Genomic DNA, 204,766 nt, shown 5'->3' on the forward strand with positions numbered 1-204,766 from the left:
CGTTATCACTGCTTGTGGCTTTCCTGTTAAGACGTTAGCACAGAATTTTGTCAGTCCGCCGGAAGAGATACCTCCTTTCTATTATCAGCTCAGGGTTGATGGTGGCGAAAGCCATGCTATACAGATAACTGTGCTATTTTCAGGATAATAATTCATTGTAGTATTCTCTTTTGCCAGCTAAGGCTATTTTTTTCTCCCCAGTTTTCTTATAACACTGCAAGTATAAATTCAGTTCTATTTTTATAACCCATATCAATCTGTAGAGATCGTAGCACAAATAGGTCCTGGGCTTTTTGGTTTGCACTGTAATGAATGTGATTACAGTCGTAACAAAAGAGTTGATGGGTCATCTTTAGGTGTAAACAAGCCACGTAGGAGATTGTTCTCATCCCACTTTTACCATTACCACTCCCATAGGAAATAAAGATTTATAATTACCTTCAGTGGTATTAAGGAAAGCAACTGCAATGACAAATCAGAACCAACAGATGGGAGAAATCATACTGAACTTCTAAGGCCAGTTTCTGACTGATACTTAATGAAGTCTTGCTGATCTCTACCGCTAACTGGGTATTACAGGCTTGTATTGGCAGGGAAGAAAGGGAAAAGTGTTTTCAGTAACATTGGTAGACGAAAGTAATTTGCTTCACAGACTTCTGTGTGGATCGTTATTTCTCTAAACAGACTTAGGCACTACAATGGCGGGCAGATAATAGAAATGTAATGAGATGAATGTAGCTGTTGAAGGCAAGGATTTTGGTTTTTACAGTGTGATTTTTGTGACTAGCTTTTCTTCTCTTCAGTGATGGTAGTTCTTATGGCTATTTCAAACATAATACTGGCCAATCTTCAGTTGGTTACTTCTTTTCTTTATTTCCATATGAACAGCCGCAAGCCATAAGAGACATGTGGCAATGCAGACTCCATGCCACGTTTATCTGTCTAACCTTCAGGACCCAGAAGCACCCCAGGTGCGCGCTCCTGCTGCATTTTGATTTCATGTCAGATGAGATTTGGCACATCCCTTCTCTGTGCCTAAGTTTCGACTGTTGTTTTCCGCTCAGCTGGGTGACTGGAAGATGAGGACTATGGGCACGTTGTGGGCACCTACCTTCTCCATAGTCTAAATGTGGTGTCACCAATCCCTAGAAAGGAATTTTGCAGACATTATCTTTTCTGTTTTTATTTTTATCTATGTTTGCCACGGGTAGAGGCAATCCAGCACTGCATGACAGTTATATAATTGCAATATTTTTATTATTTTTTGGCCTAATCATGCAAATATATCAAGACAAATATTTTAACTTAATTTAATTTTTCGAAAATATTCTTAGGGTGTCCTGAAGTTGCAGCACAGTAATAAACTTGCAGAGGAAGAGGACTAATGAGAAAAGTTACAAAATGCCATGAATATTCACAACTCTGACAAATATTCATAAATGACAGAAATATTATATTAAAATATAATTTATTTTAACGCTAAAAATGTACGTAGCAGAATAATACAAATTGTATTAAAGATAGAGGGAGATTATGAAATTAAAGAACTTTCTAGAGACCAAATATTTAATATAGTGCATAAGGACTTTGCTAACTATGCCTCTTAATGAAATTTCTTTTGATGACTTAGCTTCTGACAAAGCCACTATAGAATTTTTATGCTTTCTAAAAATGGCTATGAAGGAACAGGGCCAGATATCCTACCAATCTGATGAAATTAAGACTTCTGCAAGAATAAATCAAGTGCAGATTAAAAACACGTTTGAAAGAATATTGTGGAACAGCATTTTTAAGACTGAAGTGTTTGGAATTATCTTTCGATTGTTACTGGAAGCACCACTGGGGGAGTCATTCCTCATTTCCTGAAATATTAGAAGTGGAATTATTATTTGCTGGATTGCTTGTCTGAATCATTCTTTTTTCCCATTCTGAAAAACATCAGTCTAATTTAATGCTTTAAGAAATACCGGATGATATACAGTACATACAGTGTTGTCATATAACTTCTTTAATATCAGTCTCCGAAGGCAGTTAAAAGGAACTTTCTGACAAGAAGCAGCTGGCTTCTGAAATAATGAATTTACAATATAGCATCTTGGCATTTCAGCTTGGTATATTACTTCACACATTAAAATACCCAGTATCAGTATAAATGGACCTCTTTCTCCAGAAAAGAAATGGAAATCAAATTAATGAACAAGCCCTTCATTCTTTTGGCTTGCAAGTGAGACTGCTAAGTCTTTATTCTTTGCAGGCGCTCTGGCTGCACCGAGTGTATGGGCTGGGAGGACTGAAAAATGTCCTCCCGTTGCGGTTGTACTCTCTCGTCGGATTTTCTTCTATACTGCACTCAAACTACATTAATGGATGTCTATTTTTAAGAATATATTAATCATAGATTGCAAATGGCAGATTTCAAAGCACTGCCATTTAGAAATTAATGACTTGCAGCCACAGCCTGTATCCAGATCTATAGCCTCGATCTCGGACTGCTGATAGTGGTATATAGCAGCAGTGCATGTGTGTATGTCTGCGTATTTAATATCTTCAGAGAGACTCAGATGGGGACAGATGGTTCAGCCGTGAAAGTGTTAAGGTTAGACTGACAAGAAGTAGAAGATAGTTTAATGAACATTTTAAAGTTTTTTCCATTTTATAGCGTTCAAAATGAAAAGTTTTCTTGGCTGAAGTCTTTATTCTTTTAATTATAGATTTTGAATTCTTAGATTTTTAGGTTTTGCTTCCTTTCTTTTCCTTCTTGTGTTTCTTTCTGGTTTTGAGGGGAAATTGAGCAATTCTCTTCACTTTTCTTCAGTTCCTATTCATTAGTCTACTCTGTAATTTACACAACTTCCTAAGCTCTTGAAACAGTACAGAGTACAGAATTGCAGTTTCGTTTTCCTTTTGCTTACTGTGTGACTTTTAAAAGTTGAGGAAAAATAGGTGTGCAGCAGAGAGAGAGAGAGAAGAAATCCTCCAGGTGAGGATTTTTTCTGAGTTTGGAAATCAGAAAAGAAAAGTAAATGTTTTAAAGTTTGAAGTTAAACACGCAGAGGTCATACAAATCCTATTCCTGAAAAGGATACTAATTTAGATGAAAGGCCATTTGTTGAACTGAAAATGCACTTTAGGTCTAGAAAATGGATTCAGAGATGAAAAAAAATGTATGTAAAAGTTATTTAAATTATCAATCCTTATATTGCTTTTAAATGAAGTGATACTATTTCTCACATTTTTGAGCTAATCTGGATACCCCTCTGTGTTGTTCTTTCTGGTGTTTAGCTGTGACAGTATAAAATATCCTGTTTTGACTGAAATATTTTTAAGTCAGATAAAAGTATGTAGTGATATCTCAGTGTCTCTTCAAATTGTTCTCTTCTCTTCTTCCTCATAATCAATTTGGAGATTGTTTGTAAAAATCAGAGCATCTATTCGCCCCAACATCTTACTATTTTTTAAGGAAACACTTATTTGGGAGTGTATTTGCCATACTCAGACTAGATTTGAGAATCCAGCATCCTCCTGGCCAGCCACTTAACGAGCCCACGGGTACCTTCAAAGACGCCAGCACTGCTGCCGCTGAAGCCTGTTTGCAATGCCAGGCCTTGTTGTTAGAAAAATGTAATTCACAGCTTGAACATAGATCCTAACCTGTCAGCCAAGCTCCTCGTATATTTTTGCTCCTAGAAAAGCTATGGCAAGTTTAAGGTTTTAACCTGAAATTATTTTTGATTTCAGCTGTGTTTCCTAGCTTCATAACTATTCAATTCTTGTTTTGGCATTATTTGCGTCGAAAATTACCTTGGCGTGTTGGCAGCCTAGCAAAATAATACCTGTGTCAGATGTGAAGAAGTTGGTCACCAGCCCAGTCGTTTTAGGTGTTTGGCAGAGCACGTTCAGGAGTATTCAGCAAGGCATCTCCACAGAACTGTCTTAGCGCTGTGTTTAGGTCAGGATGCTGAGTAAGATGCTCTTGAACAGCTTTTTTTTTTTTTTTATTTTTTCTCCAGTGAGTCATCCTTTTGGAATATTTTAAGGCTGTTTCTGCTTTATTGATTGAACCTGTGTTGTTGAATGAGTATTGTTTTTTTCCAATAGATTGCATTTAATTGTCATCTGCTATTGACCACCTTTCCCTCTTTTGATATGCCAGGAGAGTCACTCATTCTACCGCTCTCAGCCACCTTGTCCCTTTAACTAAGACCTTCTGCAAGATAGCCCTACTTTATTCTCTGCTTTATTCTCTGTTCAGTTACGGAGCTTGTTGAATCTTGCACTCCTTTTGTCTCTAGTAAAAGCGTGCTTTTTGTACTTGCCCAGTCCTCTTTTCTGAGCCAGTGTGAACTAATGAATGTTTTGCTATGCATACATCGGAACGGGGCCAAATGCTGTGTGGTTTTGCAAAGTCATGGCTGTCCAGAGTAGCAATAATTTGCATTCAGTTGCCTTACATGGTTCGTTGGTGGATTGTGTGAACACAGCAAAACTTTCCAAACGTGGACAGGCCATGGGACAATAACCTGAGGATGTGGCTTCTAATGCAGAGGTTAATGGTGCTGAAAAGGCTTTTAGAGCATATAATTATGTTTTGGTTCCCTTCATTATAATTAGGTAGACACATAAGTGGCTGTACCCAGACTGAGCGAGGGCTGCCTTTGCAGTGCACCCTGCAATCTTGTTTACTTCACCAGCCCAATTGAGGGGTCCTCTGGCAGAAACCGAAGCATGGGGTGAGAAGGGGAAAGATGGAAACTCATGTGCCAGGTGGGTTTTGTCCCTGACGCAGGACATGTGCAGCTGAGCACTCTCAGAGCAGGGAGCTTGGAAGCCCTCCTGTGCCTGCTGTAAGCCGAGACAAGTTTGGTTCTGTACAGACTCCCAAGACTTTTATTCTTGGGAATGTTGGTGCTGTGCAGCATTCTTTAATAGCAGCGTAGACCAGGGTCTGATAAGTTGCCTACTAATATACCATGTCTGTGCCTTCTGGTGATCATTTCGGGTATCTTCTTTGCATGACATGTTGTCTTAACAGAATATGTCTTTTACAGACAAGGTGTTCATCATGGCGTTGCATCTCAGCCTGCGACCTTTTGCAAGTAATCTGATATGAACTGCGACGATAAATTGCATGTATTTCCATAATGTGCACCTCAGGTCTTCACTAACCAATCCAGGAAGCCACCAGCAAAGAAACAATTCTGTATCTGGAACTTATTTTAGGCCAGTGGTGCTGTCTCCTCTTCCATTGTGGTTACCCTGAAACACGTGGTGCTATCATAGCCAATGCAGAATTATTAGTAAGTGTTTAAATACTGCTGGGTTTTATATTCTCTTTGTATATTTTGTATATTGTCTTCCCTTGTAGCATGTTCAATTAGCTAATATGCAGGTACTGTATGCTATAATCCAGATAGGGTCACAGTTTTTTTAATTACAATCCTTTTTATTTAGAGATAGTGTATACAACAACCTCTTTGCACAACAGCAGGACAAGTTTCTTTGCCTCTCTCCAGACAGCCTTCTCCCAGAAACTGTTAGTCCCAGGGCCACGTTATTACTTGCCACATATTGGCTTTCCTGCTACTTTCTGTACCTGCTTTGGGTCCTCAGTCTGTTTCTCCACTGAACAATCCTTCAGACTGGCATCTGCATCTAATCAGTCATTGGTAGGCTCTAGCTGTGTCCTGTATTTCAGGCAATGGCCTGAGCAAGCATTGCTTGTTTATAATTTTACTGCTGATAATCAGAGCTGGTGTGATGTGTTTAACGGACCTGTATCTTGAAGCTCTATCTGATTTACTATTACAGGAAGTCAGTTTAGTTGATTGCTTTTTTTTTTCCATATGCTGGGCCAGAATTTAAAAGTAGCAAGCAGACCCACATGTTATTCTGACCTCTTTTTACCGAGAAGCCTGATTTGAAGAAGTGCTGCCTTTGTGATTATTTACTTTCTAAATATTTCAATCCATACACCAGAACTGTGCTTGCTATTGGTTAGTTGTAGTTGCATATTAAGCTTGGGTAGGGAAGAGAGAAGCTTGCTTTCTTGTAAAGGGAAATCAGTTTCTGAAGGCAGCTGGAAAATGATGGCTAGTTGCTTCTTGCAGTTCTTCCAATGTATTTAATTTTTACCTTCATCAAATTCTATCTGACGTTTTCTCGTCTACTGACAGCTACTCACGTAGAATTAGGTAGAGAACGCTATATTCATTTTTTCTTGACCAGCCCAAGTTTTGAGAAGTGTATTTCAGTTGTAATAGCTGGTGGTGCAGCCCATGAAGTTAAGCAGTGGGTTAACTATTTCACTCTTTGTGACAGTTCCTCAGTTGGTCTGCATTAGCATAGCTGACTTCAGCAGAACCAGATCTATTTCCAGCAGCTCAGGATATGGTCTCTCGAGCTATATTGCTGTTAAGCAAACATGTTCAATTGGAAACAATTACTTTTGACAGTGAAAACATAATAAAGATTTCGGCTTCACAACTGTCCATCTTTTATCTTATTACACTAAACCACTTAATGATTCTGTTTGGTTTGGTGCTGCAAGCTATCACCTAGGCAAAAACTGTTCTTTAAAATTTTCATCTATAATTTTTGAAGGCCTTTGTCATTAAATGTTCATGCCTAAATCCCTTTGCACATGGTTTGGGAGGCAGTAGCAGCAAGAATAGCTACAATGAGAAGCAGCAGGAAGAAAAGAGGTGTGAGGTGCACAGCTGAGTCTGGCACGGATCACTTGATGACAAAGCTGAAGCATGAGCAGTCAGAGAAATAAATCAAAGGATTGTATTGCTTGTTCTTTTGGATTTTCCTGCATTCTTGCGGAAGGCAGGGACGTATGCTTAAGATTAAAGCTAATATGCCTTTCAAGCAAAAAATCCTTCTCTGGGGTTTGTTTTATGTTCTCAGAACTCTTGAATTTAACATTGAAGTCATTAGCAATTAGAAAGGGAGGAGATTCAGCTAAATTTCCCTTCACATCTCCCGATCTGGACCTAATGTAGCTGGACGCAGTGTTTCCCCAAATGACAGTCTGATACCACTTCATATCTCTACCTACCTCAGCTATGCTGTATAATGTTATAGTAGATTTCCCATATTTTCTTCTGTAAAATCTTTGCAAATTCATGCTGAAAAGAGCATAGGTACTGAGGACCAGCACAGAAATACTGTTATTCTTTAAATCAAGTATTATGTCATATTTGGCAGGCCTATAATAGTAACACTTTTTAAAATTATCATCAGGAGTACTCCATTCTGATTTCAGGTTGCTTATTTCAGTATCAGGAAGAGTAAATCTGTGCGAAATAAATCACATTGAATCATGCTTACTAGCAATTAATATCTGATAAGATTTTGAGATGGTTAGTAAACAGAAAACACTAACAAGAGTTTATTTCCTTATATAAATTATATTTAGAGTGTTATTCATACTATTCACTTCTAAATTCTCAAAATAATGTGGAAACCCTGTCACAATGATGATCTATGTATATTTCTGTTATTGTTCTGACAGGTTTATCAGAATAGTATATCTCAGATTTCTATAAATTATAACAAGACATGACAGGCAGGCTTCATAAGAAATGATAAACATCTCCATGAGTAAAAATTGGAATAATTATATACTTTACTTGTTAAAACAGAAATTTTGTTGGAAAAAAAAATAAGGAAAGAAATTATAACAATTTTGAGGCAGTAGACCATTGTAACTGAAGACTCTACTTATTTTTCCACCTGGCAACTGCTATATTAGCTTTAGCTTAGGGAGGGCGAATGAAAATGGAAAACAGGAAGCTTTTTCGAATCGAAGGGAAATGTAAATGTAAATGTCTCATTGCAAATGAGACCTTCTACCAATTTTTGTGTGTCCCATTCGTTGTTCTAATGAAACTCTCTTGCTTATAAAGGGTTCACTTGGCTATTGAGCTTCCTGCCAGTTTAGAAATTGGCTGGTACTATGTAGCTGTATTGTATGTTTTAGCACCTGTTGTTATGGTCGTTATTTGGGGATAGTGACAATTGCCCTTTGGTCTTTTGTACATGCTGTTCTTTCTGGCTTCTGTATGGCTCATTGTTTTTTGTACTCTGAACCTGTCATCTTCACAGTCTGAATAGTTTTCTCACTGTAGGACAGTTAGTGTCTCATCAGTCAAATACTTCACTATGGAAGAGATTTATTCAAAGCTGTGGAGTTTTGCAAAACTATCAAGATCACTTTCCTGAATGACACAAATGATAGCATTACTAAATATAAGGTTGGGGGATTTATTGCAGTCTGCCTTATAAACTACAAAATTCTGTGCATTTTGTGGTATCAGATATCAGTGCTCTCGTCTCATTTATTTGAGTACCTGTGAGAACGCTGTGGTAGGCCAGGGGCAGAGGGAGCATGGAGGGAGGCGCTAACACGGAGCTGGGGACTAGGCTGCATCTGGAGGGTACGTCACTGAGCAGGACTTCTGCAAACGGGGGCTCTGCTGGAATGGTGTGGACACACTATAGCTTCATCGTTCCTCCATGAAATCTCATGCATCAAACCAAAGGATTTATGTAAACACTGAATAAATGTGTGTGTTGGATGCCCAGCTGCAGGAGAAAAAGCCAGGCGGGAGCCAACTGTATGAGCTCTGCAAGCAGCATGCAGCGCTTGGCAGGTCTGCAGCCTCAATTCAATGCTGCAGTGGACCTGATGGTCCCAGGCTAACATCTTGTACAACCACTCGCATCTTTCAGATGAAAACAAGAAGGCTATACCCACTTTGTGCTTGTGGCAGTCACTATGCCCAGAGCAATAAACAAGGAAACAGGTCTAGCAGCGTTGGATATTTTCAAAATCTTTACTAACAGAGGACAGAATATGGTAATAATATTCCAAAAAAGATAGAGACTGTTATAAGAAGTGACCTAAACATGGAAAAGAATCCCCCACCGTAAGTATGATCAAGGCTTAAACTGTATTTTGGAGTGCTTTTATGAAGCTGGTCATAGCTGTCACGTTCAATCTGTGATTAATATGTTGTGCTAAATACTGATTAGGCAGATGCGTTTGGGGGATATTCTGATGAGGCTGATTCGCAGATATTTTAACTGATGTAGATGGTATTATTTGAAATGTTGCCAGTGGTTATTTTCACACAGAGTTACTTAGTCACTTATGATCTAGCACCTCTTAGTCTTCTGGTAGGCAAAACCTTCTATAATTATGATATACTACATTCAGTTTTTCCAAATACATCCCACTGAAATTTTAACACAGTGTGTATTCATATTCTTTTGCCCTACCTTTTTTAAAAATTTTCCAGTAAAGAGTTTTAATCTAAAAATGACCAAAGATATAGGAAGTGATCAGTGCTCACTTCCTTTGAAATTATAACCAAATCCCTATCTCAGTTCTGGTCAGTAGGTATAAGTTCTGCTGAGTGGGCAGTTTGAGGTGCAGCCACAAACATTTCTGACTTCCCGTTATGCAGACAATCCAGTACAGAGCTAATTTGTTAGTTATGTTACTAACTTCCCTTACTGAAGCTATGGTTTGTCAAACGACTTTGAAAATAAGGATATTTTTTCTGTACTGAGGTATAAATCCTGCATTTATTTCTTCTCTTTTCATTTTGCATAAGATAAGCCAAATTATCAGGTTTTCAATAGCTGATTATCAGTTTAAAATGGACAGATTCAGTGCAAAAGAACATGTCATTATTTGCAGTTTTTGTACTGAAGACCTGGAAAGTGCAAAGTTGTGTCTAGTAAGTGCTTCCACTTTCCCTAAAAAAGGTTGTAAGACAGAAATGCCATAACTTGCAGCTTGACGTCCAACTTGACTGGAGTGAACTCATGTCATACAATACTTTGAAATCATGATCTAAACGTGTTCCAAAAGAAAGAGTATGAGAAAGAATCAAAATGCAGACCTTTCCAGTGAAACATCCCCCATATATATAACTATCATATGTATCTATGGGGCTATAACCGATTTAGCTGTCAAATAATGGTCAAATAACATACTCGGCTATTACTTGGAAGAGCAGTAGGTCATTTCTGCTCAAGGACAAAACCTGTGTTTATGAAGAGGATTTTAGGATGTTGTGCCAATGACGGCAGCCGTTGGATTCACTAACACTGGCAGCTCTTTCCACTCTGGTGTTCCCCGTACTGATTCACCTAACAGCTGAAACTGAATGTTTAATGATTGTCCTGCTCCTCTGAATTTATTATGATTTTTTTAAAATTGTTTTAATATGTTTTATAGGATTACTTCCGTTGTTATTTTATTGTTTTACAGGTTACATACAAACTAGAATGTAGGGACTCCAACTTAGTCACCTACATATAAAGGCACCCACTGTCTTTGCAGACCTCCTAGGGGGTCTGAGCCGTCCTCAGGCAGGAGTGACATAAGACCTGAGATACACCTGCTCTCCTTTTATAGTGACAGCTGGAGGCCATGGGGGGGACAGGATGCTAGGACATCTCAAATACAGTCACCAGGTATCTATGTATGAGGCAGCAGCAGGATACCAGGTATGAGATGATACTGGGTGAATCTGGTCTGATGCAGGTGAGGTTGATCCCACGCCTCCATTTGCTCAGCTGAATAGTTCTATAGGCTGCACCAGCTGGAGCGACTAGATCTCGTTACAGAAGGGGAGCTTAAGCATCCAACTTAAATGTAGACACCTACACTTAGGTGTATTAATATGCAGGCTGAATCTCACCCTGGTGTTCACAGTCTAGTTATAGGCTAACTGAGGGGTAGAGTCAGGCTCTTCCAGTGGACAGCTGCAACAGCTGCAATTGGCCTCCTGCTCTGAATGGCCCTGTAGAGGAACTCGTCTCTGTCACTGTCTACAGCTGCAGTCTGTAGCTGTATGATACAAAAATTTGTCATAAGAATATCTCTGAAATGCACACAGTGATACATAATTCACGTACTCACTTAATTTAAGACAATGGAGCTGTACAATGCCTCTATCTCCAGTATAAAGCCATTGTAGGGTACTCTGGTGAAAATAAACATAAGTTACTGCGGGGACTAGAGCTGCTGGGCTGTGCTTGTCTATTTTATCTCTGTGCTGTGTACTTGTTTTTTCAAGGTGTAGTGCTTTATGTTTGTTGGGATTTAGTTCACCGTCATTACTTGTAACTACTTCTTTTATTGTTCACGGTTACTTTCCAGTTTGCTCATGTATTCACTACTATTTCAATATCTACCACAGTTGAACTTATCAAAGAGAAACAATCTAGAGGATAGAAAAAAGGGCCATTTTAATTGCAGAGATTTCTCATTCATTTTCACTTGAGTTTCCATATTCAGAAAAAATCCTAAAGAGCACTGGACTGAAAAACAGCTTGAAGATTAATTTTGACTCTGTATGGTATTTTTATTGTTGTTGTTCTCATGTCACATTACAAAACAAATTTTCAAGACTCATTTAGCTAAAGTGGTAGATTCCGGGACTGGGGGGAGAGCTCTGAAAATCGTGTAGGTGGGATAGATATGCCAAAAAAGGGCGCACCTAAATCAATGACATTTTTATTTCCTTTAAGGAGACGTCATTTGGCAGGTTCTTGGAAAAATCACAAAAAATGAATTCTGGGAGAGTATAGAAGGCTGGGAGGCTTACATGCACTAGTTCAGAAGGACAGCTCACTGCATATGATTTGCCATGCAAGAATGCAGGCAGATCCCGGTGGCAAAATCTAACAAACGGGCAAACAGAGCTGCTGCCGGGCAGTGGAGATAAGCTATGCTGTGATGAGACACAGAAGGCAGTAATGTCAGAACTGTGGTCAAGGAATATGATAGCCACTGTATTTTGTATATATACTTGGTTGAGGGGGGGATATACATAACAGATGGCCAGAAAACAGCAGTTTTGAGTTAATCAGGATGCAAGATTATGAGGATCTAGATGACAGATTTAGTGTTCAGATGGAGAAAAGCTAGATATGAAAAGTATTAGAACGGAAGGAGTAGCAACCCATGCACATAGGCTTAGAATCATAAAATGATCTAGTTGGAAGGGACTTCTGGAGGTCATCAAATGCAGCCCCTTGCTCAAAGCAAGTCTAACTTTCCAAGCTACAATGGGCCTTGTCCAGTTGAATTCTGAATATCTTCAACCTGTCCCAGTGTTTAAGCACCCTCAACTGGGAATTTTTTTTTCATACGTCCATTCAGAATTTCCTTTGTTGCAACTTGTGACTGTTGTCTCTCATCCCTTCCTTGTGTACCGCTGACGTGAGTCTGGCTCCATCCTCTCTATAAGCCCCAATTAGGCAGTTGAAAAGAGCGGCTGGATCTCCGCTCAGGCATCTCGTCTCTAGGCTGAACAGACCCAGCTACCTCAGCCTCTCCTTGCCCGTTGTGTCCCCAAGTCCCTTCAACATCCTGGTGACTCTCTGCTGGACTCGCAGTCCGTCCACGTCTTTCTTGTACTGGGGGTTGCCAAAAGGGGGCACATGGGCCAATGAGAATCACTTCTGTCAGCCAGCTGGCTGTATTCCTGCTACGGCAGTGCGGGGTGCAGTTAGCATTGCTGCTGCTGCTGCTGCTCTGATTTTCAGAGCCAGAGAGTGGGGAGCATGTGAAGAAGGGATCTTTGCAACTCTAGATACTACGTATCATTAAAAAATCCCCAAATCCCATTAAGGGCCTTTTATATCTATTATGAGGTTGAATAACTGGTTTAAACAAAGATTTGAGAGTTTCCCTAGTATGGGTGAATTTCCTAAATTGTATAAAGGAAAGTGAAACTGTAATGCTCAAGCATAATGTGTGGTTGTTCATCAAGTTTTTTATTTGCAAATAAAAGACAAAAATAATGAATTCACTGAGGCATACAATGCAAGGACGTTGTGAAATCTAAACAACAAGGGAAAAGTTGTACAACACTGATTAAAACTGTGCAAGAATTTCATATCCAATGCATAAATAAAATGCTATGTGTATTTTAAATCCAGTTTATTTGAAGTATAGTATGATAAAATTCAGTAGATCCATCCATGACTACAAAGGAAAAAATACTCAAGTCCTTTTTATAAAATTGTCCATAGATGTAATTGTATAACAGAAATTTGACAGCATATATTATGATCAAAGTTTATTCTCTGTAATTTACTGTATGCGCATGTAAAATTTGTTAGTGCAAATTTTATATATAAGTAAGTATAAGTAACGGTGATGATTTTTACAGCAGGCAGGCAAGAATCATGTCTATTAGACATTTTTTTCATTTAAAATTCAAATACAAAATTGTTAAATGCTTCCTGAAAGATGCTGAGGACACTCAGTTTCCATTGTAGGACTTTATGTTTAATTTCAATATATATTTTAATGGAGCACATGAGCTTAAGATTCTTAATATATTGTAACAAATGTATCTTATATTATTATTCCTTTTCAGTACAAAACAGATGGCACAGTAACCGCGATATGTATAGAGAACTTGATCTAAAACAGCCTTGATCTGTATCTGTATCTGTAGTCCTGACACAATTTATTTTCCTTTGTTGGCTAATTCTACTGCAGACTGAAATCACAAGGCAGAGATATGTGATATGTGATACTTAAGAGATATGTGGGAATCATCATTTCCACTTTTTAAATTCTGACCAAAAACATTTGGTCAAATCTTTTGTGTTCCCTTTCGACAAGGACCATAGAGGATACGTGTCTGACTCTGTATCAGCTTAATTTTAAACTCTATCATTGTTTCCTCTTTATTGTAGTTTTTACAGTCTGTAACAGCAGAAGCTGAAACTTGATACTTGAGTGTGCCGCTGTGCCGTTAGAGGACTACGTTCTGACACTGTCAAGTGCACGAGTATAAACTCTGGAAGTAAATGGCTGTGATTTTCTCAGTGATTCTAGTTTTGATTAATGTTAGCATGAAATCAGAATCAGGCCCTGTAGAAATACAGTGGATTTGAGTTCACTTATGTATTTATTTGTATTCCAGTGACTCTACTTTGAATGCTAGGTGATATTCAAAGATTAAAAAAATGCACAAAATTTAATCGGATATAAAGCACTTTAATAAAATAAAACTGCATTTGCGGGATTTAAATAACCATTAGTAAAAGCTGTATGATGGAATTTAAATCTTAACTATGTAAAGCTATGTAAACTGACAGCCCTTCTCAGCCCATTTCAGGGTCTCTGTGGTGGCACCTATCCTTCGCTGCTGTCTCCCTCTTTCCTTCAGGAAAGCACGTGAGAACAGGCTGCATCAGCAATGTGCTGAGAGGGTCACTGTGTCCAGTATGTGGCAAACCAAGGTGGGAAACAAATTCTCTAGTTAAGGAAATCCTTTAGAAACTAATGTAATGAGGTAAGAACATAGTCTGGATACTTGCAGCCTCTCTGTCAGTCAAGCTGCAGAGTTAAAACAACAGTGAGATGAGCCTAAGTGTTCAGCTGTGATAAAACTGTATCTTTTTAAAGGGGCTAAAATATCTTTCTCCTGGTTGGCATGGCTGAGTGTCAGAAGCCACAGTCTGATGGCAAAGAGCGTTAGGCTATGTCCACGTTGGCAAGTAATAGGGTGCAATAAAAAGGAATAGTCAATAAGGTAATCCGTACTGAGCCCCGTACATCTACATTATGTGCAGGTCAGAGGTTTTACTGTGGACTAGATTTAACCTGGTCCTCTGACAGTATGGCAACATCCTACATGTGGTTTGAAGTGATCTGAGGTTATGTTTAGGTTAGAAAGTAGTGTGCTGCAAGAGTTGGCGGTGAGGACCTAACATCCACATCATGTGTGTTTCAGAGGGTCTACTTCAAAGCAGTTCTTGTCTGGTCCTATGCACTTTATGACCATTAGTAGCTGAAGTGCATTAGGGGACAACCTTGGAGTACATTGTCCAGTTTAGTTTCACCGATGCCTAAAGAATCCAGCTTAGGCTCTCCGAGGCCTCTCTGCAATATGAACCAAAGAGTAAGTGGGACAGCTGGGAGACCTGCCTCAAAAGCGCGTTTGTGATCTGAACTAACTAACACTAATGCAAGTGCACCCTGAAGCAGCAATCGTTTCAGATTCGTGTCTGTTAGGGATTGAATGCAATGGGCACGAGGAGTGCAGCCATCGGGTTAGACTCCCCTGAAAGGAAATCTAGTTAGCGCGCATAAACACGGCTCTGCAAACTGAACCAGAGGGCAGTAAATGAGAACTGCTGGGACTTGCCTTGCTTCAAAACAAACAAAGCACTAGTGTAGATGGAGTTGTAATCTCTATTTTGTAACAGAACGTTCGGTTCTTCTTGGCATCTACAAGGGAACCCAAGCAGACCATGGCATCTAAACTAGGTCTCAGGAGGCAAAGATTAGTATTAGAAGAATTTCTGGGGGTGGGTTTGAAAGTTAATCTCTGTGCAGACATGACATCCAAGTGCCACTGACAATCCTGTACCCTTACATAACCCCAGACGTTTGAAGGGATCATAAACCAAGCGAATTTCCTTGCTACATACCAGAATGTCACTGGCAGAAAAACTTTCCTGGGCTCCTGAACCAATGTTCCTCTTTCCAGCCTGGAAGATAAGGTCAAAAAAGGGGGACAGTGCTTCATTGCAGGGTCTTTTTTTTTTTTTTTTGACTGCACAGTTGCCATTAGGTAAAGTGTCATTTTCAAAGAACTTCAGCAGCTCATGAGCAAAGGTCGCAGGTGTTTAATGGCCTACAGTTGTAGTTTAAACATGCAGTTTTGTGCTTAAGAAAGACTATTATAGCTGCCATCGAGAAGACAAAACACTTCTATTACGACTTCTTAGATACTCTTAAAAAAAGTCATATTATAAACTAAACTTGTTTTGATGTTATGAGGCAAGAATATTGGAAAGACTCTGGCTATTTTTCAAATACTTATCTATGACTCTTTACCCATTATGGATTTATTTCAACAAAAATACAAATGGCCCCAAGAACAATTAGAAGTAAATAAGAGAAATATTCCACTCACAAACAGAATAAATACTTTTTCTGTATCTAAACCAAATGCATTACTCTTAATGTTTAACTCATTGTGACTTTTAGTTAAGGAAAGCCATAGGTAAATTAGAATGCGTTCATATTCTATGTTTCATAAGAGAAATCAGGACTATCAGGTAGAAAATTATATATAATTACAGAAGGTAAAAGACAACAGTAGTAGCATCAGCAATGGATAGTATATATTTTTTATGTTATTTAATTGCATTTTCTTGTATTCCAGGTTGTTTGCTGAAGCTCCAAACTTCAAGTACCTCTTATAAAATCCTTCCCCAGATAGTATTTCCAGTGGTTTCACTGGAAACAATCCAGACAAACTTATTGTTTACTTTTAAAAATTATGAAAATTAACTCCATATTGAATTAATAGTCTGTAAAAACTGTTTTAAAAACATATTGATTTTGCTGTCATATAGAAATTCTTGATTTTACAAACTTGATCAAGAAAACCTGAGAAAGGTTTTAACAGTGAAAATGTTATAGCTCAAGGAAGGTTTTTGCAGTATTAATGCTGCCATTTGAAGCATTTTATTTTGTTTTATATGAATCTGCACTTCTGCCTTAATGTTTGATATAAAGTTAATTCTTTTTTTTTTTTTTCTGTTCCATCAAAATGAAGTCATGAGACCTCATTCACTCTGTTAGAAATGGGGCAAATGATTTGTGTACGAGTTATTCAGTGGAGACAGAAGTACGCAGAGAAATGTTAAAGCCAGGAACTATTTTTTTTCAAAACCAGAATATTATAGGGACTTCATTTGCTCATGTACAGTGCTTTAAAAATGTTTTTCGTAGATATCCTGATGTTTTTCTTGTTGAAGTTAATGGCAAAACTTTGGCTGATTTAAAGAAATTCAGGATTAAATCTCAGAACTGAGATAATTATAGCCAAAGCACATAGGCTTAAAGCAAAGCAAAGAAAATTCTATTCTATTGATTGATACACTGTGGGAACTGTTTAACTAGCTCACTTATTAATGGCTGTCAGCTAATAAACACCACTTTAATTAGTTTAATCACATACCTTGTGCAGAACGGTGATGGCTGAAAGGGTAAATGCTAAAGCTTTCCTTAACAGCCAGAATGTGAGTGTAGATTATTTTGACATACAAAAGAAAATAAGTAGTGCCAGCCAAGGGGCTTGACCAGGAAAGAATTTTCAAAAAGGTGAGAGACTTGCTGTATTGCTAATCCCCCTGTGCTCTCCAAGTTAAGGCCTGAGCAATTTATCCGTGAGCTGCCTGTTACCTTCTCAAAAGAAGAAACATCCTGCATCTGTATAATGCAAAGACTGGTCACTTTGGAGAGAGAGCTATTACTTCACATATGATAAGAACTAAGGGAGCAGTCAGTTTTTGCAGTTATTGAAGTGGAAACAGTGATGACATGCATACAAAACACCATGCAGTATGTAGGTAGGGCAGGTATGTGCAGGCGGGTGGCATGACTACATGAAGTGATGCAAGAGCATGTGCTGCATGTGCTTAGTCTAGTGGTGGAGAAAGGATGGATAATCTGCACTTAAAACAATGTGCTGGAGACAAAAGAGAACAATGTTTGGGATAACCAGCGTAGGATGAATTTCAGAAGCTTTTACCTTGGATGAAATGTTACTTTCATTGTTTCTATTTGAAATACGTCTCATTTCTGATGGCTATTTGTGTGGAGAAGGAACAGTCATCAGCACTTAATGCATTGGTCTGAGGGGTCTGGGATTTATCTGTCTCTGGTTCCCTGTGTGATCTCCAGCTAATCGTTTCCTCTCCCTGTCTCAGTTTCCTTATCTGTAAAGTGGAGTTAATAATCCTTTCTATCTCACAGCGTGTAGTGAAGTTGGACAATTCAATTAATAGTTGTAAAACTAATTTTGCTTCTGGGGTAGAAGGAGACAGAGAACTATAAGGAATTATTCATAAATGTGGTGAGTCATCACTATCCAAATCTGACGAGCAAATGCTCTGGTTTGTATTTTTCCTAACTTTGTCTAACGAAGAAGGCTGTTCATCTCTGAAAGACAGAGCCCAACTTATTTTCATCACCATTGCTCTTTCTCTCTCTCTTTTTCCAACATACTTGTGTTTATGTAAACAGTATCCTGTCATATGGAGTATTATACCAGCTAACTGCTAAGATCAAACAAAATTATGGCAGCGCGCCATATTCTCCCTTAGTTGAATGCCACTGATTGAAAGTCTGAAGCTGAGACCCGCTGAGCTATTCGGTGAATTTGGCTTAATCTGTAGAGCTGGTGGGTTTTTTTGAACTAAGTGAAATATTATCAGTCCCCAGATTGCAAATGGGTTTTCAAACTGTTAACAATTTATTTTATTTTGATTTTCCATTGTGATAAACATACATTCTAAAGATTGCCAGAGTGATGCATACAAACAAATCAGATGCAGATTAAAGCTTTCAGTTTACAAGCTAGCTGTAAATGCTTCTGCAAAAGTAGACACAAACGCATTGAGTCCTTAGGTTATTGCTTCTCCACATGCAATGCAGTGAATCGTGTTGGGGAGGAGGGCTAAAAGCAAGTACAGTATTCTATTAGCTGTATGGTTTTGATATGTAGGTTGCAACAGTGTACTTGGCATACTAGTAGAGACAGGCTTTTATTGAAAATATAGGTTTTTAGAAAAAGATTAATTGAGCTATTACAGGGATGTGAGGGATAAGGACAAGTCAGAGAAAACTCCCCAGAAAACTCCCCAGAATAGATTTGCAAAACTTGTGGTCAAACCATTACTGAAACTTTTTTTTTTTTCAGAAAATGTATCATCATTTGGGCTAAAATTGTCCATCGTGCATGGGCAAAAAGATTCAGCCGGTTTCACAGCTAATTTAAGTAAACAAGTTTGCACTGTCCATCTTCACAATAATGCTGGTGTCCTACCTTTGAAAAGTTCTAGACCCTGCATGTTAGAGGTAGGACTTAAGTCAGCAGAGGCTTGGTCTTTGTGGTAGAGATGCCCCTTTTTCTACTTCTATGAAAATACACTAAAATTTGTCCTTCTTATACGACTGAAAAATGACAGCCTCCTCATGCTCAGTAGAGGATTCTGTATTTTAAAAGCAAAAAATTTCAAGATTCCACTTTTTCTAGCATGTTCAAGTGTCTGACAGCTCCTAAGACTGCCAAGACTACACAAGAGCTATCCCTGCAAAATGTCTTATTTCCATCCTGAGGAAGCAGAGATACAGCTGAATCTCCTTTGCAATGACTAGTCTCCATCTTGGACAGAGGTGAGTGAGGCTGAGCTTGAAGCTGATCCTGCCCTATGTGAGATCCATTGGTATCTAATAAATAACAAGACACCTGGAATTCGGGGCTGCAAAGTACTGAGGGCTGAGAGTATTGTCGGGAAGCAACACTTCAAGCTTGCCTTGTGCTTTAACTCTTTCCCAGGCATCTATAGTTGGCTTTTGTCAGAAGGGAGACCCTAGGCTACATGGACCTTTCGAGCTAGCACAGTCATTTGTATATCCTTATGCCTCTTTTGTTCCTTCCTGTACTGGCACCTGGAAAGCAAGAAAAAGAAAGTAAATTTGTTCACATGCAGCAGGGACACAAGTCAAACCTAGGGCGCTATGGGAAAAGGAGAATTAAGTAGTTCAGGAGAGGGAGTCTACTGACAGAAGTGACTGGGTTTGGGCTCATTTGGAGACCAGTGAGAAAAGTAGGGAGAATGGACAGATGTCAGAAAGGCCCAGAGGGTAGCAGGAGAACTGAGAATGGATGGACAAAGATGCTGAGACAGCAAGCCGGAAAAGCCAGAAAAGATGGACTAGGAAAGCAAAGGCAAAAAAGCTGGCAAATGGGAGACTGGCAGTCTAATGCAATGATGAGAGGATTTATGGTGCAAAGAGTCTCAAAAGCTTGCAGCACAGTGACTTGTAGAGGAGAATGGGACAGTAATGGGGAATAAGAAGTAGAGAAGAGATAGGATTGGGCCAGGAATACGCTGAAGGGACAGCAGAAAAGAGGTCATGCTTGGGAGCAATAGGAAGAAGTTCCCATTAAATGGCATTGCCTTTTCAGAGCCTGGAAAAAGAATACAAGACTTTTAATTTTCCTTATTTGTCACTGCCAACAGAAATCGATGACATCCATACAAATGTGTGTGTCTCATCCTATTACACTCTGGTATCTGTCCATGCAGAGAAAAACAACGTATGGCTGCAAATAATTCCACTAGCTTAAGTGGCAGGTGTCTGTGGACTAGATGTAGATTTTATAACTCTCCACTGATCCACCATGGGTCTCCGTAAGAAACCGGTGAAACTTTCAGCTTTTCCAGATGCTTTTCTAAGCTTGTGGTGTAACAAATTTAAAACAGAACCAATTTTCCTTTTAATTTAAAGTGCCAATCTTTCAAAGCTAGAATTAAATTGAATTTATCCTGCCCTCTTCCTCTTCTGTTCATATACATTGTGGTCAATCTTTAATTTCATTATTACATATCATATTTTTCATTAAAAAGCTTTATTGTTCTGAGCTCAGGATAGAAGGTATTCAATGAACGAGCAGCATTTCAGTCTCTGTCTCTTTTGTTCTTTCCTGCTGGAGCTGTTTATCCTTGTACAAATGAAATATTCATTGTCAGAGACTGACTCTGTAGCCTGATTGTTACAATGTTCCCCTGAGTTGTGGGCATCAAGGCTCAAGTACCTGCTTCAATAATGGATTAACTATTTGTATAAAATGGAATGACTGCAACAGCAGAGAATGAGAGACCCTTCCTGCGCTAGCCACTAGACCTGGAGACAGAGCAATCATAAGGGAGGTGGGATGGCAACAGAGGTGTTGGTCAGCAATAGGCAGAGTTGCCTTCTTGGGAGAGATGGCCATGTGGTTTTGGTCAGAAATTTCATTCTTGTCCAAAGTGGTACAAACATTCCTGAAAGAGGTTTTCTTTTTTGACTAATAAATATTGCATGGCAAAACAGAATATTCAGAAACCCCTCAATCAGCACTATAAATAATATTCCCAGTGGAAAAGTAAGGAGAAAGTTCTGCAAGTGAAATGTGAAAAATGTGGCGATTTCTAGTCATGAGGACTTCTGAGCCTCCTCTTCTCTTTGCACAAGGAGATTCTTTCTGTGCAGTTCTGGTAAGTTGAGGCAGCTACTGAACCTTTGCAAATAACTTTAAGTGTCCTCAATTGTTGTTACATTTTTCTTTCTCCCTTCATCTCCCTTCACCTCTCATAAGTTTCATGTTATTTGTAATCTTTTCTGACTGCGATGCTTTCTCTAGTCTTTTCCTTACCAGAGTACTTGAGTATAAGAAGAAGGAAAGTGGCTTCATAAAAGCAACTGCATTCCAGTATAAGTCAGGACATCCTTAAAATGATACTCACATTGTAAGTACTATATGAAACCATAATGTTAATAGAAAATAATGAAATTATGTATGTCAGGAAATGAAATACGAAGTATTATGTGCTTCACTGAGTGCTTATTTTCCACTTCCAAAAAAAGTAATAGTGCAGAATAGTTGGCATCAGTTTCTGAATATCTTGGGAAACCCTGCTGAAATTGCATCAAGACTTCCTGAAATGAGAGCTTTAAAAATTGATCTGAAAATTCAAGGAGAAAAGTTAAACTTTCTTTTTTGATATTTTTCTTTGGTACTATTTCATAACAATTATTTGTCAAAATCTTTTCCATTTCAGCCAGTCTCATGAAAATGGCAATACACTGAATTCATCCAATCTGAGGACAGCACAATTTAATCTGGGAGCTGACACACCAGAGAACATTTTTAGTGAAGCTATTCAAAAATGAAGAACAAGAAGATACCCCAATTTGTAAGAAGTAACCAGTGAGCCCAGCTGCACAAATCTACAGTGATTAGATAAGACCTTTACTTTGTAATTTTTGCTTATCCATTATCTACTCAAAATTTGAACAGACTTCAAAATTATTGAGAATCTTGAAACTTTCATAGCAACTTGTGACGCTATGTAAATATAAGGTCAAGATGTGCTTCAGATGCTTGGGTTTGATCTCAGTTATCATCAATTGACCATTCAGGTTCGTTAGTTAAATTACAGAAATGTCACTGAAGTCACCTTATAAAAAACTGTCCAGGCAAGTTGAATATCAGCTGTTGTTTGAAATTCTGATATTATTAAAATGCTTTCTATGATGGTACTTTTGGTCATAATAAACCACTGAGATGGTTGTGGCTCAGTGGTACATAGTTTTATATGTACAGAAGAACAAGATGGATAGCTCCTGTTTTCACAGGTTACCGAGGAATTAGTTTTATGAAACTCAGTATGAAGATCTTATGTAGAACCTCTTCAGCGTTTTGAGTAGCGCATTTTAAAATAATTACTTCATAAGTAACTTAATTTCAGTTGTGATTTTTGATGATATGAGATCAACATGTTTATGTTCCAGACTCAGTGTTTCTTTTTATATATTAGTACCACCCGTAATTTGGGGATGAGGGGGTTATTTCTACCCTAATTGAGTAATTACTCAATTGTCTACCCATACTGAAACAAGGAAAGCAGAGGCTGTGCACCTGACTCCAAAGAGGTGGAATTTTGACTGCTGGCACACTGGAAAGCTTTTGGACCATTATGCAAATTATAGTAGAATGCAATACTCTAGAAGAAATAATTATACTTAGCCAGGAATATAAGCCAGGAATTGCACACAGAAATCTTGGGCCTTTTAATTTAGTCACATATAATGTATGAAACCGTTCTTCTGAAGCTAATGGAACCAGAGGGAACATTATCATTATAACTCTCTTAATACATTTTTCCATTTAAAAAGTGGGGTCAGATTTGAACAGAGCAAAAGGATGAAGTGTGATTTAAGTGCTAAAGACCAGCACACAGGATAACATGAACTGAAAAGCACAGTTAGCATAACTCTGCAGTGCCATTGTTTTGTGCTTGTCTGAATACCTGCGCTGTAAGCTGCCATTTCAAATGCAGCATATACATTGCCAGTATTGCAGTTAATACCTCATTATGTGCTCCTTTTTGCAAAGCCCTCAAAACAGGTACAATGTAATATTAGTGTGTGTGTGTGTGGTGGGGCAGAGGATCTTCATGGTCCTGTATACCATTTCTTTAAAATAAGACATGAAAAAGATACTTTGTTTTGTTACAGCTAAATGGGATTCTGATTAGATATGAAGTGATACAGTTTTCAGGTTTTGTGGGTACCTTCTCTTTTGGCTTCTTTGTACCCAAACGCTGTAGCAGGTTCCTGTTTTGAAAGAACTGGGGATTAGGTTCTCATTCGTTTAGTAATACTAAGTAGTATCTTATTTAGCCATTTCTACCTTTTTATTTTAATAGCAATGTTTGAAGAATGAGATGTTGCGGTCTGGACCTCTGCAACTGGGGACGCCTTCAAGCTTCTGAAAGTGTGAAAAAAGCAGTACTGATTCAAAGAATACACATAGGGCACACAGGCAATGTGACACAATGACCTCTGAAACGAAAAATGTGTGTTGTTAACATAACAGGTGTGCTACGTATAACATTCCAGTAAACCAAAAGGTAGCTGAAATTTCCATGCAATAAGAACATTTCTTCGATATGGGCTTTTTAAAATATTACAGTGAAATATGTCTGACATTTCACTTCCTAAGGCAAAAGAGGAGAAGAACCAGAACTCTGTGCTTCACAGGAGAGGTAATCTCAAGTAAAATTCATGATATTCCTTTTCATTCTCACAGACCTTGAGCAATTAATGGATACCTTCAGCATATGGAGAGAAATAAGGAAGTAGAGAAATACAGGGGTTAGAGAAATCAGGGGGTTCTTAAAACATTCTCTGAAGCTTGATATATATGCCTCAGGCCTGCCTCCTCTCCCTCCTCTTATGCTGATAGTGGTACTCATCTGATTCTCAAGGTGCCACTTCATGGACTTAAACTAGCAGAATAATTGTTTTTTTTCTTGAACTGGATTGTCCTAGCATGAGGTAAGCACCAGTGCTAGCACAAAGGAGGGAAATGGGAACAGCCAGGTAGGGATGAAGGACGAAGAGTAAGTGAATTGAGATGAAACTGCACCAGAAGTGAAAGTTAAAACAAAGAATTGAAACTGGTAAATTTTATGTTTGCAATTTGCTTTTCTTTAGTAATTATGTCAATAATAAAATTTTTATTTTCATTTTAAGCTTTCTAGTGGAAAAGTGAACTCCTGTGAAGCTGACAGATGCATGGCATGTTGCTTCCCTGAAAGGAATGAGTGCAACCAGGTGGTCTTAAGTGAGAAACACTTTGGCTGCCTGCAGAACAATGCAGGTTTGGCAATCTCAGAAGCTGGGTTTCCCATCACATGGAAAAGATGTTTAGAGTACTGATAACGTTAGGCGCCAGAAGAGAAGTCTTCCCTCATGGGCAGAAGCCAGTGCCTGTCTAGGAAGGAGCAATGACATGGCATAAACCTGTACTGTCCTATACTAAGCAACCATTTGTGCCATGTTGCCAATTAACACAAGTCATGCTTTATTTACAACAAAGCAAGATGGCAATAGCAATTTTTGAGAGATTTTTTCTGTCTTTTTGCTGTCATTTTGTTTGCCATTGGTCAGACAAGTAAGGCAACAAGGAACACAGAGATAAAAAAAACTAGAGCATTTGAGCTGCGAGGTCAGAACAAAGCAGTCACTGGGAACACTGGCAAGCAGAGGGAAAGTATGCTCCAGGAACTACCTAGAAGAAGCAGGCAAGGAAACTATTTCCAAAGGTCTAGATGGTAATCCAGACATCAGCAGCCAGGAACTTAAAATCCAGTTCTTCTCTAACCCCAGCAATTGTCCCAGTAGGAACCATTAGCCCTGCTGTTGACTGAGAAGGAAGTAAGCCCAAGGGACTGACCTTGCCAAACACCAGCCCTACTCATAGGGTAAGTCTTGCTGCCGGCATCCACAGATTTCAATGAAATGTGCCTTTTCTACAGAGGAGAGTGCGTCAGAAAGTTTTTAACCCATCTTCAAAGGTTATGTGTCATTCACTGAAACATGCAAAATGGATTGTGTGATTCCAGACTCAAAGGCAAAGCCTTGACAGTTTTTAACAAAATGATAGCAGACCAAGTCATGGATTATAAACTCTTTGAGATGGCTGTTTTGAACAGTTGTCCATCATACCTGGAATGCCTTGTCTGAAATTCAGAGACCCCAAAAAATTAATAGTTTGAATCATGTGGATCATGTTATAAACTGTACCGTCATTTTTAGAAAGTAACTGAAAAGACTGAAGATTAAAATGCATTAGTAAACCTAATTGCTGTGGATCAAGTCTGCAAGGCTGATGACAACTATATGAAGAAAGAAGCTTGAAATAAAGCCTTGAAAAGTCAGCGATTAACTTTGCTGTGCATGAAAATTAGGATCCTTCAGTGAGTAAAGGGCTGAGGTGGGCAGTGACTGGGGATAAGCCATCTCACATGGCAGGAGAAGGGCTCTCCTGGCCAGCGCTCTGTAGTGCCCTTCTGGCAGGAGACAACCATGGAGAGAGAGCACATGATAAACCCATATTGTCACAGTGGCACAGCTGGCAAAGATTTGTGCCCTGTTTGCCAGTAGATACTGACTCACGTTCCTGACTGCCATTAACTTGTACGGTCAATTTATTCTAACCTCTCAATGTCTGTTTTCTCCATCTGCTGAAAAGCAGTTAATTAACAAATCAACTATAACTCATTCTATGCTTTACAAAGCTAATGTGGTATATGCATATCAAATAATACTAGTAACATCCTTTGGTATACTTTATAAAACTTTTCCTAAAATAATAATAGGTTTTGCCTAGCAAAGGACAAGGGTGTCCCGTTAGCTAAAATACAAAATTTCTCCCAGGAGAACAAGCCCTTGGAGGCAAAATGTCCATTTTAGAAAGGGATAAATGCTGGAAATTTCTCCCTACCAAGGAGCTAGCAATGCCCATAGTAGATATTTCTAGCCTTTGAAACAGGAGCTGCATGGATTCATTCATTTCAGACGTAAAGGCTGCCTGCAGCTTTCTCCCTTTTCCCTATTCGCGATAGTTTCCTGTTGTGTCACCTTCTGCTGTGTGCTGAGATTCAGCCGTACCTAATTCCAGTACAAACTTCCTTTTGGTTATGGCCTTTCCTTTAAACAATTCATTTTCATTTCCAAGGTAAAAATATTTTTACCAAGGCCAGTATCAGTAGATCCCAAGTCAGATCCCACTCAGGAGGCCTCATGTTTCTTTAGCCAAAACTCTCTTCAATTACATTTGTTCGCCTGAGTGAAAATCAGAAGAACCAATACTCGGTTAGATGTCATTATTCGTATTTTCTTTTCTCTAGATACCAGCCTGAAGTGGTTTTAGCGTAGGATAGCTATTTTTCAGGTGGCTCTTTTTATCTGAATGCTTTTTCAAGTACACTTGTACTCTGGTGATAAATATATCATAAATGACCCTTTCCTATTCCTCAGTTCCCTCCTTTGCATACATTTGGCACAATGACTCTTTACTGAAGTGGTTATAATACTCTTACAGTGCTTCACTGCTATCTGCACTGCAGAGCTAACCCTTCTGTAACGACTGTGTGTGTGACAAGGAGAACTCTTTAGTGAGGTCTAACCCAGGCAGTTGAGCCAGTGAAATCAATGAGGGCATAATTTATCCTGCTGAACTTTTAATACCAGAGATAATAGATGCAAAATAAAAAATCCAGCCTGGCCCTCAAATTCAAAGCTGGGTTCTGGGATTGATCATTAATTGCTAACTCGACAAACTTCACCTGAAGATCATGGAAAATATGACTATATATTTATGGACAATTTTCAGGATGAGATTTTAAAATCCAAAATGTAGTCCAACTCTGCTCCTGTAGAAATGAATTATGAAACTCTCCAGGACTGTGGTGGAGATAGACACCAGAGCTTTTAAATGATTCAGCCATCAACCTCAATCCACTTAAGTTCCTGTATTAACACCTAATACATGGATGTAAATTTTCATCTACATCTTACATTCATCTTATCCTAAACTTATTTAATTCACTGTTAGACTATTGTCTAAAATTTTTAAGGCATGGTTCTTGAAACATCTAGATGTGAGCAAAATCTCAGGGCTGCAGTTCAGAGAAATTACCTTGCTTTCTCCTATAAATTGCTAACTGCTTTAGTAATGATTTTTGTTATGTTTGCAGTTTTAAATATTACTGTAAGTACTATTTAGTATTTATATATTACTACTAAGATTAATTAACAGATTAATTAAGATTAATTATGGTAGTTGAAAGGACATTAAAAATGTAATAGAATATATTTCCTTGTGTACCAGCCAGGATATTCTAAAGGTAGACAGCATATACTGTCAGGGAACTGTGCCTTAGCCATGATGCCTGTGATATTCCTAAAATATAGGAAGAGATGACCAGTGTAGCTTTCCATGTATGGAAGGCAGGGGACTGTATTTCCCCACCCAGCTTGTTAGGGCTAGCCACAGCATGGCCCATCACTTTATAAGATTTTGTGCTCTCCCACTTGCAAATTTTATTTTCCTCAGAGAAATCAGATTGATATACAAAAGATGACATGCATTTTTAAGTAGTTCCTCATGCAGAAGTTACTCAGATTTGACAATTTTCCTCCTTTTTCTTAGAAACTCTTAGAAATAAGAAAATTGCAGACTTATTGGGATGTCTGGTGAAATACGTCTTTCTCTTTGAGAGGTTTGTTTCAAGCTAATATGACTTCCTGCCAGTGAACATGACAGAGGACAGAAACAAGAGAAAGCTGGTAAGTGGTAGGAAATACCCCTGTAATGGATGAAGAAGCAAATGAATAAAATGAAGTGTTAAGCCATACAAGTTGTTTCTTTACTTGAGTGAAGGGGGAAATAAAACATGACTTGATATCTGACAGAGGAGGTCACTTGGATGGCGTACTTCTTGAGACCTACTGTCCTAGCAGAAGCTACTTGATTCCCTTTATAAGGTAATGTTTGTCTTCAAATATCTATCTCATGTTTATCTGTTATTCCTTTTTAGCATTCATCTAGTGCCTAAACCTCCAAAGTACTTTTTTTGTCACAAAGAGCATGCAGAAGAGGAAAGAAAGCACCCACTCCTTCCTCCCTCCCTTCCTTTTCATCCTTTTCATTGTATTATTTACTTGTCTCTTAGCCTCCCTCCTTCATTTCCCTTTTTGTCAGCTCTTTCCTGCAACAATGTTTCTTCTTTCTAGCCTGTGTATGTTTGTCTGCATATTTGTATAAGCAAGACACGACCAGGGAAGAGGTTTTTTTCATATTTTTTGTAAAATAAAGTGTGTCTTCATGCTATTCTTTGGTAGTCAGATCCTGCCTGCCAATTAGAGAAAAGAAGTGACCTGTTTGCCAGCTAAAACTTTTTCTTTGCAGTATTTAGCATCCAAGAGTAATAGGGAAAAGGACACACAAATATAAGGTTACATGGTTATGTTTAGTGGAAATTTCTCTGCTTTGAAAATAGAAGAGACACAGCAGTCTACCATAGGTGTTTTCCTCCCCCACTTCCCTGGAGGAACTTGAAGAGAAACTATTTGCAATGATCTGCAAACTGTGAATGGCATGGAAATGGTTTCCTTCTCCATAACAAATATTTAAGCATGTCTGGGTTTTATTTTTATTTTGGCAGTTTTCTGTGGTAAATATTTGTTCTAAACTGAAAAGTAAGGTCTGTGATGGTAAGTTTTGTGCTGCTTCAGTGCCACCCATACTCTGATTCTATAGTCAACACAGCCTTTAGGCCTTGAAGCCCTTCCATACTGTGGGATACTTGTATAAAACATTTCTTAAACTTGAGCTCAAACCAAAATACAGTTGTTTAAAGAACTGGAAAACACCCTGGAATGCATGACTATGTCATCTGTAGACAGTCTTTATTCATCTTTGCTTCAAAGCAAAACAAAACTTCTTGGCTTCCTCCTTGTATTCTTCCATATAGGATGGGAATTCTGTCTTAATAACTGCAGGACTGTGCAGTATATAGCATCAAAGAATTGCCATTTACACTGATATCGAAACTCCTGTGGTGCTGCACTTCCTCTGCATTTTGCAAGCTTCTAAGCTGCCCTGTCTGCCTGCCTTGCAGAGTAAGTGTGGCTGCAACTTCAGCTGCAGATGTAGAAACAGATACATCATAAGAAATTTGCTGGCCAAATTAGCTGTGGTTTGTGGTGTGTCTTTGCTTCAATTTTATGTCACTCTAATCCTACCTACCTTGCCCATGTAAAACTGTAGACTCTGTAGAGAGCTTTCGGCCTGTATCAGTTACTCTAGTCCTTTTTCTCCACTAATAAATTAATTTTTAAGCCTACTTTATATGTAAGCACAGACAAAATGCTCTCCTGGAGTTAATCACTGTAACTAATTTGACTTTTAAGAAATTATGCCTTTTGTGTGAGAAAAGGAATCAGCTGGGGCTAAGATGTGTTTTATGCTTAGGAAGGGCATTCCCTTTTGCCTATAGTAATTTGCACAAATAATTGTTTACCCTGTCTTCATCTGTGTTATGTCACTTGTACATCCATTCTCCACTGGATTTAGCTCTCATGCAAAACAAATCACATGGTTTTTGCTGGCACAGCATGTTAGTTACATACGATGGACTCTTGAATATTTCTTACCTGTTTACAAACAAAAAGTAGCTAGAAACAATGTGGAATACACTAATAACCAATTAGAAGCTATTATAAATCACTACTTAGATTGTGTCACTTAATCTAAATTCAAAATGGTTTGTACTGTCTGTCCATCCTTTTACTGTCCAGAAAAATTATGAGAAACTCCCTTCATTTACAGTATTTTTCAAGTGCTTTAGCAATTGAAAATGACTGACCTCAACAACAGTTAATGTCTTTGGCAAGACTGAAAGCTTTTTTTTTTTTTCGAAAAAGTGAGACAATCTTAGAAGTATGTCTGCTCTTTTGTGAACAAAGATGAGGTGCAATGGTTCCACAATATACGCTAAACCATATTTGCTCTATGGTTTTTTTTATGGTGCATGTATCCTGTGTCCTAGAACTTCCTTGTGCCCCAAAATCACCTGATATCCAAATTTTTGGATTTAAGTCCATGTTCAGGCACCATCTGTGAGTGACCTGCAGAGCACAATACAAGAAAAATTTTGAAAATACAGTTATCTGCAGCGTAAATGGTGCTGGCCCTATCCTTCACCATAGTCCTACTCACAAGTCCTTTACCACATAACTAATAATTTATTGTAGTGACATAACATGATGAGCCTGGAGCAGAATGATGGGGCTCCTGCCTAGAACAGCTCTTGTTTCACTATGCAACTACTAGAATTCTCCAAAGCTAAATTCCTAGAACTTTTCATGCTTTTCTAGTGAAACTGAGAGGACCTAAAGTTTGTTAGCTCCGGTAACAAATGTACGAGATGCGTTGCTAAAGACTGCTATGAAGTTTTCAGGGACATTGTATTATGATCAAAGCTTTGTCTGCACACTGATCGCATTGCTTTAGTAACATAATAATCCCTACTAATTCATCTCATACCAGGACTCTGGTTACTGACATGAAACGACATGTGCAGACTTAGCAGTGTCTAACCATCCCAACAATCACCAGGAAATGCCACCTCACTCCTAACACCTGCCGAGGAAGACAGTTTAGGCAAAGAGGTGACTCGTCAGCTCTGGAATGGCAACGATTATTTTGTTTAACCTTCTTTTTAAAGCCGGAACAGGTAAAGCACTACAACACTTAGGGCAGAGGATGTCATACTTGTACAAAGGTGCTCTTACAGTGTAGCTTCTTCTGACAAGAACAGGAAATAACCTACCTTTTTTAGTAGGTTGTTTAGTAGGTTTAGTGGGTTTAGTAGGTTTAGTAGGTTTAATAGGTTTTAGTAGGTATAATTTTTTAGTATAAACAACGGAAGTCACCCTTGCGCTTGTGTATCTACTTAGGTTAGAAATTATATTCCTAATTTAATAATTGCTACCATTAACAAACAACAGTTGTGTTGACTGGGCCTCATACACATATATTTTCAAACAAACATTCACATGAGGGAACAGTTTTAGTAAACTGAACCCACCCATTACCACTGTTTCACATAAAATACACTGGTCTTGTGCCTTTAGGCAGCCTAATCACATCGGAGATGAGTCCAGTCACAGGTTTACATCACATTACCGTATACCAAAAGCCTTTTAGAGATGTCACCAGAATCTCTTTCAGCCTTGTGTCTAATTAGCTATTACAGTATTCCTGCTTCTACTGCTCTCATGAGAAGTGAGTTTCATTTTTTCTGAAGTCCTTAAGTTTTACATAGTACTTACAAAGTAATTAGGGTGAACACATTTTTCTTCACACTGTTTCATTTTTCTCCTTTCTTATTCTGGTATTCATCAAGCTGATTATTTGCATTTATTGTATACACAATAATATTTTAAATGTCTATTGACATCAGGAAAGATTTTTAGTAGTTAAAGTAGATTTAAGGAAGTAACTTTGCCTAATTACCATTTTCTCATGGGAAGAGTATTTCTTGAAAAATGTATATTATTTGTTATGCAAATTAAAAGAACTTGAGGCAAGACTCGTTTTATTTAGGGTAAAATCCCTCTAGCAGAACTATATAATAATTTACTGAAACCTAAATATTGCAAGTTTTTACATTAAAATATAAAATTTCTTTAAAAGGAAAGACCTGATAGATTCCAATCCTCTCATGGTATATTAGGGTCACGTTGCCAATTTTATATTGATTGAATATCAATGATTTATGCACATTACAAACAAGACATAAAGAAGAAAGAAAGCAAACTTCACATCCATCTTCAAGAAGGACACGAAAGAGAACCTGCAGAACTACAGGCTGGTCAGTCTAACTGCAGCCCCTGAGAAGGCTATGAAACAAATTCTTCTGCAAGCCGTTTCCAAGAGCAGGAAGGATATGAAGGAGATTGGGAACAGCCAGCACAGATTTGTCAAGGGCAAATTGTGCCTGACCAACCTGGGAGCTTTCTGCGAAAAAAAGCCATTCTGAGACACCTTGCTCCGTGGATAAGGGAGGAGCAGTGAATATGATATACTTTGACTCTGGCCAGCCTTTTGATACCACCCCCCATTATAGCCTTAGAGCCAATCCAGTGAAGTATGGACAGTGTAAGTGGATGACGACACGGGTAGAAAATTGGCAGGGCCACTGGGCTCAAAGGGTTGTAATCAGCATTATGAAGCAGAACTGGTGACCAGTTGTACAAGTGGCATCTCTCAGGGATTGATAGTGGGGCTAATACTGTTTAATGTCTTTATTAATAACCTGCATGACTGCAGAGAATGCACTCCCAGCAAGTTCACAGACAAAATAAAATTAGAGTGAGCAGCTGTTATGCTGGAAGACAGGGCTGCTATTCAGAAGGATCTGGACAGGCTGAAGAAGTGGTCTGACAGGAACCTCATGAAGTTCAGCAAAGGCAAATGAGATCTAGGATCTCGTATCTGGGATGGAATAAGTGGGCTGTATTAGCAAGAGCGTAGCCAGCTGGTTGAAGGAAGTGTTTATTCCCCTCTATTCAGCGCTTGTGATGCCGTATCTGGAGTGCTGTGCACAGTTTTGGGCTCCCTAGTACAAGAAAGGCATTGACATACTAGAGTGAATCCAATGAAGGGCTACTGGGATAGTTACAGCGCCAAATTAGCTGAGGAGAGGCTGAGAGACCTGCAGTTTTCAGCAGGCTAAGGGGAGATCTTACTGCTGCCTCCAACTGCCTAATAGGAAGGCCTAGAGAAGACGGAACCAGCTTCTTCTCAGAGGTGCCCAGTGATAGGACAAGCAGCAACAGACGCAAGTTAGAACATAGGAAATTCCTACTAGATATATGGAAAAACATTTTCCCCATGGGAGAGGCCAGATACTGAAAGAGTTGCAGGATTTCCATCCTTGGAGATTTTGGAACTTGACTGGACAAGGTCTAGAGCAAACTGATCTAGTTGGACCTCCTTTGAGCAAGGGGTTAGACTAGATGGCCTTCAGAGGTCCCTTCCAAAGAAAATTATTCTATGATTCTATGAAACACTGATTATAATTAAAACGTGTAAGTCTGTTTTCAGTTCACTGTGATTAATGTTTAAGTAGGAAAACAGAAACTGAAAGAATACAAAGAAAACTTGTCTTTTCACCTTGCTTATTTGAAAATTCATAAAGCTTGCAGGAGGAACTTCGAAAAATGGAAATCAGTTTTTCCTTCTAAGGGTGGTAGGCAACTGTCGTGTCATTCCTATTTCTACAGTCCTATCCAAAGGCATTTTATTGTTCCCCCATAAAATGTATGGTGAAATGTTCACCATACGAACTCTTTAATACACACAAGACCAGATTTTAAAAAATGTTACTAGTGTTAGATGCCATATAGAAACATGCAAGACCTTATTTTCAGAAGTACTGTGCAACTAGAGCTTCAAAATTCTCTTGGTTGTCAGTGCTTAAAGTCTAGAGGCTCACTGTTTCCTGTTCAAAATGAAGTCATCCGATAGTAAAGGATGCTTTTGTAAGCTGAGCATTGAAAACTCAGTATTTCATTTTCCTATGACTTTCACAAGCCTTTCCTAAGGCTAACCTAACTGTCATTAGTGGAACTCTTCAACGTCTCCAGAAGAAAAATGCTAGAAAGTCATATAGCAGAACTGAATGAGAACAGAAACATAACCTTCTCTTAAAACAAAAACCCTAGTAACAGTCTAAATTAGAACTTGTGGGAACTATGGTAGTGCTTTAACAGTTCTTCAGCTGTTGTAATTCCTGTGATTAACCACAGTAAGCAAGAAACTCTAAAATGGCATGTGCTAAGTTGTATTGCTGGACTAGAACTTGAAAAGGCTGCTCAAGTGCTGAAGCGGGAAGGAAAATTACTCTGATATTTTACAAATAACCAAAAGATAGGTAGGGGAAAATGAACTTAAAATAATTTTTATTAGATACGATGAGCTCTCCATCGAACTGAAAGATGTGCAATTAAAGAAAGCAAATGTTATATTTTATTTCTTAATCTATTATCAAAATGTGTGTCCTTTCATGTGTTAAAGATTAATAAAATCAGATTCAGGAAACTTAAAACCTTTTCAATAAGAAAGAGAGCTTATTTTGAAAAAGATCAGCTTTTAGACAGGCACAAAAGTAATTAACAGATTATTCAAAATGACATTTATCATCTGATGTTGGTCAAAATACCTTTGAGACTGAAGACTAAACAAAATGGATATGCAGAATGTCCTCCTTGAAATGACATGTATCTGATAGCCTTGATAACATATCACAGTTTTAATAGTGAAATCTACTAAATCAGATCTCTTCATTAGGAGCATATTTGGCACTAGCATATTCAGGTCTAGTTTCTTCTGCTACGAGCAAAGACTAGATAAACAGACTTTCCAAAATATCCTGTGAAGGGCTGAGAATGCTCCTCCCTGCCTTCCCCCCAACCTCAGGCTGGAGAAAAGGTATACAGGAACAGGTCTGCAAGTTCATAGCTGATCACATCTGATGACACAGGAATTTGGATCCACAGAAAGACCTTGGAAAATCTCAGTTACTCTAGGAAGCTGCATATAAGCAACTTGCAAGTTTGAACTTTAGTCATTGTGAACCTAGAAAGGGTTAAAAGTCTTCACTAGAGAAAAAGGAAGAGGTTAGCCCTTAAAGACTATATAAGCTGCAAAAGCTGGCAGTTGTGGCTTGTTAAACTGCTGGGAGGTGGAACTGACAGCTGTGCTGCCTAAGTGGGGGAAGTCATAAAAGGGAAGCAGAGGGCCCCAGAGGGAGTGGGATAGTTGTGCTTTAGTGTTTCCCTGACTAGGAGAAATTTACTTTGTTTGAACTAAAATGGACCTTGCTACTGCTAGACGCTGATCACAGCGAGACTTTTAGTCAGCTGGTTTATGGAGAGTTGAACAAGGTGAAAAAAAAGCTGTCCTGGCTTCCGTTGCATTTAGGATTCTGACTACCCCTAGTGGTACTAATTTCCTAAGCTTAGACTACAGTGAGTTTTTTAACTTTTTCACATTCAAAAAAAAAAAACCTTAAGTTATAAACCTAATCTCCAAATGGGGCTGATGAGTCTTTTTGCAGGCCTTCAATTATGGACTATGCTTCTTTTTGAAGAACAAAAGGAAATTGGTAATGCTTAAAGTGAAATGTCAGAATTATTTCTGCTTAAAAAGTTATTACATTGACTTCTTGTACACTAATTTTAAAAATTCTAACAATTTAAATTTTGCTTTTTAAATTATGTTCCAGAGATTGTCTGAAATCCTCTGCAATGATATAAGATACTGTGAATCCTGTAACTCTTGATGGCACATCTGAAAACTGGCAGGCAAATGCTTTTTGCCTGTAAACATATGTAGTTAGTAATCCTTTCCACATACAAACTGTATTTGTCTTTCTGAATGCAGAGCAATTAAGTCTGCATTTTTAAGCACTTGGAGATACTCATTTTCTATTCCTCCTTTTCTGTTTTATAAATGAAGGGAAAGCTTTGTCTTCAAACATGGTCTTTATACACATTTTTTAAAAGTTATAATTTGTTATCCTTGTAGGTTTCATGCTTTTGTAGAAGATTAACTTAGCTCAGATATGATTTGTTTTTATCATGTCTTTAAGATGTGCCTTTAAAAAAAAAAAAAAAGCAAGCAGCATTTTAAAACTACAGGCTAGATTTAAAGTATCCCAGTTTGGCTTGAAGTGACATGTGCCCAGACCAATTTATAGAGTAATGGAACAATTTATGAGTCCGCCTTAGCTGAAATTAGTTTCTATGGCAGTTGGCCCAAGGAAACTCTGTAGGCCTTCTGTTCTTTGCAGCTGCAGAAAATTGTAAAGGGAAATATTACCTTCCAGTAGCAAGGCTAAACCTCACTTACAAACTATGTGATGTCCCTCTCCTTAAAAGTAGAGACCCCTAACTCACCACTACAATTGCTCTTGATGACCAGTGAAACAAAAATTAAGTCATTCATATACATACTGGAAAAAGTGTATCAAATTAGAGAATGTTGCACTGAATAATGCTAAACAAAACTTTATAGCTTTTAAAAGCAAGTTTGCTAGTCGTGGTTAATCACAGCCTTTTCTTGAAAGGCAAGATGAGAGCTTCCACCCTTGTTCTAATTTATTTTAAGTATTGATGAGGTCAGTCAAGGACAGTCATTCATTAGCACAGTCTTGTTAGATCATATGCTTTCTTCTCCTTCCCCTGTCTGTCAACTCCTAGCTGAGAGCACCTTCCACTAAATGTGGGAAGAAGTAGAAATTTTAATACCATTGTCAGAAAAAAACTGATTCTGGCAGGACCAAAAAAAAAAAGTTTTCCCCAAATCTGTTATGAGACCTGTTACAAGCCAAAAGGGTCTTCCTTTCATTCTTCACTGAAGCCTCTAAATACTACCCAGTGCAACTAAGAATAGTAGACCACTTCACCGGAGGATAAGCACGTTTTGTGCCTGCAAAAAGTTCAGCTTAGTCCACTGGTGATATCACGCATATTCAAAAAAGTTTCCAAGAACTGTGAATTGACCCTAACTGTGCTCACCTATTCAGTCCACAGGCACTTCAAGAGCTTTATATTCAGCCACCAAAAAATTCTGGACATGCTAATGGTGTCTCAAAAACTTGTAAATCCTGGAGGGGGTGAGTTTCTTTAAAGTTAAGCAGGAAGTGCCGTTCAGGACTTGAAATGTGCGGTAACTCAGAATGAATCTCCTCTTCTTTATTCAAATACTATTCTTACCTCAGCTCTGAGGTTTTCCAACACTATCTCAGAAAGTCTTTGATCTTCCAACACCATAAATGCCCATGCAGCATGAACTCAGATCAGTAACATATACTCAGTGTTGTGCCATAAAAAAAGACTGTCTTAAGGAACTAGAATGCAACCTTCATGTTATGACAGGCTGCATGAACAAGAACCTCCCTTACAGACAAATGTCCATAAGCCATTAAGGGACAAAGAGGAGGCCCAGGCTGAAAGCTATGCTCTCTGAACACAGTCAGCCTGTTTTAGAGTGAGGAGAACACTTTAATCTGGACGCCGTCTGGAGGGCAGCCTGGTCTACATACAGTTTCCCATATGGTTAGGGCTGAGAGAGAGCATGCCTGGAACTCCACTCAGAAGGTAGAAAAGGAGAAAGTAGGATGCCAACAGAATGAGGCTGTGAGACCTTTTTGGTCTGATCACTGACTTGGGGCCCTGCCTAAGGCTCAGCATGTGGGTTGGGTTTTCTTGTTAGGGTTGAAAGCGAGAGCCTAGAGCTGCAGTTGGAGTGAAAAAGAGATGACATACAGAAGAGGAGGCCGCTGAGAAGCAATGGCTAAAATCAGAAGTTTTTGGTGTGCGCAGCTTCTACCCATGGTTAGAGTTAGGGTTGCAGTTGAGTGAAAGAGAGCCTACAGCTGCCCTTACAGTGGATTTGCAAAGAGGCTGCGAAAGGAAAGGGTAGGCTGCCAAGATGGCATGGCTACAAAGAGAACTTTTTGGTGTCAGCACTGGAAGGTTAGTTAGGGTTGACAAAAAGAGAGTGCCAAGAACTCCAGTTGGGTGAGTCTGGAAAGGGGTTCCCAAAAGGAAATGGTAGGGTGTTAAGAGAACTTGGCTGCAAGAACTTTTTACTGTGGCTGCAGGGCCTTGTGTAAGGCTCAGCCTGTGGTTAGGGTTAGGGTTACACTTGAGAGAGAGTGAGACTAGAGCTGGAAAAGAGCTGCTAAAGGGAAGTATAGCCTGCAAATACAATCTGGCTGGAAGATCTTTTTGGCCTTGGCACTGCCTGGGAGCCTGGTCTAAGGTTCGTGCTATGGTTAGATTTATTGTTAGAGCTGATAGAAAGAGAGAGTCTGAAGCTCCCTTTGGAGAAGAGGTGGAAATGGGCTGCCAAAGGGAAGTAGTAGGCTGCAAAGAGAAGTTGGTGACAAGATCATTCTGGTTTGGGTCCTCAGCGCATGCACTTGGGCAAGGCTCAGCCTGAGGTTTCTTCTTATGGTTAGGGTTAGAATTCAGAGAAAAAGTGAAGAGCTCCCGTTGGACTAGGACTAGAAAGGAATTGCAAAAAGAAAGGGTAGGATTCAAATACAACTTTCCTGCAAGACACTTTCAGGTAGGGCACTATCTGGGGGAAATAAGGCCCAGGTTTCCCTTAGAGCTAGGTTTATAGAAGAGAGAAAGACAGAACCTAGAGCTGCAGTTGGATTAGGGCTAGAAATGTGAAAGGGTGTGGTGCAGGGAGAGCTTGACGGCAAGAACATTTTGTTGTGCGTACTCCTCGGGGATCCTGGTCTGAGGCTGTGCCTCTGGTTAGAGTCAGGGTTAGGGTTGAGACAAAGAGAGACCAAGAGATGCAGTTGGAGGGAACTTGAAAGGGGCTGCGAAAGGAAAGCATGTCTATAAAAAGAACTTGTCTGCAAGAACTTTTTGGTGTGAGCGCTGGATACGGGCCTGGCCTGAGGCTCTGCATATGGTTAGGATTAGGGTTGACAGAAAGAGAGCCTAGAGCTCCACTTGGAGCAGGGCTAGAAAGGGACTACCACAGGGAAGTGTAGGCTGTGAAGTGAACTTGGCTGTAAAAACTTTTTGCTGTGGGCACTGGCTAGGGGCCTTTGTCCAAGGCTCAGCCTCCGCTAAGGGTTAGGCTTCAGTTAGCATTAGGGTGCAGAGAAAGAGAAAGCCTATTGCTGCAGCTGGAGTGGGGCTAGAAAGGGGCTTCCAAGAGAAAGGGTGGGCTGCAGAGAGAAATCAACAGGGGAAAATTTTTGGTGTGGGTGTTGGCTTGGTGTCCTGACACAAGGTTCACCCTGTGGTTATGTTTAGGGTTAAAGTTGAGAAGAGAGAGCCAAGAGCTCCAGCTGGAGGGGGCCTTGAAAGGGACTCCCAAAGAAAAGTGTGTAATATAAAAAGAATGTCACAGAGAGAACACTTTGTTGTGGGCATTGCCTGGGTGTCCTGGTCAAAGGTTCAGCATGTGGTTAAGATTGGGATTAAGACTAAGGAAAAACAGAGTTTAAGAGCGTCAGCTGGAGAGCAGCTGGGAAACTCCTGCTGATTGGAAGTGTAGGTTACAGGAATTTGGCTATGAAAACTTTTTGGTGCAGGCCCTGCCTGGGAAGGTGTGGCCCAAGGCTTTGTCTTCAGTTAGGTTTCTTGTTAGGGTTGGGAGAAAGAGAGAACCTAGAGATGAACTTGGAGGGGGTCTAGAAAGGGGTTTTGAAGGGAAGTGTTGGAAGCAAGAACTCGGCTGCAGGAACTTGGTGTGGGCACTGCTTGGGGTCCTAGGATAAGGCGGAGACTCCAGTTAGGGTTAAGGTTAGGATTCAGAGAAAGAAAGAGACTAGTGATGTAGTTGGAGTAGGGCTAGAAAGGTACTTTGAAAAGAAAGGGTGAGGTGCAAGGATAACTTGGTTTTGAAAACTTTTTGTTGTGGGGATTGCTTGAGGATCCTGGTCTGCGGCTCAGCATATGGTTAGGGTTAGGACTGAGAGAAAGAGAGAGCCAGGAGCTCCAGCTGCAGTGGAATTGGGAAGGAATTGCTAATTTTAAGTGTAGGATGTAAGGAGAACTTGGCTGCCAGAACTCTGTGGTGTGGGCACTGGGCACTGCCTGGCAAGACCTGGAACAAGGCTCAGACTTTGGATGGGTTTGTTTTTAGGGTTAAGGTAAAGGTTAAAGGTAAGAGAAAAAGAGAGACTAGAGCTCCAGTGAACACGGGGCTAGGAAGGGGTTGCTGAAAGAAAGGGTGAGCTGCAAGGAGAACTTAGCTCTCGTAACTTTTTGGTGCGGGCACTGAAATGGGGGCCTGGGATAAAACTCAAGATATGGTTAGGTTTATTGTTAGGGCTGGAGAAAGGGGGAGCGTAGAGGTCCAGTTGGAGGGGACCTAGAAAGAGGCTTTGAAAGAAAAGGAGAGGCTGCAAGGAGAACTTGGCAAGGGGAAATTTTGGGCGTCGACACTGCCTAGGGGGTGAGGTGTGATGTTCAGTCACCAGTTAAAGTTAGGGTTAGTGGCAGAGAGAAGATTTTATCGTGGACACTACTTGGGGATCCTGGACTAAGGCTCAGCATATGGCTGGGTTTAAGGTTAGTATTCAGAGATAGAGACAACCTAAAGCTTCAGCTGGAGGCAGGGCTGGGAAGGGACTGCCAAAGAAAAGGCTGGGCTGCAAAGAGAACTCAGCTGCACGATCTTTTGGTGTGGGTGCTGGCTGGGGGCTTTCCGGTCCCAGGCTCAGCCTCTGGGAGGGGAAGGATTATGGTTATAGTTGATGGAAAGAGAGGCTGTGGAGCTACACTTGGAGCATGGCCAGAAAGGAATTGCCAAAGAGAAGTGTAAGCTGCAAGAGTAATCAGCTTTTCTCTCTTCTGACAGTCACTCTGTCCATCTGCAGGTGCATCACGGCCTTGATGGAAGCCCTGGGACAGTGGGACATACAGGTACAGGGAGCCATCCCGTCCTCAGAAGTTTAAGGAGGCTGTGCCAACAGAATGCTAAGGTAGGAGCTGGTGATTTACAACGGCCTGGCAAACTTAGGCCCCCATACTGCGTGCCTCAAATCTGTGGCTGCCCCCTGATTTCTCCACTGACTGTAAAAGAAGGTGAGATTGATCAGGCTTCTAACTTGAGTATCAGGTGCCTAAAATTGGAGAAGATGAATCTGTGCCTCAGACCTTGTCTTGAAGAAGCCCAGGCCATTGATTTATTTTAACTCTGTAGTAAAAGTTATGGTCAACATCTGTTCCTCTGATAAAACAGAACCCTCCCTGCTAGGGCTTCAGAACCGCAGGAAGGAGCTCTTCAGAATCTAGGCCAAGATGACAAGAAAGTCCTCTGGAAAAAAAGAACGTTTTCCTTCTTAAGCCTTGCCTCCTTTATAATAAAGCTACCAAAATGCTTATTGTATATCATGTATTTATAAACCCAAAGGCTTCACTATGTGGATTTCTTCTGGAAAGAAGGTGAAAGACAAACATGTGACAAATGCTAGTCATGTTGATGTGCGCACCATTTTAAGATGCTCAGGTGTCATGTTCTAAGCATAATGTAAGGAATAAAATGGGTACTGATCTATTCTGAAAATCTGACTTCCAATCTATATTTAGGCATCTAAGCGACCTGCTTTTATTCAGAGGTGCTGTGTATTCAGCTGCTTCCATTGACGGCAGTGGAAAAAACTGAATTTTTCTTCTTGCTGAATCCTTTTTCAAGAACAAAAATTACAGTTGAGACACTCTCTTTAACTACTAGATAACTTCTTGCTTTAAAAAAAACACGAGGAATGAAACATATCATCTCTCTTTCCCCTAGTCTCCATAAGACGCAGAAAAGAGACCATGTAATAAATTCTAATAACTGCTTCTATGCAGAAGGAGGGAGATTAAACACGAAAAATTTGGATTCCAGCATGATAGATAACTTTCATATTGAGATCATGGAGGCCAAAGAGAAACAGAGGATGAGACACTCAACATGGTGCAAGCCTCTAAATTTATGAGCATCTGTGTAAGTATGTGTCATGGCTCTGAGTGCACCTTAGTTGCCCTAACCAGCTTCATCTGGAGCCCCCACTCACACCCTCTCCCCTTGGGCCAAGGAGCTTCACTTACGTTCAGGCCTGGGTGGAGTTCACGTTTTGGGCTAAGTTCAGGTCCTTGACTGAGCTATGCTGTAGGTGTACCTATCTCCAGCCCTGTCTCCCGGATGTACCTTGGACCTATGCTATAGGTAGCTTGTCTCTGGCCATGCTGTCTGCTGATGTATCTTGTATCTCTATTGTAGCTTTATCTTTGGCCCTGGCTCCTTTTGCTCCTGACTGGACTCTCTGGATGGACTCTGGACCTGGTCCATCACATCACCTTGTCTTGGACTCTTGATGAGTGCTGTTACCAGTGGCTGGCTGTGTCCATGGTGTTCAGGCTCTGTGAGACTGTGTCCTGTCAGTGAGGGCACTATCTGCCCTGGGGCCATCTTCAGCTCCTGGTTTGCCCACCCTCATGGAGTAGCCTTGCTCTTACAGCTCCCTCAAGATCTGCTGGCTTTGCTGAATGAACAGCCGATGAATAAAGCAAGAACTACAACAGTCAGGTCAGTTTGTATGATTCAGAATTTGATGGATGATTCATGTGCAGAAGATATATATACTTTGTTATCCAGGTGTATTGACTCAAAATAGTGACTGGAGTTGTCATTAAGGCACTATACAATGAAGAAAAGTGTATTAACGTTTCTTCCTAAGTTGGGCAGATGTGCCTTGGCAGGATGTCAGCCTATCACTGACCACATCCTGTGTGGTCATAGAGGCAGTTACAAAATGTTCTAATTGGGTATGATTAGGTGAGCACAGCTTATATGGGTGTAATATCTTTAAAGAACAAAGAAACTTCGATATGGAGTCCCTAAGAGACTGAGTTTTCAGTTTTTGCTGTACACTGAGTAAAAATAATAGATCTCAGTTCATAGGTTGGAGCTAGGCCGTGAAACAGCTGGCAGTGTTCTGCTGCAGAATGCCCTTTTCACTCCTAGACCTCTAACAAAAAATTAAAAAGTTGAATAAATATTGCAAAAGCTGCACAGAGTAACAACGTGTACCATCAGCTGGATAAAGATTAAGGCGATCCCAGGTTTTGTTTCCAAGTGGATTTGGAAGTAACAGCGTGAGGGCAGAGTTGACTAATTTTGACTCTTGAGACTGCTCGACAGGAAGGAAACAGGGGTGGGCGACGGGGAGCAGAACCTCCTTCTCCCCGGGCGCCGCGTTAGCCTTGGGCCCCGGGCGCTTCTCGGCGCTCCGTCTCCAACGGCCCCTCAGCGGGGAGCGGGGGCGCTCCCTCACCTCCCCCTTCCCCACCTCATCCCCTTTCCCTCTGCGTCCTTTCGCACTCGTCCCACTTCCTTTCTCCCCTCCTCCCCTTATTTCTGAGGTGTGTTTTTTTTTTTTTGCCCTTTCCCTGGTGCTCGCCCCGTCAGAGCGCCGACTTCGCGGCGGCGGGCGCGCAGGCGCCAGCCCCCATCCCCCCCCCCATACACTTCCCCCGGGCATGCGCAGTGAGGCCGCAAGACCCAAAAGTCCGAGGCGTTCCCGCGCCGGCTCTGGGGGCGGGGCGGTGCGTGGCGGGCGGGCGGTGGCGGCAGCGGCGGCTCCCCCGAGGGGGGGGAGGAGGCGGGGCCGTGGCGCGCGAGCGGGGCCATTTCAGCGCGCGGCGCAGGCGGCCAGGCCGGGATGCGCGCGGCAGCTTGCGCCGCCGCCCGCCCGCCGCCCCCGCCTCGCGCCGCCGCCTCCTCGCTCCCTCCCCGCGCGCCCCTCCCCGCGCGGCTGGGGCGCTGACTCGCCCCTTTCCCTCCCTCCCTCCCTCCCTCCCTCCCTCGCCGCTCTCCCCTCAGCCTCCCCCCGCCCCGCCGGCTGCGCCATGGCGGCCCCCAGCAACATCGTGCCCGTCATGGCGAGTAAAACCAAGACCAAGAAAAAGCACTTCGTGGCGCAAAAAGTGAAGTTGTTCCGGGCTAGCGACCCGCTGCTCAGCGTCCTCATGTGGGGGGTCAACCACTCGGTAAGCGCCGCCAGCGGAGCGCGGCCGCCGCTGCCCGCCGGGGCCGGGGCGCTGCGTGAGGCGCCGGCGGGGGGGGGGGCGGTGGCGGCGAATGTCACCGCGCGGGCGGCGGCGCGGCCGTTACCCGCTCGCGCCCGGGGCGGCGGCGCGGCAGCCGGCGGAGCCCGGGAAGTTTGTGGCCCCCGCGGCGGAGGCGGCCGGCTGCGGCGAGGCGGCAGCGCGGCCGGGCCCGCGGCGGCCGCCGTCTTATTGAATCGGCGGTGCCGGCCGTTTAAACGGTCGGCAGGACGCGTAAGGGTGGTGTCCGGGAGGCGACGGTGCTGCTCCTCCAGAAACGCGGGAGCAGGCACGGCGAGCATTGCATAAACGTACTGCGGTTGCAGAAAGAAGGGGGGGGGACGGCGTTATTAGCGCTTAACTACTGAAGTTTTTGCTGTCTTCAGTGCTGTTTGCAAGTGTCTCTTGATGGTTTTGTGCGTTTAGGGGAGGGGAAGAGGGCTCCTTTTTGGTGTGGTAAAGCAGCAGAATTACAACAGAATTGCAGCCTTTGCTGAGTGCTATATCACTCTGCAGATGATGTGCTGCTATATCTCCAAAGGATTCAATTTAACTAGATGCGGCAACACTGAACTGTTGCTGGTTAAGTGTTAAATTAGGAGCCTAGTAATGAGGGTGTCACATGGTTTGGGCATTATGAGGCTCAAGTCACAGCTTTACATCTTTATATAGCTACCATAGTAGGTTACAAGTGTAGAGCCCAAAGATCACCTAAAGTCACATATCAGGGCAGTTAAGCCAAAAACTTCTTCTGGTTTCTTAATGGTGCAAAGTCTGTACTTCCAAATGTTTTTACATGAATAGCATTGCTAGCAATTGGTACTTAAGAGCTTCTAAGAATAATTGTTGTTTGCAGTTTTAGACTACAATTTTTTTTTTGACAGCTTTATAAAATAGACAAAGTAGTCCTTGGCATCAAACTCTGCATTCCTTCTGTTTCCTACACCTCGGAATCCTATTTGTTTTTCTTTGTGTACATATAGTTGTTTTAGCCCCGAACCTGAAGTCCTGCATCAAGTCTAATCGCTGTTAAATCTGGGTGAGGCAGCACAATACCTGAAGTAATGATGTAGGGGGAAATGCTTTAGCTGTAGGTGTCAATGCAGTATCAATGACAGAAAATAAGTCCTAGAGAGGTTAAATAGTCCACTTAAGATAGTGCTGTGAGACGGGTGAAAATTATGGCACAGAACTTGTTTCAAAGTTTCCTGTAGATTAGTTGTAACCAGTGGCGTTCTGTGTCATGAACTGATCAGAAACCAGATATTTTTCTTCTAAATAAAAAAAAATCTCTCAACTGTGAAAGTCTGTGATATGCTATTTGCCAGAATTGGACTTAAATGCAGAAGTTTTTTCTACTTCTTCTTTAGTGGGACAAAGAAAGATAGAACTTAATGGCTGGTGTTTTTCATAGAAAAACTTCAAAATAGGTTTCTTCAGTGAAAGTAATCAACCTGGTAATTACAGGGTAAGATACTTCTGATGGATAATGTAAAGCTAGGTCTTGAACAGTGAGCAAGTTATCAGTGGTCTCTCTGGGATACAGGGGGAAAGAAGGAAAGAGAGCCTCTGACAAGAATACACATCATCCTGTTGCAACAGCTAGTTGCTACATAATGTTCATTCTGGAAATACTGCTACTTTCAGAGGAAAGAGCTGTGCTGTCTACCTGGTACTGTGTCTAATAACAAAGTAAATAGTAACAAACACGACACTGTGGTAACTCCTAAGCTCATATGCTACTACAGAGTATATAACTGTTTTGATTACAAAGTGTAAGGAAGAAGCAAACTGGTTCACGTGCATAAAACTAAAAGTCGTAACTTAAAATTCTGATGGGGGGAGGGTCAAAGAGAAAGCTTAGTAATAAAGTAGGTTCAGATAAACTAGATACTCTTTAATTTCTTTACCATGCTGCAAGATGTAATCATGAATAATACTTTGAACCAGAGTGCATGAAAAATAAGTTTGGCTTCAGTGGTGCCCAGTCTGATGTGTCATAATCTAAATATCTCTTCTTAGCTAAGAATACAGCATTTAAGTGTTGCGGGCTCCTCTGTTAGAGGAAAAAGCTGCTTACACTGTTGGTTTGCAATACCTGATGTGTAGGCATTTCAGGCATGTAATGTCTGATGTGCCAGCACTTCAGGATTTGTCCGGCAAATAAAAATGAGCAGTTAGTCTAATTGCAGCAGGCTCTGTTGTCAAAGATAAGAATTTATCATGGGAGAAATACAAAGTACATGCATGGATTGATTAACAATGGGGGTTAAGGATGCTTATATTTTCTTAGCAGAATAAACAGAAATCCATAAAATGTTAGACTAGGAAATGAGCATGAACATAGTTCATGATGATAGTAATCTAATAAACTTAGAGCATAGTAGTAAGCTGAAAAAAAAATTTATTGAAGTTTACTATCCACTGTCATGCATGTCAATTAACAAGGAAGTAGCAGTCTCCTATTCCTACGAAGCCAAATATGAGATGCAGTTCCCATATTTTTGGCACAATATGACATATACTGGAGGAAAGCTCTTGGTGAAGATCTAAAAGGAAAGCAGACTTTTTTCCAGGCTTTTTAACTTTTTCAGCATAAGGCAGAATACCACCATACTTCATAGTTGAGTTTTGGAGGACTTTCAAATGCTAAACTGAATATATGAAGAAACTCCAGGTAATAGAACGGCTCTCATAACTTTCTTTAACTAGAAGGAAATATGACCCTAGAAAGAGGAATCCAGTACCCTAGTGCGGCAAAGCAGGAGGCCTTATAGGAAATATGTGAATTCTTAATGAGGAAAAATATCTAAAAGGAGGTATCTGCTACCAAAGGTTCTTAAAAAATGAACTCCTCTCCCACCTTCCCAATAACAAGCTATTAGAAAACTGTTTTGTTGAACAACTAAGTTGTTCTGTAGTTAAAAGCAGAGAGACATCTAATGCAAATTCCTGCTTGGCAATACCCTTCAAATTTATTATTGAATTTGACTGTTTGTGAAGGGGAAACAACATGTAAGCACTTTCCAGACTTTCAGATGATGATGTGTGCTGGTTTTCAAAGCAGTAAGTTAATTTCCTCATGCTTAAATGTGCTGCTGAATAAAACTTTCTGCTAAGTGAAAGGAAAAGAAATTGTCCCATTTCTTAGATGAAATTATTGTACTGTGATGACTGCTGTAGCAGCAAGGACTAACTGTTGGTATATGTGAATCTTTCGGGCATCTACATCATTAAGAATTGATTTTATCTTTTTTTAATATATATTGTATATCAGAAAGAATCTATCTGTGCTTCTGAAGCAAATACTTGAACTCTTCAGTTTGTGTGACTCATAGCTATATTTCTAGTTAGTTAATGCAATTGCAATAACTATGTTTACAGAGCAATCCATCATCACTGGCATGGTAAATAACATCCTTATTCTCACCTCTGTGTTGTCACCACTGGTGGATTTCCAGCAACCGTGGGAAGGAGGTGGGGGAAAGAGGATGGCATATAATTTTGTTTTGTCTAATGCTTTTGGGAATAATTCTTCCCTCCTTGTATTCTCTGCCAAAAAATGAAGGCACGAATACGTGTTCAGTTTTTACTGCTGCCTATCATGATTGCCCCAGGTGAGTTTTCATTGACGATGAGTCTATTCAGGCCCAGTTAATAGTCTATTTCTGTTAGAAGCTTGTTAGGAAAGGTAGGAGTTTGTAGAGGAGTAGGCTTGGTCCTTCAAAATACCTTTCTTCCATGTTCTTGGATAATAATAGAAGTGTATTGGAGGTGGAGGTTAGGGGGTTGTTTAGTTTTTTGGTAAGTACTTTGAGGTAAGGAATGGAATGCTTGGGACCTCAGCTAATGCATCAACCATTAAATTTAGAAGAGAATGACTCCCCAATACAGTTCTTGAGCGTACTGTAGAATTTCTTTTTTTTTTCTTTAAGAGAATTCGAACAACTCGGCCTCTAAAATCTATAATCGCCATCTGTTTCTTGGATGATTGCAAGCTGATCTAAAAATTTACCAGGGCCCGACTTCTCAGTGGCACTCGCTTCCTAATGAGCAAGTGAAACAATAGCAACGCATGAATCAAATGACTTTTTTGTTTGTTTGTTTTTTTCCAACATATTTACAGAATGAATTGCAGAATGCATACTTCAAAAAGCATGCACTTTCTGTGGGTGAAGAATTCAAGAGATTATAAACACAAAAATCTCCTTCAACTGTTTATATGAGGCGCTGTGAGCCTGATGCTGCTATTGCACTCTCAGCTGTAATCTGGCTTGATCTTTTTAACAAAAGTGGAACAACACAAGGGCATAATAAAAGGAGTGAAAGCTGTGGACCTCTTCTGTCCACCAGTGTAACTCCTGGATTCAATTACCATTATAGCTAGAAATGAGGAAGAAACCCCAATGTGACTAGTAAATGCAACTTTTTTCCCCATCATATGTATTTGATCACATTAGGAATCTTTTATATTTCTACAGAGGTATAAAATCTTTGTGCTCTTGCAGTGTTCAGTTTTGGTTTCTTCCTAGCTAGTTCAGCATCAACCTTCCCATTGCGAACTTTTATCCAGACAAATACACAAATATAGCTCTGTTGTTCATACTTGTCTTTCTGTTTTAATATAACAGCAGAAAGCTTGTTAAGTAAACATGTACCCTCTAAGTTTGAGGCATAAATAATGTTTTCTAGTACTGAGCTACCTATCCTCTCTCTTAAGAGCTTTCTGTCCTGAAAAACTTTACGTTTAGGAAGGTGATACTGAAAGGAGCTTGTTAGGTAAATCACTGAAAAGATGCTGACTAAACTGATCAGAAGCTAGGTTATACCCTCTGGGATAAAAACCATTGGCTTATTTTTATGATCAGTTTCCTTAAAAACCTCCACCACCAAAACAAGCATTTACTGCAAATAATATATCTTCATAAGTTACAGGAGTTGATTCCTTCTGGGCCTATATTTTATATGTGTTTAATCGTAATGAGGTTAGTTGAACCCTGAATGTTTGGAACTATAATGTTGACTTATGGCATTAGCTGTTGTCAGCATAACAGGCTGATTGGAAACTGTCTTGAGAAGGGCAGGACCAGTCATCCATTGTATTGTCAACTGCCTTGCTAGTATTTACATGAACACAGAACATCACTGTGGTAATTGTGCTGTAACAGTGGCTTTTCAAAATTAGTGAGACAAGGTAAAACTAAAATTATTGGTATTTCTGAGTGAAATTAAGATGTGGTAACTGTGGACTGGAAAAAGATCCTTACTAATTGTGTAGTGTAGATGGTAGCAGAGCAAACGCTTTTCCTAAGAAGCTGAAAGAAACAACACTAAAAAGCATTGATTATAGCAAAGCAGATAATAAGGCAATTAAAACTACTTAATCATCTGTGTGTTCAACCCTGATGTTTGTTTATAGGAAGATGTAGAAGAGGAAAAGCTATGTATTGAAAACTTAGAGGGCTCTTTGGGGAAGGAGGGCAGGTGTTAAACTCTGTGCTGTAAACATTAATTTCATACTGCTTTTGTGTCCAAATGGACAGATTCTAGTAAAAATACAGATTGTAAATGTTTATCGTGATTGAGTTAAATATAGTCCCATTTTAATTCTTGTAGGAACATGTACTAATGTTTCATGTGAGCGTCCTTCTCTGAACTATTGAAAGGGGAACATACAAAGCTCCTGGTAGGGATGAGACAGGAAGCGCTATGAAAATAGATCTAACAGTGGTTTCAAAACTACTTTCTGTACTTTCCTCCCATCTACAAAATGAGGTAGTACAAAGGCTAGGGGATTTTGCCTATATGTTTTGAAGCTGAATTTCATTAACCACAACAGGGAGCATTGGACAGTGTTCAGCAACACAAACGAACAAAACAAATTTGTTTTGTCAACCCGGTTTAGTCATTCATCTTATCTGAGTATCCTGCACCATTGTGCCCACTGGCTGGAGACTGATATTTAGACTGACGTTTATTTTCCTCCTATACTTTTATGGTGACAAACTTTAATGTAATGAACTCGCACCATCATGCACTTCCTGCTGCCTGGTCCTGTTTTCTGCTCTTCCTTGAATGTATCTCCTGCCACAGAGTTCCCGTAGGCTATCTGTAAATTATGCAAGTTCATAATACATTAGGGTAAGGTGAAACTGCCTGTTATTTGCTGGTCTTCAGTTTAATCCTGCCAGAGCTGAAAGCTCAATTAGAGTTGTAGTCACATTACTTAAAGATATCTTGACTTGTGGAAAGGTTAGTCTGTTGCTGAGCTGTGAGGTTTTAAAGTCTTGAAAGAGGTACAAATCACTCTTTATTCTCTTCTGGCTTTTAAGTAGTTATGAGTGCTCTTGTGGGTAATTGACTGCAGTATGAATTAATTATTTTATGTTTGCTCCTAAGTCCTATTTCTGTGTTTTTCAGCTTTTTATATTTGATGTTTGCTACTTAGATATCTAACAAAAATCCTTATCTCTCTTCTTCCCTTTTCATTGAGGGTAAAATAGATGTTACTTTGAAAAAAAAAAAAATACCTCAAGCAGTCTAAGAAATTGCTGCCTCAGCTATGGGATGGCAGTGACGAACATCATTAGTTTTAATGGTCTACATCCAGGAATGTAGTGAAATGAGTTAGCTTCGAATAGTTGAGACGGTAACTTCTTGCATCTGGTTTGCTATGTGAACATCTCTCTTATCCTCCTACAGGCTGGCCTGTTCTATAATAAGTTAATTAGTTTTGTGCTGAAAGATTGCTTAACTAGGATACTATGAAAACTATTTGAAGTAACTGAATGCTGTAGTAATGAATGTCACAAAACTGAAATGAAAATATTAGCTTTCGCTTCAAAGAGTAAGTTTGAATGGTTTGCAGTAAGAACATGGCAATACACCTTTTGGAGGGCTTTTTTTATGAGACTTGGTGAACAGCTACTTCATGCACAAGACAAAGTAATCAGTCTAATCCAACTCCTTTGCATATTTTAAGTTCCCAAGGCAACCCTAATATTCTTAACACAGCTGTGTGTGCATGCATGATCCTTTTAGATTATGAAAGAAAACAGAAAAAACCAAAGTCACTTCCATGGCATTTCCAGAAAACCAGAGAAGCTCCTCAGTAGGCCTAGACTTACAGAACCACCTTGCAGCCACTTGAGCTGACAGGCTTAATTTTTCACTTTTCCTAGTCTCACTCCTGGTGTCTCACAGTTGCGTTCTGTCTCTTCTCTCACATGACTCTGCTGTTCTTGTGTTTGCATCCTATCAATCAAGTCTTTGCCATTCCAGTTTTCCCGGTTAACAAGCTCAGCCATATCTGTTTTCCATATCAGTAATTAACCAGTTCCAAACTAATAATCTAGCAAAAATAATATATTTTGAAAAATTTTAAATGGACCATAATTCACTGAAGTTCACTGTCCCACCATGCAAGCAGCTGTGCCAGCACAAGGAATGTGAAATTGGTGCAAGAGCAAGCAGAAAAGGCTGGGCAAAATAGCTTCTTTGGGATGAAGTGCCAATTTATGCTAGCGTAAGGTTTGTCAAACCACAAACTCTGTAATACTTAAGCCAGCCAAAGCTAGGGCTGCTGTATTTGTTTCTGTTCTTTTTCTGGCACTGATCTAATCCTGTGATGAGTTCGATGAGTTCATCTGGGGAGATGCACTAGAAGAAAAAGTAGTGACACCAAAGAGTGAATAGTGTAGTTTTATTAAACTACGCAAGGTTATATCTGAAAGTAACTGTCCCAGTGTAAAAGAGGAGCCTCAAGCACTCTGTGGGGATAGTGGAGGGGAAAGGCTGGCCTTACTAATTTTAAGGTGCACTTTCCTAGTTGTTTAAGACAGTTGGAGGGACTATAAGTTAGCTTGGGTTTGTACTCTTCAACTGACTAGTGATTTCATATCTACAGTTCAGTTTCTGACTTGGCAGCTTGTGGTTGCCACTGTTGCCCATAGTAAGAGTCTCTGCACAAATATTTTTACCATCGATTCTGTTCACCTCAACATAGAGAACTTGCTGAATTTTTCTTAACCTTTGAAAATAGCCATGTAATTTTTAAGAGACATAACTGTCTGTAATATACCTGTCGGTTTCCGATATTGCTTTATTTTATTAGCTTTTCAGTCTTGGTCTTATGGAACATTCTGAAGTGTGACCTTTTAATTTGCCCACCTAGGCAGAGGATGGATGTCTTCAGATAAGCTGCAGTGGCTTCCTAGGAGCTGCAGTTTTTGAAGTTGCTTTTAGATGTAAATGCCAACATTTGGAAGACCTTTCAAACAACACTAACTCTCGAGTATCCTACCTTAAATATTCTCTTGTGGGACATCAAGCCTGTAGCTGTAGCCATGACCCACACCTACATATACCCCTCTCCCTGCTTTGGAGGAGGAAAGGAAAAATGCCTGACTTGGTTAGCCTAAGACCAGGCAAAACAAAGCAGCTTAGTAAGAATTCACCATGCTGAACTGAAACTGAGCAGTATCTGATTAGCTTGTGATGCCAAGTCTCAGTAACTCTGCTACTAAGCTAATAATTCTGCTCCAATGTCCTTCATGTGTGGGAGGCATGGCCTGTTACAAGGTAGTTTTGAAGCTGTTTTACAGCGTTTAGCTCTCTTTTGCGTATGTTACCCAGTGTTTTGTAGACCCTTGCTTTGAGTATACTTTGGGTACCAGAAACATTTAGTGCAATTGGTGCTGACGCTGCAGCGTTACTGGTTCTGCTTCTATCTGTTCTGTGTGCTTATTTTCTCTCTCGCGTTTGCATTTCAGGTTGCCCTAGGTAGGGACTATTTGTTGGTTTCTACTATAGTGTGGCCCCATCGTGGGTTGGCCTCTAGATGATTATAACAAAACAACTTCTAGACAAGAATTTGAAGAGAAGAATTAAGTGTGTAATTTTTATGGCACTTTACCCTATTACCCGCAAATCTGATGTGTTATGGTTGCCTGTAGCTGAGCAAAAGTGGGTAGATTCAATTAACACGAAAACACAAAATGTAACCAGAAAGTATGTATTTGGGACTGCCTGGTCCAAGTAGTTATGCTTAAAAACTCATAGTTGAAATAAAATTATTTTTACAGTAAGGCCTTGAAGAAGAAGTGTTTGTTCAACCTATTCAGTCTCAGTTGGCTATTCAAAACAATTGACTGTCTTTCTGGGAAAGATAGAAGTCTTAAACCAGCTGGCTTCAGTGGAAAAGCCCATAGCCAATCCCCTCGTCCAGTCACTGTAAACTTATAATTGGAGGACTAAGAAGTGACTCATTCAAACCGAAATCAGTATCAGACGGGCTCAGTGAAGTGCTGTAGCTTAGCACCACCCTCTTTAGAGAGCGGTTTGTGACTGATGTAAATTGGGGTCTTGCTACTTCTGCTTTACTCAACTCTCTTCTGCCTTCTTGTGATAGTAGGTTAGTATAGGAGGATTGAAGAGCTTTTACTGGCGTAATTGTTCTTTTTGATCTTAATCAGAACGGTGATTTTTTTTTTTTTTCCAGTCTGGCTGATTCTTTACTTGCAGTTTGTTACTGATCTGTGATCAGTAAACCAGCCAGCCTTTTTCTGTTCTTGCACAGTGGACAAAAAAGGCCTCCTAGATGTTACTACTTGTCTTCTACGGACTGAGGGAAAAGTAATTTACAGAAACAAGATCTTGGTGCATGTAGACAAGTACATATATTTAATTGTTGACTGAACTAAGACCAAAACAAAAGCTGGAGAAATTGCTCTATCAGGAACTCACTGCAATTACAGAGAAATGGGCAAAAGATTCTTAGAATTCAGGTTACAGAGCTGTTGGCCAGCAATGTCATTCATTTGAATGAGTTATGCCCTTTGAGGGATAATGTCCATGGTAACATGTACACACTCCCTTAAAATGGGCTTTTTCTTGCTAGCTAATGGCGAGTGATGTTCTGTCTCAGGTCACGTCCACTTGATGATAAAAGCCCTTCAAAATGCGAAGGCTGTTCTTTCCTGGCAAACCATGTTTCTAACAATTTTAGAATAGAATGTATGTAATGACAGGTAGTTTGAGGGTGTCCTTATGCTGCTGAACTGTGTAGGCCATTCTTGTATTATGTTACTTGGTACGTAAAAATGCTACTTAATCTGCATGTCTTAAGAGTTATTAGGGGCAGGAAAACAGTCCTGTTCGGCTTTGTCCTAAGATAGCATGCTATTCTTGTGGCAGCACAGTGCTCAACAAAAGCGTACAGTAGAAATGCTGTTTAAGAGCAAAAGGATTCTATGGGTATAGAAGTATGGTCAGCTGCAAACACTAATTCAGCCACTTAAGCGGCTGTAGCTATATGTACGTGTATTTGCCTCAGTAGTAAGGCTAAAATAGTCATTTTAAGGGAACATGTATCACTTAGTTTGCAAAGCAGGATTAAAATGTGCGAGTTTAAGCCATTGCGTGTTACTTCTTGCAGTGGAATTGACCAAGGGTATGTACTACCTTGTACTCGGCTGGGAGGAAGTAACATGTTAAGCTGAAGTAACTTGCTTGTTTTTATTCAGGGGAACATAGGACCCCTTTCTGAACTGAAGAGATCAGCTGGAAAATTCCTATCACTTACAAACATATAACCAATATTTCAGTACTCTTTGAAGTGTTGTTAGCTCTTCAGTCTATCTCATTCTGACAAATCTAAGCTTCTTGCTAATCAAAAACAAAAGGACACTGGACCTTCTGTGCCTAGTTTATACGCTCTTAACGTGTAGCCTAATCCTCAGAGCAGATGGTTTTTGATTTGTTACATGAAGCTTGGACTTCCTGATCAAAGCCTTTGAAAAGAGTTAACTTGGGAAACTAACTTTTTCTTCTGAAATGGCAGGTACTGTTTAAATTAAAATAGCCTTAGTTAAAGGATAAATGTAGATTTGATTGGATGGAATTCTCAGGATTGAACTTGTATAGCTACTAATCAATTTTTTTTCTTTTTTACTGCAAAGGCTTCCTTGCTTTTCTTCACCTGCTACTGAAAACTGGCTCAAATAGTTACACTAGCTGACATGGTAGTATTAAATTTCTTTGAAGTGAACATCTTTAAGTAGGTGGAAGAAATAACAGAGAACTGAGATAGTAAAGCATGATTATTGAGCTGTATGTACTCCATTAGTTACCATGACTTTCCTAGCTGACAAGTTAATCTGAGCTCTGAATTGGTTTGTCCTGTTCCTGCCAGCTTAGTTTTGTGCGTTTCCTTCCTCTTTTAGAGTTCCGTTCCTCAGTCTGTCAAATAAGTTTTTCTCATAAGTTACTGTTGCATGTCACCTCCCCTCTGTTTCCCCTCCATTTTTCTTCCCAAGGTATGTTTAAGTGTTGGCAGCTTAATAACTTCGTAGTTCAAATACTTAAAGTATTTCACATGTGCTATAGTAAAGGACCCTAAAGAACATTGTCATCTCAAGAAAAACATTGTGAATCAGGCAAAATATATGAAGAAAGGTAATTCTTAGACCCTTGTATCTTGTAAGCAAAGGGAAGAGAAAGAAAGCAGGCTTTTAAAAATAAAGTTGTCATTTGACTGTTACGAGAAGAAAAGTTGGTTGAGACGGACCGTTCTAAGTGAGCTAGGCTTATAAGCAGAAATTAGGGGGTGGGGAGAATCTTACTGTAGCTTAGCTATCTACTTGAGTAGATATAGATGTGTTTTTGTCTCGCAGAAGATCTGCTCAGATATTCTGTAAATACTGTAGATGGCATTTGAGGCAGGGATTTTGCAAAGGTTGGGCTCGATGATCAAAATTCTCTGCTTTAGCTGCCTTCTCCCACCACTCTGTTCCGCATTTTATTTGTGTGGGTATTGACATGTTGGTTAGAGGCTGATCGTAGGTAATACCCGTACCCAGAGCAAGCAAGTTTTCCAACACAAACACAAATCTTCACTATTTTTTTTCTTGCTAATTCATATCTTTAAGAGCTGTTGAGAGCTTTCCCATTTTTTTAATCCAGTTTCACTGGACAGAAAAGTAACTGTAGCTTGCCTCCAAATGAAATTTGATATTGCATCTGTTTTAACGCTTCTCTGGATAATATTGTTTTAACCACTTTTGTGGAATGTCAGTTAGTGTTATATGTATGAGTCGTATTGGTATGCTTTGGGGATGTGTGTATTGTATTGATGTAACCAATAAGTTGAACTACAACATGGTTAAAAAGAGAAAACTCAAGATTCTGGGAGAGAATTAAGTAAGTATCATAAAACCCCCAGGCCAGAAGTCTGTGATTGAAGAACATAAACAGTGCTGTCAGGTGAATATCTTAATTGTACAGCTTTTTAGGGAGCTTCTATTCATTAAGCAGCTTCAAAGTTTGTGAAGAGCAGGAAATACTCTGTGTGTATGGTTTTATACGCTGCTTCAACTGGGCTGTGATGTGCAGAACTGCTGAGGAATGCAAATACATAGCTTTCCAGGTACTACAAAATGTATCTGAAACTTTGCCCAGTGATTCACATGCACTCCCTTTTTTTTGATACCAGATTGAAATATGGGCTGATTGTAGTTATCTGGATAGTCACGCTTTTTACCTTGTGCATAATGTGCCAAATATTGCACAAATATTGCAAGTTGTAGCCATATAGGATAGCTTATAAAAATAATTTCTTAGTTGCTGAAATGTACTTAGTTCTGGAAGGCTAAACCGTATTATACTTTTAAAAACATGCAATGTCTTTTACACTAGCTTCCAGGTGAGTTTTCACATATATCTAATATCTTAACATTTGTGTAAGGGTGGATAAATGCTTATAGTGTCGCCCTCCGTATTTAACACTGTTTGGGATTGTTTTGTCATAATTGCTTTTAAAAACTAAAACTTCAGAGACCTTTTCTGAATAAGCCTCACGAAACAGGAATAAAAATGCTCAGCTTTTACACTATTGGAACATAAAAGTGAACAGTATGATGTGAGTCACACCAGTTCCACTGCGTAACTGAGGGTAGCTTGCAAAATCTTCTAGAAATAGACTAGTCAAAAGGCTAGTATTGCTGAATTTTACTGTATCTTCCAGGACAGAACAGCTAATGATCTGCCTGATTAGCCTGTCACTTTGTGAAGTGCCTTCCAGAGTGCCTTCAAGTTCCTATCCACTTGCATATTTCTGTTTAAGTAATGTAAGTAGGAAAGTGCTCTGGAGAACAACTTGGTTGGGCCTTCTGGTAGAACTGGCAGGATTCACTGTTGAACTAGCTACTTATTTCACAGCTCCCTCTGAGTAGACAGCTTTGCAATTACATTGTGAAGGCATATTAAATGAAACAGTGGTAGATAGGTACACCACCTAGTAAAACAAATCTGAAATAGATCTTTGCACCTAGGCTAGTCACACTGGCTCAGTTTATAGGCAGTGGAATCCATGCTTCAAAGAGTGCACAGGTGACTAATCAGGTGGAGATGCTTACTGTGTGGAGGTCTGAAACTTTGGAAAGATTAATTCCTATGCAAAATATGAAAGAGACAAAAAAAAGTTATGTGAAGTTGCTTAGAGGCTGAGTTAAGCAAATGACCAATAAAAAGTCTTCACAACATCATTCATCATCTTTAACTATCCAGGCCATGCTTGTGGAATAGTTGCATTGCTTTTTTGCAAATAGTGCAAATATTTCACGTGTTAATATACACAACTTTAATGGAAATGACAAGGAAGATGTCACTGTGAATTCTAATGCTATGAAACTAAAAGCATTTACTTCATCTTGTTAACTTTTATGCCATGATTTACTAATGAATTATTTCAAGTGTTCTTCCCCTCTGCCCCGAGATATTTAAGTTCAGGAAGCCCAAAATGGGTAACCTGAAGCCAATAAAGCTTCAATGTGATCACTCCCCTGCCAAAGATCTTCAAACTCTAAAGCTAGTATTGCATCTTCCCTGTCCCCACTGACGAGGGGAAGGGAATGTGTCCAAGGACAGAGGGGAGTTGCAGGGGGATTTGCATGTTTTGGAACAGATTTTTGCTTCTCAGATTTCTGAGATTTCTTATTTGTTGAATAAAGATATAACTTCATAGTCAGAGTGAACTAAAGTAACTGAACTGCAGTACAAAGGGATGGTCCTGCCTGAGCCTTTGCATTAGTGCTCCCAAGCCTGGGAGAGCCCTTCTGCCAGCAGCAACAGGAGTGTGCCCACACAGTCAGCCAGGGCACCTGTGTGTCCAGCAGGAAACTAATCTGGGGTGAAAAAGGGGCAGGAGGGCAGCAGGGGAAGAGAGAAGACAGGTATGTGATGTGAGTTGTTTTGTTTAATTAGCAAATTGACTTAGTTTTCCTCCTGATCTTTTAAGCACTAGTACTAGCACATAAGGGGAAAAGAATATGATGAGATTTTGGGCTATATTATTCCCCTTTGCATCAGCCTCAGTCTAAGCCAGTTGTGAAACAGTCCCCTCTAATTATTCTGGGATGAAATGATTTCTTCCTTGCATAGAGGCTAGTGTCTTCAAAACCTGCAAAGGGTTAATTTGATGATTAATGAGATGAGCAATAGAAGAAAAGTTGAAATTTCTTAACATCAGCTGCTTTTTAAAAATGTTTCTACATATTTCTGCTGTGTTTTAGACCTTGCAATCAGACTTGCCCTAATAAGACACTTTGAGCTTGTTGTCTTCTAGAAAACAAAAGACAAATTCCATATGATCAAGTATCTTCTTAATTAGTTTCACCCTTCTAAACATTTAATCGTGCTTGTACTCTGTGTCATGAAAAGAAGCAATAAAATGCAATGACTCTGATTTTTCCAGTTAAAAATCAGCTCTTAGTGGAAATGTTTTTCAGATTTTTTTTTTCTTTGCTGTAAACGCTAACTAACGAACATATAAAGGAAATGAAAGTGCAATCTTTGTGGTTTTTTTTTTAATTGTTTGGAATACTAGTAGTCCAAATACACAGCACTTCTCTTAAATCCTGGAAACGTTTCTAATTTGTCATAGTAGGTTTAGGCTTGGTGTCGCTCTCGCCCGTTGTTGAACCTGAAAATTAATACATTAAACTTAATCCATCTTAAAAGCAGTATTTAATGCTGCATTTTATGTGCGGTGAGTAGTACAAACTGTTCTGGATCTTTGTCATGAAACTGGAGAATACTTACCTTTTCTCAGTTAGCGCTCTGATATGAGACTCCTTCTTTGCAGTATGTAAGGCTATGGGAGGTCATCTTTACAGAAAAGGAATAGTATCTCTTGCACTCTCTCTCTCGCTTGTTCTTTTTTTCCTCCATGCTCCTAGTGTCTCCTGCCTTCTATTTTTGAATATGCGTCATCTAACAGTTCTGTTGCTGTGTCTCATCCCAGCCTGGGGTTGCATCTTGGAGTAAGCACAAAGCATCACTTGTGAGGAAAAGATGTAACTGTCTGCCAGATATATAGGGCTATATTAGCTTGTATGCATTTACGGTTTAGGGAATCTGAGTATATGTTGATTTCTCAATAGGAGTCTCAGAATGGATATCTTTAACTTGCAGTTCAGTTGCCTTGTGTAACTTCACTCTCACCTCCGTGCAACAGCAGGGGTTGTTGGTGTTAGTCCTCTTCTTTCCTTCCTTTTTTCATATAAAAAATGGTACCCTTGACTGAGCTATGTAACTTCAGAAGGAAAAATATCCTTTAGGGGAGGGGGAAGGTCTTTAGGAAATTAAGTAATTGGCTTGAGGTGGGATCTGGCAAAGTACCAGAGCTAGTACAAAAGGAATAGACAGAATTGCATGTCTGGGTGCTAGGAGTAGCTGGGAAATGAGTACTTCCCCCTTGCAATGGGAGCAAGTTGTTAGTTTAGTTTAGTATCTTGTGTAATTTCAGTCTCATTCTTTTCAATTTTAATGTCATTCATGCTGCGTATAGTTGCAAACTCTTGTAACAGCATTTCTCTAATTTCTCTAATTCTGCAAACGCACATAGTTTTACATGGGTAAAAATGTAAGAGTACTTTAGTTGAAGTAATATTAATGTTCCTGTGCAGCTACAGCGCACTGCTACATGTTTTATACGGTATATTTACTAATTAACTTACTTACTAGAAAACTTGTCTTCTACATCTAGACTGTTCAATACACCATTTTAACTTGTGTTTCAATCTCTTCTCCCTGCCACTCTCAGTTGTGCTTCAAATTCAAGTAACTTCTCCTCTGAGTATAAGGTAAAAGAATAAAAATTCTGGACAAGCCCTTTTCAACTGAAACTGTGGTACTCTTAGGCAGCAGGAACTGGTCTCTTTTTGTTACGTTGGGTCTGATTTACTGGATGATCAGACAAATACTAATGAAACTTTCTAGAAGACCAGAAACTAATGTGGCAAAAAATCTGTTTTCGGCTTTTGTTTTTTGTTCTTATTTTTTCTGAGTTAGTGGGTTGAGTTGGCTTGCTTTGTGATCAAATGGGGATAGTACAGGAAGGGGAAGAGGAAGTAAGACTGTTCTCACTTGCCAGGTGGCAAGCCCTTTAATTTGGCTCAGCCGTGAAGCAAAAGGCTGTAAAACAGTAGCCTGAGCTGATCTAACTGCTGGCTACTATGGTCCTGTCTCCATTTATCTTCTTTCTCTTGGATCAGTCTCCCCTAACCTAGCTCAACCAACAGACTGTTAAATGCCAGGCACTGTAGGAGTGCAGAACCTGCCATGCAGGTTGACTTAAGCTGCCATGGATTTGCAGCCAGAGGAAAAGTTGAGCAAAGTTAACACTGTAGGACTGTGTTGCGTTGCACGGTGAAGTCTTTTTTGTGTTTCAAGTGAGTATAAGGAATACTGACAAGGAGTATTTTCATTTTCTTACATTGTTGGGCTTCCTTACATCAAACCTGATACTTACCAATACGTAAGTACTAGTGTGCTTTCAATCCCAGGTTCTAGACTATGTATGAGTTGCAGTGTATCCGCTCTGTTTGAATGTTCTAGTTATTTTTCTTCAACAACAGCAAGTCTTAGTTTGGCTGGTGAATTCCTGGAGGTTGAATTAAGTCCGTGTGAGACTTACACATCTAACACTTTTGGATTATTTGGTGTTCTCTTGCTCTCACTCTCTCTCACTCTTCCTTTTCTTCCTCTCCTGCTATTTAAAGCAGGGACCAAGTGGCTTTGCTACCAACCTAAGCAGTTTAAAAAGTGAAGTCCTCTTGTTTTCTGTAGACAACACCACTGACTCAAAGTTCTGTGCGGCAAATTGTTGAAGACTAGGAAAGTATTGGGGGAACATTGCTACGTATTTGCTTTTTTCCTCTTTCTCTCTGTTCAGTTTCAGCAAGATTTCTTGGGCTAACTTTGTATGGATATTCTTGCACTTCTGAGAGAGTAGTTCTCTTAATTCTGTTATTGGTGGTCTAGCCAACAGCAGATAAGAAATACTGCTTCTATGTGTCCACCGGTTCCTCTTTGCTTTAACTGAAGCTGCAGTGGCACTACTTTGAATTTGGTTATGGTAATTGAACATCACTTAATATAAAACATATCTGATTTTTTCTAGTTAGTAACATGGACTTACGGAGCGTCCATGTGGTCATGTACAAGTGTGTACATGCATTACCTGAAAATCTGTAATATCCTCCAGGATATTCCTACCTTGTTGTGGGAGGAAAGTAGAGTGTGTGGCATGTTTTCTTTTTGTTTCTGGGGACAGAACAGAGGAATACAAGGATCCTGCTGCCCCATGTAATCAGGTTTGTGAGCCAGTTCCCAAAGCTACTACTGAATATCAATCTATCTTTCTATACTGAAAACAAAACTAATCCATTAGTAAGATTTCACCTCACTTTTCCTCCCTGATTCATGGTATTGCCAAAACACTTGCAAACAGTCTTTGAGAGGACCAAACCACTGAGTCTGGCTCAGTTCAGAGAGGCAGTTTAGAAGTAATAAGATGTTTTCAGCAGGCTGCTTAGAAAAAGAACAGAGAAATGTGTAAGTGCATGCATGTGCAGACAACTAATTCCTTGAAAATATCAAATCCTGAGACTTCAAAGTCACTATTTAAAGCTAAGGACTGCCAGGATTAACTTCCCTGTCTATCATTGCTTTTGCAAGTTGTCTGAGTCATAGCCGTCTACCTCTAGGGTTTTTTTTTTTTCTCCTTTTCATATGCTTTCATAACCTGGATGTTCTCTGATATCTTAGATCAATAAAATACTATCTGAAGGTCTCCAGAGAGAATTTTAACTACATGCAATGGAGATGTAGCACTTCTCAACTTTTTCAGGATATGGCTGGACTAGGTTATCTCATTCTGATGCTGTATCATAAGGACTTTCAGTTATTTTGATTAGTTTCAACGCTTTCCTTCTCCTTCCAGCATTTTCCTCACAATGGTATGGTAGCAGCTATCTATTAGTGCATGTCCTGGCTCTGACAAGCAGGAAGCCTGAATGAGGCTTTTGGAGAAGAATTCTGGTGCTGGGCCTTGGCATTCTTGTAGAAAGTACTGGCTAATCCAGGAAATATCAGTTGATGAATTTTCTGCGAGCTTTCATTCGTTCTCTATAGGTCATATTTCATACCTGAGTTAAAATTTTGGATGCTAGCTATAATATGTTAATGTTAGGTGTGACTAGTGCCTTATTTTTCTATGGTTTGAGAAGCTTGGAAACGTAATGGTTAGTAGCAGCTTTGCAAAATGTGCTAAACATCTGAAATTTAGATGACATTAGGTATATCTGCATATGTCTGTAAAGTACAAATGTAGTGGCGGTTAGGTAGCTACGTTTTTATGTGTGCAACAAAAGAAAATTGTAAATGCTATACCAAAAGTAGCAAGTGGCATAATCAAATACAACACTAATTTCAGTGGACTTGAATACAGTTGGCTATCTTGGCATGCAGCCAAGGACACAGGCGGCTTCTGGAAAATTTCCAGGTGCTAATGGAGCATGTGTATTTTGATTGAATTTAACTATGGCCAGTGACTCTTGGTCTTCATCTTTTTGTATGTATTAAAATGCATGTTTTTTCCAAGTATTAATGTTTTATTTAAAATACTATTTGAATGCTCAAGGGCATACAGAATCGTCATGACATGGATCTCCTATTTGCTGAGCGTAACAGGGGCTGAAACATCAATGTTGAATGAGTGAGAGAATGCAGTCTACTGCATTACATTTTCTAAGACTATGCTATGAAAACAAAACTAGACATTCTAAAAGCCTTGAAATATTTCTTTGTTTTGGCAGCTTCGCATCCTCCCAAGAAAAACTACTGCATTAGTTATATGAAGTCTGTTCTATTGTTGATTTAATGAACTGTTTAGGGGGGAAAAAAACCCTAATATAGCAGAATTGTGGTCTGGTGTACGGAGCCTTTGACAAGACTGTAAGCTTGTAATTTGGACACAAGCTGCTGGATCAATTATCTGGTCATCCGTTTTACTACTAGTGAAATTGCTGTAAAGAAATGGGATGATAATGTAATCCTTCATACTTCAAGATCTGTCAGTGCAGGGAAGAAGAACATATTAAAGCAAGGTAGTATGAGGAGGTTATTCTTAGTTTGATTTGCAAGAAATGAAAAACTCAAATTTCAGACACCAAAGAATAAATAGTTAGGAATTGCTAAGCAAATGTGAAAGACAAGAATAATTCTGCAAGGAACTTCCTGTTAAAGTACTTATCCAAGCACTTTTACTTTGATACCGTAACTAGTTTGGGAGATGGGACAAGTAGTTTACTATAGCATTCATGTGAGTGCTGGTATGATGTTTAATATTGATATTCTGGCTAATGTTCAAGTATTACTTCCTCTGGGCTCAAGATGGGTGCATCCCTCTGAGTAAGTGGACAAGCAAGGGCTTCTTCAAATACGTCAATAGCAAAAGGAAGACTAGGGAAAACGTGGGCCCGCTGCTGAATGGGGCGGGTGCCCTGGTGACAAAGGATACAGAGAAGGCAGAGTTATTGAATGCTGCCTTTGTTTCAGTCTTCACTGCTAAGGCCAGCCCTCAGGAATTCCTGACCCTGGAGACAAGAGAGAGAGTCTGGAGAAAGGAAGACTCTCCCTTGGTGGAGGAGGATCAGGTTAGAGATCACTTGTGCAAACCTGACATCCACAAATCCGTGGGCCCCGAGGGGATGCACCCACGAGTGCTGAGGGAGCTGGCGGATGTTATTGATAGGCCATTCCATCATCTTGGAAAGGTCCTGGAGAGCAGGAGAGGTGCCTGAGGACTGGAAGAAAGCCAATGTCACTCCAATCTTCAAAAAGGGCAAGAAGGAGGAGTCAGGCAACTACAGGCCTGTCAGCCTCACCTCCATCCCTGGAATGGTGATGGAACAGCTCCTCCTGGAGGTCCTCATTAGGCATCTGGAGGACAAGAAGGTGATCAGGAGTAGTCAGCACGGATTCACCACAGGGAAATCATGCTTGACCAATCTGATAGCCTTCTATGACGGAAGGACTGGCTGGGTAGATGAGGGCAGAGCAGTGGATGTTGTCTCCCGGGACTTCAGCAAGGCTTTTGACACTGTCTCCCATCACATCCTCATAGGTTAAACTCAGGAAGTGTGGATTGGATGAGTGAACAGTGAGGTGGCTTGAGAACTGGCTGGATGGCCGAGCTCAGAGGGTTGTGGTGAATGGCGCAAAGTCTAGTTGGAGGCCTGTAGGTAGCAGTGTCCCCCAGGGGTCAGTCCTGGGTCCACTCTTGTTCATCGTATTCCTCGATGACCTGGAGGAAGGGACAGAGTGCACCCTCAGCAAGTTTGCTGATGATACTAAACTGGGGGGAGGGGCTGACACACCAGAAGGCTGTGCTGCCCTTCAGAGGGACCTGGACAGGCTGGAGAGCTGGGTGGAGAGGAACCTCCTGAAGTTCAACAAAGGCAAGTGCAAGGTCCTGCCCCTAGGCAGGAATAATCCCATGCACCAGTACAGGCTGAGGGTTGACCTGCTGGGAAGTAGCTCTGCCGAGAAGGACCTGGGAGTGCTGGTGGACAACAAGTTGACCATGAGGCAGCAGTGTGCCCTTGTGGCCAAGAAGGCCAATGGTATCCTGGGGTGCATGAGGCAGAGTGTTGCCAGCAGGTGGAGGGAGGTGATCTTGCCCCTCTACTCAGCCCTGGGGAGGCCTCCCCTGGAGTACTGTGTCCAGTTCTGGGCTCCCCAGTACAAGAGAGAGATGGCACTACTGGAGCAAGTTAGCCTGGAGAAGAGAAGACAGAGGAGATCTGAACGATGAGTACAAGTATCTAAAGGGAGGATGTCAAGAGGATGGATCCAGCCTCTTCTCCGTGGTGCCCAGCAACAGGACAAGAGGCAATGGGCACAAACTGAAACGCAGGAAGTTCCATCTGAACATGAGGAAAAGCTGCTTTCCTGTGAGGGTGCCTGAGCACTGGCACAGGTTGCGCGGAGAGGTGGTGGAGTCTCCTTCGCTGGAGATGTTCAAACCCGCCTGGACGTGATCCTGGGCAATATGCTCTAGAGGACCCTGCTTGAGCAGGGAGGTTGGACTAGATGATCTCCAGAGGTCCCTTCCAACCTCAACCATTCTGTAATTCCATCTGAACATGATCATAAGGAGTAGGTGGCTATATTTTGGAGTAGTTCAGCTCTCAACATAGAAAGACAGTAGGACTTTTTGTATTAATGGGTTGTCAGGTTAAGAAGTCAGTCTAATTTTGCTCAGGAGCAATAAAAGGTGAGGTAATGCTTTCTTCTGGAAAACATCTTAAACAGATAATTGACCTGAAAACACCACTACCTAACTATCTGCAAAAATGAACGGATGTGCCTTGGTAAACTTCTGAAGACAAGTGTTGGTGGTAAGCCTTCAAATAAGACTGTAGCTTTAAGGGGTGACTTATTTTTATCTGAATGATTTAAGAAACTCTTGATTCTTGGTCCTTGCACAACTGTATTTTATTCCCAGTTACTGGTATATAACTATACCATAACTGCAGTTACGCTGCTGATGTTCTCTGTTGTGTATAGAAGGGTTTAAGTTTCAGTGAACTGCCCTTGTCATGCCATTAGTCTTGTTAAATTCTGCAATAAAATTTGCAAGGTTTTTAACGTGCTGTTGTTATATCTGCTGTGTCCTCTTGTCATGGAGGTCTGTGAACTTTAAATCACCTTTCCCCCCCCCCCCCCTTCATGAAGAAGTTGTCTCTGACTGGGATTCATTATTGCATTTATTTCTCAAGTCTGTCTTTTGATCCTTAAACCAGTTCGTAAAATTCATTTTCAAGTCAGCTGGACTGGCTCTTTTGCAAAGAAGTGTTGGAAATGCATAGGCAGAAGCTTATTTCTGTGTAGCAAGGCTTCTAAGTTCCTGTTAAACTTTACTGTATAGCGGATAAGACCACAGCAATATTTAGTATACTGAATCTTCAAACAGGAGTCCTTTGTTTTTGCTATGCATTTTTTGAGTGTTTTTATACTGAAGGAGGTGAATCAAGACTGTATACTGAAAGGAGAATTCTGCAGTGGGCAGAATTCTACCATCACTATCCCAAAGATGAGTGTGTATCGTGCAGAGGGGACAGAAGATAATTTATATTGAGGCCTACGCAATTTAATGTAAAACTAGGGAGCTGCATTCTAATCCTGATTAAAAAAACTTAACCTTAAGTGGCTTGACCAGCAACATTGTTTTGTGCATTATGTATAGAATAATTTCAATGTATTTTAAAGCCAATGCTCTTCTAGTCTGAAGAAATATTGAGTTCGTGGAAGTTAAGAGTGAATGTTAGGGAATATTAAATCTGCCAAATACTAAAATCATCTTATCTTTAACCATTGAATATTTTGAGGAAGACTAAAGAAATAAAAATTGAATTTATTCTTAATATTCCTGAATCTTCATTGTGCCTAGTGGATAAATCAGGGTATGAAGATAGGACATTGGAACTGTAAGGTAAACTGTTTTGAAATGCATTATCCTTATGGTAAGCAATATTATTCTAGAAAACTGGTGAAAAAACTAATTCTGTAGTTAATAGAAATTTTAATGTTATGGAGTGAACTAATTGCATAACCCTCTTTCGAAAGCATAAGAAGTAGCGCACGGTTTGCAGAGTGAGTGTAGGGGGAAAAACAGACAATATTAGGACTGCAAGGCACTGTTCAGGCCTTTCTAGCTCTTAAAGATGTGATTTTAACTGTTTTTTTGGTGCAAGTTTTGTTTCATAATTTGAATGCAACTGACCTCATATTTTTTTCTTTCTTGTGTAAGGGCTTTGTATAAAAACGATGATAGTTACCAGGCACTCACACTGTAGTAACAAGTATACATGAACTGACACCTGAAACAGGGTAGAAGAAAAGTTGTTCTTGAATGTTGTTGATGCCTTAATTCTTTTCAAGGAGAGTTTTACCTACCTGACCAATCAGAACTGATCCTTTTGAAGTTATGGTATTGAACAGGTCCCTGAGTTGATAACACAAAGCATTCCTGTATCAAGCTAGTATTGTGAAGGGAGCAGCAAGTATGTATTTAGGATCATTTAGTGCTTCTTAACAAAACACAGTTTTTTACTTTGTATCTGATGACCTGTTCTCTTTCTCTCTCTCTCTTTTTTTTTTTTTTTAATTCTGGATTTAACTCTTGTTTTCCAAATATTACCACCTCTTTCCCCTTGCTCTGTTATAGCACAAACCTAAGAAATAGAATTTTTGCCTCACCAAAACTGGAGATAACGATCACTTCAACTCGTTCTATTCTTTCCTTTTACAGAAAGCACTGAAAGAGTAGTACCATGCCCAGATTCTGGTCTGACTCTGCCTTTTTTTTTTTTTTTTTTTTGTGCCTAAATCACTAGAGAACACTTGTTTACAGTGGTAGTCAGTGTATGCAGGCTTGGTAGAGAAATACTTCAAATACGTGAGTATTTGCAGCGTTCTCTATGCAATATCCCTTATAATTTTGAAAGACTGTTTAGGTTGCCTTTAGTCTGATCAGGGCATTCATTTTCTGAATTACTGCAACTGTTTTCTGGTTGACGTAAAATGAAAGAAAGGTGAAACGGAGCATGGAAAATGCAGTGGAAGGAAGCTGATACTTAACAAGAAGTGACATAGTGTCTATAGTGTAGCCATGTGGATCTAGCTACTCTTACTCCAAATTGTATTGGCTTAAGCATGATAAGAGTTACAAATAGGAACAGTGTCTATAAATGTTTGGTCCTATACTTTTGTAAGTGGAGTCTCCAGACTGGATTATTAATTATTTCAATAAGTTAATTTTCTTCTCCATTCCACCTTTAAGCAACCATGGAAGAAGACATATTTTATCAAAAACAAAGTACTGTAATTAAAAAATGAAATTTTGGACATTTGGATGGCTTCTATTCCAAAAAGAAAACAGACAAAAAATAACTGATATGAAAGGTCCTCTTAAACACTTTAGCTGTAAACTGCAAGTTTGTTTTAGCTTTTGCTAGTTTGTTTCCTTATGCCTTAAAGGGTTGGCTTTTTTCCCCTCTGTGCTGGAATCTGTAGGTATGTCCAGACATTAGGTCTGTGAGAACTCTGGCATACCTAGCTGCACTGGGATAGGCACTCTGCGATACATGTTGAGCTTTTATCTGCTGTCTTGAAATAGCTAGCATGATCCAAAAGGACTTAACAAAACACACTTTTGCCTGATGTTTGTGTCTGTGAATGTGTCAAAAGCAATAATGTTTGCTTTATAAGGCACCTTAAATGAAACTTCAGAAGGATTAAACTGGAAAGTGGAATGCTGGGCTATATACTTCTATCAATATAGCTGTAAAACTCTCTGCATTGTGTGAATTGTCCCAGGTAAGTATACAGTAGTATCACCTGTATCCATTATAGTTGCTTCCTGTTGTTCACCCACTTATTCAGTGGGTATGTCTGACCAAAGCAGAAGGGTCAAGTAACTTAAAATATCATCAGCTTTAGTCGCAAAACAGCGTCGTATTATTTACTTATGTTACTGATACCCATGATCAGTGGATATATTAACGTTATAAATGAGGTTAGCAAAAAATCCCTGAGAAACATGATGGCTCCAGTTGCAAACCCATGTATGTGGGACGATACATGTTAAAAATCAGGAGTTACTGGTTGCTTTACGAGGTGCTTCAGCTCAGAATCTGTATAAATCTGATCTCCAGAGTTAAGTACAGCAAATATGTGCTGAAAATGGTCTTAATAGTCTGCTCCTTGATTTTTTTTTTTTTTCATTGTACAACAGCAGGTAAATTGTCTAATGCTGAGACTGAGTTCTCTCCATTTGAGACTTGGCTGGTGAATGCATGGCTGCAGAGTATAGGCCAATCCTGCCTTTTTAGGATCTGTGGCCCTCTGAACAATAGCAGGAATGCCATTAAATGTGGGCTTACCTGAGGAGAAGAATGAGATTCTCATACTGCCAGAGAGATGATCTGGATCTCAGGAGCTGTGCTGTGGTGGTCACAAGTAGTTTGACTGCTTTGCTTTACTATCAGCAAATAAGGAAGGTAAGCAACTCAACTGAGCTTGAATTGCTGTGCAAGATGCTAATTTAGCACTGGCCCTGATATCTTATGCTGTGTTGCAGCCTGTGTAGCCATGGGGTTTGTTCTGTAGTGCTCCTCCCCCCCCCCCTTTTTTTTTCTTCCCCTTCTCCTTTTTACATCAGACTTCAGACATACTAGCAATAAAAGCAGAGGATTATGGAAGTATTTTTCACGCCTTTATTTCAGAAGCTTGAAAAGAATGGTTCTGTTCCATCTGCTTTTGGCTGGTATACTCAGAAATCCTTAACTCTTCATTTTAAAGCTCTTCTGGATATTTAGACACTTCTCTAGATACTTAAAAACTTCTCCAGAATCCATAAAGCAAGCAAGAGCTTGAATCTCTTTCCTCCCTGAGACATCCCCCCCTGCTAGCTTTCTGTACATGAAACTTTGTACACAAGGAAAATTCCTCAACACATTTGTTCCTGTCTAGGCCTTGCTCTTGCTCTACTTCTCATGGGGAGCCTGATGCTCGCTTCCTCAAAAGCTACTTATTTTACACTCTGTTCATTAAAGATATATCTTATTTCACTTGCATGGGGAACAACCTATGTGATTAAAAGCAAAAACAGGCCAGATTTCCAGCTATGCTGCATATTGTAGTGCCACGACCTGAGCACTCAGAAACTACTAGCTTACCTATATTCTATTTCAGATATGTGTTTTCACTTGCACTGTAATGAAATTTCATCTTCCCCTCCTCCCTAAACTCCCTTACTGCTATAGATTTCTGAGCTGTCAAACACTTGAAATGAAAATAATTGGTAGTGCTGCTATATCTTATCCCACAAGTGTGAATTCATCAGTATTTAAAAATAGGCATATATTTAGCCATCTGCAAAGGACTTTTAAAATAAAGTGATAGCAGTGAGATGCAAGCATCAGTACTACCCATGTAACTGATCACATCTTTGAGCACAAACGTGCTGTTCTCCCATTTGAAAACGTATGTTTCCTAGGTCAACTTGTGTTGAATAAAGCGTTTTGAAGCCTTCTAAACCTTATCTTGAGTTAGTATGTGTGCTATGTATGATCAAAGTGATGGCAATGTTTTTTTGAGAGTAGTTCACAAGTAAAAAGCTCAAGACATGCACTTCATGGTAATAGTCTGGATTTAGAAAGAAAGAAAAATGTTTTTATCGTAGATTGTTTTATGTAGTAGATTGTTTTGTCAGTAATCCACATGGACCCTGTCTATAAAGGTGTGTCAATCTCTATTTGAATTTATTGACTTTCATTGAACCACTCCACTGCTTGGATGATAAAGGATTTTTGTTTTTTTTTGTTTTTGTTTTCTTTTTTTTTTCTTTTTTTGGAAATTCACATATAAATTACTTCTGTGGAGACTGGATTTATTCTAATGCTGGTGTATTGCAGTGAGGGAGGGGGTTGGCCAACAAATAAAGTTCAGCTACAGCTTAAGTCACTGCCAGAATTTTTTTAAGAACCATAAATATAACTTTAATGTATATATGCTTGTGTCTGTGGATGTTTTGGGTTTTTTTATTTGTTGCTTTTTCTCTCTCTCTTTCTAATATCTAATTTGATATGTTTTCACTTCACTTTGAAAGGTGAATATGGAAGAAGTTTTATAGAACCTTGCACCTTTGGACTACCTAATTCAAGTTTATCTAAAACTTATATATTGAAAATAGTACTCTTAATATGACTTTAGAAGAGGTGTACGTTTAGCTCTTCAGATATGTAAGCTAACAATAATCTTTGATTACAAATCGTTGTGACGTACTATAGACTCCATTGCTGTCTATATTAGCAAGAAGAGTAACTGGATTTTAAACTCTCAAGGTGATAGAACTCTGCTTTGTCAATGACAAGCTGTTGCTGCTCCAGTTCATCATGAATATTTTATATAATGTTTCTTCAGCTTTAAATTATAATGACTTCTTATAGCACAATAGAAACTTAATTGAATTCTAATGGTTTTGCTGTAGTGTATTTCAAACAAATCCAAAAGTGATACTAACATTGTTTTTGTTGTGTTTCTTTTGCTTGCCTTAAAGGCATTCCTGACTAATTCTTTGCAGTTTGGTTATAAGTTTTATTTTCGTTACTAAAATAGTCCAACTAAAAATGCTACTGGTGAAGAAATATTGCAAGAAGTTACTCATGAGTTCACTCTGGGGCACTACTCTGATGCAATTTAACAAGTCCTTTATCAGTTTAACCTGTGAGACGTGAATCAATTTTGTGCGAGATACTCTACAAACGGTTCATCATTGTGAATGAGGAAGAGAGGCAACTGATAATCAAGACCAGTGTTTAGTCCCTGCTTTGCCATCTAATCTTGGTGCTTTCAGAATATTCATCTGGATAATGGAAATGATGCATCTTACTTTGCTTTGTAAATTGGTCTGCAACAGACAAATGGAAAGCACAATTGAAGAATTTATTGCAAGAATAAGTCTTGTCCTTGCCCTTTACATGCCATTTCAGTTAAAATTAAAGATTCTGTCTCCTTGATTCAAGTAGTATAATCAGCTGCTAGGTTAATATTGTTCCCCAACCAGCCACAACACAGAATTTTTGTAGCCAAACAGTTTCGCACCTTTGTTTTAAGTGCTGTGTCATTCAAAAGTGACTGAATGCTTGCCTGTATGGACCACTGGCTTGCTTTGGTGTATATATTTCTGGTGCTGTGCTAGCTCCATCTCATTCTCCTTTCTGAAATGCTAACTAAAATCTAATCTTGCATGGACTGATATCACAATTTTTTTTTTACTTTGTGTGTTGAAATTGCAGCTCATTCTTATGTATCTCTTTTTTTTTTTCCTAAAGCTTTATCTGAGGAGATGAATAAATTGCAAAATTATGAGAAGTGACCTTTTATTCAGATTAGTATATGCTCTTTGATATCAAAGTCCAAAGCTGCCACTTGTTCTATTTGAGATTTAATGGAAAGAATGTAAGGCTTAAGTGAAATAAAGGAATCACAAAGAGTGGTCAGAGTTGGATGCTAGGTAATCTCTTTACACAGTCTAACAAAAACACACTGCTTTGATGTTTTTACTTAAGCTACAACAGGATTTGAGCAGAGTAACTAATTTGATTTTTGTGACATAATCTATCAAAGTATTAAAATAACCAGTGATTACTTACCTGCTTCTGTATAATGTGTGATGTGTGCAGTTAAGACTTCCTGGTTATTGTACTCTTTTCTTTTGTTATTTATGTGGCAGTCTTTGTTTATTACTGATAGGAATATTTTGATAAACAAAGCAGACTTTTCACGTAGCAGTATAAACTTTACATGCCTTGCATTCAAGGTATTTTATAGTGGATTTGAAGTCCTGGATGGTGTGTAATCAAATTCTGTTGCCCTCCAATCATAAAAAAACACCTTATGTGCTATGTAAATGTTTAAGACCAAAATTGCACAGTTAGATTGGACTGTAAAACCTTAAGGGGGATGGGGAACCTTGTATTTTAGGGACCAATTGGCTTGGAATAAAGAAACTGCTCACTATTCAATTGCTTGTGGAATAGATGACTTGAAAAACTAGTAATTGATATTGCTGAAAACTAGACATACTTCTCAGTTAAAAAAAAAAAAAAAAAAAACTCTTAAACCTCACTAATCTTACCATATGCGGTATCAGTTATAAATAACTTTCCATGTATTCTCAACAGTCTGTCACTTTAGTTGCTATGTCTGAGAGAGGATGAAAATGTACTCTATTTTCCTTTGTGTGATAACCGCTCCCTTTTTCTGTGTTACTTCATTGTTATTTTGTTTGTTTGAAATTCAGGCATGTTACCTATGCAGCAAGGAACTATGATCCTATTGTTCTCTTACATCTTTATATGACTGCTTTTTTTTTTTTTTTTCTCCCTATGATTTTGCTTTTTAGGGTCAGTTGCTGTAAGCAAGCATTCTGTGATAAAAGTTGTACTGAATAGTCTCTTCTGGTTTGGAATTGAATCATGCAAATATAAAATTAAATGAAAAGCTGCCATGAGGGTTTATACCAGTTTCTTTAAACCTATGTTTTCATTTTTGTTTTGTTTGTTTCTATATTTTATTTTAAATATAGAATGTAGATTCTATACTTCGTGGAAGTGTTTTTGTTTGGTAGCCTGTGATACTTGATAATGGTTTGATTCCTCTGGAACGAGGAAGCAATTCCTAAATTCTTCTTTAACTCTATTTCCAGCTACATTCCAAACTTGTGACCCTTCGTTTGTGAAATACTGGTGTTTGACTTGTGTTTTTATGTCCGTGGTCTGTCTCCTGTCACACAACCCCTTGGTCCAAATGATTTGTATACCACTTTTGGGAGGAGAAAAGGCTGCTAGAAATTTGTCTTTTTTTTCTTTCTCTCTGAGTCTTTTAGTCTGCTCCTAGTTTCTTGTGCATGGGATATTTTTGACTAGTAAAACAAGTCGAAGATAGAATTTATAAATTCTATCTGAACTGAAGGACTGAGCTAAAGAACAAGTTCTCCTCCATGCTTTACAAAGTATGCTGTATTGCAATAAGACACATTGCTTTTACTCTTGTTTAGTCAACTTGAATCACCTGAATATATAAAAGCAGCATTTGTTTGACTTTACATCTTCCTTGACTATCTGCAACAGTGAACGGAGCAGTTCCTGGCACATCAGGACTACCAAACGCATCAGTTGCTTCTGTGACTCAGTAAACATCAGGTTTCACTAATATGAAGAAGTTTGTTTTATTCTTTTAAGAAATGGCATCTCATTCCAGTAATACAGAGGGCAAAACTAACTCCATTTAGTGGCCCTGGAAAAAAATCCTGTCTCTATCAGGAGACTTCAAATCCATGGTTTTATTTGGGATTTTTAAGGTGTTTAAGGGTCATAATAGGCTCATCCCTTTCCCTTGCCCCTGAATGCTTACTTCCTACTCTAAAGCCATTAACTTACACTTATATAACACCCATTCCACGCAGAGGGTTGCTATGTTATGCTAGCACATAGCTGGCCATTTTTTGTTTTTATTGTAAATTACTTTTAAGATTTTGAAGTGCGTAGAAGAGAAGCTAGGCTAGAGTTCTATTCTGTGGTATCTGTAGTTTGCTCTCTGGTATCCTGGAGTGTCTTGTTAGGTCCAGTAACACATGTGTTTGTAATCATTTAGAGATAGGTTTCCAAACTCAATTTAAAAAGAAATAAATTTTTTTTTTTAATAATTCAGGATCAGGAAGAGCAGTATTTGTTAGCCAGGATCATTAGAAGTGGGTGAGAAGAAAATTGTATTGACTTGCAATCATTTTGTTTCATTTTAAGAGATTATTAAACATCTATAACATTTTTATTAATAAAGAGACCTTTCAGTAGCTCATATTGCACAGCTTAATTCAGTTATTCCTGAATAGAGACTGTAAATATCCATTTCAAAAAAAAAAAAAAGTTGATATCCATGTTTATCACCGAGTCACCAATATCACCAAGGAGGAAAATCTTTCCAATTAGTTTTGTCGTCTTTTAAGTATTCCTGGTGAAACAAATGGCTGTCCTGAGGTAGGTGTACAATCACAGCAGGAGAGGAAGCTAGATTTTCCTCTCAGCTGAATGCCAGTCCATGTGGGAGGGGAAACAGAAACTGATAAGCCTCAGTATCTCAACTGCCCCCCACCCCATTTATAAGTCTTTTGGTCTAATACCCACTACCTCCTACCCTCTCCTTTTCTTTAGCTGTTGTTCCCCATTCGTTCTTTGTCAACAGTTCCATGCCCATTCCACCAGCACTCCCAGTAAATGTAAATGCATATAGCTTTATTTTTCTCTCCTGAATTTAGTATTTATTCCTACATTTTTACCAAATTAAAAAAAAAATAAAACAGAAGGTGATTTTATTAAAATGTCTTCAGCTTTTTCGCAGGCTTCTTTCAAGATGTGCCTTTCAGAGAGCTAAGAGGAACCTGCAAGGGCTTTTCGTATACAGAAGGAGACTTTTTTACTTTACATTTGATATCTGTGTCTCATGGAAGTAATCTGTAAACTAGATGGCTAGAATACTTATGTGTATTAGAGTTTAACTTTCTACAGAGGCACATTTCTTTTTGTTTTATGTTATACATGGATGATGAATAATGTCTGTACAAGATGAGGTGGAAGTTTAATAACTGAGAACATTTTAGCTGTGACTAGAGCAGGATTTCTTATTCCCAATTCCCATGAATACATAGAACTTCAATATCAGAATAAAATTGGAGGAGTTGTAACTGAATCCTGTGACTTCAAGCTGGATTGGTAAGCGAGTTGATGGTGCTTAAAAAGGGATAGGCTCCCATTAGCTGCTTTAGCCCATTAGCATGGCAGAGAACTATCGTGTTCCTCTTCATCATTTGCAAGCTAAAGCAGCTCATGGGGAGGTCGGCCAAGGGCCTGAACTGGCCAAAGGCAGGGGAGCAGGGATGTGTGGCTGGAAGTAGGTGGGAGGAGGCAGCAGGAACTTTCCTTTTTGGCACAATTGAGCTGTAACAAGGATTCCATAAAATGCAATGAACCGTATTCTTAAAATCGAAATAATTTTTAAAGAAAGTAATACCTGCTGAAGCCTGCACTTAAACTGTTGCTAAAATTCAAAACCATGCACCCATCTTTATAGCAAAGAAGTCTCAACTTGCTTGTTCTTTTTCCATGTGTAAGTGCAAGAGATTGGAAGAGGGAAGAAAATGAAACTTTGTTGTAATGCAGTGTGATGGAAGGAACTCCCAGCTGCTTCAGAGAAAGTTGAAAACTGCTTACTTTAAAAATAGGTGCCTGGTTTGAGGGTCTAGGCAGCAGCTCTTCAGGTGGGAATAGCAAGAAAAAATGTTATGTATTTATTTTTGCAAAACATCCACAATTGAGATTATCATTAATTCTTAAGAGGAAAAAAGTAATGAGGTTCATGTGTTGGAAACCTGGCAATCATTTGAACAGCAAAAGCAATGAAAATACTGTTCTAATTGTATTCCTGTGGAGCCTCCAAAAATCGAGGGAAAGGCCAGGAGAATGCACAATGCAGTCCCTTTTTTGTATGTCGACTTACCCTGGAAAACTGCAACATCTATGCTGTGGCTGCTGTTGTCCTGTATAGCTATGTGGAAGTTACTCTTGCTGCTCGTTAGGTTAGCCTGCTACCTTAACCAGATGTAGCTTTCCATGATCAGGGAATTTTAAAATTGCAATAGGGGCAGGAAGCAAAATCCTCTTTGAAGAAGCCGGAAGTTTTAAACTCCTGTTATTGATCACTGAAACTAATAAGAATTTAAAAAAAAAAAAAAAAAAAGTTCAAATTAAAAAAAAAAAAAACACTCCAGGTAATGTTGCGCATTGAGGACTGTGTAATCTGTACCTATTTGAAATGGACTGTTGTGTCCTTTCTTAATTTGGGGAAAAAACATACACTGCCAGTAGAAAGAGAGGAAAAATATATTGTGGTAAAAAATTTTAAAATAATGCTAGCAACCAAGAATAACTTGTGTTGTCCTTGTACTGCTCCTGTCACTTGACTATTGATGCCATTTTTGTATGGAAAAGCAAAACTGTAAATGCTGTAAATGTACATCATTTGCATTCGATTTGCTCTAGATACAGTGCTTAACTGCATGAAATTCAGCAATTTAGATTGTATTTACAGACTTAGACTGACTAGCGTAACACCTTTCACAATAAAAGAAATGGTTCAGCTTCTTCTCGTCTTCCTTATTGCTGTAGGTTTGTTTGCTGTGTTTTGTGCTGTAAGGTTTTTTCATTTCTTCAATATGAAGCTGACTAATGCTGCTTTCACACCTGAGACGCACATATAAGACCTCAGGGCAGTGACTGATGGTTCAAATGCCTCAAAGAAAACAGAGTTCATTAAAAGACTAGCCTCTGCTCTCAAAAAATGCTTTCTATTCCGTGCCCAAAACTCGAGCAGAACACACTCTTTCAATTTACTAGATGGGTTCAGTATTCAGATGGTTTATTTCCATTTTTGGAGGTCATATGAAATATATTTAGGAAACAGATAACAGTACTGTTCATAGCATAGAGATTTTAAGCATATGGAATGAAAACTATATTAAGAGGTCTTCTCCACTGCATGGGCAGCTGCTACTGCAGCCACAAGCAACAACAGAATTATTTGACTTCTGATTTAAAAATAAACAAGCAACAAACCAAATTTCTTCTTCTTCTTCCAACCCTTCTCTTCCTCCTACCTTATCTCTTGCAAAAAGAAAAACCTCTCCCCTTAACTGTATTTGTAAGGGTCAGTTTGAAGAAATCTAAAAGATTTTACATAAAGTAGAGTGGGAAGGGACAGGAGGGATGGGGGATTTACAAATATTAAACATTAAAACCTACTTGTGCTGTTTCAAGGATATGAATTAATCTTATTATATCTAGAGAGTTATTTGAATGCACAAGGAAAATGTGGCTGGAAACTGAGGTCATTTGAAAAGACTAGATTACAAACAGTAAAGGAGACTATTTGAAGAGTAAAAGGGAGCGGTTTTAAATAAACACTTATTTAAAAACGTGGAAGGAAATCATCACACTGTTAAGGTCTCTTCAGGTTCTTACTATCTACATAGCACTGATGGATTGACTGGTTCAATCAATATAAAAAGTAAACAACAGTAAGAGCAACACTGTCAGTTCTCAGATGTGTGAAAATAGGACCTGGGAAAATAATTAAAACTCATTTGGAGATTGTTTCTAGCTTCAAGCTTCTCTGGATTATATAATAGGACTTCTCTCTGCAAATGTGTGGGTTAGATGTTTTACCTTTATTCTTTATATAAAAGTAGATTCTCACAGTGATCCTAGAAACTGGAACTTTCTAATACAATAAGATGTTATAAAATGGTGAGAGTTAGTTACTTTAAACCAATGTAGCTCTCCTTTAAAATTCCATAGTAGCAGCTTTTCTTAGGTTGCTGGAGCCAGTAAGGGTTTTAGGTAGTGTGTGCAACAATGGCGGGTTCTTTCCTTAGGTTTCCACAGGAGGTTTTATTCCACAGGAATAAAGTTACTTAGCTGTCTTGAGAAGCTGGAGCGGGAAGGGAGAGGGACACACACATACTCCTGTGTTTTGAAGATAATGCCGCCTCTTTTAAACTCTTGCAACTATACCATTTTAGATACTTATGTAGCAAGAGGAGATAGAATAAAACAGACAGTGAAGTAAGTGCTCCCAGTACAAGAGGGAAATGAAATGCAACAAGCAATGGTTGTCTCTGTCTTTGGTTTGTCATAGAATTGAATAGGATTTTTTGGTAGAATGTGCACATTAGCCCAATTGCCAGTGATGCCTGTATCTTTCTAGCAACGTTCCCTATCAGCCGGAAAGTGTAGAAGTAGAATCCAAGCTTTTAATATTAAAAGCATAGTATCCTCATTTTTGAGCGGTTTCTCATTTCATATTCTAGAACTTTAATCTTTCGCCTGTATTTCTTGCTGTGAATGAAGTTACAGCAGTATTGTCATTTTGCAGTGAGATGCAAATTTCTTCACTTCATGTAAATGATCATGTAATTTCGTTTTGGAGTAGGAGAATGAAGTGTCTGGCAAGAGTGTAAGTATGTCCTATTTTCTCTGATAGAATTAAACTCCCATTTGACATGTGTTCACCACTATTGGATATAAATGTAGTGAGAACTTTAAAAACAGCAAAATAATGCTTACTATGACAATACACACCATGGCTTTTATATGGAACAAGTCATGGTTGGCGTTGAAGTGATAGAAAGCGTTGGTTATACAATGAGATATTAAGGCTTGATCTAGTTTCCAGTTAAATCAGGAGGACTAACAGATCCTAATGGAGTTTTGATTCTCATTCAGCCCATTTGCTGACGGGTATGGAAACACAAGGGACTTGGCTTTTTTCCTTCTATCTCGATATAAAATGATTTCCAGCACTACCTTCTTGTCCCAGATCTGACTGTGCTGCCAAACAGACAATTAGCTGCTTTGTCTGGACAGCTGTTTGATCCAGAATTTGGATGCGACATGACATGAGCGTGTCAGAGCAAAGTGTGACTTGGATATGCGTTCACTTTAAATAAAGTGTAGAATTGAATGTACTTCCCAGGTATACATCCCCTTTAACTGCCACCTGCCTTTGCCATTAGGACTCTGTAATCCGGCCCCTGGAAGACCTACTGCTTGCCAGGCCTCCTGTCCACAGGAGGGGGTATTTTTTGTAGCATCTGGGGAGGTGAAATGTATGGTAGAGAAAGAAAAGAACAGGTTTTGCCCAAAACTTTAAAAGTAATCTTTGGAGGAGCCAGACACACCTTTAAGCGATGTCAGTACAGGTATCACTTACTGCCTTCACCCCAGTCAGTGACTCAAGGAAGCAGGCATCTCCTATACAGTATGGTAACTACAATAATTAAAATTCAAAATAGATGTTAAGAGGAATCTGGTGGATTTTTTTTTAAGCTTATTCAACTAGATAATTCAGAGTTGAGAAGATTTTTTTCTTTGTTGCTCCGTGTGTGAATAAAATTGAGGTATGAGAGTGAAAATTGCTACCTCTAGAATCTTGAGAGATCATGATAAAAAGTAAACAGTTTAGATAGCAAAACACAGATGACTTCAAAAGCAAAGTATTTTTTTGAAGTTATTAAAGTACAACCAAGATTGCTTAAGCAGCTATCTTTAGCCGGTGGGTTTATCCACTTTTAAACTATTTTTAGTTTCCATCAAATGTACAAATTCTGAATTTAAAAAAAAGTGCTTTTGACAAAAAAAAATTTAAAAAATGCTTCCAGTGCATCTTGGCAGAGGTGATGCATCCGTTCACTTTACACCTGTGGTCCTTTTTAATTTTGTTTTGTGCAACAACCCAGCTAGGCTTAGGATGAAACTAGTATGAAAGAGATTACGTAATTTCAGTTCCTGAAATAGCCCTGACTCCTGAGTCCTGCCTAGGACTTCTGGGCTTCCTATTCTAAGACAGTCTCTTTGTCTCATCTGTTACTGTTTTATTACCAATTAATGAGCGTAGGAACTTCAAGTGGTTGTCAGTGAAATCCCAAATATGCTTTTCACATTGACGTAGTGTGTATGTGTATTATGGGGGTTTCAGAGGCAGAGACAAGAGGAGAAAAAACAAAGTATTTTGTTTTTCTGTTCCCTTGCTGGATCAAAATTAGATCACAGAGAAGCTTGATGATGTCTTAGAGACTTAAAAGCCTTTAAACTCAACTAGGTACAAATTGTTTAGTTATACCTTCTGAGAAAGCTGTGGAAGTGCAGGAATGTGTAACCAAAATACTAAGGTTGATACGAATGCAGTATGAATAGAAATGCGTGTGGTAAGCACTAGAGAAAGCAGCAAAACAAAGGGTAAACAAATGAGCTGTGTTGATAGCAAAGGGCACCACTCCTGACCATAAAATTAAAGGATGTGTTGTTTATGTCAAAATCAAAAGGCCTGTTCCCTGATAAGCCCATAGCAGAGATGACTGGTGGTTGGATGACCCTGCATCCTAACACCGGGAGGATTGTAACAAAGCTGCAAGATAACACATATGCTAGTCCTTCTCCTGTTAGCCAAGGAGGAAAGCAAACACATATTTCAAACAAGGAAAACCAGACAGCAGGCAAACAAACTGAGCTGACGCTTACAGAAACTCAGATCAGAACGCCTTTGAGGCAAAAGGACCTCCCTATAACACGTAATGATTCCTGAAGGATATGAAAGATCTATCCCAAATCCAGTTTTTATCACCAATTAAGAGCCCCAGGAATTTGAGGAGGACAAAACAGAAGGTCTCCATTGTCCAAATGACTTGGTGGACATGATGTCATATTGCTTGGGAGTGTGTGGGGGTGAGTGAATGAAATCTGAGAAGTGTGAAGGCAACTCTTACCTCTTACATAAGAACTTGAGTTGAGCCATATATTGCTAATTTCCCTACAGAAGCTTTCTGGAGGATGATGAATATGTAACTTGCCTCTCCTTTATTGTTGACAGTTGAGGTTGTCAGTGAAATTGAAGTTTTAAAAATAGTATAAGACCCCCAACGTTGTCAAGGGGGAAGAGTTTTCTAGTCCAAGTATCTTTACTTAAGAAAACCAACTTTGTGCAAGCAGGGAGGTGTACAGAAGAATAAGAACTCCTTGGGCTTTTCCCAAAAAAGGAAATTATCTTACATTTTGGGGCTCTTAGTCATGCTGATAATACCTATTGCTGGGTAGGGTGTATCCTGTAGGAGAGGCTAAGATTTCCCCTGGGACTTTTTAAGATACTCCTATTAATAACACATTGTAAGTATTCATGACCTTCATCCTCCTTGTTGCATCTTCTCTGCCTTTCTTGTCGAGGGATGGGCTATTCTAATGTTCCCAGTGAATCTTATTGAACTTTCAAAATTTGTCTTAGCAGCACTTAAGATGATCAGCTAAGAGTAAGACTAAGGTTAAGAGCATCTAAATTGTTGCCTGATTATGTTAGTTCTGAAAGATCTCTGGAGAACAGTTTGCAATAAAGTGTTTGAGGACTCTTATATCTTCTCTACTTGGTATACTTTTGTTCTTGTGGATGTAGCATTACACAAGCCTACTAAAAGCAATGATGAACATCAAAAGGAATAATAAAGACATAGATGTATTGGTGTGTGAAGTTGCCACGTTAAACTGCAAAATAATTGAAGCACGCACAGGAACTTCCAAACTCAAAAATACGTACTCTAATTTGGAGGAAGGGAGGCAGAGGCTGTTCTTGATGAACTGTGAGCAAACACAAACTGTGTCCAAGACACATATGGCCTTATATAAAGATAGGGAAAAAGGAAAACTGTGTCTCTTCCTAGGGAATAATCTTTTCTTCCTTTGCTAAAAGGCACTTACAAGTGACTTGCAAAAACAGAAAGAACTGACCAATATTTCATACTTCTTTGGAACCAGAAATGCTCATATCACTAAAACAGAATAGTAAATGTGTTAAGAGGGTTCATAGGTAGGTAGTTTATCCAATTTTCTGCTGAAAAACCACTAATCAAGAAAAGCAGAACTAAATCATGAGCATATATTCTTATACATACCATTTGAAATTCAGACCAGCCTTATTTCTCTTATAATAATTATTTAGTAACATTTGAAATGAGTTAGTGGACTCTGCTTCTGTCTACTAAATTTGGAAGAAAAGCAGTGTTAAAGTTGATATTCTTTGCAAGCACGTGAGCAGGTGCCATTTTCTGAACTCCAGGGAACGATTTACAGGGAAGCATTTGAGGGCTCTTGTGTCTTCTCTAGGTGTTGTACTTATGAAATGACTCAAAAATATCGGTGTCAATGGGCAAAGCACGGTGATAAGCATACCTAATTCTTGTTTCAGTTTTTCATCTTCATGATTGAGAAAGAGTGGGGGAGGGAGGTGAAAGCCAGAGTAGTCTTAACAAAACAATCAGACATTGCCCTGTGGAACCCCAGGAGCTGATTAGGAAAGTTTTATTTTCTGTTTCTTCTTACTAATAAAATACTTTAAGAAATCTGAAAGACTCATGGCTTCTTTGCAGACCTAGCTAGTCAAACTTACTGCAGCAGGCTTACGACTTGCCACCTTTGGTGGAAGAGCCTTCATGCTCATACTACAGCTATTCAGTAGATGTGGCGTTTAAAGATGAAGCCAGATTTGTGGCAAGCACTGTAGTTCAGTTCAATGTGCTCATGCACAAGCATGAGTTGGCCGCTTTCCCTCTGTCTAGGGAAAAGAAGCCTCTGAGGGTGCAGGCTGGGTAGTGGTAGTGAAGTTCAGTATCGTTAGTTCTCATTAGCTGTGTGTTTTAATCCATGTGCAGAAGGTTTAAAGTGTTTTGGCAGTGCTCATTGACCTTTTTTTTTTTAAATAGAAATTTTATATCATAACACAAGCATCACATTCTGTTGTATTTTCTCAGCTGATTTTTACTGGGAAATTGTTGTCCGTACAGGATAGTTCTTATGACAGCATCTGACTCAAAGTTCGAGTTGTTGAATTTTTTTCCCTTTCAGTGGAAAAGGCTCAAACTATACCATGGTTCTATTTAAATTGTAGTCTACTTTATACTGGAATTTGCTACCTTGAACTGGAGAATTAGAGTTCTGTATATGTGCCCTTAAAGTATTTTACTCTAATTTTGTTACTGATTTGTTTACTGTGCATGTTTTATGAACCATTAAGATCTTCAATTTTTTGATTTTTTTAATGATGGACAATTTGAATTAAAATAATATTGTGGCAGAATTTTAAACAGGGCATAAATAAAAGCTATGACAACTTTCTTGTGCCTCCTTTTTTAAGTGCTTTTGTCCAAGTGATGAGTATTCTGAAAAATACTCCTCTGCGATAGAAGAATTTGAAGACGGCTGGTTTACAAAGCAGCACTTAAAAATGTTTTAACACATGAATTAGCTTAGATGCCAGAGTTGCTTCTGAGTGATGAAAAAAGTGCAGAAACTGGATGAGCATGACTATGCAGCCTCAAAGTGCTGTGTGTGACTGTTAATGATACCATGTTCCTCCCGAGACAGGAGTGACTAGCACACATCTACTTACAATGATAAAACATCCTTGTGTTAGGAGGCAATTGAAGCTTTTCATGAAAGAATTTGAACTAGCAATAATTTGCATTGAAATCTCATTTAAAACCCTAAATAGTGAGGTCACAGAAGAAACAATGAGTCAGCAGTAGCATAACTTTTACTTAGTAAGGTAATGGTTGTTTAGAATATAGTGATTTGTTTGCAAGTTTCTGTGGAAACCTAAACCCAAAACCATAGGGAATACTAAATTCAGAGTAAAATAGCTTGTTGAGAATTGAAGTGTAATAGAACTGGAGTGGAGCACTGGTTATCGATTGTTCAGGCAATCAATTGTATCGATTAATGGATTTTGTGCTTTAATAAATAATATCTGATTTCTGTTGTACAATAGCATGGACTCTTACAGCAGAAATTGATACTGCCATGGGAGCACGCTTGGGACTGCTGCTGAAGGTTTCTGATCCCATCAAATGATGCTTTTTTCTCCCGCATCTGCCCCCTCTACCACCTGCAAAAAGAAAAGAAGCTGTTGCCCCATGAGAATCTTGCTGTGCAAACTTTCATGAGTCAAAGTCTTTACTTGCATGAAGTATCCCAGTGAGTAGGTCAAGTTGCAGTCCTTATTCATGCTAACAACAGATTGAGTAGGGATGTTAATGTTTCTTCTGATACCTGGTTGTGACTACCTTTCAACTTCTGAATTACCTGTACAAAAAGGTTTTCTCATGCTTTTGAGCATCTCTGTCTTGGAGATGGAGACAGCTGAGCAAAGAACACCTAAGAAAAGCTTACAGCGTAATTCTCGCTTTTTACTTGAAATAGCATGCATTTCCCACTTTTGCTGTTTCCTTAAGGTTTAGAAATGCTAATTAATCAAATGGTATATCTCAGTAATGATGTAATCTGTGCCACTTTTTTCCTTCCTTATAAAGCTTTGTACGTGAAGAGTTCAAAAGTTTTATACACTTTTCTTGTGTGATGTCAGAAAAAAAATTCAGTCTGTTATTCTGTTTGCTTGAACTTCACTTCTATGTGTGTAACTGATGGGACTTGTTCCTTCTGTAAATACCCTTTCTTTCTTCCTTTCCCCCTTATTCACCATGGGTCTCCTGCCAGATAATAAAACGTGGGATGCAATGAGGGAGAGAAGAGTTTGCTGATTGTGCTTCCCCTCTTTTTTCCTCCTTCTCTGCATTATTTATATGCTTGTGTGGCCTCAGTCCCACTTTTCATTTTCTTAACACAATGGACGTTTTAGTTGTTTTGCTTCTCTAGGTGTGTAATAGTGTTATTTTATCTTGTATTGTCAATACATATTGGAAGTTATGCATTAACTTTAGCGTTCTGCAAGCCCAGACAAGTTAGAATTTATCAATGATGCAGTAACTGTGATTAAGGAGCGAAGGCAATTCAGAGCTTTAGAATGAAAACTGCTGTCTCCCAGCGATCCGTGCAGTCCGGTGCTCTGCCTGAGAACAGTGGCTGTTGAGACAGAGGATGGAAATGAAAAAGGATACTTTTCTCATTTTTGGCAGTAGATGTTTTAAGAGTGAACTTGCTTTCCTGGAAATGAATTCACTTAATAGTGGTAGTTTATATTTTAGTAGGTGGTGTTTCATTGCTTGACAGTTTAATCTTTATGCCTTCACCTATTTAATCCTCCTTAAGGTTTTCCCTTTTTTATATGCTATGAAACGTTTGAGATAATGTGCAGTTATAATTCAAAGCAGGTATTGCTCAGGAGTTTCAAGCCTCCCAGTTGCTTGTCATATATTGTCAGTCTTGTATGGATTTGTATCACAGCCTATAAAAGTTAATTACTTTCTATGATACAAATAACCAGTAAAGAGGTTTCTTTAGTCAGCTGGCTACAGAGCGTAAGCAGAGCCTCCAAGGACGAAAGGTGGAACGCTGGGGTATACAGATGTTGTTGTTATGTGTTAGTGAGCGTATAGTTTTAAAGAAAACTGGGCCGTAGTCCTTAAAATGCTAATGTTCTGAACTTTTACATATAACTGCTTAGAAAATGTGATGGTTTGTTCAGGCACTGGAGCACACAAAGTACGCCTTTATTTTTATGGATTGCAGACTGAGAATATAATAAAAAGAGTGAGTTCTGTAGGGTTAATGAAGTTTAGAAATCCCACACGAGCACAGCCATCTTCCTAAGAAATGTCAAGTCAATCCCACTGTGCTATCTTCCTCTTTTAAGTTACGTGCATCCTTGTCAGAGAAGCATCTGCAGCTGATCCGACAACAAATGGTTAGCGATTGAATGAAACTTTAAATTCTTACCATGTTGTCTGTTTATGATAGTTGGCATGAAACAAAAAAGGGAATTTCTGCTCTACTGCAGCTCAGAATCACGCAGAAGGGAAGAAAAATGCCCTTCATCGTTCTGTAGTCTTGCAGCAGCTGATTGAAGCACGTCTACAGCATGTTCCTATTAGCCTATGCTAATCTCTCATGCTTTAAAAAAAGTCACTGCATGCCATGAAACTGGACCAAAACAAGTCCTTTCTGAGGTAAGTTCTGGATGTTGTCATTGGCCTTGTCACGATTCACTTACCATTTTCCAGGACTAGCTGCAAGAGTGTGGAAAGGCAAGTGGAAATTGTAGGGGCTGTTCCAAAAAATCCCAGCAGCTTGAAAAAATCCCAGTGGCGTAGCAGTTAATCTCAAAAAACTGCTGTCATCCACCAGACTCACATTCGTTGAACAGGCCACTGTATTTTCTTTGTCATGAGCACTGTAGTGAGAACAACAGTCTCATCTGTAGTAATATCAGAGATTTGGAAAATTGTGCTTTCTCCCTAGAAAGAGGTTGCTCAAATTCTAGATAGCCCGTAGCTTCCTCTTGATTTCTGACTTTCAGAGACTTCTGACTAGCTACTGGGGCACAGAGTTATGCCTCATGGGAACTATCACACAAAATATTTTGGGACTGCTAGTAGCTCAGAAAAACCTGGGATACCCACATAGCAAATGAGTTATATGGAAAATGATTTTCAGGGAAAATATGACAAGCCTTTGTGAGGGCCCTCTACCGTTTCTTCCTATTTAGGTTTTAGGATTTTGCTCTTTAACTTCTACAAAAGCAGTTAAATTTAATTTTCAGAAAGCAGCTGACTTAGCTATTCCTTGCAACAATAAGATTTAGTTAGACTGGAGCAAGAATAATGCTCTTTTGTGTTGAATTTGACAGTGCTTTATTTACAATCTAGAATTATTTTACCTGTATTTTGGGGATCCTTTTTTTTCCCTTTCCTTTCCAAAATCACTGTATGAAAGACTACATAAGCTTCCCCCCCCACCCACCCCCCACATTAACATTAGAAGCATATGCAAAACCACAAAGATACTTGGGCAGATGTTTTATCCAGAACAGCTTGTAACACCAAAAATAGATGTTTCAGGTTGAGTATCACACTGATGCATTGTTTTTTCCCTAAATTTTCTTTGGCTAGCCTCCCGCCTATCTCTAAGTTTCTCTCTTCATGGTTTAGGTTCTTTCTAGTTGGCTTTTCTTTCTGTTAACCTGTCAAAGGCGGTAGGAATTTCCGTTAAGTTACAGTAGTTTAAATATTGCAGCCTAGGTCTTATTCTCTTGGATACAGAGAAGATAAACACTGCGAGTTTGACTCCCCTTTTCAGTGGTTTTATGAGGCATCCGCAGACATTTTTGATTCACAGTGTTTCAGATTAGGGGACAGTCGAGCCCTGTAAATCGCAGCAGAAGCTTGTAACATAAAGACTAGGCATTCTTTCTTGTACTGCTGTATGTTGTCAGAAGACGTGGCAAACCTTTCACGTCCTTCAGCTCGTGTAGTCCATCCTCTTATTTTACGTAGCTAACGCAGTCCTTTCCTCTGTGGGTATATATGTTGGCTCTAAGCCAAATAAAGGAGACGCTTCTTTGTATCTGCCTGCTCCAAAATTTTTCATATCATATTCCCTTTTGTTGGGAGAGCTTTTTCCCAAGACACTAAAATTCTTTTCTGAATACACTACATCTTTCACATTTCCACGACAAAAAGCTAACTAAAAGGCAGCATAAAGGTTTTGTAGATCACTTGTTTCAAGAATCACTTGTTAAGATGTATTGTTATGGTAGCGTAGCTGATGTTTGCATACTTTCCTTCCTCACCTGTCCAAAAGACAATCGTCTGCTATATTTTGGTTGTGATGCCCACAGGTCTAGTTACTTCAAGTTCAGAAACAGTAATGGTGTCTTAATAACTATTACATGCCAGAGTACCTAATTTCTGATTCCATTCAAAGGCAAAATAATCCTTTGTTTAGAATGTCCTGTCCTTAAAATAACTTAGGTGTGCGTTGTGTCTGGTCTTTAGTTTATCTTTAATCTGAATATGGAAATTGACAAAAGTCAACTGTGCAAAAAACAGTAACTTTTTTTCTGATGGATAACAACATTGGGTTTTTTTCTTTCTATTCTAAAAGTTCTGTCTTTTTTGCCTTGATTCCAATGTCTTTATGTAGTATTTTTGAGGGAAGGAAGGCTATCAACAAAAAAGTGTTGTGACACTAATTTAATCAGTTCTGCTTTTTCTGATTAGTGACATTTCAGCAGAAAGCAAAAGATTATTTTGGAAGAGACCCTGACATGTATTTAAAAAAGACGTAATCCCAATTAGTCACAATTCTTGAATGCCAAGAAGCAACTGCGAGGAATCTTTTTTCTGTCTGTAGCCTTTGCACACTTTTCATAATATTGCTCACTGATCCTGATTATGTGCTCCACAACCACATATTTATATATCACAGCTGAGATTTTTATGCAGAATAGAATTTGGGAGGGAGAGGCAGGGGCAAATCAGAGCATTTGGACTTGAATCCCACTTTGTCCAAAGGTATCGATTTATTTTGGAACGGTACCATAAGCCATGCTGCATTATAAATAGAATTTCCTCTTTCTTCTGGGGTTGCTCTTGTCTCTTCAAAGAGGAAATCCAACTCATAATCAGGTAATTATTCACATAGCATATAGAAACTATTTTTAGGATTTTATCACTGTTACATACTTACTCTTCTATTGGTACATATCTCTGCTTCTGGAGGCTGAGTGTAGGGTTGTTTTTTTTTTTCAGAAAAAGAAAACATTAGTTGTTTTTTTGCACAAGCCTGCTCTCCATGTTGCTGTTCATCCCCATCTCAGTAAATGTTCCCTCACAAGTGTGACAGCAGCTTTTTGCCTTTGTGCTCTTAGAGTATGTTTGTATTGCTTTCTGTAAGAGTCCATCAAAGTCTTGTTAAGTTTTTCCTGAAGAGGTGGTTCAGTTCCATCAGTTCATTAACCATTTCTGATGGGTAACACTCCTGCTACAAATAAACATTTTCACCCAGATAGTGACAGCGAAATAAAACGTGACTTCTCCTAGAATGGCAACGCTATTTTTTGCAGCTCAGCTTTCCTGACTAATGAACGTAAAAACCTCACTAAATCTAATTTGTGGATGTGATTCTAGGTTAAATAGCACTGTTGGGATTTCATATTCAAAATTTTTGGGAGCCTTCTTAAAATTACAGTGGGAGTAGGTTTGAATTAATACATGAAATAGAAAAGATTTTGCTTGGGAATGATGTATGGTAATAAGTATGTACTAATCAAAAGTCAGACTCTTTCCACATGAGATGGAAAGGCATCCAGGATGGTTAAGACTTTAGAAGTAAAGAAATACTTTGTCAGTGGTATAAATGTGTTTGTTAGTTCTCTTTCCAATCTAGCATTGTTTTGGCTAATGGCTTTCTTTTTTTCTTTTCAATATCTGTCCTTCTATTAAGAAACTAGATAACAATCTGTGACTGATTATAAAATACAGTTTTAAAACATCAGAGAGATGTTCAGGAAGCATAATACACTGCTTTAAAAAGAGAACCTGTCTCAAGCTAATTACAACGTAAATGACGGATAATTCAGATGTAGATTTAGTGCCAGGAAGACATCTGTCAATAACACTGTATATTTCATATTGAAGTGTGTTGACAGATATGTGCTTATGTATAAAAGTCACATCAAGTTAAGTATAACAAACCAAAACTGAGGCTTTGCATTTTTTCTCTTCTCCTTCCTTCCTTCTCTTCCGCCACATCATCCTGCAGTAAACATTTCTACTAGTTCAAAGCCATTGCACAGGTTTAGTTCTTGCAAAAAGAGCAGTTGCTCGCAGACCTTCTACTCACTGTGCTTATTTCCAGGACTAATGTTTTTTTCTAGCACCTTTGCACATTCTTTTTTGGAATTCACTCATGTGGCTATTTGTATTTATATTCTCTGCTAGGTAGAATATATTTTGAAGATAAAGATTGCTGACTGTTATGCAGTCTTCAAAAATTGTTCACACTAGGTAGTAGATAGTTCTCAGTAAGCAGGTGCTCTGCGAATATTTGTTTAGTGGAGCAGTGAAAGAATTGTAAGTGAAATCAACCCTGCTTCTACAATAACGGCTGCCTAAGAGCTGAACTAGTCACTCTAGACTCCATTTAGAATAAATGGAGAAAAAAAGATGCTTGAAGGGTATTATCTTATGACCTTTTTTTAACCCTCAGCTAGGATGAGATTGTTCTAGACGCAGTTTGGTTTTGACTAGATCTCTGTGACAGTAAGGTAAGCTGAGGGATTGGGCTTAGATGTAGACATCTCTTTAGTCAGATGAATCCCATCCTATGTGAGTACTGCTGTTCTGATGCTTTTTTAATAGTTGTAAAAACTATTTACAACCTCAAGGATTGCCTTAAGTCTTAAGGCAGCCTAAAGCTAAATCCTTCAATCAATGTAATTTCTGTCTGGGGAAGACCACAGTTTGCTTAAGGAGGGAGGAGAGGGATCAGAGTAAGAAAATGCTTAGACATCTACCTTGTTTCCTATAAAAGGGAAGTTTTTAAAGGCTAATTTGAGGCTGAAGTGGATTAAGAGGAGAGGAGGTTAAGAAGCTAACGACAACTCTGTGTAAAAAGTTCAGATGCTTCTTGGTTAAGTTATAGTTATGATCTGGTAACAGACTCCAGCAGTCCAGATCTTGGGTTTTATTTACCAATATGCTTGTGAATGGGAATTGCTTTGGTGGCAACCGAAACATCAACCAATTTGAAAGTTAGGTAGATGCCACTGAAGTGTCTTCAGGTTATTTTGTGGGTGTGTTCTTCCTTTTTTTTTTTTTTATTTGTAAAAACACATATGAAATTTCTGTTTTTCAAATCCCCTGCTCCCCACCCCCCACCCTCAGCTGGTTAGAGCCAAATTTGCTTTTAGTATTACTGCTTGCCATGAGACACTGATGTAAGGAGGATACTTACACATGCGGTTAGAATGCCCTTGGCTGCCAAATTGAATCGACTGTTCAGATGCATTAGTGCCCTAAGCAAAGAAGGCAATCTGTAGTTAGTAGTAAGGTAGAATGTTGCAGGTTCATATAAATTTGTTTTGCTGGAACAATTTACTTAATGTTTCAGATATTATTTTTCCTTTTTATTGCACCAAATGCTTTCTATACTTTTAAAGTGTTAACAGTGAGGTGGATATTTTAATGGTAAATTACACTTGTAATTGTCCCTAGCTTTTATAAAACAGTACATACAGTAATTCATGAGCTCTTAAAACATTTTTCTTTTAAGGACTCTGCTTTTAAAAAAAAAACTACAAAAAATTTTTGAATGGCCGATTTTATAAAGATGGAATAGATGCTGTTGAAGAACCACATGAGCATTTCAATAATTTCACTGAAAATGTATTGCTTTTTTGTTCTGAGTGGAGCGTTAAGCCCTTCTTGTGGTCTGAACTTTTCATTTCCTCCAAAGAACTCATTAAATCAGAGTACAAATGTCTGGTTTGCTGAGATGGTCTCATGAACTGAAAAGGAGATTATTGCAGTGACGCTAGTTGTAGCAAATTGTTCCTTTTTTCAACAAAACTTACAGCTGGTCACGGTTAGTGGGCTAGAGGTTCTGAAAGGGAAATGGGGCAATAGTGTTTCTAATATAATTGTCAGGCTCTCTTTAACAGTTTTTCTATCAGAAGATTCTTTAAAGTTAAAGTTGTTCCTGTTTTTTGTCACTGGCTTTTTAATACTTTCCTTAGGCTGCAATTCTTTGACCTATATATTATATAGGAAAACAAGATTATTAGCTTACAGGGTAACACCAGTCAGCTATGAATTCATCATTTAATGCTGATTTAATGCAGAAGTATTTGCCTAATACATCTGTTGTAGATTTTTATTTTGACTTACTGACAGAGTTTTCATAAGAAAAAGATCTCAACATCAATTAATACTACTTCAGTTTGAAAAATTTGACCTAAATAAATTTCTGGTGATGGTCATTGATAAGGTTTGCCTTCATATTCAAGTGCCCAGTCAGAAATATCTTCTACCTAGTCCTTGGGAGTATGGTCTTTCTCGAATGGAACAAAAGTTAATGGGAGGTACCTCTGTTGAGCACATCTGAAAATCAAACAGGAAATATGGTAAAGTGGGCACCCAGAAATCTGTTGAAGATCAGGTAACGAAGACACAGGTGTACAAGGCTTCGTTCTAATGGGAACTGATTTCTGATCAGCATACGTGACAGACAGAAGTGCCTACTGTTTTCAGTTGGCTGTCAAAACCATACTCCTTCCAAAACAGCCCGTACCAATATCTCCAATTAATGAGAGCTGAAGTAAGCTGCAGTGGCAAAAGTGCAAGTTTTTGCTGACATAAATTAGTCCTACATTGTGTTTTACTCGTTACACTTTTCAAGTGCAAAGCTAGCTTTAACTTCATTAGGACCTGGGAAAAACTGTTGACTTCAGATGCTGAAACAAAGTGAAATACTGTCAGAATTTAGCATTGCATATGTAGAATATTCATGTGTACTAAAAACTTAAAAGCACCTCTAATGTTTTTCTGGGTAGTATTTGTCCTTAATTCCACCTCATCATTGAGGAATTTTAGCTATTCTCCATGTGGGATTTGTCTAAACTAGTCACATTCAGTTCTCATTTATAATCAATAGCAGTCCAGTAAATATAGCCAGTTGATTTGTTTCTTCAGATTTAGATTTCTTCTTCTGAGACAGGCTTTGAAGTAATTTTAGGTATCTAAATTAGATGAAGGGATCCCAAGCTTGCTGTTCGCTAAATCAAGTTTGTGTTGCTAAAAAAATCCTGTAAAGAAAATTATCACATTTGAAATAAAAATTTCCATATATTCCTATATCAAATGGTATGGATTGTAAACAGCATAAAGCTATGTAGTGAGGTATAGTTTAAATAATAGCGAATCTTATTGCAGGTGGTGGTCGGGAGGCCTTATCTGAGAAGAAGTGGGGACCTTTTCTCTGCTAGGTGCTGTACAAACATGGAACAAAATATTAGTCCTTGCTTCTAGATCTTCCAGTCAGATGTGTACTGGTAGGCACGTGTACAGTAATCACAGTACAACAGTATCTGTTTATCCATCTTCACTATTTTAACAGATATTAATACTAGGCTATTTTTAGTACTAACAGATAGATGGTATGTGATTTTAGAGCGTTTATTAATTCAGTCTTCTTTTTGAAGCTATCTGTGCTGGTGTTTGAGGTCGCTCAAACCAACCAGGGCCGTATGAGCTATCCGTATCCTACTGAGTTTGCACGTTATGGTTTAATAACACTGCTTTTTATGTCATTCTTTTCCTTAAGTAAGACCTAGAAAAACAGCATATTCCTCATGTTGTGCTATGTGCAGATCTCTAGAAAACTGGCTTTAGTTGAGCTATCTTGCCTTCTGGGCTTATCTACTACTAGGTAGCAGAAGTGGGAGGGAAACAAACAGAAGGTCCAACGATGAGAAGAAGTTATGTACACTGCTAGCAGACTTCCTGTGTTTGAAGCCTGCAAAGAAGTCTTCAGTCTAAGGAAGAAAAGTACAGATGAGCACTCCTTTCTGAAAGTTCAGCAGAGCTTTTAGTTTCACTGCAACTTGAATTCAAGTTTTGGGTTTTGCAATATAAACGGCTGGCTAATAGGCTTGAACTTCAGATCATCATAAAATTCTTAACACTAAGTATAAGCTTAGCCTGAGATATACTTCAGAATTTACTCATTGTGTATAAAACTTTGAAATTCTACAATCCTAGTGTTGAGTCTTTTTTTTTTTATATTTAGAGTCGCTAGAGTAAATGTATTTTATTTTCTTATGCCTGGGTGTCTGAGATAGGATATCTCTGTTTTGCATTTAATAAATAATGTAAAACTTGGTAGATGTGTTTTTGTGTGGAGAGAGATAAATTTACCTGGGAAAAATGTATAGATATTGGAAAGCTTGTACCAGACTTCAGTCATAAAAAGAAAGATGATTACTTTTTTTTACAAGGATATATACTTTCAGTCTTGTTCAGGCTTAGTCATGGCAGTTCTTAGCCAAAGAGTCTAGATTATTTAGTTTTCTTCCATACTTTTTAGCAGTCATGTGCATTCTTGCTGTGAATAGATAAAATTCTGTTTACTTGGAAATTAGAGAAATTTCATCCATTGAGACGTCTGAAATGTTGCATGAGCCAAAAGTGTAACCAACTAGCCTCTCTTTGAGCAAACCTGGGGAGCTGAGGCATCTAAGTATACTGAATTTTAAGACAGGCCTTTGGGGCAGAAATGAAAAAAGCCATCCTAAGCTAAAGAACTTATATGCTTGCATTTGTTAGGTGGAGAGGGATGGAGTATCTTGTGTGTTTTTTCTCTAATTAACTTAATCCCAATTTTAAGCAATATGTGAAAACTCTTATATCTGAAAATGACTGATAAATTTGTGACATTAGAAAAGGAATCTATTTGTATCCTTTTTTCCATTCTACTTCTTCATATCATACTATAAATTTGGATGGAATGATTTAAATGAAAATAGATTATTTAAAATTTTACAGTGATAAGTAAGCAACTAATTTTTAATATATAACTGATTTTAATCCCTTTTTGCATTTATAGTGTAGGTACTGCTTTTGTAAGTAAGCAGGTATGCTGCATACACCTCTGTAAAGGTTCTTGAGAATAGACTGCCAGGCAAGGGTCTGATTTTTAGTTGGAAAGATCATTTTTAAAATCACTTTTGTCAAGCTCTGATAAATTGAGAAGCAATGCGCTAACCCAGCATTTTTTTCCCTAAGTTAAATAAAACAAACTTAAATATCCTGGATACACAAAGTGGAAAAATAAGTTAATCAAAGCAAGTTTCATATTTAATGCAATAATGTTTTTAAACAAAGGAAAGATTATCTGAAGACCATGATCAGTTCAAGTCATTGAAAATGCCTTAAGATTTCAAAACTAGATCTCATCTTCCATAACATTTTCTTATTACTGGACCAGAAAAGGAAAACAAATCTTTCTACTTTTTTGACTCCCCATTGGTTTCTCAACTCTGTGTGACCTGTCTATTCAACTCTGCTAGCTCCATCAACAGAAATGAAGAAAATATTCTTCCTGCACCTCAAAGTTAGTTTTCCAAAGCTGGTTTTGCGCTTCATCAAACTCTGATTTCAAATACTTAAAAGTTAACAGCAAAATCAAATGGCAAAATATTTGTGTGTGCAGTAGGTTCAGTCATTAGTACAGGTTATCATTATTTCTTCTTTTATTTTACAGTGTATTGAAGTTTCATTCAAATTTCAACAGTATATTTTCTAATGAATTTTTATTCACTTTCTAATCAAATTTGGGACTGCACACGACACTTTTCAACCTGAGGCTTTTAGCTTGTAGTCTGAATGTTTTAGGCTAACAAATTGCAGAGAGAAACATTTTTCTGCTGCCTTCTCTCTCATGTGACCTCACAGCAAACAGGATTGGCAAACTGATCCAAATGAACAAAAACTCTTTCTACTAGGTTCATTTATAGCCAGGTTGGGTTTAGCTTTGGTTCATCATGTGACCCCCCCCCCCCCCACACACACACACACACACACATCAGAAGAGGAGGAAGGATGGCACAAGAGCAGGAGCAAAAGGGGAAGATGAGGAGCGCTGCTTTTGGGAGTACGGCTGGTAAAGCTGACTTGCTTGAAGCACGGGTCTTACACACTTCATCTGTGACTCACTGAGCCTATCTTCCTCTTAAGCCCTTTCTTCTAGCTATCCAGAGGTGTCCGTACTAGATTTCCTGAAAAATACTCTGGTATTAATTGTGTTTTCAGTCAGAAGTTGTAAAAGATCATGTATGCTTCCACATAGAATTCAAAAAATGTCAAATATTTACGAGAAAAGGCCTGAGCTTACAAGTTTGAAGTAAATACTTTCTATCCGGCATAGTCTTTGTATGTTTCTTGATGGTGGAAAAGTGACGAGCGTGTTCCTTCATCTGCTCTACGTGTGCTTCCCTCCGACTGCTGCCGGGCTGGAGGGCCAGCACCTTACCTGGGAGCCACTCATCTTCTCTTCCGCTGGGAACAGTAGGAATTAAGGGCTGTTTTTAACAATGGCAGCTTTTGGTCTCCATCTCCTTCAGAAAAATATTTGATGGCAATAGCTTTTACTGTGAGTTTCTCTCCAAAAAATGTTTTTAAGTTTTTTTAGTTTATATTAGAATTAAAGCTAAGGTTAATGTTCCTTTTCAGCACTGTTTTTCAAAAATTATGTCATGAAAAAAACTGAAGATGGAAAAATGAGTATCTGTGCCTAGAGGAATGTGGAGGGCATAAGAGTGCACATTCCAGACCGTTTCTGCTGGTGTGGTGATGCAAAGCAGCTGTGAGCAAGTTAGCTGGCCAATGTGCTTCTGGTCCTAAAAATAACACTTGGTTTGATACTACAGAGCTTCAAATCTTTAAAAATGTAATGTTCTACTCACTGTGGGTGCCTTAGTCAGAACTCTTAAATGGTCTTTTTTTATTTTTTGTTGAGGAATTTCCTATGTTAAGGTTAGTGCTTATGGCTGAAAATGCATGTTGGTACTTCAGGATTTTTAATTTTTTAAAAAGTTGTGTGTGCATATGTGCATGGGTGTGTCTATAAAATATATATATATATATCTGTATATGAAGTTCTTGCTTAAGGGATAAATTAAATCTGTTAGAAGTTGTTAATTTGGGTTTCCAAGTGTGGAAATAGTCTGAAAGGCAGACAAATTTCCCTTCTCAACTATTCAGCAGTGATACATAACTTGAAACAAATAACAGTGATGAGAGCTTTTGTAGACTAATTCTGCTATCCAGGTTTTGGGACTGTGATTTTGACGTAGGGGAGGGGAAATGAGTGGCAGCTGATCAGAGAGTGGCATCACTCACATTTGCATGAGAAAATGTGTTTTAGACTGGGTTTGAAACAATATTACGATGGATAACGTAGTAGAAAGTAATGTGGTTGTAAACAAGATGCTGTTGTCTAATACTATTGTGGTGTTAACTAAGTTATAGTTTCCCCAATCTGTAAACCAAATACTTTTACTGAGAGCATTAATTTTCATCCTACTTCTCTATGCACTTGTTAATAGTGTCATTTGTTTTGTGTCTAATAAGTATATGTTGGTAGCATGTAGAAGACTCTAATTAATGTGGCCTGATCATGACTAATTGGCATTGTGGAAAGGGGGACCTGGGTTCTGCAAAGTGGCTGTCTCCTGCCCTTGGAGTAGAGCTCTTACTTTGGCTCACTCACATCTTCTTGCCTTCGGGGCTCCTCTAGTGGCATTTTATGCAAGATACCTGGTCTGGGTAAACCTCTGGGATGATTACCTTGGTTCCAGGAACACTAGAAAAACTAGGAAATTTTCTTGTGGGATACTTCAGGAAAAGCAGAAGGTGTGCCTAGGTCAGCTCACAGGCACAACTGAAGGCAACATTAACTTATATTTGAGACTTTTGGATAAAAGATGTGCATATCAAATACTATTTAGAGCATCTTATGAAGTTTTATAAGGAAAATTTCTTATCTTTACATTAAAAGCAATTCGTATTTTTGCTGTCTTTTTGAATGACCAGGTTTGGTGATCTCTATTTGATCACCCTTCAGAGAGGCGCTGTTACATCAGTGCATGTTCAGATTAACAGCATTAAAATCACTAGAGTTGCTTCTTATTTATGGACTATGACAAATATAAAAAGAAAGAGGGTTTATGCCCTCCTGCCTATTGAATGTGTCTATGTAGATCTAGTAAACTCATGAAATCATTTAGTAACAGAGGTCTGACCTGTATACTTAGGGAAAAGGTCATACAATTATATTACATGACTTTAAAACATATATATTTTATTTTATATCAAGGGATAAAAAGATATTTACCTTGAGTTGTGTAATCATTTTAACTTTCAATTTAAGCAGACTATGAGTGATGAGACTTCAACATCAGTGAGTCCTACACTGCTCCTCTGTGCACCCTCTCTCTCCAAAAATCATTTGACTACTTCTTAATTACTCTGAAAACAGACTTTTGTTCTAGAGGGTCAGAAAGGCTTTCTCAAGTTATGAAATACCATACAGTGCTTTAACTAGTTGGTCTGCAGCAAAATGCATATCGTAGTTATTATATCTAGGCACTTAATATCCAGTAAGTAATGATAATAAATGCTTGAAATTTTGTATATAACATTACTGCCAAAATAAATGCTTGGCTTATTTTTCCTCAAACTAATGGAAACAGGAATTCTATATGGAAAAAGGGTTTCCAGGGCAGAAGCAAAAGCCAGTTCATTGCGTTCAAGTAAACACAACAGGATATCATTCCTTCCCAGATTTTAAGCAGCTGGCACATAAAATCATGGCTCTGTAGCAAGGATTTTTAATATATCTATTGGAAAGAGAGTGTAATGCATGTTTATAAGCTATATTTGAGAGAGCAAATAAAGATTCCTACCCTGACAATCATAGAAAAGATGAAATGGAAAGTGCTTAAACAACAATTCATTAAACTTAAAGTCTGTTCTGAAGTTGCCACCTGACTCAAGCCCATTTTGGTTTCCTTGGACCTTAACATTCCCAGTGGCCGGTATGGTTGCCTGCTATCTTGACTAGGAACAACTGCTTTTGGCTGGACACAAATTTTATAAACGGAGCCCATGCAATTAGTAAAAAAATTTTAGTAAATTCATTTAGTAAAAAATTTTCTCATTGACATCCTGATAAAATCTGGAAGAATGGTAATGCTCTCCGGGTGGCTACAGATTTGTTAATCTGACCTTAACCGTAGGCAAGACGCTACAATAAATTTCGAAGTAAAAAAGTGGATGGTTGGTAAATACAGAGCAATGCACTGCAACAAATGACATAAAGATGCATCAGGAAGATAAACCAAGGGATTTCTCTGAAGAGAGAAAATGCAAAACATCTCATCCATTTGGACTTCTAGTACAAAATTTTGTATAGTGCTGCACAGAAAGTTGTTACTTCTACAGCATGTTATAGGTTGAGAGCTAACACAAAGTTGTAGTTGTGGGCTCTTGTTATCAAGAGCAACCACTGCTTTACAGAGCAGTTAAATCCTTGTAGTATGACCTTCATATGTTCACGTCTAGTGTTGCTCATGTTAAGTTGATTCACTTCATAAATTAAGTTTATAGAAAGCAAGATTAGGAAAATAGTGTTGCTCTTTTTCTGGAAAATTTGCCTCGTTGCTTCAGCCTTCACGTGACCAACAATCAGAAATGACCAGAAGGGATTAGGTTTTAATGTCATCTTTCACAAGTCACAATTCTCTCAGTAATAACATATTTGTGAGGGTGGAATCTGTGAGAGCACATTAAACTGTCTGGAGTCCTAAGATTTGTGTTACCAAAGACTATTCACAAGTCAGTTTTAATTCCACCTAAAAAAAAAATAATTAAAAAAGGTGCAATACATTAGCTCCCTTGCTGTTGAAATACTATGACACTGTAAAAATAACCAAAATGTTTGGATTTTCTACATTCTTTATTGTTTCTCCACAATAATGAATCCTAGCTAATGGTTTAGATTACTGCTTTGTGGCATTCATTCTGCAGTCATACGAATGTGTCATTTGTAAGCAGGATGCTCTTAAAGCCTTTCTCTGTCTTAAGCAGCTGAGTTGCATGTATTATATGTGAAATGGTTCCGTAGTTTCTTTTCCCATTATACTTTGGCTTTCTTTGTTGAATAGATTTTTTTTGATTGAATTTCATTTTACAATTACAGCTTTCAGGTAAGACTATAGCATCTGAATACTTGTTCAGCTCTTTACTGGAATTTTGTATTTGATTGCCTGGATTTATTTTCCTACTGAGAAAAGTTATACTTGACAAATATGTTCTTAAAAGCTGTTAGGAGAGATAAGTATTATTTAATAGGCTCCTTTAAGCCTGTTTTTTTCAAATACGAGTAACATGATTCATGGAATATAACACTTTTGAGTCCTTTGGTGTAATTTTACTTCATTTTGTTCCTTCCTGTTGAATTCTTCTTCCAGAATTCACAACAGATCGTTTAGGAAATCAGCAGAACATTGTCTGTTTTGAGAGTTAAGTGTATTATTTTATATATAGAATTCAACTTGGTTTTGTTAAATGGTCCTGCTCCCATTGTGTGAGACTCTACAATACGATACATTATAAACCAGCCTTTTCCTGTATCACAGATAAATAGTTGATGCCTCTTCATATCTCCATCTTTTTGGGTCTTCTCTTATGAAGATTTTAGGACAAAGTCAAGTAAACAGAAGTTTTTTCCTTGCCAGATAAGAATTTTGGTCTTTAATCAGAAAGCTGCTGGCCAGATGGCTATCAGTCCTTCTGACAAGTACCTGTATTTTGAAACAGTATTGCAAACAATAGCTAAAGATACCATTTGCTATGAAAGAATGCAATATCGACTTTTCGGCACATAAAATTGAAGCTTAAAAAGACGGGTTCAGATATTTCTGCTCAAACAATAAAGCATTCTTTTATCAATTTTGTGGCATGTTCACTAGCTAATTGCTAAGTTGTCTGAGCTGCATGCCTTGTCTTGTTTTCTTTTTAACCATTACATTAGGAAACAATGTTGAACTCATCTGTATCGTGTGCATCGCTGCTCGTCCAAATCAGAAGAACTTTGACTGCTTTACAGTTTCCTTTTGGATTCAGACTGCATTTTTTTTAATAAGCCATTGCTACTCAAACTGTTTTGCATGTCAAAAATCTCCATTGCAAATAAACCGTCTTTCTTTAATTCTATTTTCCATTTCATTAATATACACTAGTATCTTTATACACGCTTGCATGTCTCTTGGCTTTTTAGGATTATGGGGAATTATCATGACAGTCATTGTATCTGAGCTGATTAATTTATATTTGGACCCTTATTTGGCACATTGTCAGATGTTAATTTTTGCACTCATTGAAACATGTGAGCAGATTCACAGAAAGTTTAACCAAATCTGTAGAAATGTGGCTTTACACTTGTCTGACAGTATACAGCAGATGTTCTGGATTTTCTAGGTTATGGAAGTGTCCAAGAGACTTAAAAGAGTTTAAAATCTTGCATCAAAACATTTATAAAGGGAATGTAACTTTGAAGCTTTTGTCGTAGATGTTCTTTAAACACTGTCACTCCAAACGATCTGAACACGAGTGATAACCAAGTTATAAAACCCGTTGCTTGGATTTAGGGCCTTTATATTCCAAATTTAAAGATAAACACCAAGAAATGAATGCTCTGCAAAGCCTTTTTTCCTCTATTTTGGGACTTTCTCTGGTATGCCACAATATCCTGTTTGGGACTTTCTCGGGTATGTCACAGTATCCTGCTTTCCAAATGGATGCACACTCTACATTAGGCTCTCCCTCCCTGAATATATTTCATTGTACTGTTGAAAACTGCAACTAAAAAGTCTCCTGAAGGCATCTTTTTTTTTTTTTCACTGTGACGCTAATAGGTCTTTGGGTTTTGTTTTTTGTTTTTTAAGTCTTGCTACTTTTCTGATCAAAAGGAAATAACCTTGAACTGATGTGTTTATTTCTCAGAATTTCTAAAACTATAATGTATATTTGATAATTTTGCAAAAGATTTCAGGTGTTTTATGGTGAGCACATTGGGAAACGTATGCCTTTCTGCATTAACGTGGTTTGAAAAATATTTGGCTCAGTTGGGCCTACTTTTCTAGCGTTAGGTTATTCAATTTCATTGAAAGCTGACAATCTAGTGATAGGTATCAGCTGAGCTGTAAAAATATGAAGCGGCTCTAGTGATTCCTGGTGGATGTTCTTCAGACATGTGAAACCTCAAAGCATATTATTCTGGCAGCTAGGTGGTCTTTTATATTGGCTTGTTTTTTCTTTCTCTTCATATACCTTAAATGAAAGCGATCCTAAAGATTCAGAGAATATTAAATACTTTACCATATGTTTTCTTCTTAGTCAAATAATTGCTTTGAGTTCAAGACTTGTTTCTGAATAACTAACTAGGAATTACTTATGTAGCAGAAGTCTCCTGTGGCATTTAAACTCCTAGCACATTTTGAAGTTAATAACAAATGTCTGGGTAGATATCTTTTGCCTTGTCCTTTTAGGAAAAAAATTGAGATGAATTTTTATATGATTGAAACTATGAAAACCTCATTTAAAACGAATTAACGAGTATGTTGCTGAGCTGATTTATTTCTCTACAGCATAACTTAGCTTAACCTTTTATTTCTCTTGAAAGAATAGCATTGAGTGTAATTTAGACTGTCAAATGACATTTGTCAAATGATGATTTTGCCCTCTAACAGACAAACATCTTCAACAAAAGTTGATTAGCTGCTGACCTCTTCCACCGTTTTCAGACCCTTCAAGGTAGATTTCAGAGTTGTAAAATAATCACTTTGCTTTCAGTTTATACTTCAGTACAAAGCATTTACTGTCCCAGTAGCGATAGTGCGCCTGTTCCACATCTGGCCCCTCGAAGCCTGCCTAGCGGTGCCTGTCACCGCAGCCCCCATTGTCTTCCAGCCTAAACTGCAGCTCCTTGCGGAACAGGGACCGTGTTAGAAGTGACTTTTTACAGGATAATAGAATGAATAACATCAAGAAACTTTATTTTCTAAATGATTATGCTCTGGTAGTGAGGAAAACCCTCTGCTTCATAAATCCTGCATGGTTTTCGGTTATGAGGAAGGTGCCAGAAGAATAAAGCATAATAGTTTCCTACGTTTGAAATGTTATACCCCTGCGAGGTTTCCTCTTTTCCATTCCAATTCTTCAGCTCCGTAGGCATGTTTTGTAAGAGTAACCCATTAGAAGCCAGTAAGCTTGCTTTTATAAGCATTAACTTACAAGCAAATGAATGAACTATGCCTTTGAAGAAACATATGTCTGGACTGATACAGTGAAACGGTGGCCTTGTATCTTAACAAAAAGTGCAGTCTAATATTTCTGTCTTCAGACGTCTATACAAGTTTCTATGCTGAAGAAGAAAATAAAATGCAGAAAGTAAATGACAAACATAGAAATCTCAGTGAGATCTACTGTTGATGTTAAAAGTTCAGTTCTATTTTTAGACATCAATAACTTCTTTCTTCCGAACTCTCTCCCACCCCTTCTTCTTCCAAACTCTGTGTTTAAAAAATACATAAATTATTGAAAAATGCATCCGACTTTTAGACTAACAAAACAGTTGTAGCTTGTTGGTCTCGGTAGGTCAGACTGCTGAGAAATGGCTTTTCATTGAGAAACAGAGTTGAGAGATAAATGGATTTGAAAAGAAAGTAGCACTTCCTCAGCCTCAGCCACATACATCATCAGAAGGAACAGCAACTTTGCTATATTTGAAACTGCCCAGAGCCATAACTGTGCTTTAAGATGTTTTATCAAGCTGTTGAGCATGAAAACACCTGAATTCTACATGACTTCAGTGCGAGGCCGGTTGGCTGATATGTTAAATTAGAAGGAAGAGGTGTCTATGCTGTATATTAAGGCTGAGTTACTAAATACAAGATACCACATATAAAATGAAGACTCTAAATAGAGATTTTCAGAAGCAACCATTAGGTATTGCTAAGTAGTCTGCATGGGATTTGTGATATGCTTGGGATGAAAATTTAGGCATTGGTGTGCCTGGCTTCTTCCATTTTTTATGTTTTTGTTAATAATATCTATCTGCTGTAATGTGTTACGCAGGTTTCTTGCCGCAGCATCATACTGATAGGCATCAGGCTGTATCTGCTGGAGAACAGGATCATTGTTCTGTCTCCTCCAGCTAACCATGCAATATATGCTGTAAATTGCCTTTATTATATGCTGCTTAAATATCTCATTGTCTGCTTTGCATACAAGCAATTTATTGCTGCTTATGTTCTGACAGAATGAAAACTAATGTTTAATTATGCATTGCCTTAGTAAAGTGGTGTTTAGGGTGAATGTATCTGAATTAAATAAGGGCCATTAATAATGCCCAACAATTTATGATATATTCATTGCTTGATTTCAAATGATATAAATTAGAGAAGCTTATTTGGAATGTCACCAATATAAGATGGCTTTGTGGGAACACCTCTCTGTGTGCTAATTTCAGAATCATTACCAGCTGAGTCTTACTATTTATTCAATGTCCACTAGGCTTTTATTGTTCCCTTATTTGCAGTTTAATTACAACCTCTGTTTTCCTGACAGTGTGAATTCAGTCCTAAACCTGCAGGAGTAAAATGAATTGCAATCAGTAGATTTTTGCCTGAAAGCCTCCTGAGCAGGTCTGAGCAGCTCTGTGCAGGCAGAATTTTTTGTACCGTGTACTTAAAGGGGCAATGTCCATCTAAAGGTTTAAAAATTGTCTCTCTCAAAAGTTTTTAAGTCGTGGGGGATGTCTCTGTCACAGACATAACCACCTAGTTGTATAGTAGTATCATGGAAGATGTTTGAACAGATCAGCTCAAGGGAGGTTTCTAGGTTACTCTTTACTATCTTATGTATGCGTATTTGCAAATGTTAATAATAGACATGAGGTATTTATGTATGTGGCTACTATGCAGCTCAAATCTTAGTTATTCATCTTTTTAAACAGTCCATTCTCCAAGGCTTTTACTTGGAGAATTCCTCAAAGATCTAGCAAGCATTGTCCGTTACAAATTAATGAGAGAAGCTGCAGCACAATTTTGTATTGGCAAAAAAATTACAGTGCTGTTAAAGGATGTAGGTCGCAGGACTGAAAAGACTGTTTCTATTTCCGTATGAGGCACATGCATTTATTGTAGCGATGCTATAGATGTGGTTTGTCTTAGAAGTGATTGTAATTAAAGGAATGTTTCGTGCCAGATTCTCAGCAACAGGTCAATCTTCTGACCAGTACTTTGTTTGTGCATCTTGGACTTTCATGGGAAATTGTTTCTTGCTTATAGTTTTGTTGTATTCAGAAGAACTAATTAGAGGAAAATTGATATTTCTGATTTCTTCTGGAATTATTACAATTGTAACACAGTTTTGTTGTAATTGGGAATGCTGAACTTTTACCCTCACAATCGCATTTCATTTGCTATTGTTAAGGGAGCTAGTTGTGTTTAACTGGTAACTGAAGAGATGCACAAAATACTTGCTGCTGGTGTCACATGCATTTTATGTAAATTTTGTGACACATGACCTTGAAACATAGAGAAGCAAAAATTTGGTCTGAGATGAGTTAGAAGGCTCAGGATGTTTTCTGTGCATTTTCACGTGACTGTTTATTTACATAGTGATGCCAAAGTGAAGAATCAATCCCTTTGACCTTTTCCTTTTTTCTTAGCTTTTCAAGGCTTGCAAGATTTTTTTTTATTATCACCCCCCCCTACCCCCACCCCATGTGGTTCTAGTTTCCACCACGATGTAATGACATGGGTATTCCTTCCTGTGTTGTGTAGGCTTACAAACCTGGCCTGCTCAAATCTATCGTAAAAGTGTTTATTGCACAAAGAACCAGACCCTACACTTGAGAGGTTTAAATTAATTGACGGCCTGTGCTGCTGGGAGATGCCATTACCCAGCTGATATGCTATACCAAAGGTCACTTCTACTATATGTCTATCATCTGTTTTTTAGGGGGTATTTCTGTTTTGTTTTTTTTTTTTCCTTCTCCTGCTAGAGCAGAATTGCCTAAAACATTAGAGGAATTACTTTCATATACTTCAGATTTGGATGAATTTCCTAGAAAAGATTTGAGTTCAGTAAAAACTTCTGTCAGACTCCATTTTTTGCCTGGTGGTGGGGTGTGCATGATGTGTTGAGTGTTGGGGGGTGTTACCTTCACATCTTGTAGAGAACCTCCTGGGAGAAGTATTTTAGAATTCTTGTTTAGAATAAAACATGCTCTAAAGTATGTAAATATAAGTACATTTGGGTATGTGATTCGGTTGTGTAGATGACATTTGTAAGACTTACAAGTACAGTTGAAACTGTGTCATCACAGCACAAATTTAATAATCAGCATAATTAACAGTATTCAACTGAACAGGTTCTTGGGATCACTTTCGGCTAGAATGGAAATGCATGTAGGTCTTTGTTATCCCTTTTTTAAGTATGGAATTTGTTGATCTGGCAATCTTAAAAGAGTAAATAATTCTGTATAAGCACATCTAAAGGTTCATATCTCTGATCCCTGGTGTCATATATCTACTTCTCCCTAGTGTTTTTGTACAAGTTAGACTGGTTCTGCAGACCCATGAAATTGTCCTGTGGTTGCAGGGTGAGATTGATGTACAGTGATATCAACTGTAGCAACAAGTATATATGTTAGATCTAGTGATGTTCAGTCAATGTTTTGTTATTTTATGTCATAGTTAATGAGGTGTCAGCATGATTTATTAGGCTTGTACAGCTGTGTCTTCACAAATTTACTGAAGTTCCTTCTTTCTCTGCCTTTGGAAAGAGGAAGGAGCATTCTCCCTAGAACTTCAAGGAGAAGAGCACGTTGTTGAGCTGTTGTATTTAACTTCTGTGCTCTGTTAAATAACTGCAGCACCTCCATCTAGAGCTTTTAAGGGCTTTCCAAAGAAGCCCTTCAACAGATTTTTATCGTTTTTATTGTGGGCTGCAGGGATCTGAATAACAGAAACAAGACATGGTTAGAGGAGCTTTATGGAGGCTTAAAAATACTGAAAAGTGGTGAGGCTGTCTGACCTACCTGCTTGCAGGTTTCTTTGCTCTGTTTAAAAGTGAAAAAGCTCCTCATTGTTTTTGTATTTTTTTAACTTCAGTTCTGCAGAAGATCATGCAGTAAAAGCTGCTACTGGCTATTAGCAAGAGCGTTTTTTCCTCCCGTGTTTATAACCCGTGGCTGTTGCAGTGAAGGCTTCTCAAAAAGCCTCTCTTAAGCAGTATAGCATTTACAGGGAACTAACAACTTCCTAGTTGGAAAGTGTTGGATCAGCACAACCTCTTGCTAAGAGCGGCACAGGGTCTTCCCTATTTGGTTATAATCACCTCTATTGTGCATTTGTATTCGTCTAGCAAGAATCTGCATTTTCCTAAAGCAAAATGTGCTCTGCATGAGCAGAAAGATTTGATCATGTAAATCAAGATGCATGACCAGGGTCTAGAACAATGCAAGAACATAGGTAAAACATATTCAGTGGGTATTTGGCGACTCTTGTGATGGATATCTTGTTAGTGATTTGTTGCAAGCTAACAATGCTGGCTCTTATGTTTATCAGGTTGTAGCTAAAATTTACTAAAATAATAGTAGATTAATACATGCAATAATAAAAACATGCCTACAAACTGTGTAACTGTGAACTTGTCTACGTTTTATCGTAAAGACATGGCCATAAGTGGATGCTTCTGAAAATAAGTGAATGCTTTACTGTATTTGTAAAATCCCAATCTTGAGAAGACTGACAATATTTGTTTCAAAGCTAGAAGGAATAAATGGCATGCATAAACATCAGAAATTAAAGAAAACCTTAGAATTTATTTCTCCACTCATTCCTACGGAAAAAGTAAACTAATTAAACCTGAACAACCAGAAAAAGACGTTGATGTTGTAACTTATGAAAACTCAGCTGAGGTCTACACTTACTTAAGAAACAAGTCTCTGCTTATTAAGTCTACAATGTGTGCGTTCGCATGTTTAAGACTAGTTGGTAAACTGTGAAGGTTAACAGTCGCTGGAAATACAGAATTTGAATTATCTAGAGAAAATGTAGCTCAACTGACTAAACAGGAACATAGTTTCAAGAGTAAAGACTGTTTTGCTGGCATCCTCACTGACCTTTCATAAATAGTACTTTCCAGGAGTGCTCTGAAACACGTTCTCCCTGAAACTAGTATATGTATAGAGTGCTATTTCTTCTCTTCCAAAGTGTTGATCTTGTGAATGCATTTAATTTGGAAAGAGCAATCTGCTTTTCCATTCTTTCTCTTATCTTAATTCCAGAACATATAAAAGGGAAATAGTAGGCAAAGTCACTTCTTCACAATTCAGTCACGTGCAGCATCTTTGCAAAGACATCAGCAGCTAAAATATATTCTGTTTTCTCTAGATCAATGAACTGAGCCATGTTCAAATCCCTGTTATGTTGATGCCAGATGATTTCAAAGCATACTCAAAGATAAAGGTGGACAATCACCTTTTCAACAAGTAAGTACAAGTAACAATTCTTTGTAGAAGTGGATAGTGGATGTTATTTTTCAGTTGATGGGACTGAAGTTTTGATGATTAATTTAATCCTGTGTTAAACATAACCATCTGTGCTGCTCTAAAAAGCAACAGGAGGGGCTGCTGGGTAGTATTCTTTTTCCATATGGTATATTATTGCCTTATGAATATCTTTTATATTAAAAGTGATCCACTCTGTGATTATTTGTGGCTGAAAGACATACTTATTTGGGTGTTTTTTTAAAACATAAATTCACATTGAAAAATTTTTAATATTTTAAATGAAATATTTGAGTAAGAATGAGAATTTAAATCATATATCAAAGCTGAATAATGTGCCACTTGTTATAATCCATAGTACGAAATCGTATCAATCATAGATAAGCTCAAAAAGTATTAGGATGATTTAGTGTAATAGCCACATCTCTTAAAAATAAAGGTGCACCGCAAACAGTACCTGCAGATATGCAAAACTATTAATACTGCTTTGTGTATAAATGAAATTCAGGTTAAGAGTATACTTGTAAAAAGAAAGAATTCTGTTACTTTATATCTTATATTCTATGAGAAAGTTCAAAATTACTTTTCTGAAGTATAATGTCTGACATTAACAATAGGATATGAAACTATTCCTGTACTCAATGAGCCCAGTTTTCTTGAAACTTTGATACTGTCAGTACGTTCTGCTGTCACACATGGTGCAATTCTTGTATAATCCAATCTAGTTTTTCACCTTTGGAAGACTTTTAGGGCAAAGGGAAACTATTCTTTTCTGCTTTTGAGTCCAGGTGCAAAAGCTATCAAAATGCAGTTTGTATTTATTTCATCCAGTTCTGATATAGCTTGTTAGAGACAAATAAATGTATGTGTATATAAGTTTATAAAACATGGTAAAGAGAAAGAAAAGAACACGCTGAGCCTAAATCTGATTCAAAAAAAGAAAAAAAAAAAGGCATTAGAAGAGAAATTGTAAATCTCCTTATTCTCTGCTTTGTATAAACAAAATTGGGACAGAATACTCCAAAGTTACTTAATTGCATATGCAGGTGAAGGAAGTTGATTTGGTGTTATATTCTTTCAGAGAAAACATGCCAAGTCATTTCAAATTTAAGGAATATTGTCCAATGGTTTTCCGTAATCTAAGGGAGAGGTTTGGAATTGATGATCAAGATTTTCAGGTAAGTTTGCTTTCAAAATACCTAAACCAGTGATGTAAACATTTTTTAAAGGTTAGTAATGCTGTAGTTGTGAATGAACAAGTCAACATGCTGAAACAAAGTGCTTTTATTTATGTATTAGTTGGAGTAAACTAAGAGAGAAAGAAGATGCACTTTCTAGTCCTTACCTCACTAGCAGCCAGAACACTTCTGTTTTACTTGTTTGCCTGTCCAAGCTGTCTTTTGCTTTTTACCTTTTTACTACCCTTAGTAAAGTCCTCCTTATTTCCCACTAGAGCACCTCCCAGTCAGTCATAAGCCATGCTCTTAAAGCTGCGGCATGGTGCCTCTTGCAATAGGAGAAAAAATGATGTCTGGACAATACTGGCAAGAGATGCTGTATTCAGCTGAGTCACTTAAAAAGCACTTGCTTTACTGATGTGCCCATGTGAGATGTAGTTTCAGAAAAGACCACAGCCTTCTGTTTTCTTCCTACTTTTTTTCATATAGAAGAAAAGTGTGATGTATGGCCAGCCGGCTTCATACTGCTACATTACATCTCTTTTCCCATTGTTAAAGGGATCTGGAAACAAATAACTTGCATAGAGGAGATGCAGCAAAACAGGAAATTGCTCTCGAGTTGGCAGTATTGTTTCTTGCAGTCAGAAAAGACAATTGTTGAACTGTGCTTCAGTCCTATTTGCTCATACTCACTGCCATTTCTTTGTCATTAATTATTCCTAATATACATCATTTCAATTATAGCAATAATTCCTTCTTGTAGTCACACTGCTAGACATTTTGTCCTGTCTTACCTAACACTCACTGTAAACCCAGTGCCCACTTCTGTCATGTTCTTTTGCTCTTCTAAACTATTTTGATGTGGGCTGAGATTGTATCCTGTGACTAAGAAGTATTAGAAGGTATTCACTATAAGGTTTCAAGTAGCTTAACAGACGGTACAAAATGCGTTTGTCATAACATTTCCATTCTTACTACTTAGAACGGACTGAATGCTGGAGCCTAAATCTAATTCTTTCAACTATCCTCTTCATCAGCTTTTCCCTGTTCAGTATCAAGCGGTGCGTTACGAATGCACAGAGTGGTCAAAACGTGCTTGCAGGAGTGCAGGTGAAGATTAGGTTATGAAATCTCAATGTATGGCCACTGTAACTTTGTTAAGACTTTCTGCCAGCAGATGGATAATTTTTTCTTTTATTTTTTTTCTTTTGGTATAGAGCTGTTTTGATCATATTGCATGATTCTTCAGTATCCTTTTTACTGAAGAAATGTTTAAGAGGAAATACATCAAGATTCAGCAATTATTACAGTCAAGCCACTGACAGTTAATAACAGTTAGGCCCAAAATATCAAGTTGCGTTCCTGGGTTCAATTTTTCTGATTTGACCAGAGAGGAGTTTGTTGTTTGGGAGCATATTTGCCTGCTTTATATGAAGGTTTCCTTTTCCTTGACAAAGGAGAAAGATCAGTGTGTCAAAGAGGAGGGAGATGTGATTGCTCCTAATCTTATAAATATGGCATCAGCTAATGCTCGAAATCTTTTAGAAGACTGGATGATGACATGAGTAGGCAATCAAGGTTAAATTTCAGTAGGTGTATATTAGAAGACTTAAGATGCTGTCATTAGTTAAAATTGGCAAACTTAGCATAATTAAAATTGCATTGTGGAATGTTTTCATCTGTGCTACTGTTAGTTAGCTCAGCAATTCCTGTGTTGTAATGATGTTATACTGCTCTTTGGATTTATTAATGATGACAATGATAAACAATGTTATGGAACTGTCATTAAATAAAATGCATGTATTTTCAGATCAAAAACACATTTAGTTACAGAAAAAAGATTTCAGTGCTATTTAAGTATTTCAACTGTGTGTACTGAAACACAGAAGTTAGATGATACTAATTTTAACCCAAGGGAAAATGATATCTACCTTTTCTAGTCTTTTTCTACATTCCAAGCAGTTTATCACTCTGAATTCCTATCCTACTGGACTGTTCTCATTAAAAAAAAATATATATATATATATATATATATGTGTGTGTGTGTGTGTATATATATATATATATACACACATGCACATATAAAGTAGTAAATTTTGAACATACTTCTGAAATTCTGAAATCATTTTAAAATAAATACACATACATGAAAATGCAAGTAAGCTTGACATAAAATGTAAGATAGGGATTTCTCCCATTTAAAGTAGAAGATGATTTCATTTTAGTGTTACATTCCCTGTGGTGTAAAAAGGCAGTTTGACAAAGCCTGCCTAGTTTGACAAAGGCAGGCTGATTGTGTGTATGTATTCTTTTTTAGGTAATCTTTTTGGTCAGGAACTTTTTCCAATGAATGTTGGTTAAAATGTTAGTTCTCTACTCACAACCAAAAATGAATTGGAAAAAGCAGTACTGAACTGAGGGAAGCTGAGGGAGCAGATAACAAATAACTTCCTCCAGATAGTTTATTATTTATAAAATGCTTTTCAGGAAAGGAGTCCTAATCAGTTGCGAACAGTGTCGTACTCATTATTGATCCAGGTAGGATTAGTGTAGAGAAATGAGCCTGATTACCTTGTTCATTAGTCAGACACATCAGTATGATTTAAAAGAATGTTCTTCCCAAATGTTTTTATTTTCAGAGTGTTCTGCAGATATCCTTGATGAGTTGTTCCAGAGGACAGATAGCGCTTACTCATAAGGAAAGACAAAAACTCTACCTCATGAAAAAAATTTGGTAGTGTACATTCTAATTACTGAGCTATATTCATTTTAATGCTTGACATTGTGTTATTCACTTTGTACAGTAGTTTTGTGAGCTGATTAATACGTAGACAGGCTTAGTTCATATATGGAATGATTACTACAGAGAATCCCCTCTTATCTTTGAAGAGAGATTTAAGTCTCAAAGAGTGATTTTTCCTGCATGCAATCCATTTTTAAAGTCGGGAGAATTCCCCCTGAGTTGCAGTTCATGCCTTCCAGGAAGCCATTTCTAGTAATGAGATGATTGAAAATTAAGGGTCCAGGATCCCTGTAATGGACTCCCTCCCTTCACATGTTAAAAAAACAGCTCCTTTTCTTGAGGTATCTTTGGTAATCTATCCTACTTTTGTCTATCTTTTATAGCTAGTTGTGCATCTCTGAAAGATGGTTTGATTAATACTGAGCTGGGATTAAAGTTTCCTGGAGATACAGGGTAGTTGCTAAAACTGAGTGGCTTTTTCGGTTATTCTTTCTTTATTGTGTATATGGAAAATACAGTATGAAGTTAGTTAAACCTTGAGTCTTATTCAAAGTTGGCCTATATATACCTGTTATGACAAAATAAATCTTCAAGTTAGAGTAAAAAATTTATTTCCTATGTCAAAAAATGCTTCATCAGACCCTGATCATACTTCTTATTGATCACATATTAGTAAGATATTTATTCCATCCAAAAAATGCTCTGGCTATTTTTCTTGAAAATATAGTTTAATATTTATAATTTATAAATTAATTTATATCAACTAATTTATGTTAAATTATAATTTGATATAATATGAATTATCAACAGGAAGGAGGTTATTGTTTTTGTTTGTGCTGTTGTATGGTACTAGTCGGTATGTGGATCTCTTACCCAAGATAATTTTAAGAGGTGCGAAAGCAATTCCACAACTCAGAGCGTTAAATAATGAAAAATTTTACCTTGATGTGGTAAATTATTGTGATCTTGTGTTTTTGTTACTATCTTCTATTTCATTGAAAAGGAATCCCTACCTCTTAAGATTGTCCTAATATTGACAAGCGAATATGAGAGAACATTAAGTGTTTCCAGTAGAATAGAAAGAACTGGAGTAGAAAGCAGATCTAGTAAATTGCTCACTTACAGTCCTAACTTTATTTTTAATTTCTACATTCCACGTCAGCTGTAGACATTGATTTTGCAAAGTTTAGTGTACAGAAAGGCCTCTTTTTCCTGTTCAAATTATATGGGGTAGCTGTGACAACTCTGAGTTTCTTTTCAACTTGATTAACATAATTTCTTATCTTAAAAAGTCCAAGAGTACAAATCTGTTGGAAGAATTACAGGACTAATTTCTGTAAACTGCAGAATTATGAGAGATTAAAAGGCAGCAGCTAACTGAAGAAATTTTTTCCCCCAAATCAAGTCTAGAAAAGTAGAATCTACTACTGTTACAAATGCTTCTGCTCCTGCTGCTCTGGAGAGGGTAACTTAATTTACTAGCCTCCAGCACATCTGTTCTTGCTTAAAGTATACCTACATCTGGATTCTACTAGGCTCAACAGCGGGGGAGAGTACGTTCTTGCCCAATAAAAAAGAATTGCTTGTACAAGAGGGCACCAATGTCGCAGCGTAACTAACAATCCTTTTACTGGGGATGAGGGAGAACAGAACTGATTTTCCTTAAAGTTTTAGTATTTAGTGTAATAGGAGAAATGCTCACATCTGACTTGGGCTGTTTACGGGAACAATTTATAGAGCTTGTCTGTATAGGATATAAAGTTCATAAAGAGCTTGGTGGCAGATGGTCTATAAGCTCATTTTAATTTAGAGATGCTTATTTTTTCTAAATGTGATTTTTTTCTTGTAAAAGCTTGAAATCTAAAATGAAAATTGATGATCCCTGCTTTTAAGTAATTTCCTTAATAGTGAACCGTATGAACTTGATATCTTTCACTTCTTCTGATGTGGTGCTCTCTCTTACCTTGTGCTGTCCCTCACAGCTGTTTATACAGAAGGATTTCTTGAAGTATTTTATGGTCCAGACTCTAATACGGTATCAGGCATGTACTGCAAATTCTAGGCTCATTCTTCAGAATTCAGCCTTTAATATTCATATTCTTTTTAGGTATCTAGACTTCAGATCACCAAAATCCTTGAAACCTTCAGCCTATGAATATTTTTGCTCATTTTGTGTGACTTTTCCAATCCTAAAATATTATGATTTTTACAAACTATTCTACTATGTAAGGTGGTATATTGCTGTGTTCAGACAAACCAGTATTCCTCAGTAGTGATACGCTTTTCAAAACACTCTAAGAGTGTGTAAGAGACTCCCTCTTTCGTGCGTGCATTGAGATGCACACTCAATGCAGATAAATTCAGGTTGTGTGAGCAGTGACATCTGTTAACACAGTATCCTGAATGACTGCTCCCTGCAGATGACGGCATAAAGGACAGCGTAGTTGCTTTCTGAAAATGCTTTCCATTTCTTTAGCCTCCCACGGCTCTAAATGGAACGCTGCAGTGCCTGTTCCTTGAAAGTGAGGTGTGACTTACCTATTCCAGTTAGGAAAAGTGGATTAGCAATCTTATTCTGCCTGTTGGTAACTACTATCTTGAATTAAAGAAAAAAAACTTTCCTGTGCAAAAGCTGTATATATAACCCTAAGGGCCTACCCCTCAATAGGAGGGGCTGCCTCTAAGTCACAGTATTTAAGATCCTGTGCAGTACCTCTGGACAGTGCGTGCAATTACTGCCATCAGTGATTAAGCATTATTTAGTAGCCCTACCTTTCTAATTAGCAGTTGCTTCTTCAAAAAAAACACATAGTAAACAGTGATCTTAAATGACTCTCCTTGGAAATACTGTGAAAGTCACACTAGATCTTGGATAGAGAAATCAAATCAGTTGGGAGTCCCCAAGATGCATTTTAAAAATGTCACTCTTCCCCCACAAGAGAGAGGGGTTGTTAAATGATAGCGTGATCAGGAGGAACATAAGTCTTCTTTTAGTTTTTTCCATCTCTAGCTCATTTCCTTAGAAGCCTTAAAGTAGAAGGCCCTTCTTCATACTGGTGCTTCCACACTGAAATTCGTATCTCCATTTATTGGCCCTTGGTTTGGGACGGGGCGAGCCATCGCTAGTATCAAACTACAGACAGTTCAGTTAGCAATAAATATCTCAGGACCAACTATGTTAGGATTTGAATCTTTTTCCTAAGCTACAACCCTTTCACTGAATGTTTAATAAAATGCATAAATAGTCCTGGAAGCAAGAGCTGTCTGAAAGAAAATTCCTGCGCCAGTCGTTTTATCATGGTAAATCTGCCAGCGCATGAGAAGTTCTTGAGTGCATCTGTCAAATGAGGGACTTATGGTTTGGTGTAATTTGTAGATCCCAAATGGACATCAGCACCATGGTATTTAGAGCTGCTGACATCTTGTTTGACATGGGCATAGGCAGTCGTGGAAGTAAAGCATAGAGCCAGCTGTACTGGCAAAGACTGTGGCATTTGTGGCCTTTCCAATGTGTAAACAATGACGTTCACAATCTGAATATTATGTTCTAGGACTTGGTGCCTCAAGTGAGCCCAGGTAAGAAACTTAGGCTCCAAAGACTGTGGGTCTGAACCTTAGTAAGTATGGCAACTCTCCAGAAATTTTAACTTCCTAATCTCCCCCAGTTTTTTTTTTTTTCGCCTTGCCTTGCCTTGCCTTGCCTTGCCTTCAGTGGTATCTTGCCTAAACTAAATATCATTCATGATTGACTGTTCAAACTAGAAAGAAGTAATTTAGCATGTACTGACTTCAATTGCAGCAACATCAAAAAACAACCTAATAGTAGCTCCCTGAGCTATTATTAATAAAGGTAGTCCTTGAAGACAGCCCTTGAAAATGAGGCAGCAAGCCAACCTTTGCAAGGCAGAAGGAAAAGGTTCCCAGAAAGAGAACCCTAACTATTTCCAAAGGAAGTGCATGCCTTAAACTGACAGCTGCAAATCCAGGCACGTAAAGTCTGGGAAGGATAACTTGATTTAGGAAAGACTTTTGTATGTTAGACTCTTATTAAAGCAAGTTAAGGAACCCATAACCTTCCTGATAGAAGGATAACTCTGTACTGAAAAGAGGAAAGTGGGTTGTGTCTCTCCTTACTCTGTCAAAGTTCTTGATGACTTTCACCTCAGTAATTGTTTGCTGAGCACAGTTTGCTTATAAATGTCCATAGGTGTTCAGAATGTGCGCACCCACGTCTTGGTAAGATCACAGAAGGCACTTGTTAGTTTTGACAGGTATATCCTACTGTCAGTAGTGTCCTGAACTCACCTTTGGGGGCCCCATGACATTCACCGTAATCCTTGGGAGAGCCCTCCTTTGGAGCAGACAAGAAATCACAGTGCAATACTGCACTGTGCTTCCTGCAGCTGTCCAAGGCAAGGGGAGGTCATACCACCGAATGTTTATGTAGCTTATGTTACTGGTCAGGTATGCATTACTGCATGCTGGACTTTTTCAAGCCATGTCCGTGTCCGAGGTCAGTGTTTTGGGTCTTCATAATTCCTTGAAGATTTTCTTGCTAGACTGTCAGACAGATTCACCCTGCAGATATAATGGAGTATACTTTCCAGAATTTTTATCAACAAAAGCTCTGGCAATAACAATTTTCCCACTTAAGTTTCCCACCCCCTAGCATGATAACCTAAGAGTTATGAGACAAATGTTTTCCTATAAAGCCAGTCTTCTAAACTACATGTATACATATTAGGCTAATTAACAAAGGCTGTTTAATGTGAAGCACCTTCTGTTCTGCTATCATACTGCAGACGTGAAAATGCTCAATGGGAATGGTGTAGCACGCTGTGCCGACATAGAAGGTAAACCTCAAATTCTTTCCTAGCCTTCCCTGTATGACAAAGCCAGACATCTCTGGGATTGGTGCTTCTGTTGTTACCTTATAACACTAGTTCTGGAAATCACTGGCCAAACACTGTCCTGAACACCTTCCCAGATGTGGACTGCTTCTTTCAAATAACAACAAAAAGTCTTGGAGGTTCTGTGTCCAGGACACTGTTTCTCTCTGATACTCCTTAACTAGTGATCCAAGACTAATATGCACCTATTCATTCATATCCGTGATTCTTGGGCTCTTTTTTAAGAAAAAAAAAAAAAAAAAGAATTGAGGAAAGCTGCAAGCCTGTCTTTATGAGAACCTGTGCATGGGCCAGGCAGTGCCACTGTAACTGCCCTCACAGGAGGGCAGCCAGATCACGTGTGCATGATTCTCCTAACGGCCATGAATCACTGCCAGACTTTTCCACTGCACTATAATTTTGGTTGTCACAGAGCACCTCTGTGCGTTTGTTTTTGCCTATTCATTCATGCAGAGTTTCCCCAGAGGCACTCTTTAATTATCTTGGGATTTGATCTGATTTTTCTTTGGGGTGTGTCATTGAAATAGAAGCAGAATGTTTTGTGAAGTTCATTTTAGCATTCTACAACTTTTGAATGAGATCACAGTACCAGAAATTGTAGCTCTCCTTTTGCCCAGATTTTGCTAAATGTGAAAGATTTAGTTCAGTGAGAAGCTGTTTAGCCAGTCAGATGGAAAGATGACTGTTCTTCTAAATCTCTCCGTACTTTATTGCCAGAATTTTTTTATTGCCCTTTTTTCTTTTTTGTGAAAAACTCTATCTCAAAAACAATTTTTATTAGGCTTCCTTTTTAGATTAATTAAAATTTATATTATGTCCAACACCGTACAAACATATAAAGTTTCTAAAATGTAATATTGTCAGCTAAAGAAACAGTGACATTTATATGAGATATGTAAAAGATTAGGATGAGTTAATTAATTTGACCTTTAAATCTCTCCACCCTCTTGGAGGCTGTGGCTAATCCTTGGCCTCCCGCTGTGGAGATAAATATTCTTGCTGTGAACATTTTAAGCAAAGTGGGCAGAAGAGGAAGAACCTCACCAGCAGTTTGTCTTTAAAAATGAAGACAATACTTCCCCAGTCATAAATATAGCTTTCAACTATGGAAGGGGGCAAACCTTTTCTGACCTTTAGTGGCAGGACCTATGGCTCCGCTCCACGTGCTCACTCACAAATATTGTTTCATTCAAAACAAATAGTTCCAAATAGCTTAACTTGCTGTTAGAAACAACCAAAGTCTCTTTCAAAATCAGTTGGCTTTCTTTGACAGCTAGTATTGGTATAATTAGGACTATTAATAGTTATTAGCATTACTTAATTACAATCAGCTGCTATTTTTATTGACCAGTGTAAAAGGTAAAGATAGATTTCCAAAAGATAAAACAAAAAATTAGTTGTTATTCTTAACTAAGCTGCAGAGACTCTTGAGGATGCCTATTATAAAGTATTGGGCTTAATATTGTGTGACTTTCTGATTTTTAAAATGGTAATTATTGTTTAAAATGAATATGTTTAAATAATAAAATAAATGTTTAATAATAAATATTTAATTGTCAATGAGCAATTGACATTTCATGTAGCGATAAAAATTTGCAGAAGATACAAAACCTGTCCAAATCGCTAAGTGTGATTAGAATTGAGAAGTAAGTAGTATATAAGTATCCTTGTAGAAAAACAATACTAGGTACTTTAGGAAAGAACAAATAAGCATGACTAGAAAAAGAAATCATTCAAATTCAAAATTAGACCTACCTTTTCAGCAATGCAAATGATTAAAAACTAGAATAAATTCAGTGGTGATGCTTTGTATTTTGAAGTTGGAAAATCAAGACCGTCTTTCTGAAAGTTATGCCTTAACCAAAAGAAAGATTGGGAGTTCAGCTGAGGAGTAACTGGGAAAAACTAAATGACCTGTGATATGTGGCAAATGAGTTAATTGTAATTTATTAAATTTTATTGGAAGCTCTAGAAAAGCTCCTGCAAACTTCAAAGAATGTTGGATCAGGACCCAGGGGTAAAAACTTTTTCCTTACCTCATAAAGTTTTACCATAGGAAATAAGATAAAAATCTACAGAGATTATTAAGAATTTGGGAAAGAGTTTGGAGGGAATAGAGGGATCTACAGTAAAACTAAATGACCTTTCAGTTAATTTGCTGAAGAATATGTTCCTGTCATAGGTGAAATGATGTCTTCTAATTTAGGTGTGCTGATTAACTTTCTGTATCAAAAACACTTTGGGAAATGAAATACTAGTAAGTAGTTTCCCACCCATTTATATTTACTCATTTATATGTAAAGCTATAGGTAACTTATTTTATCAGTAATTAATTCTGGGGTATGGGGCAAATTCTTTCTGATTCTTTGCCTGACAGTACTGAAGATCCTCTGAGTGCCTCTGATCACCTGCTACTCAGTGCAAAGGCAGGTGATCCCTTTTATATTGATCTGTGCAAGGGCAATGAAACTTTCAGCCAGTGACTTCTCAGAGGGAAACAATTTGGGAGAGAAGAGGAGGTATATACAAAAGAAATTTATCCATTAGAGGTGTCTCTGAGCTTGGCATGTTAAATGTGTCTTCAATTGTGTAATTACACAAGTAGTTTAGCATAGTCTTTAAATGACCTCATAAAAGTATTCACACTTAAAAAGTACAAAACGTTTTCACTCTCCTGAGACAAAAAAAGAAAAAACCCAGCAGGCGCAAGATTAAAACTTCACAAATTAAAGTGAATAGGGAATTAACAGAACACGAACACTCAGAGCAGCGGACTTCAAGTGCGTTGGGAAGGAACGCGCGCGGCTGGCGGACGGTGGAGTTGTGGGAGAGGGCTGCGGCGTGCCCTGGGGAGGCCTGAGGCGGCCGCGGTAATCTGAGGGGACAGGTTCTGAGGCCCTCTTTTCTAATTCTCTTTGGAGTTTTGTGCTTACTGGCAATATAGTATGAACTGGTGATGTTTGTTAACTTATTATGACTAATGCTGCGACATCTTACAGCTAGATAACTTCTCCACTGTTTCCTCACACAGTATGAAAGTGTTATGTATTAGCAGTAAGTGATGGTAAAAGGCTTGCTGGAACACCAAACCTGCGTCTTCTAGAGAGGATAAGATTTTTTCTCTGTCTGAAAGATATCCTTCCAGTCCTCTCTTCGTGGCTCATAGATCCATGCGTGAGGAGTAGCTTCTCTCCCATCTGTTCATCTTCCACTTAGTCTTCCCCTAGTTAACAAACAGAGCCAGAGGAAATTCAGGCTTGTATTTGCCACAGTATATTTCTTTCTGTGTCCCCTTTGCCTCTGCCTCAACCCTGCCTGTGTACTTTTGCTTCTTCCTTTCTTAACATGCTCTATATTTGGAAATTCTTTGGAAAAGGGATATATTTGAGTTTCATTCTTTATTTTTTCCCCAGTTCTTCCAGCTGTGGACTGTGATTGGCCTTGTTTAGCTGAGTTTACTGCTGAACGCGAGCGTAGAGAGAGAGAGACCTATGATGCTGTCTTTAAGCAGGTTGAGTCAGCTTCCCTTCCACCAAATTTGTGCACAGATGTCTGTAGTACAGCTTATTATCCTGTTTTGCTCACCTTTTGCAAAAATTATCACTGAAATTTGTGTGCATGTCGTGGCAAAAGTCATCTTGATTATAGGAGTATTTTAACATATACTGTCTCACAAAGCTTTACTGCATTTAATAGTTAAAACACGTCTATACATTAAGCCTTGAATGTGTCCTGTGATATGGCTGATAATTTTGTCTGAGATTTCTTACCAGCTGTAGGTTTACTAGTGGCTGTGCTTCAAAGATGCTTACGTAGGATGTTCTTGGCCTTTTTGTGCATTTGCTTCCATTTCCAGTGTATGTACTATTTACTTTTTAGTATTTGACACAGCTGAATTTGTAGGGGCACAAACTGTTTTGGTTTATACTTGCAGGGTTAGGTTAAACATGTAAGTTAGCTTCTCCTACATCAGAAAGAAAGGATCTTAATGTTATTAAATTATTGTTAAATAGACAGATTCTTTCTGCTTTGAATTCACTAAACTCTTCTAGTTTGATTCCTTCAAAGAAGTTATTTCTTGATCTTACTTGCTAATGATGGCCTATCCAGTGCAGAACAATTTTTGTCATCTTTCCGTTTAAAGATTGATTGCTGTCATGATGAGGCAACAGCATCATGTATTTGATGAATTTATATGTAGAGGTTTCTAAATATAAAGAAATATGACTAGTGTAGTCAAGAATTAAGGCATTTTGCATGGTCCATAGAAGCTTTCCCATAGAAGGTATTTCAGTTTTTCTCTGCTCACAGAAATGAGGATTAACCATCACAAGTAAAACTGCCCACAGACAAAACTCAGCCATACGCTATCAGCACCAGAAAGTGATAACATTTCTCAAGTAGACAATTACTAGTAATCAGCACAATTTGATGGAATTTGATTATTTTTCAGCTTTTTAAACTGTGCTTATTTGATAATTTGTGCAAATATAGTGCAATTTGTGCAAATATTGTGCAAATAAAGTACAGCAAATACAGTAGTACAGACAATATTTTCTACCTTCCACCTTCTTTCAAAGTATAAAGGAACTATATTCTGTATTTCAAGAGAGAATCATATTGAGGGAGTTATCACACGGGTGGAGGCTTAGTAAAGACAAAATATCTAAGATTTAAATTAGAGATTATTTTTATCTTAAGCATGTTTAATATTTAACATCCCATCTTAAACTCTAACTATTACTAAAGTCAGAGTATTGCAGAGAGGCATTTGGATTACCTGTGCATGAATATGATAGCATTGCTTAGCATAAGATTTTTTTTCCTAAGAAATTAATTATATACATGATAAAATGTTAGTTGTATGAATTCTTAATTAGACTTGGTATAGATAACTAATAATAAAATAGCCATCTACTCAAAAATAAATGCATCACCATTTCTAACCTGTTAAAGCATTAAGAAAGAGTAAATTACAGGTGCTAAATAATTATCTACAGATGAATTATTTTCTCTTGTTAGCAGCATATTTAGTATGATAGCTGTATTTGCAGATTAGCTGTCATTATAGTTAGCAATCAGCTAGAATTCGTTTCCGCTAGAAAAACAGCTATTGCTGGAGAAAACAAGAATGAGTGAAAAATCAATGACTTATCAAAGTTTCCTCCTGTTGATTGAAAATATGACTCACTTTATTAATTTATAGTTAAATCTGGCTAGTTTCTATTTTAGTGTAGCCTGAATTGTAATTAAAGAAGCATGGTAAAAGGAATATTAGTTGATTCTTATTTTAACAGCTGCCATTCTTTTTAAGTCAGAATTCTTTATTGCTTATGCTCTGTACTTTTAAATGCCTCAAATACGGTATTCCAACATAAAAATCTGAAATATTAAGAATCTGAATAAGTGTATATTGTTTTTGATGGGTTGCTACCTAAACATACCTAAATACTAGATACTCTTTTTTAATCATGGGATGAAACCAGCTTATGCTTGAAGGAGCATAAGCATTTGAAAGGTTTGAAGTAAAAATGGATTGTGTCACTTTATGGCCACAAAATTGAGTTTCAGCTACAGAAAACTCCAGAGAAGAAGCATCTCCTAAGTGTTGTACCTCAGACAAGATACTGCTTGCATTATTGATTTTGAGAGAGACATGTTTGGAAGCAGCATGTTTCTACTTGTAATGAAACTTTTCTGAAGTTTTTTTTCCTTCATACTGAGTTCTGACAAGTCTTTTGGTGAAGAATATTACATTAATGCTACCTCACGTGCTCTGTATCATCTTTGCTTTTTCCTTCCTTCTTAAGAGGCCCGGTTCTGACTCTGGAAAATAAAGAGATTCTACAAAGGATGGTTTTTAAGACTAACTCTATAATTAAATTTTCAAACTAATGGAGAACAGATACCAAGTGTAACATTAAGAGGATTTGATCCATTTATGCTCCCTGCTCTCTTGAATAGACTTCATGAGTATATAAAAACATTTCAGTGGTGAAAGGGTGGGAAATGAATTTGAAGATGGAACATCTGAAAACAGATGCAAAATAGAAAATAGAAACCTGCAGAAATACTTAAAATTCCCATAGCTGGTGTCTTCAATACCATGTGAAGTCGTGCTGCATCAGGCTTTGAAAACTTTGGGAGAGGTAGGCTGGGACTGGAAGAGGGTGGTTGTCACTGTCTTATTAGGACTCTCATCTGTTAAAATTGGCTATCAAAAGCCAGTGCAGAGAAGGAACTGAGTCTGCGGTGTCCCAAAAGCTCTGTTCTCATGAGGCTAGAAGAACTGGTTATTCACAAGCATTAAGGAAACATCCACATCCTTTATTTCTGCAGCGAATTGAGAGGATAGTGGAAGAAGACATCACTTTTTATCATGGACATTAATAATAACTGTAGTTCTTTGAGCCTAGCCATAAGAAGGGAGAAGTGTGCCAAATTGTGTTTCTCTTGCATGAATGTCATAATTAGGCTTTTCATTCCAGTAAAGCGTTATAGAGTTGTGTGCTTTTAGGTAATAATGTATTCCTGTTATGCCTAATGATCCTGACTATTTCAGATGAACAAAGAAGTCTTGTTGGAAAAATGTTTTTTTTACCTAGTATTAAACTGATTTAAGAAAGCATCCTACATTTGTGGTAGGATTTAAATGTACTGAAGGCCTATTGAGACCAATGGGATTCCTGTACGCAATTAAGAAGTATAAGCAGTCTGAATACAGACATACATGTTCAAGTGGCTTCTTAAATTCAAGCTGTGTAGTTGCCTTCATTTGTCAGTTGAGGTTATTACTTAATAATAAATATCCTACACTAACCTTCTGGCACTGGAGTTGAACAGTTTTCTTGAATCTGCATATTCAGATCCTGCAGAAGTTTGCAGAGCTTATGTTGGTCTTCAGTGAACACATTTCAGATCCTTGCATTGCTGAAAATGAAAACATAAGTACATGCTCCTCAGTGATTCAATTACTCCAGAAAAGTGGTCTCCTTCCTTGATTATTTTGGTGTTTAGTTTATGAGTACTAATTTTTAAAAGAAATGTATTAATTATAGTGTATGTCCTGTATAGTAGCTATAACTGCAAACGTTGATTATAGTGTATGTCCTGTATAGTAGGTATAACTGCAATTGTATTTTCAAAGTTGATCAATTGCATTTCATTTTCTACACATAGTAATTGTGCATTTAATTCGGAGTAGCAAAAACAATAGTCCACAGGAAAAAAAAAAAACAAAAAAACTTTGTCTTTCAAATAAGATATGGCTCCTACAAAAGTAAACTGGTACCAGGTTGTGGTAGACTAAGCATGTATGTAATTACTTTCTGAAAATTTCCTCATTCTGTCAATGTAAATCTATCACGTGATTTTGTTCACAGCATCGCAGGAATACATCCTATTCTGTTGCTGCTGGAATTCAACTATTGCTACTTAGGAATCTGTAAATTTAAGTTGCAAAGTTTACATCTACATACAAAATCTTATTAAAACTTATTTCTGTGAAAATGGCTTTTCTTCTTGTGGGGCAAACATTATGCTATGTGAGTGAGGAAGGGGGAGGTGTATTTTAATTTAGCAACAGATCTTTGTGCATTATGGCACAATGAGAAATGACTGTCGGAGTTAGTTTTTTCTGTTACCAGTAGTGATATACCAAATGGGTACTGCAAGTGTATTTTATGACCATAGAAGTGTTACAGTCCCTAACTATAGTCCAGCAGTCCATGCTTAACTTGAGTAATCTTTCTGGAGTATGGTCCCTTTTTATGCAAGTGCACATGGGATATAAGAACATCATTGTATTTTCTCATGACTGTGCTACTACTGTTTCTATTTTTTAAAAAATAAAAGTGTGTTTTTCAAATATGTAACAATTGCCATAAACTCTTAATGGTAATGAAATGCTTTATAGTCATAAGCAAGTTGTTATATTTTGTCTAATTTATTTTTTATTGATTTTAATTGTAAAAATTCCGATCAGAATACTGATTATTTTCTGTAAGATGCAGGTTTCTTTTCCTCAAGCTCCAGTCTAAAAATGGCCACTAGTGTGTAGCAGTGTCTCTTCCAACTACCATACAGTCATTAACTAATCTGCCCCTCTCAAGCCTGCAGGAAGGTAGTTGGGTCTATTTTACAAAAGGAGGAACTGTACAGTGATATAGCTTGCTTAAGGCTAGATATCAAATCATTGGAGTAGCTCCGGTAGTAGAACTCAAAATGTAACCCTCTCTCTTGTGTTATGTACCAGATCACACTGGCTGAAGAAAAAACCTGCTCAGTTGTAAAATGATACTGTTACTGCTGATGAATCCTGTATGTATAATTATTGTGGTGTAATACAGTGTTTCTTTGGGGTTTTTTTTTATGACTACATAGTTTCCCCGGAAAGGCTGATAACGTGTATGTAACAAAGTGCAGTAAACTCTCCTTCAACTTTGGGAGTGATTTTTAAATTCCTAATGGGCAGTACCTTCCTCCAAACATTCTTATTTTCAAAATATTTTTGAAGTGATTTGTCGATCTGAGATACACGCTTTAGTAGAGTTCATCTAGGTGCAAATGTTTTGAAAAACATTTAAAAATAAAAGTAAGTGTTGTACAGTTGTTTTAATTAAAACTTGCATATTTTTGACTGACTTGATGCTTGCTTTTTTTTTTTTTTAACTAATTGACAGAATTCATTGACAAGAAGTGCACCACTTGCCAACGATTCCCAAGCACGCAGTGGTGCCCGCTTTCATACATCTTATGACAAAAGATATATCATCAAAACTATAACAAGTGAAGATGTAGCAGAAATGCACAATATACTGAAGAAATACCATCAGGTAATTACTATCAGGGTATGGGATCTCCTCTTAAATATTATAATGGAAGGGCAGGAGGGGAAAATGTGCGTGTGAGAGAGAAATGACGTGAAAGTGTTTTCAAATGTGTGCTATATCAGCTGCAGAAACGTTGGATTTATAGGTGTGGTGCCAATCTTTTTTAGAATGTTAAAAACATAATAATGACGGAAAGAAGAGCACTTCAATTTTTTTTTCATTTTTACTGTCAATTTATTGTGCGTCTGCAATTCACAAGGCTGCACTCTTCTAAATATCTAAGCTAGCTCGAAGCAAAATGATATGTGTACACGATGCAGAGTTACTGATTTGGAGTCCATAAACTCCTTAGCTTATTAAGAAACTCTTCCAGTTAGCATATATCCAGGCTTGGTGCTAGTTTATTCTGGGCTAGCTTGGAGACGTCTGTGCACATCTATACGTATGGTGCAGAGGAGCCCTTGCTGGTCCAATTACTGAATGTTCTGTGTCTTCCACTAACAGAATTCAAATAGTAAATGTTGTCTTGTATGAGAAATGAAAATTTGGATGTAATTTGCATAAAGTACTTGCTAATAAATACACAAGTTTTGTCAATGTGAATTTACATTAAACCCCATTAAAGTCAAGAATAAGCAGTGGAAATCCCTCAAATTAATATTTGTGGTGCAATGTGCCAATGTATCGCACAGTGAGGATGGCACAGTTGTGGAGGCAGGAGAGAGGAGAGCAGACACTTCAGAAATATGAGAAGCCTTAATAAAAATCAGTGTGAATTTTCTTAGCTTCAAACCTGTTTGAATAAGCTGTCAAAGTGCATAAACCTGGAAAGCCTCTAAAATGTGATTCCTAAAAGGAGGATTTTTTCCTCCCTTTCAACTTTCTGCTCACTTGTGTGGGTTGGGATTTCCAGTAAAGACTTCAAGGAGAGTCAAACAATTTAAAATGCAGTGTTTCCATTTCTTGCAGGTGTTTTTTTTTCTTTTTCTTTTTCTTTTTTTGTCTTGCAATGTTTAGTAATTTTCTGACAGTTTCAACAAACACAGTAGGAATCTCAGGCTCCATTTTAAAAGTAAGTATTTCTCAATACTGGGTGAACACAGACCACTCAGGCTTGACCTCCCCCCCCTTTTTTTTTTTCCTTTTTAAAGTATTATAACTTTTGTGAAGCCCATTTTAAAGCCTTCTTTTGGAGGAAGGGAGGCTAAGTCATGATTCTGGGGTGCTTGGAACTGACCCTCTTGCCAGCCATCTTTATGAGGCTTTTGACTGTCTCCATCTCTGCTCTTCTTGTGTTCAAGTGAGATCACTGATTTCCCATCAAGTCCAGAGTAGCTTATGAAGCCTTCAGTGAATTAGATAAGAATTCTTGTCTGTCTCTGCATGTTGTTCTTTTGTGTAAATAAAATGTAAGACTAGTATGCTTATATTTTAAGGTAGATAAATAATGTCACTGTCAGAAATGTTCATAATACCATCTTTTAACTACAATTTTACTGAAGACAAATTTTAAACCATTATCTAATTTTAATTTTGGAGTTGTTGTTATCAGAATTTCCAAACTTAGTATTTTAGCTTTGATCTCGGAAGTTTTGATCTGTGAAGCACTACAGCAAAATTACAGGTTTAGCCCATTTCTTATTTGACAACAGAAGCTAGTACTAATGGTTCAGATTTTGAGATTTTTAAGCTAGTGGAAAAGTCATATGGCTTTTCAAAATGGTCATCTCGGTCATCTCCTTTCAAGAGTGTCACTGAAGATAGTGCTGACATGAATGATCTTCTGAATCACTGCTGGGATTTTTTTCACTAATGCTTTGCAAGCATCAGGGTTCGTAATAGGTTAGGTTATAAATAATAATGTTTTGTAAGTTATCTGTACCAGGCATCTGCTTTCACTTTATACCAGCAAATTATCACTATAAGAATGGAAGCATGCACTCACTTAGTTGTAAGTGAGTTATTAGCTACGCTATTATTACATTAGTATCTTAAATAGCTTGAATCTGATAGCTTTCATTGGTGCCTCCAAAACATTCATAAAGATTACTGGGTTTTTTTTTTTTGGTCTCAGAACTTCAGAGCACTTTGCAAAGCTTTGTAAATGCTGAGGAACTCAAGTACAGAAACAGTTTCGTAATTGGACTTTTAATGAAATTAATTTATTTCAGTGTCTTTAATAATGTACTCTTAAAGGAACAAAATAGTTCTGATAATTAAAAAAAACCCTAAATTAAATTCCATTAACCTTGGTGACCTGGCTGATATCAGGTCACATAATTTGTTGCTGGAAATTGAATGCCTGTCATTATTAGGTGCAGCAGCTTGTCGTCTCATTTTTCTTGACATTTTTCAGACAAGTGAAGCTTATCTTAGTCTGCATGACAGAGTCTAGGGAACCCATTGCCCCGGTGTGAAGGTCTTTAAATGATTCTCCTGACCAAGTCTTCCCGCATGTATTGGCCTTAGACTACATTTGTACTAGTAAACAATACAATGTCACATAAAACCCCCTCGAGCCCAACTGTTTATAATACATAATTGGAATGGTCCCTATTGTAGTTTTGCTTTGGGCCAGCCAGCACTTTCCCAATTAATTCTAGACAAGGATCAAGGAGTTAACTCAGGCCAGTCACTATTGCTAGTTGGAAGATTTGAGTATGGCCTGTTTTAGAGGAGGAAAATTTAGTGATTTGGGTGTGGGCTATTCTGTTCCAACTAGAATTGATGCCAGAGATTGGTCCAAGACCTGTTTCCCAATGTACGTGTAACTTTATGGTCCTGCTGGATGGTTTAGTTGAAGTAGTACAAGACTTTTCAGATATTGCACTTGTTGTCCTGTGGGAGTTTCTGTCAATAAACGAAGTTCTCTTGAGTTCAGTTTTATTTTGGTGTACTCTCTTCTACCAATAGAGTAAATATCAAGTTCCCTTAGTGATTTACATGGTTCTCTTACTGCGCAATATCTAACTTATTTATAGTTGTTGCTACAGCTGAAGAGGCTAAACTGCTAAGCAGCACACAAAAGTACCATCAAGATAGGATTTTTAAGAAGAAGACTGCTCAGTAGCAGAAATAAAAGTTATTTATCAGTAACTGGAGGTTGTCAAGATGGATAGTTTGCAAACCTATCCAATACCTGCCATCATTCTTCTCTTCCTTGCCATCCTTCCCCTCTTCATCTATCTGAAGGTGTAGTAACATATCTGCTCTTTGAAGTTATGAGGAACTGAGGTTATGGTTATATACAACATGTATCTAGGTATTTACAGGAATAGTGCATAGCATATAGACACTAAAAGTATCAAGTCTAGAGTGCCTGGTTTCTAATTAGCCAGTTATAGTGGAGGACATGTGCACTGTACAATTCAGAGAAATCAAGTTACTTGTAGGAAATAAAATGGCTCGGAACTTGCTAGGAGGGAAAATAAGGGTAGTTTGCCTGAGTTAATAGCTTTCATTTTTCTAGATAGAATTCTCTTGTAGTATTGCATGGCATTTTTCAAAATTACCAAGTTAGATGTATCCTAATTTACTGTAATGTTACTGCTATTTAAAATAAAGAACTTTACATAAAGTAGCAGAAAATAGAGGAAAACATCAAAGCATCCAAGGCATCTGTAAGTAACCAAACTTGAAGGAGTATCAGGAGACGTTACTATAGAAATAGCATGTAAGTACATATAGTAATTCCGTATTAAAACTGTAGAATTGTAAATAGTACTCCTTATAAATTATAGCTGCTATCCAAAATTGTGAGTTGCATTCATCCTTTTACCCTGTCTGAAGTTGATGGCTTTTTTCTTTTTTTAATGGCAGTCAAGCCTACAACCTCAAACAGATAGTGAACACTTCAGTCTAAACACTAAAGCATTCTGTCATCTCATCAGATGAGTCTGATGCTTTTAGTACTGAGCAAAACCACTAGCACTCATCATTTGCTCTTGCAAAATACAGAAAAAATCTACGCCTACCACTTGCGGCCTAAACAAACAGGGGGAGTAGATGCTGCCTGGTCTGTTTCTCTCCATACTTGCAGTTTGCTTCAAGTATGTTGTCGTTTTTGCCTAGGTTATGAAGTCCTTATTGCATGGACTAGCTTTTTATATACATTTGAAAACAAAATGGCCTAGATCATAAACCAGCTAGGTTTCTAGGCACTGTGGTAAATACAAATTTCTATGCTAGCCAGTTTCTAGCTGCTATAGTATTTTTTGATACATAGTATGACATGCTGCATTTAGTCACATTTTAATGATAACTTGCCTCTGTTTTTGACTGCTTGTATTGTGGGTATGCTATCAGTTAATAGCATAACTCTTCTAGCTATTCTTCAAACGTTCTTTCAGCTGAATATCATTTACTTGTCAAATACATTAGACCTATTGTAATATGCTTAAATCTGACTTCGAAATATTGGAAAAGTCATTGCTCCTTGTGCTTACCTACTTTCAGAAGCAATTTGACATTTAAAAAATTTTAATTAATCGAGCATGTTAATGTTATTAAACATAGACCTTTTGCTATTTTATACTTAAATAGTATTCAAGGGCAAAATCAAACATTCATTTCAAAGGCCTCCAGATCCAGTGCTGTATTGTTTGAAACATACTCCTGACCATCAGTCAACTAGAGTTAAGCCCACAGCTCCCTTTGACGTTGTTAAAGGAAAGTTCAGTTCCTGGGAAGGTCTGTCCAAAAAGCCCTTGTGCTGGGCAGAGGGAGCTCCTAGAAACAGTGGGTGATGGGTTTGGGGAAGTTGATCTCCTACCTCCCCTTGGAACTAGTGTGGAAAGGGTGTATCATTAAACATCTCCATCTCCTTGAGATCTGGGCAGGGACATTTCTCTTCTGAGGAGAGGTAACTAACTGAGCAGAACTTATCTCTTTAAAAACACGCCCAGTAGAAGTAATGCCTGTTCCCTCTGTGGTACAGGACACAGCTCCTGGACATTGCCGCTAACCACTAGAGACTGGTATTCGGCAGCTTCAAATACGTATCTCCATTTTCTAGAGTAAGTGTTATCTCAAGGCTAAAGAATTTATGGGAGATTGTCTACCATGCTTTCTGGTCTGAGTTGCACTCTAAGTTGGACCACTGTGATAATTTGCGTATCATTCTTGCTTTGGGTTGTAAGAACAAAGATAAGAACGTAGCTCCTCAGTTAGGCATCTCTGTGGTAAGGCATTTGAGGAGTGCCGCTCTCCAAAGTGGAGGGATGGAGGCATCTTCAAGGTTGTGCAGTTGCTGCAGCCTGGAGAACATACATATACGTTGCTTTCCTGGGTTGGGTTTGAAGGCTAAGTCCTGTTGTAAATGCCAGAGCAAGTGCTTTGGATCATTCCCTCATTCCACCAATAATACATTGAAATAGAGATTATTCTCTTTTAGGCCTCAACACTAGACTTACACATCCCTCAAACATCTTTGTTAGCTTAATGCCACATTTTTGTCACTGACATAAATATAGGGGGAAAAAATGTTGAACAGCTGTTTTGATTAATCAGTTATTAACATGCAGATTTGGGTTTGGTACTTTAGTAGCTGGAGCAAATACTTTTCAAAAATTCTGAAATACTAATGCTAGTTTTAAAAACCTCTTAATATAAGAAATTATATTCATAACTTAAATTATGTTCATATGTATTATGTTAAATATATATGCCCAATAGAGTATTTTACACAGTCTCTATACAATCTTTTTTTAGAAAAAGAAAATTTTTTTTGCACAATAACAAGGTGCTCTGAAATTACTGGAGCAGCGTGTGCAACATCTTTTGCATACAAATGGTAATGGGTCTTCAGCCTGAACGCATGTTTTGGAGATGGGATGTTCAGATTAAAATGTCACTCTGCAAGATCATCTTTTATGATTTGTGCGCTGCCAGGTTTTCACCGTCTGTGTAAGGAACAGGTTCTTCCTAGGGAAAAAAAAAAAAAAAAGCAGAAAAAATTTTTCATTTCAATATACTTTCAAGCTACATTTATGTTTTTCCTGTGGGTGTATGGTCCTGTGAAAAAAGTTACTATAGTAACTTACATAAAATAGAGAATATACTATGTAGATATTAGTATAAATTGGATTTTTTTTAATTAAAAATATGATTTTCAAGAGCAGAAATCAGTGTCAATTGAATAAAATTCAGTAGATAAATATTCTAGTTTCTGAACCAAGGCACCCTTTCCTTCCCACTGAGTAAAGCTTACTTTAAAGATGAAATTATTGTGGAATCTTCTGCCCTTTGAGAATAGGTCAAAGGTTGGATCAAAATTTTAAAAAAATAAGAAGAAAGCAACTTGAGTTTTGCCAATCTTTTTTCTTTTTCATTGAAATGGGCTTCGAAGGGGATCTGTTATTCCTCGATGCTGACACCCAGGAGACTTTAGTGTTTGTAAGGAAGGGAAATTGAGAAGCCATCTCAAAGCAAGCAGATAAGAGCGACTTGTTGGTATACAAGGCTTCCCATATAAAACTACTCACAAGTATAAGTATCCTTCAGGCTTTCTGTAGGTAGCTGTCCCCATTGACTGCATGTTCCCTTCCTTACCCAGGTAATTGTGCATAGAGCCGATACCTATTGCGCTGCCTGCTTGTCTCTATGGCAACGGGCAGCAGTAGCGCTCAGCACGCGCAGCAGCGCAGGGGAGATGGGTACCGGGCAGAAAGTGCCTGCTCAGCATAGGCAGCCCGCGCGGGGGCCAGCTGGGAGTGAATGAAAAGAAAAGAAACGGAGAAGAATAGAACGTGCTAAAAAGGAACATGACAGCAGAAGGGAGAAAACAAAAGCAGCAGGGATAGGACGTTAGCTTCTGGAGCAGAAAAATAGAAAAGAAACAGGAAGACCTATAAAGGGGAGAAAACATAGACAATAAGGGAGAAAGGGGGGAAAACCGCACCAAGAGCATGGTTCAGGGCTACTCAGAAATCCTAGCACAAGGTTATTGAGTGGGATGTAGTAAAAAAGGTTAACATTATAAATAGGTGGAAAACCATTATTGGAGGCTGAAAGCAATTTTATCACAAAAGTGGTGACAACACAAGCTGGAGAAAACTCCAAACATGAAAGTAGGGAAGTCAAGAAATTTGCACGGTGATAGGCTGGTGTCAGGACAGGAGATTGCTAAAGGAGAGCAGCATTTAAGTTTGTGTACATCCTCCATCCATGTCATTACTGCATGGGTTACCAAAGGTATTCCTTTTTTTTTTGTTTTGTTTTGTTTTGGCTTTCCTCATGACTGACATCCGTATGTACCACAGAAGGAAGGGAAGGTTGGATATATAGGAAGGGAAGGAAGGAATATAATGTGTAATTATTAAATGTAAATGTGCATGAGGAAGCACGCATCCACTGTAACTGTGCCCCTGTTTCTGTGTACGTACCAGTGCGGGAAGAGGTGAAGATCTAAGGGAGATCTGCTAAGAAAGACAATTGGGAAAAGCCCTTCAGCCAGCTCTTCTTGTGAATCAGGAGGCTACATAAAATGTGGCCTTCTGCCCTGTGCTAAAATAGCTGTCCTATAAAACAACTTTGATAAGGAAAACCAGGAGAAATAGCAAAAGTATAGATAAGAATATAGACGTCCTCATCTGAACAATCTAGGTTCCGCATAAGTCCATAAGCCCACTGTTTCCTGTAGCTGAGGTGTCCCTGAAAACAGGAAACTTGTTAGTGTGGGATTTAGATGGAATTCAGTCTGCACACCTGGGCCTTACCACCATGGACTGAAATTGTTACAGAGAAAGACACTGAAAAATGTCATAGAAAGATGTGAAATTTCATATTACAATATTCAACAACACCAAATGACGAAACGGACTTGGTTGCACTGGTTCTGTTGAGGCCAGGATTTCACCAGCAAGTGTTTTTTTAATATATATTTATAAAAATATATAAAGTAATATTTTACATTTTACATACATATAAGTAAAATGTTAATGCTATGTAGAGCACTTTCCAAAGAAATTAGCAAGCCCGGTGACTCATTTGACAGTAGCACTGTCAAGTGTCATGTTCGGGCTAGCAGATCTGCAGCCTAGACAGTTGCACATGGTGGTCATGTTTGGATGAGGCTGAAGTAAAATTAATATTGGCCCAAGTCTGAAACAACATGAAGTGTCAGGCTGTGAACCACAGGGCTTGTATCTTAAAACCTGTGAAGTTTTTAAACTCTTTATTAAATGAAATTACTTTGTCTTACATGACTTATTAGAACAAATCAACTTTATGTGCATTGAAAATCTTCATCTAATGCTGCTATAATACTCTGTTGTTGTGTTTTTTAATTCAGCTACTTAATTATTTCAGTGGCTCACATGTACCCAATAGATAATTTGCTGTGAAATTACTAGGACTAGAGAAAATGGCAGTAATCTAGAGTGAATGTAGATGAACACATTGTTCTGAAACTTGACAAAACTCTTTGGACAACTGCTCAGTCTCCTTTTTGGGGAGTGATTCCACATGTGAATATATGCACACACAGCACACTGGAGGACATTTTCTGATTACAGGCAAGAGGATGTGAAAGCTGAGCCCAAAAAAGTAGCATCAACCTCTTGTCCTCTACAATGTCCAAAATGTTTTTAAATAATTGTATCACTTGCCATTCAATTTATTTCGTTAAAGTGTCCTAATGAATTTGTAGATTTCAAGTTCAGTGTTGCCTTAATAATGTTATAGAAAATCTTGAAGATAATATTTTAAAGGGGTAACAGAGTGAGCATTTTGTGCATTTCCTAATTAACTTTTGCAAAACCGCTACTTATCAGAAACAGGAATGTTGAGTTTTCACATAAGAACTGAAATGATAGCTATAACTCAGGATTTAGTCTTCGCTAATGTCAAAGTCATTCCCTAGATTATCTTCCAGGGGAGAAGCAATGGGAGAAACAGGAGAATTCTAAATTCTGTTTTTTGAAAAAGAGCCGAGTATAGCTTGTTTGCCAACACAATTATATGCACTGTGTTATCTTTTAGTCTTCCTTGTAGCTTACTAGGGTTACCAAGGGGAAGTAAGAAGCTGGAATCTCTTTTTTTTCATGTAAAATGAGATAGAAGAAGTTCTGTTTTTATCAAGGAATTTTGAAGCTATATTTATACAAAAACTACTGAGAATTTAAGATCATAAATAATTCCTGATTAATTTTCACCTTTAAGCATGGGGTTCAAGAAAGCTCAGAAAATTACGTGTTTGAAAGCTTATATGCTGCACAGCAGATCAAATGTGTCAACATGCTGATGATGCTTTATTTTGTTAATGGTAATATTGTCCTTGTGCAGTGCAGAAAATTCAAAATTCTTTGTCTGAATTAACAAGGAAAAATGCTAGAGTGTTCATAACGCTCTTAAAAACATGGCTTCTGTTTCTGCATATAAGGACTTGTAAATGTGTTAGCTAAGTATTATAAATATATTTAGCAAGGCTGCTTGATAGAATTGTTATAATGTTCTTTTTAGAAGGAATTAACGTAAAGGAGCGAAGGTCTTTTCTTTCACTGAAATTTAGCAGTCCTGTTAAGCATGTACCGGCTTATTTTCTAGGCTCACTTTTATTCCAGCTGTGAGTGGGAAACTTCAGGAAAACATTCCTAAAAAGCACCTTGAGGTGACTAAATTGCTACTTCATTTATATCAAGATGGACAAATTGAAAATCTGCCAACCACAGTCACCAGTGCAAGTCCTGCTGGACTCCCACCCAAACAGATGACACGTTTTGCCTCCTCTGTGATGCAGATATGGGGGATTGATAGTTTCAAAGGTAGGAAGCTCTAGACCAACCTTGTAGAGTCTGAAAACAAGTGGCATTCCTCCCTCTTCCCTTTATGTCTCCCCATCAGGATAAGAAATGCTGTCATGGAAAACACTGAAATCAGTTTAGGAGTTTTGTTTCGATGGCAATGGCATAAGTCTCCACAGTCAGCTCCAAGTAGGAAATAATTGTTGCAGTATACCATCTACTTTGAGAAGGCCTCTTATAGAAGTCTGTAATGACATGGCCAAGTCTCTTTTTATCAAATGAGGAGCTGTACTAACAGTGCTTTTCATGACCTGCTTTCCGTGCTAGTAATACTGACTTGTTTGCAAAATATTAAAATGAAACCAACAGCATTAGCAAATGGCTAACCCTAATTTATAAATAGGATTTAAGCTATTCTCAGATATTGCCTTTTTTCCTTGTCACATAATGCAAATAGTTTGAGAGGGAGTTGCATTCTGCATACATTAAAAACATTCTTTTGTGAAATTACAGTATGTTAAACATGTTCTGTGTTAGTGCCATTGCTCTTTTACAGATGGGGACACTCAGGACCAGAAAGGTTAAAATCAGGGAGTTAGTAAGAGCTATGGTTGAAGAGATGATTTAAGTGTTAAGACTATGCCCTAGCAACTGAGAGGAGAGGCGACTGGGAAAGGAGGGGATTAGTCTGGTAGGCAAGATTCCTAGGCTCCATTCCTTCACGTGGCACAAACTCTGTGCAATTTTGAATAAACACTTAAGCTTCTGTGTTTCAGTTCCCCATCTGTAAAATGGGAATAATAGTATTTCTGTCACTACGCAGCAATTCAAATTCTGTAGTTAAGAGCCATAAGATCAGAAATGGATGGATGGATCCTTTAAGCAGTTGAATGGCCTGAAATTCTGTGGCACTAAACTCTTCTCAGAAACTAGATTCATTTTTATCATCATTGAAGAAAATGATCATCCTAGAGGAGGAATCATTCAGTAAAAGTTTTTATGAGAATAACGTTCCCAACCTTCAAAAATATTAGAAAGGTGTTTTAATATATGCCACGTACTTGATGTTTATAACAAAAAAATCAGCGCAGTTTGAATAATAAGTATTACTTTTTTTAAAACAAGTTTTCTGCAGCACCAGCATTAATAGTTCCAATTTCAATTTATGATCACATCTTTAAGAGAAATTATTGATGGCCAGAGTGAGCTACGTGTCCTGTAGCACGTAATAACTGCTTTGTGAGGTTGTTAACCATCCTATGATCAAAAATCCTTTAATCCAAGAACTCTAATTTAAAAGCTTTTTGATCTGCTAAAAAGAAAGCAAAAGTGCTTCTCAAATGCAAAATGATCAATTGTTGTGCACTGTTCAGTCCTGAATTTGCCTTTGTGACCTTTTACTGTGAAGCTTCTTTGTATTTTGGGGCATATAAACTTATTTCTTTCTTAAGGTAAGATATTCTGCCCTTCCTAGGCAGTTAGAGCTTAAAGTGCTAAACTGTGAACTGGAGCAATTGTGGCACGAGTACGTGCTCTCTCTGCTCGGTGGTTGTAACCTCCAGTAAAGCAATAGGGCAGACAGAAGGTATTGGAATATCCTAAACTGTTGCAATGAAATCGGCAGAGCTCATCTGTCAGAGCTGTTAGTCGTAATTTTGTTCAATTCACAGTCAACAGCTTCAAGCTTTGTTGTTCATTCACTTTGGTTCTTGCCAGACAGGATGCTTCCAGGACTCTTAAATCTTTCTTAAAACCTATTTTTGATTAAAGTTTAATTTAAAGAAAAGTCTATATTTGATATGTGCATATTCCAGTGTAAAGTTAGTGAGACTAAGAATTCCTTAAAATTACCAGAGGAGCCAAAACTGGAAAATCTTCAGGGTTCCAGGAGCTTTGTTATATTGTTTGTTATCAAACACTAAGCACCATTGTTAAATGATTTGAATTGCTTGCTCTGTTAACTTGTTCTAAAGTCTTCTATATTTGAGGGGGGAAAAATGTGCTTTTAATAACCAGGTCATTTTGACAGCAAAGAAAGAAAGGCTTCAGTATTCAACAAAAACAAAGCTTATCTGCTTTAAAAAGTGATTGTTTGTTAGTGTTTTCATTTCCTTTTTAGGGCTTAAACTTTTAATTTTCTCCAAGCTCCTCTGTTTTAGACTTGATAGTAACAGAAAGAGGAAAGTTCTTGATTCCTTATCTGTTTTACACCATTGCTGCTTAACTTTTCCTTGATTCCACATAATATGAGTGGAGATGTTAGAGCCGTTTTTAGGATTAGTATAATATGGAGGAGACTCCTAAGCTGGTGTCAAAATTGGAGACTTGAATATTCATTCTTCAGTAGTTCTTGTCACCAATGTAGTCTCTACTTTTTCTGCTTCCACCAGTAGTCTATCAACAGTACTCTGAACTGTTAGTTGTAAGGCAGGTGATTTAAGAAAAAAAAAAGTCGACCATCGGTGCACGTGGCAAATCTTTTCAAGGTTATTAGTCCATTTGTAATGGAATAAGAAGACCTTAAGGAAATACGGTGATTTGTAGATTAAAAAAAAATACAAGTATCATACACTTTCCTGCTCAACTGTGTTGACTCTGAAATGTAGGCATCACATGGGAACTAGCAGAAAGATGATGATAATAAATAACATCCCCTGTTGGTAATACAGCACCATAAACGTTCATTATGCTAAACAAGTATTGAGAGCCGAGAAGTTACAAATTCAATACAATTTAGGACAACAGAGTACAAAATACAGCAGTGTGGTGTTTTGAAAAAGAAATAGTTATCCTTTCTGAGATCACTAGCACATACGTTATTTGCATTTGGTTTTCTTTTGGACCATAAAAGCGCACAGGTCTGTCAAAAGGAGCCTACTCTTTCTATGAGATCATCTCTAGAAGTCAAGAGTTTTAAATTAAGGAATTCAAGATGTATTTATTTATTCATTTATTCATTCATTTTTAACACTGGCCTGAAAGTAGGATAACCTCCAGAAAAAGGGTTTTGCTTTGGCATGGTTTTTGGAAGGTTTGTCTCCACACAAATGTATTCAGCAAATAGATGTGTTGTTTCTGGATGTTTTATCTTTAAAATCTTTAAAAATATATATATACGTACATATATACACACTGATTTCTGTTTTTCCTTTTGTTCCTGCAGTTTATTGTGGAGTGTCATGGGAATACACTTCTTCCCCAGTTTTTGGGCATGTACCGGCTTACTGTTGATGGAGTTGAAATATATATGATTGTTACAAGAAATGTGTTCAGCCATCGTTTATCGGTTTATAGAAAATATGATTTAAAGGTGAGAAATAACTGTTAATGAAATAACTAATAACGTAATTTAAAATCTCTAATGTAAATGTTAGACTGTTGATAGTAGATCAACGTTTTAATGAATTTGAATTGTTTTATGTAATAGCCAAAATTAGGTGGTTTACTTCTAAATTTAGGTTTAGCAAAATTGAAGAATGATTTTATAAGAATTGTACGTTTTTGTACAGTTGTGTATATACATCGTGCATGTACATTGTGGGTATTTTAAAGAATGTAATTTAACCAGATATGTTTGTTAAATGTAACTAATGGTTAAAGGTCAAAAACATTCAGACAAATACAATAACAACTCTGCCTGCTATATGTTTTTATCAACATTGTGGAGAGCCACAGCTGATTTGGCAGAGAGCTTTTATATAATAATTAAATAGTGTCATCATTTAAACCAATAAAATGTTACTAACAAAGTCCATCTCACTTATTACTACAAAAGCTTCATCACACTTAACTAAAAAAGGGAATAGATGTTAAAACACAGAATTTCTATTGCTTTTATCATGAAGTTTGTTTTGATTTTGTTCCAAAATGTTTATCTCCTCTTTGCAGTTTTGCCACTGATTAATATACAGTCCTTTAGAATGAATGCCCAAAATATATTCTCAGTCTCTCTACCTAAGGAATTATATTTTAATTTCCTCCGTAGAATCTCCCCTGAGAAACTCACTTCTTTCTAATATATTTAATTTCTATGTGTTGAACTATGTAAGTGTATCTGCAAACCCCTTTGAAGATGATTATTTAGCATTCCATTTTAAGAGGTGTGTAATGCTACATATTACACCACTGTTTCCACTTCCTATAAAGTACCTACCTAGAAATTGGTAGATATTTGGCCTAATCTGATTTCTGAGATCCGATTTCCAGATTATCAAGAATTAACTTGTTGGTATTTAGTACTTTTGGCAGGAGAGCTTACCAGAGAAAGATATTTTAAGTTTATTTTTATTATCTCTTGAATGTACCCTCAGAGACTCAAACTGTTTTTCCGTTGAAGTTAACCAGTTGCTGCATGCTGTGAATAGCAAAGGGGCGGAAATTAGCTGCTCTCTCATAAGTTGACCACTTTGGATGATTTTCTCCTGAAGCACTACAAAGAATGAATGGGCAATCTCATACTTGAATTGGTGAGGGGTAACTTCTAAAGATTTGGGAGAACTGCCTGTGTCTAAGAGCCCGTCATAACGTTCAGATGCTTTAAAAAAACCTGGACAAAAGCACAACAAAAGTCATAAATAATATACAATATATTCTTAATATTGTTCTAAACAACACTTAGTACTATTTACCTTTATGAATACTTCTGTACTCTGTTCAGTTTGTCCAGCTGGATAGAATTGCTTTAAAGATAAACCTTTACAATTTAAATTTAGCGCTAAGATGTTATTCTTAAAAATGAACTCCTTCACTGAGCAGATTAATAGTGACACTGCATGTATGATAAATATCTTTTTATTGATTTTCGTTGATACAGAATTTGCAGTCTGTATGACCAGAGTCTTTTTTAGCAGGTGAAAATTTTGACGGTGACTTAGGTGTTACTTTTGTTAGAGGTTACTTGTATGAGTACTGAGAGACTGAGAGGCATAGGATTTCAAAGGTGTTGTCTGGGCCACTGAGTCATGTATTTTTGTGTTATAAAGGTATAACTACAGTTATTATTTCTTACAGTGCTGTTACATGATAGATAAACTCTGGGTGTTTGAAAAGGCATATTGCTGCTCCAAAAGCTCACAGAGAAATATGTACAGTATTTTTCATCACCTCCAGCTTATTTAGAAAGCACTATATAGCTTACTAGTTTTAAGGAGGAAAAAAAGTCTTTTAAAGCATTCAAAATGTCTTTGGCAAACACTGGACAAAATCTTAGTAAATAGACTGTTGATCTCATCTCTCTTTTTCGACTTCATGTTACTGTAAGATGCTTTCTTCTCATTTATACTTTGTGATCTTTTATGTAATAATTTGCATAGTGCAACATCATTTTCAAATGTGTTTTAAATATGTCCAAATAACTATATAAAATAGGCTATTCCATTTAGCAATGCAGCTGAATTGGTGCAAAAAGATCAGAAGATCAGCCAAACAAACTGAACCTCCAAGATGATTCTCTCAAAATTGGGATGAGATGTGAGGAAGGAATGCCAGCAGTGGGGGGAGACAACAGATGTAGAGCGTTTGAGGATGTAATGCATCTTTCTTCTCTCATGATATGTCTTCTTCAAGTCATTGCAGCAGTTCAAGGGCCCAGGGCATTCTACCTGCTGTATCACCTTTCTTTAAAACAGCTCTCAAGTTTAGAAGAATACAGTTCAGCTCCTTCTGACCTGTTTTTGCAAGAAGTTTTCAAATTAGCTTCTGAAATATGCACGTTTTTAGATGCATTTTTTCTGTTTCAGGGCTCTACTGTAGCTCGAGAAGCCAGTGACAAAGAAAAGGTATGTTGCATTTCTGTTCATTTTTCAGTTATCTAAACTGCTAGCTAATCTCAGGACAAGCATAACCAGTGCTGGTCTGCCCCTTTTCTCTGTTTTCTGTCATATGCTCCTCTCCTGAGTTCTGCCTCTTTCCCTCCCTTATCTTTCCTGTTTACTGCAGATCTTAGTAATACAGTGAGATGTTTGTAATGGTGGTGAGAACTGAGAGGTAAGTGAGCCAATCCTCCACCTCCTCCTTTTCCCTTTTTCTCTTCCCTTTTTAGCTTCTTCAGAACCTGCCTGTGGTAGAAAAACATTAGGAACTTTCTTCTCTTTCCTCCTGCTTCTTCATCTTGCTTTTTCTTGCTTTTTCGAAATAGACATTTATGGATACTCCATGTCAATTAATGGAATGATGTGACATGGCACCACTTCTAATGTGAATGTAAAGTTGAATCAAACTTTGATTTGCGAGAACCTTTGCTGCATATGTAAAGATATGTACAAACAAGCAGACCACTGTCCCCGTGACAAACTTGGTGTATATGTAGCTGTATTGAGAGAGGTTCTCTCTCAAATTCTGTAGCTGCAGTTTTACTTTAATGGCAGGTTGCTCGCTTTGTTTTTCTACATCTCCTACTTTGGTTCATTTGGCAAATATAGTATTCTAAAAATAAACATTTCTCTGAGATTTCAGTAAAATACACCAGTGGCACTTTAGGAGAGGTTTGTCTAGACATCCTTCAGGTAATTGAAGATGAGACCTAGTCTCTGTTATGAGACTTCTTAGATTTCAGAATTTTGGGTGTAGTCTATGAACACGTGATACTTATGTTCTTAACTTTTCCAAGCATATTCCTTCTGAATTATGCTATTCCATCAGATCATTAAGCAATTCGCTTCAAAGACTTCGTTTTACTTCATCCCAAAACTCCATTCTGATCAACTGTTCTTCTCATAAGCATTGCTTGTACCACACCTACCTCTTTAAGTCTTCCACAAGTCTTACAACTACACTAAGGAGTAAGAGGCATGAAGTAGCAGTCAGTGCTACAGTTTGAGCTGTGTGAAAAGCTTTGTGTTAAGTTTCCCCACTTTCTCCTAAGGTATGACCAAACACTTTAATTTTTCTTCCAGCATTATCCAGCTAAGACATCCGAAATGCCAACTGAAGTTGCAATCATCTGCATTAGTTCTCTTTTACTGTACTGTGTGAAGCCCCTCAAGATCATGCCTTGAATGGTCTTTGTTCCTTTCTTATGGTCTATTTTTGATCTTGTTTAGCAGCACGGCTGCTAGTGTTTTTAAAGGAGAAGGATTAACCTTTCAGTGTCTCACAAATGATAGGTAAAGTCATTGAAAAGCTCTGCTGATAGTACTAACATAATCCGATATAAATGAGGAAGGCAAATTGTTTGGGTGCGAGTAGAGCTCACATTGCAACATTAGCACTTGGAATAGTAATGTAAAATTTAACAGTGTCACATATATTCAGCTATAGAGTAGCTGATGCTGTGCAGATATTCAGTGCTTGTGTTTTCTGAGGAGTTTTAGGAATATATCTCATAACAATAAATAGATTAACAATACTACATTAATATTATATAGTCATTGAGTGAGAACCTCGAACACAGGCTTAATTCTGTTCCCATGTAAGTCAGTGGCAAATTTAATTATAGCTAAGTTGAAACAAAATTGTGTACTTTTATAGAATTGTGTACAAAAATTATTCTCTAAATTTAAGGTGAAACTATAAGTTTATTGAAGCCAGTGACAAAATTCCTATGAACTTCAACGCATCTGATTTTCGCTTTCATTTTTTGGTACTTATCTGAAAGAAACATGTAAAATTGCTGCCCTCAGAATCTTCTTCTGATATTTTAACAGCTCACATCATATTTTATTATTAAAGGAATTTGACTTCTTGGAGACAGAGCCACATTAAGCCTACTGGTGTTGCAAGCAGACAGCCTCAGGCTGTGAAAACAGACTTCTGTTACCCATGGTTCCCCTCAAAAGTCAATGCAGTGCACCATCGCAAGGAAAAGCTAGCACTCAGCATAAACATTTTTAAGCAAGTGAATGAACTGGATGGACTGCTAGCTTCGTAGAAGGAACAGCATTTTACAAACACTTCAATAAAACATTTTGTAAATTATCCTAAGCAGGGGGAAAATAGTATTTTCTTTATAATATATTTTCAGTATAAATTTTAGAATCTCTCTCTTGATTTGGAAAAGATCAGCATACACCATCATTTCTCTTTATTGTAGATGTTTAGAATAGTCATAGTCATTGTGATCTGAATCTCTCCTGCAACAGGCGTTAGAATTGTAGCAGTGTACGTAGGTAAACTATTTCAAGTAGTTCTAAAGCATAATTTTTAATCTTATGTAAAAAAGTGTTTGTATATTTCTATGAATAGTCAAGGAAAGCTTGGTCTTGAAACTACATGAGCAGTGATAAAGACCAGGTTTTCAACCCTGTAGTCATGAGACATATCTATGCGTGTGTGTCACCAAGTTCAGACCTTGAGGACTGTCTTGACATAAGTATGTAGATGGATCCGTTATTCAAACCTGGCAAGTAAGAGCTCTGTCACATTTTTTTTCACTTTCATTTTGTCTTACGTAGATGTCACTGTTTTAAAACCCTTGTTTTATTCTAGTATGTTGTCTTCTGTAGGAATCTCATGCCAATCTTCAAGATACTGGAATGCCTGGAAAATTTTAGCTCAATAAGGTGAAAAAAGGCGTCTTTAGCAAACTCTCTCAAGAGCTTTTGACATCTTCTGTTTATCATGTCCAAAGAAATCGCTTTGAATGATTTAACAAAAACAGAAAACCTCAAATACTTATCTAGTGTGGTAACTTACTAGCTAATTTATAGCCAGAGGCAAATTAAATCATCTATTTATTAATTTCCCCTGAAATGGCATTAATAATAATAGAATCCAAATTAATGACAGCATTGTTTAATTACATATTCTAGAGGCATCCAGTGCTATTCAATTTGAAAAATCAGAAAAGTAATACAAAGCAGGAAGCTTTGCGTGCTAAAATATAGGGCTAAAATGTCTGGTAATGCTTTTTTTTTAAATGGGCCTTGAAGTAATTAATTTTTAATTTCAAATGCCAATATTCAACTAAGCAAATGATTTTTAGAATACTGAACATAGTATGTTAGCTTCATTTAAAGCTGTGGAACTCAGAAAAGAGGAGAACAAATCTTTCAGTCAGTTGCTAATGCAGATTGAAAATTTTAGATAAATTACTTTGAAATGACAAACTTGGCTCAAATGATTATATTCTTGAATTCTTTTTTCTATCTCGCTACTCTTTCTTATTTACTCTGTTAATAAATAAGAGGCAATCAATTATGCAGAAAGATTTAATGGACCTTAAAATAACAAATCAGAAAGAAAAGAGTCTTTTTCTACTTAGTTTTGTAGTCTAAATAGATATGATGGTTCAAACATTTTTTTAATCAGTTTTTAGGAAGAAAAGCTGGCTGGAATATTTTTGAGAGTGTTACTTTCTGTCCCATTCTCAGTTTTGCTTCTGTTTGACTATTTTCAACTGTTTAATATCCTAACATATTGATGATAAGCTCTGTAACTGTCATTTCAATGTTTTGTGATAATCAGTGTGGAGACAAGCTCCATGCCTTAGATTTCACCTTAACACACGATTCCCTTCATTTGCATTGTAAGTGTTATTTTAATAATAAAGGCATCACTTTCTTGGCAATAGGTATCATAACATGCACTTACAGCTGTCTTGAATTTAAAAGGAACAGTATATTTCAACAGTTGTCAAATTCTGACAGCTCTCCTTTATTTTTTTAGTCTTTAGTTCTCTCTTTCTTTTTTTTAATTGTTATTAATAGCGGACATTTTCTATTCATTCCCTGGACAATTTTGCTCTCTTAAGTGAAACAAGGATAACGCAGAACTCCCCTGGTGGTCTCTCTGCTCACAGTTATGCTATACTTCCAGTATATGCTATACTTCCAGTATATGCTGTACTTCCGGTATTCCAAATTAGCCGTTGCAGCTGAGTGTGCTTGTACTTCCAAAGACCTTAAGCATGTTGCTAGTGGGTGAGCAGCTCAGAAGGAAATTTGGACAGGAAAAATAAAACCTGAGCGAACTGAACTTAAGCCTACCATACTGAGCAATGTTATAGCCTGATAATCATATGTTTTTAAGTTAGGCTGTGACTAGTTGAAATGCTACATCAGTTATATCTGTTGTTTCATAAATAAGCATGAATACATAAAAATGATGGTATATTCATTTGAAGAAAGGATTTTCTATTGAAGTTCTTTTTTGAAAAAAGTTGTTATAGTTGATAGCTGTTATGTTACGTATTAGTTAAATTGCATGTAAATTACTTAGCTTTGATAATTGGATTGGAAGATGCTGCTAGATGTAACAAATCACTTTTTAGCTTTACACTTTATTTTTTACCTTATACATTACAACATATAGTAATTAACTTACCAGATTTCTTAGAGCTCAATTGTAACTAATGGAAGAAGGATTTTATTGCAGAAGCACAGCAGCAAGCTCATTTGGACTTGATTTCTTTTTTTCCTTTTGATGTCAATGGGTAAAACTTGATTCAATATAGATTATTCCAAAATCTGAGGTATTTTTTCCTGCTAATTTAAAATCTGTAATTCCAGAACGGTATTTTTTTTACTTATTCCTTTTCTTTTTTATTTATTTCCTCTAGTGATTGCAGTCTGCTTCATTTGCATACCTCACATAAAATATATGTGAAGCAGGTCTGTGAAATGAATCTCAGGCTGACATAGACTGAGATTATGACTTTCAAAACATCACGCTGCAATATATAGCAAAGGCAGGAATAGACATTCAGAGTTGAGATCCCTATTTCCGTATTTATCCTTTGTATGACACCAACCCTATTATTTTTTTTCAAAACAAATTGTTGGTTTTCCCCCTTGTTTGTTTTATTTTGTTTAAAAGTCTATTTTCCATATGTTAAAATAAGTTCAAAAATAAAAGGGAATCTTGGTTTTGTGTTTTATGTGTTGAATGTTCATTCTGCAGCAGGAAAACATTAACTCTTGGGGTAATTCTGAATGTGTTTCCCTGAGCACTGAAAAGATGTATGTTTACTATTTTAGCGCTGCTTCATCCATATCTGAATTCCTAATCCATCTAAAACTTCCTGCACAATCCTACAAAAATCCTAGTTGCTCTTACTTAAGCCATTCCAGTGTTTCCTCCCAGACCCCCCTTCCGGTATTACTGCTCCATTTCCACTGCTGTTTACAAGCTTGTGATGCTAAATGGGGTGCAGGCCCCTAGGTGGATTAGAAATCCTTGTCTAGGACGAGGCAACTGGTGCAACAAAAGCTTGGGCCGAACTCCCATAACTATTGGAGGAAAGGAGCTACAATCCTCAGACTGGCAAAGAAGGTTCTAGTTATGCTTCCTCTCTTTAGAATTAGGGACTTCAGACTTCTGATGCAGTTCAAAATCTGCCTGTGCAAGATTATTGCAAACTATGTGTAGCATAATACCCTTTTTTAAAAATACTGTCTTCCATGTATGCTGTGAGCACAAGTCTAAAGTTGATCTAACATATTTAACTTGAAAAAAAAGTATGTGTTAAACATTCACTGTGAAAGAAAAGCTAGGGTGTGGACCTTAACTGCTGGCAGATGTTTTTATACCACTTTCAGAAGTTAAAAACTGTAAGCCCAATTTTGCAAGTGTTTAGCTGTGTGAATAACTTGACCCACTGGTCAAGTTGCTTCCAAAACAATCAATAATATTGCTTACAACCTCTTTTTGCCTCTATTGGGTGAGAAATTGCTGCCAGGTTATGAGGACAATTAAATCTTCTTCCTTTTTCAGTGTAAGGTTTATCCTGAGACTTTACTGTCTACAGCTATTGTAGCAGACTTCTTCCAAGATGCAGAATTAGTGCAAGCCATGATCATTATTTTAGGTCATGGTGGAAAAAAATCCCTTTTAAAAAAAATTATTAATCTTCATTTTAACACATTACGCTAGGATGCTGAATTGAGATGTGTAAGAAATGTGCACATGTTCACATAGAAATAAAATCTTCACATCTGGTGCTTACCTTTCAAGAAATCTTCTTCAGAAACATTTTCAGTAAGTCAGTGGGCTGATTCTTTGTGATTTTAGGCTTTGAAACAGGCCTTACATAGTCTGTCTTCTAAGTCAAGGAGAAGTTTATTACTTTTCAGCCTTCTCAATGGCAGTGAGATCTTCCTGCCGTTAAAATTCTTTGTGACCATAACAGTCTTTAGAAGGTAAAGCAAAAATGTGTATATAATATGCTTTTTTAATAAATAAATACTGCTTATTTGTAAAATCTATTGTGCCTTTCTTGCATCTTTAAGTAGGGGATTAAAAATAATGGAGATGGTTCAGAAAGAAAATCTATTATTAATTTAGTGGAAGCAGTGAGATGTTCATCTCCTGTGCAGCTCTTAAAATATTTAGTTCTTTAATGATAGTAGTATGTTCATTATAATGAATTACATTATAAGAGATTCTTTTTCCAAAAAGGATTTATTTCATTGGAAATATTTGAGACTGCATTAAAAATTAATTGTATCAATTATTTCATTAAAGCAAAATCTCGGTTTTTTACATTCAGATGCAGTGGCTTAAACTGCCACAATATGTTTTTTCTGTATTTACTTACTGAGGTGCATAAAATGAAAATGTATATATTAGAATTTTTCAGTATGAACACATACATTATGGATTTTAAATAACAACTAAAGTCCCTCCTAGTCTCATATTTCATATATTTTTAATTCCTAAACTCCCAAATCACTTTTTAAGGCATTAATTCCTGTGGAATTGCTACTAGAATTGCTATTATACTGGCTGTTATTAGTAACATTTGGGATTCAAACAATATCCTAGAGATATTCAGCTTTATATAAACATGGAGAATGATATTGCTTAGCACAAAAAGCTTTGTCTAATAACACTTAATAAGAGGGAAGATTGTAGGCTGGGGAAGCATCACACAAATGTGGTGAGGGCAACCACTAGCCCATGGGATTTTAGCTCTGATTTCTGATACTGAACCCACTGGGTCTTCCTATTTGTTTACGTGCCTGAGTGTTGGTTTTTAATTTGTGCAGTTCTGTTCTTGCTAAAACTTCACTGCTGTGGGTGAACAGCAGCTATTGAGGACTGGAGGAGACTGCACACAAGGCAGTGAAGAGTGTAGCTTTTGGGGAGAGCTGGGTTTCTCGCTGCCCTGAATGTTTTTGAAAGCGCCCCTTGGGTCTTATGATGACAGGCAAGAAAGGTGGCTGGGTCTGCTTTGCTAGCTCAGTTTCATTAAAAATAGATTGGTAGACAATGTTGAAGTGGAATATGGCACCTAGACTGCTGGAATACCAGCTCTAATATCTTCCGAAAACATCACCACCCTGCAATTTAAGTTTATTTTTATTAAGACCACTGTCTCAAGTGGAAAAAGACAGTTTTTTTTCCCCCTCACCCAGACAAGGTCTAATTGGCTGATCTGGTGTTATATAGGAAGTCTGTGGCAGAATCTAGAAATAAACCTACATCTCAGTGTCTTAACCACAAGCACATCCTTCCTCTGTGCCTCCCCACCACCTCCCTGCTTTATTTTCAACAGCATTAATAAAAATTTTTGGTGTTAATGGGTTTGTTTCACTTCGACTTCTGCCTAGTTTAATAAATAGTTTGGATATACTGGATATGAAAATATCCTAAGATGAGGATTTTTAGTGACTTTGTTGCTGGGAATGAAGGGAGCTTGGTTTCTTGCATTCTTTTCGTTACTGTTTCATCTTAAATTAATTCATCCAAGTCTCTTCTTCATTCTTAAACATCCCACTCACTGGATTCCATCCTCTGGGGTTGGCAACATCCTTTTATCCCCAGTCTCGCCTCTGCAGAATTAGCCCACATCCATGGGATAGTTTCCTCAATTGTGTATGATACTGTGTACAGCTGTTAGTCTGGAATGCTTATCTGATATTTCCTCTGCTCTTTTTCATCCTAAACCACTTACTGAATAGGCCAAAAAGAAAATCGATGCACAGTCTGCTGTCATGCTGTAGTAAACAATTCATTGTTCACTTTAAGAAGTGTCTAACATGTTGCCTCTGTATCTTTAAGTTAACCAGCAGAGCACTTCAGGATGACTGTCAATGGAAGGGAGTCTGGTAGGGATAGCAGTTATCGTTCCATCTCAGCTGCTTAGAGTGTTTTTCCTTTTATTTTTAAACTAACATAGCACTCTGGAGCAAAGTTAGAGTTATCTGAGTTATCTTAACACATCAGAATATTCTAGATACAATGCAGTAATTAATTCAGAGCAGCCAAACTCAGACCAGAGTTTTTCCAAAGTTCACTAGGTGTTGGAATTTAATGGATTTAGCATGGATTCATAACTATTAAAATCTAATTAAATTGTTTAAATGCTTTTGAGCAGTTCCTGGAAGAGAGAGTCACTTTTCTAAACAAATGCAGCATCGAGAGCTCTTGAGCAAGCCACAAATTCCAAGTCCAAGAAAACAAATTTGGACAGTTGTGGAACTGAGCATTTCATCCACTTTTGTATGCAGCTGAGAAGCAAAAAGCTTCAGATCATTGTGAAGATATATAAAGGCATTGAAGAGTCTGCCACGATCTCACATTTTAATCCTATGCTTTTCAGTAAATAAGTTTTAGAGAAGAGAGAAGAACCTCTGAGATTCTCCTCTTTACTGTGTTTGCAGGAAGAAGTAATCTGTTGAAAATATTGTCCTCAGGAAGGTTATAAGGTCGTTAAAGTTATAAAAGATGTTCGAGTAGGCTCATGTTAGCTGCCCGTTATTCCTAGTGGAAGGACCTTCGGATTAAAAGGAAATGATTTTACTCAAATTACCTATTATTTCATGGTGAGGATCAAGGGTTGTAGTGCTCAGATGTTCTGCAACAAGTTCTTTGTAAAGAAAGCTTGTTCTTCCCTATCTTCTAGTTGGGGGTGAGGGGAAGAAGACTATTAAGGGCTCTAATTGCAGAAGCTACTTTACTTTTGGGCTCCTTGACCAAATACCTGGAAGGGACTGGTTTTTTTGTTTGTTTGTTGTTGGTCTTTTGTTTGACTTTTTAAAGCAAACTTCCAGTCCCTGCCTTCTGAAAGCAGAGCACATTTCAGAGGCCTTAAGCTGAGTACTACAACCAGGGGTTACTCTATCTGTAGTGGTCATATAAAAGTTTCTGACTTTCCTTAATGCTGTTGCAACTCACTTCATGGGATGGTTGAAGATAGTCAGCTAATGCTCCAATATCAAGAATGTTTAATTGAAATTTTAAAAGGCAGTAGTCTCCGCTGGCATTTACCACTTCTGGGCAGTATTACATAATTCCTGTTTGTTTGATTTTAATAATTATTTGGTATAAGGCACTTATAAACCTTCACAGCAGCTATGCAAAAATGTAGTCCAAAGTCTATTAGATTTTATGTGATAGCACATATGAGGTATATATGAGGTTATGCAGTGCAGATTGTGTTTGGACTTTACTTATTTTCAGTCACTTTTGACAAATGACATCCTGGAAGAAGCTCAGACTTCAATGGTAGATGGAAATGAAGTAGCAGGTTTGGTTCTTTGTCTTAGTTAAATTTACTGCTTTCCTAATAAATTTATACTTACAAGGCTACTTACAGCATGGATAAACTAAGAAAACAAATTTATGTTTATTGTTATGAACAACTGCGTGCAATGAAGGTATATTTGCATCCACTGCTCGAGCTGTGGTGGGGCTTTTGGTTGCAATAGCTCACTAATGCCCTCTTTTGGGCGTTAGTGAACCTTTTGCATTTTGGAAGCTTTGAACATGTAGCTCCCAGTGGGGCTGGGTGAGCTTTTGCTGTGGACGCAGGTTGAATGAGCAATTTCATTGTGCTCCTGCTCACGTTCTGACTCTTACTGTAATTTCTGGTTTGTTTTAGGCCAAAGAGCTGCCAACATTCAAAGACAATGATTTTATTAATGATGGCCAAAAGATTCATATTGATGAAAACAACAAAAAGATGTTCCTTGAAAAACTCAAAAAGGATGTTGAGGTAAGAGTGTACCCGTTCAGCTACATGCAATTAAAACATGCAGCAAATAACAGATATCCTAGGAACTCATAGCTGTAATTCATAAAATGAAAACTCTTCATTATGAGACTGTAAGCACTGGAAAGTGAAGCAGTTTAAACTTTCAGGAGTTGATCACTACTTTTGCTGACACAATAAAGGACCTTGATGCTATAGCTGGTTGTCATACAGTGTCCTGGCTTTGATGGTGTGGTGTTAAAATGATGGCAGCAGTGCTATTTAAGGGCTTTGCGAGTTTGGTACGTCTGGTACCTCCAAATACCCCCAAGGGGGAGGTAGGTATTGTTAGTGCTATTTTACAGATGGGGAATGTTGAGGTGCACCAAAGCTATTGACCTTAGCTAAGGCTATATGTGGACTGTAACCCCTAACAGACAATGTAGGTTCCCCTGCTCACAGCTGTGTCTGTTCTGTTTCGTATCAGTAATCCAGTTTTAAATCATCTTTAGTATTGCACTAATGGAGTGCTTTAGAAATTTGTGTACAGCAGTTGCACTCATTATCTTAATGCAGTTTTCCCTTGTAAATTTGTAATAGGTTGAAACTTATTACAACACAAAAGTGTTGTTTTACTATGTGATTTTAATATGATATTTTGTTATAACTGATTTAGCTACTCAGGAAATAAGGGAAACTAAACATTGGGCTACCTAGTTTGCACAACTTGGCTTCAAGTTCCACAGTTCTCCCATGTTATCACTAAAGACAATATTTTGCAGTCCCGCTACTCAAAGCCTGAAATCCACTTTCACTGTTGGACAAGGCCTGACATCAAAATTGCTCTGTGGCTTAATAAACTTTCAGCTGTTTACATCAAAATGGCTCTGCCAATTGGCTTGTTCTTCAGATCTGTATCTGAGTGTTGTTCAAAAGCTGCTGCACAGTCACACAAAATAGTGTAACTTCAGAATTTAGCCAATCATTTGCTTTTGAAGAAAGCTAATTTCTTATTAATTGAATAATAATTATGAAAACATAAGTATTTTGTGAAATATCAGTGTGTGTTTATTTTGTATTTAAAATATATTTTGGTAGATAATTGCTCTGTCAGTCTTGCAGTTCTAGAGATAAGTTAATTTGGGCTTAAATCTTGTGCTTTTTTATGTAGAGCTGTTGCTGACTAAAACTTTTACAGTAGGTTTCAGACAAGATTTTAAATATGTGCAATGAATGTAGGAGATACTTTATTGCCTCAAAATGTGGATTCTGTGCTGTGTTCTAAATGATAATAAATTGTAAGTACAGTGTAATTGTAAATACAATGGCAGACCATGTTTTAAGAGGCTATTTTTTATGGTTTTGACATTTATACAGAGCATACATGTAAACCACTAGTGTGAAGTGATGTGACACCTGATTTAATAATGGGAAGCCCTTTTTTAACCGTATTTTCCTTTTATTGATGTTCTGCCCTTGTTGGATATCTAAGAGTATGCAGCTTGTATCCAATGCGTAAGCACTCAGATTTCACGACAGTCTAAAGAAACACACTGCGCTTAGCATATCATTAGCTTATCAAACAGTGTTTATAGTTAAACGTGGAGTAATATTCTCACACATATGGCTTTATGTCCATTTTTGTTTGTTATTACATAATTTTTGTTGTATAATGTTTCTCTCATAATCAACTCTTATGTCCCTTTCATACGTTCAGGCAGACAAATATCTCTTACTGTTCTCTCATGCCTCATTTTCCTGCCTGCTCATTCCACTGAAACTGTCCTGAGAAAAAAGGTGTATTTTTTTCCACTTCAAATGTGATGATCATTTCTTTGTGCTGATTTTCCTAAATCTCTCTGCTATCAGCAGCAGCACACTTCTTTTCCCAAGACCTGTTTTCTTCTGATTTGCAGCCCACTCTTTTCCAAAGGATCTGTTCTCTTTCACACTATTCTTCCCTGATGAATATTGGTAGATTTTCCTTCTTTTTCTTTCTCCCTCTTTTCTATTCTCTCTCTCTCTTGCCTTCTTTCTCTGTCAATATTTCTCAAATACCTGGTGATATGCCTGAAGTCTTTTCACTTCATCGCCTTTGGCCTATCTCATCTGTTCTTATTGGATATCATTCATTACCTCTGTACTGATCACAAGTCAGATGCTCTATCTATCCCTGATGTCTCTTCAAACTTAAATCTATTTGAGTCTTGTGAACAGTCTTTTGCTTTATTATATTAAAACTGGTAGAAACCAATTTCTTCTTTTTTCCTAAAACCTCTTCTCACTGTCCTTTTTAATGTTATCTCTTTTAGCACTTCAATTCACAGTCGTGTTATTTCTGATTCCTGTCTTTCCTCACAGAGAGGATTTTGACAAACTCTGTATTGTTTCTCTTTTTCTAGTGATTTTATAGTCATCTCTTTCATCCCTGTTCCAAAGTCTAGCTTAACTTCTTCTCTGATCTGCTCTAACTTCTCTTTTATAGTGCTGTAGAGTCTCTAAAAACTGAAATGATTCATTCCTTCAGTCTCTTTCTGTGCATATCGTAAGCAGTGGTTCCACGGCTCTTTGTGCAGCAGGTTCAAAATCCCAGCATTGCTTTCAAGCTGCAGCACAACTCTGCCCTGCCTTCTCCTCATCCTCTTGAACTATTTGTTTATTCCTTCTTCTCTCTTTTCTACTTCCTTTATTTCCATCTTCCTCTCTTACCTTTCTGCCTTATCGTGTTCCCCTGAACTATTTTGTCTATACATTAAGCGTATTCATTTTCCACTTTTCTTCAAACTCCAGTCTGTACTCAGAAATGCCTGTTCACATGTTGCTTACCTAATTTAAATTGTGAGCCTTTCACTGTGAAGAGAATATGACAGCGTTTCATTTCTTCACAGTGTAAAACTTCACTATGCTTCCACTGCTAAAATATTTAAACATTTTTTTCACAATTCTTTCATAAGGATTACGAGGGCGTGGGGGGAGATTAGTGCCAGATTATAGCACACAATACATCTGATTGATAGCACAGAGGCTGATCTGGACGTTGCACAGTGAACAAAATAGTCCTAGTTGAAACCCTAGGCAAGAGTGACAGTGATTGCCTCGCACAGGACTGATCTTCCCCATAGGAAAAATGAAGCTTCCCTGAGGATTTTGGAAGAGTGTGCTACAACTTTTTATAATCTTTAGTGACCGATGTGCTGTTGCTACATCTTAATAAAGGATATCACTGCTAGCTTTAGTACTTAATCCTCCATTTTGCTCTCTCTTAGAAGTGTCTGGTTTTTTTTAAGCTGATGACACCTTTGCGTAACTTCTCAAATGTAACTGGAGCTTACATTTTTCAGTGATATTGATAAATTGCTTATTACCACTTTTTAGTTCCTTGCTCAGCTAAAACTCATGGACTACAGCTTGCTGGTTGGGATTCATGATGTTGAAAGAGCTGAACAGGAAGAAGTAGAGTGTGAAGAGAATGATGGAGAAGACGAAGGAGAGAGTGATGGCACCCACCCTATTGGAACTCCTCCAGACAGCCCAGGCAATACACTCAACAGCTCACAGCCTTTGGCTCCAGGGGAATTTGATCCAGCTATTGATGTTTATGGAATAAAATCCCATGAAAGTAAGCAATAATAAATATTGTTAGGTTAAGGTGTTTTGATTCTTACACCAGAATCCTAAAGGCTTCATAACCACATAAAAGCAAAGTTAAATTGCACAATATAATTCACTCCATAGAAGAGGAAATGAATAATTTTTTGGTGCAGCAGAAAGCAGAAAACACCTATAATGCTCAGCTTTGATACTGAACATATTTTTTAGGTGTTGTGATGTGGGGCTACAGTTAAGTAGTTCACCAGCTACCCAAGCAACTCATATACTGGTTTAGCTGTTTACACACAGTGATCCTCAGTTAATTCTTTATTTTTTTCATTCCTTTTAGGAAATCTAGTGTATGTAATTGTTCTTCTCCTGATAGGTAGTTAATACTGTTAAGAGCGCTCCAGACAAAAAAAAATGAGTAAAAGAGCATTCCAATTTGTATTTCACATTTTTGTTGTTGTTACTTTTTGGAAATTTGTGTACACCCACACCCAAGTTCTGTGCTGCAGCTGAGAAAGTCTTATAAGGAGTGCTCTTTTGCATAAGGAGCCTGAAAGTGTGCTTGACATTAGTACGTAAATCTAAGTATGATTAGTTACCTTCGACTATTCAAGACCAGGAAAGTTATCTCTCATTGTTTTATTTTTTTTAAGAAGCATGTACATTGATGGACAAATGTTTTTATTCATAAATAAAATATGGTCTTGTTTGTTGACACAGAAGCACCACCTTTCTTATAAAGCTTCATGGTTTTTCTGTACTTATATATAACCATAAAAAAAAATGGAATCCACATGACTTTTAGTGAACAACAATTCCCATTTCTGTATGCTGGTGTTTTATTTTGCGCTCATTTGCTTTTATCACCTAATAGATCCTTATAAAGTTTCCTTTGCTGGAAAGTCATTCTTACTGCCATGTATTTGCCTTTTGCAGATGCACCTCGGAAGGAAGTATACTTTATGGCCATTATTGACATTCTTACTCATTATGACGCAAAAAAGAAAGCTGCCCACGCTGCAAAAACAGTTAAGCATGGGGTAAGTATCTGTGTTTCTTCACTCTGATATCATTGGTACTTGTGCATATTTGTTGTTCAGTATGCTGATGTACCACAGTTCAGGACATCTTTGGAAAGGGGGAAATAGATCAAAATTTTGTTTCTTTTTTTTTCTAGTTTTAACATGTAATTCGAAAATAGAGAGTAACTGCTACACATTGCATACTGAGGGTGAAGCTCCCTTTTCACCTGTATACACTGTTCTTACCCACAGAGAACACTAGTGAGATGCTGCCTTTTTAGGACTTTGTCCTAAATTTGTGAGATGTACCTTGTTCTTGGAAACAAAATAAGTTGTCCACAGATATGTGTATTCTTATATAGCTCTGCGAAAGCTATTGTGAATCTGATTTCACATGTGGGACTCTAGTGATGGTTTCGTTATTTGGTATAGCCATGCAGAAAATTTATTCCTTGGCAAATGATGTAGCTCACAGCAAGATTTGTTAAAAGTACAATTTGCCAAATTAAGCATAAAATGTACTTACTAAATACTTTGGGACCATTCAGTGAAGGCTACTATTTGACTGCCATCGTTTCTTTCTTTTGACTGAAATTGCTGCTTAACAGCACGTACCAGAAAACCATGGTGAAGTATCCTAGTCTTACGGAGTTAAGGATTATGTCTTCCGTCACCACGATATGGTGATTTTAGGGTTCAAACATTATAAACTCTTAAAACAAGACCATAATCGTTCATGAGTCTAAAATCCCTTCTCTGTCTAAGTATCTGAAGGATCAGGCCATTGTGGTTTTTTTTTTTTTTAACCAAAGAACTTGGAGCTTTTTAGTTTACAATATGAAGTGATTTAGAATTCTCAGCAATAAGCCCTGTACAGGCTTGTGGAAGATATTTTTTGTCTCTCCAAAACAATGCTCTCATTACTCTCTCTGCTCTCAAAGCAGCTGAAAGTTGATGCAGACCATATGCAGACATTATCTGGCAGTTATTAAGGAACTTTAAATGTAGCAGACTTAAATATCACACTTCTGGCTTAAATAAGGGATAAAAATACATTGTAAATAACAACTAGGATTATTAAAGCTGACTGTGATTAGATTCTTTTTCTGAACTTTTGCACAAGTATTTTCATTTATTTCACTGTCTACATCCTGAGCCACCGGAAACTGAATTTTGTTCTTTAATTGCGTCCAATTTTTCGCTTTTGTAAAATGAGGAAAATATAGATGCAAATGTGGCTAAGGCTCTGAAAACCTCAAATAATAATATAGATGAAATTGTAAAATAGCAATTATACAGCTTATTCAATGAGTCAGGATTTAAATGTATATATATTGAAAAAATATTACTCATTATTGCCATATATTCCAAAGCAGGTTGATTAGCATTCAGATAGCAATATACATTAAACAAACAGTGACACTCCAGATCTGACTATGCTAATTCAGCCTTCTCTATACGAAGACGCTGCTGCTAAACAGACCAGAATCTGTTGATGAATCTGTGGGTAGAACGGTTAAGGGTGTAGTAGAAATTATACAGGAGATTGAAGCACAACAAAAAGTAAAGAGAAGTAAAGAAAGGAAAGAGAATAATTCCAGAAATGGAAGCTGGATATCCTGCAGTTCGGCTGGTGAGTACAGAATATCACTGTACCAGTGGGAAGTCTAAAAAGGATTAAGGTTCTGCTTGAGGGCCGTTATAATCTATGTTTATAGTATCTGGTTCTGAAACTGCAAATAAAATTTTCAATATGTAACACCATCAGTGCCAAAGCATCAAATAAAATATTGGTTCTTCCTTCTCTTCTTCCCTCCCCCCCAATTCTCTGTATAGGCTGGTGCGGAAATTTCAACTGTTAATCCTGAACAGTATTCAAAGCGCTTCTTGGACTTTATTGCCAACATCTTGACGTAACCTATCATGTTACACAGGACAGACACAAGACCTGGGGACAGCAGCAGTGGCTACAAGTGTAGGGAAAAAAGGAACTCAGAAAAGTGCTCATCTTGCAGAAAGCAACCCCTTTGTTTACATCTGCTGGCAAAGATGACTGAAGTGGGGTGGAATATGCGCTTTAACAGCTGCCTGATATTCCCAGCATAGTTCTAGCTATTTCTGACTCTTTTGTGTGTGCAAAAAATAAATTAAATAGATCAGCTTATTCAGAGTGCACTGTGACAGTAATACTCTGATGCTACCAGCTGAAATGGAATAAATGAGCAAAGAGGTGTGGGGTGGGGGTGGGGAAGAGTAAATGCATGTTAAATCTACAATATTGGTATCAAACTGTAAACTGTGGATCAGTTTATTTTTTGAACTAAAAGATACATGACAGTATTCATGATGATGATGATAATAATAAAAACCTTACTGCGAATGTTACACTTAACCTGCACACTGGCACTCCTTAAAAAAAAATAGCTGCAACGGTAAGCCCTTGGTGCCGGAGGATTTTCCTGTTAGGTTCATAGCAGTTGGGTTTTTTTCCCTTTTTTCTCCCGCTCCCATTTTTTTCTTCTTCTCAGCACATCACATCAGCAAGTTCAGACTCTCAGAGAGAGCTAAGCTGAGAGCTAACATCTCTTATCTTACAAAGAGCTAACATGTATTTCCTGCTATGTGTACATTTTTGCTACGGTAAACTTATGTTAAGGGAAAAACCTTGCTTATTTCACTTTGTTACCTGAAATGTTCATTTGTTTTATATTCTTGCAATATAGGAACTAATAATGTTACAAGTGGAAAAAAGCTTATTTGAAGAAGCGCATAGTTTTGGGCAATAGTAGCCTCATCTTTCACCCTTGAAAGATGTGCACACTGATAGAAAGTCCATTCTCTTGTACTTTAGTGGGAATTTGAAGTTTAAATGCTTATGTTGTACTGTTTATACAGTGGTATTTTATTATGGATTATCCCTTTAAAAATTAACTCTGAATTTTACTGTTTACATTATTAGGAAAGCAGGGATATTTCTGAATTTCAGAGCTGTGTACTATATATGATTTTTGAGTTTACATGTAAATTTTTTTTGCAGTACAAATGAAGTAATGTTGGTCACCTTCCAAGCTGTAACGTGCAGTAGTGTACCGAAGTGAATGTCTCGCTCACCTCCACAATAGGATCTTTTACAATAAAATGAGAAAGGATGTTTCAGAGGGATTTTTCCCAAGGTCGTCTTTTATCATCAAAATGACCTGTCCTATCATTCACTCAGATGTGATAGTGTAGTACATTGCCTAAAACTGTGCTGATCATGTTTAACTTGTTTAAAATTTTTAAACAACATTGTATTTCTTCTCTTCTTGTGTTTTTCCCCAAAAGATTCCTTGCTTGAAAAAGACAAATTTACGTATGCTTAAGGTTTATCTACTTACACACTGTGCTAAAGCTGTGCCTTTAAAATTTCTTTATTGAAATTGTTAGATTTTGTAGGCAATTTAAAATAAGTCACGCCCTCCCCATCATCATTTATAACGCAAATCAGGAGTGCCAGCATGCCTTCTCCATAACTAATGTCAGTGCTGTTAAGCCTGCAACTGTGCATAATGTACGTAGTGTTTTACTTCAGAGAAGCCTATACAATAGCACCCCATCACACTCTCTTCAGTGGCCAAAGGCAATACTGTCCCTGTTGCCGTGTATCAATTTTTTTTCTCCCCTCCCCTACCTTCCCTACAGGGTTTTTTTGTTATGTTTGACTTAGTGATGTCCGCAGCACTGTAATGTATGTGCACACTTTTGTATTGTCTATATTTAAATAAGTTGGTACTGTGGCTTGATATTTTTTGTCCTCTGCCCATATACCCCATTTGTCTACAATATCACACAAGTTTTATTCTCCGAAGTATGCTGTGGCTTCTTAAAGTATGAGACCACAGGGAGACCTGAAGTAAAAATGAGATTGAGTAAATATTTAATTGTGGCCAATTAGTGTACATTTTTAGACAATTTTAGAAATTTACAGCAAAGCATTCTTTTTGTCTATGTAACAGTTTCTGTCATTCATTACTGTTAATAAACTGTTTATTTGGACAGGGCAAGAAGGACTTATTGTTGTATATCGTAGTGCTTAGATTACACTCCAAACATGAGCAAGGCTTTATGAAATAAAGCACTTTGATGACTTACTAGGTAAATCCTTTGTTCCTGTGTTTCGACTATGTTTTTCACTTACAGATGAATGCTGGATGCTAAACTGAACCTGTAACCTGTATCTCAAAGAAAAAAAAAAAACAAGAAGCACCTTAAGAGGTTTTCATTAGATTTTATCCTGCTTCTTCGATGCTTATTTTAAGTGGCTTGAAACACTTTGCCTTTGCTTTTTGTACGTAGGCTGTGCTCTGAGAGCAAATACAAAGATCTATAATTGGCAAGTCGATGGACTAAATCCTAATGTTACGACCAAAAAAGGGAAGATCCTCCAAAGTAGTTAATTGAAAGAAAGATTGGCAGAAGTTTCCTAAAGTGTAAAGACCTTAAGCCAAACTAGTTATTTAAAAAAACTTTCAGAAATAAGTAAGAATACTTCTGGAGGTGGCAGGGGCAGGGGGGATTTTCTGTTCTAAGAATACACAGCTTTGATTGCCGGGGTTTCCAACACCACAGTGTTGCCTGTGCTGCACATCTCAGGCAAATGGCAGAGAAGTGTCCTTTTTTTCTTCATTCTGACTAACTTCTAATTCTCTTAATACACTTTTCTCTTTTGAATTATTTTGTTTTATTGCACTGACGTAGCAAGACAATATTTTCAGCAATATTTCGATCTATAAAATCCACATGATGGAATTAATGAAAATGTAGGTATTTCCCATAGGGAAGGTTGCTGAATAGTCATTCTATTAAAAACAGGTGAAGTGATAGGGAAGGGAGAGACTCAGCAATGTGATTACTCACTTAATGACTTTTCTAGTATTAATCTAAACCTGCACTTCACACAGCTGCTCCAGCTGTTTAAGGTTTAGTATGACCATGGTGCTCAAGTAGTGCTGCTCAGGTTACTGGGATGTGTTAGCAGCAGCGGGCAGCGAGCTCTCTGGCTGCATCTCAGCGCACGCTACTCTCATGAGCTACAGCACCCTTTGAATAGGCTGCCAAACTCTTCTGCTACTTTTATAATATGGACATGCATGGGCTGTTTGTTAGGAGGCTCCATCTCAGTCCCATTTCCCTCACAACAAAGTAAAAGTTTCCAATATACAAAACCAGCAGAATGTGCCAGATCTAAAAACCTACTCCAATTCTCCTGCTTCACCAAACTACCCAACAACTGCAGCGTTAGTTGTTGCTTACAACACAGCTTCTCTTTCTTCTGGACGTTCTCAAATGCAACTGTCCAAAAAGTATCCTGCATTCAAATTTTTAAGCCAGCCCTGTCTTTTGGAGTGACCGTTTAGTGGAATTCCTCCTGCCGTCTTTTACAGCACTGTTCCCTAGTTGTCACTCTGAGTCATCCTCATGCAGGTAGGTAGCTGAGATTTACAAGACCCTACCACTACTAGCAAGCAAACTGCATCCCACTCATCCCATCCCTGTCAACGCAGGGGCATCCTCAAACCAGGCAGCTGGTGACGTTTCCCTCCTGTCAATTCTACATCAAAAGGGGTGGTTGCCATTTCTCTTCCTGGAGTTTCGTACAAGATACACTGTGTTTGACAGGCATTGCCGATTTCAGCAAGTGGAAGGCCCTTGTCTTTAGTACGAGCATGTATGTGACAATACATAGAAAATAATATCTTTTGTGATGTTTTCTCTTCTTACCTGAAAAAAAAAAACTCAATTGGCTTGTTAATGCAAAGACTGCAGCAAAAGAAAGGTTTAAATTAAAAATTCTTGGAAACAATATTCTTATATGTAAACTACATGACTTAAATGTGTAATTTGAAGTTTCAACTCCCTCCCTTGTGCTTACTTCTTCTTTTCCAATGTAATACTAGTTGGCAAGTCCCTGCACCAAGTGGGATCATTTCATTCTGCTCCACTCATCTCCCCACCTTTAGCCTGTGTGTCTGTTCTGTATGTGCTGTCCACTCTTTCTTCTTGTTTTCTTTCAAAACTTTCATTAACGTAATGGAAAAAAATAAAAATAGAGAGCAGTTAACTTAGAAGAGAAATTGGTTTTGTCTCTTCCTTTCTAGCTGGCTTTCTCTATGGCTGCTATTGTTTCCGGCACTCAGCATACCTTTACACTGCAATAGGGTGGAGAAGAGCAGTGCCAGTGTAGATAGATAGGCCAGTGCTAGCTTTAATCCAGTTTAGCCAGTAGTGTTAGTTTACTCCTGCATGAGACAGGCTAGAGAGCAAGTTCTGTGCTATGGTAAGGGCACGTGCATGAACAAATGAGTGAGGAAGAGCTTGAGGACAGCTTCTTCAAGTGACAAGGGAGACTTGCATGAGCTTAAAGTCACTGTGTAACAATAGCCTTGTAAAAGTGGTAGAAACCAGGGCTGGAAAGGACCTGAAGAGATGGTTAATGCTACTACGGATAAACTTTGGCAAGATTGGTTTAATCTTTTCCAATGAGGATAGTTCCACAGCTTCCCTCTGCTGCCTCTTCCCATGCCTCACTAGCTATTATCATTAGAAAGAATTTTTCTAATACCTTACCTGACTATATTACTGCAATTTAAGCTCATTAATATTTGTTCTCTTCCTCTTTCAGTTTTTCTTAGCATGATTCTGCTTTCATGTATTGAACAATGTAAATATTAGCTTTTACACATATAAAATAATTGAATATTCCCTTTCCTTATTTAACAAAATAATCAAAATGGCTAAGTCAGAAAGAATGACCTATTCCTTTTTTTTTTTGTAATGCATAATTTTTTAAAAGAATCTTCACATATTAAATGGTACTTCTTAATTCTCAGCCACATTTTATAAATGGATTTACATGTTTCTAGTTTGATAATTTACAAATGAAAATTGATGCATTCACAATCTAATCCAAAAGTTTTGTGATAATTGCTATGTGAACAGACTGCAATTTCAAAATAGGCCATAGCTACTGCTTACCTGCAGTTGTATTGCTATAATGGCAATAAAATACTAACTCGTATGCTCTTTTCCCAAAGTAAATGATACCATGATTTTTAGCTTTCCTAATTATATTCCTCTCTCTCTATATATATAAAATATATATATATATAATTTCCCCATATTCTAGGCAGATCTCCAAATCAGAGATAAGGCATAAAATAATTGATTGGTAGTAGGTAATTAAGATACAAGAAACACATCTTTGCAACTTGCCATGAATTCATTCCTACCTAGTTCTCTGAGTATTTGTGCACATTTTAGTTATCGCCCAATATGCTTTGAGTTTATAAAGAATGCCTACTTCGTTCCCACTCAATCCAATTAATTCTTACTGACTCATTTTTATTTAGCTATGTGTATCCTAATGGAATAAATGGCATTAGGGAGAACCTTGTGTTTTGAAGAGGTTTGTCACTTTTATGCAAGCCTGGAAAGTGATTCAACTCATTGCATGACTTCATTTATGCTATTTCACCTTGCCTATGCATAAGAAGCCCAAAGCCAGAGCACTTTACTTTCTTTTCCTTTTTATGTATTTCTAAGTGGATCCATAAAAACATTTTGTTATAAGAATTTCTCAAACACTTGTCTCTTTACAGCGTATTTGACATACAAAGGGCTAGCTGTGGTTACTGGGCTGATAAAAATTATACTTACCTTTCCACCAGCTGAGGATTAAAAGGGTCATGTTTGATTTTGGGTGAGAGGAAAGTCCCATGTTCCAAAGATGAGCCTGCTTATTGCAGCAGCTTGGGTTTAAATGACGCATAAGAGTCCTTTCTGCCCAAGTAGGTCCAATTAGTTAGTGCTGTCTTTAACCAGGCATATCGTGCTAAAATGAACTTACAGTCTGGCTCAGCGCTCTACTATCCTTTGCATTGTATAATTACATAGCAAAAAATGTTTTCCATCTTTAAGGACTTTACTTGCGAAGTATTTCCACTAATTTCAGTGGTCAATCTTGATTAGACTTTATATACCTGCTGCATTAAAGATTTTGTATTTGGGGTTAGGGACGGTTTTAAAATATTGAATTATACTATGCAGTTATGATCCTCTTTTTATAGGGATACAACAGACTCTGCTTTTAGTTAAACACTATGACAAACATGCCCGCACTTAATACTGCTCCACTGCTTCAGTTAGAGCAAAGCTCTCTAAGGAAGGAAAAATGACAATGTTTGATTTGATTATGTTGTAATGTTCTCTAGAGCAGAAGTTTCCAAGCTGAGTTTCACATTTCACTAGCAGCACCATCTCTGTGCTGCTATGCAGTTTCACCCCAGGATGCAAGCGAGTGGGTTGGGATGCAGCCTGTGTCAGAAGCGGGGGAAAGGCATAGGTGGGAAATGAGTGTAGCCTCAAAAGTGGGCTCAGCTGTATCAGCCACAGTGGTACTTCTCAAGACCCCAATCTGAATGGAGAGAAGCATGCTTTCTGTACAACCTAATGTCATTTAAGGAACTGTGGTGTTTGAAATTGCCCCTCTGACCATCCTTGATTTAAGTGCTGTCCTTAAAAAAAAAAAGTCCTGTATCACTCCTTGCAGCACTTCACCTGTTAGCCACTAATTTGACCAAACTGAAGTGCTGCTCCCTCCCTCTCCCCTTACTGTTTTACCCTAGATCACCCACAGCACAGCACCTTCCGCACAGCCGCTGGAGAGGCTTGGTAACGCTCCCAGGACTGGTGGCCACTGCAGCTCCCCGCCTGTGGGCAGGTGGAAAAAAATGGTTGGTCTTCACCTGTAATGTAGATGCTTTCTGAATGTTTTATAAACATGTTTTCATGCACTACATAGCCTGCTATCTCCTACAGTCTAACCCAGTCACTTCATCAGCCACTCTCCCCACAACCACATTGTGAAAAATGTGCATGTGGCTTATTGTCTTTGTGTTTGTGTTCTTCTATTCCTGTCCCTTTCATTTAAAGGTAGAAATATAACTATCTTGTTTTTCCACCAAACTGCAGTTCAGAGGGGATAAAAGTCACCTAGCTAGTCCGCCATGACCCAATTTATATTTAAAAAAAAAAAAAAAAACAGAAAGGAAGACCGGAGGGAATGCTTCCTGCTCCCATTTTCTGCCAGTGACCTACCACCAGACCCAGCAGCAAGGGACAGATGTAGGAGAGGGAGAAAACTGCTCCAGCACTGCTACGCGATTGCCTTGCCTGCGCAGCTCCTCCACCTGGTGCCAGCTGACAGACCCAGCACCAGCACACACGTGCTGATCAGTGTCCCACCACTTTGCTTCAAACTCTCCTCCTTCTATAAACTTTCCTTTGCAGAAGGAAACAGAGCTGAGGCTCTGCCATGACTACTGAAAAGCACCTCGCTTTCTTGAGAGAAGAACTAATCCAACAGGATTAGGCTGAAATGAGAAGTAATTGACCTACTTGGACATGCTACAAATGGCCATAGTAAGCATGTAGGGTAGGGGAAGAAGAGAGCAGAAAACAAAAATTTTAACCTTTCCTGAAGCAACAAGTAAGAGCCAGTACTGAGGCCAGTAGTCAAATAAAGCTGAGAATGAGAAAGACAAAATAAAGAGAGGTTACTGAGCACAATTTACAAGAGCACTGAGCAGGGGCATGGCTGTTGAATCTGCCTGGGTTTGGCATTAGCTGTGGTAGCTCCAAATCCACTGTCAGGGTGGACAGTCCCAGAAAGATTTCTGCTCAAGCAGCAGGGAAAAATCTTGGACCATAAAAGTTATGATGCATAAGGAAAAGGCTAAAATATTATGTTGACAATACTATAGTACCATTTAATAAATCATTAGTGCTTTTTTTCATGTTAAATAATGTGTAAGATTAGAAAGAAGTAGAGCCAAGCAGAGAGATAAAATGATCATCCTAGGGAGCAGAGCGATAGCAGATATGTTAAATAATTACTGGACACCTCATTCAATATAAGACCATGCGCATTTTTAAAAGCAGCACAATAAAAGCTTCAAGGAAATATATAGGCAAAACTTAATTAAACTGCTATATTCACATCGTATGGTAATATATCTGTTCACACAGAAAAAAGCAAACAGTTTAGATGCCATTAGTTTGTTTTTGCTTGTTTTTTAAAATAATTTTTTGAATAACAAATATATTTATACACACCATTTTTACTGACTATAACACACCATTACATGACCTAGATATAGAAGAAGCTGTTCCTACAGTTAGATCAAGAAGAGCCAGCTAAAGGGTTTCTTCCTCTGAAGCCTCCAGTGTTGCCCACCTGATGAAACCAGAGAGCAAGCTGCTGCCCAGCAGGAGACAGGGGAGCTCTAGCTAGGACAGCCCCAGAGAGGCTACGAAAAATCTGGTCACAGACATGAGCTGCTACTACCATGCAAAAGCCTCTAAGAGGTACCCCTGCACTCCCAGCACTCTAGCAGCTCACGGGATATGGCAGCTGGGCAGAGGGATGGCCATCTGGAACGCTTTCGTCAGCAAAATAAGCTGTTTTAATGAACCAAGCGAGTCTGTGAAAACACCGCTTATTTGAATGGGGTTTTCTTCTGGAAGACCTAGCAACCTTTCCTCATGCACTATGTAGCCTGCTGATCACCCACGTTCTTACCCCCAGTCTGCGCATCAGCCCCACTCCCCGCAACCACACAAGCCCTTTCTGGGCACTCAGCTGTCTGGCCTGAAACAGGCAACTGTTTTCGCAGACACATTCAGAGGGGCTTCTTAATTCATAAGGAAACAAATTCTTCAAATTAGAACACTGACATGAAAGGATGTTCTTCTCCTAAAAGCCTCAGTGAGGCCGTCCCTTACTTCTCAAGCACTGGGAGTTGGATTAGGACCCTCAATGCAGTCTTTAGGCTTTGGTTATTAAGCAAAGCCATAACTGGCCTTCTTGGGGAAGGGGCATCATCCATCTCACCAGTCCAGTAGATGCAACTACTGCTACAGTGAAAGAGCAGATCGTGGCTGATCTGCTAGAGGTCACCCAATCTGAGCTCTCTATGCTACAGTTGCAGATTCATGCCTTGGACGTGTGGCTGGCCGTTCTGGAAGAACAGAACAGAAGTGTTTTAAAGACAGAATGCTCACCCAGAATGGAGTTACTTATGAACTGTATTTATGAGCCTCCAAAGAAGAGCTGCTCTCTCTTATATAAGACGATATACAAGAACACTGTTCTGGGGAGCAGGGCTTACTCTACAGACAGCCTGCCAGCTCTGTAAAGGTGCAGGGCCCTACCTTACCGCTGAGCAACTGGAAGTGTATTAGCAAGAATGCCAAGACAGCACCCATTGCATTCCTGTCAAACATGGCTTGAAAGAAGCAGGAAAAGAAGGTACAGAGCTGTTAGCAATCAAATTCCATTACCTACTAAAAATAAAAGGAAGCTTTTCTAACAAGAGGAGAGATGGAACAAGTTTCACCTGTTGAAGACAAGGGCACATCCTGACCGAGGGCAAGAGGCTGGGGAACATCAAACAATGAGCCATGGCCAAGCCTAGAGGTCCGGAAGGTGAAGGCTGAAGCTGATCTTCAAATGCAGCCAACACTTTACACTGTTAAAGTTCAACACTGCCAGTTTAAATTACTCCATCCTTTACAGAGAGCCAATGTAAAGAGTGCACTGGGGATGTAATAGGATCCTGGTAACTCAAGTCAGGGAGTAAATGAGCTGCTGCATTCTGCACAAGCTGTGAGGAAAAGGAGCCCTGCTGAAAGCCCTGCCAAGAGCGAATCAGACCAGCTGAGCCACGTCATCATCAGGGCACGTACTGTAGCTCTTGCAAGGCAGCCACAGACTAAATAAAGCCAGGGGCTGTGCTGCAGAATAAAACCCTACACGCTGCATGTGAGACATGGGGAAAAGGAGTGGCCAAAATGGTCAATGTTAACCTGATACGCTGCTTCCAAAGTGTCCTTCCTCTCGTTACATGGGACAATGAAAGAAGGGAGTCTGAACACAGACTGATGTGTGTGGCAACCATTTTATAGTTGATCCTGGAAATGAAAAGGGGAAAAGTTGGATTAGTTCAAAGCCAAGGATCATATACAAACACTCTTCTGAATATTTTCTAGGTTTTTTTGACTAGCATTCAGATATTACCAGGAAGTTACAGCTGGGAAATTAGTTTTAGATGTTAACAGGCAAACTCCTTTTTAATCTTGTTTATTTTCTGCTAAACAAAGTGGTTTTAAACACACCTACCATGTAGCTTAATTTTAAGTAAACCACTCACAAGTGCTTTAACCCATTCTTGTTTCTTCCACAAATTGAAATGTTACATTTCCAAACTAATTTACAGCCAGAAGTACACTGCTGCTTTTAATCACTGTAGTAGAAAACGTACTCAGCTATTTCCCTTGCATTGCCCTCCTTAAATTGTCATGTTTGTTTTAACCATGACTTTTCTAAAGCAATGATTTACAGTGTTAAAAAGGAAGCTGTATTATTTCTGAAGCAAGAATTGCACTCTGTCAAGCACCAGCCATTCCTTTGAGCCATTATATACTTCAGAAAGCATTCGAGACATCAAAAGAAATCCAGAGGCATTTGAAGTATCTTCTAACTTACAAAGCAACTTACAACAAATACATTGTTAGAAATTAAAATTTGATCCAAAGCCCAGGAAAGGCTACATCTAAATACAATAGGTATTGAATCAGGCCCTTCAAGCATAACATTTTCATCATCAGTTACTCACACCAATTAGTCCCTGTGAAACTAAAAGACATTGCTATTTTAACAGTGCCAGCATATAAACTTGTATTTTATATCTTTCTTATCATGGATGTGGATGATAAAAGTACTTATATTGCTTACATATAGTCCAATATTTATTTGCGATCCTTAATGAAGTACACTCAGCTGTGCACTAAGATAACAAATATGACTGTATCTGTACTAAAGGTTTTGCAGCATAACTACAGCTGCAAAGGGAGCATCAAATCACTTACCAAAAGGTTTACTGGGTACAACTATATTAAGTGTAATCACTTAGCAAGACAGATATTTGGACAGGCCTCCTGAACAGTATCTTCAGTCCCATTTGCCTAATGCTCCCATAGTATTTAACAGCCAGCTCAAACATCCCTTCAGCTGTCAAATAAATTCCCACAGACCAGATGAGAGCAGAACAAATGAAGCTCCAGCACACACACAATGTGTGCTAGCTCTCCTACAGTGTAATTAGTCCCATACATCTTCTTTATTCAACAGGATAACTCATTATACGAACTTGGGGAGAGCAGGCTCATACTGTCTGTATCAGATCTCCTTCTCAATTCCAGAAGAAAGAGTTTTAAATACATAATTTAAAACACAAACATGAACATTTCAACTTCGAATGCACTGAAGCAATGTATTAAGGTGATACGTTTCAGCTTGGATTGCTCTGAATACTTCAATGAGGAGTAAGACATGGCAGAACCTTGGTGTAAAGCCAGACAAAAACTTCAATGAAATCAAAACATAGAAAGCATACTTTTCACAAATGTAAAGTATAAAACCAATTTTTCTCAAAGCCTTTTCAATATTACTCATTTTTGATTGAGAAAGAAATACCACAGAATCAGGTCAAAAGAATTTTTATTGAATTTTTATTGAAAAAAATTGGAGAGTGGACCTCAACCCCGATAACGTGCATGGTGGTTTATGCCCTTGAAGAACCTAACCGTAACGTAGACCTACGTCAGTGCATTCCTCTTACAGCTTTCAGTGCAGCAAAACATTTAACAACCTGCCCTGGCGTTCTGCTGAATCTGTTCTACTCTCTTGCTCTGGTAAAGACGGAGGGAGTATCATTAGAATGACAATGTACGTTTGCAGTAATGAAAAGAAATTGGAGCAAGAGTCTCTACAGTTCTAAGTACTAAACTTTTTAACCCCCAAAGCTGCACCATGCAAATGAACTATGTATGTGGGAGGTGAACAGAAGAGAAATGAAGGGTGACAGCTGTTAATTCACCTTGCCGATATACACCAATGGATGTTGCTAAGGAGTAGAATGGTGTCAATTCACATTTTTGCAGCTACAGCACTCCTCTTTATTCAAGCAACACATGATACACAATTATCCTGCAAAGGTCACAAAAGTCAGCTATCCCTTTCATCTCATTCACATCAATTAGAAAAATATGCCCAAGTTCACTGAGGTTCTTTTTATGCTTTTTATGGCAGTTAAGGGACCGATTCCTGACTCCACAAGCTCACAGCCTACTATCATGTCCTCAGAGGAGACCGCAAACAGAAAGAACGAAGTAGGAAGCTGCTCTGGAAACACAGTGAGAAAAAGAGAGATACATTTGGTACAGGATCCAAGGAAATATTAGCAAACATGTCCCTGGAAGTCAGTCATTCTAGGCAGAAATAATGATAGGAAAGAAAAAGGAGGGTAGTGGAGTGACTTGTCCATGAGGCAGCAATTTCACCACCCACAACCAGGCGTTTGTAGGGCAGAAACACCAATTGTGCTGGTGCTGGGATAGCTACCAGCTATTGTGTTTGCAACATCCATCCACAGCAGCAGTGTTAGCTGTCAGTGCATATTTCCAAACGTGGTGACATTCCTTCTGCCCTCTTGCTTTTGTTCATGCTTTAGCCTGGTAATTAGTGCCAATCTCCTTCAGCGTTTTGTTAGGAGTCTACCCTCAAATCCCCTCCTGTCCTCTGCCGGGCTGCTTTCCCTAGCTTTTTCTCTGAGCTCGTCTTTATACAATATATGTATTTATACACATATAAATGTGTTGAGCTCTGGAGGATAGCACGAGATCCAAGCATTTCCAATGTTCAAAACCATTTGCAGAAGAGTGAACACATACTTAGCTCTATAATGTTAACATTAAAATTTCAAGTTTCCTTTTTCCATGACTATGCTTGGCTGTAAAACAGAGACCCTGAATGGGAACACGGCACATCAGCTCCTCCTGTACCATTTTAGGTTATCATCTCATCAAGAGAGAAATCCTCTTAAAATTAAAAATAGCCTCAAAGTTCAAGACTATGCAGCAAAATGATTCCTAATCAGATAAAAAAAAAATCCATTATGCAGCTGATTTATTAGAACAGGCAAAACACACAAGCACAGCAAGAACTGGCTTTCCCAAGGAGAACTAGCTCCAAATGGGACTCAGAGCTGTCCACCCCAAACAGGCCCCCGGCCACGCTGCCACGCTGAGGGCTCCATGCTCTACACTCCAGCTTTGTCAGACTGGCGTACGGGAAGGCAACGCAAAGCCATGCTGAAAAAAAACACCTACGGTTATTTCTTTCTGACTTTATACAGCCTGCTAATCTCTCTACAGACATTTGCATTTTCTATGTAAAGCATACAAGTTTCAGTTCAGTACTTCCTAGTTTCACTCTGAGGAACAGTAAACAAGCCTGAAGCCTCCCTGACTGCTGGAGATGTTGCTCTGTGACATCTGCATTGAGCCACCTAGTCCAAGTTTCCCCAAACGTGTCCTCTTTTTCCACCTACCTGACATGCAGAAATCCAGTGTATTCCTAAAGTTCTTGCCGAGAGCAACTGTACATTTCATGCAGAGTAAGTCCGACATTGCCTGGAAGCTTCAAATTTGCCATTCATACACCGCACGGCTGATTCACACATTCACAGTAAGTCCGAAACACCCCGAGTGCCAAATTTATTGCACATTTACAGTAAATCCAACACCTCCTAGAAGCCTCAGGCTCATTGCACATGCTATGCACAGTAAAAAAGTGTAGAGATTTCTGTCTGGGAGATCCCCTGCACACAAAAAATGGTGTAACCTTCACTCGGCAGCTAAAATGAAACACATAATGGCAGCTGCTTCGCTGATGGTGTTCGACCTGGCAGACACAAGGAGAATAATCCGTACTCTGAAATGCAATATGAAACAAAACAAGGAGTAATACTTCCTTCCACTTACTTCTTTAGATATTGTGCAGGAAGGTGCATTGATTGAAATCACTGTGATCTCACTTTTGACTTAAAGCAGAAATCCCTGATTTACAACGTACCAACCTTCAGGGTCATGTTTGTATTCTTCAGCTATCTTCCTAGAGGACAGGGTCTGACTGGCATAAAACTATTGAAATTAAATGGAGATGTTTAATTAGGTATGTTTCTTCCACTTGGCTATCAAGAATGATATTCTGTCATTATGGACTTAGGACGTTATTTTAGGACTTTTAAAATATTAACACAACTGTTCAGATTGCTAATAAAAATGTATTTCATCATAACTCATGGTAATGGCACATCAGCAGACAACTGGCAGTTTATTCAGATTTGTGATTATCTGCACAAGTTTACCACACAAGATTAACCTTCTTTATTACAGGCTACATCGCCTTTCCACTTCTGCAGTTATGAAAATCTATGTTTGAAGGTAAACTCTTAAGATTGTTGTGTAATTGAAAACAGAGCATGAAAGTGAAACAACTTTTGATTTCAGTTTAAAAGAAATGCATATAATTAAAGCAAAAAGTTTTCCCACACAACAGAGACTGAAATTCCTGACATCTGGAAAACGAAAATACTCTCAATCATTAAGCTACAAACTCTCAGCGTTTCCAAAAAATGATACAGATATTCAATACTGTGCCACATTTCTAAAGCTTCAGCTCAGTAGTCTATGAAATATGCTCTTCCCCCATTTTGGATATAAAACAGTTTTTCCAGGTAGTATATACAGGTCTATTCACTGATCATATATAACTGTGTCTGAATGAGTATGTTTTGACATAGGTTATCACATGTGATAGTAAGTAGATTTTGAAACCATCTGGTAATTAAGTTTCTTAAAGTCTTATTTTGTGAAAACAGGTCAAAACTGGTTTAAAAACTGAACTATGAGACAGGATTATACTACTTGTCCTGTAAGGAAATAATTTTCAATCTACATCTTCTAAAGAAATGCCTTTAGGACTACGATGGTGTTTCTTTTTTTTTTTCCCCCTCAAAATTTCTATTATTGGGGTAAAATAGAACACAGAGACGAAAATATTTTCATTGACTCCCACAAGTCTTTTATTAGACTCAAGAGGCAAAAAAAACACGTAACACCTGGAATTCTGACGATAAGAGGAAACTAGAATTATTTTTATCTGCTTCCCTTCTACACCTCCACTACATTTCTTCAACCCTTCATTAAGTCATATGTCAACTTGGGGAGATACTCTATCTCCAAACTCTTTCTGACAATGTATTAATTCTCCAGCTCATTTCTGCAGCATAGCTTTTTTGTCTCATGTTTAACCTTCAGCGAGAAGCATTTCACCTTTTTGCCCAAAGTAATATGTCCACACACACACACCCCTTTGTTTTTTAATTCATCATTAAAATGGTATTCCAGGCTTCAACCAGGTTAATCTAAAGTGTGCACCACAGACATTACCTCATCTGTGTAGCATATGCACTTCAGTACATGCAATCTCCTTTATGTGACAGTCTCTTCAAGATTGCAAATTATTATTTCTTTATCAGAAACATGAAAGCACCTTTCATATTATGAAAAGGATGATGGCAAATAAAGGCACCATCAAAACTTGCATTATCTTTTAAAAGACAATTAATATGGGCTAAAAAAAACCATATATGTTCTTGTTCACATGCAGTCGATCACAGTGTCATTTGGTTTTATGAAGAAATTAAGATTTTTTTGTGTGCACGCAATTTCTTTTTTGTTGTTGTAACGTGTTAAAAACTACAAACTCGTATCTGTGACCTAGCTGACAGATATAGTAGTATAGCTCAAGGGATAACAATTAAAAACAAAAAAAAAGATTCATTCAACCTGCCATGTATGCACACAATGGTTGTTCAAACAATATCTGCTTGGTCCGTCACTAGAAAAGTCAAACCTGCATTGGAGAAATATGTTTTTAGTGCTTCATGTTTTGGCACAAATTATTTACGAGCAAGGATAGCTTGAAAATGATTTCCATAAGCAGCTTGCTTTTCTTCTTTCTTTTCATCATTTTTTCTCTAAGTGCTGGAGCTCCCCATAGCCCATATGTACACTCCTTTACTTGTTCTGCTAGTGATACTCAGTTCAGTTTCTTTAATGTACACAATCTATGTCTATCTACATTTCAGGTATTTAGTACTGCTAAGTTTTAATCATGTAAGGCTTAATCCCTACTCAGGTCAGTAAAACTCTTCTGGATTTCCAAAAGAAACGTATTAGGTCACTCAAAAAAGAGCATTGTCTGGATTGCCTAAACCTGTAGTTATTACATTCTCCTATATGTCATATTATTTAAAGGAAGGTTCACAAAGAACATAAACAGTTGGGTACATTTTTGTTTCTGTCTTTTGAGAAAGGAAAAAAATGATGCATTTGCAACACTCAGATATGATTTTGCTATCTAGAAAATGACACATACTAAATAAAAGCATGTTCAAACCCAAGTATATAATACTTCAAAATCTTCTGACCTAACCAATCAGTTCTGCACCTACAGTGCACCTCTCCACTGACAACACACTTGCATCTGGACCACGATGTTTAATAGCCCTCAGCAGACCACTCGCTCCCTCAATGCGTTCATACCTTTAGCCTCCACAAGTGTTGCACGTATTCTGATACTTTTCTCTCACTGCAGTCTAGAAACCTGAATTAAGCTGTACCGGCATAAACCTCCAAGAGGTTTGAATAGAGCGTTTTGAGGATTATAATGGTCAATATCTCAGAGCAGAATAAAATGCCCCTCTAACAGAGCAAAATGGAAGAAATCACCACATCAAAAAAGGAAAAGGAACTTCTGTCTTTATAGTTTATGCTAATGAGACTTTTTGATCACTTTAAATGTAAATTGGAAAAAAGTCTGGGGAAAAAAATCTGTGCACCTTCCCATCTACCTCATTGTATCTTTTCCTCCAAACTATTCGTGTCAAACTCCAAAGACAACAAAGAACTGACCTTAAGGCTGATCTCCATCATCTCTCTTTTACGTTGCTTTTAAGTTTGACTAGATCTAGACAGCATACGCTATAGAGCACCAAAGCTCAAGGAAAGGCAAAAATGTCTTCATTAAGTATAGACAACACCTACATTACCTAATGGGAGATATAAACTACATCCGTGAAGGTAACAGATAACTCACACAGCATTTGCAGGACTATGTGTTATCAAAGTCAAAGGAATGATGCAAAATATAAAAATGTTTGTTTAAATAGTAAAATGTAGATTAGAAAAGAGGATTACTATGTATTTAAGCCTTAGAGCTCATTAATTCTAGTATTTCACTGAGGACAACAAGAAATTGAGGGAGGGCAAGTACAGGGATACTGCGATGTTAAGGAAACAATACCCATGTCAAATATCAAGAAATTATGACAATGTCACACTACTACATTTCCAACACAACATTGCCTCTGAACTCTATATTTCTGCATCAGAGAGAAGGGGGATAAGGCAAAAATTTTCTACCAAGCCTGTTCAGATGTACAGATATAGTGTACGTGAACTCTGTAAACATACACAAGTGAAACAGAAACATGCAGACAACTACATCTAAGAGTAGTGTGAAGATACAAATTCACTTCTGCAAAAAGTAAAGTATTTATCATCGCTACAGGTGGTAAAACAGTTTGTTTTACAGATGTTCACAAACGTTTCTATTAAATCTATAAAAGGAGCAGGTTTTGATATCAACTCTACCTGAACTCAAAGAAATGACTGAAACACAAAACCTTTTAGTAGACCGAGTCCCAGCCTCCGTTCTCTTTGAACGATTGTCCTTTGCCAAACTTTTCTAAACGCAGACAACTGTTTCCAGACACCGGTATTACCAGGAGGTTGACAGGTGGCTGTGAACGTTACAACCGGAGTTGGTGTCAAAGAAATTCAACCACCCGGCCTTTCTCCAAATCCTCAAATTAGCATTTTGTATTCTGCCATGCCCAGAGAAAAGGCATATATCCTGGAGAAATCTTGGGGGCACCAACTCAAGAGCAACAAACGCCAGATCTGACCACGAAGGCCCAGAAGTCCTAAATCAACCAACAAATGAGCTCCAGCACAGACTCCAGTCTCCAGATGCCCTTCCTCTTCTCATTTCCTCTCTGAATTGTTCTTCAACATCTGTGTTTCCTTTTAAACAGCAGGGTACAATCTAGAAGCATTTGTAAAATACGTTAGTTTATACCAGAGTAGACTGCCATTAGATAAAAGTGGTTAAACTGAGGCATACACGCAGAAGCATATATGCCCTTAATACGACAGAGCAAACTTCCAGAAGGCAACATCTCCTGTTCATGTTCCCTCTCTGCAGCATCTCCCAGCACTGACACATGCTTGCCTCTGGTGGAAGTTTACCTCGGTTGCTGCTGCTTTATATCTCCACTCTTTCAGCTGTAAGACGGCCTGGAGAGCAACACATCTGCTGAGGAAACGAGATTTCTAAAAGCTTGCTACTCAGTTACATATTTTTCAAATCAAGTCTCCCCACCGTTAAATTCATTTTCAGAGTCAGTGAGCTTTCAATTGCATGCTGACATATTGCTGAACATTTAGAAGGCAGAATTAACCAGGAAGACAACAACCAGGGGTTGTCTTAGCTGTAGAGCAGTATTAAAAACCAAGTACATACAGGAAACGTCATAGGGAAACTGTACAAAACCCTACTGTTCATATCTCCTCCTATTCCCATCTTATTAATTGCTACTTTTCCTGGTTAAGCAGATCTTTCTGCTGCTTAAATGTATGGCATTGTGTCAGCTGCATATGCAAACTGACATATGAACAATGAGCTAGTTGCCCCGTTCCTTGGAGAGCAGCAATGTAAAGGATTTATGATATGTATATGGCAACAGGCATGGAGGGCAGTAAGTAGAAGAGGAAATACAAAATAACTCATGATGTTCTTCATACTGTTTTTCTGGTCAATAAGCATTCATGTAGCTTTTTGAGACAAATTATTTAACATATTAGTGGATTACTTGCACTGATTTTGGGAAAATAATGCAATTAAGTATCTGTGCAACTTTGATTTGCCTCCAGATGCATACATATTTATCAGACTGTAATATATGATCTCTGATAACATGATCACATACTGCTCTTCCACATGACCTCTACCTTTTTTAATGCAGGCAGCACTAAATTCAGTTAACAGAAATTTAGCATTTTGTTTTCTCCCTGTTACTCAAGTTATAACCCAAGACTTTATTTGTTATATGCTATTTAAACTCTACTATCAAAACAAGAATCACACACGTCCTTATCGGCGGCATTCATCAGTGTATTAGAAGGCTTCGCCACTATTTTTTCTCCTCTTAGGCTAGGAGATTGTAGAGGGCATTTTTACACCCATTTTACAGACTATGAACTGAACTAGAGACAGAGTAAGGGAAAAAATAAATACGAATTTGAGATGCTAGCAGCCTAATTTTTTCAAAGTATTTGACATAATATAGGACTTCATAGAGTCAAAGCACAGCTCTCATTACAACAGCTTCACTTTTTGAGTGTCTAGTGTTCCCACAAATCTTATTTCACAAACACAAAAATAGCAATTACGTAGATTTAAGTAATCTGACCAGCAACACAAAGAGCTCTGTAGCAAAGGCAAGGACAGATTCCAGCTCTCCAGAACATCATTCAACTGCCTTAGTCATTAAATAATGGTTTTATCACCTTTAAAGCAAATGAAGAAATTGGACTGCAGACCATTGTCTCCTTCACTATATATCATTGCCTAATCCCTAGACTAGGTTCCTCGCTCAGCAAGATTCATGGAAAATGTCATAGACCAACATGCGATCAAAGGCCACATATAGTCAATAATCCATAAATGGCTAAATAATATCCTGCACACTTAGCCTCATTTCTGAGGTTACTTAGTTTTTCCCTGCTTCACTCCCCAGTTTTAATAACACTCATTCAAAAATTTATGATGGTTATACATGGTTTACACATTAAGTTTTTTAAGTTAAAAATAAAAAATGGAAAAAAAAAAAAACAGAAATTGTATCAGAGTGGTGACCGACAAGGCTCGTCACTGCAGCTGAGATCCTTAGATCCACCACAAATACATCTGCCACTCGAGGTAAGAAAGTGCCTGACTGCAAGAGTAGGCTGTTATATCCACGTGAACCAACGCTGGAAGGGAACGAGAGGTACCAGTGAACTTCTCGGCTGTCCGCTGATTGCAAAAAAAAGGTGAGATTTAGGAACCTTAGCTCCCAACTGCTGCTGTGAACAGAAGTGTGGTCTAATGAACACAGACTTCCACCCTTTCTCCTCAAGCTTATCCCCTTTCTGCTCCATCCTCCTCAGTGTGCTCCAGGCCCACGCCCATCTCTCCTACCCACAGCCCTTGGTCTCCGCTCAAGATTTTCAACGTAAACTCTTTGCCTGCGCTGCCCCAATTCCCTGAGCAATACTGGAAAATTCCAAACTGTGCTTCTGTATTTTAAGACATAGAAAAACAGCTAAGAAACTATGAACCATCTGGCTTGACATCAGCAAACAGCTAAGTAGAAACCAGAAGTCAGCTGCACGGGTACAGCACAGTCGGATGTCTCCCAGGCATCTGACTCTACCACGTAACTACTGAAACTTGCTTTTTGTGAAGTTAGTAAGGCATTCGTTAAGCAGACTAAAAACCACCTTACTGACAAATAGCAAAACATAAGATGCAGTTTAATGAGCAAAATATCTGTATGGGACTCTTTCCTGAGGGAACATTCTAGGACTAGTTCTCAATTTATTGCTGTTTTACGTATTTATCAATGATCTTGGTCGGTATAGTCTGCAGAAGACACTAAGAGCAAGGAGTGTAGAAAGTAATGAAGACAACATGCTATTCTTATGAACCGCCTTAAATGGCCACAGCCCTACAGGGTGTTCCAGAACAGTCAAATGGCAATCAGAAATGCAGGTAACGTCAGAAGGATGGAAGACTACTTTGAAAATCACTTTTTCAGTTGAAAGCAGAAGCGTCAATGTGAATAAGCACCAGAGTACAAGCTTGTGGCACACGGTCCAAATGGGAATATTGAGTGAATTTATTTTGCCTCAGTGCAGTGCATTCCTAAGACCATTACTGTGTTCAGTCCCAATGCCCACTTGGCAAAATGCTCTCATTTTCCTTACAGAGAGTTCAATAAAAGTGATAAAAATTTGGAAAACATTTCATAAAAGTTTGAGCCAATGAAGAAATGCACAGACAGGTTGGGCTGGATCGCTGTTGTCCTCTCTGATCTTGGAATTAGTTTTCAGCCGAGTTCCTTTATGGATACTGGCCAGGCTCTTAAGCTTTGCAGCTTCCCATCAAGACAGCTATTATTTTTTCAAGTTCTGTGTTTAAGCTTTCAGCCGCTAAGTCCAGGAGTCATAAAGGAAGGATGTCCCCCCACACACAGATGTAATAACTTGGCTTCTGATCTTAGGAAAAGACATGGCTGTCATTTTTAGCTTCGTTTCCTAAGGAGAAAAAGGTGCACAGGCACCATGTGTCTGTGTACGTGTATAACCCCTTAAACTTCCAAATCCACGGGCCAACTTCAACCAAATTTGACAGAGGAGTCCAGATTTCTTTGAGCTACAAAATTGCTACATATTTTCATAGAAACAGGTGTTCACTTACAGAAAGGGGGCTCCGCAAGCTCCCTGCACAGAGGAAAGATCCTTCACGATATTCGGCACCAAACAAGGCACGATATGAGTATCCCATTCACAGCAAAGCTTCACCGAAGGTTCATAATCAATCACGAAACACAAATCTGTAGAAAGTGCTGGAACTGGTAAAGTCAGATTAACAGAATTATTTGTTTTGGTTTTCCTCAGAAATGCCAGAGATTGGCCACAGCTGTAGAAAGGTGCTGACAGAACAGAACTGAGGTGGAACAAAGAATCCCCTCAGGTCTCTGCTCGCGCAGCTGCTCGAGCGCTTACAGTTACACAGCTTGCCAGATTTGGGTAAGATATTTCTTTCAAGTCAGAGGGTAGAGACCTCGGGGAGGGTTAATCTTCCTCTACATTCGAAGCTACAATTCACCTGCAGGAATCACCAGCGCATACCTTCTCTCATCAGTTCCCTGTCATCACAGGAACCTTTCCAGTTTAAAAACAGATTTTAGGTAACTCCATCTCCTGCAAGTACCTGGCAGTTTCTTCTTTATTTCACTAGTTTACTACCTAAAATCTAGCCACCTAAATATAGGTGAAATCCCTACCAACTGAAGTGTATCCTCCTGCTGTAAAATATTACAGAAATGACAGACAGATAGATGGAAGTTTCCCATTGTTGGACTAGGAGGATAAACTATTCAAATTACTGTACTGGCACAAACATTACTTTTTAGGTAATATTTAATGAACTTCCTTAATGAATCGTCTTTGTAGAAAATTATCCAAATGAATCATGTCAATTTTAGGATATTTATTTGACTGCTAATCTGCAAAACAACACTAGTACCAAATAAAAACAAAAGCAGGAACTTAAATCTGTCTTAATTTCTTTAAACTCTATCAAATGTTACACTAAATTCTATTACAATATTAACAGCACTTGCCAGCAGACCTAGAAACACCATTTCCCTACTTTTCCTTTTCTTCTTTATTCCCAAGGATAAATATTAACCTTTCACAAGAGCAAGAAATCCTTATAATTTTACTATTATTCAAAAATTTTCAGTGATTTTCTCTCAACTTTTCTTTTCCCAGAAACCATTAGAAAAATCTCTATTTTCAGTTCCGATCCCTTCAGAGAAATATTAGTTAGAGGTTCAAGGCTTCCACAACCTAACTCAATCACGTTATATAGAAAAGCAAGCTGTAAAGCAACAGCAGGCTCGTTTACCTAGCTGCACTTCAGGCACCAATGACAGACTCTTGAGAACCAAACGTTTCTGAAGTTAATTTATCAGTTCTGAGACCTTAAAACAGTCTCTTAACATACACGTACTTAGTATCACATGATAACTTTCCATAATAAAAACAAGTATTTTTGCTTGGAAAAATATAATATTTTGAACTGGCGAATAGCTCTTTATCTGCAAGCAAAGCTTTTTCATTTTTACTTGTAGGAAAAACATTGTTAAATCTATAAACAACAGCATTGGTATAATCTTATTGCATTTCTAAAATATACAATCGTCACAGCAAGTACATATTCCTTTAAATATTTTAAGTGGAAAAAACCTCTAGGGGAATAAGTAGGACAAACATGTTTACAATTATTCAGCACTGTAAATTGTTGAACTGGTGATGTCAGCTGTACAAGGTACTTCTGCAGAAAAAACACGATACCATTAAAATGACCGTATCTATGTCCACACATAGAAAGCATGCACAAATCCTTCCTACTGCTGTATCAGAATAGGTGAGAGGGATGTGTTCTTCACAGCTGCATGTAAGAAAAATACATCAAAAGTAACATGGAACATATTCAGCTTCCAAACCAATATACTTCGAAGTACCATTTATCAGCAGAAATGATTATAATCAACAACAACTATTTTTAGCATTATAGTGCTAAAAAGCACTATAACAGTGCTTTTTAACATTTTTTAAAAGGTGAAATGAACCTTTTAGTGCCCTCAAATTCTTAGTGCTAGGTGTTTACCAAATCCCACTGCATCATGTTTTCCTTCTGACAGGCAGAGGAACAAATGCTGTGTTACAGGATGTCAGCAGATCTATTTCTAATGTGACATGGGGCTTCTTGACAGGCCTCGCTGTCAGTTTGCATTGGTGGCTGTGGAGCTTGCAGCTCAGTTTATCACTGGGTTCAGTTGCTGGAAGAACTGCACTGTGCTGATTAAGCATGTTGTCCGTCTGTACCGGCTGACCCATACTTCAAGATTCACTCCAATGTGACAGTTGCTAGCACACCTGCAGTTGTACCACCTGGGCTGCCCCAGGTGAGGCCAAAGGATTGCCTAGGTGACAGAGTACCTTGAAAGACCTACTGCCACCAGAAGTGAAGATGTTATTCCAACAGGTATCACTCTCTTGATTGGCAATGAACTAAAGCACCAAACCAGCGTTAAAGACCACAGTGTCTTTATAGGGATGAGCCATCAACCCAGACCTTGATGAATTTCTGTCATTAAGACATCCCATGTTAGTTTTTTGTTAGGGAAGGCAAGTTAACAGTGTCTAATTATCCTGGCCCAACTGCAACTCTAGTAATGACATTGTGCCCCCTGCAGTTTCAACTGGATACAGTATTTCTCCTGGCTTCCTGTTCTAACTTGATATAACACAAGGCATTGTTACAACAATAGCTTTTTTCAACCCAAAAAAAGCCTATCTTGCGACTTCAGGATGCAAATCAGCACAGCTAGTAAGGGCTAGTTTCTGGCCACAAATACAGTACACAAGCTTGGACAGAATGGATCTCTGCATCTCATTAAGTGGCTTTCATTGCTTGGGAAGGTACTCAAGAGAAAGTCCCTATCAGTGCAGAAAACATGTTTTCAGGGAAAGTGTCCTCTTTTCTTTAGGAGCTCACCCTGACTCTTCGCCCTACTGCTGAGAAGGCCAGAGGCCTGCCTGCTGCTCGCCTGCTGTTAGAGCAGTTCCAGACATCACAGAAGCAGCACCACCCCTCATCCGTCCAGTGCGCGCCTCCGCCGGTTTCAATGTTGCTACCTAGGCAAAGTTTGACTTCGGGGCAAGGGCAATTATACCTGCACAGTGGCCAAACTCTACTTGCTAATAAATAATATCTACCAACTCATGATGCAATGCTACCAGCAGTATAAATACCATACCAAATCATTTTCCCCTCCCACAGTTAAGTACAATTTTACAGCAATTCTAAATTATTAATAATACAAAAAATGCTATTAATACAAATAATATACAAAACAAACGTTATCTCTGCAGAATGATTGTGAACTAATGATAACGCAAGATAGAGTGACTATAGCTATTCCTATAAGACTAAGTTTTAATCTAAAATTAATATCAAACTTTCCTACTAAATATTGTTTCCATAACATAAAACACTTCTGGATAAAGCTCTGACAGCATGCTTATCCATTTACACAAACAAGTTTTGTGCTCATAGGTGGTAATTATCACATCTGTGATTGCTACTGAAGTTGGAATTTAAAAGAAAATTTGATTTACCTGAACCAGTTATAGCATCTGCAGGTTTGAGGAAACAGCTTCCTAAAAAATTATGGCTCATCAACTCTGCACTGACCTTGGCTTAATATAAGGAGGCAAAGAAGTGGACCACCACCCCCGCCAAGTGAAACACTTACTCTCACAGAGTCGGTGGAAAATTCCCATTGACTTTAATTCAATGGGGCCAGAATGTCACCTCTGCCACTGTATCTCCCTTCCGTTTAAAAAATATATATATATATATATTTGGGAGAGGAAAGTAAGGGAAGTAACAGGCTATGCACTGAAAAAATATTACAGTGTGTAGTATTATTTTGAGTCCTGCAGAATAGCTAACACTCCTGGCAGCTTTCAAAGTGCCTCTTAGTTTTTAAACAATTTGGCTGCTTAGGATAACCGCAAAGAGTGAAGTCAGAAAGAGGTAGTTCTTCATTCCCATGTGATTACTTTAAGATCAGATCTGTTGTTTTCATGTTGAAGTGGGGGCTCTCCAGCCTCTCGGTTTCCCTGTGGGTCTTTCTCCGGTCTTCCCACCTTGGTATCTTATTTCGTTAGCAATACTAATTTATTTGCACTACATCACTGTGAGGCAAGGTGGCATTATTCTCTTAGTTGTACATATAAGACTTTAAAACACAAAATTTAAAGCCGAATCGTTAGAACTCTCAAATAGCTTTGCCAGGGAGCAACAGGGCTGGCGCTTCCGTGTCGGACGGGGAGCACGATGGACGGGGGGCCCTGGCTGGCAGGGCAGCGGCTCCGCAGCCAGGGCCCAGCCCCGCAGCCCCGACACCAAGGCGATCTGGGCAGACCTTGAGATGGTGGCCAGGTTCAAGAGCCCAGATCATCAGGAAAGTTCATGGTGATGAGGCAGGTCAGGCCAGGAGCACAAGTCAGCAAACGAGGATCAGGTCCAATGACGGTAACAAGGGCTGGACACCGCCCAGTGATCGCCAGGCAGGTCCACAGCAACAAGGCATGTCCGAGGTCAGGCCAAGAAGTCACTCCACGGGTCACAGCCCAATCGACAGGGTCCATGGCCAGGCATAGGCACAGCTGTGGCTGAGCTGCAGACCAGTACTCCTACAATGAAGCTCAAGAAGGACAGAAGGCCCAAGGCTGAACTTAAATAGAGCCCTTGGGCAGGGGCAGGGGTGCAGGCTCCAGGTGAGATTGGTCAAGGCCATAAAAGTCTATTAGTGCCCTCAGGGCCCTGACAGTTTTGGATTCTCCAGCTGGAAAAACTAGGAATAGGTCTTCCGAAATCTTATATATTAATACATTCAAGGCAAAGCTCTCAGTGACTTAAACAGAAGTTGTAACAACTCAGTACTTTTGCGAAATCAGATCCCTTTGGCTCAAGTCTCACTCTGAGCACCAGAAACAGAGACACACAAAATGGCCAGCTCAGGCCATTCTCTTTAAGGGATCTACCCAGGTGACAGATGAATTCTGTAGCAGAGGCAAAGCTGAGTTCTCAAGCGCAGTGATCTGCTGCCTGCGCTATTTCTCTTTCTGCTCTACTATTTCCTATTAACCACACGACATTTCAGTCTGCATGAGGCCCAGGCCCACAAGGGAAGGACAGTGGTTTAAATACAACTCTGATTCACTTGCAGGCACAGTCTGTGTTCTGCATGAAATAAAAGAGGAGGCTTGTGGCAAAGATGGCATGTAAACCCAAAACCAAAATAGACCAAAAGCCTTCCACAGTAAGGCCACATTAATTTGTACTAAAAACCTTCATTCTGTCATTTCCTGGTTTTTGAGTGCTTGACTTTACATACTTAATCTTTGAATGGCATTTTATTGTAAATTTCCTTAAAAAACCCTCCCACACAACACTAAAAATCATGACAAATAAACTCTTCAATCCAGCTTTGACTGGAATCCTATCTATCCCATACCCTCTGCCTGACTTGGGACACTAGAAGCTGCAGATGAGTCTTGTGTGACTTGTGTTAATGCAGAAACAGTGCAGGATTGTGCCTCGGGAAGCGAGAAGCAGAATTTCCTAGTAGGATTTGCAGTTACTTGACTCAGGGGGACAAAAAAAAGCCAGCCATAACAATTTTCCAATCTACATTACTCACGGCCACACAAATAGCTCTGCAAGCACAACACAGGTGGCAGCACAAGGGCAAGAATGAATAAACTGGAGATAAGAGGACAGGAGCTCTTTACACAGCCTTGCCACCAAATGTGAGATCGCAAAAGAGTGAGCTGCATCTCCTTTCTGGCTAGTGAGACCATGTGCTCATGTGCCTTTTCTATTTGGTGCTGTTGCAGATCACTTCCTCAGCCCTTATTTAAAAATTAAACTTCTGCTTTTTAAGCGGTCTTCTGAAACCTTGATTTCTGCACATTTCCTGTACAGAAACAATATGCCAATACAAAATATTGGTTCTCTCACTTTCAGCCTGGAACACAGTAAACTGGATTAAGACTTCATGGAGAACTACACATGAACAGCAGCAATAGCAGACTGCATCTCCGTCACTAGGCATGCTCTAGCACCTGGCATAAAGATCACTTACGTATTTTGTATGAGAACCACTGGACAAAATGCAGAGACCTTACTGGGGACAGAAACCGGAGTCCCAGGCTCCTCCATTTCTGGCAGAAGGCCCTCAGCGTGGCCTCTGGGCTCTCTTCTTATCTACTGTCCTGCTGGCCCCACAAATCCTATTTTCTTTTCCACACCCTATCCCACCTTCAACAGAAGGACATACATCCTTCAGCCGGAGTAGCACCCTCTCATAGCCCCAGCTTACCAGGTTTAAACCAGGTTTAAAGACCAGGTTTAACTCCACTGGCCTGAGGAAGGACCTAGAGCCCAGGTGCCCCAGTCGGCTGGCAAAAGCGCCACTGCTCAGGGAGCCGCACACTGCCTGCTTCTCAAACGGCACTGCTGAGGAGAGAAGCCTGACTACCAGGGTTTTGGCTTCACATTGCTGTGTTTTGGTAGCCCCGTGATGACTCAACTACACAGCATCAGGCAATTCAGAGGACTTACGCAGGGGACCGATTAATTTTTCTTACCCCCAAAAGGCCACGGGCACAAAGCAGAGTCCAGGCAAGACGGCAGCACCTGCAGAGGTCAGCTTTAGCGTCAGTGCTAAGAGTGGGCCACAGTTCAGCACCCAAAGGCTCAGCGGCTGCCTCTGCCCTCTGCCCTCCAACGCTCAAAGCCCTCAGGCCCACCTAACTTTAAGCACTAACATCTCTCCCAAATCTGGCCCTGACGCCCCGCTCTTCCAGGGGCTCCAGGACGGCCCCCGAAGGCCGCGGCCCTCCCCGCACAGCACCGCTCCTCGCCGCCCCGGCTGGCGGCCGCGCTGGGGCCGAGGCGCCCGGCCGCGGAGCCCCGCTCCCCACGGCGAGCAACAAAGGCGCCGCGGCGGCCCCGAGCACAGCCCGCCCGGCTGCTTCCCCCGCCGCCACCCGCCACCCCACGCGCGGCCCGTAACGGCCGCGGGAGCGGGGCGCGCGCGGGGGCGGGGCGCGCGCGGCTGCCAAGTTTCAAAGGGCCCGAGGCAGGCGGGGCGCGGCGGCGCCGCCGTCCCCGCGCCGTTATGTCCGTTGGGGCGGGGCGAGCCCGCGGAGGCCCCGCCGGTGGCGGCCAGGGGGCGCCCCGCGGAGGCGCCGCCGGCCTGCTGCGCCCTTGCGGCGGGGGAGCGGGCCCTGCCGGGGCCGGGGCTTGCCTGCCGCCCGAGCCCGGCAGACAAAGGAGGGGAGCGGCGGCGGCAGGCCCGCGGGGGCGGGGGGCAGGCGGGCCTTTCCCGAAGGAGGCGTCATAAGCGGCCTCGGGAGACGGAGGCGCGATGACGACATAACTCGTTCTCCTGACGTCGCGGGGCAGGACGGTTGCGGCCGCGGCAGCCCCGCCGCCGGGCCCGCTCTCCGCGCCGCAGCGCCCGCGGCTGCCCGGCGGCGCGGAGGGGCCGCCGGGGGGCGGCGGGCGCGGATCGCCTCTGCCAGGGGCGCTGCGCTGGGCGGTTTTCTGCGGCGGGCTGTGTTGCCGCGACGCCCCCGCGGCGGGGGTGCTGTCATGTGCTAATTGCCCGGGTCGGATAACTTTCTGGTGGAAGCGGGAGGCTGGCGGCTGCCGGCGGCAAGGCTGCTGTGGCCGCGGCGCCGGGAGCCCGCCGCGTGGCCCGGTGCTGCCCGCGCGGAGCCGGAACGCCTCGGCCCGCGCCAAGCGAGCGCCCCGCCGCCTGTGCTTGCGGCCTCGCCTTTTCCGGGGAGCGGGGCGGGGGACGGGGGGGGACGGGTTTCTGCTGGCGCTGGGGTTTCCCAAGCAGCGTCACGCAGCATCTGGTTTACATGCTGCGCTAGTGAATACAAGGACTACCGTTCAGCCCCAGGATTCGCTTGACATTAAAAAAAAAGCCCTAATAACAATAATTTAGAGGTGCGTGAATGACAGCAGGCTCAATTTTTGGTTGAATTTGCAATTAAGGGAGGTTAATTATGCCTCGCACTAGCAGAGAGTAGGACTGCGCGCGGGACGAGGCGGCGGCGCAGCCCGGGCTCCCGCGGAGAGTTGGCAGCTCCGCAGCGCGGGAGGCGGCGGCTGCCCGGCACCGCCGGCGGGACCCCGACCCTGCCGCCTAGGGAAGGGTTGGTGCATATCCTTGTATGGATATTTATATCGCCTAAGATAAGGATACTTCCTCTATAAGGCTTTTACCATTCGCCAGCCACCTCCTTCACCTTGTTCGTTTTTACTCCGGGCTGTCGATCCCCGGGGGTTTCCATGCCTCATTAACAGAGTGGTGTCTAAATGAGTAGAATTAATTTTTAAACCCCTTTAATTTACTTTATTAATTACACAAATGCGCCCTTGGCTGCTTCGCGCGTCCGGCTCGCTGGGCACACAACACGCTCGGGAAGTGGTCGCGTTAGGATGGGCAGTGGATTACGGGGGGGAGAAAGGGGTTTAGAGCCTCCGCAGCGCGCCTCTCCTTTCTGCTGCGCCACGGCTCTGGCCGTCTCCTGCCGTCACATCGCCACGGAAGCAGCTTGTCTTGAAAAGCCGCTGGCAGGTGATCGCACGTCCGTGGCGATGAGACCAGGAGCCTTGGCCGGTGCCGGACTAGGCAAAACAAAGGCGAGAGCCCGGGAGCGGGCGGCGGGGGAAGGTGGGCTGCCCGCGACGGCCGCGGCTGCCTTAAGAGGCACGGGGAGCGCTGCAGCCTACAAAGGCGCCGCCGCTGCCCGGGGCCCACCCGGCTGCCCCGCGGCCGCGCGGAAACTCCGCCCGGGCGGCCGCGGCCGCGCACCGCCCCGCGCCCGCTGTGACGCCACGAACCGGCGGGCCGCGCCGCTCCCATGGCAACGGCGAGGCCGGGCCGGGCCGCGCCCGCTCCGCGGCGCCCGGCGGCGGCAAAGCGCGCGCAGCGCCCGCCCGGCGGGGCGGCGGCGGCGCAGCCTGGCGCGACGTCTGCGCGCGAGGCGCCGCCCGCGGCCCCGCGCTCGCCTGTCGGCACGAAGGTGCGCGCGGCGCGGTGGGGGCGCGGAGCGGCTCTCCGGGACGGACAGGTGTCACGGACAGGCTGCCGCCGGGGCAGGGCCCCGCGTCTTGCTCGACGAGGGCGCCCCCCGCCCGCGGCGCCCCGCCGACGGCTCGCCTCTCCCGCCGTGTGCGCGCAGCACAGCCCTCGCGGTGCGGTTCCCGCCCCTTGGCTCACGTGCCAGGCAGTGAGGCAAACCATATTTAGACACCGGTTAAGAGAGCCATATTTATTTATTTACCTTTATCCTTTAAAAGACTATTTTTAAAAATACCAGCTGGTTTTGTAAGCATGTTGAAATACTGTTTTTTGTTTTCACGGACTGATACAAGATAGCGTAGAGAGAAGCAAGCCTACGAGCAGTGAGCGTCCCATCGTTTACAGGGAAAGGCAGAAGGACACCAGCCACCATTGGCTTTGCACAGCTTGTAGCCTTTCGTACGCCTTGTCATGTAGTGAAATTAGCTGCTCTTCTCAGCGAGAAAAAAAAGCTATGCAGACCAGTTTGGGGTTCAAAAGATGAGGAATATATATATATATATATATATATACACACATGTATAGCTATCCCTATGCTCACATGTGCACGCACACACACATAACCGTGCAACTATACTGTATTGCTAGTGGAGCTGGCTACGCCGTTCAAAGAGTTTATGCCAACAGGATGATTTATTAATGGAGTTTGCATGACATTTCCCTGCACTGCCTGCAGAAAGACATCAAGACATCATTGTAAACTCCTCAGTGCTGCTTGGAGAAAAAAAATAAGATCTTGAAACTACAACAGAGTGGGAGAGAGGATTGTGGATGGAAATCCATTCTTTAAAGTGTATTTCAATGAGGACAAATCCTGCCCCCCCGATTTCCAGATGATGAAATACTCCCGTCCAAAGGGCTAACAAGAGACCTCTGCATCTTCTAAGCCTAATGCTGAGAATCTGTGGGATTTAAATGATTCACTGAGTTTGTCTTCCTGCACAGAATTTAGGATGAACTTTATCCATGGCTAATCCCATTGACTTCAAAGGGAATGCTTGCATGATTAAAATGGTTGATGTTTATTTAAGTGAGATCTTAAATATGTTTAAAAAAATGAAAAAGCTTTGCTGTCTAGTTTCTAAGGTTAATACTGCTTTGATTCTGTTCCTCAGAAAGTCCAATTTTTAATTACTCTGTAATCTGAGTAATTATCTTTCTACAGGTCTTCAATTTTTGGATAACCATGAAGGAGAAATACCTCATACTATTCAGAATCCACTTAAAAGTGAAATATGGTACAATCTAGTCTGGACTGAATCAGAGAGATCCATGGGCAAAGCATATGTTGTTTGTTTTGTTTTTTAAAAGCACAACTTAGATGTGGGAAAAAAACTGCATGGGGAGATTATAATCACTGTTTGAAATTGTGGAAAGAGAAGATATGTATAAACCTGTTCTTTTTGCCTTTATACAGTTGATTTGAAGGACATTTCTAATTGTAACTTCATCCTCTGCTTATCACCCTGCTTCTCGTGACAGTTTCCTTTACAGTAATGGAGAGATTTCCATTCCCAGCAGTGGGGTTAAGTCAAGTCTTTGATGTCTCCTCTCTTCTGATAAGTTCAATATTTACTGTTTTTCAAGGTCACCATATGTTAGTTGGTTTGTTTATTATTGTTGTTTTATTGCAGTGTCATTCTCATCACTCCCAGTCAGCACTTTTCTGGAAAACAGCTATGTATTCCAAAAAGTCAGATCTGTCACGTTAGTCAAGCTGAATAGCACCCTACCCTGGAAGTAAGAGGGCTGTTCACTGAGTAAAGTACTCTACAAATTTGCCCATAGGTAAATATACAATTTAGTGATGTAACGTTCTTCTGGAATAATATTCTGGAAATTCAGACCATGCCTAAGCGCCACAGATGCCAGTTTTGCCATTATTTTAAGAAGCAGGTGAAATGCACAACACTGCAGGTAAAAAACCCTACCCATCCAGAGAAAAACTATTTCACTATCTGCAGATTACCATTTTTTAGTAAAAGACAAGTGGGCAAGAAGATAAATCAAGCTGCAGAGTTTATCTGATGAATGTGGTCTTCATATGAGGTCCTGTTTGGTCTTTATCTCTTAAGCAGAGAGTGATTTCAATTGCAGTTAATGTAAAGATTTATTAACCTGAGAAGTAAATATTGACCAAGGTGAAGCCAAGGTCAATGTTTACCTAAAGGACTAATAAATCTTTGTATTAACCTAAATATGGAACCGAGTGGGCCATATTTTGCTCTCAAATCAGTGTCCAGCAAAAACTGGTCACAGTAAGACTGAGTTACTTGCACCAAATGTGATCAGTGTACAGACTGTTGTAAAACACATTCAGTATGAATTTATGAGAAATGGAGGAATTAAAGGGTTTTTTCGAAGTTTAGCTGATTACTTATTCACAAGTGGAATTCTAAAGAATAAATAACAGCAGATGGCTAGAATTTCTTTCCTTGAAAGTAAACAGTGGTTTTAGTGAATATAGTTCCAGGCAAGGGTTGTTTTTTCTTTACAGTCCGATTGATAAATATTTTAAATTATTGAGGAGGTAAAAGGGTAGAAGCATACTGCTTTGACGTGACTGATTTCAGGAAATCATAGATTGTTATCCTCTTATTTATAACTATACTAGTGCCTCTTCCTTCATTACAGTGTTGGAGCCATTGTATTAGGAATCCTGCATATATATACATTCATTAATTTGCCTATTGTAGGCAAAACAGACAAAAGGAGACTTTTGGCCTGTCCTCCTACGGCACCTCTTGAAATAATTTCAGTGTTATAGAGGCTAAGTGCTTTTGTCTTTATAACATTTAATTTCAAATCCACACAACTGTGCCGTTTTATTGCTCCTTGTAGATTTAGTTGTTTAGCTTATTTCATAGGCGTTATTGGGCCTTTAACTTTTAAAAATGCCACGAAATCACCAATCCTTTGGACTCACCTCAAATGTTCTATTATAGCCTGGTCTCTTTAGAAGAATATCACCTTTATAAGCCTCTCAGGATGCTTCATGATTTTTGACAGAATTAGTGTAAGTGCTTATCTCTTTTGTTATCTTTTTAACGGATTTTTTTTTCCCCGGGTTCTCTGTCTCAGTGGTCTGATTGAAATGCTGCTTTCTCTGTTCTCAGGAACAAAGAAATGGCTCCTGTTTAACTTAATCAAATACTCTGGTCTCTTTCCAATAGAAAGAGTAGTGGCCAATTTACCTCTAGCATTAGTAAGTCCCCAGCAGTTTTCCTGGGTTTGATTTCTGTATGTGCTTGCAGTATAGCCTTTTTTTTCCCTACTCTATTTCCTTTGTCTCGCTCTCTGTCTTAAAGAAGACTGACACAAAAGAGTATCTTACCCGTAACATATTTGTCTTCCAAAATTTCGTATTGTTTCATTCATTTATTTCTTGTCATTTCAATTAAATTAATTCTACCTTCTGCATGCACAAGGTTTTGGTAAATTAAAGTATTGCTGCTCCGAGTACCAGATCTTTCTCTCTTTGCCGCGTGTAGCCTTTGTGCAGCAGAATTCCTGTTGCCTGTAATGGAAAAGCAAAGTATTGCTGGCTTCAACAGTCTTGCCTGTGTGAGAAATGATTCTCAAGTTTTGTCTGTTAGTCAATGCGTTGTGGATCATATTTCACAATCAGACTTTCATATGGTCTCTGCTAACATTAGGTTTCTAGGCTCAATTTTTTAGTTGTACTTCCCATTCATCACACAGAATAACTGATCCTAGAAAATGAATCTGTGCTGGATGAAACAATAAAACTAGCATCCAGTCTGTGCTGCTCGCTTTTCTCATGCAGGCAGAGCCCTTGAAATCAATAGAATCATTCAGGGGAGGCAGACAAGCAAGAGCTAACTCAAACCAGGTACTCCGCGCCGCGCAGAAACAAAATGCTTCTGTCCTCTCTGCCTCTATGAAATATAGGTGGCTCAGGTTATAGCCAAATTACAAAAGGAAACTAATTTTGAAAAGAATTCTGTGAAAAAGTCTGACTATTTAAGCGTAGGTCCTTCGCTGCTGGAGGCAGTGAATGGCTGGCTTCTGCATACAAACAGCAAAAGTACCTGGGTCAGTAAATGCTAGGTGTCTGGTTGTTAAGGAACCGCACTGCACATTTTTGGCTACTGCGCAGTTAAACTGTTTCTAACTTGTTTGGGATAGCAAATGCATCCTCTAAATTGCTCTTTTTAAAAGGTGGGCATGAAAGCAGGACACTGGGAGTACAGAAGGCTGTCACACTAGAATGATACTGCAGAAATGCTTCTGCTAATGTTTAATTCATTTGTTTTCACTCTGTTTGCATTCCTTTTGTATCCAGTGTTTTCAAATGTGCTTCAGCGGGACAAAATATTGTCCAGTTTCTGTAGGACAGGCACTGATACAGGCATTTTTAATCAAAAGTAGAAGAGTATTCACAGAAAATGAATTTGGCGTTTACTGCTGTGAAATGCTGGAAACTCAGGTTGTTTCAGGGAAAAGAAACATTCCAGGGGACCTTGGGGTCCAGTCGAAATAGCTCCGCTGTCTACATGCTCATTAGAAACCTCATGTGAACAAACTGTACACGACATTTACTTGTTTTAGACTGTTTAAATAATCTTAAATAACAAATAAATTCAGATCTTTCCACATATATTCGCAGTTAACATTCGAAGAGGAAGAGAGGCTAATTTTATTGATATAATTGATAGAATACAAATTATATGCCTATTTCTGTGGCAATGAAAACCCGGTCAGACTAATGCTGCTTTCTCTCTTAAGACCTGAATCAGCAGTTATGTTTAGATATCCACTTGTAAGTGTGCACTGCTCACATCGGTAAAGCTATGTGCATGTTTTGGCTGCTCCAGTCTCACTGTGTTAATCACACTGATGTAAACATTTATGAACTGCCTTCTAATCTCTGCCGTTTCATGATCATTAGTTTTTTTACAAATACTATTGCGAAGTCAAAAGCCTGGCTAAAGCATCAATTAAAACCTTAGTTATGTTACCGCCAATAAGTGGTCATTAAGGGCATGTGAGGGCAACCAGCATTTTTGTAGAATCGGATTCTTAAGTGCTGGGCTCTAAAGCAGATGTTTTTCATTTTTATTTCATTTATAAATGACTATAAAATACTAAGACAGCTGTAAGAATAGTGACGATTTTTTATATCTATAAATGTATTATGAATGCAGATCTAAGTTTTTAAATATTAAACTTTATTATTGATGATGGATGAATAATCCCTGATATGTGGAGAGGTAAGCATTCCTAATAATACTGATGGTTTGGGAGAATGTTCAGTATATTTTAATGAGAAAAAAATGAATTAATGGCTTTCTCTAATGTGACAATTTTACTGGGACACAAGAAAAGAGTTTCATCAAATATAACCAAGGAATACAATTTCTTTGTACAATTCTTCCTATTTATTATGAACAAACTACTGATTTTCAGTATGTGCCGCAGAAAGATAGTTTTTTAAAGTCCGTTTGATGTGATTTTTGTTCTTTTAGTATGTCATGTAGTAGTCCAAATGGAAGTAACTCTTTCTGATGAGTTTGTGGTTTTGTGCATCACCTGCAAAGTACAACATTTGCTCAAAAAGAAGCATTAGTGCCAAAATACAGCCTGAGCAGAGCATTTCCAAATGGAAATGGCTAATTAAACAAACCTCGGAGTAGGTGAAAACTGTTAATTTCACTTGTCTCCGTATTCCCATATCACATTGCCACCCTAATTAATTTGATCTTCAATGAAAATGAAGTATAAACTCTTACTTAGGAAGTAGTAATCACAGCATGTAACAGTCTGAAATACTATTCTTAGTCAACACCAGCTGTTCGGCTTGAGGTAGTCTGTGGTGTTGAAAAAGCGTTTAAATTATACAGCAACACTGGACTTTTTAATTTAATATCTGTTTCCACTCAGTAGAAACTTCTCTGTCAAATCTCAATGTGAAATAGAGAAAAAGAAAGACTATTCCTCTCTTTTGTCAAATTTCAGCATGGAATAGAGGAAAGTGTAGGGTTTTAGTTATAAAGCCCAGTAATATCAGGAAAGGATGGTATCCTTCTGCACCTATGCTAAGCTATTCTGAACACGGTTACTTGTGTAGTGTAAGCAAAGAACGAACAGAACTTTGCTGTAGGTGTATGACCAGCAAGGTGACTAGGTGATTTAGCAGATCTTGTTATATCATCAGTGCGCAACACAGACTAGCTCTTTCTGTATCCTTTCCCTGAAACTATTTTCATCTAAACTCAATAACCATGGCGTTAATGGAATAGAAAATTCACACAACCTCATGCTCCTGACTTGTGCATGACAAGAGAAACAGTTCCCATAGATTTCTATGATAAAGTGCTTTCTTTTTGATTACAACCAAGTTATTTCAGTTTGTTTGCTTTTTGTGTGGGTGGATGTTACCCGTCACAATTTAGGCAGCACACAAGTGCTTATGAGCTACGACAGGGTTCTGCTGGCACAGGTATGTAGGTTGTGATTGCTAAGCCCCTAATGTAGATGCAGTTTTACTAGCCAAATTTTGCCTTTTTTCCCGCCCAGTATAATTTGTGGGAAGCGAATCTATAGCTGTGGGCACACTTTCACAGCCATAGCGCTTTATTGCTCTAGGACTATCCCTATTTTGGTAGCATCTTCCGAGTATAGGCACGACAAAAATATCCAACATAGCAATCCAATATAAGTGCAAACAGCTCAAGCAGGTATACATCAGTCACCGTACAGAGCTATTTGTACATGCAAACCCTGACCTGCAGTGTGTTATTTGCAGCCCTCCACCAGACAGCTACATTTGACCCTTCAATGTCAACAGAAATGTCTGACTAACAGAACATAGTTGTCATCTCTTTCATTACCACAGGATTTTCTTGGGCCCTTTTCTCTTCTTCATGTTCACAATGCTAAGCTTCCGTATTAATTAAATGTCAACATTCACTAGTCAGAGACTGTGTTAGCCAATAAATACCTGCTTGAAGCAAACTACGTGAAGGGTGGAACTTGCATTGTTTTTAATACAAATTATTTGTTTGCAATGTTTGATCAAATTAATCAGTGGCAGAATAGATGAAAGCACTAACCATGGCTGAAAAGGATTTGAAAAATATTAATACTGCTGTTGTAACTCATCTCCCCATTTTTCTTCCGTTAGTCTTCCTTTCAGGGGTCTTCGTCTTCAGCCAGGCTAGAACTCACGTTACTTGCATATGTGCACACCAAAATTTTTAATAGTGGCAGTCTTCATACAAACAAAGTTCTGTTTAGATAAGGTGTCTTATTTTCAATTCACCTAGTTTTTTTATTGTTAGAAAGTATAAAAAGAGAATCCTGATGGAAAAAATCTAACAATATGTGGCACTTTTCTGCCACTGTGTTTGCTTATCTTAGCCACTAACTGTAACTCGTAAAGATACTATAGGGGGAGACTCCTATCCTAATTGCAGAGACGAGGAAGCTGAGTCACGGGAGGGAGAGGGAGGGCACTACACGACTGCCCAAGATTGCACAGAGAGGCCTAGTTTCAGGGAAGCATCCCTGTTCAGGCTAGCTATAATCTGCAGAGATAAAAAGCACCTTTTGGCAAGTCAAAAATAGCACTTGCTTTATATAGCCCTGCTCTGAGCGGGAGCCCCCTGCTTGGGCTGCCCGGGAGCCCGCAGGGTTCCCGCGCGGGCGGCTGGGCCGCGCGCTGCCGAGCGGCCGAGCCCTTCTCCCGCGTCCCCGAGGAGTTCGCGGCTCGCTTTGGCGCCCGAGAGAACTGCTATTTCCCTCAACGGTGCTGCAGATGGAGCTCCAAGCAACTGTCAAAGTGCAGTGACTTCCACCTACTCTCAACTTCAGGCAGATTCAAGCCGGTGACCTACAAGCAGAGGGCTCTGTATCATGTTCCTGAACTCCTGTGCCGTTTAGTTCTACTGCCAGAATGTTTTACTCTCTCCAGCCATCCAGACTGTCGCAAGGCTGGGGAGTTGCAGGCAGGCTACGGCACCGGGGGTTTTATCTAGTCATCAGGCCCTTTGAGATTTCAGACCATTCACGTTTTATCTTCATTTCAATGTGAATGTTAGCTCCCCGGCTTTTCCTGCAGAGATTTCTGGGGGGAGCGTCCCAAACCACCAGCCCGACCTACGATTATTTCCTTCAGCGTGAAGGGCATGGGAAGTGCAGGCGTGCCTGAGCTCTTAGGGGCTGCCGGGCCGTGAGGCTGGCGCCTGTTTTCCGAGGGAGCTACCCAAAGTACGAGGTGAGCTGCCTCGGTCACTTTTGCAACCCGTTTTTCAGTTGTTACGTTCCCAGCCTCGAACCTGCTCTGTATCCTAAGAGGCAGAAACTTGTGTGATTGGCAGCTGTTGACTTTTCCTCAGGGACATCAGAAAGGAAGAGGTAGCCCGGAGGAAGAATATTGGGTCTTAGTCCAGTGCCGCGTATGAATCTGACCGACACTTTCCTTATCCTTGCCTGTGTACCGCTGCCACGCTGCCTTACAGCGCTCTCTTGACCACTGTATTCCTCTCGCTTTAATAAGTACAAAGGGGGCTGAGGTGGAAGGGCAGTAGGATCTCATAAAGCTGTGGTTCAAAAGCCCTTAGAAAGGACCTGGGATTTCAAAACGAAATGCTGCTGCAGCAGCCAGCACCGCAGCATTTTAATTATGATTCCAGTATATTTGTATCACAAAACCTGGCAATTTTAATGACAAAGTACTGTGATTGCACAAAGTATTTTTAGAACTAATAAAACCTCTGCAGAACATTTGCATGGAACATATTAAGATCCAATTCCTGCATTCGTTAGTGATATCAAATAGCACGTGGCGGATGGTTCTTTGAAAAAAAATGCATTCAATGTAAATCGATTTTGTATTATCAGGAATAATGCGGAGAGAGGCTTTCCAGCACCTTCAAGCTTCAGCCATTCCACCGCCTGCTGCAGTTTATGCCCTAATCTTGTGAGATTTACATAGCATTTTAATTTTCAGTCTTGGTTGTGTTTGCCAGCTGAGAGATTCTTACTCTACTTCACATTAATTCCAAATTCACCCCATAACAATAGCAAAAAATAGAGTGCTGAGAAAAGCGAGAAGCCAAACATGACTCCATTAAAATAATATGTGTCACTATTAATGACCCCTGCCTGCCGGTCTGCATTCCTGGGCGGGTGCCTCTCTCCGCCGCAGCATCTGTGAGCAAAACCAGCCATCGGCTCCCTCCGCGCCTCCTGGCTTCCCTCACGCTCAGCAGCCGTCGGCCTTTACGAGGTCGGACGAACGAGCCACGGAGAGCAGCCGGCTTTGCCCCGAGGTCGGAGCCGGCCGCACGCGCTTGGCTGTCCTCTCCGCGCCGGCACCTCCTGCCTCCCAGCCCGGCCCGGGCGCGAAGCGGCCGCCCGCCCCGGCCACCGCCAGCGGCCCCGCGCCCCGCTCGCCGTGGGGCTGCTGCCGCGGCCGCGCGCGCCGGGCGCCGACTTTTTCCTTGGATTTGCACGGCGCTCAGCGGGCTGCCGCAGCTTAACACTTCCCGTTGTTATGAACAGTTAATCCACATAAAAAATAAGGCAGACCCAATGAAAAAGAACAAAGTAGACCAGCAGTAACCACTCTCGGCGTAGTAAACCCTCCTGGGCAAGCTAACCCAGGGCAATCGGCAGTTTGCCACCGCCTTGCCGTGGGGTTGACACGGCAGGAGTGTCCGGGGGAGGCCGTGACAAGGGGGACACCGGGGCTAGGGCAGGGGCTGGCGCCCTGCCAGCGTCCCCGCACGGGCTACGGGGCGAGCCGGGGCGGGCCTGGGGGTCCCACAGCGCCTCAGCCCCCCCGGCCCGGGGCCCCAGGCAACGCTGGCGGGGTGGGAAACCAGGCGGCCGAGCTCGGAGAAACTCCCCTCGAAAGCGGCCGGCAGGGCCGGCCAGCCGCAGCTCAGCTCACGCCGAGGCCCTGCCTCGTGGCGGCTCTAAGGCAGACCGCTCGGATCCGCCTCGCCTCCGCCGCCTGCTTTGCGCTATCGCTCGCCCCTGCTCAAGGCGGGAGCTGAACGCTTCTGGATCCGGGGGGCAGCAGCTCTGTGCCCGGGCGGGCAGCGCAGCGCGGGCCTTGCGGCAGGGCCCCCCGGCCCCTGCCTCGCCTCGCCTCTCGCCCTGCGGGCTGAGGACTCCTCCACACGCGATTTTGAAGACCACGACGTGAGGTTTGAGTGGAAGTGCCTGTCCACGCTACGAGGAAGCTGCTGAAGAGGGAGCGTACGGAAAGCGAAGCTCGGCGCTCCCCCGCCTATCCAGCCACCGACAGCCTCTCTAGCCCCCGAAACCATTCAGGTATGACCCAGGGAGCCTCTCTCGAAAGCCGCTCTGAAAGTTCTCAACTTCTTATAGAAAAAGGCAAGACTGTGCCTACAGGAAGTGATTTTTTTTTTTGCCTTGTGCTCCTCTCTCTTTTTCCAGATAAGTCCTATATGTGTCAGCACTGCTCGGGGTGCATAATACAGCGACAGCAGTCATCAGAAACCACAAGACAGCTCGGTTCAAAGGAAAGCAAGGAAAGCCATATAAAGTTTACAGTAAGCATACGTATTTGATCTGTCCCTGCTGGCTGCTCTTGAGAGCTCGAGCACGGTGCATCTGGGTTCCAGCCCCTCTGAATAAAAACACTCTTGGTAGCCATGGAGGAAAAGAAACAACTCGCAAGAACCACTTGCTGGTTTCACAAGAGTAATCAGTCATCTGAAACTGGTAACAAAAAAAAATCACCCCTGCAGTGGAGCGCATCACACTTCAGCTTGACTAATCTGTGACTGGTTATCTTTCTGTGAACAGGGTGTTGAATCAAACCTGGGGAAAAGTGGGTAATTAATGAATCAGTCGGTGACATCAGCTCAGTTAGAGACAAAGGCTCCGCGTCTTTTTTAGCTTGGGACTGTCATTTGTCGCAAATGTTCAAACACCTAAAGAAAGAACGTTTTGCTGGAAAACGCACCGAGCCAACCAGATCCAGAAGCATTTGTAACAGAGCTGGGCTTGGTCCCTTCCCCTGATTACTGGTGTACCATAGCTTTCCTTTACTGACACAGCAACAAGCGATGACAAATCAGGCAGGTTCAGAGTTAAAGAAATGATTTTCCTCTCTATTCCTGTTGCTGAAATGCTGGGAGAGGCATTTCCGATTTTCTTCTTCAGTAGCAACTCTGGACATCATGTAGTTTATCTGACCTTTGGCTATGCCGCACCATGAAATCAGACACCAGTAGGAGGGGGCCAGAACAAAGCAAGGAGAGATTAATAAGAGCATTATTTGCGATGTGGCACTGGGCCATGAGTTACCGTACAGCCAGGCTGCTTTACCTTCTGGCAACAGGAACAGCCTAAGTTTTGCGTCAAGCTTTTTGCTTTAAAAAAAAGAATTACGGTCTTCGCTTCTGTTCTGCTTTTATATAAAAACCTGGTCAGATGAATGAGTGGGAGAGGGAGGGAAAAAACCCTCAACTGTAGTGGAAGCAAAATATAAACATAAAGTTAATATGTGACTTTCATTCAAAAGAGTCTATTCTTTGCCTGATTGTTTGGGGCTTTGGGGGATTAACCAATGAAGAACAGGATTCTGCTTGTTCAGCCTGGTGTCGATGTTGGTGTGGTGCTTCCCTCAGTGCAAAGCTTTACTAACAGCCCCCTCCAATACCTTCAATCTTCACAACTGCAGCATGCGGGGTTGCAAATGCAGCTATCGATGGCAAATTCAGCTATCTTCCAATGCCATCATGTACAAATGTCTTGACTTGGAGCATGCTAAATACTGTGAGGGTGAGGTTCACAGAGCTTGAGAATAAAGAACTATACTTTATTATAATTATTATTATTACAGTTCTTCACCAAGCCCAGATAATAACAAAAAGGAATCAGAGTTCCTTGATGAGGAAACAAGAGTGGTATGAGTGAAGAGATTCAGAATGATTCAGGATGGTATGAATCACCATAAATCAAACAAGAAAGATATGAACTGTGCTCTGTGTTAAAGAGCTCCCTGACTGTGCAAAGCTCAGTATGAAACCAGAGGCACTGGAGGTCCCTGGGTCAAGAGCGGAGGGGGAAGTAACACTGGAGAGGGAAGCAGTCTGTCACAGCTCCTAACTGAGAGGAGGTGGTGAACGGGGCTTTCTGCAGACTACTAGCAGAGGCTTCCTGCTTGCAAGCCCTCATCATTATGGAGGATTTCAGCCAGCCAGGAATCTGCTGGGAGGGCAACACAGCATTGGGCAGGCAATCTAGGAGCTTCTTGCACTGCACTAGTGACAATTTCCTCATGCAAACGCAGGAGAGACCAGTCAGGGGTTATGCTCTAATTGACTTGCTGGTGGTGAATGTGGTCACAGTGTCATCTTGGGCTTATCTTATGTGACCATAAGATAATTGAATTCAGGATCTAGAGGCAGGCTGGGAAGGTAAGTCCAGAGTTGGGACTCTGGACTTCAGGAGAGCAGACTTCAGCTTGCTCAAGGATGTGCTAAATAAAATTCCCTGGGCTACAACCATGACGTGAAAGTGTGCCCAGAAGGTCTGGACGATTTTTAAAGAGAACTTAGAGCTCAGCAAAAACAATCCTCATGTACAGGGCGACAGAATTCCAGCAGAAGACCTGGTAAGCAAAGTGAGCATCTTCTGGATGAAACAAAATGCAAAAAAAGGAGCATGCAATAAGTGGAAATATGGAAAGGCAGGAAGAGAGGAGTGTAAAAGCTTTGTTTGGCTATTTAAGGACAAAACCAAGGAAAACCAAAGCTCAGTTGGAACTAAGACTAGCAAGCGGCAGTAATAGTGTCAAGGATCACAGAATCACAGAACAGTTGGAGTTGGAAGGGACCTCTGGAGATCATCTGGTCCAACCCCCCAGTAAGCCAAGAGGAGCTTCTACAGCTGGTAGTTCAGAGAAAAAGTGGGCCTGCTGATGAAGGGGGAAGACGGCCTAGTGATGGATGATTTGGATGATACTGACATACTCAATGTCTTCTTAGGCAAAGCCTGCTCCCAACCTTTGTGTGTATTAGTACCCTTCAGGAGAGAGGCGCAGACAACAGCAGGAGCAAGAAGACAGAAATTACTTAGAGAAGCTGGATGTATTCAAATCCATGGGGCCACTGGGGATTCACCTGAGTGTCCTGAAGAAGCTGGCCAATGTGATTGTGAGATTGCTATCTACTGTCTATGAAAACTGTAGTGACTGGGAAAGTCCCTGGTGACTGGAGAAAGTCTGACACTTCATCTGTCTTTAAAATGACAAGAAAGGAATCCAGCAAGCTATCTGCTGGTCAACATCATCTCAGTCACTGGAAAGATCATGGAACGTGTAATCCATTTCTGAGGCCATAAAGGACAAGGACGTGTTTGGGAACAGTCAGCATGGATTTACTGATGGCAAACTGAGCTTGACCAACCTGCCCACACTCTGGGATAAAATGACTGAATGTTTCAACAAGGTGGATGTGTTGGATGTAATCTACCTTGACTATAGTAAGGCCTTTGACACCATCTCCTGCAGCACTGTCATTTTGAAGCTGAGAAGGTATGGACCAGAAGAACAGACTGTGAGAGGGGCTGCAAATTGGCAGAACCACCAGGCTCCAAAAGCAGTGATCAATGGCTCCATGTCTGGCAGGTGACCAAGAACCAGAGGAGCACTTGAGGGGTCAGTACTGAGCTCCATATTGGTCAGCATCTTCATCAACAGCCTTGATGGTGACACAGTCAGGTTTGTTGATGACACTGAACTGTCTGGACCGACAGGACAAATGGCAAAGCTTCAGTGCAGAGGGAACTTGATAAACGGGGGAACTGGGCCAACAGGTACCTCTTAAGGTTCAATAAGGAAAAATGCAAACTTTGCACCTCAGGCAGAATAACCCCATGCATCAGCACAGGCTGGGAAGCACCTCGTGGAAGAGTAGTCCTAGTGAAAGGGAGCTAGGGTTTACAGTGGACACCAGGTTGAATATCAATCACCACTGTGCTCTCATGGCGAATAATGCAAATCACATCCTGGCCTACAGGACAGTGGTTATGAGACAGAGGGACCCCCTCTATCCAGCTTTGCCTCTGGTTTTGGGTTCGACAGCTCAAGGGGTGTGTGGAGAAACTGGAAAGGGTCTGGTGGAAGGTTACCAAGATGGTCAGTGGCCTGGAGCAGCGTGAGAAAGGCTGAGGGTGGTTACACAAACAACAGAGCCAAACTCTTCTGGTTAGTGCCATAGGCTCAAACTAGGGCCAGTGGCCACAAGGTGAGGTGCAGACATTAGGAAAAAATTTTCACTAGGAGTGTGAACCCTGGAAAAGGTTGCCCAGAGGAGCTGGGGAATTTCCATTCTTGGAGATCTTTCAAGACTTTGCAAGACAAACCACGGCTAACCTGAGGTACTGGTGATGATAGCTCCACTTTAAGCAGGCTGTTGGAGTAGGTGAATTCAGAGGTCTCTTCCAACAAACATTTCTATGAGTCTATGAATCATTATTTTTAAGGGACTAAAAGCTGATTAAGAAATTGAAATATAGCTACATGAAACTATAACAAAATATGATTATAAATATAAGCAGATTAGTTTCCAATCTGCAAGAAGAAGGTAACTGCCTATGTCCTATTTCATATACTTGTACTGCTCTGGAAGAAATTACACAATGATTCCTGAGCAACTTTGCAGAAAATTCAGAGGTGGGGGAGTGGTAAAAAATGAGAAGGAAAGGCTGCGCACACACACACAGTCACCTCAATCATTTTGCACGGGCATAGTGAAATCCAAAGCTTTCCAAGGCAGCCAAAGGCAAGCTCAGACATTTGCAAAGGTTAAAGATTTACAGCAGAAGAGATGCCATGCTGATCAGCAGAGGTTAGGAAAAAGACTTGGAGATCACAGTAAATGAATTTGAATTTGCAGGGCATATTGCTCTCAGAAAAGGGGCTAATATATAAAGATTTGTGCGCACCAGCACAGACAGAAGGAAATGCCAAGTAAGATGTGGTAGGTTACATCACCTCTGACATCAGCCATTGTGGACTGTTCTGATGGTCACGTTTGGAGAAGAATACGAATGAGCCCCAAGGAGTCCTAAAGGATAGAAAATGTCTTACTGTGAGAGACTGAAGCATCTCAGTGTGTTAGCTTTTCACAGGTTAATTTAATGGTGATTTCTTCATTGTTTTTAAAAGAGGCAATTCCAAATTTCTCAGCAGCGTAGGGATAAGACTGAATTTTCCTGCTTCCTAGTGGGAAACAAAATAGCTTTTAGGACTACCTCAGTGCATCTTCCTCCACTTCCTGCACTCGGGTGCAGCTAGGAGTCCCGAGCCCATGCGGAGGCTCGCGAGCCTCTGCTGCTGGCTCCTGCATCAGCGCCACGGACAGCCACGGCCTTCCTGAGGTGAATCTGTTTTGCTGCTCCCAATACTTCGATGCTGTGGGCATCTGCCTATCCTGCCTGCCTGGAGCAGCCCCTGGTCTGTGCGTGCTCAGACAAGGAGCAGAGATTTGACAGCTCGTAAGGCTTTCACAAAGGTTGGAAGTTGAAGCTAGATCAGTTTAAACAGGAAATAAGACACAATTATGTTTGCAGCATATATATATATATGTATGTGTATATATATATATATATATATATATATATATATATATATAAACTGAATAAATGGTAGTTAACTATTGAAATAAATTACTGTGACTGTGCTGAGTGAATGCTTATAAATTAAAAGTGTATGTTTGTTCTAAAAGTCAGTGTTTTCTGCAGTTCTTAGGCTTGAAACATGACTTATTTCTTGGAAACACTATAGGTTCAGTTAGGCAGGAGGTCACTTAGATGATCACTCTGGTTCCTTCCGGCCTTAAATTCTACGGCTCTGTGGAAATTATGTGTCAGAGGGTTTTTTTTCCTTCCTAGCCAGACTGAGAGCTTGAAATCCACATGGTTACTGACAACTCCCAACTGTCAGTAAAGCTGTTTCACGGAAAGTGTTACATGACTGATGTCTCTACAACTGCACTTTTCCAAACAGATGGGGAAAAAGAGGCATTGGTCTCAAATCAAATTAGTCTTGACAGATTACGCAAAAGAAACTTAACACATGCTCCACATTTTGAGCAACTTCTAAATATAACGTCTTCATTGAAAACAAAGTATATGACGGTTCTAAAAATATGTAAATAGAAAGATATTAAACTTTCTTCACGTTATAGAGTGAGGAACACTATCAGGGG

General features: G+C 39.1%; 1 protein-coding gene across 1 annotated transcript; it reads left to right on the top strand.

Annotated features, from left to right (window-relative positions):
* The first annotated feature begins 43,168 nt into the window (after window positions 1-43,168).
* On the top strand, window positions 43,169-160,049 carry PIP4K2A (phosphatidylinositol-5-phosphate 4-kinase type 2 alpha). The gene is made up of 10 exons (XM_068934572.1): window positions 43,169-43,546; window positions 107,921-108,018; window positions 109,118-109,214; window positions 125,549-125,701; window positions 138,602-138,748; window positions 141,177-141,215; window positions 151,199-151,312; window positions 154,664-154,907; window positions 155,825-155,928; window positions 157,747-160,049. The coding sequence occupies exons 1-10, from the start codon at window positions 43,406-43,408 to the stop codon at window positions 157,825-157,827; spliced, it is 1,218 nt and encodes a 405-aa protein (XP_068790673.1). The 5' UTR covers window positions 43,169-43,405; the 3' UTR covers window positions 157,828-160,049.
* The last annotated feature ends 44,717 nt before the right edge of the window (window positions 160,050-204,766 follow it).

The sequence above is a fragment of the Struthio camelus genome, chromosome 2, assembly GCF_040807025.1.
Source record: "Struthio camelus isolate bStrCam1 chromosome 2, bStrCam1.hap1, whole genome shotgun sequence".
In the NCBI taxonomy this organism is placed as follows: Eukaryota; Metazoa; Chordata; class Aves; order Struthioniformes; family Struthionidae; genus Struthio; species Struthio camelus.

Coding starts and splice junctions, on each gene's coding strand:
- PIP4K2A (XM_068934572.1), top strand. CDS start 43,406: ATGGCGGCCCCCAGCAACATCGTGCCCGTCATGGCGAGTAAAACCAAG. Junction 141,216..151,198: donor AAGCCAGTGACAAAGAAAAG/GTATGTTGCATT, acceptor GGTTTGTTTTAG/GCCAAAGAGCTGCCAACATT. Junction 154,908..155,824: donor TGGAATAAAATCCCATGAAA/GTAAGCAATAAT, acceptor TGCCTTTTGCAG/ATGCACCTCGGAAGGAAGTA.